The sequence below is a fragment of the Rattus norvegicus genome, chromosome 19, assembly GCF_021556685.1.
Source record: "Rattus norvegicus strain SHRSP/BbbUtx chromosome 19, alternate assembly SHRSP_T2T, whole genome shotgun sequence".
In the NCBI taxonomy this organism is placed as follows: domain Eukaryota; kingdom Metazoa; phylum Chordata; class Mammalia; order Rodentia; family Muridae; genus Rattus; species Rattus norvegicus.
In genome coordinates, this window is record NC_141552.1 from 13,328,341 (window position 1) to 13,615,824 (window position 287,484).

At 47.0% G+C, this 287,484-nt stretch overlaps 4 protein-coding genes, 3 long non-coding RNA genes and 1 pseudogene across 25 annotated transcripts; 6 read left to right on the forward strand and 2 right to left on the reverse strand.

The window, feature by feature from the left end:
• Window positions 1-77,852: 77,852 nt before the first annotated feature.
• LOC103694287 (uncharacterized) lies at window positions 77,853-78,775 on the reverse strand. Its single transcript, XR_015643534.1, has 3 exons — window positions 78,454-78,775; window positions 78,295-78,361; window positions 77,853-77,949 (listed from the first exon to the last, which is right to left on the reverse strand). It is a non-coding gene; the product is annotated as an uncharacterized LOC103694287 (long non-coding RNA).
• A 16,845-nt stretch (window positions 78,776-95,620) lies between these two features.
• Window positions 95,621-96,544, forward strand: Rps2-ps41 (ribosomal protein S2, pseudogene 41; annotated as a pseudogene).
• A 5,730-nt stretch (window positions 96,545-102,274) lies between these two features.
• Window positions 102,275-140,918, forward strand: Hmgxb4 (HMG-box containing 4). 8 transcript variants are annotated; one of them, NM_001415031.1, is given in 12 exon segments: window positions 102,287-102,351; window positions 106,826-106,929; window positions 107,535-107,683; window positions 107,784-107,862; window positions 107,970-108,084; window positions 108,629-109,563; window positions 129,639-129,720; window positions 131,464-131,528; window positions 132,782-132,887; window positions 133,527-133,696; window positions 138,425-138,547; window positions 138,963-140,918. In NM_001415031.1, coding segments are annotated over 7 exon segments (1,458 nt in total). In that variant the 5' UTR covers window positions 102,287-102,351; window positions 106,826-106,929; window positions 107,535-107,683; window positions 107,784-107,862; window positions 107,970-108,084; window positions 108,629-108,696; the 3' UTR covers window positions 139,008-140,918.
• On the reverse strand, window positions 126,049-143,122 carry LOC102556139 (uncharacterized). 5 transcript variants are annotated; one of them, XR_015643536.1, is made up of 6 exons: window positions 142,398-142,580; window positions 138,827-138,916; window positions 137,910-138,183; window positions 133,596-133,681; window positions 128,159-128,408; window positions 126,049-126,753 (listed from the first exon to the last, which is right to left on the reverse strand). It is a non-coding gene; the product is annotated as an uncharacterized LOC102556139 (long non-coding RNA). The 5 variants fall into 5 exon arrangements; XR_015643535.1 differs by lacking the exons at window positions 137,910-138,183; window positions 138,827-138,916 and adding an exon at window positions 142,890-143,122 and having other exon boundaries at window positions 142,398-142,497; XR_015643538.1 differs by lacking the exon at window positions 138,827-138,916.
• Tom1 (target of myb1 membrane trafficking protein) lies at window positions 142,856-176,802 on the forward strand. 8 transcript variants are annotated; one of them, NM_001008365.2, is given in 15 exon segments: window positions 142,856-142,978; window positions 156,809-156,893; window positions 159,003-159,081; window positions 160,167-160,316; window positions 160,582-160,716; window positions 160,807-160,953; window positions 163,682-163,798; window positions 165,945-166,078; window positions 166,975-167,008; window positions 167,350-167,443; window positions 168,979-169,099; window positions 172,267-172,342; window positions 175,010-175,069; window positions 175,829-175,868; window positions 175,957-176,802. In NM_001008365.2, coding segments are annotated over 15 exon segments (1,479 nt in total). In that variant the 5' UTR covers window positions 142,856-142,926; the 3' UTR covers window positions 176,112-176,802.
• Window positions 176,803-188,498: 11,696 nt separating this feature from the next.
• On the forward strand, window positions 188,499-203,427 carry LOC147998800 (uncharacterized). Its single transcript, XR_015643540.1, has 6 exons — window positions 188,499-188,585; window positions 193,116-193,424; window positions 197,915-198,126; window positions 202,101-202,242; window positions 202,841-203,137; window positions 203,235-203,427. It is a non-coding gene; the product is annotated as an uncharacterized LOC147998800 (long non-coding RNA).
• A 471-nt stretch (window positions 203,428-203,898) lies between these two features.
• Window positions 203,899-210,745, forward strand: Hmox1 (heme oxygenase 1). The gene is given in 5 exon segments (NM_012580.2): window positions 203,899-204,037; window positions 205,964-206,084; window positions 206,911-207,402; window positions 208,912-209,011; window positions 210,051-210,745. Coding segments are annotated over 5 exon segments (870 nt in total). The 5' UTR covers window positions 203,899-204,014; the 3' UTR covers window positions 210,185-210,745.
• Window positions 210,746-219,734: 8,989 nt separating this feature from the next.
• Window positions 219,735-240,959, forward strand: Mcm5 (minichromosome maintenance complex component 5). Its single transcript, NM_001399204.1, has 17 exons — window positions 219,735-219,787; window positions 219,901-220,075; window positions 220,268-220,394; window positions 220,480-220,608; window positions 224,603-224,775; window positions 226,194-226,349; window positions 227,812-227,978; window positions 229,763-229,934; window positions 231,045-231,156; window positions 232,423-232,566; window positions 232,858-232,923; window positions 233,187-233,363; window positions 234,714-234,826; window positions 235,829-235,957; window positions 237,701-237,843; window positions 239,113-239,240; window positions 240,031-240,959. Exons 2-17 carry the CDS (start codon window positions 219,909-219,911, stop codon window positions 240,130-240,132), a joined length of 2,205 nt encoding a protein of 734 aa, NP_001386133.1. The 5' UTR covers window positions 219,735-219,787; window positions 219,901-219,908; the 3' UTR covers window positions 240,133-240,959.
• The last annotated feature ends 46,525 nt before the right edge of the window (window positions 240,960-287,484 follow it).

Sequence of the window (287,484 nt, forward strand, 5' to 3'; positions counted from 1 at the left end):
TATAATAGCCAGAAGCTGGAAAGAACGCAGATGTCCCTCAACAGAGGAATAGATACAGAAAATGTGTTATATTTACACTATGGAGTACTACTCAGCTATTAAAAACAATGACTTCATGAAATTCACAGGCAAATAGATATAAATAGAAAATATCATCCGGAGTGAGGTAACCCTATCACAAAAACAACACACATATTTTTTTTTATTAACTTGAGTATTTCTTATATACATTTCGAGTGTTATTCCCTTTCCCGGTTTCCGGGCAAACATCCCCCTAATCCCTCCCCTCCCCTTCCTTATGGGTGTTCCCCTCCCCATCCTCCCCTCATTGCCGCCGTCCCCCCCAACAATCACGTTCACTAGGGGTTCAGTCTTAGCAGGACCAAGAGCTTCCCCTTCCACTGGTGCTCTTACTAGGATATTCATTGCTACCTATGAGGTCAGAGTCCAGGGTCAGTCCATGTATAGTCTTTAGGTAGTGGCTTAGTCCCTGGAAGCTCTGGTTGCTTGGCATTGTTGTTCATATGGGGTCTCCAGCTCCTTCAAGCTCTTCCAGTTCTTTCTCTGATTCCTTCAACGGGGGTCCTATTCTCAGTTCAGTGGTTTGCTGCTGGCATTCACTTCTGTATTTGCTGTATTCTGGCTATGTCTCTCAGGAGAGATCTATATCCGGCTCCTGTCGGCCTGCACTTCTTTGCTTCATCCATCTTGTCTAATTGGATGGCTGTATATGTATGGGCCACATGTGGGACAGGTCCTGAATGGGTGTTCCTTCTGCCTCTGTTTTAATCTTTGCCTCTCTATTCCCTGCCAAGGGTATTCTTGTTCCCCTTTTAAAGAAGGAGTGAAGCACTCACGTTTTGATCATCCGTCTTGAGTTTCATTTGTTCTAGGCATCTAGGGTAATTCAAGCATTTGGGCTAATAGCCACTTATCAATGAGTGCATACCATGTGTGTTTTTCTGTGATTGGGTTACCTCACTCAGGATGATATTTTCCAGTTCCAACCATTTGCCTACGAATTTCATAAAGTCATTGTTTTTGATAGCTGAGTAATATTCCATTGTGTAGATGTACCACATTTTCTGTATCCATTCCTCTGTTGAAGGGCATCTGGGTTCTTTCCAGCTTCTGGCTATTATAAATAAGGCTGCTATGAACATAGTGGAGCACGTGTCTTTTTTATATGTTGGGGCATCTTTTGGGTATATGCCCAAGAGAGGTATGGCTGGATCCTCAGGCAGTTCAATGTCCAATTTTCTGAGGAATCTCTAGACTGATTTCCAGAATGGTTGTACCAGTCTGCAATCCCACCAACAATGGAGGAGTGTTCCTCTTTCTCCGCATCCTCGCCAGCATCTGCTGTCACCTGAGTTTTTGATCTTAGCCATTCTCACTGGTGTGAGGTGAAATCTCAGGGTTGTTTTGATTTGCATTTCCCTTATGACTAAAGATGTTGAACATTTCTTTAGGTGTTTCTCAGCCATTTGGCATTCCTCAGCTGTGAATTCTTTGTTTAGCTCTGAACCCCATTTTTTAATAGGGTTATTTGTCTCCCTGCGGTCTAACTTCTTGAGTTCTTTGTATATTTTGGATATAAGGCCTCTATCTGTTGTAGGATTGGTAAAGATCTTTCCCCAATCTAACAACACACATATTATGCACTCACTGATAAGTGAACATTAGCACAAAAGTTCGAATTACCCAAGATACAATCCACAGACCACATGAATCTCGGGAAAAAGGATGATCAAAGTGTGGAAGCTTCAGTCCTTCTTAGAAGGGGGAACAAAAGTATTCATAGGAGAAGATACGGAGACAATGTTTGGAGCAGAGACTGGAGGAAAGGCCACCTGGTGATCCAGCCCATATACATACAGCCGCCAAACCCAGACACTTTTGCTGATGCCAAGAAGTGCAGGTTGACAGGAGCCTGATATAGCTGTCTCCTGAGACGCTCTGCCAGAGCCTGACAAATACAGAGGCAGATGCTCACAGACAACTATTAAACTGAGAATGTTGTCCCCATTGAAGGAGTTAAGGAAAGGATTGAAGGAGGTGAAGGCGTTTACAACCCTATAAGAACAACAATACCCACCAACCAGAGCTCCCAGGGACTAAACCACCATCCAAAGAGTATACATGGACAGACCCAACTATGTAGCAGGGGATGGCCTTGTTGGACACCAATGGGAGGAGAAGTCCTTGGTCCTGCCAAGGTTTGACCACCCAGTGTTGGAAAATGTCAGAGCCGGGAGGTGGGAAGAGGTGAGTGGATGGGTGGGAGACCACCCTCATAGAAGACGGGGGAGGGAGGATGGGGTAGGGGCTATATAGACGGGAAACTGGGAAAGGGGGTAACATTTGAAATGTAAATACATTTTTAAAAATCCAATAAAAAATATATTCAAAAATTCAAACACTTTAAAAAATCCCAATCAATTTCAACTATCCGATGTCTCTTACCTGTAGGTTCCTGTAAAAACCAAAAACAAGTTAAAAACTCTCTTGTGCCAAAGTTGAAGAAGAGCATAGAAAGTAAACACCTAAGTGTCCAGTGTCTGTAACTGATTCGTGACTTTCTGATCTCCAGAGGACTTGGGCAGGTGCTCCAGCTTCTCCGGCTCCATAATTCATAGCACGCACACCTTGTCTCATAGGCTTGGGCCGGCTGCTGTCCTTGGAGGTTATCCCCTGGTCCTAGCATCTCAAAGATGTTGGGGTTCCCCACTGCAACTCAGATTACACTTTCACCGATGGCCTCTCCTGGGTTCTTTGAGAACTTGGACCATGTTACATGTTGCCATGCCTCAGTTTCTCTTTGTGAACCCTTTAATCCTGGGGTCTCTACTACAACGTGTGAGGCTGCAGGATCACCAGTGTCTTCTCCTGGTCTCTCACAGTACTAGACTTCAGCTATTTTCCGTGACTCCTTCAGTCTTGTAACTTTTACTCCACCTGAACCAGTATCACATTAGAAGACTCACCTATTTCTAAGTTTGCCTGACAGGTTGAGACGCAGGCTTGGCCTTCTCCAGTCCACAATCTGTGCATGCTGACGAGAAACACTTCCCAGAAGATTTCACCTCGATGGAGAGCTGGTTGCTTTTAATCCCAGCCGATTTTTTTTTTCAGCCCTGGCTGAGGTTAACAAGCATCAACTGTCCCGGTGAAGCAAAGATTTCACTTCCTAAGATTCCTAGTCCACAATGTCATGTAAATGATATAACAGAGTCTTCTCTTCCCTCTTAAGTTTCCCAGGCCTCCATTATTAGCATTTCTCTCAGCATTATCTGTCTTTCAAGGTCTGACAGAAGAGCTCAAAAATGCCCCTTAATCCAGTTGTCTCTCCCAGTATTCTATCCCTCCATCCCGGACACCTGCTCCCTTCTGATCCCATTCCTACCTGTCCCACAGTCCACCCTCAAAATGTACTCAATTTCCCCTTCCCAGGAAGAGCCTTGCATCCCCCTCCTTAAGCCCTTCTTGTTAATTAGCCTCTTTGAGTCTTTGAATTGTAGCATGATGATTACCCTTTACCTTATAACTAATATCCACTTATACGTGAATGCATACCATGTGTGTCGAAGTCCCGGGGACCCTAAAGGACAGTAGGAGCTTCCTAATCTCCCAGGCGATCAGGCCCCTCTCATGTAGCCACACCCCCCCATGGCCTCCTGTAGAGAGGTTTGAGACATCAGTCATGTAGGGCAACACCCCAAGCTCCTCCTCCACAAATGAGGACATGACGCGGGCCCAAGACAGATCAGTGACATAGAAAGCAGGACCACGCCCCCAAATATGTAGATTAGGTCTTCCCAAGCTCTCGGGCCAAACCAATGGGAAGTACCCGCTGTCAGACCCCGACCCACCCCAAAACAGTACATAAGTAACCTATTCAGAAGGATTAACCGTGTGCGGTTCTGTCATAAGAGCTGTAACACCACTGCTTGGGGAAGAGATCTGCTGTCTTGAAAAGGATCTGCAGGTGCTCCCCTGCACCCCTCACCGGCTAAGCAGCCTCGTGCGGGCTCAGCCAGGCCTGACATCTTGAAGAAGCAGCAGCAGCAGAGATGGTGATGGAGCAGCACCAGCAGGAGTTCTCCCCTCCCTGCCCAAGTTTTCTCCCCCTCTCCTAAACCTGCGCGCCTAGCCAGACCAGAGATCTCCAGGGAAAGCCTCCAGCAAGAAGGCCGACACTGGGTTATCTCACTCAGGATGATTTCTCTTCTGGTTCCTTCTGTTTGCCGGGTCTAAACTTCACGATGTCGATTTTGTTTTTGTTTTTGTTTTCCAATGTATAAGTCTTTTATTGTCCCCAAAGAGCCCAAACTGTCCTTGTGATCAGGATCTTGTTTCTGGAGCTAGGAAACTGAGGTCTCACTCATCAGCCTGCTGCACGGTTCCCTTCTCAGACACACGAATGTCATCCAAAAACTTCCTGATATCCTTGTTTTTAACTGTTGTGGCTGAATCAGAGCCGCTGAATTAGAAACAAGCCCAACATCATTTCCTTCAAGGATTACTTCATCCTTCTGGGCTTGAGAGACAGAACAAGCAACACCTGTCCTCATTCGAACCCTTCGGATGTATTTTTCACACAAGGAATTTCAGGTTTCAACCAAAGACCAGTTCTGAATAAGGACGTTGATAGGGAAGTGAGTATACACTTCTTTCAGCATTCCGTTACATCTTGTAACGGAAGCCCAGTGTCACACCCTTGATCGTGTTCTGTACATGATGACTGCAGATGCTTCTGACAGGAGCAGTTCCTTTCTGTTACCCCACCCTTTGTCAACACAGAGCCTTTTCTTTTTCTTTCCAAGGAGACTCCATTCTGCATGGATGTGATTGAAGTCCCTCTGCAGAGTTCCCCTGGGGCCCTTCACAATGACTAAGCACCCCTTCAGAGTGGAATGTCGACAGTCTGCTGAGAATGGCCTTCATTCTCACAGTAGATGGGGCAAAGACTCATGACGTCATTTTTTTTTAACGGCTGAGTAATACTGCATCATGTAAATGTACCACATTGGTTATTGGTTAAATAACATCCAGGTCATTTCTAGTTTCTAGCTAGTATGAATAAAACTGCTATGAACATAGCTGAGTGAGTGTCTTTGAGATAGGATAGGGCATCCTTTGAGTATATGTCAGAGTAGTATGGCTGGTCTAGAGGCAGATTGCTTCCCGATTTTCTGAGAAATAGCTATGCTGGTTTCCAAAGTGGCTGCATAAGTACCCGCCCACCAGGAGTGAGGGAATGCTCACCTTGCTCTAATTCTCCCCGCCATAAGCTGCCACTGTGGCTTTGATCTTAACCATTCTGACGACGGAATCACGAAGTAGTTTTGATTTGTATTTCCCTAACGGCTAAGACGGTTGAACATTTCTTAAAAGTGCTTCTCAGCCGTTTGAGATTCCTCTGTTGCGAATTTCCTGTTTAGATCTGTACTCCGTTTTTCTTTTTAAACCCAACACAATACTTTACACACCTTGGAAGACTAATACTCAACCTCATATAGAAGTTTTCATATGGAAAAACAAAAAACTCAATTCTATACAATAAAAGAACATCCAGAGATATAACCATCCCCGATTTCAAACTGTACAACAGAGCTGTGGTTATAAAAATAGCATGGTATTGGCATTTTAAAAAAAAAAGACTCATTGATCAATGGAATCGAATTGAAGACCCAGATATAAATTCATGCACCTATGGACACCTGAGTTTTTATAAAGAAGCCAGAAATATACACTGAAAAAAAAAGGAAAACATTTTCAACAAATGGTACTGGTCTAACTGAATGTCAGAAGAGTGCAAACAGATCTATATCTAGCACCCTGCAAAAAAATTTACATCTAAGTGATCAAAGACCTCAACATCAAACCAGAAACACTGAATCTGATAGAAGAGAAAGTGGGGGAGAGCCTTGAATGCATTGGTACAGAAGACAACTTCCTGAACAGAACACCAGTACTCCAGGCACTACAGTCCACCATTACTAAATGGGACCTCATGAAACTGGAAAGCTCTTATAAAGCAAAAGACACTGTCAGCAGGACCCTACAGAATGGGAAAATATTTTCACCAATTCTACATATGACAGAAGGCTAATATCTGAAATATATAAAGAACTCGAGGAACTAAACATCAGCAAACCAAATAATTCAATCAAAACCAGAGTTTTGATGGTCTCTAACTCTGACTTCCCTCAATCCTCCAGTTCAGGCCACCTCTCTAAGTGTCTCTGTTCTGAGTTTATACCCCACTAACACCATCAACAAATTCAGTTCATGGAGTAAGAGACAAACAGACCCAGTGGCTGAAAGAAGAGTAGTACTGATGGATCTGGAGAACTCCGCATTATTGGCCCTTCAAAGTAAGACTTAAGGACATTAAAAATTGATGTTGAGGTGGCAACATTGTATTCTAAACCGTAAAACAAACAAAAAATTATTCCATTAGTTACTAAAATGGTAATCAGCTCTTTGAATATGAGTTTTATTGCTATGGTAACCGTAAAGCCCAGAGGTAATAAATAAAGAGGTCCTGCCTGTGGTGGGGACCGCATTCTGTTGCCAATCCCCCCATCAAACACCATCATTCTGTTAGTCGTTAAAAATTGGAATAAGACCCTTGACAATAACTTTTATTGCTTTACCTGTAAAACGTAAGGGTAAGAAATAATTTTGTCAGCTGGAAAGTGGTGGTAATAACTCAGGCGTATTGCTGATGCCTGAGGTCTGGATCCCTGTAAGCAGCTGAACTGAGGCTGTGCCTACTGCCGTAGTAGAATTCATTTCTCTCCTTCACTTCTAGTGTTCTCCAGGCAAAGGAAAACTGTACTCAGAAACAGGTAGACAGTACCTCTGTCTGTAGCTTGTGGCCAATATACGAGACTCTCTTGTATGTGTGTGTGTGTGTGTGTGTGTGTGTGTGTGTGTGTATAGAGGCCAGACATTGACACCAAATGACTTCCTTTATGCCTCTCTACCTTGACTTTAATTGTTTGAGAATTTCATACATGTACATTACGTGTTTTGATCGAACCCAACCTCCATTCCCTTCCTCCATTCTTCTCACCTCTCTCCAAGATCATTTTTCCTCCCGATTTCGTGCACCTTTTTTAAACTCACTGAATGCTCATGGTGGCAATGTCTTTTCCTGAACCCCCACCTCATCAGCTGGTTAAACTATACAGCTCTGCAGATCCACCCTTCCCTGCGACCTCACTTCCTGCCTCCTGGTACAGGCGCATGCCACCACCGTGCCCAGGCTTTTTTTTTTTTTTTTAAATGAAGATGAATCCATGTTCAGGTCCTCATGCACCTATCAGGAATTTTTCCCACTAAGCCATCTCCTCATGCAAGGCTCAGTTTTCCAATAGGTCAATGAGACAATATAGATTTTACTTCACTTATGCCTCATCCCAAGAGCCACCTTGGCCTGCAAACCTAGGAGAAGAGATTCATAGGAAGTGCCTGGAAGCAGGCTGATTAAATAGCTCAGTTGGTAAAGAGCTTGCCTAATTCCCAGGGCACACATAGACAGCATGGTTACATAAGTTTGTAATCCTAGAGCTGGGGAAGGCAGAGACAGGAAGATCCCTAGGGCTTAGGCAGTCAACCTTGCCTACTTGGCAAGCTCCAGAACAGTGAGAGTCCCTGTCTCAGACAAGGTGAATGGTCCCTGAGGAATGACACCTGAATATATGTGTGTGTGTGCGCGCACACACACACACACACACACACACACACACACACACACACACACCTCGAGTTCCTATGCTATCTTACCTAGAAGATGGACAAACCAGCGACCAGCAGAATTGGAGTTTGTTATAAGTTCTGCTTGATTGTTTGTTTGATTTTAACATAGATTTAAGTACTGGGTCTCATAAAAAGAGAGACATGTGGATATGCGTGTCTCAAAAAAGTCATGTTCCGTTGCATTATGATAACCAAACAGAGAATTTTGTTAAGGTTTGAAGTTATCTTTAAAGGGCTGTTAAGGAATTTGAATGAGATCACAGAGTGATTCCTCTGGTTCACAGACAGGATTATAGCTGATAAGGTAGCACTCTGATGATGACAGTTGGAAGGGAAGCGAGGACATTTTCACTGTCAACAAAAGTTAACAGTCTTGCTTGTGGGATTGTTAGAAAACATCTGAGGAAGGAACAAAGCTTTACTCAAGGTCATACTCACTCAGGCCTGAAGCCTGGTTTATTGCTGCTTTAACATTCTCGCTGATAATATCTACATAAAGGGAACAGTCAGTGTCAGCAGCCTTCAAAGCAAGTTGATTATGCTGGAATTCTTGATTCTCAGCTAGCAAGAGCTTTTGACCAGACTGGGGCGGAGGATGGAGTAAGGGGCTTCTTTCCGTCTCATGGTCTTTACATTTGCCATGTCTTTCTATCCTGCTTTATTCTTCCTGTGAATGGACAGAGAACAAAGGTCCAGAGAGTGGGCAGAAGAGTCAGGACACTGATATCAAATAAAGAGAAGGCTGTTTATAGAAGAAAATTCTGCAAAGTGTCTGTGTATTTAACAACTAGAGAACATCATGACTGTAGCAGGAGATGTTTGTTGGGCAAAGTGACAAGAATCCCAGCAGGAGTGAGGTGAGAGAGGCCAGACGGGATGTGGGACAGGACCATAGTGGGGAATCTGTTTCATGCCAAACTCAGTCTTCTGATGAAGGAGCCCATGCTCCTGATAACTTCTCTACTCTCATGACGGCCATCTCACCTCTCGATTACCAACTCATAAGGTAATATAAGCCATTTCTAAAAGGTACATGCTTGGGAAAGAGAAATCCAAGGGACTGTGCGTAAGGATTTTTTTAAACACAGGTGGGACCTAAGTTCATTTTAAAGATCCAAGAGAAAAAAATGTGAGGGAGGGTACTAACGAAAGAGCTGGGGTAATTGGAGTGTTAGAGAGCAAAAAGTTGAACGTGCCCCCCCCAAAGTAGGTATGTAGGAAACCCAAACCCCTAAACCAAGTGTAAGCAGACGTGACTAGGTTATGAAAGCTCTGCCTTCCTGAGTGGAATGGCTTTATCTGGGAGGTGGGCCAGGCATCAAAAGAATGCCATCATGAGCATGGGCTAGCCATTGAGAAAGTGGGCTAGCTATCAAAAGCGTAGGCTAGTGATTACAAACTTGGGCTTGTAATTAAGGGAGTGGGCAGGCTATAGTAAGAATGGGCGTGGGGTTGGGGATTTGGCTCAATGGTAGAGCACTTGCCTAGGAAGCGCAAGGTCCTGGGTTCGGTCCCCAGCCCCGAAAAAAAAAGAAAAAAAAAAAAAAAAGAAAAGAATGGGCGAACCGTCATGAGAATGAGACTCTTGTCATGAAAGTGCATGGACTAGCCATCAGAAGACTGACTTTGGTATAAAAAAAATGTGTACCCACTATTTTCTTGTTCCCTCTCACTATCTTACCCTTCTGGACAGCATGATCATTTTCAATAGCTGTGGTCTCTTCGCCTTGGGCCTCCTAGGCTTCAAAACTGTATCAAATAAATGTCCTTTCAATGACACTGTTCCGTCATAACAACAGGAACGAGGGGCCAGGATTCTTGTACCTCCTTCGTTTGCATCCTAGGAGCTCTGTTGATTTCAGCATGCCTGATGCCCTAAAAGATCTAGGGCTAAAAGATCTCAGGGTCTTTAAAGGGACATATGCTAAGCATAGGATGCTTCTGAACTCTGAGCCTTCCCACAGGAAAGCTCAACTAAGAAAGAGGTAACCAACAGGCCTGAAAGAGCTCCACAGAAGACCCTTCATGTGGCTCCTCAGATTCTTTGCCTGGGAAACTCCCAAACACAGCTAGAAGATGCTCGCAGGGAGTCCAGGAGCCTTAATGTCACTCTTTGCCATTGCAACACCTTCAGCCACAGAAGTCTTAAGGCTCCTTAGCTCTACTCAAAACTCAGGTACAGTTCAAGACTCACATGTATTCACGTGGAAATTCGTCTCTCAGTCAGCCTTTGAGGCCCTCAAAACTGTGTACCCCCTCAATGGCATGGCACTGACTTTGCTCTCAACCTAACACATTTACATTAAATGTAATCCCTGCCATGTCTTTGTTCCACAAAGGACTGGAGGTAATGTATCAAGATATATGTAAGACACTAAGATCAAAATCTATAGAAACAAGCAAGTAGGCAGTAAAACTGACTGGGGATGTAGTTCAGGGGTAGGATGATTAGCATAGGCAAGGTCCTGGATTCAATCCCTAGCACCAAAACATAATAAATTTAACAAAGAGAAATTAAAGAAATCGAGTCTAGGTCTAACTTTTAAAGATTGGCTCAAGTCTCAGCCGATGGTCATGAAGAAAGTCACACATCTGAATCTCAGTTTCCCACTGACTAAAGGGAAGAAATACATCTAGCACATGAGGGCCAGACCATCAGCTCCAGCACTCCATTTACAAGATCCTCTTCCAGAAGATTTAACGAAGGCTGGGGAGATAGCTCAGTGTGTAAAAGGCTTGCCTCATAGGCGTGAGGACCTGAGTTTCATCTCCAGAGCCCATGTGATACAGTGCTGTGTGTTTATAATTCCAGCACCAGGAAAGCAGAGATAAGTGGATCCCTGGGATGTATAACCAATCTGGAAAGTTCCAAGCCAGTAAAAGAACCCATCTCTGAAACAGGATGAATTATGCCCAAGTTATAGTATGACATCTGACATTATCCTCTGGCTTCCACAAGTGTGCCTACACATGTGCACCTGCACCCAAATGTACACACAAAAGTCGAAATCACAACTGTGAAAAGAGAATGTGGTATATAGTTTTTTTTTTCACCTATTCCTGACATTCTAATCCATCAGAGGTAAAAGTAGGTCTGCTTGTCCCGGGGCCAGTTGGAGCCACCAATCTCTCTCTTCCAGAATGTTCTAAAGTCATGAGACACAAATATAGAGGCCATTGCAAGAGCATCTAGTGCAACTCAGGACAGTGATCCCTGATGTGGTAAGAGGTTGGATTCTGGTGAAGCCAGAACACCTTGCTGAGGCTTAAAGATAGTAACCAGTTGCTCGTGGCTGCACAGCTAGACAGCGGCAGAGTGAGATCTCTGTAAGCCTGGAGCAGAAATGTACCGAGCTAAAGAGGCCAAACTGAGGATTTCATTGCAGTTAACCTCTTCCTTCTCCAGCCTGGGAGACCCAGATCCAGGCACCAAAATGCAATGGGAGGTGAAAGAGCATCATGCTGTCCTACGATCAAGGAAGTAGAATTTGTGCCCTCATATAAAATTCAAGCAACCTTCTAGGCAAGACAGGAACCTGTGGGAGGCTGACAAAGGCAGGGGTGGATGCCACTGTGAAATGACTGGGAAATCCTTCCTTCTGTCTGCCTGGCAGGTCTGTGTTGTTCCCAAGTCTATTATAGGGTAGCAAATAAGGGAGAAAGAAAGAAAGAAAGGAAGAAAGAAAGAAAGAAAGAAAGAAAGAAAGAAAGAAAGAAAGAAAGAAAGAAAGGAAGGAAGGAAGGAAGGAAGGAAGGAAGGGAGAGGGGAGGGAGGGGGAGGGAGGGAGGAGAGAGGGAGAGAGAGAAGAGAGAGAGAGAGAGAGAGAGAGAGAGAGAGAGAGAGAGAGAGAGAGAGAATCAATCAATCATTCTGGATGATTCCCACAGGCTGCTCTCCAGCTCCCACAGAGCCCATACAGGCCCAGCCTCTGCCAGTGTCCCACTCATCCCTGCCTTCTGGGCAGACAGGGGAACTCCTTGGAAGCCAAGTTCCTGAGCGGGTATTGGCAGAGTGTGAAGGGGCTATAAAACGATCAGAGCCAGAGTGTCCTGCCTGTAACAGGGCGGGTTCGTGTAATTTCACAGTGATAAGGCTGGCCTGCAGTTGTGGGAAAGATAGGTGGTCCCATAAAACCCGGTCACCAGCAGGGCATGGGGTGAAAAGGTAGAAGGGGAAGGCGGATCACCCTCGCCTAAAGAAGTCTGTGGCTGGAGTCCAGACCTGGTTGGTGAGTCGGGGCACAGACACCCACGGTACTGGGATCTGCTCCTGTTCTAACCTTGGGGTTCCAACCAGACCTAGAGAAGGTGTGGGTGCTCAGCCCACTCCCATCAAAGCTGAGGTAGGCAGTAAGCTGGAGACTGACTTGACCTCTGTGGAGCCACTGTATCTCTGAATTTGCATCCCAACTCATCCTCAGGACCCAGGTTCTCTCTCCCCTCGCCATCTAGCACAGGTCTGTGCAACCTGTGCCAGATCTGGATGGATATGCCCCGAAATCAGACCGTCTGAACGTGTCACTCACAAGCAGCTCTGGTGACTGAGTCCCTCAAAGAAAGGCCTGTCTGTGCTGAAACACAGGGTACCAACTATGGACAGAGAAAGGAGAGACCTCATTCAGTGAGCCCTGAGGAATAGCACTTTCCTCCAATCCCTGGAAGTGTCCATACCCCTGGGCCTGGGGAGGAACCAGCTAGAAAGAAGCCATTTGCCAAACATCCTTCAAGGTGTACAGAGAAAACATGTGGGTGACTGCTAAGGGTGAAGAGACACAGTCCAAACTCAGCCATCATGAAAGAAAGAACTCCTTGTCCTGTTACAGAGGCTGCATACGACTTGGATGTTGGTACCACAGGGATACCAACAGGGACAGCATGTGGACATTGACTAGAACCCGATACCCACTGAGCTGACAGTTCTTTGTGACTCTGAATGTGGTTTTGGCTGTTACTGCCACCTCCTGGTTGTTAGTTTCTGCAGAATCAGGGGTGATTCAGCTGCCCTCTGACTCTACGGTTCTCATAAACAAATGGGTCGTCTGCAAGGAAGAGCAGAAGGGTTAAGTCAGGTTCTCTGTTCCTCCTACCCAACAGACAGTGGCACAGGGTTCCTGGGAGAGCACAGGATTAGGAGGACTCAGGCCAAACAGGGCAACAGTGTACATTTGTTCAAGTCCTGCGCTGTACAAAAGTACTCACCTAGGGACAGGCTGAAGTCGTCCTGAGACAAGCTGATGTGCCCACTCACGTGCACTCGTGTGTAAGTGACAGATCTGAGCTCACACTCAAACCCTAGCTCTCACTCCATGACCTCAAGCAATGCGAAGAGACTGCCCTTCAAGGTCCTCACGTGAGAAGTGGACTCACCACTGCTTCCCAGCAGGAATGATGTTCAGGGGATTGAGAATGTCTGTCTCCAGGATGGAGCAGAGACACTAACTCACATCATTCCCAACAAGAGTTTCCCCCACCTCCCCCAACCCAGATCTATCCTTCCCAGGATTCCCTGGTAAGCATAACTGCCCGTCACTCAGGAATTCTGCTCTTTGAGGCCAACCATGGATGGAACCTCCCCTCACCATGCACCCCACAGCTCCTAATGGGATTGCCCCAGTATTCCATTTTAACCCTAAAATGTTCACTCCGGGCAGGACTTTTGACCTCCACTAGTCCGGAGCACTGAGGACCAGAGAAGAAGAGAGGTGAACATATCGCAGGATGGTGTGGATTTTCATTTTTGAAAGTGAACTTGGGTCTTTTCATCAGGTGCCTGTCTGCTGGTCCACATCATCGCTCTCCTCTTGGTTCTCCCACACCCTACTTGAGAACCAGCATAACTAAAGAATAGACAGGGTTCCATGTACTTCCCATCAGGGACCCCTTAAGGATTCTTCCCATGCTATCCGATCACATGCCCTCCTGAAGGGGCTCAGGAGAGATGATAAGAGCTTCCTCTGTGGGCATCACCATCTAGTATTAGGACTGGAGGCTCTGGATGATGGCAGGAGTCAGAGATAAACATTTAGTGGTACTGTATTTGCCTATGCTTTTCGGGAATGCTCTGAGCTGAGCTTTTGATTGGTTGACTGGTTAATTGGTTCATTGAAACAGGGTCTTAGTCTATGGCTTACTATGTAGTCCAAGCTGACTTGAAACTTGTGGCAATCCTTCTGTCTCAGTCTCCCAAGTATGATTACAGGTGTGAGCCACCATGCTCAGCTCAGTCATTATCATTATCATTATCATCATTATTATTATCATCATCATCATCATCATCATTATTATTATTACTCATGCATATGTTGCTTTCAACTCTTTACCATTACAAGCTCTTTGTCCCTGAGACAAGAGTCACTCTAGGAAAGTGTGGGCTGCTTTGCCTGCAAATTCGGTGGCTCTCCATTGTCTAGGAAACTAATTCATGCTTTTAATTGGCTGTTTCCCATGTGCTGTAGGAAAGGGAGCTGAAGGGCCCTGGTCCTCCTGTTGAGCAGCTCAGGTTCCGCTGGGCAGTGATGAGGGAGTGTAGTGGAGGCAAATAAGAAAAAATAAATGTAATCGCATCCAAAATCTGGCAGCGCGGGCACTAGCCTGGGGCTCTGAGCTGAGGAAAACATTCAGGATGTCCATTTATAGTTCAGATATGGAACCGGGAGGCCGGGGAGATGGCTCAGTACTTACGTGCTTGGCTTGCTTTAAGAGTAAGAAAACCTGAATTTGAACCCCAGGACCCATGCACAAAAACCAGGGGTGCATATAATCCTACCACTGGGGAAGCACTGATAGGAGGACCCTGGAAGCTAGTTGAATTGGTGAGCTCCAAATTCATTGAAAGACCTGCCTCAAAAATAAGGTGGAACTTGAATGAGAAAGACTCCCATTGTTGACCTATGGTGTGCACACAAGTACACACACACACACACACACACACACACACACACATACACACATACACACACATGCATGCACACACACATATATAACACACACACACATGCACACACATATAACACACACATACACACACATGCACACACATATAACACACACATACACACACACGCATACATACACATACACACATACACACACATGCACACACACATAACACATACATACACACACATATACACACACGCATACATACACATACACACACGCATGCACACACATACACACACATATATACACACAGACATACACACACACACACACACATACACACATACACACACACACACTAGACCAAGAGAAATGGTGATGCTGGGATAGGAGGGCACCCAATGATGACCAAAACTGATGGCAGCCCAAGGCTAAAATCACAGTGGTACCTGGAATACAAGAAAACTTTTGACAAGTAGGCAAGACAGGCTCAAAACTCTCCAAACCCAAAAGCTGTTTTTGTTTTGCCCTTCTGACAACAAGTGCCCGCTTCCCTACAATCAACCTGGCAGCAAAGGATGAAGCCACCCCGCCTGACTGGAAACGTGGTGGGCACCTCCCCCTCCGTCCTCTCAAGATTTGGCAGGCTGTCTTCATTTTCATTTTGGTTTCCATACACTAGCCAATCAGGGTCCACATTGGTCTATATAGCGAGGAACTCAACTTCCAATCCTCACTCATTGGACCTCTCTTGGGAGGAGCTTCCCTCCTGGCATCAAGATCCTTTGAAGACAGACTCGCCTGAGACGCACAGCCCTGCTGGTGGGGGACCTCCTTCCTGCTTTAGGTACAGACTCACCATTCCTGACCTCTGAGACATTCTGCTTCTGTCACTCACATCAGCAGCCTGTTCCTTAACAACAGACCTGTTCTTCAGACAGCTCCTCTCAGCACCTCAAGACTCATCAAGAATTCAGAGCAGTAACACTCATCGGCTACCTCTCGATTGGTATCTCACTGCTCTCAAATCTCTGTGTTCCATTGAGCTGTCGGTATTCTGTTTTTCCATTCAATAAACACTCCAAGGTGAAGACTGCCCATCACCCACCCTCCACTGCCCACCCACTTCACTCTTGTGTGGAGAAGAACAATTGCGAGGAAGAGGCATAGCCAGGATTCGAGTGCACAAGTCCTGAGTCCATGTATGGGTTCTCCATATTTTATCCAGAGTTTCTTTCCTATGGTTCCTGATGACCGAATTCTCTCCTTCCAGGCTTCATCCACACTGGAAAGCGTGCTCGGGTGCTGGTGACTACTGTGAGTCTTGGTTCTCTGCTGTGTGACCAAAGCAGTCATTGAACCTCTCTGAGCTTTCTTTTTCTCATTTAGTATTCATATATTCTGATCTATTAATGAAGGATTACTTCATATCTGTCTTCCCCATGGCCCACCAAGAAGGAATTAAGAAGAACAGACAGCTTGGGCAGTCTGATATCGTCTCAGGAGCAAAAGGAGGGCTGGCAACACAGGTCTGGAGGTATGGAGACATCGAAGGATTAGGAATGGACATGCAGAAGGCATGAAGAGGGGCATGTGGAGAAAAGAAATGGATGTTTCTTACAATTCCCAGCAAAAGCAACTAAGGGAAGAAGCGCTTCTTTTGGCTCATAAACAGTCCAGCAAGGCAGGGACAGCAAAGTGCCAGGTGGGTTCACTGCAATCCAAGTGTTCAGTGAGACATGTCACCTCACATCTCAGCAAACAGGAAGCTGGGAATAGACAGAAGCAAGACTTGCATGTCTCCACACTGTGGAGGCCCTTCCTCTACCTAGGTCTCACCGAAACTCCCAAACCAGGGCCAGCGGCCTGGGATTGAGTGCTCAGTGCATGAGCCGAGGAGGGACATTTCCCATTCAAACCACTACTCACTCTCCTCCATTTAACACTTGGAAACCCTGATAAACACTTTAGAATGGGTGAGAGAGCCCAGGCGGAGGAAAGCAGCAAGGGCCTTCAATCCCTGCTCTAGGGAAGCAGGTGCAGATGGATTCCATATAGTGAGGTCTTGCCCAAAAGGAGGAAGGAAGGAAGGAGGGAGGGAGGGAGGGAGGAGGGAGGGGGGGAGGGAGGGAGGGAGGGAAGGAAGCAAGGAAGGAAGGAAGGAAGCAAGGAAGGAGGGAGGGAAGGAGGGAAGGAAGGAGTGAGGGAAGGAAAAAGTAAAAGCTGATTTGAATTGTTGGGTCAACCAGTTGCTGCAGAAGACCAGGGTCTCCAGCTCCAGGAGGGGAGAGGGTCTTTAAATCAGCTCCTGGTCTTACTGAAATATCTCTCTGTACACACTGGCCTCCATGATCAGCCCCTAGTCCTCCTGGGATATCTCCCATGCATGTTGCAGCCCTCATGTAAGGCTTAGTTTTCTCATCTGCAAAATAGGATAGACCTGACCCAAATGCTAAAGGAGGCCCTGTGGGGTGATGGAACACAAGATGGCGTGAGGCCAACGGGATCACTTTAGGCTTATTTAAGTGACCAAAACATCTGGGCCCACACCCCACAAATCTGTTTATAAACTTCCCAGACCAGCAAAGGGAACTTGTCACTACAGTACGGCCTGTCTCGGGTACACTACAGCTGCAATAGTAACTGGACCTTTTCAAGCCACAGGCCTCATTTTCTTGTTTTCTCAACAGGTGGTGAGGCCTAGCTCCATACCCCCACTGCTCACTTACCCACCCCTGAACACTTAGAGTGCACACAGATTATAGACATATTTATTGTCAAAACCCATCACATCACATCACAGACATGGATGTGTCTCTTCTTAGAGACCCCTGTGATTTCCGTGTAATTAACACTCAACCTCAACAGACACTGTGCCTTGAGCACTGGGGACACAGGGAAAAGGACATTTCTGCCTTCCAAAAGCCCTGTGAGAATCTGAACCTCGAAGAGAAGGAGGCAGGTAAATGAGAAAACATTAGCCCTAGAGCAGGCCGGACTGCCAGGGTTCGTGGACCACACTGAGACACGGAGGAGGAGATAGAACACCTGAGCGTGATGTTTAGAGGAGCAAAAGTAATGAATAGGTAAAGTATATGTCAATCGGGGGGGGGGGGCAGAGGCCACCCACTACCCATGACATCATAGCCAGCCAGGCCTTAGGTCAACATGGATCCCTTGTGCAAGTTAACAGTTGAGGAGTCACAAGGGTCAACCAGTTACTCCCAACCTAACTCCCTCACACCTACAGATCATCCTGCACCCTAACAGGTGAAGCCAAGGGACGTCTTCCATGGAAGGTCCCTACGGTGTGCACGGAGAGCTCTGTGCTGTTCTGGGGTACACAACCACTTGCACTTACAAGTTTTTCCAGGCAAGGACCGTGCAACAGAAGGTACATGACTCGCAACAGCCACGTGACTAGGATGACACTTATGAGGCATAGCTGAGTGCTGTACATCTTACTTAGGGATAAGCTGCACGAAGCTGTCACCCTCGTTAGCTTACCAAATCCTTCTAAATCATCTGTGTGTTCTGAATATCCCCATTCCACAAATGGCAGCTCTGAGGTTCACAGACAAGAAGCAGATCTGCCAAAGTCAAGCTGCTGGCCCCTCTCATAGCCAAAACCCACACTGCCTGGTCCCAAAGCCTGCATCTTCCACAACGGGCGCCATGTTTTAATATGTGATCGATTTAAATGGAACTGGATCCGATGGATGCTATCACAAAGGGGGAGATAGTGCAGTGTTCAGATGTGATGAAAAGTCTTACAGGAAAGGACATTTGAAATGGGGACAAGGTTGCTGGGAAGGTCATTCTGAGAAAGCAGTGGCTGGATCCCAGAGACATTGAAGGCTGCAGTGTGGGGCCACCAATCCTCCACCACCCAGCCTGTAACCTGCACCTGGACTGTGTGAGAGTGTTACTAATCCTGAGTCATATACACGGCACTAGGAACTCTTGACAACTATGCTTTAAGATATCCGCTGCATTGAAGTTAGCCATTCCTAGATGACTGATCCTTAAATTGCTTGAAAAAGCTCCTAGCCATGATGAAAGGGAAAGAAAGACATTAGACCTCTAAGGAAGGGCCTGGATGGTCTAAACAGGCAGGCTGATAGCTGACTTTGAAGGAAAGGAGAACGAAGTGTCGGAGCCTCAGAAAAAACATCCCTGGGAGGAAGAGCCTTCAGGCTTCTGGGTCTGCTAACAGGGGTGAGAATTTAGCTTCTATGGAGCAGGGTTATGGGAAGAAGATGGCCCCATGGGAAAGCAAGCTATTTATCTGAGAAACTCTGAACTGAGCCTTGTGGGACCACATTGCACTGATGGAAGGACAGAGTTTCCTCTGAACATTCCTAGGATGAGCCCACATGACAGGCCCAGGATTGTCCTTACCTGGTTTCAGAATCCCTGGTGGGCTACCAAGAGCCTTCTTCAGTCATTCTAAATCCCCATCCAGGGCTCATGGCCAGCCAAAGCCCATGGTGTCAATCTGGAGGACCCACAAGGGCCATTGTCTCCTTCCTCCATTTCAGGACACCCTAATGTCCTCCTGACACATCTCCTCCTGTCCAGGTGAGATTCTGCTCTGGGCAGGGCTGTCACCAGGAGAAGGCTCTCACAGACCCTGGGAGCATTTCCTCCCTGAGACATCTTCCAGTTGAGCTGTCAGAGTGCTGCTGGCATTCCTATGGGGTGACAAACAGTTCAGACGGCCAGAGACTGCAAATATTTGCCCCAGCTTCCAAACGCATTTGAAACAGCCTGGGCATACTTGTAAGTATCTTACATTCAAGGCGGGGTGGAGGGGGGAAGATGGAGTCATGTTTACCAAGTCTCGGGTAGACAGGAGGAAGGAGAAAGTCCTGTGAAGCTTATTGCTGCACAGTCACGACAACGACGGTCCTCCGTGACTTCAAAAAGCTGTAGGAATCTAGAGAAGAAATTATCCACAAATGGGATCAGAGAGATAGCTCAACAGGTAAGGCTGCTTGCTACCTAGCCCGACGACCTGAGCGCCATTCCTGGCACCCATATAGCAGAGGAAGAGAACCAACACCCCACTTTGTTCCTGGACCTCTAAACAACACACACCGTGACACATATTCATTCATACTTATACAAATAAATTATAAATAAATGTAATTTTAAAAAAAAACTCAATGTTCAGAAGATAAGTATATTCAGCCTTGTTTAAACATTAATGTATATATATTAAGTACCTAGCTAATATGTGCAGATTTATGCTCCAAGTGCCAATTAAAAATAAATGTAGGGGCCAAGAAAATGAAAAGTGTTTGCTAAGATTCATCTTCCAGAACCCACATAAAAATTTCCAGGTTGTTGGGGTCCAGGAGCAGCCCCACAAACCACACTGACACCAATCTCAACCAGACGAGAATGGTTTATTGAATGCACACTCCGGATCCCCAGGGCAACAACTCAAAGCTGCACACTGGACATTTCTCGGGTCAGGGCCAGGTTATGAAGGCTAAAACTCAAAAAACCACAAGAGGTGCTGGAAGGGCGGCCTGGTGGTCGGCCCTCACTCAAGCCATTTTAGACCTAACAGTTCACGCTGGCCTCCTACGTAAAGCTTTGTGGAATTCCTTAAGATTAGCAAACCTCAGAACCTACAGAACATAATGGAGTAGGGCAAGCAGTCAACATGACCCTGCTCTGAGTCAAGTTATTCTCTGTGTTAATGACTGACAGGCATGTTACAGCGACAGTATGAAATAGCTAGCAGCTGTGGAACAAAATGGCTACAGGTATGCTGGGGGCGTGGGGGGGACCCTCAACACAGGTGATGTAGCACATGTTTGCGTGTGTGTGTGTGTGTGTGTGTGTGTGTGTGTGTGTGTGTGTGTGTGTGATTTATTAGAATGACTTACAGGCTGTGATCCAGCTAGTCAAACAATGGCTACCTATGAATAGAAGGTTCAAGAATTTAATAGCCATTCAGTCCATCATTCTGTCTGAGCTGGTCTTCACTGTATTCCAGAAACCCAAAGAAGCAGGCTCTAATGCCAGTGAAGAGATGGAATTCTAGAGCAGCAAAAGCAAGCAAGCAAAGAGCAAAGACTTCCTGATTTTATATCCACATATGGTAATGGTTGTCAACCTTCCTAATGCTGAGACCTTTTAATACAGTTCCTCATGTTGTGGTGGCCACCAAACGTAAAAATCATTTCATTGCTGCTTTATAACTCTAATTTTGCTACTGTTACAAATTATAATGTAAGTATCTGATATGCAACCCCAAAAGGGCCACAAGTACAGAATGAGAACCACTGATTTCCAGCCGAAGGCATGGCCCAGATTAAAGGCATGGGACCAATTAAAGGTGGGTTTTCAAACTTCAAAAGATCTAGATTAAAGATGTGTCTTCCTATGTCAATAATACAGATTAGAAATGTATCTTCCTACTTCAAATTAAGCAAAACATCCCTCACAGGGGTGCCCCATTTGGGGTTTTTTTAGTTAATCCTAGACATAGTCATATTGACAACCAAAAATAGCTATCACACACATAGATGAACAGATCAATTTCAATAAAAATAGGCAACGTGATAGGTACCATTCAAACTAGCCTACTTTTACGTAGAACATAATCTGTCTGCCTTCCTCGACAGACCTGCATAGCTTCCTTGAATTCCAAATTTGGAGTCCTCAGTGTTCCAGACTGGAACATACTGGCAGGTGGGAGAGAGTTGTGAAGCCCAGGCAGAAGCACCCTATCCCCACCATGACTCTGTTCTGTATATTGCATCCTATGGTCCTACATGCACATATGGGGACCCCTGATCACACACAGCCAAGACTGATATAGCCACTGCAGCATTTGCCCAGCACCTGTCTGAGCTGGAGGGGACCCATCGTGTGGTTCACCCCAGACAGCAATCACAAGGGAGAGGATGCATGTGCTAGAAGTAGCTTTGACATCACATGACCAGAGAGTTCCAAGGTGCCGAGTAGCCAGAGCCTGAGTAAGAGAGAGACAACATTCTAGTAGTTCAGACTCTAGAAAAAGGACCCTACTGAAGGAAAACCAGCAGGATGCTTCAAAACATAATCTTTTCTCACTGGGTTCCAGGATGCTACTCAGAGGACACAGGAAAAGACAGCCCTGTGTATTAGCAGGCCCCTGCAAAGGGTATCTTATCTCACTCCTCTTTCCTTTTTGCCTGCCTTCTGTACTAGGACAAATTTAGGTTCTAGCACCTCCTGCCCATGGCTGGTGGGGTGAAAGGTGCAGAGTCTGCGTATCTCACTTCATAGGAGGGTGATGGAACCTGAGCCCAACTAGGACAATTCAGTACTCAGTGATAACATGTTTGTCCAGCCATCAAACATACTGTGCATTTTTTTATGTAGGGCGGAATCAAGAGTTTTAGAAGTTTTAATATGTCCACTTGAGTATCAGAACCCTGCTTCTGGTGATCCCGTTGGAATCCAGGTGGGAAACATGACAGAAACATCTAGAGGATCTCTATGTTTGACATGGAAATTCCTGTTTGCCCTTGCATCTCCTTTGATGGCCTGCAATTGATTCAGGCCCTGAATGGGGTGTAAAGTACAAATGTCACCAAACAAAGACTGAAGAGTAGAAGAATCCAAGAGAACCCACTGATTAGTAGGGAGGGGCTTGAGAGAGGGAAAAGGGATTTTTGTCTTGGTTTTGAACTAAGTGCTTGGGTGATAATACTGTGAATGTTGATAACAACAGAGCAAACAGGATAGGGAGGCTGCATTGACTCCTGAACAGAACTTCAGCTGCTGGAGAACAGGGTTAGGGGAAGGGAGATACCTGCTGAGAGAAAGACCAGTTGAGTCTCGGTACCTTCTACTCCCTTCACTCCCTCCAGCTTGTGCTCTAAGTTTCTTCTTCTCCCACTGCAGAAGCTTTCTACACAAGAAGACCCCAGACACACATACCACACACACACACACACACACACACACACACACACACAAAAACCACACACACCACACATCACACATGTATACATACAACACACATACTACACACCATACACACATGCACACACCACACACACATACACACACCACACACATGCGCACATACACTACATACACATCACATACACATTGCACACATACATACTATGCACACACCATACATACACCACACACATGCACACATACATATACTACTCTCACACATGCACATGTGCACGTACACACTACACATTTACATATCTACACACATGCATATATACTCTACATGGACACACATGTATGCACACACCATGCACAAATATGCAAGCATGTACACACATGTACATAAATGTGTGTGTGCACACAGACACACACACACACACCACGCACACTCCAGGTGCTCATATGTACAGCCTTGTGACAGAGTAATATGTCTCCTAACACACCTATCTAAAAAGGAAGGATTTTCCTCCTGTAGAGGGATTGTCACAAGCAGAAACAGTAGAAAAAATATGCTGAGAGTTCTCGTCAAGCCTGCTGTCCTGACAGTTCACCACTCTGGCCCACCTTGGCCATGTCTGCCTGAGCCTAAGGAAACACTAAGCCTGAAGGTTCCTGGAAAGCTTTGCCTGCTCCTCTAGGGCCTTCAGGGAATTGCTTTCTTATCAGTTTTCAGATGAAGCTGTCAGACCCAGGGAGGTTAACTAACTCAGCCGTGAGAGGTCACTGGGGAAAATGGAGGCCAGTGGAGTCTGAACTGCGCCTCTGCTGATGGCTTGTTTAAGACTTAGTCAATCACACTGGCTCAATGGCCCTCCTCAGGGACTCTTGGGAAAATGATGTCTGGTGAACACAGCACTCAGACAAAGGGTGACAGGAGCTCAAGGGATGGGGACACCCCTCCTCTTGAGCTCCCACTCTAAGCCACTGTGTTACCTTGCTGTGTTTAACAAAATGTCCCCTGCTGTGGTTTAAATCTAGGATATCCTTCACGGACTCATATCTGAATACTTGGTCCTCAGCTGTAGCACTATCAAGAAGGCCTTGGGCACTTTGGGCGATGGGGGCAGAAGTAACCAGAAGCAGGTCTTTGAGTGCTATGACCAAGCCTCTGATTCCAGCCTTACTCTCTGCTCCGTGGCCCGCCATGATATGAACAGCTTTTGCCACACACTCCCGCCAACGTGAGCTGTCCTGACGTGCAGTTCCTGCCATGATGGGCTGAAATCTATCTAAAACCATGAACCAAAACACCTTCCTCTCCCCTAAGCTGGCCTGTGAGATCATCTACCCATCCACCAAGACATGAGTTGGTGGGATTCATGCCAACTACTGATATCATTTGGAGAGGTTCTAGAAACAAGAGGGGAGACCTAGCTGGAATACGTAGATCCTAGTAACTATCTGGTTCCTGAGCCCTTAATACATCTCTCTGCTTCCTGGCCACCAGCTTAAGAGCCCCCACCACAGTGTGCTGTCTCAATACAGGCCCAGAAACATACAGCCAAGAAATCATAGGTAAGCCCTCTCGCACCCGGAGACAAGAACTTCGGTAGTCTCTCGGTGACCTCAACTCACCTTCAAGCTGCCAGGGCACCGAGTACTTCCTTTGTGGTTAGTGTGAGAGTCAAGCAACCAGAGGCGCTGCCTAGTGCGCGCCCAGCCCTGAGAGAGCCGTGAGTGGCCACCACGCAAATAGCTTTAACTACTTCACTGTCTGTCTTGAAGATCCTTCTGAATCGATATTACTGGTCGATCTTTTTCAAAACTATTATTTGTATGTGTGCCCGTGTACGTATGCATATGAGTGTGTCTGATGTGTATTTGTGGGTGTGAGGACCACAGCATCCATGTGAGCTAAGCAAACAACCTTGTGGGATTATTTCTCTCGTCTCGTGTTTATTTGGATTCTGGAAATGAAGACACTGCTTTTATGTGCTGAACCATCTCACTGGCCTGCCAGGTAAGATTCTCTTACCTGTTACGTAGTATTCAGTACCATGGATTTCCACCATTAATTTAGCTATTCCCCTTTTGGTAGGTATTTGGGTTGTGTCCAAGTTTTAATTTGTATAAATAATACTACAATGAATACTCCCATATTGCATGTATTGTTAGCTCTTTAGACGCTCAAAACATCTCATAATATAGATGATTATTTACTGGCTCGTAGACTAGGGAAATAAGAATAATACAGTCAAGAAGCTGGGCCAGGAGCTATGTGTTAGTGGCTTTTTAATAAGTGTTTGTTTTGCAGTTTTCCCTTTTTCAAAAAAATTCATTTTATTTTATGTATAATAGTATACTGTAGCTGTCTTCAGACACACCAGAAGAGGGCATCGGATCCCATAACAGATGGTTGTGAGCCACCATGTGGTTGCTGGGAGTTGAACTCAGAGCCACTAGAAGAGCATTCAGTGTCTTAACCGCTGAGCTGTCTCTCCAGCCCTGTCATTTTCCTCTTTACCCAGTTAGCTCCCAGATAATTGAGCCTGGACTACTGCATTTATTTAACAAGCTTTAAGGGCAGCATGGCTCTGTTTTAATCCTCTAGGCTAATGTGGCTACCTCCCAGTCAAAATCCCAGTGGTACTTGCCCCTTAGTACTGATCGGCTTCTCTGGGCTCCGGGTGTTTTCTCCTTGTGTCTACTGGACTCTCTTCCTTTAGCAAATCTCCACTTCCTCTCTCCTTCCCTCTTCTCATGGCTGGGAGGAAGTCCAGCCCTGCATAGTCATTGGCTGATTAGCTTCTTTATTGACCAATTAGGGAATAACTGGAAGCAACGTCTTGCAACCAGATATGGGGGCACAGAAATCATCATTTGAATGATACAAGGATAATCTTTACACAGTACACAATATTTACACAGTACACAATAATATTATGCCTACCGCTATGGAGATATCTCTCCCATCTAGCTGCACTTGCTGTGCAAGGGAGAGGACCAGAGTTCAGATCTCTGGTACCCATGTAAATGCCATGTGGATGTGGCATCCTGCCTGCACTTCCAGAAGGCAGAGACATGGCATCCCCAAAGCAATCTGGCTAGTACGATTAGCCATACTGGCAAGCTCCGAGTTTGGCCAAGAGACCATACTTCAAAGAATAAAATGGACGGGTAATTAAGGAAAACTCTTGATATCAGTCTCCAGCCTGTACACACACCACACACACACACACACACACACACACACACACACACACACACACGCACCTACACAGCACTCATGTGCTCACACACACGCAAGCACACACAACATAGGTGGTGGAGTGACAAGGGAAGTCAGTGACACCAGGAGTGGGGAAAGGGGAAGGAGAATGACTGATCACACTTTGTTTGAAAATGCCACACTGACACTTAACGCCTTATTTGCCAATGATAAGGATGGGAAAGAAGGGCGAGCGAGGGAGGGGTCAGGCTAGCATGTGGGCCAGCCTCCAGGGCCCTCTCCAGCCTTTTTCCTCATCTCTCCAGCAGACCCAACTTCTTACGTCTTCGTCTACAGCGGAGTCTGCCTCTTTTGGGTCACGTAGGCATGAATACAGCCTTGTGCTTTTCTCACCCGATGCATGGCCACTGGACTCCTTCCAAGGAGGGAGGGGCGGCTTGAGAAGGAGCAAGTCCTTCCACACCATGGGCTTCGGCAACTCAGGATTCCCATCCTCCCTTCCAAGGCCTCTTCTGGATTCCAGTCTGCCACTGGGAGAGAAGTCAGGAGGCCAGACAGGTAGAAAAGATGGCGCAGGTTCCCGCTCGGTCCCCCTGAACAGCTGCTCCAGGCAAGCAGGAGCAAGGTAGCTGGATGAGGCGACCCTGGGAACCCCACAGCTCCTACCTAGGAGCTCAGAACACATTCCCCAAAGCAAGGGCCCCTAGAAAGGTCAGCATCCTGGGTTGTGACAGCAACTCCTCTGACATCTAACCAACCCCCAGGTCAGGCGTCACAGAGAACCCTATCAGGTGCAACTTTGTGTGTCCTAGCAAACTGTGACCTACATAAGATTTGTGCCAAAAGAGAACATTGTCTTTTACCTAGGCAATTTATGAAAATATCATGATTTATGAAAATGTTGAAATCTCTGAAAGATTCCTTTATGTTCCCTTAATTTCCCAAAGGATATGTTCTAGAAATGTGATAGTTACACTATCCATGGGAAAAGGGGAGTTTGGCTTTGGGGACAGATTTGAAAGAGGCCTTTACCTTATACTGGTGACCTTCAGACTATTCTGCCTACAGCATTCACTTTGGTGAGGTGAGAGAGGCACAGTCTGGCTCGCTCTTAGAGCGGGGAAAGAAAGACAAGTTCTCCCAGGACAGACAAAGAGGCTCCACCGGGCTGAACCCTAAGGCAGGACACAACAGCAAGCCCTTGTCAGCCTGCCAATGCGGGGGTGGGAGGGAGAAGACCGCTTCAGCCCCCACCACCAGGACGACCGGGAGAGACAGGTGCTCATCTCACTTGCTGATCTCCATCATCCCCTCAGCGGGTTAGCAAGGGCTTAAGGTAAGCTGCGCAGGCGCCAGGAGGCCCTTCATTAAGTATTACCAGATAATCCTGATCCTATCAAGGACTCATTCCCCAACCTGGAGAAAGAAAGAAAGAAAAAAAAAAAAAAAACCGCCACATGCACAGAAAGCTCTCGGTTCCTTCCTCCTAACAGCTGGTGCTTCGGGGCAGACGTGGGGCTCTGCACACAGCCCTGCATCCAACACTAGAGACGGACTGTGGCTAGAAAAATGGAGTCCGGGGCCCAGAATGAAGAGGCTCAGAGCACCCACTGCGGCGGGCTACTGGTTGACTGTCCTCTGTTATGTCTGTGCAGAATATTAATTACCACTGTGACAAACATTAAGAGGTGACCCCTCTGAGAGGTGATTTTAATGCCGTCATTTTGGAGTCACTACAGCAGTGAGTGGGTTTGAGGCTGGGTTGCTCTGGGGGAAGAGCTCTGCTGGTGACCCCTCTCTGCATCCCCCGTGTTCATTCGCTAATCTGTTCTGTCTCGATGAACGCAGAGGCCTCATCAGATGAGTGCCCTGCCTCAGACTTCCCAGCCTCCAGAGCTGTGGGCCAAACGACCTTTATCCATTCATAAAATTCCTAGTCTGTGGCATTCTGTTATAACAAATAAAAGAATTCGATCCGATTAGGACTGGCAATGCACAAGCCAGGTCTTTTCTACCATTCTGCTGGCGACCGGGTTGTAGTCCCAGCTTGAGGCTGATGGCAGCTAGGACAGGGCAGGACAGGACATGTCAGGATAGGTCAGCACTCTGCAAAGAAGCTGGTGGGGCTCCTGCCGGACGCTCTGTCTCCCCCTAGTGGCAAGATCAGAGATGTAGTCAGGACGATTGCCCAAGGATCATTCCAGAGAAAGGAAACGACTCCATCCATGCGCAGATTGCAATGTAAAATCCACTGCCTTCTCCTCTTTTAGTGCCTTGGTCCACTTTCCACTCCCCAAAACAATAACAGAGGGTGCTTTCGACCCCATGATAGACTCAGCTGTGTCTCCATAAAAAAATCATTCGTTGAAGCCCCTAACCTATTATGTGGAAATCCCAATCCGTTTGGACACACACTTATTACAGAGGCAGTGGAACTTAAATAAGGTCATTAGATGAACCCTAATCCAGTAAGAGTGGTATTCCATACAAGGGATGAGGGCACACAAAGGCACAGGTGAAGAGCTGGTAAGGCATAGGGGAAAGATGGCCACCTGCGAGCCAAGAAAGGCAGGTCAAGAGAAACTCCCCTGCTCTTCAGTCATGGGCTTCCAGCCTCAAGAACGATGTGCGAATTCATTCTTGCAATGAGCATGCTCCGACCTGAGATAGTCTTTAAGGCAGCCTGAGCTAACAAGACAGACCCCTCTCCTAGCCCTTCTTCCTCCTCTGCCTCTGCTCAGCTCTCTGTGCCCCCGTCTCTGCTCCTTCCCTCTCCATCTCTAAAGATGGCTTCTTGCTCATTCAATCTACAAAGAAAGCTCAGCACTGACCTCGCTCTGAGAGACACGGGAATGAGTGAGCGCATTTGCCCATCCATCCAATATTTGTTGAACCGCCCTGGACTCTGTCCACAGGCCAGCCGCGGATGAGGCGTGAGATGGACTGTGTGGGCCTCTGGGCACACAGTCTGGTGACAAAGCAGCCCCTTAGAAACTGCTCTTAGAACCAGCAGGATGGCTCAGCCAGTGACAGTGGCCGTCGTTGAGTCTGACACTGTGAGCTTGATCCTTGGAGCCAACATGGTGAAAGCAGACAGCTGACTCCCATAAATCCGGAGCTCCACACATACGGTTATGCCTCTCATATGGGCACACATGGGCACACACAGGTCACAAGTCAGTAAATAAATAAATGTGTTCTAAAAATGTTTTTGAAAACTGCTTTTACTAAAATAACATTGACTCCTCACTTAGGCACACAAAGTAACCGAGGGTCTAAGTCCGATGCCCTGTCTTCTTGTCCATATGCCAGTGTCCCTCACCTTCCTTCCTGAGTCAACATGGATTCTGAGAATAGCTGGTCCTCACAGGATACCCTGCCCCCATCAGACAAGTGTAGTCATCCATGATGGTGAGGCTGCTCCCGGGAGCAGAAGCAATCGCCACATAAGAGCCAGATGGACCCCTCACACAGTCCCAGTGAAAAGGATTTCTCAGGACCACCTCACAGAGCCGGGACAGCAGTGATGAGGAGCTGGACTTACAGATCCCGACCTCTTGTTTGTCCTTTGCCCCAGCTCTTCCTGTATTAAGAACTAAAGCTTTTATCAGGAACCTGAAAACTGATTTGGGGTCACCGGACCCCTGACTCTGTCCCTCTTCCCAGTGTGGCCTCACCAGCTAATTCTCTGCTCTTCACTATAGCTGGTCTTTTTCATTGACATATTAGGGAATGGCAGATGAGCATGGCCTATAGGGGGTGCCAAAGCCTGGGTTCCCCCCCCCCAAACTACCAGTCACAGGGTAGCAGGAGGGAGGAGATAGACACACACCATCATGGCTTCCACTGAGAGTGGGTTTCGCCAGGTGTGTCTGGTTCCCACAGGAGAGGAGACAGAAAAGTCCCTGAGCCTGGAGGTGGAAGTGACGCTTCACTGCGCTCTGAAGGGTGCTCAGGGGCTCTCACTCCCTCTCCCTCACTAGAAATAGCTGTCACTAAGAGTGCTCGATGAACACATGTGACTTATCACTAGAGGAATAGGAGCTGTTCATTTAGATAGGCAGAGCGTGCATCCGAGAGCAGGTATCAGCTCAGAGGAGAGAGAAAAAACCTGCCCCAGAGGTGTTGGACCTCCTGAGGCGACATCCATTCTGCTGTGAAAGTTAATTACGGCTCTGGGAAGCTTTATCCTCCATCCTGCTCAATAATTACAACAGACCCCTAAGTGTGAGAACACACCGCGTCATATAAAATGGGATTTAATTATTCTCCCAACGCCGCCGAGGAATTAACGGGCTTCGGAGGAAACCCGTGCTTTAATGTGGTCATTTGGCAAGCAGGTGTCTCTCCCTGACTCCTCCAATCCCTCCCAGGTGGGATGTGAAGAGCTGAAGGGGAAGCGCATGATGCCTGCCGTGAGTGCACGTTCCCGAGGCCCCAGCAGTCAGGACTGCAGAGCATTTCATTCCATTGCCCATTTGCCCAACAGACACATATGGAGTGCCTACGACAAGGCTGGCACGGATCTCCTAGACCTTGGAGGGACACGGTGAGCTAGGAGGCGAGCATCCCCTCCAGTCGCCAGCTTTACTCTAGCCAGGGAGACATCCTGCACTGAGGCAGCAGTCCACAAAGCAGGGATGAGCACACATGAGGGGAGCTGACTGAGCAGGAAGAAACAAGAGAGTTTATTGAGATGCATGGCCAGGACACACATCCGGTGAGTTCCCAAAGAAGAGGAGATGGTACGCCACTGAGGGGGAAGGGAGGTTTTAAATCAGTTGTGGGAAGCTGCTTGGTCTTATCCCACAGCATCTGTCTGTGCAGGGTCCACACCTGGATGCATAGACAGACAGGACTCTCGCTAGCCTATCTCACTGTTCAGTAAGATTTACAGCAGAAGTTGTCTTTCCTGAGACTGACTGTTTGCACAGGGTGTCATGGGTCACTAGAAGTTAGGCTTCAGGTAACTACACAGGACCTCAAGGGACACACTTCTGGCGGGGCATGGTCTGGGTGTTAGCTCTTACTGTGCATTTTTGTTTTACTCGTTTACCTCTACACGGACTAACAAGACTTACAAACAAGTGAGGGGTCAGATAGGGAGAAGTTCTGTATAGGGCATTTAATATACTGAGCTGTGCTACCCCAGGCCATGTGGCTGTGCTCTCCCAGTGTGGCTTCTCAGCTCACTGAGAAGGTGACAAAGATACTGAAGCCTGAGTCAAAGAAAAGTCCACTCAGAAACAGCGAGCATAAAGAGCCAAGGCAGGCAGGAAGGAGTGAGCGAGATGGTGGGGATAGAAGGGGTGGTGGGGCACTGGGCAAGGAACAGGCACCTGGAAAGCCCAAGAGATCAAGACCAGGAATTGGATTTTAAGGGCAGGGGAAAACATTACAGGATGTTCAGAGGTCAGTGAGGTCATAAGTTGCTCTTTCAATTTCTGAGTTTTTCTCCCCTTGCTGTGTAGGAAGTGGTTCGTGATTCAGGAATGGGGGTGAGGGGAACAGAGATGAGCCACCATGGTTTGACAACATGTGCCAATGGCTGTCCACCTTCTTCCAAAAAACATGACCCTTTCTGACCTCTTACTGCCCAGAACCCCAGTTTTGCCTCATATTGTTCATCCAAGGCTCTTCAGCTTAGAAGGCTTCTTCGCAACTGCAAAGCTTCTGTAAGGCACAAGACGCTGTCATTAGGACAAAACAGCCACCAAAAGATTGGGAAAAGATCTTTACAAATTCTACATCTGATAAAGGGCTAATATCCAATATATAAAAAGAACTCAAGAAGTTAGATTCCAGAGAGCCAAATAACCCTATTAAGAAATGGGGTACATAGCTAAACAAAACATTCTCAGCTGAGGATTATCGAATGGCCAAAAAGCACCTAAAGAAATGTTCAACATCCTTAGTCTTCAGGGAAATGCAAATCAAAACAACCCTGAGATTCCACCTCACACCAGTCAGAATGGCTAAGATAAAAACCTCAGGCAACAGCAGATGCTGGCGAGGATGCCGAGAAAGAGAAACATTCCTTCATTGTTGGTGGGATTGCAAGCTGGTACAACAACTCTGGATATCAGTCTGGAGGTTCCTCAGGAAATTGGACATTGCATTACCTGAGGACCCAGCTATACCTCTCCTGGGCATATACTCAAAAGATGCTTCAACATATAATAAGGACACATGCTCCACTATGTTCATAGCAGCCTTATTTATAATAGCCAGAAGCTGGAAAGAACCCAGATGCCCTTCCACAGAGGAATGGATACAGAAAATGTGGTTCATCTACACAATGGAATATTACTCAGCTATCAAAAACAATGACTTCATGAAATTCATAGACAAATGGATGGAACTGGAAAATATTATCATGAGTGAGGCAACCCAAATCAAAGAAAAACACACATGGTATGCACTTACTGATAAGTTGATATTAGCCCAAAAGCTTGAATTACCCAAGATGCAATCCACAGACCACAGGAAGCTCAAGAAGAAGGATGACCAACATGTGCATGCTCCCACTCCTTCTTAAAAGTGGTAACAAAAATATCCATAGGAGGGGATATGGAGGCAAAGTTTAGAGCAGAGACTGAAGGGATGGCCATTCAGAGCCTGCCCCACATGTGGCCCATATATATACAGCCACCAAAACTAGATAAGATGGATGAAGCTAAGAAGTGCAGGCTGATAGGAACCGAATATAGATCTCTCCTGAGAGACACAGCCAGAGCAGGTCAAATAAAGAGGTGAATGCTAGCAGCAAACCACTGAACTGAGAACAGGAGCCCTGTTGGAGGAATTAGAGGAAGGATTGAAAGAGCTGAAGGGGCTTGCAACCCCATAAGAACAACAATGCCAACCAACCAGAGCTTCCAGGGACTAAACTACTACCCAAAGACCACATGGACTGACCCAGGGCTCCATCTGCATAGGTAGCAGAGGATGGCATTGTTGGGCACCAATGGAAGAAGAAGCCCTTGGTCCTGCCAAGGTTGGACCCCCAGTGCAAGGGAATGTCAGGAAGGGTGATGGGGTGGGTGGATGGGAAGGGAAACACCCTTATAGAAGAAGGGGAGGGGGAGGGGATGGGGGCTTATGGACAGGGAATAACATTCAAAATATAAATAAAGAAATATCCAATAAAAAGGAAGGAGGAGGAGGAAGAGGAGGAAGAAGAAGAGAAGGAGGAGGAGAAAGTGGAGGAAGAAGAGGAAGAAGAGGAAGGCTCCTTTGCACCAAATAACATTTGATTTGAGCTTCTTAACAAATGTGAGACATACATCATCCCCCACTTTCTGGGGCTCAGAGAGGTTGAATGCCTGCCTGACAACACACAGCCAGTTAGTGACAAAGCTAAAGATGGAAGGATACCGCTTCCTTGTCAGAGAGACCACCAAAGCACAGAACTTTGAGAGAAAATAGTGTCTAGACCCATGCTGCCAAATGATAAATTATTTGGGGGAGGGGGCAAAAAAGTTCAGAACCTTTACAATCCGGTGACCCTCAAAAAAAAAAAATGTCTGGATCAGGGGTGAACACAGACTTCGGTACAAAATCTTAGATGAAATCCAGGTGAACTGGGACCCTGGGCCACCTTGACCCTCTGCCTCCTCAACTATAGGGTGAGTAGAATCCGCTAGGCTGTGAGAACCCTGCAGAGATCAGGCACCTTCCTCGAATCTTCTCCACAGGGGACAACCTTATCCTAAGGCTCAGTCTCATTTTGTGTGTGTGTGTGTGTGTGTGTGTGTGTGTGTGTGTGTGTGTGTGTGTGTGTGTGTCCGTGTCCCTGACCCTCTGCTGTGAGTTGGGAGTGTGTGTAGGCGGTGGGATGACTGGGGATTGGGGTCCAGATGGCTGAGTGAACCCTGGAACACTGGGAGTCTAAAAGGCCTTTGCGCCTCCTCCCCACCTGGGGGAATCCTAGGTTTCTAAGACAACCCTGCCACCTAGTGGTCATTTCCTCCTCTCTCTAGAACCAGGGAGAATGGCAGAGGGCAGGCAACTCTACCATCAAACATCCCATTATGATCCTGGACTGGTAAGATCCTGGATGGGGATGACTTTCTGCATTTCCAAGAAGCCTCGAGGAAGCGCTGGCAGTGCAAGTCTTGGAAGCCCCATTTTAGAGCCTTACCCTCAGCGGCGCAAGGGTCTCCAGAGCCATGAGGTAGACTAAAGAACCGGAGAGGACTAGGGCGCACTATAAAGGAAAGAAGCCTTAGGCTTTTTAGCTCGCCTTTCATGGCTGACAGTAAAGCCATCATTGCCTGCAGAGCCAAGAATCCCTCTTCCAAAAGACAAACAAACAAATAAAACAACAGGTGAGCTGTGCTCACTTAGGTGCAGAATGCTTGTGGCCTTGAATTTTACTGCACTTCGGTCTCTCATCGTTAATGCTAAACAGTTTGTCTCAATATATATACAGAATATATATAGTAAGAATGTAATATGTAATCTGTGTTTAATTTACAAAAGAAAATCTAAGATTAAAAAGTTGAAGTAGAGCAGGGGCAGGGCCCTTCTGGTTGCTGCCCTCACAGAGAGCTGAAACCCAGCCCTGAGGAGCGACTTCAGGCCAGAGACCAGAAGTAAGACCAACTTTTCTGCTCCAAGTGACCTGCCTGGTGGACTCAGGACACACACAAGCAAAATTCCTCTGGGACCGAACACTTCCGGTTTCTAGCTGGCACCCGAAACCTCACTAATCTCGACCGACAGCTCCCTGCTCCCAAACCCCATGGAGAGAGAGCTGATTGCCCAGAAGTGTGGGCACTCCTGAGACTGCAGGGCAGGAGAGACCTCCACTTCTGCCCACCTTTGCCCACATCCCTGGCCCAAGAGGAAACTGTACAGTGCCTCTGGACACAGGAAGATAGGAGCAGTCAAGCTGCAGGAGGCCAACAGTCCAGACTGTGCCCGGATCTGAACTGAACTGTTCAAACAGCTCCCTGCACCCAAATCTGGTTGGGGGTATTGCTAGAGCTTCAGAGGGGGAGACACTCCTGGGAAACCAGAGGAGACTACTCTCTGCCCACATTCCTGACTCAAGAGGAAAACGCATTGTGCCATCTGGGCCCCCTGCCCACAGGGACCTAGGAGAAGTAGAGGCAGGCCCTTCTGGTTCCTGCCCACAGGGACAGATGAAAGCCAGCAGACAGGAACGACTACACACCTGAGAGCAGAACACGCTATTCCCATAACTGGCTGAAAGAAAACAGGAAAACAGGTCTACAGCACTCCTGACACACAGGTCTACAGGACGGTCAAGACACTATTAGAAACAGCAAGACAAGGTAACACCAGAGACAACCTGATGGTGAGAGGCAAAGCCAGGAACACAAGCAACAGAAACCAAGACTACATGGCATCATCAGAGCCCAATTCTCCTACCAAAGCAAACACTGAATATCCAAACACACCAGAAAAGCAAATCTAGATTTAAAATTACATTTTATCATGATGATGGAGGACTTTAAGAAAGTCATAAATAACTCCTGTAAGGAAATACAGGACAACACAAGTAAACAATTAGAAGCCTTTAAAGAGGAAACACAAAAATCCCTTAAAGAACTACTGGAAAAAAACAACAAAACAGGAGAAGGAAATAAACAAAACCATCCAGGAGTTAAAAATGGAAATAGAAACAATAAAGAAAACACAAAGGCAGATAATCCTGGAAATAGAAAACATAGGGAAGAGATCAGGAGTCACAGATGTGAGCATCACCAGCAGAATACAAAACAGAGAAAAGAGAATCTCAGGAGCAGAAGATTCCAGAGAAAACATCGACACAACTGTCAAAGATAATGTAAAACGCAAAAAGCTCCTATCCCAAAACATACAGGAAATCCAGGACTCAATGAGAAGATCAAACCTAAGGATAATAGGTATAGAAGAGAGTGAAGACTCCCAACTCAAAGGACCAGTAAATATCTTCAACAAAATCATAGAAGAAAACTTCCCTAACCTAAAGAAAGAGATGCCCATAAACACAAGATGCCTACAGAACTCCAAATAGATTGGACAAGAAGAGAAATTCCTCACGTCATATAAAAGTTAAAACACCAAATGCACAAAACAAAGAAAGAATATTAAAAGCAGTAAGGGAAAAAGGTCAAGTGACATATAAAGGCAGACTGATAAGAATTACAACAGACTTCTCACCAAAGACTATGAAAGCCAGAAGATCCTGGACAGATGTCGTACAGACCCTAAGAGAACACAAATGCCAGCCCAAGTTACTGTATCCAGCAAAACTTTCAATTAACATAGATGGAGAAACCAAGATATTCCATGACAAAACCAAATTTATGCAATATCTTTCTAAAAATCCAGGCCTACAAAGGATAATAGATGAAAAACTCTAACACAAGGAGAGAAACTACACTGTACAGAAAGCAAGAATATAATTTTCTTGCAATGAAACCAAGAGAGAAACAAACATAATGCCACCTCTAACAACGAAAATAACAGGAAGTGACAATCACTATTCCTTAATATCACTCAACAACAACGGACTCAATTCCCCAATAAAAAGACATAGACTAACTGACTGGATACGTAAAGAGGACCCAACATTTTACTCCATGCAGGAAACACACCTCAGAGACAAAGACAGACACTACCTCAGAGTAAATGGCTGGAAAAAACTTTCCAAGCAAATGGCCTGAAGAAACAAGCTGGAGTTGCCAATCTAATATCAAATAAAATTGACTTTCAACCAAAAGTCATTAAAAAAGATAAGGAAGGACACTTCATATTCATCAAAGGAAAAATCCACCAAGATGAACTTTCAATCCTAAATATCTAAGCTCCAAATGCAAGGGCAGCTACATTCATAAAAGAAACCTTACTAAAGCTCAAAGCACACATTGCACCTCACACAATGATAGCAGGAGATTTCAACACCCAACTCTCATCACTGGACAGATATGGAAACAGAAATTAAACAGAGACATAGACAGACTAAGAGAAATCATGAACCAAATGGACTTAACAGATATTTATAGACTATTCCATCCTAAAACAAAAGGATATACCTTCTTGTCAGCCCCTCATGGAACCGTCTCCAAAACTGACCATATAATCGGTCACAAAACAGGCCTCAACAGATACAGGAAGGTAGAAATAATCCCATGCATCCTATCAGCTGGTCTTCAATAACAATAATGACAGAAAGCCCACATATACATGGAAGTTGAACAATGCTCTCCTCAATGACAACTTGGTAAAGGAAGAAATAAAGAAACAAATTAACGACTTCTTAGAATTTAATGCAAATGAAGATACAACATTCCCAAACTTATGTGACACAATGAAAGCAGAACTAAGAGGAAAACTCATAGCTCTAAGTGCCTACAGAAAGAAACAGGAGAGAGCATATGTCAGCAGCTTGACAGCACACCTAAAAGCTCTAGAACAAAAAGAAATAAATAAACCCAGGAGGAGTAGAAGGCAGGAAATAATCAAACTCAGAGTTGAAATCAACCAAGTAGAAATGAAAAGGACAATACAAAGAATCAACAAAACCAGGAGCTGGTTCTTTGAGAAAATCAACAAGATAGATAAACCCTTAGCCAGACTAACTAGAGGGCACACACAGTGTATCCAAATTAACAAAATCAGAAATGAAAAGGGAGACATAACTACAGATCTGAAGAAATTTAAAAGAAAATCATCAGATCCTACTATAAAAGCCTATATTCAACAAAACTGGAAAATCTGGAGGAAATGGACAATTTTCTAGATAGATACCAGGTACCAAAGTTAAATCAGGAACAGATAAACCATTTAAACAACCCCATAACTCCTAAAGAAATAGAAGCAGTTATTAAAAGTCTCCCAACCAAAAAGAGCCCAGGTCCAGATGGGTTCAATGTAGAATTCTATCAGATCTTCATAGAAGACCTCATACCAATATTATCCAAACTATTCCACAAAATAGAAACAGACGGGGCACTACCAAATTCCTTCTATGAAGCCACAATTACTCTTATACCAAAACCACACAAAGACCCAATAAAGAAAGAGAACTTCAGACCAATTTCCCTTATGAATACCGACGCAAAAATACTCAATAAAATTCTTGCAAACCGAATCCAAGTACACATCAAAATGATCATCCATCACAATCAAGTAGGCTTCATCCCAGGGATGCAGGGACGGTTTAATATACAAAAACCCATCAATGTAATCCACTATATAAACAAACTCAAAGATAAGAACCAAATGGTAATTTCATTAGATGCTGAGAAAGCATTTGACAAAATTCAACACCCCTTCATGATAAAAGTCCTGGAAAGATCAGGAATACAAGGCCCAGATCTAAACATAGTAAAAGCAATATACAGCAAACCAGTAGCTAACATCAAACTAAATGGAGAGAAACTTGAAGCAATCGCACTAAAATCAGGGACTAGACAAGGCTGCCCATTCTTTCCCTACTTATTCAATCTAGTACTCGAAGTCGTATCCAAAGCAATCAGACAGCAAAAGGAGGTCAAAGGGATACAAATTGGAAGGGAAGAAATCAAAATATCACTATTTGCAGATGATATGATAGTGTACTTAAGCAACCCCAAAAGTTCCACCAGAGAACTACTTAACCTGATAAACAACTTCAGCAAAGTGTCGGGGTATAAAATTAACTCAAACAAATCAGTAGCCTTCCTCTACTCAAAAGATAAACAGGCTGAGAAAGAAATTACGGAAAGACACCCTTCACAATAGTCCCAAATAACATAAAATATCTTGGTGTGACTTTAACCAAGCAAGTGAAAGATCTATATGACAAGAACTTCAAGTCTCTGAAGAAAGAAATTGAGGAAGATCTCAGAAGATGGAAAGATCTTCCATGCTCATGGATTAGCAGGATTAATATTAATAAAGATGGCCATTTTGCCAAAAGCAATCTATAGATTCAATGCAATTCCCACCAAAATTCCTACTTAATTCTTTATAGAGATAGAAAGAACAATTTGCAAATTCATTTGGAATAACAAAAAACCCAGGATAGCAAAAACTAAACTCAACAATAAAAGAACATCTGGGGGAATCACCATCCCTGACTTCAAGCAGTATTACAGAGCAATAGTGATATAAACTGTATGGTATTGGTACAGAGACAGGCAGGTAGATCAGTGGAATAGAATTGAAGACCCAGAAATGAACCCACACACCTATAGTCATTTAATCTTTGACAAAGGAGCTAAAACCATCCAATGGAAAAAAGATAGCATTTTCAGCAAATGGTGCTGGTTCAACTGGAAGTCAACATGTAGAAGAATGCAGATCGATCCATGCTTATCACCCTGTACAAAGCTTAAGTCCAATTGGATCAAGGACCTCCACATCAAACCAGACACACTGAAGCTAATAGAAGAAAAACTAGGGAAGCATCTGGAACACATGGGCACTGGGGAAAATTTCCTGAACAAAACACTTATGCTCTAAGATCAAGAATCGACAAATGGGACCTCATAAAACTGCAAAGCTTCTGTAAGGCAAAGGGCACTGTGGTTAGGACAAAACAGCAACCAACAGATTGGGAAAAGATCTTTACCAATCCTACAACAGATAGAGGCCTTATATCCAAAATATACAAAGAACTCAAGAAGTTAGACTCCAGAGAGCCAAATGACCCTATTAAGAAATGGGGTACAGAGCTAAACAAAACATTCTCAGCTGAGGATTATCAAATGGCCAAAAACACCTAAAGAAATGTTCAACATCCTTAGTCATCAGGGAAATGCAAATCAAAACAACCCTGAGATTTCACCTCACAGCAGTCAGAATGGCTAAGATAAAAACTCAGGTGACAGCAGATGCTGACGAGGATGTGGAGAAAGAGGAACACTCCTCCATCGTTGGTGGGACTCAAACACATGGGCACTGGGGTGTTTGTACTGGTACAAACCACTCTGGATATCAGTCTGGAGGTTCCTCAGAAAATTGGACATTTCACTACCTGAGGACCCAGCTATACCTCTCTTGGGCATATACCCAAAGGATGCTCCAACATACAACAAAGACACATGCTCCACTATGTTCATAGCAGCCTTATTTATAATAGCCAGAAGCTGGAAAGAACCCAGATGCCCTTCAACAGAGGAATGGATACAGAAAATGTGGTACATCTACACAGTGGAGTACTACTCAGCTATCAAAAACAATGACTTCATGAAATTCATAGGCAAATGGATTGAACTAGAAAATATCATCCTGAGGGAGGTTACTCAATCACAGAAAAACACACTTGGTATGCACTCATTGATAAGTGGATATTAGCCAAAAAGCTCGAATTACCCAAGATGCAATCCATAGACCACTTGAAGCTCAAGAAGGATGACCAAAATGTGGATGCTCCCACTCCTTCTTAAAAGGGGAAAAAATATCCATAGGAGGGGATATGGAAGCAAAGTTTAGAGCAGTGACTCAAGGAATGGCCATTCAGAGCCCGACCCACATGTGGCCCATATATATACAGCCACCAAAACTAGATAAGATTGATGAAGCTAGAGAATGCAAGCTAAAAGCAACCGGCTATAGCTCTTTCCTGAGAGACACATCCAGAGCATGTCCAGTACAGAGGTCAATGCTAGCAGCAAATCACTGAACTGAGACTAGGACCCCCATTGGGGGGAATTAGAGGAAGGATTGAAAGAGTTGAAGGAGCTTATAACCCCATAAAAACGACAATGCCAACAACCAGATCTTCCAGGGACTAAGCCACTACCGAAATACATGGACTGACCCCGGGCTCCAACTGCATATGTAGCAGAGAATAGCCTTGTTGGGGCATCAGGAAGCACTTGATCCTGCCAAGGTTGGACCCCCCAGTGCAGGGGAATACTGGGTGGGGGGGCAATAAGGGAATACCCATATTGGGGAGGGGGAGTGGAGGGAATGGGGGCTTAGGGATAGGAAACCGGGAAGGGCAATGACCTTTGAAATGTAAGTAAAGAAATATATCTAATAAAAATCAAAAAAAAAAAAAAAAAGAGTTGTCTTGGTCATGGTCTCTTCTTAGCAGTGGAAATCCTAAGACAGGCCCAGACACATTTTTAATAAAATAAAACCTAAAGTATAGTGAAAAGGAAGATAAAGGAGAAATACAAAGAAATAATAATAAATTAACTTTGAAAAATTAAGCTGGAGAGATGCCTCAGTGGTTAAGGGCACTGACTGCTCTTCCAGAGGTCCTGAGTTCAATTCCCAGCAACCACATGGTGGCTCGCAACCATCTGTAATGGGATCCGATGCCCTCTTCTCGTGTGTCTGAAGTCAGCTGCAGTGTACTCATATAAAATAAGTAAATAAAAAAAGAGGAAAATTAATATCTATGAAGTAGCTTCTTCTTAGGCCTTTTGCTGGAATCACCAGCTGGAAGGATGGTCAAGTGAGACAGGAGTCTTACCTTTCCTTCATTCGGAACTGTTTCTGAGCCCAGTCCTGTCAACAGTCATTTGTCCAACAGAGGTGAACTTTTCTAAAGTGTCTTCCTTTCCGTGGACCCAGAGCTGCTGCTGCTGGGGTTCTTGTTTGCTCCAGCACTCTAAAGGAGGGACAGCTATATCCAAGAAAATTGGGTTGAATTTCTCTCCCTTGAAGCTTTACCAAAGGGTCTCATGACATGCGTTTGGGAATGTCAGTCCTCTGACCTAGACAGTAGAGAAGGAAATGACTATCCCAATTTGTCTGGGGGTCAGGAGAGAGAAACAGGGTAGCTGCTGGGGGGATGCGAGGTGAATAAAATGAGCCAATTTTACAGGCAGAAAAAGGAAAGCAACATTAGAGCACCATTTCACTGTACCCGGTCTACTCATCAGTCACGTTAATCCGTGGACGTTCTAGAACCCCCGTGTGCCCTTTGTCCCCCAAACTAATAAACTATTGGAACTAATGATGCCCAATAATGAAATATGTTCCTGAAAAGGTGGCTCTCAGGTCAACAAAACAGTATCACTTGAATGTGTGTGAGAAATGCAAATCCTTGTCTCCCCAGCACATTCATTAGGAGCATGAGGACAGAACATTTTGTTCCCCTCACCCCCACCCCCACCCTCATCTCTGATCAATGTGGCCCAAGGTCAAAGCTAAGATGTGCTGGATGAGTGAGTTGGGAACAGATAAAGGCAGTTCTGGAAGACAGCACGGACTCAAAATTACAGCCTCAATGTGACCAAAATCTACCCAAGTGTGGCCCTGGATGGTGGTGGCAACAGCGTCTCCTGGGACCTTGGTTACAATGCATAGACTCAGCACCCACAAGACTTTTTTTTTTCTTTCTTTTCTTCGGAGCTGGGGACCGAACCCAGGACCTTGCGCTTGCTAGGCAAGCGCTATACCACTGAGCCAAATCCCCAACCCCAGCACCCACAAGACTTAACAAATAAGTTCATGCCTCTCCATGACATGCCCAGGGCACTGACCTGTATTCTGACATTTGGGATGTCCAGAGAGGACAACTTTGCATAATTCTCTGCTTCCATAATTCAAGGACCAGTAACTGGGTGGCAGTTGGTTCGTGCATGTAAATCACATATGTGGTAAACTCCACTGGAACCCTTATTACTGTGAGAAACTCTAGCTTTCCACTTCGTAAAATCTGAGGACAAAACTGAACCACCACCTTCTCCCTGAGTAGACCCATGGAGCTTAGTTCAGATAGTAAAGTCCTCACTCACCGAGTAATGCTGAGGACAAGTTCTCCAGAGGGGGTTAGTGGCTAAAGTAAAAGTGTAAGAATCAGAGATTAAATCCACAGAACCCTCATAAAAGCCACAACTCAATAGGCCGCCTGCAATTGCAGTGTTCAAAAGGCAGGGACAGGGACTTCCTGGGGCAAGACGACTAAGCTAGCCAAACTGACCTACTCTGGGTTCAACTGAGAGACCTTGCCTCAATGAGAGTGATGAAGAATGATACTCAATATCAACCTGAGGTCTCCACCCATGTGTGAGAGAATGCATGGAAACATACACACATACACATACACACACACACACACACACACACTCACACACTCACACACACACAAACACACACACATATACACACTCACACACACACACAAATACACACACAAACACACACATACGCCCCACACACACACACACACAAACACACACACAAAACACACACATACACAAACACACACACATATATACATACTCACACACAAACACATACACACACTCACACACATACATGCACTCACACATACACAAATACACACACAAACACACACATACGCCCCCCCACACACACACACAAACACACACACAAAACACACACATACACAAACACACACACATATATACATACTCACACACAAACACATACACACACTCACACACGTACATGCACTCACACACACATACACACACAAACACATACACACACTCACACACACACAAACACACACACAAAACACACACATACACACACACAAACACACACACATATATACATACTCACACACACATACACACAAACACACACACATACACACACAAACACATACACACACCCATACACACACACTCACACACACACACTCACACACATACACGCACTCACACACACACATACACACAAACACACATACACACATACACACACTCACACCCACCCACACACACACACATACACACACATGCAAAAAAAAAAAATAGCTAACAATGAGGAAATCAGAGGCCTGGGGAAAGCACCTAAAGACCTTGTGAAAGCAGACCTAAACAGGCAGACGGCTTCAGCAGATAGACCAAGGCTCCCCCTGAAGTTTCTGTTTCCCTCCTTATATGCTATGAGCTGTCCTTTGTCTCTGTTCAATAACACCGGGGAGTTACAGAGCCATTTAGAAATGAATTTTTCTCTTCCCAGTGATGAGGGATCACTGTGGCTAAGGATATGAAAGGGACAGACAGGACACTCTACTCATTCACCTGTGCTGTCTGGCTTCCATGCCCTTCCTCTCTGTCCAGCAGGCCCTAAAACTCTTATTCTGTGTTAAACTTCCAGGGAAAAAGAACCACGGAAAGCCCAGTGAACTAGATTGTTGGGGGGAGGGCGGCAATGGGGGGAGGATGGGGAGGGGAACACCCACAAGGAAGGGGAGGGGGGAGGGGGATGTTTGCCCGGAAACCGGGAAAGGGTATAACACTCGAAATGTATATAAGAAATACTCAAGCTAATAAAAATAAAAAAATTAAAAAAAAGAACCACAGAAAGACTAAAGGAGGAGGGCACTTTACCTAAGCATTTCTCAGCACCCTTCGAAACTGTAGCTTCTCCCTGATTTCTAAAAAGCTTCCAATTTTTCCCACCTCTAGCCATGTCCTACCTAATGATGACATAAGCAGAGTGACAAAACAGAATGAACTTTCCCCAAAATTAGCAAAACCCTCTCCTCAAATTAAACTGGGTTCTGGAGGAGGGTTGGGCAAATCCTCCACCTTCTCTGAGTCTCCAGAGGTAGACCATGACAAGGTAAGGTCACCTTTACTTCAGGCAGACTTGGGAGGTATTCGTGGTCACGGTGTCACATTTGCCTACCAAACGGTGATGCTAAGAATATGAACTGTCATTTCCCTAACCCTTAGACACCTGTGTAAAGCTGGTAGAGTATGTGTTTAGACAATGTTGAAAGCTTTGACCCTGTCACTCCTGATCTAGGAACGGGCCTTAGGCAAATCTCTTAATTAAAAAATTAAATGAGCTTTGAAATAAGGATGATCATAGGCCATCACACAGGTACATGGGTCAAGCAAGTCAGTTACACATTTAAAAATCATTAGGAACACTGCTGCAGTTTGAATGTGTCTCTCACGTGTTGATAACTGAGTCCCCCAAATTCACATGTTTTTAGCATTTATAGGACTAAATGAGGCCATGAGTGGGCCCTGCATTATGGCCTGGTGAAGTAGAAATTTCTGGTTGTGCCATGGGATGCTTTCCTGAAGCAGCCTCTGAAGCAGACCCATGAGAGGATGTGTGATGCTTGGAGAGAATGTTAAGTAGGACCCAACAGACAGTGATAGGGCACTTGCACTGTATCCATGGTTGTTGGTCTCGATTCTTCGCTGATCTTTGCTTGGTTGACAGAATCGCAGCAGAGAACTTCTCCCGGCATTCCGTCTGGTTCTGGTCACTCTGCTGATTCATGCTCACTGGGCAGAAGCCTGGCTATTTCTGCTGGATCGAGTTCCCCATGATGATTCATGTTTGGTGAGACTTTTGACCTGGACTTCTCGTATCCTGACAATGTACACTGGGATTCACCCCAAAGAACTACTTCTAAACAGGTCGACGTTCCCTTGTCCTATTACCATCTTTCCTCCCCTACCTTTGGAGGAAGGGCTAGAAGGCAGGTTGAGGCACTTGAGAACCCTTATTAAAGTAGGTTTTGAAGAAACTAAGCCTTTACAGGTGGTGCCCAGCATGACTTAGGTATAGTGGGAAACTGCTGTGACTGCAATAGAGGGAAAGACAGAGTGTGAGGGGTCAGCCATGTTCTTTAAGATGCTTAGCAAAATAAGAGCTACAGCCACTGGGTGGTTTCCTACCTTGTTCCCGGAGGGGGTTTTCTGGTTTTGCTCCATGGTACTCACGTACTATTTTGAAAAGGATTGGCGGGAAGACTGACAATTCTCTTATACTAGAGAAGATTGCAGCATTGGCTATGTATGTACTTAGAGAGTTTGCAGATAGAGGTTGAAGTGCTTGGGAAGCAGAGAGAGCCAACGGTAGAACAACAGGGTTCAGGCTTGATGTCCGAGACTCGGAATTTACCACATGATGAAACAGGAAAGCAAACTAGGCTGGAAGGCAGATGCCACCCTGCCCTGCTCCGTGCACCTTCACTGCCCAGAGAACTTCCATGAACCTAGGGGCCAGGAAGGGCAGGAGACAGTACAGGCCCAACAGGATACTGTTCAGCCATGTGGATTTGCTTGGGGTTACACAGCACCTTCAGCCTACGTACACAGTAGGTTTTGACATTTTTAGCCTATAGCATGGTGGCTTTAGAAGAGAAGGCTGGACAGATGGATTTGTTGGTAAGGTGCCTGCTGCAAAACACTTGGACCTGAGTTCAATTCCCAGCACCCACATGATCGCACCCTCTGTGAACCCAGGGCTTACTGGATGAGGGGAAAGACAGGGGGATCCATTAAGCTCGAAGTTGACTGGCCTAGCCAACTAGATGAATTCCAGGTTCAGTGAGAGACCCTGTCTCAAAAACTATCAGGAGATGTACCTGTTATTGACCTCTGCCATTCACATGCACATGCACACACATGTGTACACATGTGCATATGTACATAAACCACACACACACATCTGCACATGTATATAAAACACACGCACACACAAATACAAAATGAGAAGCAGAAGGCAGACCTGAGCTAATACACACTTGCTCCTCGATTTGTCTTACCACGACTCACTTCCACTTCACCTCAGCTTTTACCTCAGCTTTGCCTTACAGATAATTGCCCGACTGTAGGGAAACTAGCTGAGGTCTCTGCTGCTCACCCTGTAGACCTCTTCACAGGGCTGGACACACTTCCTCAGAACATAGTCTCTAGCTTTCTCTGAAGACACGAGCCAAGAGAGCAAAGAGTAAGCCCCAGTGCCTCCATGTCCTGGCCTCAGTCACGTGATGGCTTCCGGCCCTTTGCGAACAGACACAGCAGATGGGAGGGGAATGGGATCCACTTTTTCAGACAATGGATACCAAAGACTTGGTGAGCATACAGAAGTCACCACAGCTCACCGTCCAAGCACAAACTGCTGTCTCTCTACCTATACAAAATATGCTTTTTTCTCAAGATCCGATGCAATTCCCAGAGAGCCAGTGCAGTGCCACCAAACATGAATTTCAGTACTGATGATGCCTCAGGTCCAGCCCTTACTAAGCTGAAGATTTCTGAACTAAGGATGGAATCATCTACCCTCTCTGCTAACTTAACTGGGCAGGGCTGTTGCTACTTCGTTCTAAACAAAGAGAGGTGTTAGGGTTTCTGAGCCACCATAGCTCTAACTTCCACTTGACCACAAGACAGAGTCATTTTTTCCTTAGTAAGAACTCCCCTGGGGCTGGATCTCTGATTTGGTTCTGCCTTCTGATTCTACAAGACCAGTCTTGTTCTCCCATTCTTCAGAGAGAAACACTGAGGATTGGCGATTGCAGCCGTGGAAACTAGATGCAGGAAACAAAGTAGCCACAAGAACCTGACAGGCAGAAGACCTGAATGATTCACTGACATCAGAGACACTGGGAACAAGGAAGGTGACCCTAGGAAGCCATCTGCTGGAAGGGAAGGCAGGACATGCCTCTCCAGTCAGGCCTGCAGAGTCCTGTTAATTAAAGTCATTAAGTGAAATGCATTACAAAAGCAAAAGGTTGGGTGAGTTTTTGACACTTACAACATGCCAGGCTCTGCTGTAAGGGCTGGCTCAAAACCAGTCCAGAGACTACGTACGAAGTAAAGACTAATTGTCATAATTGTCAAAACGCAGTGGCGTTTTGACCGCAATGGAGGGACCAGATACCCCTTGTCTCATCCCCGACCCTGATAGGAGAACTTCCACTGCCAGTTCTCTGAGCCAGTGCGCAGCCAGTGCCAGAAGTAAGTCATTAACAAGGGCCTTCGAGTTTTCATCTTCAACCACTGTAAGAAAAGCAGCATCCCCCTGGGTTTCAAACTTGGCTCGGGTATTTAAACACTTGGCCCACCATCAGCGCTGCTGTTTGGAGAGGTTATGGAACCTTTAGGGGCTGGAGCCTTACTGGAGGAAATCCACTGGGTCCGGGTTGACAGTGTACAGTGCCCCTACTTCCAGCTCACTCTCTGCTTCCTGTCGGTGGTTGGAGGTGTGATTTCTCAGCTTCCTGCTCCAGCCACCTGTCGTCATGCCTTGGTACCATTATGGTCTCTCTTCCCTAGAACTGGAAGCCAAAATAAACTTTCTTCCATTAGCCACTTTAGCAATTTGTGTTCATGCTAATTTTGCCCCCCCCCAAAAAAAAAAAAAAAAAACGTTGCAATGTCCTGCACATCGGCTAAAAGAAGCCTGCCCCCAGTTGGCTCTGATTGGGAAATAAAGTTGCTAACAGCCAATTGCTAGGCAGGGTGAAAGAGGCAGGACTTTTAGGATTCCTGGGGGAAAAACACAGTGGGGGCAGAAGGGGTGGGAGTAGAGGGGGGCAGAGGGTGCATGGGGAGGGGTCGGGGGAGTGGGAGAAGGGGGGAGGGCAGGGGTGGGAGGAGGGGTGGGGAGGAGGAATTCTGCCAAGAGAGAGCCTTAGGACTGACCACGCTGTGAAGAAGAGGGTGAGATAGCTGAAATGTAGGTACAAAGAGAAAGAGGCCCCATGGAAGGGCTGCCCAGAAGGAAACAGGGCAGCAAAGATAAAAAAATAAATAAATAAATAAATTTAGAAAGTGTTAACTCAGGAATACTGGAAGGGAGTGTGTGCTGGCCTCGGGGAGGTTCAGAAAGTGCCCAATCATTGAGCTAGTAAGGCATACTAAAAAATAACGCTGCCTGTGTGTGTCTTTCATTCTCAAATCCAGAGAACTCTGGCGGGTGGCTAGAAGTTCAATCACCCACTGGGAGGGAGCTCAAAACATATTAACTATTCTCCACTACAAGCCACTTTGGAGTCATGGTGTTTCATTACAACAACAAAAAGTAACTCATACCTCTACTAAGTCCCTCACACTGGGAGAAGGTCATCAAATCTGAAATATTCACTCTGCAAAGTCACAAAATATCTCTCTCTAACAGACTGCCACAGGCCACCATTTCTCCCCCACCTGTAAAGAAATGGGCTTCTTGGTCCACGTCAGGTAAATGTCAGCAGAGAAACAGCCCTTAACCCAGCTCTGTTCTCACCCTTGCCTTTGCTCCCACCATAACAAACACATTCCTGGGGAGAACTGCCAGTCAGGACACTCAGCACACCTTTAACTGTTCAGAATTGTAATTTCTTTTAAAATGTGCAACAGAAGTCCTGGTAATGGAGGGAAAGATTTATATTGTCAACCTCAACGGATTTAGAATCACCATGGGGAAACCCTCTCTTTGGGTAGGTTTTAGAAAGATTTCATTGAAGAGGAAAGAAACACCCTGGATGTGGGCAGCCTTCCCATAGAATGGGGTCCTGGATTGTATTTAAAAAAGGATACAGGAATATTTTGTCGTATGTTTGTTTGTGGCACCTCCTAGGTAGTCAGTCACATCTACAAGCTGAATATTCACTTCCTAGACACCAGCTGTCAGAAACCCACTGAAGAGCATGATGAATATGAACCTTGTATTTTTTTTCCCCTGAGAAGCGCATAGCCACAGAATTAACTGCTGGTGTGCTGGGTGAAGAGTGGAAAAGTCATGTGGTCCCAAATGATGGTGGGAGCGATAAAGATGTTTTTCCCATGAAGCAAGGTGTCTTGACCAAAGACCAAGTGTGCCAGTTATTGCTTGGCTTGTTATAGGCCAAGGAAAAAGTGGAAAAAGAAAGCCTTAGTTTGTCATTGGATGCATTGGAAATGAATCTGAATATTCTTAATTTGGTTATTGTTTTAAAAACGAACCGGGGGCTGGAGAGGTGGCTCAGTGGTTAAGAGCACTGCCTGCTGTTGCAGAGGACAATTTACAACTGTCTATACCTGCAACCCCAGGATATATGGCACCTCTACAGATATACAGGCAGGCAAACACCAACACATATCAAATAAAAATAGGTAAATCTTTTTTTAAAAAAAAAAAGGAAGAAAGAAAAAGTTTAGAGAAGGCTATTCCTAGACTGGCAGATACAAGTGTGCATCAGCAACTGAGACCCAAAGAACCAGCAGATCATCAAGTTTTTCAGTCTCTAAAGAAGATGATGTCCCTAAACAAAGAAGGCAAGCAGGCCAGGACCAAGGTACCCAAGATTCAATGTCTTGTTACCTCCAGTTTCCCACGACACAAATGCCAACATATTGCTCTGAAGAAACGAGGCAGAAATAAAATCAATAAGTCTGCAGAACAGGATGAACTTCAGGCCAAGAGAGTGAAGGAGCCAAAGAAAAATGCCAGGAACACATCACCAGGGGACAGAGACTGCCTTCATGAGAGCTTCTGAATCCAGTCGAAAATAACTCTTAAAGGGTAAAAAAGAAACAAACAGACCTTGAGGTGGGGGTCACTGTCCTGGAACTCAGTCTGTAAACCAGTCTGGCCCCAAACTCACAGCAATCCACCTGCCTCTGCCTCCTGAGTTCTGGGGTTAATGACCTGTGCCACCACCCCCTAACTGTATCTCTGCTTCTTAGCTGTAGACAGTGTAAGCAGTTGCACCTTGCTCCTGAAGCCTGCTCACCATGTGGACTGTATTTTTTTTCCTTAAGTTGTGAGGTAAAATAAACCCTTTTTAGTTGCTTCTTGCTAAGTGTATGGTCACAGCCATAAGAAAACTAATGGATATGAGTCATATTTATCATGAAGGCACATTTATATTGCACATTTGTATATTGCAGAGAGGAATCTGCAGGCACACATTGTGCATGGTGTTAATGACTTGCTTTGCCTAAATTAACCCGTGCTCCATCCCAGACAGAAGATAATAAGGGAGAAGTTCAGGAGATGGGAAGAGAGACATCATGAATTCCAGGGATAAGGATGACCACCTGACCAAGCTCTGGCTGCTCACTTGAGATAAGACTGAAGGAGGGTTTTCTGGATGTGAAGCTGCTGCCTTCTCAGATCCCTGACCTTCTGAGTAATGCACGACTTAAAGATTTAACTCTCTGCTATCCAATGTTGTGGGTGACACTATCTCCAGTGTTCATAGTACCAGCGACCTCTCTCTTCTGCCCCAGGACTGAGCTGGACCCATGAAGCCAGCTCTCAGAGAGATCCTTGCTCTAGCCATAGGGTGTCTCTGTGATCCAGTACCCTGGCAGCTTGCTGTCTGCTCAAGAGGGATAATAAATGAATGACTCTGTTGTGGTTTGCCCTGGAGTTATCTGGATTTTTATGCTAATTCCACTGCCCCAAGGACAGCTGCCTAGTCAGGATTCCGGTGACTTCACCAGAAACTTCTCCCCATTGAATTTGTAAAATACAGGTGAGGGTAGATACAGGATAGAAGGAGGCCTGTCATTGGAGGAGAAGGAAGGGGGGTTGGGGATTTAGCTCAGTGGTAGAGCGCTTGCCTAGCAAGCGCAAGGCCCTGGGTTCGGTCCCCAGCTCCCGAAAAAAAAAAAAAAAAAAAAAGGAGGAGAAGGAAGGATGGGCGGGAGAGAAGTTTGAAGGAAGGGGAAGAGACTGGAATGGAAAGGAGGAAGAGACAGGAGGGACCAGGAGAGAAGCTGTGGCAGGACAATATAGCAGGTGATGCTAAGATTCTGCTCTGTGTATTTACAGGTTGTTAGGAATGTTTTTAAGGGATGGATGTGTATTGGGCTTTGTATGTTTAGGTGGGCAATTATATTTTATCAAGTGGGTCAAAGGTTATTGTGTCGTGTTCTTTCATGTGTAGAGTTAAGTGTAATGGAGTGGGGGGCGGCTCGTCTGGGCTCCCACAGAGCTGGGATGTGTGTTTCTGGCATAGAAACCTGCCTTGGGAATTAGATAGGTAGAGAGATTGCTAACGGCTCAGAGAGAGGCCTTCTACAGTGTGATATGGGATGGAGCAAATCGGGTGAGAGGCTTTGCTGACTGAGATTAAGATATCTCGGAGCACCGCGGTGCCAGACCTTGTGGGGATAAAAGACAAAGATACTTTTTTCATTTTTTTAAATATTTTTACAACAACGTGACTCACTCATGGTAGAGAAGCAGGAGCAGCGTAAGAACAGAAGAAATTAGGAAAATGGAAAACACTAAGCCTTTGTTTAGTGTGGACATGCCTCCTTGTGATGAAGGCAGGGAGGAAGAGATTCAGGGGCTTTGCAAACAATAGCAAGAAAACAAAGGGAGACTGGGAGGAGACAAGTCAGGAGCACTGAGTAAAGGTTTAGAGAACCTGGCTCCTGCTGAAGTACTGAAGTCTCAATCAACTTTCTCCCGGGCCTCTCCTCTCCCAGGCGGGAAAGGTACTCATTCCCACCTGAGCCTCAGTATAAAGGGTGGGGTGTTACTGGGAGCAGTAATGTGACTGAAATTGCCTGCCTCATTACTAGGAGTTGGTCTTGGGTACTGTATATTCAAATGCTGATTCTTGTGCCCTGACATCTGGTAACAGCATCGATGATAACATGTCGAAGTATCTCTGGCCTCAATATTATGTAAAAATTGTTTTCCAAGGGAGACAGTAGAGGTGGGACATCGGATCCCTGTAAGAGGGTCCCAGATAGAGAGCAGAAAGGGAAGAAAATTGTGGAGAAACCATGTGGAGACACCAGGAGGAGTCACCATGAGGATACACACGGGGCAGAGCAAACCAGATCAAGACTCGGATGGCAAGGAACAGGATCTTTACATGGTATTAAGAGCCTAGTCAGGTTAGAATAGCTCAGACCCTGCCGATCATAGTTCCAGCAGCTCATTAATAAAAATGGGCTAAGGAATGCCCTCCAGATATCTAAGAGCCAAAGGTTGTGTAGAACCCCTCTCCCCTATACCACTATACCCCATAGCAAGAGCATCCTCAAGCCTCTTGCTGACCTTTGCCTCACAGTTCATGGCCTTGGGCCTGTACCATTATCCTGTCCTATCCCTAGTTAGCCCTGCTGAACCAGACTTCTGACTCCCTGGGCCCAGAAAAGCATTCTTCACTGCAGTGTGTAGCTTTTACTACTCCACCTTAATGCTCTGGGAAGGGGCAGCGCTCTCAGCCTCTGCCCAGAGAATATGGGAGCAGCCATGAAAAACACAGACACACACGTTAATGATAAGTTTCAACCTGCCTTATTGGCTTAATTGCTGGGCACCTCCAATCTACCACAGCTAGCGTGCCCTCCCCAATACTCTTAGCTCATCACCTCTCAACCTCTCCAAGCTTCAGCTGCTCAGTTAATTTAGTCCCAGCTCACTCCACCCAAGATCTCATGTGGCTGGTTGGATTTTCTCCCTCTGAAACATGGCAGAAAAACTCCTTTCTTCTACTGTGTCTGTTTGGGGACCTGGAAGCCCTGCCTATTCTGCCCAGCTCATTGGCCACTGGCATCTTTATTGATAGATCAAGAACCAATTGGAGAACAGGACCTTAGCATCAGACCCCATCCCCTACACTTCACTCTTGCATATTTTCATCTATTTTTCTTCTTTCCATGTGTATGTGGAAGTAGTCTGTACACATGTGTGTATGCACATTTGCATGTATGTAGGTACATGTGGGAGGAATATACATGCATGCCTATATGAATGTTTGTGGGAATCCAAGGTTTATGCCAGGACTCTTCGTTGAGGGAGAGACTCTCAGTCAAACCAAGGACTCTGGGATTTAGTTGGTCTTGCTAGCCAGCTTACACCCAGGCATCCCCCAATTGTGAGGCTAGAATTACAAGTGAATTGACACAACCCCCCAAATTCACATGGGTTCTAGGAATCTAAACTGCAGCGTTTATGCTTACACAGCAAGCACTTAACCTCTGAACTGCCTCCCCAGCCTGCATTCTCTCCTGTCTACACTCTGCCAATGTTCTCCCTAGAGCTTCAAAGCTCTAGGGGACAGGAACTTGCCAGGACAGACCAGAGAGGGGCAGGTTGGAAACGGAAGCCTGCGAAACCCAAGTGACTAGGTGTCACTAGGTGTCACTGCTCCTTCTATTCCCCCACAGGGTCCTAATCAGGTCTGTGATGCTCAGGTGCCTCATCAAAAGCCAAATCCTCACTGGAAAATATCATCCTGAGTGAGGTAACCCAATCACAGAAAAACACACATGGTATGCACTCATTGATAAGTGGCTATTAGCCCAAATGCTTGAATTACCCTAGATGCCTAGAACACATGAAACTCAAGATGGATGATCAAAATGTGAATGCTTCACTCCTTCTTTAAAAGCGGAACAAGAATACCCTTGGCAGGGAATAGAGAGGCAAAGATTAAAACAGACACAGAAGGAACACCCATTCAGAGCCTGCCCCACATGTGGCCCATACATATACAGCCACCCAATTAGACAAGATGGATGAAGCAAAGAAGTGCAGGCCGACAGGAACCAGATGTAGATCTCTCCCGAGAGACACAGCCAGAATACAACGAATGCCAACAGCAAACCACTGAACTGAGAATAGGACCCCCGCTGAAGGAATCAGAGAAAGAATTGGAAGAGCTTGAAGGGGCTCGAGACCCCATATGTACAACAATGCCAAGCAAACAGAGCCTCCAGGGACTAAGCCACTACCTAAAGACTATACATGGACTGACCCTGGTCTCTGACCTCATAGGTAGCAATGAATATCCTAGTAAGAGCACCAGTGGAAGGGGAAGCCCTGGGTCCTGCTAAGACTGAACCCCCAGTGAACTAGATTGTTGGGGGGAGGGCGGCAAGGGGGGGAGGATGGGGAGGGGAACACCCATAAAGAAGAGGAGGGGGGAGGCAGATGTTTGCCCGGAAACCGGGAAAGGGAATAACACTCGAAATGTATATAAGAAATACTCAAGTTAATAAAAAAAAAAAAAAAAGCCAAATCCTCATGTCACTGAGACAGTGCCTCCCAGGACTCCATCACCACAGCCCCTGACAGATATGTCTGCCTCACCCCAGAGATGAACCATTTTACTCTCCTTACACAAGAAAATGGAAATTAAGATGGCCGGTAAGCAAGAAGATGGGTGGGGGGAAACAATCATGCGATTCTTAAGGAACCCATTTCCTCAGCAAATACTGTGAACACAGAGAAAAGACATTTAAACATCTAATAAGAATAAGCAAAGAGTTGGAGGTATGGCTCCCTGGTAGAACACGTTCATAGAATGCCATGTGGTAGTTTGAATATGCTTGGTCCAGGAGTGCCGCTATTAGGAGGTATGACCTTAAATGTGTCACTGTGAGGATGGGCTTTGAGACTCTCCTAGCCACAGGGGAGCCAGTCTGCTCCTGGCTTTCTTTGGATGAAGATATAGAACTGTCTTCTCCTCCAGTGTCATGCCTGCCTAGGTGCTGCCATGCTCCCACCTTGATGACTGAACCTCTGAATCTGTAAGCCAGCTGCAATGTTGTCCTTTACAAGAGTTGCCTTAGTCATGGTGTCTCTTCACAGCAATGGAAACTCTAAGTAAGACAGAAGTTAGTGCTGGGGTATTGCTATATAGGCCTGACCATGTTTTTGTTTGGAGAAACATAGATTTGGTGACTATGGACAGCAGTGGAATGCTTTAAGTGGATCATCCTAATAGGAATATGAAAGACATTGAACTGTGCAGACTTAGCCCAAGAAGTTTCGATAGAGAAGAATTTCAGTATGTGGCTGCTTTTTGCCCATGTCTGAAGAGTGTAACTGAGGCTAAGGTAAAGGGATTTAGATTAAGTGCATTGACAAAGGAAGTCTCAGAAAAGCCCAGCATGTTCTCTGGTTTAGTCTCATGAACAGCATGTTGATCAAACATAGCAAGCTTTGAAAGGAAAAGTATGAAAGGTATGGTTCAAAGAATAAAGAGGCACAAAGGAGAAGAATGGAGCCGAACTCTATGTTCAAGGAGATAAACAGATTAAGAGAGTGGTGACTTCAGGGCAAGATCCTACCCAGCTATGCTTACTCTTTATGTGTTTGCATTTGAACAAGGAATAATTATAATGCATTAGGCATTATTACCTGGTTATTGTTTTCATTTGGACTTTTAATCTGACATGAACTACAATCCAGAAGTGGAGGGAGCACTAATGATATAAATCTTGAGGCTGGAAAGTATCTGGAAGAGGCTTTTGATCCTGATCTTGAGGAATAGTGGCCATGAAAAGCTTTGGCCCAGGCATGATGGCAAACACATTCAATCCCAGGAGACAAAGGCAAAGGGTCTCTGAATTCAAGGTCAATCTAAGGAGTAAGCTCCAGGATAGCCAAGCTTAGGCAGTGAAGGAGTTGTAAACAGAAAGCTGGTGATGATGTAATAGAACAAGGGGGCCGTGTTCCAGCCCCAGCAAGCAACAGAACTTGGCAGCTTCAGCCATGTAGCTCTGGCTTTAGAGTGAAGAATAGAAAGGACACTTGGGATTATTGATGCTGGTCAGCTATAGCTAAGAAATAAGCAGTGATTAAGAAGAAACAAGCATTACTGAGGTGAAATCCTTTGGGAAGTATTTTCTGAAAGCACAAAGAAGCTGTGTTCCAGAGATAGTCAAAGTTGTACCTCATGCTGCAGCTGGACTTGGTAATGTGTAAGAGTCACCCAAGTGGTATTGGTTTTAAAGGCATGAAGAGGTCATGAGAGCAGCTGAGGCTGGGCACTATGAGAGGCCATGGAAGGCCACTGGTGAAGATGCAGCCTCAGTTGCAGTTGACAGCCCAGGACTGAAGAAGAGATCATGCAAAGAAGCTGAGGCTAGGCACCATGAAGGGAGCCTATGAGAGGCTTTAGTGAAGCCTAGTTGCATCAGAAGACCCCAGCGAATTGAAGATGCCTGATATTCCTTGGTTTAATGTAGATGAAGAGATTTTAAGGCTCAGGAAAATTGCAGTGCTAGAAAGCATGCCCTTCATGAATCCTATAAGACACAAAATGGTGAGAAGAGAACTAACACATTTGAAGACCCTTGTTGTTGCCCTTTATCTTATGCCAAACCTTAGGGTTGGAGATGTGGCTGCTCAATTAGAAGAATTAAATACAATGGGTTTAATTGGGCCCCAAGGTAGCAGGGCCAGGTGGCAGCATTGGATCAACAGAGGCAAAGTGATCATAGTTATCATAGTGGGCAGCATAGACAAAGCAATGCTCATAATGACCTAGTTCATAATGGTCAGCATAGGTGAGGTGAATTTTATAATGAACGGCATGACTCCTTTGGACCTTTGATACTAGCATCATGGTATTTATTGAAATAGATAAGAAGCCTACTGCATTTCTGTTTGATCTATATAAGCAGAAAAACTCTCAAACAAATGAAAGAAAGGTTACATTGGATCATGGCAAAAGGCAATCTCAGCCAGCGAATCAATTTCCAGTCTTGAGCTAGTTTGCAGACCCAGAATTCCTTGAACAAAGAGGTGGCTAGGTTCCCCTGAGGAAGGACCTTGATAAGACACCTCTGTTAGCCTTTCTCCAGTTCTTCCCCAGAAGGACCTATGGCCTTTTACTAGGGTAACTGTATTCTCAGAGAAAATAAATAAGTGAAGTTCTAATGGGTACTGGTTATGTTTGACTCACAGTAGTTCCTCAAACTCATGCTGTGGTTATTTCCCCAGTTCCAGAATGTATAAATGGGATAGATACACTTAGAAGTTGGCAGAATTGGTTCCCATCGTCATCCAAAGGAAGTGAGGAGCAGACTGGTTCCCATGTGGCCAGGAGGAGAGTCTCAAAGCCCACCCACAGTGACATACTACTTCCAACAAGGCCACACCTACTCCAACAAGGCCACACCCCCTAATGGTGCCACTCCTTGGGCCAAGTATATTCAAACCACCACATTCTACTCCCTGACCCCCACAGGCTTGTTGAAACACATGAGTCTATGGGGGCCATAACTAAACACAGGATAATGCAAAACACATTTAGTCCAACCTCAAAAGTCCCCATAGTCTATAGCAGTCTCAGCATTATTAAAAGGCAAACGTTCAAGGTTTCTTCTGAGATTCAGTCAATCATTTAACTATAATGCCCTATAAAGTCAAAATCAAAAAGCGGATCACCTCAAACATCACAGGATATACACTGCCACCTCAAACCGTCATAGTGAGGAAATTCTGAACCAAACAAGACCAAAATCAGCGGAGCAAACTCCAAACTCTGCATCTCCATGTCTAACGTCAAAGCGTTCTTCAGATCTCCAACTCCTTTCTCTTTGTTGACTGCAACAACCTTCTTTTCATAATAATAATTACATCCACAAATACTAGTAGTAATTATTTATTTAACAAGCCAATGCTTTTCCACAGGAGGCTCACCTCCAGGACATGCTAAGGGGCCTACAAATGAAGCAGCCCAAAGTCAAGACAAGGATGGTGACGCAGGTAGAGGGAAATGTCCCTTTCCAAGAACTGCCAGGCTGTCAATAACATTCCAGCAGCCCAGAATCCTCTGCAGATGGGGAGGGAAGGTGGAAAGATTCATCTCTCCTTGCTGAACCAGGAAAGGATCATTAAGTACTCAGAAGTCTAAAGCAACATAAAAACACTTCGCAATCGCCAAGAATTACTGGAGACGAATAGCATGTATATTATCGAGTGTTTTTGAGCCCAGAGGTCTGACAAAGAGGCTTGAGTTCAACCGTCTCTGAAGATAAAATGAGAGTCCAAAGTAGGAAGTGGGTACCTCTCCCTGATGGAGAATGTGGGCTGTCCTTGGGCCCTTAGGACACTGGGTGGAGGTACAGGATGATGGCAGATTCCAGGCACTGTTTGAAAAGAAGCTTTCAAACCTAAAAGGAGAGTAAGCATTGTCAGAAATGTGAGGGTGAGCATCGCTATAGTCAAAGATGTTTATACATATAGATGAGGGAGGCAAAAATAGCACTAACGCCCAGTGAGTAGATGACCAAAGAATGTAAGCAGACGGCTCAAAGGGGCAAAATAATGATTAGTAATAAAACAATACAGGCTGCCATTGTTAAGACTTGAAGATGAAAGCCCTGTCCCCAGGCTCATGTATTGAAGCCTAGGTCCCCAGCCAGTGTCACTGCTTTTAGAGCTGTTGAAAGCTCCAGGAGTTTCCTTACTAGAGTAAGTACTGGCTTATGGCTTGATCTGACCCTCCTAATATCTCCGTCTGCTTCTCGTCTTCAACGACATCAGTAGCCTCTACTGTGTGTTTTAACTGCCATGATGTTCTGCCTCATATGGACCCAGAGTCAAGATAACCAAGAAATATTGACTAAAACTTTAAGTCAAAATATATATCTCCGGGGTTGGGGATTTAGCTCAGTGGTAGAGCGCTTTCCTAGCAAGCGCAAGGCCCTGGGTTCAGTCCTCGGCTCTGGGAAAAAAAAATTATATATATATATATATACATATATATATATATACACCACACTCATTTAGAGTTTTTATGTAAGTGTATACTTGCCTACTTGCCTGCATTAGTTTATGTGCAACATGTGCATGTAGAACCCTGCGGAAGCCAGGATCCTGTGGAACTGAAGTCGCAGATGGTTGCGGGCTGCCATGGTGATGTCAGAATCTGAACACCCAGGCCGTATGAAGAGAAGGGAAGCACGCTCAACCGCTGAGCCTTCTCTCCTACCCTATGTCAGGTATTCTCATCACAACAGTGAAAAGTCTAACATGCTATGTTGTAGACTAAATTAACAGACCACAAATACCTTTCTCATGAAGTAAACAAAGTTGTTTTCTATTAATATTTGTTGGACTGGACAGATGGTTCAGTGGTGAAGAGTATTTGTTACTCTCAAAGAGAACTCAAGTTTGACTCCCAACGTCCACACTGCAGTTTATAACCACCCATAACTCCACGTCCAGTAGATACAGTGCAATGCCTTTCTCTAACCTCTGTAGTAACAGGCACTCACATACATACATACATGCAGGTAAAGCACTCATACATGTAAAATAAAACAATCAAAAATTTAAAAAATATATTTGTTAGAACGTGTCAACATGTCAAAAGTTGAGGTGATGCTGTCTTGGTCAATTTGGAATGTTGTGATAAAATATCCTAAATTAGTTGGCTTATAAACAACAGAGATCCCTCTCTCCCACTTCTGGAAACTGACACATCCAAGATCTAGGCACTAGCAGACTGTGTATATGGTTAGAAACCGCATCTTCCTTGTCACCTTGCTCACATGCTGGAAGAGGCAAGGCTGTCCCCGTGTGTCCTCCTTTATAAGGGCACTCACTGTCTTACTTCCTTGTCTTGTTACTGAAACAAATACCTCTTGGGGCTACTTAAGGAAGGGTTGATGTTGGGCCACAGTCCCAATGGGACAGGATCCATCACAATGAGGAAGACATGGCAGCAGGAGCAGAAGACCTCTGGTCACATTGCATGGGCAATCAGGAAGCAGACTGTGAGCAGGAAGTGGGGCCAGGCTATAAAACCTCAAGGCCCGCCCCCACTTACCCCAGCAAGGCTTTGCCTCCTGAAGATTCCACAGCCCTCCACCTGGGACCACCAGTTGATGGTTAAGTGCTCAAAGACATGCGCATTCGGGGAGACATTTCACATTCAGAGCACAACAGACACCAAAGTCAGGAGTTGTCCCTCATGTCTGTCACATTACAGATTAGAAATCCATTGTATGAACTCGCAGGAGACCCAAAAAACCTGCCACGGATGCAGGTAACATTATCCAATCTCCTTTAAATAAATAACAACAGCCATAAAGTTCACATGGTGCGGTCCTGCAGTATTAACCCTAGACACTTAAGCCAAGGAAGTAGAGACATGACAAGTTTGCATACACATAGTCACCAAAAACAAACAAACAAACAAACAACAAAAAAAAAAAAACAAGAATTCATTACAAAAAAGCAGACTGGAAGCCACCTACTTAACAAACACAAAGGGGATGATTAAATATCTACAGTACGGGGGCTGGAGATGGCTCAGTGGTTAAGAGCACTGACTGCTCTTCCAGAGGTCACGAGTTCAATTGCCAGCAACCACACGGTGGCTCACAACCATCTGTCATGGGATCCGATACCCTCTTCTGGTGTCTGAAGACAGTGACAATGTACCTACATACATGAAATAAATAAATCTTAAAAAAAAAATACCTACAGTATATTCATATAGTAAAATGCAGCCAAGCACTGGCTCTTTAAAAAAAAAAAATTTAACGGCATGAAGAATTGCTTATAATGTTGAATGAAAGTGCGAGCCTCAGAGCTGGGGATGTGGCTCAGTTGGGAGAGTGCTTGCTAGCAGTCAGGAGGCCCTGGGTTCAATCCCCTGCACTTCATAAAACCCAGCATGGTGGGAAGCTAAAGGGATGACCCAGTGATTGATACGGTTGTTGCTCTTCCAGAGGACTTAGGGGTCAAAATTCCCAGGACCCTCATGGTGGCTCATAAACATATAGAACTCTAGTTTCAAAGGATTTATCATCCTTTTCTGACCTCTGCGGCTCCAGGCACACATGTAGTACATATGTATGTTGGCAAAACACTGATATGCATAAAATAAAAAAATAAATTAATCTAAAAATTAAAAACTATGTCTTGAAATAGCAGGCATGTTGGCACACACCTGTAACCTCAGCAGTTGAGAGGCAGAGTTAATCATCCTTGGCTTCACATGGAGTTCAAGATCAAGGTCACCCTTGGGTACATGAAACCCTATTCGGGCAAAATAAATAAATAAATAAATAAATAAATAAATAAAATACAAGGCAAAAAAAACTACTGGGTAATGACATCCATAGGTAAAATAGGTACTTTTATAATACATAGACATGAATGTAGAAAAGACGTAGAAGGAGAAACATCAAATTGCTCCCACTGAAAATTATGACCTTAAAAACTTAACTGGACATGATTCTAAATTCTATAATTTTAAATTCCCAGACTATAATTCTAAAACTTGAAGAGGTAAGATCTTGAGTTCAAGGACAGCCTAGGCTACATAGTAAGATTCTATCTGAAAGAAAGAAAAAATAAGATACAGGAGATCAGACCAGCAAGATGGCTCAGTGGGTAAAGGCGCCTGCCACAAGCCTATTGACTTGAGGTGGATCCCTAAGGTTTTCACGGTAAAAGGAGAGAGCCAAACTCCTGCAAGAAATCCCCTGACCTCTACACCCAAGTTGGGTGCGCACACAAATGATAAATAAATGTATTACGGCATCTTTTGTGTAAAATTTGGAATAGTTTGACAATGGTCAGATTTCCTTTTCAAAGATTTTAATTCTATTTTTGGTACATGACTTAGTTAAGGTTCCTGTTGGTGTGAAGAGACACCATGACTGTGACAACTCTTATTAAAAGAAGCATTTAATTGGCTCTGGTCAAGTTCCTACCCTCAGAGCTGGCGTGAATACAATGAGCTTCATGAAGTCACACGCTCAACACAGCCCAGAGGAAGCAGCTGATACATGACATCCACTCGCATCAGCTCTAAGGCACTGCCCACCTGGAGAGGAAATAGGAAGGCACCTCAGGACACTCAGTAGGAGTCCCCACTTAGATCTGTGTGATCCCAAACCCACGGTCCTAGCCACCTCAGACACTGGATCTCATCACCCATCAGCAATGTGCAAAGGGTGCACGTACAGCCTGAACTATTCCATGCCCACGGGGAAGCTCCCAGGCAGGACAGCCCAACCCCAAAGTACAACCCATCAATCCACCACGGTCAAGTCCTAAAGTCCAGGTGGAGTGACAGGGAGGGGCTTCCATGACCAGGAGGAAAACTACAGCCCCACCATCTGATCCTTCCGTCGTGGGGTGTACATTCCCCCTCTACGGCAACTCTGGAAAGGCAAAAACTGTATCTCCACTGTGGATGAGAAGTGTTGGGAAACAGAGACTACGAGGATAGACTGACGGATGACAGACAAACAAGGAACAGCTCAGGTTTATAGGGCAAGCAGTCTGGGAAAGAAGACAGGAGCCCGTGGCTGAGACTAAAATCAGCACAGCCCATAGCAGAGGCAGAACAAGGATGTGACTTTGGGATTCTGCATTTGTACGATCTTGGGGAAAGCTGGCCCCAGACAGAGAATCTTTCAATCAAGTGCTGCATGTGTAGATGCAGGAGAGGCAGGTCACAGTCACTGAAGTCCCCTGGCTGCTGGGCTGGATCTGGGGTCTCAAGTTCAAGCAATGTCAGCAGCTTTAGTCAGTGGGATACTTTTCCCCCCTCTGGACTCACAAGGAGCTGAGTACTATGGCAGAAGGTGACTCCTTTTCCTTTCCCCCATGGCCCATGAGGCTAATCATAAAATACTCTCTATTTCAAGTCTATAGGAGAAAATGCTTCTAAATCCATTAAGTTGCTAATGCATGCATTCCAAGATCGGAAAGAAAGGTGCGGGATTGATGGATGAACCTGTCATATTTATGGTTGATAGCTGAGTGACTAATGGGCTTTGCAGTTTATAACACAATGCTCTCTTCACTTTCCTCTTCAAGCTCAGGGTGATTTATGGGAGTGGGTGCATTGCAATGGTAAGACAGTGATGGCCCTCTATCACCCTAGATTATCAATGAGTCCCTGTGAGGAAAGGATGCCCTGGGCTCAGTGTAGAAAGAGAGAGAGAACATTTGTGTCCAGCACTCTGAAATCCACAGCCTTCTTCCCTGTTTCTATTAGGGGAGCAACAATTTGGAGACAGAACAAAGGTGGTTCTCTTCCACCCAGACTGGTTAAATCTGCTCCCCAAAATGATCAAGGGCTCCTCTTAGCTGTCCTTACATACTCCCAAGGGAAGAGGGAGGCACATAAGGCTTAGGAAGTACATGAAGCATACAAGGACCAGAAAGTAAAGTTTACAATTCCCCAGAAGCTCCTGAAATCCAGGTCTCTCTCTCCAAGGTAACAGAGGCAGTAAGAAACTGCTTTAGGAAGAAGGCTGAGACAGACAGGAAGACAGACAAGTTCAGCTGTCTGCAAGTCACACAGAGTTCCAGGGTGCAGCTCTCTCTCCTGAGTCATTGCCTATGCTGGGGGTAAGATTTGAGTCACCCACAACCTGTGTTCCTGACTCCCTGGTAAACTCCCTGCTCATGAGGCCACACCTAAGTAGACTCGTTTTTCTGGCCTGTCACTGGTACCGTATCTGGGTACCAATTTGTTCATGTCTCTCCAGGAAAAGTCATAAGACATCATCATATCTGTCAGGGATTGAATGTGAAATGTCACTGCAGGCTTAAGTATATGAACAGCAGATGACATATTCTAGAAGATAGTAGAATACTGAACTTTTGGGCAAGGTGGGAATGAAGGCCTGAGTGGAGTAGATTCCTGTCAACCCAGGGGAGAGGACATACGAACAACGACATAAATACAGCAACCTCTAAAAAAAGAACTGCAATAAAGAAAAATAAAGAGAACAGGAAAAATATCAATGGGAAAATGTCAATGAAAAGACAGAGTACAATGTTATTTCTGTGCTGTGAGAGATCGAGGTGGGGAGGGGAAGAAAGCAAGTAGATGGGGCAGGTCTCACAGATAGAGGGTACAGGAATGGCTCATCCATTGACCAGGAAGGAAATAAGTAAACAGAGGAATGCCCATCACAGGCATCTTCTCTATCCATGCCATCGCCTATGTGACCTCAAATTGGCTCTGATCTATCCTTTTGACTCAACATCCCCAAGCTGTGTATGCCCGGTCTGATGTCTCTGCCTGCCTTTCCCTACTGTCTGTTTTAAGAGAAGAAAGGCAGCACCATTTGGCAGGGCTCCGACGCAAGGCAGACAAAGCTAAAACTTTAGAAAGAAAGAGAGATCCAATACTGCAAGGCAGCAGACTCAGGTAATATGTAGCCTGTGCTGTGGAACATGCTAAGAGTCATGGAGCTGCCGGATAAGGGAGTGGGGTTGATTAATACATGGCTGCCTGAGACCCAGACAGCAGGGGACTGGGTATTTCTATCCTGTGGTAACCTCATCTGTGTGAGGCCTGGTAAACTAGAAGACCCAGGTGTCCTGGACATCCTACTGCCTCAGCACTCCCATCCCTGAGACATTCCATTAAAACACCAAGCAAAGGTACTCTGAACAGAGACAGATGAGAAATGGAACGTGACCCTGCCCTTGGCAGCCCTGGTGGAGCCTTGGGAAGCCTGCAGCCTAGAACCTGGGCCAACTGCAGTCAGACTCTTCTGTATTTGGGGAGAAGATTTAAAAAGCTGCCAGACCTTCGTTCTCTGCATCCTTTCCCTCTGAGGCTACCTCAGCACGGCTGGAAATGAAGATAGCTTGTAGGCTGTTGCAGGATATTTGATTACATTGTGAACCCCCAAAAATGTGGTTGTGGTGTGACACTCAACCCTAGTACACACCTTTAATCTAAAAGCTAAATAAATTCAACCCCAGGTGAAGAGGTGGAGCAAATAACTGTTAAACCCAAGGAAGCAGAAAGGAGGGTTTTTTGAGTTGAAGTGTAGATAAGAAAGACTGTGTGGAGAGGGAGAAAATGCTTCTTTCCTCTGGGACTTTGGTGGGATAGGAAGATCAACTGGGTGCTTTATCTGCCTCTCGGAGACAGCAGTTTTCACCCCAGCATCCGGCTCCTGAGTCTTCATGGATAAAATTGAATGACTGGGATTTTAGTTTTTAAAACAACAGTTCAGCCTGGGCGTCCTTGATTGAGCAGGGCGATAAGAAGACTAGGAGTCTGTGTCCAAGTGAGAATGAGGCCCTAGATCTCTGAGGCGCTGGGCCTACACCCAGAGCTAAGCATTGAGAACTATGGCCAGAAAGCAGAATGGCTAGTGAAAGTTTGGGCACCAACTCCCAGTGCTGCCTTAAAACATGCTTTTCGTCATGAGCCAGAGGAGACACACATACACAAACCCCAAAGCATAAAATGTAAACGTTGACGTTGGTCATTATCACTGTGAACTAAATGTCCACCGTGTGCCAGTGCTCTCAGATTAACCCGTGTCATACAATAACCCTGAAGCACACAGAGAGTATCGCTATCACTGTTATACGGTTGAAGAAAATCAAAACACCGTGACTTGCTAGGTGGTTTTGGGGGAGAGGGATGTGTGCACATGCGCACTCACACACAACCGCTGCTTAGATGAATCCTGAGGCCTCAGGATGATAGACGGTCACTCTACCTCTGGGCTACATTGTCAGTCTGTGGGTCAAAATTCAAACTCAAATAGTTCATACTCAAAGCCGTACCAATGGCATACAGGTTGCATGATGTATCTCATATCACACAGCCAAAAATGGATCAGGTCAGAAGGGTAGTTCAAGCCCCAAAGCCTGGTCCTATACTCCCATCAGAATACATGTGTGAGGAGATGAGGAGGGGATGAGAGAGGGGAAGAGAAGGGACTGTGAGGGAAATACAGTGCACACCTATATAGGAATGTAATGGGAAAGAGAGCTCGGCGGTTAAGAACACTTGCTGCTCTTGCAAGAGGACCTGAGTTATCTGTAACTCCTTTTCCGGGAGTTTAGACACCCTCTGGGGACATGCAAACATGAGGAACACACACACAAAACATAAAGATGTTTGTGCACAAGCCTGATGACCTGCATTTTATCCCCCAAAGCCATGTACAAGTGAAGGAAAGAACAGACTCCACAGATATGTCCTCTGACCTCCATACAGGCACGGTGGCATGTGTGCCCTCCCCAGCACAATCACGTCACATCTAAAATAGCAATAAGGAAATTTTTAAAGATAAACATAATAAACACAAAATTTTATACAATTAATTTGCAGTAATAAAATTGTAAGATACGCTAAAACATGACCCCTGTTATAATTCGGAACCCAGAAGCTACGGACCATCTGTACGTTCACCTCCAATGCTCGTTGCATTCTTTGCAGTCGGTTACAGAGGACCCTAGTAAAACGCTTTTCTCCCTGTGGATCCTAGACTGTTGCAGGCATTGGAAATCCTCTACCCTTGCACACCCAAATTTCTTCTCTTCAAACAGCACAGCCAATGGCACCCACTTGTGGCAGCATGATTTAAAAAGGAACGTTTTCTATCAGTTCCCACGAGCTGGATCCGCTCGCTCCCGCTGCTACTCTACCATAAGGTCGGAAAGCCGCCCTCTCCGAGAGGCCCCCTGGGTGGCAGTTACCATGCCTGGCAGACACAGACACACAAACACACACACACACACACACACACACACACACACACACACACACACACCTCATTCTCACTCTGTGCAGGTAACTGAACCAGATCCAGCGGCCTCTCAGCCATTTCTTTCACACACTGTCCTCTTTAGCCCGGTAAATCAAAGTTCCAGAAACTTGCAATTTAGCCATTAGATTTACTTGTTAAATTCCCAATCCACCACACAGCCGCACAACAAATTCACTGCCAATTAATAAAGATTTAAACCGCCCACCTAGACAAGACAAAATCGACCCAGTCCACCTGGATCGTCCTGCTCTGTTGTCTCCACCTTGATTTTTGTCCTTCCTAGACTCATCCCCGCCTACCCTTTCTTCTCATCCAATGATAAGCTAGGCCTTATCCTGGACCCGCCTTGCTGTATAATGACAGCATCCTACACACTCCTAACAACTGAAATGGGCAAGACAGCTATGGCTCTGTGCTCCTGAAGATTTAGGTGTCCCCATGGTTCACCACTCAACTAATATATTTTGATAATCCATCATGAGTCTGAGGTGAAGGGTTCCTCAGTTCTCCAAAAGCTCAAAGTTGGGGAGGGAAAAGAAGGCCAAACTGTAAACTCTCAGTAGAGGTAAGAAAGCCCTAGGAGCTTAAAATTGGCACCAGGGAGTAAACAATGGGAGGCTGAGGGCAGGAAGGTCCCGGAAGTCTTCCCAGGGGAGCACAGTGGGGCAGGGGACTCACAGCTCAAAGTCACCTTTGAACAGGCACAACAGCAGTGCCTTAAAGCCCAAGCAGACTCCAATACAGGCCTCGCCTCAACCCATAACAGGTCCTTAACCTGCCCTAACAAAAATATTTTTTAAATGTAGTTTTTCAATATTTTTATTTTGTTATTTTTCAAGACAGGGTCTCCTGGCTGGCCTGGAACGCCCTGGTTAGAACAAGCTGGTCTCAAACTCATAGAGATCTGCCAGCCTCTACCTCTGAGTGCCTGGCCAAATAGAATTACTTGTTTGTTTATTTATTTTGTTTGTTTGTTTGTAGATTCTCAGTTGCCCGGAAGACCAGTCTCCCTTCAAACATTGTTTATAAAGTTTCCCCTGGATTTAAAACCTTCTCCGCTCCTCCCACTAGGTGAGCCTGCAAGATCCTGTCGAGACATGTACTTGGCATTGAGATCTTCCAAATTTGCTCTGAATTACTATTCTGGCCTGTACCTGCATTTGTTCCAATATACGCATGTCCATAGACATGTCACTCAGGGATTACCTCTGGCACATGAGCACATGTATGTGCACTCAAACACAAGTGCAACCACTCAAACATTCTCTCTCTCTCTCTCTCCCTCTCTCTCTCTCTCTCTCTCACACACACACACACACACACACACACACACACTAATACAGGCACTCACACCAGCAGTATACTAAGTAACAGATAAATGTGTAACATAGTAGTAAAGTCGTATGAAACTTAGTTACGAATGGAAAGCAGAAGGCTAGGAAGGTCCGCAATATCTGTGAGTCTCCTGAGCCTCCATCCTCCCTGCAGGAGATGGTGTTTAATTTTAAAGGAAATAGACACACAGCAAGTGTGGCTTATGCTCAACACTTGCTCTCCTTGGAGGTCTAGAGTTGGAGGGGAGGAGGGGTTGTGTGACCAGATCACCAAAGAACTGGGAACTGAACTTGTAACAAGCATCCCCCGTAAACAGCAGCCCACCTCTGTTCTCCTGAGTCGGTCCTGGAGGAACTAAGTGGATTGTCAGCTTGACAGGACACAGAATCACCTAGGAGACACACCTATAGGCATGTCTGTAGGGGAGTTTCTGGACTGAGCTAACTGGTTCAGGTCCCAGACTGAATTTAGGAAAGCAAGCAAACTGAATACCAGCGTTCATCTCTCTGCTTCCAGACTGTGGATGCCATGTGACCATCTTATCACCTGTTCTTGCCATCGTGGCTGCCCCCACAATGAGGGACTGCACGCTCAAACTGTGAGCCAAAATAAATCCTGATTTCCTTAAAGTAGTTAATACCGGACTTTTGGAAACCTGTACCTGTTTTCCTCTGGGCATCACCCCCTTGTCTAATTCTGTGTCATCTCTCCAGAACAGACAATGACAAGTATCACTATTGCACTGAAGTCTGAGTCTTTGCAGTACATCTTTGAACCTGGGGGACTATCCAGCATATCCCTCCTATTATGAACTCTATTTCATTTAGTCAGAGAGATACTCTGGTTTGCAGAGTACGGTATCCACATAAGAGCATGTCTTAGTTAGGGATTTACTGTTGTGAACAGGCACCATGACCGAGGCAAGTCTTATAAAGGACAACATTTAATGGGGGGCTGGTTCACAGGTTCAGAGGTTCAGTCTGTCATCATCCAGGCAGGAGCAAGGCAGCATCCAGGCAGGTACGGTGTAGGCAGAGCTGAGAGTTCTACATCTTCATCTGAAGGCTGCTAGTGGGAGACTCATTTCCAGGCAGCTAGGATGAGGGTCTCTTAAAGCCCACACCCACAGTGACACACCTACTCCAACAAGGCCTCACTTCCAAATAGTGACACACACACAGACACACACACACACACACACAGAGCCACACCTGTATGAAGTGGAGTGTCAGTTGTGTTAGATGGTGTTTTGCTGGGGTAAACTTAGGAAGAAAGGTTTTCCTGAAGTGGACATAGATGAGAGACTAAAAAACACTCATGAAGGAATGTTTTGCTGAAGCAGACACAGGAAAGAGGATGTTCTGCTAAAGCACACAAATGAAAGGACACATGATGAAGGATTCTTCTCTAACAACACACATCTATTGATCTGCCTTACATTACATAGTTGAACTGCATACACAGAAATGCACCAAAAACTTCTGGTGGTGAGCTGTAGTTTCTTGCTGACTGGCAGAGTGATGTCAGTTGAGACAGACACACATGCTGAGGCAAGACAAATGCTGAGGCAAGACCTGTGGAGAGCATGTGATGTTTGGAGGGTAAAAATAGGATCCCGTGGAGTGACAGAAGAGAGCTAGCTGTGCAACACTTGTGGGTCTCTCATCTTCCCTGATCTTCACTTCCCTGAGAAAGCACAGGCAAGAACTTCTCCTGGTGCTCCTGCTAGTCCCTCCTGCTGACTGGAGCTGAGGCTGAGGCCTGGCTGTCTCGGCTATGTCATGCCACCTCTGTTGCTAGCTTGACTCTACTGAACCGGTATATTCCTGAAGTGTTTGCGAGTGTATCAAGCCACCACTGCCTGCTAAACTGTGCACTGAACTGCCGATTTCCAGACAACACAGATGGGAGTTACTCCAAAAAACCTTTCTAAACAGATCCACTTCCCCCTTATCCTTTTGTTCCCCCTTATCCTTTTGTTCCCCCTTATCCTTTTGTTAAGAAACCATCATTAAAAACAGGTTTTGAAGAAATTAAAGTTATACCTGTATTATGACTGTGGAACCATTGTCCAGAAATGCAGAACTAACACTGGTGTAAGCCTTTGGCTGACGGAATAGATTCCTTGTCTGATCTTTCCTGGGCCGGACTGTTCTCCTCAGATCATTTGGTTTCAACAGTGACAGCTCCTCAAGAAGAAACAAACATCTCATCCTTGAAGGCCAGTGGTGGTCATCCCTGTGACCCTGGGAAGTGCTCCCTATAATGTGTCATCCCCGTCACCCTGGGAAGTGCTCCCTATAACATAATATCACATGGTTTTTTGCCTCTACCTCTGTTTTTCTGGGAAGACATGTTGTTGAAAGAACGGTTGTTGAGAGGATGGATAAATTCAGACTCTTGGACTAGGAAAAAGATCCTGCCCTGCAGTGTCCTGGTGTCATCACTAAGGGCAGGACCAGATGGGACAAGGAAATGAACACATTTCTTAGTGGACACTCTGTTTCATTCTCAGTCAAGAGACCAAGGTGGCTTACACCAATACACGAGGACAATTTTTACCATGAAGATATCAAAACGAAAGGAAAATGGGATGAAAATATAAGATGAATTCAGATGAGATCCCTGACTGAGACTTCTGGCCGCAAAAGCAAAAGGGGAGGTTTGAGTATTTTATTATCTCGCCCCCCAGTGTCCAGAGCACCGAGTACAACCCAGCGAGGAGACACAACAGAAATGACTCCCAGTGACGGGAAGACTGCTGGGCAAGAGGCAATACCATCAATCCCTCCCTACAGCAGCCGCAGAGTTCTCCCCTGACTTCCTATAATGATCTTAGAGAAGTCTAGTAAGAAAGCAGTTCGATAAGGAGTCAAGACAGACAAGCATGGGCACAAAACTCACTGAAGTCTGCCTTGATCCACGGTCATGACCTGTAATGATTTTTTTTTTCTTTTCTTTTTTTCGGAGCTGGGGACCGAACCCAGGGCCTTGTGCTTGCTAGGCAAGCGCTCTACCACTGAGCTAAATCCCCAACCCCATTGATTTAAGCCATCATAACCAACGGTATAATGGCTCTTGATTGTTTAGAATGCAAGGGAATCACACAAAGGCAAGGTTTGCTGCAGGGGGAAGCACCTAGGCTGAGTCCCAACTCCAACTCCACAGGCTCTGTCACCTCTGTGTGCTGTCTTCATAAGCTTCTTCTCAAGCTTGTCTTCTCAAGCTGAATAATGACGAGAAGCAATAGCAGCAGCAACAGCAGCAGCAAACATGAGGGTCGCCTTGTGTCCCTGAAGCTAACTGGCCAGCCCATCTAGCTGAGTTAGCTGAGCTCCGGGCTCCGTGAGAGACTACCTCAAAATAAAGGTAGAGTGGCCAGCCAGATGGCTCAGAAATAAGGTACCACACCACCAAGCCTGACAACCTATTGCGATCCCCAAAACCCATAAATAAAAATCAAAATCAAAAGGTGCAGAATGAAGACACCAGATATCCTGTGGCTTCCACAAACACGCACCCCTACGCACCCGTGTGCGCACATCCGTATGAACCCGAACACGCCACACTGAAGCTGGCTGTGGTAGGACACTCCTGTTATCCTCGGGATAGCACACAGGAGGCTGAGGCAGGGGGAGGATTGTGAATTGGGAGACCTGCTGAAGCTATATTTAAAGCGAGTTCCCAGTCACGGTGAGGCAAGGACCTGTCTCAGACGAGCCCGTGTCTCTGAGCCCAGACAGCATGAGGTAGAAGAGAGCAAGCAGAAGCAGGAAGGTCTATGGGAGGGGACTGCTGTAGTGTAGCCTCAGCATAAGTAATGTGGAAAGGTCTCACAGCATGAACTGATGGAAGAACCAAAAGGAGGGAAAAGTTAAATCCCAGGGTCCTTATTCCTGTTGCTCTGTCTGGGCCCCGGTTTCCCTGTTTGTAACACAGGGAGTCGCCCCTTCACCACTCCTCTGCTGATGAAGCCATCCCTTGAGAAGGGGTGCAGTACCGAAACAGGTGTTGCTATTAAGTGTGTTGATTGATTTAAAGTGCTGCCCTTGAGGCGCTGCAATAGCCTCCTGAACGCGGGAGAAAGATTACATTGCAATCACCACAGCTCTGTTGGGCGTCTTTGCTCCATTCATCAGGAAGTTGTGAAGGGTTATCAGGTGTCCTCCGCCCGAGCCTGGAACTCTGAGATAATGCTGCGGTGTCTGGCCTGCGGGTTATAGAAGCCTCCCTCATCTTGGAGACAAATGCTTATGTAAAGAACACTGGCATAACCGTATGGGTAAGCTACCCAAGACGCACGCAGGCTGGCCGGATTCACAAACGGTTCGGCACCCAGTACGTCTGCGTGTGTGCACTAGTGCACGTGCGTGTGTGTGTGTGTGTGTGTGCACTAGTGCGCGTGCGTGTGCACTAGTGCGAGTGTGTTGCACTAGTGCGCGTGTGTGTGCGTGTGTGTGTGTGCACTAGTGCGTGTGTGTGTGTGTGTGTGTGTGTGTGTGTGTGTGTGTGTGTGTGTATGCAGTAGTGCATGTACCAAAAGTCATTTTTCTTTTTTTTTTTAGGTTTTTCAAGAGAGGGTTCAGTTTCTCTGTGTAGCTCTGGTTGTCCTAGAAACTCACTCTGTAGATGAGGCTGGCCTTAAACTCAGAGACCCACCTGCCTCTGCCTCCCGATTGCTGGAACCAAAGGCATGGTCCAGCACAGGTGTCATCCTTAAGACACTGTCCACCTGCTTATTTCAGAGAAGATCTCGTGTTGAGACCTGGGACTCACTGATTGGGGTAGGCTGGCTAGGCTGCAGGCTCCAGAGATCGTCCTCTCTCTGCCTCCCAGATGTGGGATTACAGAGCATATCCCCACATCTGGCTTTGCATGTGTGCACTATGAATGCACTTGGGTCTTCACAGCTGCATAGCATGCACCTTCCCAACTAAGCCATTATACCCACGCAGAGTCTCCTGGATTCTGAAGCTGTTTCAAATCTGGCATTGGTCACAGAAAAACCCCACAAAGACAATTATCTCCTCTCAAAAGCAAGTTAAGTCTTCACACTGCGGAACTAGAGAGACGGCTCAGTGGTTAAGAGCACTGACTCCTCTTCCAGAAATCCTAAGTTCAAATCCCAGCAACCACATGGTGGTTCACAACCATCTGTAATGGGATCCGATGCCCTCTTCTGGTGTGTCTGAAGGCGGCTACAGTGTGCTCATATACATAAAATAAATAAATAAATTTTAAAAAAAAAATTAAACCTTGTCAAATGGGAAGAAATGTCACAGGGACTTGAAAATTATTTAAAAATAGAGTTATTTAATGCATTTGCCTCTTCATTGCCTATATTCCAGCAAAAAAAAAAATTTTTTTTTCAAGAAAGACCAGTGAGATGGTTCAGTGAGTAAAGGCACCTGCTTCCAAGCCTGAGACTCTGAGTTCAATCCCTGAACCCACATCTTCAAAGAAAAGCCAAGCCCTGCCAGCTGTCCTCTGACCCTTGTAAGCACACACACTAAGTTTATTAAAATGTTAAAAAAATATTTTTTTCAAGAAATGAGTAGAAAAATGTTGGGCCCTACCTTGGGGTGTTTCCCTTTCCCCTCGCTGAGCCTTTTAACCTGCTATAGCAAGAAGTTGTTTACACCCTTGGCAGCTGCTCTTGGCCCCTGATTTGGGGTTGGGATTTTCCATGGCACCCTTCCTCCACACCGAGCCTTCCTGCTTGTTGTTGTTAAGAAGTTGTTTATGGGGCTGGAAAGATGGCTCAGCGGTTAAGAGCAGCCAACTGCTCTTCCAGAGGTCCTGAGTTCAATTCCCAGCAACCACATGGTGGCTCACAACCATCTGTAATGAGATCTGATGCCCTCTTCTGGTGTATCTGAAGACAGCTACAGTGTACTTATATATAATAAATAAATAAATCTTTAAAAAAAAAAAGGGGGGGTTGGGGATTTAGCTCAGTGGTAGAGCGCTTGCCTAGCAAGCGGAAGGCCCTGGGTTCGGTCCCCAGCTCCGAAAAAAAGAAAAAAAAAAAAAAAAGAAGTTGTTTATGCCCCTGATTGGGCCCAGGACTTTCCACCACACAGAATTTTCCTGTTTTCCTGGTTGGAGATTTTCACCTGCCTTGTTTTTCCACAGCTTTTGCCTCGGGTATATAAGGAGATCTCAGTAAAGCCATGGTGGCACTCTCTGAAAACGGGTGACCCGTGTACGTGGTTTCTTTCAATCCCGCAGACCCACACCCGATATTCACACACTGGCGTCGCAGGCGGCGTCAGAAAAATGCCAACATCAACGTTGAGATGTTAATGTTGGGCGTGGGCTCTTTGCTGTCCTGGTTACGCCATGATACTCCCTAGAATCCTAATTCCTTGTGCTACAGTAGCTCTAGTTATCGTCACAGCTGTGGCCATGGTCACAGAGTTGACATGATCTTTTTAAAGTTCAGAGAGAGCTGTATGGAGGAGATCTGTAACTCAGTACCCAGCATTGTCTTTCTCCATCATCTTCAACGCTCAAGCCATTTTTTTGGAATCTGGAAGCCCTGAAGTAATGAACAAGTGAAGAATAACCCGCCACAGCCTACTTCTTTGAACCACGTCCTCCCTTGACCCAGGCAACGGTGCAACCATGTTAAGGCTCCAGGGGTCTGAAGAAGTACAGGGGCTTTTGGCACGTGGAGTTCAGTTGGCAGATGCCTATGGAGAGGTGAAGTTGGGTAAAAGCTACTATCCCACTCCCATCGCTTACTCTGTACCTTCACCCTGACTAAAGGAGGGGACCTTGCCACCAGGATCCCCATCTACACCCAGCCAAGCGTGCATGCAGAACCACACAGGAATCCCAAATTAGCTCAGCCTGCCTCCCAAGTGCTGGATGAGCCTAATTAGACCAAATTAATAATTTATTCAAGCAAAATGAGATATGCCAAGACTCTCCAAGGAGGCTGTGAAATGATAATGCCTTCTTATTAGGAAATGTGTCAACACCCACAAAAGCTCCTTGGGTCTGGTCTACACATAGAAGGCCAGCAAATGAGACAGAATTCACCCTATGAGACCAGTTTCTAGGTCCTTCCACCTGTCTCCTGGTGTGTGAGACACACATCCCTCCTTCTCCTCCTCTCTGTCTCCTTCTCGTGGATCTCCCACTCCCTCCTTGCTTCTCCTTCCCTGCCCCCCATCACTAACCTAACTTTTGAAAGTATTCTCCCCCAGCAAGAAGGAAAGCCAATGACAAGCTAATATTTCCATGTCACACACTGAGTGACTCTAACATAAAAATTAACTGGCGCCTGACAAAGTCATAATTACTAACTAATGATGCATTATGAAATTTCCATAATTAGTCATGTTATAGATATTTTCATCCAAGCACAGCGCTGGGGGAGGAGCAGCTTTATTTATAGGGATGAAAATGTCTGTTTGTAGGCTGTCCAGGGAGAGCCTGGGGATACAATTCCCTTCCAACACCTTTCCAGAGCCACTTTTGTCCAGCACGCTAGACCCCAGGGGGGCTGATTTTGTCTTCAGAGGTGACTACAGCTCATTTGGTGGCTGTCACGGTCCCTCTGCCTTGGTGCATGTTAATCGTTCCAATAATGAATACATGAAAGAATGCTTAATAAACTGCCTGGGCCATCACTGACACTCAATAAAAACAAGTCCCTTCTCTGCCTCCCATCCCCCACCACCCCGTGGCTACAATCAGAGACTAGTCAAGCAGGAGGCTACCTTTCCTAACCTACTCTGGCCTAACTCGCCCTGCAGCGGATGGAAAAGACAATGGGTGCGGTGGGTAACGCGCTCACCGCACAGCCAACAGGATCGGAGTTCAGTTCCCCACTGGCACCTGGAAAAGCCAAGCACATTGCCGCACATTTGCAATCTCAGCTCCAGGAAGGCAGAGAGAGGAAGACTCCACGCTCGCTCGGATCACCAGCTATTCTCACCTAACCACCAAGCCCTAGGTTAGGATGAGAGACCCTGTCTCAGAGAAAAAACAAACAACGAACAACAAAAGGTGAACAGTTCCTGAGGAACAGCACCCCTGGCTGAGCCCTGGTGTGCACAGGCTGACCTCTGATGAACACAGGCTGACCTCTGATGAACACAGGCTGACCCCTGGTGTGCACAGGCTGACCTCTGGTGTGCACAGGCTGACCTCTGGTGTGCACAGGCTGACCTCTGATGAACACAGGCTGACCCCTGGTGTGCACAGGCTGACCTCTGGTGTGCACAGGCTGACCTCTGATGTACACAGGCTGACCCCTGGTGTGCACAGGCTGACCTCTGGTGTGCACAGGCTGACCTCTGATGTACACAGGCTGACCCCTGGTGTGCACAGGCTGACCTCTGGTGTGTACAGGCTGACCTCTGGTGTGCACAGGCTGACCCCTGGTGTGCATAGGCTGACCCCTGATATACACAGGCTGACCCCTAGTGTGCACAGGCTGACCTCTGAGGTACACAGGCTGACCTCTGGTGTGCACAGACTGACCCCTAGTCTGCACAGGCTGACCTCTGATGAACACAGGCTGACCCCTGGTGTGCACAGGCTGACCTCTGGTGTGCACAGGCTGACCTCTGGTATGTTCAGGCTGACCTCTGGTGTGCACAGGCTGACCTCTGGTATGTTCAGGCTGACCTCTGGTATACACAGGCTGACCTCTGGTCTGTATAGGCTGACCTCTGGTGTGCACAGGCTGACCTCTGGTGTGCACAGGCTGACCTCTGGTGTGTACAGGCTGAACTCTCTCTCCTCTCATCTTTTAACAAGGATGTGCCCCACCTCTGGCCCTATGATGGAGTCATCTAACAGAAGCTGTTAGATGAGATAATTCAGTGGGGAAAGGCACTTACTGACAAGTCAAACAACCGAGCTTTAAACCCAGGACCTGTGTAGTAAAGAAAACAGATTCCCAAAAATTCTCCTCTGCCCTGCATGAATACACACACACACACACACACACACACACACACACACACACAGCACAACACATACACATGCACACATAGTGGCATGCAGAGAGAGAGAGAGAGAGAGAGAGAGAGAGAGAGAGAGAGAGAGAAATGTATGGTTGTTTTTTTTTTCAATATTTTTAAAGGCATAAGTACAGGGAAGAAAGCAGAGAGAACATTGATTATATTTGGGATACTACTAGAAGTAATTTATCATGTGTCCAATGACCCTTGTATGATGCCTGAACTCCTGTTTCTCTCTGCCCACCTGTGACGCTGCCCTCTTGTCCCCTCTCCCAGCTCTGAGCTGCAGATAAGCACACTTGAGGGGAGTGGGAAATGAAGTCAGAACGGCATTCCTCTCTTGTTTCACAGTTGGTTGCTATTGGCTCCTGGGCACTTAGGAGGCAAGGGAGGGCTAATAATCATAAGTCCCTGTGCCCAGAGTCCACGGTTAAGCAAGAAGTATTTGCAACTGTTATCCTGCTATCTGGCAACACCCCTGGTAGGAAGTGGTCCCTGAACAGTCCACTATCAGTCGGAATGAAGTTCCTGAGGCAACCAGCTCCTGCTTCCATCAGAGCACTCCTCAGAATGGCCTGTGCCCTCTCATTTCCACAGCGTTTTGGGGTTTAAAGCCCATGGCGTCTCGGCTAGCTCTCTCTGCCTACTGCTTGTGAATCAGATGTCATCTCAGCCACTGCTCCAGCACCAGGACTACCCCCTGCTGCCCCTGCCATGGTGGCCATGAATGCTAATCCTCTGGAACTATGAGCCTCAAATTATGTGCTTTTTATATATATATATATATATATATATATATATATATATATATATATATATATAATTTACCTTGGTCATGGTGTTTTCTCATCACCTGAGGACACGCTACTTTACCTGAGCCTCTCCACCGGGAGCAGAAGCCATCTGCCTTAATGGCCGCCTCTGTCAGTTTCTGCAGGATGTTTAGGGTCCTCAATTAGATGGGTTAACTTCCGGCAGTCACTTATTCGTTAACATGAGAACCCCACCCAAGGGACACTCTGCTGTGGCTGGCTGCCAAAGCAGGACTTTCGAGGTCATTTCTGCGGGATGTTTTTGAGTATGTGAGGGTTCACACAGGCACACACCATAAATAAACTTGTCACTCCACTTCAATGTGACCCCTTTCCTCTTCTTTCCACTTTCAGTTGTGTTCTTTCTAGTCAAATTCCCTCCAGTGAGTTGTCCCCACCCACCAGACACCACCCACCAGACACCACCCGGCAGACCCCACACACTGCTTCCTTCTCTTTCTCACCTGAGTGCCTTTTTTATCCCCAACTCCTCAGCTCAGCTCAGCTCTGATCACGGGTCCAGGACTGTACCTAAAAACTCACAAAACAGACAAAGAACCTCTGGTCATAGGGAGAGAGAAGGAAGGAATCATGCTAGCAGCCGAGTTAGACTTTTTTCCTACCAGGGTCCCAAGTCAGCAGATCCAAGAGGCTCTCACACCAGTACTGACTCTAGGAAAACTCGGTGAGCAGCTACAGGCCTTGAAGGAAGCAGATGGGGCTGGGGCGGTGGGCACAGGGTTTGAAGGGAAAGGGGGAAGCTTTGAGCAGACCAAGAAAGGAGCCACCAAGAGGCCAGGAAGGAAAGGTAACAAAGAAAGAATGAACCAAGAGAGTGTGTGGCCAAAGTGTTTATAAGAACCGAAGCTGGGTGGAAGAAACTGAAAGTCAGCCTCAAGTTTGGAGAAGGGTAGGGTAGGGAGTGGAGCAAGAAAGCAAGGCCCTGGATTGGAGAGGTGTAGGGTAGGGGGCGGAGCGAGAAAGCAAGGCCCTGGATTGGAGAGGTGTAGGGTAGGGGGCGGAGCGAGAAAGCAAGGCCCTGGATTGGAGAGGTGTAGGGTAGGGGGCGGAGCGAGAAAGCAAGGCCCTGGATTGGAGAGGTGTAGGGTAGGGGGCGGAGCGAGAAAGCAAGCCCCTTGTATTGGAGAGGTGTAGAGTAGGGGGCGGAGCAAGAAGTGCTAGGAGGCAAGGTCTCTTTGAGACCTGAAACTATTGTGTTGCTGGTCTCATTTGAAACACAATTCTCCAGCTAAGGAAACTTATCAACTCACAAGGCCCCTCTCTGAAGCTATAAACGCAGTAAACAATTGCTAAGAAACTGAAGACTCCTGGCGTGAAGTGGACCAACCAAGGAGCTATAAGGAGCTGCCTGTCTCTGCCTCCCCACTACTGGGATTGTAAGCTTTTTAGGTAGGACCTGGGGATCCGAACTCAGGTCTTCGTACTTATATAGCAAGCACAAAACTGTCTCCCTGCCTCTCACTTCTACCTCTGTGTCTTCTTTGCCTAATACAATGTCTGGCACGAATTGAACATTAACAGGCTTGAAGAATAATTGGATGGATGGATGGATGGATGGATGGATGGATGGATGGATGGATAGATGGATGGATAGAATGAATGGCTCAACACTATACCAGTAGCTAACTATCATAGTGACCCCCAAACACATGTTGTCCTTAACTTCTTAACAAAGAGTCCCGGTGAGGGATAATGAACGTTATAAGCATGCACCCTCTGTCCACACAGCTCTGCAGTCTTGATGCCTGCCCATCCAAGCAAGCAGATAACTCACGCTGAGATTTACTTAAAAGGCATTTAACTCAACTCCCACATCTGCCAGCTGAGCCTATTACTTGGAGAAATCTATTCCATGTATTACCATTTTGATTGCCCGCACTGAAGAACAGTGGTGGGTACTCGGAACCTTCTCTCTCTCTCCTCCTCTCACCATCTGAGTTACTGCCTGCTTTTGTGGAATAAATTGCTATAAATTGAGTTACCAGCACTCTAACGCGAGGAAATATATCCTCGATGCTCTATGGGCAGCTGACAACATTATGGAAATACACAATGTGTACATTGAAGTTTATGTAGATGGTGATAAGTCGTGATGGCGGGTAGAAAAATAGGGGATGCTGGTGGTAGCCTCAGGCAAAGGCGCTCTGTGCATACCCTCCAGGAACTCTGACAGTCCTTCACCCCTCAGAAGGGAGTTTGGGGTGTGGACCACATGACTCAAGACAAACAGGTGCTTGGGAGGTACTCCAACAAGGCCACACCTACTCCAACAAGGCCACACCTACTCCAACAAGGCCACACCTACTCCAACAAGGTCACACCTACTCCAACAAGGCCACACCTTCAAATAGCACCACTCATTCCCACGTCTGAGCATATGCAAACCATCACAGGGGCATTGATTGCTAGGAGAGCAAATTTGGACAGTACAAAGCCCCTGGAGATAAAGACATAATAGCGGGACACAGCCTGCTCCCTGGCCTGTGTGCACATCCTGAGGCTTCTAGGTGCTCTGCTCCAAAAGGTGCAGGGAGCCTCCCTGGGTGCCGGCATTCTCTTCAGCTTCACAGCCCCAGGGCAGTCCTTGGTGTGGGAATATAAGAGAGATTTTAATGCAGATCCACAAATGAGGGGTAGAAGTAGGGAAGGGGAAGGGGAATACACCCCCAAGTGTGGGCTTGGGCTCGAGGAGGAGTCACGATTCGGTGTTTTAATAGTATGTGATTCTCGTGGCTTCTAAATTACATTCTTCCAAATTCTCTAAGGAACTTTTCTTTTTCCTGTTTCTTAGGTAAATGAGAAGACAGGGTAATCCGAGGATGCTTTGGGTAGGATTAAAACATGAAATCATAGGTCAAGTAGATCACACAAGGGGAGTAAAACACGTTACACCATAAGTGGAGTTTAGTCTAGCTCATTAGATTCTCAAGAAATTGCAGGTTTCTGTTTTTTTTTAAAGGCCATATTTGTTCATATATGTGCAGACCTTAAGCTTGATTAATTGCAATTTTAACATTCTTATTTGAAATCTCTCAATAAAAGGCTATCGTCTCTCCCTGTTACTCGTGGTGGAATTCTCGACTCTCAGCGAGTGAGAGACTTGAATCAGAGTCCAGAATGAGAGGCTCCATTCCTTTCCCATAAACCCCAGAATTTTTCCTGTCTTCTTGTCCTGCCTCACACAGATAGATGGACAGACGAGATGATAGGTTCTTACAGAACGATGCTTAGTAGTTCAAAGGAGGAATGGCTGATGAGTGACTGTGAGGCATCCAAATAGAAGGAGACTAACGCAAAACACCATGTTCTGTAAGAGTCTGGTGGTCTGAATGAGGATGGCCTCCATTTGCTCCCGTTTGCTTGCTCCCCAGGTTGTGGAACTGTCATAGGAGTTGAGACTGTTGGAGGAGGTGTGTCATTGTGATGGGCATTGAGGTATACAAAGTCCATATGTATTAATCATGGTTCTCTGGAGGAAAAAATGCATATATATATATGAATGTATATATATATATGAATGTATATATATATGTGTATATATATATATATTTATGAATGAGATTCTTAAGAATTGCTTATAGGCTGTGATCCAAGTAGTCCATCAACGGCTATCTACCACTGGAAGGTCCAGGAATTCAGAAGCGGTTCACTCCACAAGGTGGACGTCTCAGCTGGCCGTTAGTATGCTCCAGACTCCTGAAGAAGTAGACCTTAATGCCGGTCACTTGCTTTCCACATTCTTTAAATGGTCTGACAGCAGCAGAAGGTGCGGCCTCAAATGATCTGGCTTAAAGGTGTGTCAGTAGTACTACCTCGGAGATTCTGATAAGAGATGGGTCTTCAAATTTCAGATGATTTAATTAAGCAAGAATACCTCACAAGGGTGCCCACCCACTTTGAGATTTTAGTTAGTTTCAGATGTAGCCAAGTTGACAACCAAGAAGAGACATCATACCATACAATTCTTAGTTAGCGCTCTCTGCCTTACGGTTATGTCACAGGATTTAGAAGTAATTTTATGGGGGACTCCTGCCCAATTTTAGCCAGCATAGTTCCCAAATAAAAGACACAGAAACCTGGTATTTTATTTACAAGCTGTTGGCACTGTGGGGGGCAGGTCCTGGGCTATTCTCATGTTATTTGCTGTTTGAGTCTTGTGGGGTTAGTTCTGCTCCGTGCGTGTCCTTGGGGCAAGCTTCTCTTGACCAAGTCCTCATGGTCCATTCTGTCTCCTTCTTCTTCCTCTCTCCTTCCCTCAAGGTCCCTACCTGAGACGCCCTACTTGATCTCAAGCCCCACCTTCCTCTCTCTCCTGCCCAGTCACAGGCTCTAACCTTTTATTACCCAATTGCAGATTACTGGGGAGCATTCTTCACAGCATACTGGTCAATGCCCATGTCCAGACTGCAACCCGAACTTGGGGTACAGAACTCAGCCTCTGACTACACAGCACACAAAACCAACCCCCAAAACAAGATACGAGCCCTGTTTTAGCCTACATGCCTGCCTGCTGCCATGCTCCCCAACTCTCTGAACTTTAAGCAAACACTTTTTCTTCTATGAGCTGTGGTGGTCACGGTGTCTCTTCTCAGCGATAGAAAGGTAACTCAGACAGATTCCACTTCTATGGAATTCTAGAAAGGAGGTAAAATGCGGTGCACAAAGGTGAATTAATGAGGCTGGGGGGGCCGGAGGCTGTGAGAAAAGGGGAACAAAGGAACACTAGGGTTGATGGCAGTGTTCTGCAGTGATTCAGAGCTGATGGCTGTTAAGGCCTGACACACACCCCCCCCCAGCATAGCTGTAGCCATTTTGTTCCATGCCCGCCAGCTATTTCATATTGTTACTGACACAGAAAAACAACTTTCAGAGCGGGGTCGTGCTGACCCTGTTATGTTCTGTAGGTTCTGAGGTTTGGTTATTCTTAAGGAATTTTACAACGGTAAGCTCCACTTAGGACCAATTACACATAAAGGTCAGTTAGGACTATTCTGTCTAGCTAGCCAGAATAGCTTGAGTCAGAGCCGACCACCAGGCAGCACTTCCTGAACCTGTTTATGAGCTCACAGTGGCTTTCTCCTTTATGAGCCATCCCGAGAAATGTTTGCCATTAGAACCTCAGACTCGAATTCTCAGCTACTGCCCTGATCAATCAGTCTTAGGGTGTGTGTTCAATAAACCATCCCTGTGTGACTGAGATCAGTGTTGGTGTGGTTTGCGGGGTGACTCCGGGACCCCAACAGTGGCAATTCTACTACTACAGCCCGTTTAAATTGTCAATCACATTGTACATAAATTAGATGCCCCATACACTGCCCAAAATGTTGGCGGCTTTATGCATTCATTAGCTTTGTTACCACAGTTGTTAGTCAGAGTCTGAGTCCTGGCAGCCCACCTAGGCTCAGCCACTCTCCTTGAGAGGCCAACTTCCCAGACGAGTAATATAGAGAAGCAAAGGAAAGAGCTCCACGGAAAGATTTTCCAGTGGCCACTGGGTAGAGGAACAAAGAAATCCTGTGTCCCCTCCCCAGTCCATTTTCAGAGTCCTGACATGAGGTTTAGGTTTAAAAAGAAGGCGGGTGTGTGTCTCTCTCTCTCTCTCTCTCTCTCTCTGTGTGTGTGTGTGTGTGTGTGTGTGTGCTGGCTCCGCAGCTAAGAGCACTGCTAGGCCTGAGTTCAATTCCCAACACACACCTACTACTCATGACCATAAAGGGATCCGAGATGTCCTCTGCTGGCATGCAGATAGATAGATAGATAGATAGATAGATAGATAGATAGATAGATAGATAGATAGATAGATATTTAAAGGTAATTAGTTATTAAACCAGGCAGTGGTGGCAACATGTTTTGAATCCCACCACTCAGGAGGCAAAGGCAAGTGGATCTCTGTTCTCAGCCAGCCTGATCTACAGAGCAAGTTCCAGGAGCCAGAACCACTCAGAAAAAATCCTGTGTCAAATAAACCGAAAAGAGAAAGAGGAGGAGAAGGAGAGGAGGAGGGGGAGTGGGAGGAGGGGAGAAGGGGAGGAGGATGAGGAAGTGGGGGAGGGGGAGGGGAGGGGAGGGGAGGGAAGAGGGTGGAGGAGAGTGAGGAGGAGGGGGATGGAGAGGAGGAGGGAGAGGAGAGGGGGACGAAGGAAGAGGCAGGAAATGTGGATAACTGCTAGATGCAGTCCCACCCATCATCTTCCCGTCAAGGTGTGATCTGCTAAGTCATCAGAAGTTTGCAACATACTTTTCCCACCAGACTTCAACCTTTTCCTTCTTTCGGCTGCTGGAGAAATTCCAGTTCTTTCATGGCCATTGTCTGAGGGGGTCTGATAGCCAAAGGGGAAGCACAAAATTGTGTCCAGAGTATTTTCATATCTGTCATGACAATTCCAGCTTTCTGTTACTATAAGTGATCTGGGTTAATCTACTCACAGGGAGCCTCTTATTGTGGTTCAAAATCTTGGACGTTTCGGTCCATGGCTACTCATTCTGTCTTGGAACCTGTGGTGAGACAGAAAGCGTCCCAGTATTTTAAAGAAATTTAGGGGAGCTGGAGATAAGGCCAGCCTATCTACAAAGCAAGTCCGGACAGCCAGGGCTCTGTTACACAGAGAAGCTCTGTCTCAAAAGACTATAATAACAAAAACTAAATTGGATTTATTTCCAGTTTCACCAAATGGGGTGGGGGTGTGATGTGGGTGGGGTATCTACTAGAGAAGACTATTCAGACGTGGGTTTAAGCCAATATAAAGTCTTTATTAGCTGCCCAGCAACTACAACCAGGTATTCAGGACCCAGTGTAGCACTGAGCTTTCTCAGGGTGACCTTTCAGATACAAAATCCGTATTCCTGGTTGACACACTCCATTTGGCAAGAACAGTTAGCCAGAAGTAGAACTACAGAAGCCAAAAAGCAAGGCTAGCATATTTAGAGACTTTCCCAGAACTATGGACTTTGATGGATCAGGCTTTTGTTTTAGTTTTGGCAGGTGGTCCTGTCTGTGTGCTGAGTTTTACAGCCTGAATGGCTCTTCTGTCATGGAGTCGGTTATGCTAAGGTCTGGGGGCCTGTTACAGTTATAAGAGCAAAATTAGGGGATTGTTGGTATGTTTGCTTGTTTGTTTAGTATATGTGTACATGCTTGTGGTGGCCAGAGGACAACCTATGGTGTTAGCCTTGGGAACACTACCGTCTACCTCCTTGAAGATTGGCCAGGGGCTCACAAGTTAAGTTTGAAGCTTACCTCTCTACATATCTCAAAAACAAAGACAAAGACAAAGCAAACAAAATGGATGTTTGAAGAGAAAAGAATCTGGTTTTGTGGCAGGCCAGGAATCCATGAGGAAGAACTTCCAGAAAGGGACTTGACCTGTCACTGACCTTTCTGCAAGCCAATCAATTGAACTTCAATTACCGTGTGGAGTCGGAATGCTGCACCCGGCGAACCCAATTACAATGTATCACCTTAAGCTATCTGAACCCACCCAAACAGCCCTTCCTTGCCCTCTGTGTCTAACCCAACATCCTGTTACCAACAGATAAGCCTTTGAAATGTATTAACTTAAAACTCAAGTTTCCACCAACCCAAAAGGTGAGTGTCAGATGGCATCTGAACGTGACCGGTTTCTCTGCCTCGCTCCACTGCACCTCAGGCTTCTGCCAATGAATCTGAAGGGCATCTTCATTTACAGCTTTCTTTATTCCATTAGCGGTAAAAACAGTGAGACTGCTTCTGCATTAGGACATGGAATTTGGGGTAACCTGAATCTGTGTTTCCAGGACACGATCACTTATTTATTCCCTTGAGGTGAGATTTTTGTTTTCGAAAGCCATCCGAATCCGGGTCCACAGCCCTGTTGCTCTGATGGGTGGGGAATTGAACCTTTTGGAGCCTTTCTTTTTTTTTTTTTTTTTTTTTTTGTTCTTTTTTTTGGAGCTGGGGACCGAACCCAGGGCCTTGCGCTTCCTAGGTAAGCGGAGCCTTTCTTTGTGGGTCGGGTTCAAGACCCAGAGCCCTGCATTCCTGTTGACTGCATTAGAGACAAAGTCTCCCTATGCAGCTCTGGCTCACCTGGAACTCACAAGAGGTCTGACCGTCTTGGCCTCCCAAGTGCTGGGATTAAAGGTGTGAGCCACCAATTCTGGCCCGTAACATGTTACCCAACTTTGCCAAGGCTGCACCTCAATAAAACTGTCCTTTCCCACCAGTCTCTGCTTCCTGGTTTCTTCTGGGAGCAGTATTGGGCTGTTGGACCTCCAGATTCAATAGAAAGAGAGCCTTAGAAATGAAGTCCCACGAATTTTAACTTAAAAAATGAGCCTCAAAAAGGAGACAAAATAACTTCAATGCCCTGATGGGTCATTCACCTCCTCCCGTCATACTTTTGGTATTCATCTGCAGATGGCTGGGCTTCATGGGAAAACATTGCAAGTGGCTAAGCTTCACGGGAAAGACGAAAGGTTCAAGCCGGGAGAAGTTCAAGCTGTCTAGGAGGAAGCTGGAGTAAGACACAGGCAGACCACAGGAAATCTCACCGACTGCTCAGACCACAGAAGGCTCAAATGTCTCTTGGGCAATATTTTGCATACGGATTTGAAAGACTAATGTTTGTTCCTGGAGATCTCTTTGTGGAAAACATAATGCAAAATGATAAATGTAAAGCTGAATGCAAAGATAGAAGGGGTCCGTGCAGGAAACTGACGCGGTTTTTTAGTTTTACACCAAGTAATTCAGGATAAGGAAGCACGCTGAACTAGGCCAGCTGCGCCCTCTAGTGGCTTCTTGGAGGAAGGACTCAGGGAGCTAGAATCCCAGGAACACATACTCTGAATCCAAACAGCCTAGTGAGAGCTTTCTAGAAATGGTCTCGTTAGCCATGATCCTGCTTGGGCGACTCCGGCAGTGTGGTGTTACCGGCGTATAATCAGCATCCAGATAGTTCCTTACAGCTGGACATTTACTTACCCTTCTGAACTTCCACACTCTGTCTGTAAATAAACGGTATTTTTTTTTCCTTTTATTATTTTTTTTTTCCGGAGCTGGGGACCGAACCCAGGGCCTTGTGCTTCCTAGGCAAGCGCTCTACCACTGAGCTAAATCCCCAACCCAGGTATCTTTTTTTTTTAAAGATTTATTCATTTATTATATATAAGTACACTGTAGCTGTCTTCAGACACACCAGAAGAGGGCATCAGATCTCTTTAATGATGGTTGAGAGCCACCATGTGGTTGCTGGGAATTGAACTCAGGACTTCTGGAAGAGCAGTCGGTGCTTTTAACCGCTGAGCCATCTCTCCAGCCCAAATAAACGGTATCTTGATAAGACTAAATGCATACCTATTCCAGAGGATGCTGAAAGGGTGAACATGGTGTTTTCATGGGTTTATTACAGTGTATGGAAACTTACGCATGCTGACATCTTTTTCTGCTTTTGAATCAACTCTTTTGAAGGAAGAGAGGCTTTACTGAGAACTAATGTTCCCCCCAGGAGGAAAAAAAAAAAAGCTGCTTCTGGCCTGCTAGCACACACCTTTAATCCCAGCACTCCCAAGGCAGGCGGATCTCTGTGAGCTCAAGGGCAGTTCAGTCTGCACAAGAAGACCCGGTGTCAAAACTGAATAACCAAGAAAAGACACACGTTAGAGATGCTACAAGACTGGCTGATTAGAACTCCCTAGCAGGGGAGGGGGATATAGCAAGTGGATAGCCAAAGGGCCTTGGGCTACTTATAGTTTCTATAACATCATCAACTTTGCCCATCTCTGCATCTAACCTGACCTCCTTCTGACCGTCAGGTAAACTCTTTTAGAATGCATTATGATCCTTAAGAGACCACTAGCTTCAACCAACCTGAGGGCAAACCCTGTCATCAGATGGTGTAATGATCCGCTCAGGATAGTTGTTGACAATCAGCCGGACTAAGCTAATTAAAAGCTTTAAGTCTATTTTTATGGATAGCCAGACCAAGAGCACGCTCCAAAAAGTCTCTTGGAGCCCAAGCTCAGAGATACAGAGTTTTAAAAGGCAAAAACCGTGACAATACATTATGGTTAGATGAGGGTCAGAGTAACCTTAAAATGTCTGTTCCTGGCACATCATAGTTGTTTTAGACATAACTTGCCAATTATTTTTGTTAATATATCTGGACATAGTCAAGACCATGGAAGTCTCAAATGTGTTGCCAAGGGGAGACATGACCAATAGGGGGAGGGGGTAGAGGGCGGAGAACTGTCTAAGCAAACACAAAATGAAGTCACAAAACGGCTTTCTTAGTCATTTCAATAGCATCTAAGACCTACTGCAGAACCTCATGTGACCTATTTCTCTGATGTTTTTAGCAATATATTTGGTAAATGCTTCCATTCATGACTTCCTTTTGTTCTGTAACTTTAAAAAAAATCGCTTTCACATTGGAACATGTTATTCAGTCAGCCTGAATCTGTGTTCCTAAGCCATGGTCTCTGCTATCTGGCTCAGAATAATCTCTTCGCTTTGAGGTGAGAGCAGTGTTTCCATAGATACTATGTTTCCATAAAGGACCACTGAAGCCCCAGTTACACTGTGCAGAAGGCAGAGGGCTATCCCCTGCAAAGCTCCACAAAACCTCACAGAATAAAGAAGTTTGTTTGTCCATGGACCTTTAGTATCATGGGCTCTAGCAAATGACCTGGCAATTTTGACTGGTCTGTAAAAGCAATAAGCCTTTTTCAGCTCTTGGGTGAGCTTTATCTCAGGAGTCAGGCTGCCAGACACTTGTGCTCACACAAAGCTCACACTGAGTCATCGTCAATCTAGTCTTGACTCACATATTCAAACAATGAACTTCATACATCATGGGGGGGAGGGGGATCAGGCTTGGGTTTTGGTTTTTTTTTTTTTTTTTAGTTTGTTTTGGGATATTTTTGCTTGGTTTGATTTGATTTTTGGGACAAGGTGTCTCTGTATAGGCCTAGCTGCCTTAGAGCTTGCTTTACAGATCAGGTTGGCCCAAATTCAGAGATTCACTTGTACTGGGATTAAAGGCATGTGCCAGTATGTAGTGGCTACAGGTGGTAAATTTTCAAAAGAAACATATCGTAGATTCCCAGGGGGAGAGCTTCAGAGAAAGAAGGCAGACTTCCTGCACAGGAAAAATGGGAAGGCAGTCTTCCTGCACAAAAAAAAAAAAAAAAAAATAGCTGCAGAAGTGTGAAGCCATTGAAGGTCACTCCTGTGGAGTTAATAAGGCATGAGGGGGAACAATTCTGGAGTGTCGGTTTCTTTGAAAAACACAGGAATAGTATGAGGATATGTTTTTGTTTTAATCCCAGGTGTGGGATATGGGGCTGCTTCAGATTATCCACAGCAGCTGACTTTGATTTGCCTCGTGCTCTAGCAGAGGTGCGATTTTACCTCCTGCCAATGGTTTCTACGAGTTGTGTGACATTTGGAATTCTGAGGACTTTTCAGAGGTTATGTAAATGCTAGAGCTGTGATATGTGGGTCGTTTGGCTGCTGTTTTTTGGTGGTGGTCACAGTTTGTTAAGTAGTCGTGACCAAAGAAACAAGAAGAAAAAGGAATTAGTAGGAAAAAAAAGTCACCAAAATTTGACTGCAGGGGAGATGTACTGGTCAGCCCGGTTTTTAATTCCTAAGGTGTCCAGATGCCCCTCTATTTCTATCAGATCCTCATAAATAAATAAACCCTTAGAGACAGACTGTGACCAAGCCGGAATGCTCCTGTGGGGAGAAAAAGATAAGGATACAACGGCTCCCCCATCTGTCATCCCTGACCTCTGGCCAGGGCGGAACAAACACTATGGTATCTCTGGCCTCTTACAGACACAAAGCTGCCACTGAGGACATTTCTGGCTTTTAGTAAAGGAAAACACGATTCCGTTGCAGGATTTTCTACCCTTACCTGCCCAGCCACTTCTGTCTCCTGTCCTCATCACAGGCTTTAGGAAGAGTCATTGCATGAATGAATGGCCCAGAGCTTGAATGAATGGCCCAGAGCTTCTTAGTCTTTCCTCAAGCTTGTGTCGTCTGGGAAGAGAGAACCTCAACTGAGGAAATGCCTACATCAGATTGGCCTACAGGCAAGTCCACACAGCATTTTCTTGCTTAAAGTTGAGGTGGCAGGACCCAGTTCACACAGGCAGTACCACCCTATGCAGACGGTCCTGGGTTATATAAGAAAGAATGCTGAGTAAGCCAGAGGGAAGGGAACATGTCAGTAAGTATTGTTCCCCTATGGCCTGCCTCTGCTTCAGCTCCCGCCTTCAGGTTCCTTCCCCTTGTGAGTTCCTGCTTTGACTTTCCTTAAAGATGGACGGTGACCAGGACATATACATCAAATAAGCCTTCCTGAAATGCTCAGTGTTTTATCACAGCGATTGAAAGCAAACTAGAACAGATGCCCTCAACACAAATGTGAGGCAGACAGGACCAAACGAACGACATTTTTTTTTTAAGATTTATTTATTATATATAAGTACACTGTAGCTGTCTTCAGACACACCAGAAGAGGGCATCAGATCCCATTATGGATGGTTGTGAGCCACCATGTGGTTGCTGGAAATTGAACTTAGGACCTCTGGAAGAGCAGTCGGTGCTCTTAACCACTGAGCCATCTCTCCAGCCCCTATCTTAGGGTTTTACTGCTGTGATCAGACACCATGACCAAGGCAACTCTTACAAAGGACAACATTTAATTGGGGCTGGCTTACTGGTTCAGAGGCTCAGTCTATTGTCAAGGTAGGAGCATGGCAGTTGTCCAGGCAGGCATGATGCAGGAGGAGCTGAGAGTTCCACTTCGTGTTCCAAATGCAAATAGAAGACTGACTTCCAAGCTGCTAAGACCAAGGTATTAAAGCCACACTTCCTCCAACAAGACCACATCTCCTAGTGGTGCCCTCCTTGGACCAAGCATATTCAAACCATCACAGCCTCACAACCTGTAAATTTAGTTCCAGGAGATCTGTGCCCTCTTCTGGCCTTAAAGGGTACCTACATATTATCTCTCTCTCTCTCTCTCTCTCTCTCTCTCTCTCTCAAACACACACACACACCCCACCACCACCACCACCAACAATAGTAATAATAATTTTAAATTAATCTTATATAACCACATTTTGATTGCCAAAAAAAAAAAAAAAAAACCATAAATTCAGTGCTTTTCTCTGCTCTTCAAACCTTATTTATAGTTCACCAAGATCCCAGTAACGTCAATTGTGCCCAAGAGTACCCAGACTCAAGCATGGCCTTCCATGGTTGGATCTTTCCGGTCCCTTCAGTTGTATATGAATCTATGTGCACATTTCAAGACACTGACACTTCTTAAGCATGCAGGCCAGGTACATTGTAGAGTGTACTTAGTTTGAAAGGATTTGAATTACCCGCTTCTGGTAGGACGTCACGGTAGTAGCTCTTCTCACGGCATTATACCAAGAAGAATGTGCTATCACTCTATCCTGTTACTGATGGTGTTAATATTGATTCTCTGGACATAGGAGCATCTTTGAGGGAGACTGAAGGGATAGCCCCGTGGCTAAGAACACTTGCTGTCCCTGCAGAGAAGACCTGAATTCAGTTTCCAGCACTAACCTGGAAACTCTAACCACCTATAACTCCAGTTCCGGAAGATACAAAGCCCTCTCCTGGCCTCCGTGGGTATCTGCATGCATATGATGTATAGAAGGTGTTGTGGCTAATGCCTTTATCAGATACCAGCATTCTGGGAGTTCTAGACAGGTCAGGACTACATAGTCAAAACCTGTCTCAAAAAAATAAAAAAATTAAAATAAAATAAATAAACAAAAAAGATCTTCCAGTTGATTTGATGTGTCTTTTCTTTTTCGGTTAACATGTATCTTCTTAAAAATCAAGATGAGATTATGTAGCTATCTGTTACTCTTCCAGTGTAGTTCAGGGGCATTAGTGTCTTTGACCATTCCCACCTGAATAGATTAGATTAGATCTAATCAGATCTAATCAGATGAATCATTAGATTAGAATGATTGACAAAGGGTGCTTGTCTTGTTTAATCCCATCATTTTTCTCCATTTATTAGTTGGATTTATTCAGTGAGGAAGCAGTGATACAAGAATATTGGAGTGTCTTTGAGTTTCAAGGAAGCCTTCCTCTCCTCTGAGGAAGGCTTCCGCTCAGGAGTTAGGGTAGGAGGGTTCTGGTCTCCTGAATTTGAAGAATAAAAATCTTGGGCCACAGAGGGTATCTTAGTCCTTGTTCTATTGCTGTAAAGAGACACCTTGACCACAGTAACTCTTCTAAAGGAAAACATTTAATTGGGTGGCTTGCTTACCATTTCAGAAGTTTGGTCCATTATCAACATGGCAGAGAGCACAGTGCCAGACATAACAAGCGAAGAACTAGAGAAGTAGCTGAGAGCCACATCCTGATCTGCAGTCAAAACCCACCCCCAGTGACACACTTCCTCCAACGAGACCACACCCCCTAATCCTTTTAATCCTTTCAAACAGTTTCAATCCCTGGTAAGTAAGCATTCAAATATGGGGCTAAGCCTATGCGGCTATTCTTATTCACAGGTGGGCACTTAAGAGGGTAGAAGGGAAAACTCCCATGTAGCAGGAGTGGGTCCCAGGAAATGGGGCACCATCAAGCTCTAGCACAGGGTCTTTCATATGGAGAGGTGAGCTGGTCAGTCTAGTTGGCAAAAGCACAAGGTGTGCGAGTGCCTCCTCTCAGTTTTGTCACATACTCAGTTCAGACTCCAGGCAGAGGAGATCTTTAGGAGAAGGTTTAGCAAGGAAGCAAGCACATTCCTCCCGAAACAGCTTTGAGCTCCCAGCCCTATCCCGCCCGTCTGTCTCCTCAGCATCCCTTCTCACCTGACCCCTTCTACCCTCATTGGCTTGCTTAGTTAGTAGGTTTGGTCACACCCACTTAGTCATCCTCCTTAAACGGGATTTCCATTCCTGTGGTCGCAGATGCCCTAGAACAATCTTAATTTGACAATGTTAAGTGCAAAAAACATATGTGCGTATGTGTGCTACATCCGCAGTCCACTAAATCCTTTCATTTTTAAGATTTTTATTATTTTTAATTACATGTATCTCTATCTGAGGACGCAGGAGGCCCTGGATTCTCATGGAACTGAAGGTACAGGAGATTATGGGACACCCATCATGAACACAGGGAAATGAACTCGGGTCCCCTGGAAGAGCAGTATATGGTTTTAACCATTGAGCCATCGTTCCAGCCCAGACTAACTACCTTTTGATGTCACAGAATTTGCTACCACAGGCCAAAAGAAAAGGAGTAGGATGGCAGCCCTCTCCTATCATACTGCCTACTTGCTATTTATTTCTTTGTAGGTACTTTTTACATAGGAGAAGTGCCCCGCTGAGAGAAAAGGAAAGGGGCATCTGCTGCTTCCCTCTGATGCTTCAAGTCACCAAAACATGTCTTGTAGGCTGGAGTAATTTCAGCTATGGCCTGGTTTATGGAAAAGGTGGGTATTTTGCTCTGAGATGGAATAGTGGGAATTAAAGGATATTAGATTGGTCTCGGGACCAGTGATCTAGACTCAGCCCTGAGATTTGTGTCTTTAGGAGCAATTACATCCCAGCTATCCAACACTGAATTCATCCCTTGAGGACAAAACATGGCTATTCATCCTCTTCAAGGAACTCATTGCTACCCACGTGGGGATGAGATCCTTTTCCGCGGGGTTCCTGGCCCTAAGCATAGAAGGGAAAGGTGGGGGGCAGAGATAGGCACAGGGAGCCGTGCCACTGCAGATATTCTGAAGGTCATGAGGTCGCTGGAGAGGGTGCTAGGAAGAACGGAGGTGTGAATAGAAGCTAAATAGTGCAATGGCACTTGGAACAATCTGGAAATGCCAACAGGAAGCTGAGCCCTCTAAGCAGAGAGCTCTGAGCTGTTGCTGTTTGAGCAATGTGTATACAGGCCGCCGAGAGCTTTGGGGTCTGTTCTCTGAATGACTGACTGGTCACAAGCCAGAATTGGCAACCTTCAGTCAGAAGGGCAAGAAGACTAAAGCTGCCTCCCGAAATTTAGGTGTCCAGAGCCTACGGTTAACATCTAAGCAGACCTTAATGAGGACAGCAGTCAACATGCCATGTTAAACGTTTCTCCACGTTTGTTTAGCCTTTTCTTGTGGCTACTTTTATTTTAACACTGTCTTATGATTATTGTTCGTGCAACTAACTTGTGATGATGCCCCCTGGCCACGAGTTTAGATTTGGTACATTACTATCACTTTTTGGTTTTTTTTTTTTTTAATTCTTTTCTTTGTAAATTGATGGTAACGATGATGCGGGGGGGGGGGGGCTCACGCGTGCATGGATGTGTATGTGGTGCCAGGGGCCGCTCATGCATGCCTGGATGTGTATGTGATGCTGGGGGCCGCTCATGTGTGCCTGGATGTGTATATGTGTTGTTGTAAAAATATAAAAATAATACTGAGTATTGTTGTCTTTTACCCCGCTAGGTCCGCACCTCGGTCTCCAGATATCTGCTAGATATCTTGGCGGAAACACATCCCAGCCACACACTTTCCTACACTCAAACCCTCACATAACAGAACACACAACACAATAATCTTAGATCCAATTGGTAAGATATAATTGTCCACTTAAACATACAATGCCCGGTACACATCCATCCCTTGAGAACATTAATAACAACCTGTAAATACACAGAGCAGAATCTTAACATCACCTGCCATCTTGTCCTGCCATGGCTTCTCACCCTCTCCTCTGCCCTGTCTCCTCCTCTCTCCCCTAGCCTCCTCCTCTTTCTTCAAACTTCTCTCCCGCCCATCCTTCCTTCTCCTCCAATGACAGGCCTCCTTCTATCCTGCACCTGCCTCACCTGCGACATCATCCTACATTTCACCCTTTTTGTCTAATTAAAAAAAAACTTTTCTCTCAAATATAAGCTGAGCACAACTACTATCATTTTGTAATTAAGAGCATAAAATATATCTAACACCCAGTCCAACACTATATCAGTTAAACAGAACATTCAGTTATCCATTCCGGCTTAAAATCTGTATTATACCTTGGCTAGCTTGTATATTACCTGATAACTATCCAATAAAATATGTATATTTAGAGTTAAACAGCCTGATAGGCTATGAGACTATAATGTCTTCAACCCCGTCAGAAATCTGGGAATGACCAAATATCTATACACATAGAAAGCCTAACACGGCTTCCAGAACTGAGAGGTTGTAGAGACAAATCTCCATTAGCACAGTCCCCTGTTAGCAACATGTGAGCACAAGTCTTCAGCCTTCTGGCCCAAAATCAACTGACAGACTCTAGAAATGCAGATTTTGAAGGGTTGATCACCCTGTCTTGGCAGAGTTTATCAGTCAACTATTCTGCATAATTTGTCCTTTTCTGGGTAGTATTAGTCTGCAGATGAAACAGGCAGTTTTATCCGGTAGCTGCCTAGACACAAAGTATTGCCTCACCTGGACATAGAGATGTTCAAATTCTTCGTTAAATCCACCAAAGGGTAACTGTTAGGGGCAGATATGTCTCAACAAAAGATAAATAACTTTAAATCTCAAATTTTGTGGATTTCTGACGTTTTTGAAAGCCATCTACCTGTATAAGACAATCTGTACTGTTTTCTTTATATCTTAATAATATCTTGAAAGTTCTCTCAAAAGTCAGTAGTTGGGGTTGGGGATTTAGCTCAGTGGTAGAGCGCTTGCCTAGCAAGCACAAGGCCCTGGGTTTGGTCCCCAGCTCTGAGAAAAAAAGAAAAAAAAAAAAGCTGCTTCTTCTTCTTCGGGAAAACACCAAATGGCGGATGACGCCGGTGCAGCGGGAGGGCCCGGAGGACCCTGGGGCCCAGGATTAGGAGGCCGCGGCGGCTTCCGCGGAGGATTCGGCAGCGGCCTTAGGGGCCGCGGTCGTGGCCGAGGCCGTGGCCGCGGGGCTCGTGGAGGTAAAGCTGAAGACAAGGAGTGGATCCCTGTCACCAAGCTGGGCCGCCTGGTTAAGGACATGAAGATCAAGTCCTTGGAGGAGATCTACCTGTTCTCCCTGCCCATTAAGGAGTCTGAGATTATTGACTTTTTCCTGGGTGCATCTCTAAAGGATGAAGTTCTGAAAATCATGCCAGTGCAGAAGCAGACTCGGGCTGGCCAGCGGACCAGGTTCAAGGCCTTTGTCGCTATTGGGGACTACAATGGCCACGTTGGTCTTGGTGTTAGTGCTCCAAGGAGGTAGCCACTGCCATCCGAGGGGCCATCATCCTGGCCAAGCTTTCGATCGTCCCAGTGCGGAGAGGCTACTGGGGGAACAAGATTGGCAAGCCCCACACTGTGCCATGCAAGGTGACAGGCCGCTGTGGCTCTGTGCTGGTTCGTCTCATCCCTGCCCCCAGAGGCACTGGCATTGTCTCTGCTCCTGTGCCCAAGAAGCTACTGATGATGGCCGGTATAGATGACTGCTACACTTCAGCCAGGGGCTGCACTGCCACCCTGGGCAACTTTGCCAAGGCCACCTTTGATGCCATCTCCAAGACCTACAGCTACCTGACCCCTGACCTCTGGAAAGAGACTGTGTTCACCAAGTCTCCTTATCAGGAATTCACTGACCATCTTGTGAAAACCCACACCAGAGTCTCTGTTCAGAGGACCCAGGCTCCAGCTGTGGCTACCACATAAGGGTTTTTATACAAGAAAAATAAATGAACTAAGTCTGTCAAAAAAAAAAAAAAAAAGTCAGTAGTATATTTGCTATCTGGCCCTTAACTCACATGTGTAATCAACTCAGAAGTTTGTAATGACATCAATAGAAGGACTGGCTCTAAACCTTGTACTTTTAATCTCTTTCAACAAATAAATTCTATATCAAAACAAAGATATGCTGGGTTCGGTCCCCAGCTCCGAAAAAAAGAACCTAAAAAAAAAAAAAAAAAAAAAAAACAAAGATATGATTTTAGCTTAGTTAACAAATAAGATTACGACTGTATAACTCAATCATCTACCTAATTCCTCCTGTTAAATTACAACCAATTTTAAGTATCTCATAAAAACAACTTTAGAATAACCACTTTCAGCCCCCCAAAGTCCAGGGAATTGGGGCGACGACTCCTCTACAACTTCTTCAAGCTGTACATGGGCGTTGAGATATCCTTAGGGGTAGGGAGTAGGAAGAATGAAGCAAATGCTGTAGCAGGATGTGTCCTGACTAGACCCAGCTGAAAGTCCTTGAGACCAGGATCCCAAGTAGGCCATTCTGTAAAATACAACTCTCAAGACAAAAGTTTAGAATCGAGATATCTTTTTGTTTGATTCTCCTGAATAAATTTTTCAGGCGGTCTACCTCTATCAAATCTGATCAGTATGACTCTGTGAGGTTTCCAGAGCCTAATCATACTTTTTAAAAGCACAAAGACAAAATCTTTCTCCCAAAATACTGTGTTCCTTAGTCTGAAACCAGAAAAGCTTGTATCTTGCACTCTCTCCCAGAGTAATAATATAACCATAAAATTCAAAGTCACACCCATCATGAAGACTAAACAATTTTTTATAAAGGAAGTAAGCTAAACATGAGCCTGATAGGCTTTTGTACTCTATGATATCAGGAAATTAACCCGAAATTCCCGTGGAGCCCACGTTAAGAGAATTCAAGCTTCCTGTTGTGGTAAATATCAAAAGTAACCACAAACCCTCGCTAGTCGACATCAACGAGCCATATGGCCTTTAGCGGGGTAATTCATAAAACAAACCAAATACTTTCTATCAATTCCAATATCAATAAGCAACATATCAAACCAGGACTTTAGCCCAAAATATCTCAATCTGTTAAACTCTCTACCCGGAGCCACAGATTTTTCTTTATCCTTAATAACTTCTATAATATATGTCTGCATTCACTCTCCCCGGTGCTACAGACATTAATCACATCTCTCTACTTGGAGTTAGTGACTAATTTTTCCCTATCTAAGTTCCGAACCATAGATGAAAATCTCCACGTGATTCGGGTAATCTCTTTACTCTCCTTAAAACAAACTTAAACACCTTCTATCAATTCTATACCAATAAACAACTTAAAACTCAGGAATTTAACCCAAAATATATCCATCTGTTAAGCTCTCTACCCGGAGCCACAGATTTTTCTTTAACCTTAATAACTTCTAAAATATATGCCTGCATTCACTCTCCCTGGTGTTACAGACATTTCATCACAACTCTCTACTTGGAGTTAGTGACTAATTTTTCCCTAAGTTGTGAACCATGGATGAAAATCCCCACCTGATTCAGGTAATCTCTTTACTCTCGTCTTTCTAAAAACAAACTCAATCACCTTTTAATAATACCTGTAATTAAGAAGTAGCTTGTCTAACTAGGATTTCAACCCAAAATTCCCGTGGAGCCCACGTTAAAAAGAATATGGTATCCTGAAAGACTTTCTAAACAACTTTCTTTAAAAAGCAGCTTTTAATCTCTGACTCTCTGAGCTGCCATTACTTCTCACACAGCAGGGGACCTACAGCCTGCCAGCGCAGGTGGCTTCCCTTTTCTTTGTTTGAATTCCCGCGCTTAAGATATCACATGACTTAACATGGCGCCGGCCTCCTCTTACTTAGAAAATAAAAACTTTCTCTCAACTCTCAGGATTACTAGTGGATTCTTGCCCATCACTTTGGCTCACCATCTGTTGTTGTAAAAATATAAAAATAATAATGGGTATTGTTGTCTTTTACCCCGCTAGGTCCGCACCTCGGTCTCCAGATATCTGCTAGATATCTTGGCGGAAACACATCCCAGCCGCACACTTTCCTACACTCAAACCCTCACATAACAGAACACACAACACAATAATCTTAGATCCAATTGGTAAGATATAATTGTCCACTTAAACATACAATGCCCGGTACACATCCATCCCTTGAGAACATTAATAACAACCTGTAAATACACAGAGCAGAATCTTAACATCACCTGCCATCTTGTCCTGCCACGACTTCTCAGCCCCCTCTCCTCCTCCCGGTCTCTTCTCTCCCCTTGTCTCCTCCTCTTCCTTCAAACTTCTCTCCCGCCCATCCTTCCTTCTCCTCCAATGACAGGCCTCCTTCTATCCTGTACCTGCCTCACCTGTGACATCATCCTACATATGTGGTGCCGCTCACGTGTGCCTGTAGGTGTATGTGAAAGTCAGAGGATAATTTTCAGAAGTCCGTTCTTTCCTTACTGCCAGGTTCCTGGATAGAACTCGGGCCAACAGGGTTGCCCTTGCCCACTGACACATCCTGCTCACCTTTCTCCAATGCCGACATTTTAGAACTAAGAGTTTCTCTCTGTAGGTTGCCCAGGCTGACCTCAAAGTACTGGGCTCAAGAAATCCTCCTGCCTCAGCATCCCAAGTAGCTACAGGTATGTACCACTATACCTAGCTCTCTAAATGTCTTTTTTATATTCCACTTATTTCTATTTTATGTCTATGTATGCTTTGCCCGCTTATGGATTTTTGTACCACCCAAGTGCAGTGTCTTCAGAGGCCAGAAGAGGGCACTGGATCCTCACCCCTGGAACCAAAATTACAGCTACTGTGCGCTAGGGGGTGGTGCTAGGAACTAAATTCTGGTCCTCTGGAAGAGTAGCCTGCGTTCTTAACCACTGTAGCTCTCTAATTTTAACAATGTCAAAAATAATAATGGAATAAAAAGTCATTCTATCTCCTTTCTCAGCTTCTCAGATTGCTTTTATCCTCAACGTTATCCCATAGTCACTGACGCCTCATTTGGGGGCTTTTCTCTGTATATTTCATTTAGCTGGTGTCTTTGCTGGGTCTTAAAGAGATCTCCCCTTTGTCATCTTTTTTTTAAGAGATTATATATATAATTATATATAATATTATTATATAATATTAATTTTTTAATATTATATATAATTATATATTATTATATAATATTAATTTTTAATATTATATAATTATATATTATTATATAATATTAATTTTAATAATATAATTATATAATATTAATTTTTAATATTACATATAATTATATATTATATAATACACATATATGTATATATACATATATATATATATATATATATATATATATATTGTAGCTGTCTTCAGACACACCAGATGGTTGTGAGCCACCTATGGTTGCTGGGATTTGAACTCAGGATCTCTGGAAGAGCAGTCAGTGCTCTTAACCACTGAGCCATCTCTCCAGCCCCTCTTCGTCATCTTATTGGCTGTTCATTCTATCCAGGTGTCCCAGGCATTATAGCTTTCCTATCTTGAAGTTGGATTTGTGCCTCTTCTATGACACTTTGATGCCTTTACTCACAAACAACTGAAACATCTCAAATTGTCATCTATTCAAGTGCGAGGTTTGGTAGAGTTTTGATTTATGCCAACCTCAACCAACAACTAAAATCAATAGAATGAATGTATTCTTTATGTTGCATGAAGTCAAAGGAGAACTCAGTGGGGTCAGCTCTTGTCTTCCACCATATATCACCAAATTCCAGAGAGCCATGCCAGAATGTCCCACAGCAGTGGTGAAACCTCGCCCACCAAAATTCTGTGATGAGCGGGCACCAGCATCTCACCACAAGAAGCAGCCCTGACCATATTTTAAAGAGCCAGCCTCTCCAGCCTTACCTCCACCCAGTACAGCTCTGTCTGTAATCCAGCTCCAGGAAATCTACAGTATATTCCTTTGGCTTCCATGAGTATGCGTGTATGAACACACACACACACACACACACACACACACACATGAACACGAACATACACCCACAGTTAAGGAAATAGAGACCATGAGTTTGAGAGAAATAAGTGGAAAGGGTTGAAAGTAGGGAACGGGATGAAATAATTTTTTGTTTAAAAAAAAAAAAAGAATTGGGCTGGAGAGATGGCTCAGTGGTTAAGAGCACTGACTGCTCTTCCAGAGGTCCTGAGTTCAAATCCCAGCAACCACATGGTGGCTCACAACCATCTGTAATGGGATCCAGTGCCCTCTTCCGGTGTGTCTGAAGACAGTTACAGTGTGCTCATATATAATAAATAAAGAAATTAATAGTTCACGCTTCTAATCTCAGCATTCAGGAGGCAGAGGCAGGAGGATTTCTGTGAGTTTCAGACAAGCCTTGTCTACATAATGAGCTCCAGGACAGCCAGGGTTGCCCCTTCCTCCATCCACAATACTTCCCCAAAACACCTAAGTCCTGTGACTTTGACAAAGCAAAAAAAAAAAAAAAAAGAACTTCCTCCCTATAGCAGTGCTGTTAGCAGTACAGATGAAGGCTGGGTCTTTTAGTAACAAGGGACCAGCTTCTGGTTGCTCTGATCGAGTGTGCACTGTTCACATGGAAGGCTATTATATACTTACACTAGGCTACAAGAACAGGGTCTTTATATTAAACCAGGCTCAGGACATTGCAAATGCTTACTGGTCTAAGTTCTCCTCAGCAAACCAGAAGAAACTGTGTTTCCTCCTGTTTCTTAGAGAAAGAGTAACTTTTATTTATTTCTTTTTTGTGTGTTTGTAGGGGGGCATTCCTGTGGCAGTCAAACTTGTATGAATCAGTTCTCTCTTTCCACCATGTAGGCTTCCGGTGTCAAACACATACCCAGAGGTTTGGTGTAAAATACTTTAACCCACTGAACCAATTCGCCAGTCCTCTTAACACTTAAACAAAAATGTGTGTGAGCAGTAGAAATGTAGTGATTTGGTGAGAAAACAGCGTATCTTCCACCTCACCGGGGATGCTATCCAGATGTAGATGCTAAATTACAAATACACACTGCTATTAATCCTCATCACTCTGAATCCAGCAAAGAACAGACTGTCTTGAAATACACATCATAATATTCTGCCTTAAATACTGAAGACTTAGGGGTAAAAAGAGAACAAGAAGGGCTACTATTAGGTGACCAGAAAGAACGGAGAATGCAGAGAAGGACCCATGAGTTCGTAAAAGAGAATACAAAGCTAATTGTTTTTCTAATTCTAAGTTTTCCATGGAGTTTTCCGGGCTTGTATGTGTACGTGGTAGATAAGTACATAAAAATGTAGTTGACAGTGAACGTGTAAAATCCAAAGTGAAGTTCCACAGTTTCAGAACTTCTGTTCTAATTGCATAGTTCACGGACCTGTGAAGACTCTGGGTTGGGGCAGGTGTTTGGCTACATTAATCTGCTTGCCTGACATTTTTTATTTGCGATTTCTTTGCAGAAAGGATTTTTTTTTAATTCAGGAATAGTCAGAAAACTTGGGCAATTATTTGTTTAGGTCGAGAAGAGATTTTTAGACTAAACCTGGCACGGAGTGGTGTATCCTCAAAAGGTACCGCGACCGCGCTCAGCAAGCTATTCGATGCGCTCGACGCTCTTTCGCTGGCGCCGTAGCACCGCGGTAGGAGTCTGCGCTCTGGGCTCGACTGAGGCTCCCTGGTTGCTCGCGCTTTTCTCTCCTTCTCCAAGATGGCGGCGGTCGGCGGCGCTGAGGCGGGATCCGAGCGAGCCGAGTGAAGGTAGCGGCGAGCGGAGCCCCCACCAGACCCAGCCGGACCCCCACCCCGGGGCGGCAACGGCCCTGCCCGGCCTCCGCCCACCGCTCCGGCCCCCCGACACCGTCCCGGAGGCTCTTCAGGCCCGCCGCGGCCTAGCTCAGGGGCCAAGCCGGGAACTGGAGTAGCGGCCGCAGCCGCCCCGGGGAAGGGGCTGGAGCGGGCCGCAGGAGGAAGGCGGCGGGAGCTGTTCAAACCGGGAAGGCGGGAAAGCTGCGGGGCCGGGAGGGGGCGTGCGGCCGCCCCAGGGACCCGCGGCCCGCGCCGCCCCTCCCCCTGCGCCGCCGTCTGTGCGCTCCGGGGCGCCGGAGGCCGACGGGACGCGGGAACTCGGGTCGGGAGGAGCGCGGCTGGGGACCCCAGGCGCGGGTTACCTGGGGCTGTCAGGAGGAGAGGTCCCGGGCCGACGGGCGGGAGGGCTGGGCGCGCGGCGAGCGGGAGAGGATGCGCGGAGCTCCCTGAGCTGCGCAGAGCTTTGTTGAACTAGCGGTTGCAGCAGACCTGCCGAGGTTAACAAATCGGGGACCCCGGGAACGGTGGTCTTGGGGACTGTGTGGATAAACAATCTCGTATTGTGTGTGTTCTTTGCGTGCGACTCAGTTTGAACATGTCTTAAGTGGAGTCATCTCCATACAGGCCCATTTCCCCCTCCACAACCACTACTTGTAGATTCACTTTAGTTTATATCATACATCAGACAAGATATGTCTACCGCCCACCCTACCCTTGTTTCTAGTACTGGCTGATTCTATTCCCTTGTAGCAAAATAAATTTTTTTAAAAACTGCATCCAAAGTAAAGCCTGTTGATTACGCATGGCTTGTCAAAATTTGGATCGCAGGTCTCGTGGAACCGAGTGTGTTATTAGCCAATCTGTGCTGTGGTCGTGATTACACTTATTAGCATTGCAACGAGAAGATTCAGTGCGCGTTTCTGGCTGTAGAGATCTCTGCAAGTTCCGAAGCTGGCAGGGGCTGGAGTGCTGCTTAGGTAGGTCCTTGGAAAAGGGTGTGGCGAGAAGAACTCCAGGAGATCGGATAAGGAAGGAAACCCACTGAAACAAGAATTCACCTGTGCTACGGTAGAAGTAGCAACAAAATATCAGAATCTGTGGACATCTGGAAGTGTTTCTTCCTTTGACTGCGTGGACTGGCAATCTGAGTTCCTAGAAACAGCCTTGGGGGAAACCCCCATCTGGAGGACAGAGACCTTCCTTGCCCAGTTTACTAGGTGGATTTTCTTTCTCAATTCTCCAATCTGTTCTGGGATGATGATGATGATGATGATACTGTTAGCGATTGCTGGAATAGAGATTACCTCCAAAAAACTCATTTTCTGAAACTTTTTTTTTATAGTTAACACTTTGAATTTCCAAAATAACAAAATTCTACCTTTGAAGATTTTAACTTTTTTCATAATTACTTGGTTATCCCAAAAGCCTGTGCTGAAGGTTGACCTGCAGTTTTACTGTCAAGTGGAATTAAGAGCCTGCTTCTCCTTTCCCATACCCTGAAGAAAAGCCTTGGAAGAGCCCAGCCACCGTGTTCACGTTTTCTAAGCATTCGCTTTCTATATATAATGACGTAAACAGTATTAAACAATGAATGAGCTTTTCTATGCTGTCATGTCTTTGCACACCAAGACAAACACTAACTGTAAGATTATCCTGATCCAAGAAGTTGACAACATTGAATTTTGTAAACTCCAAAATTATGGAATTCAAGAGAATGGATTTTGGCGCCTGTTTTATGTTTGCCAACATTTGATGTAGTTTTCTGATGTGAAAATCAAACCTAAATTTTTCATCTTCATTAACCCTCCCAGTTTACTTCCTACCCCGGAGTCCTCAATTTAATTGGGGTTTATCTAATCTTGTATAAATGTTCCTGAACTCTGCTTTCTTTCACACTGCTGCTTGAGACCTTTTTCCCCTGGTACTGTCTTATGAGTCAGCTACCATGGAACCCTGAGCCACCATTCAGGGCCCGCCAATCTGCCCGGCCTGTGACTAGTCCATAGTAGTTCTCGGTTTCTGGACTTCCCTACATATTGGTGACCTGGACTTGTGTTCAGGGCTCACTCACTCTTCCCATGAGCATCTGGTCTTTGTTTTGAGAAAGTTCCAGTAGTAGCAGGTGTGACCCTAATACAAAAAGCCTGCACATCTGTGTTGACCTGCCTTAAGGAACATTCCCTGATTTTACTTTTCCAAACCATTTTTAAAAATCTACTAGTTTTTTACAGCAGTCAGGAAATAACTTTTCATACCTAGTAAAAAGTTCAGTCAGCTCCCACACCAGTAAGATACTGATTAATTCTGTCTCATCAGTTTTAATGTTCTCAAGGAGGAAAACCTGTTTATGAGTCTCTGAGCCACGCAGTGTGTTTGACCAATACACTTTTAGTGGCTGTATCATGAGACTAAATATGGATGTTGTTGGACTGGGAAGGAAGGGGCATTATTTCTCAAGAATTCTATGCCAAAATTCATCTGGCATGAAAAGCCTGAAACTTCAGTCTAAAATTGTTTTACCTAGTATCAGCCTGTGAAAGCCAAGGGGACCTGTATGGCTTTCTAATAAACTCATCGTTTTTGAACTAGTGAGAATATTGCCCTTGTTTTGTTTGAGAGATTCTCTCTAAATAGTCCTGGAATTCATTATGTCTATCAGGCTGGCCTTGAACTCACAAGATAGCCACTTGTCTCTGCTATCCAAGTGCTGGAATTAAAGGTGTGTGCTACCTGGCAAAAATCGTTGTCTTTAAATGAATGAGTAGCATTTTCAGTGGCCTACCTTCACTCCCTTTTAAGATAACACCAATGGGTTGGAAGTGAAGAACAGTTTCTATTTAAGAAAGTTAAGTAATTAAACACTACAACAGGAAAAACTGGCCATGTGTATCTTGTCTCCTTTTATTCTTATATGAGGCCTGACCCTACGTTCTCTTCATTTCATGAAAAAAGCCCTGTGAACAACCAGCATGCCCGCTCTTTAATAATCAATAGTCCGCTTCCTGTGTATTTACCTCACTCCCTCTTCCTTTACTTTGAGCAAATTCCTTCATTTCACATTTTGTGTTTCTTGGACTTTGAAAACCATGGCAATGCTTTTCTTTGTGTTGTCAACCTTGGCCTACCTATGCATTGTATTTATATGGCTTTTAAACAACATTTTCTGTTATTTTGTTTTGAGACAGTCTCAAAAAAGAGAAATTATGCAAATGTTTTCTGTCCTTAAGGTACTTTAAGGATTTACTTTACAATGCAATATATAACTTTATCATCTTCAAAGTCAATATGGACATCTGAACTTGAATGCCACAAAAGCTTTAAAGAATGGTTCTCAACCTTCCTAATGCTCTGATGGCCCTTTAGTTCCTCGTGTTGTAGTGACTCCTAAGTATAAAATCCTTTTTGTTGCTCCTTTATAACTAATTTTGCTACACTTATGGATGAATATCTGTGTTTTCTGATGGTCGTAGGCAACTCTTGTGAAAGGGTTGTTTGACACAACCCCTCCAAAGATATACCCAACCTATAGGTTGAGACCTGCTGCTTTAAACAGTAAAATATTTAGAACTATGTAAGATGAACTTTTTTTTAAATACCAGTGTTCAGGAGGCAGATGTAGGTGAATAAATTCTAGACCACTCTGATCTATATAGTGAATTTTAGGCCAGCCAAGGTGATATAAGGAGTCCCTGTCTCAAAAGACAAAACCCAATACTTAGAACTTTTAAATTATAGTACTTATTAAATAATGAAAAAAATCTTAAAATCATTAATTTTATCACCAGTGGATGAATGGCATTCTCCATATTTCTTACTAGCCTTGTGAGTGTTGGAAATTTCCATATAGCCAACACATTTGAGAAGTATGCCCATATTTATGGTAAAGTTACTTTGAACAAATTCATAAAGCCCAACAGAATGCAAAGCTTTAAGATTATTAATATCTGTATGTGTGCTGTTTAACTTATGACACAGCAACGCTTACGAGTTCATCAGTCTCATCAGTAGGACTTTGTGGTGTTCCACTATTGGTGTACTCTGTCCTCCTCTGCATCTGGCTTTATCTGTACATCCTGTGACTATGATCGAACCCATGCCTCTGACTTAATGTCAGTTTCTACCCTGTCTTAGTGTCATCAGTCCTGTTGGCATTCCAGAAATTCTCATTAATTTTGGAAGTTTTTTTTAAAACTGAGAAGTATCTTATATTTCTTCAAATGTCAACTTTAAGACATGAGATAACTCCAGTTAAGCTTATCGTCCTCCCTGCAAGTTCAACTCCAGTAAATGCACAGACAGAGGGAGGAGCTGACAAGGCACTCCTGTGTTCCAGTCAGCCTTTGGATTACTTGGAATTTCCACCTGGAAGGTTGCTTCTCCACAGTGATTTCACATTACAGGAAGGTTTTCCTTGTTTGTTTCTCAGACCTGGTCCTGTAGACGGGAAGGAGCCTGGACACAGTGACACAGCACATTCTCAAAGGCCCTGCAGGACCACCATGGCTTATGATGACTCCATGAAGAAAGAAGGTATGACCCCTTACTCAGAAGCATTCCAAAGGGCATAACCTCCTCTTCCGTCCCTGCAGTCCATGGATATAGAGACCAAGACTGGGCACCACAGCCTAGACCAAGTGATGCTCCAGAGGACTGTGTGACACAGCCTCCACACCGTCCCCAGACTGAGCCCATGGACATGAAAACCAGGACAGGGATTCCTACACAAGAGTCCGAAATGAGAGTCTTAGTTTTTGGGGTGATCCCCGCAGCACTCATAGTCCTTGCCAGCTCCAGTGTGCAGGAGTCTGGGACTAGGAACCTTACACTGGACTCCCACAGAGCAGCACAGCACATGAATCCTTACCCTTGTCAGCCTTCCCTCGCAAGTCTGTATCTACCTCCAGATCACTACTAAGAAACCATGTCCGAGGACGCTAGCTTGGAAGCATTGTGTTTTCAGGTTTGAGTCTTGTGCTTGCAGCCAGGTCGGCAGACGTCTTCTTGGCCCTCTGGGTTTAGCCCTGCATCTCAGTGGACGCACTGAGACGTAACCGTAACTTGGAAATGGGGCTGTTGGCCTTTGGTTGTTATGTGCTTTTGTCATTTCCATCCCTAAATGAACCTGTGCTTCCCAGATTGCTTTGATGGTGATCACAGCTTTGAGGACATAGGACTTGCAGCTGGCCGAAGCCAACGAGAAAAGAAGCGGTCTTACAAAGATTTCTTAAGGGAAGAGGAGGAAGTTGCTGCGCAGGTCAGGAGTTCTTCCAAGAAGAAGTCAAAGGTCAGTCCCAGATGTCTGTCAAAGCCGGGATCCCAGAAGAATGGCTCCAAACCGTCCCCTCGCCATCTTATTAGTCGCCAATTCTTCTCTTTAACCACAGGACAGTGATCTGTTCTTCTTGGGGACGGACACACACAAGAAGAAGAGGAAGCACTCCCCCGATGATTTCTACTATGGAGGTGAGCTCGGGGATGGGCTGCAGGGGGGATATGCACAGCTCTGGTTCTTGGAGTCGGGGTAGGGGAAGGGGTCCCAGATATCGCTGACTCAGTGGCCTATTTAACAGGACAGTGGTTCTTGTTCTGAGTGCCGATAAACCAGTGTGGAGGAGGAGAGAGGTGCAGGGCTGGTATTTTGGAGGACTCAGCATAGAAGAACAGTCTTCATTTGTGATACACAAGGTACCAGGTCCCTTCTCCCCTCAACCATCCACTTATCTGTGCCGTTGCTACTTAGCATCCCTTTGCCAGATGCAGCCCTTGGGCCCGCTACATATCTATGAGGCGTTTCTCAGCCAGCGTTTATGTACTCACAAAACCCATTTTCTTAGCTATGCTCTATGTGTAGCTAATGAGACTAACCTCACTAGAATGAATTTGTCCTCAGCACAAGAACCAGTGACAGTCTGTCTGCAATCTGATCGAGATTGTAACTGCCCTCAATCCCACAGCTCTGTCCTAAGTTGTCTGTCCTAAGTTGTCTGTCTCCTGTGAAGACTCAAGGGATAGAATCAGCTCCAGTGGCAAGAATGGTCTGCAAGGCCAAAGCTGAATCCACCAAGCCAAGAAGTACATGGGGTTCTCTCTGAATGTCAGGAACCAAAGTGTCTCCCCTCAAAATCACTCACGTTAGCCTTTTCCTCGTGGCAGTTGGGTTTTGGTGAGAGGGGGCACTTGCTACAAGTTACTTCCTGTCCTGTTGACCGTACTTCTCAATTATTTCTAGACATTTCGACTCTGGAATCATCACAGAAGAAAAAGAAGAAATCTAGTCCACAGTCTCCTGACACAGCAATGGACCTGTTGAAAGCTATCACCTCCCCGCTGGCAGCAGGGGCCAAGTCCTCTAAGAAGGCAGGGGAGAAATCCTGCAGTTCTTCAAGCCATTCAGAGAGCAGAAAGGAACACCACAAGAAGAAGGGCAACGGCAGCACTGGAGAGCCCTCCCTGGATGACAGCAATGCCCACAAACCCAAAAGAATGAAGCCATTGTACGTGAACACAGAGACGCTGACTCTCCGAGAGCCTGACGGCTTAAAGATGAGACTTATTCTCTCACCAAAGGAGAAGGGGAGCAGCTCAGTGGAGGAGGAGGCTTTTCAGTACCCTGCCCAACAGGCTTCTCTGAAGAAGCCCTCCAAGAAATTAGCTCGAGAAGAGCAAGGTGCTTTACTCCTAGGACACGAGCTACAGAGCCTCCTAAAAACGGCCCGGAAGAAGCACAAGTCATCCTCGGACTCGCACTCCTCTCCTGGCCCAGAAGGCTGTGGGTCGGATGGCTCCCAGCTTCCAGAACCCCACAGTGCCAATCTCGACATCACAGGGCTTGACCCAATCCTAGTGGAGTCAGAGTCGTCCTCAGCTGGGGAGCTGGAGGCCGGGGAGCTGGTGATAGACGACTCCTACAGGGAGATCAAGAAGAAGAAGAAGTCAAAAAAGAGCAAGAAGAAGAAGGACAAGGACAGACACAAGGAGAAGCGGCACTCCCGGACCAAGAGGAGCTCTACCAGAGAGCATGGCACTGCCCGAGAGCACATGCTGGTATCCAGCCCTGCCTCCAGTATCCCCACCCTGCCACTTCCTGCTCTACACACAGACGGACATGGGGAGAAGAAGAAGAAAAAGGAAGAAAAGGACAGAGAGAGAGAGAGGGGAGAAAAGGTAAGGAAAAGGGGTCTTGATGAAACAGGTTCTTCTTTGAGACCTTGGCTTGAGCCAAGGCAATGATAGCCACCATTGAGCTGGTAAGATAGCACCTGGAATTGGCACAAGGCAAAAAGTATTACTAGTGGCCAGATTTACCCAGGGAAAAGTGACAGCAGTTTAATCATTCCTGGCTTCTCGTAACAGAGCTGTTCTCCTAGCCTGTTGATCAGAGGCTTAAGGACACCATGACTCTTAGAAATCATAGGAAAGGTACCCTTTGGGTCATCTTGGAGGAGAAATCAAAAGTAGTAGTAACCGATCAAGTTAATAAAATGAGCTCACGACTTTGTCGTAACTGGTGTGGGTTGAGACATCCCTTCATCTTCTCTTTGTCTAGTCTACCCTTTCACTGTTGGAGCGCTTACTGTGTGATTAGGGGCAAAGATCAACAGGGTACAGTTCTTTCTTATTTTATTTATGTGTACTTTTATGTGCTTGAGTTCTGTGTGTCAGAAAAAAGCATCAGCCCTCTGGAACTGAAATTACGCATGGTTGCAAGCTGCCGTGTGTCTGTGTCCTCTGTAAGGGCAATCTGTGTTCTTAATGGCTGAGTGTCATTCCAGCCCAAGGGCACAGTTCCTGACCTTAGGGAGCTCCCTGTCTATTGGGGAGATGGGACTGAGAGGCTAGTCACCTCACTACCTGGGAAGGACTGCAACTGACCCTGTTAGAAAATTGATAACCTATCTTTATTGGAAATTTATAAACTCAGAGTTGGGGGTGATGGCCCGTTCAGGACACTCCCAACACTCAGGACACTGAGGCAGGAAGAGGAAAAGTTCAAAACTAGCATAGGTAAGACTCCATCTGAAAAAAACAAAAAAGGAAAAATAAATGTATAAACTCAGAAATAAAATGAGGAAGTCTTATGAATATATTCCACGAATGAATTATTAGAGCCCTAAAGGAAAAATTTATGATTTTTTTCCCTCTCAATAATAGAAAATATAATTTTGTTGCCTAAAACCAACCATACCGTTCTCTTCCTTTGTTTATATTTCTACAAAGTAAAATATATAAAATCTGAAAGAAAAGCAACTAAGAAAAAGGATAACCAACCATATTTATATTTAGAATTTGGGTACCACGTGGAATATAAACCTGGAACCGTAGGCACCAGGAACCTGGGGTAGGGGAATTCATCCCAGCCTGGGCTACATAGTAAGACTTTGTTTCAAAAGGAAAAAGAAAAAACCAGAAACGGCAGATATGGTAGCAGGTACTTGGAAAACAGGATCAGGTGAATCAGGTTCAAGACTAGCTTGTGTTACATAGCAAGACTTTGTCTCAAAGTTTAAAATAAAAGGAAAATAATTGAGGAATGACATTTTTATCCCTGTTTATAAAGGGCAGGTTACAAGCTATTTTCCCCACGTACAGTGTGCCTTTAAGTGTACGGGTGTGGATGTAAAAGCTATACCTTGGGTACAAGAGTCCTCGTGAGCAGACATCTGGCTACGGCAGGTTCTCATTTGTTCATTTGCAAATTGTTTTATGAAATCCAGACGGATACTGTGTGTGTGACTCAGCCCTGCCTATGACAGGAGTAGATGATAATGCCATAAACAAATCCCAGGGCTGAGCATGGAAGGCAGGACCTTCAGAAGTGGCTTGAAGAAGAGAACTGAGGTTAAAAGAAGGCGTGAACGCAGAGGTGTTTAAATCGCACAGGAGCTGACCACTGGCATTCTGCTCCTCGTATTTCTCCTGGACCTCACCACATTCCCCACCCCACCCCCATCCCGTGCCTCAGATCTTTGCGTCATGGCAGAGTCCATCTTCCAAGATCCACACCTTTTCGGTTTCCCTCTATATTCCCAGCCAGCCCAAATTCAAAGCTAAATACTTGCGTCTTGGTGTTTTATGATGTTTGCTGAAAAAGAATTAAAGGAATTTATAGTGAGCATCATATGCCTTTGTTTAAGAGTTCTCAGTTGACATTTTGCTTTTTGGTTTTGGTTTTGGTTTGGTTTGGCATTTTGAAACAGGATCTAGCTTTGTATCCGTAGCTGGCCTTACACTTGAGATGATCCTCCTACCTCTACCTCAAGGGTGCTGGGATTATAGGGTCACCGTCATGGCCAGCTTCAACGTGTGCGTTTATTAACTTGAGTTGAACATTCATTTCTAAGGCTCTTTCCTTTTCCTTTCTTTCCTTCCTTCTTTCCTTCCTTCCTTCCTTCCTTTCTTCTTTCCTTCCTTCTTCCTTCCTTATAATTTATTGACATGCTCTGCTCAAGAAGGTACCTTGATGAGATTATCACCTGTGGACTGACTTTTTGTTTGTTTATTTTCAGATAAAACTTACATAGGGCAGAATGCTACCATCTGGTGATTTTTGGCAAATGCACATACCTGTGTCACCACACCTTTAAGCTAGATACTACCTCATTCTACAGAGTTCCCTGGCCCCGCTGTCCCACTCTTAGCCTTAGGGCTGACTTTTACATTTCCCTCTTCTCTGTGTTAACCTGACAGCCCTTTTTGGTGACTGTCCTCCGTCAGCATGTCAGATGAGTGGGTGCACAGACGAAATAGTATTGGGAGGTAGAGTAGGGTCAGATCATAGAGAACCTCTTAAATGAAAACTAAGGCAGTTTTTTTTTTTGGTTTTTTTTTTTTTGTTTGTTTTGTTTCGTTTTGTTTTGTTTTGTTTTGTTTTGTTTTGTTTTGTTGGAGCTGGGGACCGAACCCAGGGCCTTGCGCTTCCTGGCAAGCGCTCTACCACTGAGCTAAATCCCCAACCCGAAAACTAAGGCAGTTAACGATGGTTCCTAAGGCGCATTTTGGTGTGCTTCCCTCTGGTAATTTGAAAATGAAATGACAGAGCTAGTCAGGGACAAGTAGAGTCCAATAGACCACCGGCAGGCTAGGATCGCAGTAGTGCAGAGGACAGGGACAGAACCCTGGGAGAAAGGGAGGGAGAGTCGGGAGACTGAAGGAAAGGTAGATGTAACAAGCGGGAAGCTGGAAGCAGCTGAGGTGTGAGGTGAGAGTCTTGTCTGAATCTTCATATGCACATGTGATGCTTCGTTACCTAACCTAGGCAGACAGTAGTTCCCTGTGAAGTGCAGAGTGAACCTTTTCCTGAGTCTTCACATACAAAAGAATATTGGGACAGAATGGCTCAGAGAGTCAGAAAGGGCACTTGCCACCAAGCCTAATGACCTGAGTTTGCTATCTGGGTCCACACGGTAGGAGAGAACTGACTCCCACACGTTGTGCTATGACCTCTCCACTGTGACACTCTCATGCACACACACACACACACACACACACACACACACACACTCATAAATAAATGTTTTGGCTTTGGTTTTTATTAAATCAGGAAGGAGGCTGGAGAGATGGCTCAGCTGCTTGTTTAGCTCACTTGGATTCTCTTGCAGAGAACTTGAATTTGGCTCCCAGCATTCACTTTGGCTCACCACTGCCTATAACTCCAGCACTGGGTGTTCTGACGTCTTCTGGTGATTTTTTGTAACTGCACATGCGCATACATACTTAATAAAAAAAAAAGTCTAGGGAACGGATCATCCGGAAATAGGAAGAGCGTTTCGGGCATGCTCCCTCAGTCTGAAGGTGGATACTGACCGCACAGGCACCTCGGAGGAGTGCTAAAACTTCAGCGGTCCACCTCACCCTAGATTCTGTGATGGAGTAGAGCAAACATAAAGATGAGAAGAGTCGCCGTTTCGGCAGATGGTAACTTCCGTTGAGATTTCTGAGAAACGAGCATAGGGACGCATAGGGAAGCGGGTTGAGAAGCCAAGACCACTGCGTGTGAGTCCCGCACTCCCTGGGTTTAGAAGTGGGATGGAGCCAGCGATGGCTCGGCTGGTTTGTGTGCCTGTGGAGGAATCTGCCAACCTGAGCTCCCCGTGAAGTCCCGTGTAGGAGAGGAGAGAACTGGCACACAGGTTGTCTTCTGACTTCCACATGCACAGCATGTGTGCTCCCCCCAACAAAGAAATAAATTGTAATTTAAAAATCTTATTTAACAGAAGCTCTGTGATGTTAGACAACATCTACATCTTGCCCAGGGTAACATCAGTATTCAGCTTAGGGCGGTTGAGGATTAAATGCATGTAAACTCATAGGGCCTGCCCCAGCCACTGTTGCATGTTTTAGATGTTTTCAAGGGGAGAAGCCTCCCCTGACAACTGTCTGTAGAAAGATGGGGTTTTCTGGGATTGCCGTGATGTTAAAAAAAAAAAAAAAAAAAAAAATCAAAACAAGTAAGTGCCACGTGTCTCATTCCCAAAACTTTAGGTTCAGTCCCTAGCACTGTGAAAAACACTTAAGACGCTGAAAACTAGGAACCTTTGGGAATTTTGTTTTCACTTTAATTTAGGTAGCTTTCAATAAATGCTAGTTGTTAAAATCATTACCTAGTCAGGGAGTGATCTGTGTAACCCAGAATTTGGGAGACTAGTTGAAACTAGGGTCAGTCGAATGTGTGAATGGGAAAGAGGGGATGCCATGGGCCTGGTTAGTACTAGTTAGTACACCAGAAGGAAGAGGGGGCTCACAGCTGACTGAGACCTGCTCTCTATGAAATAAAGAAATTGTATAATGATATCTCCATTTCTACCTAAAGTTAATCCCATTGGGATAGACGTCTTCCTTTTAAAAACTTTTATTATAGTTATTTGTGTGTGTGTGTGCGTGCGTGTGTGAGTGTGAGTGTGTGTGTGTGTGTGTGTGTGTGTGTGTGTGTGTGTGTGTGTGTGTGTTACCACATGCTTAGGCATTGCTTACTGGTTTACTGAGAAAGTCAACTCTATGATACAGTTAGACCTAGGACAGCCCTGTGTAAGTTCTCCTTCTGGCTAAATCAAGGCTGAGTAAGAAGAATAAATGGTAAGAATTAGTATCTGTTGAGTTCTTGCCTGTGTCAGTCTTTCCAAGGCATTTTATCTATTAGTCATCAATCATAATTGATCAGTACCTCATTTGACAAAAGTAGGAAATAGTGTGGAGCCAGACTTCAGCCCAGATCCCACCTCTCTCCGTGCTTCTAACTTTGCACAGACACACACACAAAGATTTATGCATGCTCACTGAGCACCACGTTCATTTTCCTGTGCTGGGGAACAAAACCTGTTTAAGGCCTTGTGCATTTCGGACAAATGCTGTACCACTAACATCACCCCAATCTTTGGGGGGTTTTGTTTTGTTTGGTTGGTTGGTTTTAATATATAGCCCAATCTGTCTTTGAACTTATGATCCTCCTACCTCAACGTTCAAAGTGCTGAGATTACGGGCAAGCACCACTATCCCTGTCCCATAGTCCATATTTGACAAAGCTAAAAGTATTTTATAAATTCAAGAAAATGAAATATCAGAGATAATCATGATGGCACATGTCTGTTATCCTAGTATTTAGTCTGAAGCAAGAAGAGCACAAGTTTGAGGCCATAGTGAGCTGTGTAACCAAGCCCTCAGTGTGGGGCAGTTGAGCATCCTGGTGTTACACATGTTCTATTGACAAGTGTAACATTGTCTAATTTAAGAATCAAAGAGTTTCAAAAACTAAAGTCTACATGAAAACAGCTTTTAAAGCTTTCGGCACTCATTTCACACATTAGATTAAGCACAGAGACTTTGAAAGATCATGTGTAACACACATGTGTGTAGGTGCATGTGCCTTGGCACACATGTGTAGGTCAAAGTACAACTTTCAGAATCTGGTTCTTTCCTTCCACCATGGGTATGGAACTCCAGTTGTCAGACCTGTTGAGCCATCTTGTTCCCAGGGGACTGCTTTTGTGTATCTAATACATTGCTTCAGAGGGAACCGAGGTGCCATGGGTTGTTGGGGTAGGGGAAGTAAAAAGGTGGTAGGGGGAATGAGAAGCAAAAATGTAGGCATTATAAACATTTCCAGAAGGTCACAGGAGGTCAGCAGATAGTCATGGTCAGCAGAGGCCCTAGGACCCTCTCCTATTCCTTCATAGACCTGGCACCCAGTCTCTTCACTCACAGAAGTAATGGAGAGACTCCTGTGGGACAGTAGTGCTCGGTGCACTCTCTGGCCTCTTCCACACACTGCTGAGACGCTGCTGTCCATTGAGTCCAATCGATACATTCAGATATGTCCAGCACTGTATAGAGTCGGGCACTTGCCAGATGCCAAGGACAGAGAGGAGGAAGACAGTGTCAGCTCTCCCCGGTTTCGGGTTTAGAAAGAGTTAGTGTGAAGACCTAACTAACCCGTGGTCTTCCTTTCCCTTCAGTCAATTTGGGTCTTAGTCAAGTGAGATCAGACAAGTATCAGATTCTTTTTTTTTTTTTAAATTTATTTTATTTATTACATGTAAGTACACTGTAGCTGTCTTCATGCACACCAGAAGAGGGCATCAGATCCCATTACAGATGGTTGTGAGCCACCATGTGGTTGCTGGGATTTGAACTCAGGACCTCTGGAAGAGCAGTCAGTGCTCTAAACCACTGAGCCATCTCTCCAGCCCCCAAGTATCAGATTCTTGTGTGGCCCCTGCTTTCCTGTGTTCATGGGCTACCCTACTGGCCCCTAGTCTAGTACTCTGGCTCTCAGTCTCATTCTTTCAGCATAAAATTTACCTCAGTTGAGCAAAGCTTAAATAAGTACAAAATGATTTTAAGTGTTTCCTTTCTAGTTAGTTGTTGGTTTAATTTTTAACATTTATTTATGTCGCTCTGCCGTCTGTGATGTTTGTTCCTCACTGCCACCCAATGTTCCAGATTCCCAAAACACACACACTCACATGCGCACACGTGCGCACACACACGCACATGCACGCACATGCACACACTCACACACGCCCACACACGCGCACATACACCCACATACATATGCACACACACATGCACACGCACATACACACACTCATACACACGCACACGCACACATGCCCACACATGCACACACGCACATGCACACACACACACACAGCCTGATATTTAATATGCCTTAAACAGCACAGAGGCTGCGCCCCTCCCAAACTATCGTCTGGGTAGTTTCCTGCCATGCAGATGCACCACTGGGACCCCTGCTGTCTTAGGGGCCAGAAGAGGGTATCAGATGCCCTGGGACTGAAGTCACAGATGGTTGTGAGCTTCCGTGCAGGAACCTAATGGGGTCCTCTGGCAGAGCAGCCCCACACCCCATAATTGTATTTTTTTTTTTTTTTTGGTTCTTTTTTTCGGAGCTGGGGACTGAACCCAGGGCCTTGCGCTTCCTAGGCAAGCGCTCTACCACTGAGCTAAATCCCCAACCCCCATAATTGTATTTTTTAAAAAGGGTTCTTATATCATCTTTTTAACCGAACATCAGAATGCTACTTTGATAGTGAGAGAGACATAGAGATATCTAGGAAAGACAGATTTATGACTTAACTTCCCTGTCACACTTACTCAAGGGGATAGATTCTTAGGGTAGAATGAGTGACGGGTGAGGTGTCATGAGACGTTTCCCCCCAACCCCATATATCATGTTATCATGTGTGTAAGTGTAGTGAGACAGCTGGGGTGTGTGTGTGGGGGGGTACTGTTCTGTCCTGGTCCCTGTAAGAGCATGGAAAGAAGGGTCTTAGTTAAGATCCCTTTAGGAACGAGGCTAGAGAGACAGACGCTCAGCAGGTGAAACATTCACTACTCTGCAGAGGACTTGATTTCAGGTCCCAGAAGTGCCTTGACTCCAACGCCAGGGCGCAGACACTTCTGTCCCCCACAGGGCTTCCTGTGCACGCATGCACTTGTACATATGCTTGCTTGAATACACACATACAGACAGACAGACACACACATACACACATGCACGCACGCACACACACAGGCACACATAATTTGAAACAAAATAAAGTGTTTCCTAATTCAGGGCAATCAACCTGTTGCTGAGTAAATAAAGATGCTAGATATGGGACCTTTACTCTCGGTTGGTTACTTAGTATTTTTTTGGTTTACATGCTACTACATGTGCATCATGTAGTGTCACAAACCGCACACGGCTCTCTCTGTTACAGCATGGGCACCAGAGATTGAACTAGGTCGTCAGTCAGGCTTGGTGGCAGGTGTCTTAAACTGCTGCTCTTTTGCTAGCCCAGACCTTTATTATTTACTTTTTGTGTGCTTGCTTGCTCCTTTTTTCTTTTTATTGACGATATTTTTTCACATAACATATCCTGATTATGTCTTCCCTTCATCTGTTCCTCCCAGTTCCTTCCCCCTCCCCCATCCAGACCCACTTCCTTTTTCTCATTAGGAAAAAAGCAGGCTTCTAAGACATAATAATAAAATATTACAAAGTAAAATAGAATAAGGGGGAAATACTACATTACAGTTTTACAAGACGGAAGGAAAATAGCCCAAGAGAAGACATAAGAACCAGAGACCCACCGTTCACATGCTCAGGAACTCCGTTTAAAAACTAACCTGGAAACCCTAGTCTGCTGAGGTCCTGGTACAGCTCTGTGTAGATCCTGTGCATGCTGCCTCAGTCTGTGAATTCATGAGCTTTGATCAGGTTGATTTAGAAGGCCTTATTCTCATGGTTCTCCATTCCCCTTGGCTCCTATGCTCTTTCTGCTTCCTCTTCCAAGGGGTTCCCTGAACCCTGAGGGGAGGGATTAGATAGGGATCTCACTTAGGACTGAATGTTCCGAGACCTCTCGTTCTCTGTAGTGTCTGGCTGTGGGTCTCTATTTATTCCCATCTGGTCCAGGAGGAAGCGTCTCTGGTGAAGGCTGGGCAAGGCATTGATCTATGAGTACAGCAGAACATCATGAAGCCACCTTTTCTTTTTTTAGACCAGCATTGTTTAGTTTTACCCTAGGCCCCCTGGGCTATCTGGTTTCTGGTTCTTGGTCTCCCAACCAGTGTCAAGTATGGGTTCAGCCTCATGGGATCAGATATCGGCTGGTTACTCTCACAACTTCACGCCACTGTTGCCTTAGCCCCTTGCAGGCGGGGCACCACTGTATGTCAGAGGGTCTGTGGATGGGTCGACCATCCACAATACCTTCCTGTATCAAAGACACGACAGTGTATGGTTGAAGGCTCCATGTGGGCCCCAGTTCACCTTCTTCTTTTTTTTTTTTTTCTTTTTTCTTTTTTTTCGGAGCTGGGGACCCAACCCAGGGCCTTGCGCTTGCTAGGCAAGCGCTCTACCACTGAGCTAAATCCCCAACCCCAGCTAAATCCCCAACCCCCACCTTCTTCTTGTTCAATGAGCTATGCGTGTGTCGTACTCAGCAGTGGGCCCTGTCATTCTGTGGAGAGCAGCCTACAGTCTCAGTAACAGTTGGGTTGTTTGGGGTTTCCTTTGACCCCTTTGACCAACAGCTTCATTTGGAAATGAGATGGCAAGTTGGGACTCTGTTTTCCCATTGGCAGTTTCATATAGATCAGGGTTTTTTGTTTGTTTTCGTGTGTGTGTGTGTGTGTGTGTGTGTGTGTGTGTGTGTGTGTGTGTGTGTGTGTGGTGTGTGTGTGTGGTGTGTGTATGTGTGTGTGGTGTGTGTGTGTGTGTGTGTGTGTGTGTGTGTGTGTGTGTGTGTGTTGGGAAGCTTCTACTGTATTAGGTTTCCATCATACCACTCAAATTGCCCTGAATTTTAGATGTCTCCCTCTGTATTCCGTCCCTCATCCCCCTCTTTCTTTCATCCTCCCCACCTAAGCCTCTCATTCCAGCCCCCATCCTTCCATCCATAATTGTTTATTTTATTTCCCTTTCCTAATCATTCTATCTGTACCTCAGCTCCCTAACCTGAGTGGTAGCTTGGTTATCATAGCACATGCAAGTGAATACATTACCTTATTTGTCTTTGTGGGTCTGGATTTCCTCGCTCAGGATGGTTTGTTTTGGGCTGGAGAGATGGCTCAGTGGTTAAGAGCACTGACTGCTCTTCCAGAGGTCCTGAGTTCAGTTCCCAGCAACCACATGGTGGCTCACAACCATCTGTAATGGGATCCGACACCCTCTTATGGTGTGTCTGAGGACAGCTACAGTGTACTACTCATATACATAAAATAAACAATTCTAAAAAAAAAAAGATGATTTGTTTTCTCGATTTCCATCCCTTTACCTGTGAATTTCATGATGCCACTTTCTTCAGTGGCCGAGTAATGCTCCACTGTACCACATTTTCTTTATTGGTTCTTTTTTGTCGAGGGACGTCTAGCTTGTTTCCAGTTTCTGGCTATCAGCAGTGAACATAGTTGAACAGTGCCTCTGTGGTAGGATGAAGTATCCTGTGTGTGTTGCTGAATCTTGACGTGGGTCTATTCCCATCTTCCTAAAGCCGCAGCACGCATTTCCACAGTGGCTGTACAAGTGTGTGCACTCATGCACTAGCCATGCATGAGTGTCCCCTTACTCCACATCACCAGCACAGACTGCCACTTGTTTTACTCATCGTAGCCATTCTGACAGGTAGAAGATGAAATCTAAAAGTAATTTTGGTTTGCATGTTTCTGATGGCTAAGGATATTGGTTGAACATTTCTTTTAAGTGTTTTTCTACCATTTGTGAATTCTTTTTTTTTCTTTTTTCTTTTTTTTTTTTTTGGAGCTGAGGACTGAACGCAGGGCCTTGTGCTTGCTAGACAAGCGCTACCACTGAGCTAAATCCCCAACCCCGCGTTTGTGAATTCTTATTTAGATCTGTATTCCATTTTTTTAATTGGGTTATTTGTTTTCTTGATTTGTGTTTTAGTTCTTTATGTATTTTGGATATTTGCTTTCTATTGGATGTGTAGTTGGTCAAAATCTTTTCCCATTCTGGATGCTGCCTCTATGTCAGAATGATGGGATCCTTTCCCATGTAGAAGCTTCTCACCTTGATGAGGTCCCACTTACTCACTGCTGGCCTTAGTGTCTGTGCTTTCTGTGCAGAAAGCCGTCTTCATTACCGGTGCATACAAGGCCATCCTCACTCGCTCTTCTCAGGTTCAGTCTCGTGGTTCTGTGTTGAGGTCTTTGGTGGATTTGGAATCTTGTGAAGAGTGATAAGTATCGATCTGTTTGGATTCTTCTACATGCAGCTGCCAGTTTAACCAGCATTATTTGTTGAAGATGCTATCTTTTATTTCAGTTTGTATTTCTGAACTCTTATCAGAAATCAGGTATCCAAGGATTAATGTAGGGGTCTTTATACAATTTGATTCCATTGTGATGATTTTTTTTATCATAGCGATGCCTCCCAGTTTTTTTTGATTAGTCAGTATTGTTTACCTATTCTGTGTTCTGGGTGTGTGTGTGTGTGTGTGTGTGTGTGTGTGTGTGTGTATGTGTGTATGTGTGTGTGTGTGTGTGTTTAAGTGAGAGAGAGAGGGACAGGGACAGAGACAGAGAATGAGAATTGGCCTTTCAAGCCCTGTGAAGAATCGTGTTGTAATTTGATGGGGATTGCATTGAATGTGTAGGTTGCTTTTGGTAGCATGGCCAGTTTTGCTGTATTAGTCCTGTCAACAAATGAGTGTGGGAGATCTTTCCTTCTTTTTTTTTTTTTTTTTGGTTCTTTTTTTCGGAGCTGGGGACCGAACCCAGGGCCTTGTGCTTCCTAGGTAAGCGCTCTACCACTGAGCTAAATCCCCAGCATCCTTCTTTTGATATCTTCATTTTTTTCTTCAAAGACTTGAAGATTCATCATACAAGTCTTTCACTCGCATGGTTAGAGCTACCCCAAGATATTTTATGTGATTTGTGGCTATTGTGAAAGGCGTTGCTTCCCTGGTTTCTTTCTCGGTCCATTGCCATTTGTACTACTCTGTATTAGCAGGATTAGTAATTGTTTTAGTTAATCTTGTATCCAGACACATTGCTGATTTTTTTTTTTTTTAATCAGCTCTAAGAGATCCCTAGTGAAATTTTTAGGGTCACTTATGTATACTACCATATCATCTGCTAGTAAAGATACTTTAACTCTTTCCTTTCCACTATGTTTCCCTTTGATATTCTTAGGTTGTCTCATTGCTTTAGCTAAATCTTTAAGTACTCTATTGAATAGGTTTGGAGAAAGTGGACAGCCTTGCCTTGTTCCTGATTTTAGTGGAATTGCTTTGAGTTTTTCTCCACTTCAGTTAATGTTGGTTGTAGACTTACAGTAAATTGCCTTTATTATATTAAGGCACATTCCCTGTATCCCTAATCTCTCCAGGATTTTTATCAGGGGTGGGGTATTTCTTGGGTGTTGTTAAAGGCCTTTTCTACATCTGTGATACAATCATAGGGCTTTTGTCTTTCCAATTTGTTTATATAAAATTTCCAATTTGTTTTATATTGACTAAAACCATCTGACCCTGGGCTTTTTTGATTGGGAAAATTGTTTTATTTTGTTTTTTGAAAATGAGTTTCTCAGTTTAACAGCCCAGGCTGTCCTGGGACTTGCTTTTAGACCAGACTGGTCTTGAAATCAAAGAGGCCTACTTTTGCCTCCCAAGTGCTGGGATTAAAGATCACCACAATCAGCAGTTGGGAGGCTTTTAATGACTACTTCTATTTCACTGTGGACTATATGTCCTTCTTTTTTATTTCTGATTTTGATGATTTAAATAGTCCTGACTGTAACTGTGTTTTTATGCTGGCATCCGGTCTTCTGGGTTTGGGAAAATTGTAATTCTAGGTGCTGATGTCTAGTCTTGTATTGGGTGGAGAGTGTTCCTTGGTTTCCTCTCTGGTTCTTAAGAAAGTGTAGTGGCTGTGAATAGCCCTGTAGGAAATTCCCCTAGGGTCCTGATAGGTGTGGCCACTGGGCGGTCCATCTAAAACATTCCTGGCTACTGGGAGCTGAGAATTAGGAATCAGGAGGGGAGGGGGCATCTACAGAAAGGAGGAAAGCTGTGTGTTCCCTCAGTGTCCCTGGTCAGAGCGGGGCTGGAATAAAACAATGAGAGGGAAAAGGGAGGCTGGGGCAATGGTCTATGGGATCTACTAGCAATGGGGGGCAGGGACTGCACTGGTGGACTCCTGGAGAGCTGAAAATGAGACTGGGCCTGGTTGTGAAGAGCCTGAGGGATGGGAAGATGTATAGTCGTCCTACCTGCTTCCCTGGTCAGAGGAATGTGAGGGCTCCCAGGTGTGCTTATATATGTACTTTTGAGACAGTCTGGGCTGGCCTGGGACTCAGTACTAGATCAGGCTGGCCTACACTCACTGAATTAAAACTGCCTGCCTTTGTCTCCCAAATTCTGAGGACTGTAACACCTCCCAAGGGACCTTTATTATTTAAATGAATTTTCTAAATCTGGGGCTTCCCTGTTTTGTCCCTCAGCCCTCTCCTACCACCGTTTCTCCCTTTAGAACAGTTTGTGTTAGCTGCCAGGATGCCACAGCTTCTATTTTAAATGTATGAAGGGAATGAAGAGAACTAGTCAATTACTTCTGCATCATAACGTGGTGGCTTAGAACAGCAGCCGTGAGTTGGCACCCAGTTCTGTAGAGTGCAAGCCTGAGTAGCTCCTCCTGGTCCTGTATGTTGGACCTCACAAGACTATAGTCATGGTCAGCTGATGGCATTCTCATGAGGCTTCCTCCACTTGTTGGCATTCAGTTTCCTGTAGCTGTAGAATCCATAGAACATCTATTTTCCCTCTGACATCCCATTTTAATGTTATTTTTTAAAGATTTATTCATTTATTATATATAAGTACACTGTAGCTGTCTTCAGACACACCAGAAGAGGGCATCAGATCTCATTACAGATGGTTGTGAGCCACCATGTGGGTGCTGGGAATTGAACTCAGGACCTCTGGAAGAGCAGTCAGTGCTCTTAACCGCTGAGCCATCTCTCCAGCCCACTAATGTTATTCTTTTACATCTGATATTTTGCCATGGTTTGTGGGGGTTTTTTTTGTTTGTTTGTTTTATTGTTTTTGTTTTATACTCTTAGTTTCTTTGATAGTTTCCTATGTTGCTTAGGCTGGCCTTGAACTAGCAATACTTGTACTTGCACCACACCTGGAAGGAAACTTTTCAACTATTTTCATAGAGCAAAATTTTTAAAGTTTTAAGCAAAGCATGGTGGTACACCAGCCCTCTGGAGGCAGAGGCAGGTGGATTAAGTTCCAGGCCTGCTAAGTGCTAAGGCCTAATTTTTTTTTTTTTTTTTTTTTTTTTTAGGTCACAGTGAGAGTGAGAAAAAAAATACAGGCATTTTTCATATATTCCCCGTCTCTGTCTCACACATGCCTGCCTGGCCTTCTCCAGTATCAACACCCAATAATGTTCCCATGATGAACCTAAACTCAGACTTCTTTATCTCTCCAAGTCTATAGTATACGTAGGTTTTCACTGGTATCCATTATACAAGTATGGAAAATGCTGTCTCTTACTGTAGTGTATCACAAGGTACTTTAAACTACCCTAAAAACAGTTCTTCACCTGTTCACCTCACACTTTTTTTCCTTCATATTTTGCCTTCTTAAGAGTGCCACATAATTAGTATCATTTGTAGGTGGCCTTTTCCGGTTAAAATGTTAATTTGTCTCTGGTCTTCTCTGCTCTAAGTAGTGTTCTGTTGTCAGGTTGAACCACAGTTCGTTTGTTCACCACCAGCTTATACAGTTGAGAATCAAGCTTCTGTAGAAATCCATGTGTCTTTTTTTTTTTCCTTTTTTTTCGGAGCTGGGGACAGAACCCAGGGCCTTGCGCTTGCTAGGCAAGCGCTCTACCACTGAGCTAAATCCCCAACCCCCATGTGTCTATTTTATGTGGAGAGACGTTCTCAGTTACAGTGAGCATATACCGAGAGGCATGAAGGACTGACTGTGCAATGAAGTGCATTTAGTTTGTGACAACTTTACTGTCCTTAGAGTGGATATCCGGCCACACCTTGAATCCATCTAGTACCCTCCCTAATCAGCTAAAGTTTTAGCGGGGCAGCTGCAGGCAAGGTGGAGCAATAGAATCTCCTAGCTAGTAACTGTACTGTTATGCTAAACAGACCCCTCCCTCTGAGTTTGGAGCCCTCCTCCCCTCCAGTCTGTAAAGGCATCTCCTTTGTTCTTAGCTCTTTCTGTCCGCAGCTTCCTCCTTCGTAGGTGGCCAGAGTTACTAGAGGACCTGGAAAGGTTATTTCAAACCTCCACCAACCGAGAGCTACTGTCCTTCCACGTCCTCGGAGCAGCGTGTGTGGCCAGTTTTCTGAATGGTACCTCAGTATTTAAGGCATGCTTCTCTGATGATATGAATTTTTTCATTTGTGTATGTGTACTGTCAGCTTATCTTTCCTGACAAGGTGTCTTTTAGCTTTCTCTCAGTTTGTATTATTTTCTTGTTGATTTGGGTAACAGTACCTGATCAGGTAGGTCTTATGCAAGTGCTTTTCCTAGTCTGTGGACTCATTCTTCTAACAGTGCCATTTGCAGAACCAGTTAGTCTCTTTTAAAAGCTGAGGCTGGCCTTCAACCCCTGATCTTTCTGCCTTTGCTGCACAAGTTTGAATTCAGGCATGTACCATACATACCCAGATTAATTTTATTTTAAGGAAGTCCCACGTGTAAGTTCTTTCTGGTGGGGCTTAAACATTTAGTATCTTATCTAAAATATCCCAGGTCATGGAGGTTCTCTGCTGTGTTATCTTACAGTTCTTGGGGGTGGGGGGTGCATTTGTCAGGTGTGTATGTGTGAGGATAACTTGCAGGAATTGTTTTTTTCCTCCCATCAAGTGGGCTCCAAGATCAAATTCAGGTCCTCAGGATTGACAGCAAGTACCTTTACCCCCACCCTAGCCATCTTGCTGGCCCTTTAGTATTTTATGTAAGCCCATTTTGAGATAATTATCTTGAAGGGTATAAAGTCTGTGTCAAGGTCTTGTTGTTGTAGTGATGACATTTTCCACCACCTTGTGACTATCTAGTTCCATTTAAATAGGGTCTCTTCTCTGTTGTGTTCCCTTTGTTCCTTTGGCAGAGATCATTTGAGTGCATGCATTGCTGTAGATCTGGGCTCTCTGCTGTGCTTAAATGTTCTTGTGCCAGTCAGTACTGTGGTAAGGGATGCCCATTGGATATTCTTTGAGGACCGTGATGGTTCTTCTGGGTCTCTTACCTCTGTATACAAACTTTGATTCAGTTTGTCATAGCTACTAAATAACTTGGTAGGTTTGTCTTCTTTTGTTGTTGTTTTGTTTTGTGTTTTGGGACCAAGTCTCACTGTGTAGCTCCTACTGGCCTGGCTGGAACTCACAGAGGTCTGCTTGCCTCTGCCTCCAGAGTGTTTTAAGGGCTCACCTGAGAAAGCAGGCCTTCCTTATTCAGGAAAACCTTCCTTCTGATTGATAGATTCAGATCTCATTCTGTATGCACAGTCTCCTCCGCCCTGTGATACAATAGACAGGAACCAGTACCTTTCTTATTTAGCACCTTGTTCACAAAAGGACAGATGTAAGGCACACCAGAAAGCCTTGGAAGACATCTTAGAATTCCTCCTATCACAAAAACAACGTCACAGAGCACTTGCTGAAGTGTGGATGTTGTATTTATAGAAGATAAAGGGGGATTATGTTCTGTAGAGATGTGGGGGGTCCATGCTTGAGGCACCCCTTCCCCCAGGAACCAGCACACGATGGTATAGAATAGAATAGTATAGAATAGAGTTTATGTGGGGCATCTCGAGGGAGTTAAGAGGGTAGCAGGGCAGAGAGAGAGAAGAGTAGAAGAGAGAAGTAGAGGCGGGCCATGAGCACGTGGAGGGGAGGGGGAGGGGAATGGGGAGAGAAGGGACAAAGGGGGAAGAGGGGAAGAGCAAGAGAGTGAGGAGGGGCCAGCAGCCCCTTTTAGAGTGTCGGGCACACCTGGCTGTTGCCAGGTAACTGTGGGGTGGAGCTTAGACAGAATGCTAACATCCCCCGTTTGGGTTTAATTAAAAAAGAAATTAGAAAGATGAATGTGGAGCAGGAATAGGGCGGTCGTGGTCTTTGACTGCTTCCTGCTTGTCTTGGCGACACGTGTCTCTAGGGAACCTGGAAAAGTGGGTCTGGGGTGTTTGTCCAGTCTAAGGAGAGTGGCTGTTTCCTTGTTGTCCGGGGTCTGTGGAACCATCTGAGGAGAGGTCAGGAAGAACAGGTCCAATAGAAGTGTCTGCGTCTGTGAGGAGGTTGAACATCTGGAGGTCACTTCTCTGGAGCTGTCCTGGGTGTAGTAAGTGCCTGGACTTGACAAGATGCTGAAACACATATATATTTATTATAGGTAGAGAATAAGAGTAATTGCATTTGGGAGAAAAGAAAATTTTCTTATGTGTACATTTGAAACCCAGAGGAATCCCCTTTGGAATAGGTAATAAGTGGGAACCTTAGGCAGACGTACTTATCTGGGTGTAGTCTATTTGGTCTGAGTGGGTTTCTTGTAGCTTATAAGTTTACAAAAGAGATAACAGCATGAGTTAACAACATAAACATTCTCTAAGATGAGCTTTTTGTGGAGCAGAAGGAACAAGAATGCGTGATTACAGTTGGATCATAGAGTGGTGAGTTTAGGTGAGGAAGTAACCGATTACATCTGTGTGCTCACGTCTAGTGCTGAACTAGTTGTTAGAAACTGCGTCTAGAGGTCTGTTTCTTAGTGTTAACCTTAGCTGTCGGTGTAGTCAGAGGTCTGGGGAGTAACCTAGCAGTCGTGTATTATTAAACATGACAGCGCCCATCAGCCAACCATTCCCCGTGGGCTCTGGTCTTCATGACAACCTGGGCACAGTCAGTCTGGCGTTCAAGCCCAGAAGATGCAGAGCTTTCTCTGTGGAATGATACGCGTGACATGAGAAATGACTTGCCTTGATTTAGATAAATCATTTGACTGACCCCACCTTTGCATTCCCGAATGGTACAGAATGTCTTTGCATGCCTGACCAGTGCTCTTCCAGTGGGCTGTCACATCAGACGTCTACGTTTTATTTAAAGAAACTAAACTCAGGAACATGAAGACATTTGTGTACCTGGTGCTTAGTTTGTTTAGATCCTGTTAGTCTCCAAATTCTGCCAGTTGTTGTTTTGGTGTTTAAAGACAGGGTTTTTCTGTGTAGCCCTGGCTGTCACTCTGTAAATCAGGCTGGCCTGGACTTGGTGATTCACCAACTTCTTTCTTCCCAGTGCTAGCATTAAAATCATGCACTACCACCGACCTTCAAATTCTGCATTATTGTGTCAAATATATATCCTATTGATAGATTATTTCTATGCCGGTAAAGTGAGCCAGTTTAAGACAGATTAGATTATATGTGATAGGTTATTTATCTGCCATTGGTGAAATGAACCAATTTAAACCAGATCCGATCATATTAAAGGCAAAGTTTTTGGGAAGCTGCTCTCAGGCAGGCAAGTTCGCTGGCCCCAAGGACCGGGGCTACGGGAGTCACCATGGGGAAAGGTGGGGGGGGGAGAAAAAGAGAAAGGGGTGTATGCACAGAGAAAAGGGGGGTGCAAAATGTCTGGATTCTATAGGAAGGAGCCTCTGGGAATGGGCAGCCCAGGGACTGGGAAGTTCAGGGTTGGGGGCAGGGTATGCCAGGTGGGGAATGAGGAATGCTGGGAGAACCTAGAGGACAGGTCCGCTTTGATATGTAAAATACGCACCTCAGTCTGGAGAGCACGTCGGTCCTCCTGTCGGTCCTCCTGCCCTCCGTCTGCTGAGTCCTGGGATTGTGTGAAACACCCCACTCTGGTACAAATACTTTTACTGCAACGTGTAAGAAAAGCTGTCTGTTTTTTGTGTGCTTACTCAAGACCAGCCATGTAGTAGACAGCACAGCTGGATAAGATGGTGGTGGGCCTTCAGAGGCAAAGTTCCACATGTTCCCCACAGTTGATCTTCTTCCTGAAGGATCTGAGATTCAAGCTCATTTTACTAAACCATTACCCAGTATAATTATTTGATAAATACCAGTTTGTTTGCTATTTATAATGAATAAAGTCCTCTCTAACACGGGAATTCAATATATGACTTCGGACATTGACCAAAAATTATGATTAATTTTATGAAGGTACTTTATCTTAAACTCTACGTGGTTTTGAGGCAAGGGGGAAAGTAACTATTGCCCTGTGTTTAGACAGCACTGTTAGAGGTTAGAATCCCTATTGCAAGGCCTGTGGTATGGCCCAGTGAGGGGGAAAGTTCCCGTATTCATATTCTTTCTAATGTTCTGCTAAATACTGAGGAATTAGCAATGAGATAGATCATGCAGGAGGGGAGATCGGGTAATGTACAGACTTGTACAAATTATCTGGATGGGAGAAGGGTTAGCGTGCAAATAGGTGAAGATAGACTGGTGTGAACACACGGTTAGTTCAGGTAAGTGTTGATGAGCAAGGCAGAAAGCTTTCCCTGCTCAAACCAGCAGCTCTGTGAAGTGACACGGAGTGGGGGCGGGGATGTTGTTACTTGCGTTTTAGTCACAAGTCTGACTCTGACCCTTAAGGCAAAGCAGATCACCATAGTTTGAAGCTTCTACATGAAGAAAGTGGAGAGGGTTTTGGTTGGTTGGTTTCCGTTATTCTTTCATTTGGTTTTGAGTTTCTGTCAGGTTTCCATGGTGTTTTGTTGAGAAAAGCTAGACTGAAAACACTGGGCAGTGGTGGCACTCCCCTTTAATTCCAGCACTGTAGGGGCAGAGGCAGGTGGAGCCCTTAGACATAAGCCCCTATCTACAGAGTTCCAGGACAGCCAGGACTAAACAGAGAAACCCTATCTGGAAAAGCCTAAATAGAAAAGAAAGAGAAAGAAAAGGAAGTCATGTGATTTTGATTCTCCAGCATGAATTAGTCTCCTCCAAAGAGGGTGGAGATCTTGTTAGTACTTGATGCTTAAAGAAATATGCAACATGGGATTTTTACATATGAAAGAAGGTATTCATAGATGTTTTAGCATGTGGTCTTTACCTCCAAAGTTAGATCTGATAATTAACCTGAGTAATAGGTAACATGGATTAAAAATTAAGTTATCCTCTTCAGGGAGGCTGCTCATAGCTGGAACTCTTCTGTGACTGGAGAATGTTGAAAATGTACTACTCGTGTCCTAATCAACTTTTGCCTTCTTCTATTTTCTTTGTGGCACTAGCCGAAAAAGAAGAACATGTCTGCCTACCAGGTATTCTGTAAGGAATACCGGGTAACCATTGTGGCTGACCATCCAGGTATAGGTAAGAACCTTTCTGAGTTTGGGGTTTTTGGTTTTTTTGTTTTGTTTTTACTTTCTACTCTCTGAAGCAGGGCATTTGATTATTTGATCACTGGGCACCTTCCCCCTATAGCATTAGAATACAAATTGAAACCAGCTGCAGTGGCCCATAGTCCCAGGAAGGCTGAGGCTGAGGCTGCGGCCACAACTGAGGCTCAAACAAAAGACAAGTGTATTTCCTGAGTTCTGCACATCCTTTAGTTTACCGTGTGTGTGTGTGTGTGTGTGTGTGTGTGTGTGTGTGTGTGTGTGTGTGTGTGTGTCAGTGTGTGTGTGTCTGTGTGTCTGTGTGTCTGTGTGTGTGTTACCTCCATCAATTGCTCTCCTCATTTTTATTATTAGAATTTTGTTTGGTTTTGTTTTCTATTATATAGCTCTGGCCATTCTAGAACTAACTTCCTGTGTAGATCAGGCTGTTCTTGAACTCACAGAGCCACCTGCCTCTCCCTGCCTGGGATTAAAGGTGCACCACTGTGTCTAGCTCTTCCTTATTTTTTGTTGAATTTTATGTATTATTTTGTCTGCGTGTGCACATGCATGTCAATGGCGGTCAGAAGATAATGTGTAAGATTGAGTTCTCCAAACCATGTGTGTGATCAAACTTGGGTTCATCAAGCTTAGTGGTCAGTATCTTTACTCTCAGAGCTTCATCTTACTTTTTGAGGCAGGGTCTCTCATTTAGCCTAGAACTCATCTATTCTGGCCTAGAGGGCTAGTGAACTCCAAGGTTCCTTGTATTTCTGCAGTGCTAAGATTCTAGTCGTGCACTGCCACAACTGACTTTTACATTCTTGTAAAATTTTGCATTTACAGTTTTGGAGAATCTGAATTCAGATTGTTGGAGTTACATGACAAGTACTATACCATAGAGCCATCTTCCTAGTGCGTATTTCTTAACCATAAAAGAGGAAAGTATAAAGTAACCTCTGGGCTGGGAAGACTAACCTAAGAAGATCACAGGTTTCAGACCAACCAGGGCTGTACAGCAAGATCTTGTCTCAAAGGAAACAAATGAAAGGGGACTGGATAGCTCAGTGGTTAGAGCACTGACTGCTCTTCCAGGGGTCCTGAGTTCAATTCCCAGCAACCACATGGTAGCTCACAACCATCTGTAATGAAATCTGATGCCCTCTTCTGGTTTGTCTGAAGACAGCTACAATGTACTCATATAAATAAAATAAATAAATCTTTAAAAAAAAAAAAAAAAGATTCCCCAGTTTAAAAAAAAAGAAAAAAGAAACAAATGAAAGAGCATGGGCATCCTGGGCATCCTTGCACATGCACATGCAAACATGCACGCTCTTTCCAAGAGCACAGCCTTTTCCCTGAACTCCCTGTGTTGGTTCTTGTCTGTGTAAGCACTTAGATGAGCAACCTTACACAGTTCACTTTATGCCACAGTCTCCTTGGGTTTATGTAGAAAATGGCTTTCCACTCTACAAAGGTGCTGTGAAACATTAGGCATTGCCAGGCATGGTGTGACAGCCTTTAATCCCAGCGCTGAGGAGGCAGAGGCAGATGGATCTCTTGAGTCTGAGACCAAGGCCAGGGCTGTACAGAGAGACCCTCTCTCAGTAGATGAAAAAAGAAAAAAAAAAGAAATTTGTTCCACCAATCCCTTTTCTAGTGTCTGCTTCCCCAGACTTCTATTTTCTTACAGTTCTGTTTTGTTTGTTTGTTTCTTCTTTTAACTCTTTTATATCAGATTTTGGGGAACTTAGTAAAAAATTGGCTGAAGTATGGAAGCAGTTGCCAGAAAAAGACAAACTGGTAAGTATATTTCATTACGTAGTTTTCATTTTGTTTTACCTGCCAGTCACACAACCCTCAAACAGTGAGAAAGAAGCAGTAGCAGTGGTTAGTAGAGGACATGGCCACTGTCGTTGTCAGACTGTTCTTGCTATGAGGAGACTGACTTTTTCTACTGTTGTCTACCTTTTGTCCCCAAGCCAGACTTAAATAAAGTAAAAAGATCCGAGTTGATTAAAATATTTCTAAAAGAAAAAATCTAAAGTTGCAGCGCCAGTCAGGCATAGTATTAGGAACTGGAGAGCATCACCTTCTAGATAAGAAAAGCCATCAGATTCCTTTAGCCAGACTCTGGATCTCCATTCTCATCTCCATTAGAGGTCTACTCTATGAAAAACTAATATGATTGATCTCAAATCTGTCTTAAAAAAACAAAAAGAAAAGTCACAGACAGACAGTTACGTGATTCGTGCAGTCACATCCCAGCCAGTGTAAGTGGTAGTTATGGTGTCTTAGGATTCATTGCCAGGAAGTCACTATGACCAAGGTAACTCTTATAAAGACAAACATTTAATTGGGGCTGGCTTACAGTTTCAGAGGTTCAGTCCATTATCAACATGTCAGAAAGCATAGCAACTGGCCGGCATGGAGCTGGAGAAGCCATGGGTCCACACCTTGATCTGGAAGCAGCCAGGAGGAGACTATCTTCTGCGTTGGGTGGGCTTGAGCCCTACTTCAAAGCCTGCCTACACAGTGACACTTCCTCCCATGAGGCCACACCTCCTAATAGTGCCACTTCCCATGGGCCAAGCATATTCAAACCACAAGAATTATCATTCTTTTGAAGATTATCATCATTTAAAGAATGGCTTTTTTAGATAGATAGCTCTTTTCTACCCAGATGGTTGTTGATAGCTTGCTGTTTTCCATTACCAGGCAGGTAGAGAGGAAGGTTAGGCACAGGACATTATTAGGTTTTCCACTGTATAATGTACATTTAACCTTAAAGTATTTCAACAGTACTGAGACTTGACCCTTAGCACTGAGAGTGGATGCTTGTAGCCCTGCATTTAAGATATCAGCTCATCAGCCTTGAAGCCACTGTAGTGAAGCCACAATCCAAAGTTACTATTTGCCCCCTCTCCAACCTTCTCCTGGCTCCTTGCTCCCTTTGTTTCCTCTTTTGCCTGTTTAACTCCCCGTGATCTGTTGCAGACCTGTTTTAACTCTGTGATCTGTTGCAGATCTGTTTAACTCTCTGTGATCTGTTGCAGATCTGGAAGCAAAAGGCTCAGTATCTGCAGCACAAACAGAACAAAGCTGAAGCCACAACTGTGAAAAGAAAAGCGTCCAGTGCAGAAGGCACCATGAAAGTCAGAGGTAGCAGACACTTGTCTCTTCTGCTTTGCTAGAAGGTTGGGAGAGCAAGCAGCTTATAATAGAAGTGGGCCTTGATGTCTAACTAAGTATTACTGAATGTGGCAGGCTGCATAAAAGTAGTTCAGATTTAGAAACTAAGAAGTCATGGAGTTGACTGTAAGGATCCAGAATCTAAGGCAAAGACTGGGCCTTCCGCCTCCGCGTAATCCAGCAAACAGGAGAGCAGCAAGTTCAAGCCAGCCTGAGCAGTACAGCAAATAGACAAGTCTAGACTCCACTGAGACCCAGAGAGTGAGTGTTAGAACCTTTGTGTGTCGTGTGCATTCCCAGTCACACGTGCACACATGATGTGTTTTTGTTTTTCTCACAGCCTTTTAATGACCACAGCTAGGGCTGGAGAAACGGCTCAGCTGTTGAGCGCATTAGCTGTTCTTGCAAAGGACTAGGGTTCAAATCCCAGCCTCTGACTTGTTCACAGCAGGCTATAACTCCAGTTCCTGGGGCTCCGCTGCCCTCTCCTGACCTTTGTGGGAACTGCACACATGTGGATAGGGTAGCTGATGCTACAGTTTCAAGAGGGAAAATAGTCATTACTGTGACACTGAAGGCCATAGGTAAATTTCCATCCTCTCTTCTCAGCTTCTTCTGTGGGAATACTTTCACCCCAAAAGAAGTCCCCACCGACCACAATGCTTTTGCCAGCCTCACCAGCCAAAGCTCCTGAAACCGAGCCCATTGATGTCGCCGCTCATCTCCAGTTGCTGGGAGAGTCCCTCAGCCTCATTGGACACCGCCTGCAGGAGACAGAGGTGAGCACAGCGCTCATCAGCAGGGCTCCTGTTTCTTATATTATTTAGATCCGTGTGTTCGTTTAACAAGCCACTACTTTACCTAAAGTTATGCCATGGAACCCACAGTGCGCTAAAAAATTTCTAAAGATTTGCAAGTCTGTCCATCCGTTCTCAGACATTATGGTTATACCATTCAGTAGAAACAGTGTTGCTGAAAGAAGTCAAGATACCTGTCGCTAGGTTTTAAAAATTCAGCAGAGGGCTGGAGAGATGGCTCAGTGGTTAGAGCACTGACTGCTCTTCCACAGGTCCTGAGTTCAAATCCCAGCAACCACATGGCGGCTCACAACCATCTGTAATAGGGTTGGATGTCCTCTTCTAGTAAGTTTGAAGAGAGCAACAGTGGACTCACATAAAATAAATAAATCTTTTAAAAAGACCTACAAATTAATGTTAAAAAAAAAAGTTAGCTCAGCCCCCTAATCCCAGAACTGAGACTGAAACAGATTTCCTGCAAGTTCAAGATCAACCTGGATTATACACTGAAATGCTGTCTCAAAAACAAATAAAATAAGTAAACCCAAGTAAATTAAAATGCCATGAAAATCTTAGTGAACACCCTGGTACTTTCTAAAAGCAGAATTGTTTAGTGCATTTTGTGTAGTTTGAAATGTCAGACAAGATTATACAGAGAGAAGAGGTCCCAAAATTCTCTGAAAATCACAGCATTCAGAAGCCAGAAGCAGGAGGATGATCTCAAGTGTAAGGTCAACCGGGGCCATATAGTGAGACCCTACCTTTGTGCTGTGGAAAAGCTCACAGGGCTCAACCTACACCAAAAACTACAGGTACCTAAGGACTGCTGAGAGCAGAAGAAAGTCTTCCCAGGGACAAGCATACCAATTGGATATCTTAACACTAACGGGTCAGCTCTGAAAATAGACCAATAACATACAAACTGAACTGTTGTGGTAAATATTCAAAAACCTTTAAACCTCTTATCCCATGCCAATGCCCGCAACCGTGGGGCCGCCTGGCACTGTGGGTGTCTTTCTCTCAGCCGCTCCACACTGCCCCCAAGTACTCTAACTCGGGTGGTACGGGGGCTGTTTGTTCCAGTGCAGCACCTTGCCACGCTGCTTTCTAGTGTTAGTTCCAGCGCCCGTGGGGCCAAATGGAACTAACCATAATTTATCTCTGATTAGTATCTCTCCCAGAGACTCTCTGCTAGCCTCAAACCCTCTGGTCCCAACTACCGGGTAAAATCAGGGCTTGAGAAGTCCAGGCGTGGGCTGGCCTATCACGGCTCCCTGCCATGGACTCCGCTCACATTCACAACAATCAGTGAAATCATGAGTCAATAAACTGTAATTTATCAATCAGATTTACATATTAAATTCTCAATCCACAATACAACCTCACAGTGAACCCACAACCAATTGATAAAGATATAAGCCGCCTACCTAGATGAGATAAATTTGCCTACAGAAATCCATCCCAGCTACCTTGGCAATTCAAGACCACCCAGATATGGGTCATTCTCTGTCTCCACCTTCTCTTCCTCCTTCCCCTTCTCTGTGCCTTGCAAAAGCTTTGCCCCTGTCCTGTTCAATCGTGGCCTTGACCTAACTTGTACCAGCCCTTACCTGTATAATGACGTCACCTACACTGAATAGGTTATATTTATGTGTTTAGGAGAAAAGCACTACCCCCCATATGCATAACAACAGTTAATGACTTTTAAAAGGCCATGAATTTGAAAGAGAACGGAGGGGAACTTGGGAGGGTTTGGTGGGAGGAAGGGGGGGTGATTGTATTACAATCTCAAAAGATGAAAGATGTATGTTCACCTTAAATCTAAATCCCAGCACTTGGGAGGCAGAGGCAGGCAGGTCTCTGAGTTCAAGGCAGCTTCTACATAATTCTAGGGCAGCCAGGCTACATAGAGTTTCAAAAAACTGAAAGAGAAAAAGAAAGTGGGGTGGGGAAAGGCACAGCTGCTCTCCAACGTCACAGATTTAGCCCCACAGCCGTGTGGTGGCCTGCAGCTGTCCCTAGCACCAGTGTCAGGGCATCCAAAGGCCCTCTTTAACCACGCACAAACTTGGGCCACAGACACACAGTCTTTTGGTGTTGTTTAATTAAAGTCAAAGGAAGAAAAGGATGCAGACAGTAAATGGACCTGTTCTGTGCATGTAGGTTGTACAATGCTGTGTACCTGACAGGAGTCTATACTTCTGAGCTTTAATTCACTTCTGACGCTTCTGCCCCTCAGCTAACTCAGTGCTGGGGCAGCTCAGTTCTCAGCTGGGAGACTTCTCAGCAGAAAGTTAATGTATGCCACTGAAGACATTTTAAGTTAGACAGTGTAGAAATATAAAGGCTAATGACTTGTTTTTTATGCAAAACCTAAATTGTCATTCCACAGACAAAATGGCAAAAGCCACAGGTGTTGCATCTGTATCTGAGTTCTTTGGCTGGTTTCTAAAAAGGCAGCAGGTGTTGAAAAAAATGCATTCTTAAACATATTCAAATACCTAGATGGGTAAAAGTATTTTCAGAATAAAATAACCTGCAATCTTTATTGTATTTTTGCATTTAACTATTATTATATTTCCTTAAGAGTTGAAAATTAAAGCTTTATGCACCATTCATTGTCCACATTTTCCCAAATAGTTCTTTTTCATTTGGCAGAAACTTTTGAGTTCCTTAGGAGATTATTCCAAGAACTTGTGGAAAAATCTAAGTGTCTATTTGCTGTCTTCGGATGCTTTTGCAGTCTAATTTGAAAGGCAGTTTTATGTGATTGACAGCTTACACACACATATAAGAGCTGATTCGAGAGTCTGTGTTACAGCACAGGCTCCAGACACTCAGCTGCATGTCTAAAAGCACAGGGCCGGCCTCTTCAGGAATAGCGATGCCTCGGTGTTGACCTGGTACCTGAGGTGGCTACGACAGCTACAGCCCATGCAGATACAGATACAAGCAGATAGCCATGCGGCACGGACGAGGTTACATCATGCTATTCCCACAGCACATGCAGTTCAGATGGGAATTGAGGCTGAGCAGTGAGCACATCTGTAACTCTAGAAATGAAGAGGGGAAGGCAGGAGGATCACGAATTTGAAAGCAGCAGCAATAGCAATACATAAGAACAAATAGTAGCAAACCCCGTCCTGCCTCCAAATCCTGAGCAACCATCACAGAACGGGAAACTGCATTGAAGGGTGGTACCATAACCAAAAGGGGAAACTGCATTTAAGGAGTGGTGCCATAACCAGACAGGGAGAGTTTGCACAGTCGGTTAGCCCTTACCATTTGTACCAGCCTTAATAAAACATTTCATGTGCCAAGACATTCACCCTTTTACAGCAATGCAGGATTGGTGGCTTTTAATACGCTTCACAGTTTTGGACCCATAACTATCTCTAAGTCATTTTTGTTACTCTAGAAAGTAACTTCAAGCCCATTAGCAGTTGTTTCTCATTGTATGTTTGTGTGTACGCACACATACACACACAGTACATAGTGTACCAGTGAGTAGTACAAAAATGCAGTGTCCATTGGAGGCCAAAGGAAGGCATCCATTTCCTTGAAGCTGGAGGCACAGGTAGTTAAGAACTACCATGTGGGGGGCTGGGGATTTAGCTCAGTGGTAGAGCGCTTACCTAGGAAGTGCAAGGCCCTGGGTTCGGTCCCCAGCTCCGGGGGGGGGGGGGGGGGGAACTACCATGTGGGTGCTGGGAATCAAGCCCAAATCTTCTAGAAGAGCAGCCTGTACTCTTAATTCCTGAACCATCTCTCCAGTCCCTTGGCTTTTATCTAATACACAGCCTAGTAGATATGTAACTTAAAATAGTTGAAGTTCAAATATATGTCACCTAACATGCATACCACACTGAGAATACTGATTTACATAGTTCATTAATGTAGACATTGAATATCCGAGCCTCGTTATCACAAATTTACACAACTTTCAGTACCAAAAATAGAGCCAAACTGTCCTTCCCCTCCCGGAGCAGCTCTCCTGTGCTGCTCTTCGTAACTACAAGACTGTTACAGAGTGTCACCTAGGCATTGTACATGGAACTGTAGTCCTACTGCTAGGGGCCTGACTCAGTGAGAGAAAGAGTGAGCAGTGTGCCAGCTTAGGGAAGCCAAAGGCCTAGAAGGAAGGGTGTGGGTTAGAGAACTAGAGAGAAAAGTTTCGAACAGAGACAGCACATGCCTGTTACCCTGGAGTCTTTTGCAGAGGTCCATTGAGGCTTTAGGCTCCCAGCCCTACTTTAAACAGGTCTCAAGATGACTCTTCCTGCTTAACTGTTGAGGCGGAGGCATACAGCACATAAGGTAGGAAGACGAGACGAAATGTCAACGCCAGATGTCTTGGTGGACACTGAGGTATTTGTAGTTCCTGCTCGGGAGCTTCAGGGGAGTTTTTGAGTAGGGAGGGTGATTAGAGTCCCTGTTGGCCTTCTGAGCACATGTATTTCATGTAGCGACTGTAAGAGACGAGTATTGGGGAGAACGTACAACAGCAGTGCAGTGTACAAGCCACACACACAAATGGTTATTGAGATCTTACATGGGAGTGAATTCCAGTAGCCTGGGGGCCCAGCCTCTCACAGATCCTCTGCTGTCTACCCACACTGCTGTCTGTTACTGTGTGTTATTGAGAGGACATAAAAGAGAGTTGAACAGAAGAGCGACTGCGTGTGACTTAGTCGTCTGCTTTTCTTGCAGGGCATGGTAGCAGTGTCCGGAAGCTTGTCAGTGCTCCTGGACTCCATTATCTGTGCTCTTGGCCCTTTGGCATGCCTGACCACACAACTACCTGAACTGAATGGCTGTCCTAAACAGGTCTTGGTGAGTGTTGTTGTTGTGATGGGGGTGGTGATTTCCCTTAACTTTTGAGGGCTGGAGCCTTTGGGAGCCAGAAAGCCTTACCTCAGTGAGCACTGCCAGCCACCACTCATGAGGCCATGGCGCTCCTATTACATACTGTCCACGGCACGTGACACTGTGTTATCAATCATTACATACTGTCCACGGCACGTGACACTGTGTTATCAACTGCATGGTCTCAGGGAAACTAGAAAACATGCCGTTCCCGAACAGTACTTTGGAGAGAGTAGTCCTACTCACCCCGTGAGGGCAGCAGCTGACAGCAGCATTGCTGGTGTGTCTGGTCCATTTCTTTCCCATCTCTCCCCTGAGCATGACGCGTCTCAGGAACTGCAATGAGGTGTCCCGCGGTTGAGCCCTTTCTCCTTGTTTGCAGTCAAACACGCTGGACAACATTGCATACATCATGCCCGGACTGTGACCTCCAAGAAGCCTGGGACAGAAGACTGTCTACCCCTTCGTTTATGTATATATGACTGTTCCAGATCTTCCACTGACCTCTGGGTGTAGGTTTTAAATTTTTATATCTATATATACATATATAATGTATAGTATATACATAGGATTATAACTACTTTGCTTTTAATAATTTTATGAAATGGCAAAGGTTTAGCTAAAAGGAAACTTTGGCATGAATGTGGGCTTGGAATTATTTTTTTGTGAAAAAAAAATCTGCCTTAAAAAAATCAGTGTAATTTGGGGACTAGGGGCTTATTCTGGGTGCCATATGTATCTCCTTGTAAAATGCTAAAATGTGATTTTTTTTCCAAGCTTGGGTTTGCCTGCAGACCCATCGCTGACCATTTGCCTTACCTGTCTTAGAATCAGAAGTGTAGTGAAGATCATGGGAGGAGGCCAGCTGACTACAGACTTTCCAACATGGGATAATCTGGGGGAGGTGGAGCTTAGGTGGACTGAGTAGGGGACTCATTCCCGTTCCTGCTAAAGAGGTATCTGTGTCTCCAGTTTTATTGTACCCACAGTACCACAGAGTCGTGGGCACCATCTATAGCCTCAGTGTGTGATTCTTGGCCACAGAAAAATAAATACCTTGGAGAAACCAAAGCTGTTGGTGCCACCTGTTGAACCTGCTTGTCTGGCCAGCAAGGCTTGGTGTACAAAACACAAAGCTGCCGTCTTTCACTGGCGGCATTGGGTGCCCACCAACTCCCGAGAGATTCTGCAGCTTAGCTGCCTGGTGGCTCTTGGTTCAGCTCTGGTTCCCCTGGTGGGTACTTTGTGCTCTGCATTCCACACGGAGCTGGACCACAGAGAAGTCCTTGGTTCTCAGTAGGGTTATCTATATGTGTGTTTGAGTGTATATTTTAATTATGTGTATTTAACTCTTTAGAATTTCTTAGATTTTAATTTATCCTGTAAATTTCTGTACATATAATTTAAAAACAAGCCTCCAGCAGCAGGAACATGTGGAGCATACAGATTTGTCATTTCTTAATGTCTGTCTAAAAGCCTCAAGTCGTCCATATGTTTAGGTGTTGTGACTCAGAAAGGAACTTCATGGCCCTCAATAATGTTAGGAAAGTGAAATAGAAAGGAATGGCACCATTCTAACTGCCCTTATTCCCAAAGAACCAGGCCTGCTTCCCATCAGAGAGAAGATATCTCAACACTCCAGGGTTGTTTGGAAATGTGGTGAGTTAGCCAAGCTTTCTTCCTCTGGCCTGGAAGAACATGGCAGCATCACTGTAAACCTCTGGGGACCATGTAGCCAGCTGGCATCCTAGGTAACACCTTCCCATAGCCCGACTGCTGTCACGGCCGAGCTTCTCACAGGAGTTCTGGAGGCTCTGTCCCCATCTCAGCTCAGAGCAGTGCTGAGATGTAATCTGAGAAATGGAGACAGGAACAGGAATATGTGGGAACTGAAATCAAGCAAAGCAGAAATTTAAATTTGAGTTAACATGTCAGAACCTCCTTTGAACCTGCAGAAGTTTGCTGTGAGGAACGGCACCCAGGAGAGGCCAAGGAAGGCATGTATCGTTTAGGAAGCAGCCAGTCCTCCATTGCCCTTGCTACAGACAGTTGTGAACTCCTGAGGAGAACGGGCTTTTTCGTGTTTGTTTTCCTCTGAAGCCTAGCCCTGTTGTATTTGTATTAAAGATTTGTACACATTTGTATAATAATCTGTACCTTGTGGTATTTGGTACTATTAGAGGAAAAACTTTGGATTCAGGCCTTCTTGCTGTTTTTATATCATTGTTTTATTTTGTTTTTTAAATAAATCCTAGTGGTTTGATCCAAATCCTATTACAGTTGTATAAAGAAACAAAATTTTGTACTTATATTAAAGATCTCATTTTTAATATTTATAGTCCAGTCTTAGCTGTCTTTTCCCTAATTGGGCTAGTCATAGTTGCTATAAAATTGTAAAACCTGTCATTCACTCTACTCTACCCTAGCATTTCTCTAAAAGGGCGGGGGGTGGGGGGGGTTGAAGAGATGGTTCATTGGTTATGACTATTTCCTGCTCTTGGAAAGGACCCAAGTTAGATCCCAGCATTCATTCAACCGAATGTAAGTCCAGTCCCAGAGGATCAGTCACCCTCTGTGGCCTCCTTAGGCACAGGCACACAAGTGCATACACCCACACAGAGGTACACACCAAACATAATTAAAATTTTAAAGTTTTTAAACCAAAACCTGAAATAAAGGCCAAGTTACCACATTCCTATCGATCCTGAGCCATGCAGCCCTGTGTCTCAGGTTGAACACACCTTATATGTAAAGGCTCTCAAATATCACTTTCTTATATTATAAAAGGAGAGAATCGGATAAGTGTGGCTCTAGTGCTTGGCAGATGAAACCATATACAATATGTTATTGGCCTACATCAAGAAGTATCCATCAATCTTTGTCAGGGTTGCATGAAAATCCTATGCTAAAAAGTAGTTCATATCCCAGGATCTTTCCAGAGTCTTGTCTATTTAAAAAAAAATGGGGATGTGATGTCACCTCCTTGTCTCTGAGTCTACAGCCATGTGGCCTGACGTGAATGTGTGCTAATACTATGAACACTGAAATATGGAAATTTGGCCTTTCATGGCTAAGGAAAAAGTTAATGGAAATACAAGATGTTAAAAATCATAAGTAGCAAAACACGAATAATATTAAAGGCTGCATGTTGTAATGTACATACACCTTTAATTCCAACACCCCTGAGATCTGAGTTTGAAACCAGCCTTGGGAGACTGTGTCCAAAAAAACGGGATGCAGAGCATTGGCTTTTAATGTGACAAGGTCCTAGGATGAGCCCCAGCCCTGCCAAAAATGGAAGAGAGGAAGTGAGATGTCCCACGGTACTTGTTTAATCTCAAGAGATTAAATGTGAAAGAATCAATTCCTCGTAAGTTTCGATCTGACACATACAGGATTTTTAAAAATTACAAATTTAAAACATAATGCCTGGCACTGGAGAGGTGGCTCAGAGGATAAGAGCAATGACTGCTCTTCCAGAGGTCCTGAGTTCAATTTCCAGCAACCACCTGGTGGCTCACAACCATCTGTGATGGGCCAGTGCCCTCTTCTGGTGTGTCTGAAGACAGCAACAGTGCGTACTCATACATAAATAAATAAATCTAAAAAAAATTAAAAACATAATACAAAGATACAGCAAGGAAGAAGCAACCATCGCGGAATGCCTGTTGAGTGATTTTCATGTCATCTCAATACTCTGAAAGCATTACATTATGGATATTGGTCGTCCCACCACCACCTTTACAGATGAGGGGAACAGGTAAAGAAAAAGCACTTTTCTGGTTTCCCAAGAGCCAAGGTGGATGAGGTGGCTTACCAGGTAAAGGAACTTGCCACAGTATGTTCAGTTCATTCTCTGTCTCAAAGGAGCACAAACCCAGGTCCTTGCCTCCTCTTTGGCCACAAACGAGTGGCTCCTGGAGCAGGGAGACATCAAATAGAAATTTCGAGTCCGACTTGGACAGGAGGCTATCGTCCTTAGGGCTTGGTCCCCAAGACTAAAGGCTAAGACGCTAATATTTTCGTTATCTTGCGTAACCTGACCCAGGTCTTTCCTTGGCCAGAGACCCAGTTTCCGGATGTGAAGACTTCTAGGCTCCACTGCGGCGCACATAGAAGTTTCGGGGGCGTGGCTTAGGAGCCAGCTCTCCCAGGCCCCGCCCTGGTGTGGCGTCAGCCACTGCCGAGGGGCAGCCCGGTAGGGGGCGGGGCTCGTGGCTGCGCCCCAGAGCCCCCGCCTGCCGGCACCTCCCCGCGGGCCGGCCAGCGGGTCACGTGACGGGTCGGCGGCGCCGGCGGTTGCTGTCACCTGATTCTGGGAGCTGGTGGCAGTGGTAGCCGCGGCAATGGACTTTCTCCTGGGAAACCCGTTCAGTTCTCCCGTGGGACAGCGGATCGGTGAGTCCCGGGAGCCGCGTGCAGTCCCGCCCCTGTGTGCCGCTCTGGCCTCGGCCCTGGGACCTGTCGGAGTCCACAGTCAGGGCTGGGAGGAGGGAGGCTAGGCTGCGAGGCTGGCGCGGCGCTCTGGGCTCCGCCTACCCTGTGACTCCCACCTGATTGACAAGAGCACAGACCAATCGGAATTCTTATATGGGGATTGATGCTTGATGTAACCAATAGGCAGGAGAAGGAGACAGTTCTGGGCGGATGTGGCTCAGCCAATGTGTGCGTGCTGGGGTCCAGAGTAGAGGGAGAAAGTTTGGGTTAAAGGGACTGCTGTGGTGAGAAGGCGTTGGGCCGCGCCACCGCTGGGCGCGCGCAGGCTTAGAGCCTCTCCCGGGCTGGCGGCGCCTGGGTCATTCGCCGCGTCACCCGCCGCTCACATTCCGAGACGCCAGGGTATCTAGGTTCGGCCGCGCCTCTGTCCCCATGGTCGGGAGACTCGGGTTTATGTGACGTCGCCTCCTTGATGGTCCTCGCCCATAGTTTAAGGATCATGCCATGGCCTTGCTGGACTTCTTTGATCATTAAATGCATTAATAAGCGCGAGGCACTGAGGATGTTTCCTGGCACATGGCTAACGCCTGTCATTGTCAACGAGGTACCGCCTACTGAAGCTGGAGCCCATGGGAAGATGCCGGCGCCCAGCATCTACTCTCGGGCGAAGGCCAGCTGGCGACATTTACCCAGGAATGGGTGGTCTGGGCGTGACACACATCCCCTTTATCTGACCGCATTGTGAAATTATTTTTGATGGTTTTTTTTCGCCGTTGATCCAGCCTGGGAAGGCTGGATCTGAAAGCCAAGGCTTCCCCGAAGTCGTTAGTCCAGCTGTGTTGTAACCACCACTGCAGCTGTTAGTGGCTCTTTTGAGGTTCTCAACAGTTCTCTGCAGGGAACTCTGGCGCCTGGAGCCCAGGTGCTTCACAAAAACCCCACCATAAATCGTTGTTTGAGACCCGGAAAGAGAAGGCAGCCCTCTTCTCAGATGTCTTATGTAAAGACAAAGGCAAATTAGTCTGGCCTTCAAAGCCAGCCTGAAAGTCCAGAGACCTGGATAAGCTCATTTGGGTTTAAGATGCCGTTCAGTTCAAAGCTCAGCATCTCTTCCTGCCCTGAAAGTTTGCCTGCCTCGGGCAAAAAATACTCCTGGATAAGAGTGCTGCTACATCAGTACCTTGGAGCGCTGATTAAATCTCACTGCTGGACCCTCTCTGCCTTGGGGTTCATGTCAGAATAGGTTGGACCGATCCAAGACTCAGATGGGCAGGTGTAGGGTTCCCAGTCATGTTCTTTGCAGTTGGCTGGGAGAGCACACGTTTCGAAACCTCCCACCAGAAGCGGTGGCTCACATCTGTAATCCTACACCCAGGAGACTAAGACAGGAGGATTGCCACAAAGTCCCAGGCTAACTGGACTCTGAAATTCATTGCAGGGCAGCATAAGCTGCAGTGTAAGACCCTGTTTCAAACAAAACACCAGTCCATTCTGTCCCGTGGCCCTTCCCTTTACTGAGAGGAAGAGATCAAGTTCTACAGAAGGAAGGGGGTGAAGACTGAGGAACCCCCAAAATCCAGTGCAGTGCGATGAGATGGCAAAGCTGTAAAAGAGCCAGGGGTGGTGGAACAGCACTTAGGAGGCTGAAACAGGAAGATTTTGAGTTCAAGTCCAGCCTGGGCTACAGAGAGAGACCCTACCTTGAAGAACAACAGCAGTGTTCCATACTCTTCCGTGTGTCAAGATAGAAGCACTGGAGGTTGAGCCTGCGTTGGTTTTTTTGAGACAGGGTCTCTCAGTGTTGACCAGGTTGGTCAGGAGCTTCAGGCCTTAAGCAGTCCTCCCCCATCAGCTTCCAAGTGGCGAAGACCTGACTGGCTGTGATGATTGGTGGCCAGGTTTTAGCTGCTTGTATTCTTTATAGCCCAGGCCCCTCTTTGCTGCAGGAGTAAAGTGGTATCTTCTCAGGTCTGCTGACCTCCTGCCCTAAGAGTGGAGTGTTATAGGATTAACATCCTAGGGGATAGCAGTCGTTCAGTGGTGCTAATCAGGGCCCAGTGTCACTGGCCTCACAATTCACATACACCTTGACACTTGGCTGGTCTCACTGGAAATTTCTGCTGCTGTGAGGAGCTGGGCTCATGCCCGGAAGCACTGGGCACCACCTCCTCCCTGAGGCCGTGTCCCATCTCCTGACCCAATCTCTGCTCTTGTGTTCTGTCCTCAGTCTGCGTCCTGTAGGCACAAAACAGCTCTCACCTCAAGGGAAATCAGAGATACTTCATTCTATCCCCGGACCAAATATGAATTGCCATGACCCAAGAATACAGATTCGCATCACCCCAAATAACGTGGTCCAATGTGGAAATGGTTTCATGATATTTTTTGTAGTTGCAGAGAACAAAAGCAAGCCATAAACCAGACACTCAGGCTACAGCAAAGCATGAAAATCTAGGCTCCATGTCTCAGGTGCTAGCTGATGACATTACTAAGTTTGGGTTGGTAGACACTAGTTTTCTATTAACTTATTCCAAAAGGCGTTACCTGGTAGTCACAGAAATGTTAGGTCAGACACAAGATAAGCAATAAGTGGTTACTAAGGGTCTAAAGCAAGGTAATTTGTCTCAAGATCTGTAGCATTCCAACTCTCCGCCATCACAAAGTTGTAGTCAACCTTCTAACATCTTTAACCCAGGTGCAGCTTTCGTGGGAACTTTAGTTTGTAAACTTGAACGCTCTTGCCTGAGAGAGGTTATAAGGAAGCCAGTCTTTCAGAGTGCCTGTGCAGTGAGAGGGTATGGGAAACAGCTCCCGCCACCTCGTGTTCTTGTTCCACCTCCATCACACTGATGTATCACTGTCCCTGAAAGGCTGTCCCCAGCCTGGCATGAGTTGAGAGCAGGAGCTCTCCTTTTCTTTCCTGATGCCTCAGCACCTAGAAGGAGGTGACCAGGAAAAAAAGAAAAAAGGAAGGACATGGCTTGGTCTTGAGTATGGTGAAGGAGAAAGTTTATTGTAGATAAAAGGGAAAGCATAGCCAGAAGCAAAGACCTCTGGGAGAATTCAGAGTGAACATGGGTGCCCAGCAGGGAGGGAGCAGAGCCACACCAAGAGGCCTGCAAGGTAAAAGGTACATGAAAAAAGACCAGAGAACCAAAATTATTAGATTGTGTAGGGAAGGGCAGCTGTGGGGAGGGAAGTCTAGGCTAATACCTGGGCTGGAGAAATTTAGGGCAGGGGTTGGAATGTGCAGGACAGGAGGACCTTGCAACCCGCAGGGACTGAGGGATACTGGGAGAACCTGGAGGCCAGGTTCGCTTCGATATGTTAAATAAGCACCTCGGGCGTGTCTGTTGGTCTGGGGTTTGAGCCTTAACTGGTGGGAGAGTAGCCTAACTACTCAGGGTCACAACGTTCTCCCTTGCCTCTGAACACACCAGTCTACTCTGGTCCTAGCTTGAATTTATATCAGCAGGACCCCGCAGGATTAATCTGTGTTATTAATCTACCAAAGATTATAGCATAATGGTGAGTTTTCACCCACCTCCCGGTCACTCTAGAAGAGCCCCACAAGGGCGGCCGCAGCCTGTGGCCCCCAGCGTCCAGTGGCCTATACCAGGTAGTATCCCTTGTCTGCCCCAACTATTGCAGCCCTGTCTCCCCTGCTCATCTATAATGGAACACGGACGTACCCCCACTTTTCCTTCCCAAAGGGCTGGTGAACAGCAGCTGCAAGGTAATGAGAATGGGGAAGGGTTAGTGCTGCACAGCACAGAGGGGCAGTGTACTATTCCAAGAAGTCAGTGCCAGGTTAGGCAGCCAACCCTGGACCTGTCAGAGACTGGCTAGGTAGAGGTCAAAGGCTAGGACTTCAGAGGACTCTCACATGACTATCGGGGTGGACTAGACCAGGCTTACTCTGCAAAGGACTTCACAGTAAATCCTCAAGGCTTTAGAGGCCATCTGGTCTCTGTTGAAATACTCAACAGGATCATTTCTGCAGAGCAGCCAAAGACAATAGGTAAAAGAATGGGTGTGACCATGCTCCAATAAAACTGTATGGGCCGTGTATTTGAGTTCGTGTCATTGCCATATGTCATTAAACATCATTCTTCTCGGGTGTGGTACTGCACGTCTCTAATCCCAGTACTCAGGAGACAGAGACAGAGGCAGGCTGATCCAGGCTAGCCTGGTCTGCATAGTGAGACCCTATTTCAACACAGTGTTTACATAGGGCTTTGCCTTGGCTGGACAAATACTAGTAAAGCCCAGGGTGACCTTGAGTCAGAACCCTAGCTTCAGAACTTGGAATAGGTTATTAACCTCACTATCTCTAGTTCCTCATCTCTACAAGGAGGCTAATAATAGCACCTGTCAGGTGGGGTTGCTGTGTGTACCGTGTGTGGCATTTGAAGCACTTGGCTTGTGCCTGCCAGACCGGAGGCATCCACAGCTGCCAGCCCTGGGGATTCTTGTAGGTGGTGTCCTAGGGCGCACTTAGTGGCCCAGCTAAGGGTAACAATGCAGGAGCCTACTCCAGTACAGCTTTTGTTTTGGTCTTTGTGTCATTGCGATATGAGCAGTCACTGGCTGGGTGGATGCACATTCGCCGGCCGGTCAGGTTTCAGGCAGTAGGGTGGAGCCAGTTCTCCTGGGCATTGAAGGCTCAGCCTGACTGTGGATTGAGCTGGTGAATAGGTTTCGTTCCCACATGGAACACTGAGAACTAAGAATAAAATCCTGAATTTCTGGTCTCGGAGGTCGTGTTCAGGCAGCTAAAGTAAAACCCTCGGTGTGTAGCTAACTTGGGGCTGCCACTCGATAAGGATTCAGGACACTAACTCTAGCCTTCTGATGGGGTTCTGATCTGGGCCAGTGCTCTCCAACTGCCACCTTGTGACCTTTTGTATCTGTGTGCCTCCTCTGTTCTTTCCACGGTGCTTTCCTTGGATTTGCTCATCCACACTCCTTTAGTCCCATCCTCCATAACAATGTCCATGATGTCATGGCAGCAAGCACCTTTCCTCCCTGAGCCATCACCCAGCCTGGTGAAGGTCAATTCTAGATGACATTAATAACAAAGTAGCAGATTGTCTTCCATGGTGTGCATGGTCCTCTCTCAATCAGTTGAAGACTTTTTCCTGGAAAAATTGGCACCCCCAGAGCAAGGGAAACCCTGCCAGGCAACACCTCTGACAATGATTCTCTTCTGACTTGACTTTGGACTTACCAAGCCTCTGCAATCCTGTCAGTGCATGCCTTAAAGTTAAAATCAATGATACTCTCTCTTTTCTCTCTCTCTCTCTCTCTTTCTCCCTCTCTCTCTCTCTCTGTCACTCTCACTCTCGTACTCTCTCAGTCTTCCATTTCTCTCTCTCTTTTTTTTTAAAGATTTATTTATTTATATGAGTACACTGTAGCTGTCCTCAGACACACCAGAAGAGGGCATCAGATTCCATTACAGATGGTTGTGAGCCACCATGTTATTGCTGGGAATTGAACTCAGGACCTCTAGAAGAACAGTCAGGACTCTTAACCGCTGAGCCACCTCTCCAGCCCTCTCTTTTATTTTTTATTTTGTGTGTGTTTGTGTGTGTGTGTGTGTGTGTGTGTGTGTGTGTGTGTGTTGCACGGTATATGAATGCACACATATGTGTACAGTTTTGTGTGTATTTGTGTGCATGTGTGTGTGGAAGTCAGAGGTCAGTGCTGAATGTCTTCCTGGATTGCTCTTCGCCTCTTTGAGAGTAGCTGTCTCATTGAGCCTGGAGCAATCCGATTTTGCAGACTACCTGCCCAGTAGCTCCTGATGTTTTCCTATCTCTACCTCTCCAATGCTGTGGTCACATGTACACACGAGACACCCAGCTTCTCATGTAGTGCCGGGGACGGGAAACCACTTCTTCATGTTCACACAGCAAGCACTTGACCACCAAACTATCTCTTAACCCGTTTCTCCATTTCTCGGAACCCTAACTAATGTCAGAGCCCTCTGCACCTCCCGTGCCCAGGCTGTCCTCACAGCTTGCTCAATCGTGGGTTGGGTAGAGAGTCAGCCTGTGGATGGTCTTGGTCCCTCCTGCTTGAACAGTTTAGGAAACTCTCCTTTGTCTAACCAAAAGTTTCTTCAGCAAGGACTTATAGTTAGTTACATCAACTTGAAAACTGTGGACTGAGGAAACAATACCCTCCATGAGGTATTTTAAGGTTTCTCTTGTGGCCTGTGGTTTAAAATGACAGGGGCGAGACAGCCAGGGTTTTAAGAAAGGACATTTCAGCAACTTAGGAAACTGATAGAACTTTCCAGGCTGGTTCTGGAAAGAATTGTTCATTGGAAAGTAGACTTCATAACAACTTGCTGACTAGAAAGAAAAAAAAAAGTTGGCTACTCTATATGACGTTAGAGTATGTTTTATGTGAAGGCTTGAAATTTTGGGCTGGTTTGTGGCTGGTATTTTGTGGTGAGTAACGTTTGTTTTGGTGTTTATGCTGTAGTCAGTGGGCACAGCATGCTTAGTCTGCACACTTTGATCTCCTTCACATGACCCTCGGAAAGTGGGAACTTGAGGTACCCTGTTCTGCACAGGAGGAATGAGGCTTAACGAGTCCAAGGCTTCACTCAGGGTCACACAGCCGTCAGGGCCTACACTGCAAATTGTCTGTTCACATCCCATCTTTCTGGTTTCCCTCCTCACTATGTCCCACAGGACTGAAAGGGACTGACTCACTGGCCTCTCCGTGAGGTGAGTCACAGGGTAATCATCTAGAGTGATGTGTGCACCAGTGGCTCCTGTATTCCTGCCTTCCATACCAGTGTCCTCCTCAGGGCAGGGAGCTCTGCTGAGGGCACCAGCAGCATGGCTCTCTTTACCAGAAGAACAGAGCCTACAGGTCTCCCCCAGCCCCCAGGGACTCCTCCTTGTGTTCAAGTAGCTAGGAATGAGTGGACAGGGACTAGGAAAAGCAAACAGTGTAAGCCAGGGGAGGGGGTCTGTCACAGTAGCAGGTCAGTGTGGTGTTCATGGATGTCCTAGAGCAGGTGCCACAGAACAGTGTCTGTTGTGGGCAGATGAGTTGCAGCCATTTGTGGCTTCCCACCCTGCACTTCAGTTGCACAGCTAGTCTGCATCCCAGGGGGTCGGTCACTCAGAGTGGTGCTGGCTGGGAAGGATCATGTCCAGACTAAGGAACCTGGACCAGGTGAGGTGGTGGCACACGCCTTTAATCCCCGCACTTGGAAGGCAGAGGGAGGTGGATCTTTGTGAGTTTGAGGCCAGCCTGGTCTACAGAGTGAGTTCCAGGAAGGAAGGAAGGAAGGAAGGAAGGAAGGAAAGAAAGAAAGAAAGAAAAAGAAAGAAACAAAAAAAAGGAAAGAAAGAAAGAACTCGGAATTTTCTGACAGATTGGAATTGTAACAGGTAGCTGTGAGGGGTCAAGGATTGCCAAGTGGAGGTGCATCTCTTAACCACGGTGCTGTATGGGTAACAGTGCTGAAAATACAACAGCAGCATCACACGGTCACTTAGCAAACACATCCTCCAGTGTGGAGAACTGGGAAACTCAGGAGCTGGTGCCCGCAGATCTGCTCTTACCCTAATGGGAGGGACCAACACTGTACCGTGTTCTGAGGAGTCTACTAGACACAGCTGAGAGTTGCATTCTATGCAGAACGTTGGTGCAGGAGCAAGCAAGGAAAACTCAAGGTACCCAGGAAGCGATTCGGCCTTACTGCTGGGCTAGGAGTTGAGGGCCAGGGCCCAGTCCCAGACCACTTGAGCATGTTCAGAAGAACAGTGGCCTGAGTGAGAGCCGTCAGGCCATTGCATTGCCCGTAGAAAGCCGAGCTATGTGAGATTCAGACACATCACAGCCTTGGGTCCTGACTGCCACACTCCAGGAAGCTCAGGACACTAGATCCCTGCTATAGGTGGCACAGCACAGCCACCCTGCCACAAAGGCAGCCACTGGGGCCTGAGAGCAGAACCCACCCAGCCTGCCCTGCTTCAAGCTTGCTCTGCTTCATGCTTGCCCTGCTTCAAGCTTGCTCTGCTTCATGCTTGCCCTGCTTCGAGCTTGCCCTGCTTCGAGCTTGCCCTGCTTCAAGCTTGCCCTGCTTCATGCTTGCCCTGCTTCGAGCCGCTGGCAGCAGGAAACCAATAGAGGCTGAGCCTTGTACACGTGTTGACCTCTCGGGAAATGTGGAAAGATGCAGCTTTCCACAGGCTGCCAGCTCAATAATGTCCTTCCCACAGGGCTTCCTTGTCGTGAGCATGGAGGCAGAGGAGTGAGTGCAACAAACACTGGGGAGAGCAGCAAGGTCCAGGCCGTAGAGCTGAGCTGCACACGTGGCAGCCTGGAGACAGTGCACTGTCCTCTGCCACCCAGAGTGTGGGCCTGGGAGGGTTCTGAGCTGGACAGGGGAAGGGGGCTTTCAGCTGGCAGAGTAAAGCGGCCAGCACTCTGGGGTAGATGCTGTTCAGCATTGGCTAACACACCAGCTGGGGGGACAGGAGAGGAGGGTCATGGAGCTCTGAGTGTTGGTCATTTGATCCTTGTTTTCTGGTGATCTCATGGTACTGGAGGAGACTGGTGAGGTGATGGTTATAGATGGGTGTGGGTGAGGTAAGGGTGGAGTGTGGATCAACAAACTCATTTCCTCTTCTGCCCTACAGCTCATGTGCTGACTCAGCCTCCCTTTCTGCACTATCCGCCATAGCCTCCATTGGGCTGCACACTTGCTGGTAGTAGGGCCTGGTTGACCTTGCTCCCCAATATCTCCCCAGAGTCTGGACATGTTTCAAGACATTTGGGAGGCATGAAACTATGGCTACAGGTCTGTTTGAACCTATAATCCCAGTGGGAAGCAAAGGCAGGAGGATCAATACAAATCCCAGGCTAGTCCTGTCTACAGAGTAAGTCCCAGGCTAGCCCTGCCTACAGAATCAGCTCCAGGCCAGCCTTACCTATAAGGTAAGTCCCAAGTCAGTCCTGTCTACAACAGTAAGTCTCAAGTCAGTCCTGTCTACAGCAGTAAGTCCCAAGTCAGTCCTGTCTACAGCAGTAAGTCCCAAGTCAGTCCTGTCTACAACAGTAAGTCTCAAGTCAGTCCCGTCTACAGCAGTAAGTCCCAAGTCAGTCCTGTCTACAGCAGGAAGTAAGTTTCAAGCCAGTCCTTTTTATATTAAGTCCCACGATAGCCATATCTACAGAGTAAACTCTAGGCCAGCCTTGTCTACAGAAGTCCCAGGTCAGGGAAGTAATAATAAAGTAAGATCCTTCCTTAAAAGAAAAAAAATAAATAAAAAACAGTGAGTGGGTTTGAGAAGCAGCCTTTTGGAGAGTGAATCTCTGCTTTGCAGCTTACCAACCATGTAGCTATGGACAAGTCTAAGCCCTATGTTTGCTGGATTTTAGCCTGTTTTGAGGGGAGTGAGTGCCACTATGTGCAGGCCATTCTCAGTCCTGTGTTCAGTTCATATTGTGCCCAGTGAGCATGTCTGTGAACTGGGTATCTGGCTGCATGAAGGGTGACCCTCCAGGCAGCACCAGGGATGGGAAAGAAAAAGGTTCAGGAGGTGGGGATTTGGTATTGACTGTTCCTCTCACTCTGAAGAATCCAGTCATGACCCTTGATAGCAGGAGCAATAGATAACTTCTCATAGAATTGCACTGAAGAGAAGGGCCGGCTAACAGTTCAGGCCCGGGCAGGCGATGGCACGGGTCCAGAGTTAGCCCTGTCACAGCAGACCTAGCAGCTCCTGGCCTGTGCAGGTGAGGAGACAGCTGATATGGCTACAGGACAGCAGTTGGTCATAGCTGTAATGCTGTCTGGACTCCACTGAGCACCCACAGAATGGTTCCAAGGAACAGGAGAGCAGGGCTCCTCTGGGACCATGAGGGCATGTGTCCTGCCAAGGATTCTGGGTCACCACTGAAGATGCACAGGTCAGAGGCAGGGGCAAGCACCCAGCAACTGCTCAAGTGCATGACCTGTGTCCAAGGCTCATTCCTTCCTGTTATCCGAAGATGTTTCTCACGGCCTTCACATGACTTCAGACAGTTGTCATTGAGAAGCTACAGTATGAAGAAGGCAGGCTCAACCTGATCTGACACACAGACACATGACCCATATGTGAACATCCTTGAGTTAGGAGGTAGGGCCAGCATGTGGGGCCACTGCCCAGATCAAGTCACTAAGTTGCCTCTGGGCAGAATATGGCTGCCTCAGGCCCAGCACATGACCCGCTCTGATCCCAGACTGCTATTCCTGGGCATTAGCCAGCTTGTAATGACAACAGAGACCAGACTGGGAGACAAGAGCCCAGCAGCCCATGAAAGTTGGGGCCAGCAGCTAGAGGTAGAGGAGAGAATCAGTGATGCTCTGGGAAGCTGGTAAGGGTTTTTCTTCCCTTCTTAAAATAGAAAGTTACTTTCATGGTTAAAAACAAAACATGACAGTCCTGCGTTCCACAGTTCCACCACACATCTCAGGGCAAGTCAGAAGAGGGTCTGCGATTCTTCAGCTGCTCAGATGATCTTCTTACCTTTGCCACCACCTCCTCTTTTCCTCCCCTCCCTGTTTGGGTCACAGTCCTCCTCCTCACTGCTTGTCACCCACGTCTCCAGCTCTGCTGGCACCCTTACAAGACTAATTAGACCACTTCTGCACCTGCCCCGTCCCAGTCTCCTTCCCCAGCCACTGGCCTTGGCACATGGCTATAGCGCCTTCCGGAACTTCAGCTCTCTTCCCAGGAAAAGAAGGTGCTTAGTTACTAGGGTGTGCTGATGACTCTCAACAGAGCCAACGAGAGGGCTGAGAGACCTTTGTCTGAGCTGGGCTTGAGGAGGACAGAGTACACAACCTGGGGAAGATCAGGAGGATGATTCGGTGATAATGCCTTGACCCCAGTGACAGCCAGGCAGCAAGACAGACATGAGAAGTTTGTGGCAAATGACCAGCCACCCCTCCCCATAAGGATGCTGGTGTTTTGTATGTTATGAGTTTTGTTTGGTTGGCTGGTTGGTTGGTTTGTTTTGTTTTTTGTTTTGTTTTGTTTTGAGATAGGCTCTGACCATGTAGGTCTGGATGGCCTTGTTATGGAGACTAGGTTCACCTCTAACGTAACAGAGATCAGCCTGCCTCTGCCTCCCAAGTGCTGAGATTAAAGGTGTGCATCACTGTGGCTGGTCATGTTACGGTGCTGGTCCCTCTGGGTGTCCTCATTAGTGAGGTGGAGGTGGAAGTATATATCACTTAAGGTGACAATTCAATCTCGTGTTTATTATAACTATAGTTACAGTGATTATATAATGTATAGCTTAAGAGGTTAAAATGTTACAGAAGGGTGTGTAGGCCAGGCAAAGACTAGGGAACCCTGGAAGGTTCTGAGGCTCAGGAAGAAAATGGCCACGGTCAGCCGCATGAAGAGTGGAACGAGTGGACATAGGGAGAGAGAAAGCGAATGAACACAGTGCGGACTCGCAAAGGGATTATCAGGGCCCTGGGACGCTTAGACACAGGTCTGGGCTCAAGGATGACTCAACACTGGCCATCTGGCTGAGGGTAGCCTGTAGAGCAGCAGGTTTTCATGGTTAAGTACACCCTACCCCAATACACTTTGTAGCAAGTCATAGCCTGCTCAAGGGGACTCTTGACCACAACGTGAAGGGCTTGGGGCACAGAAGCCACACTCAGTAGATATTTGTGGAAAGAACAGGCCTTGTCTTCCAGCCCTTCTAAAGGGACACCTTCTTGGCCTCCTCCCTGGCCGTAAGCCAGTGGCATGGTATCCGCCCTTCTGTCTCAGCCTCCTGTCATGTGTTTGGGACACACTAGCACCTGCCTGGCTACAGGAAGCAAGAGTGGACTAGAAGGGATGCCAGTTAGAGAGCCAGCTGCCTGACCAGCCCAGCGGGAGCATTGCAGCAGGTTGGAAGAGACAGAGCCCCCACCAGTCATCCTCTCCTAGTGCTGCTAAGAGTGTGCTGTGTTGTGAGGCCTGCTCTGGACACCATGGAGCAAGAACTGTCTCTTTGTCCACCAGGCATCTCAGCGCCTGGAGTGGAAGTGGCTTACAGAGAACTGTAATGGTAAGCCACCAGTACCACCCACCTATAAAGTCTGTCTTCCTTGTGTGACAAGTGACACTAGCAGCCAAACTCTGTGTGTGTGTGTGTGTGTGTGTGTGTGTGTGTGTGTGTGTGTGTGTGTGTGATGTGCACACAACATCTTCAGCCAGAGTCTGAAAGCCAGAAGAGACAGCATGGCTGCTGAGAAGGATGGGAATTAGAGTGAACACTAAGAATCTCACCCTCTGGATATGAAATGTTAACCTGTCACACTACTCACATGTGGTAAAATGTTAACCTGTCACACTACTCACATGTGTTTGCCATGCCAACCAGGACACAGCAGGAGGTGGAACAAAATTGAGTGTTATGTATGAACAGTAGACGTGGCAGTACATGTGTATGGGGGGTTGGTGAAGGACTCACGTTTTCTGAACCTAGATTCATCGTTCACATAACACCCATTGATGCCCTTGGAGATGAGGTCTTATCATGTAAGATTGCTTTTGGATTTGGTGTGTATCACTAGGCTGGCCTTGAACTCCCAGTCCCCCTGCTCCTGCCTTGTAAGTACTGGGATTGCATGCATGTACCACCATGCTCACCTCCCCATTACAAGCCTTGAGAATTTTGCAGCTGGTTCCTAGCTCAGATATCTTATCCTAAGGATCGCTCAGCATGAAAGGGGTTCCACAGTGTTGTGAGTGAACCAGGCGATTACACAATCGAGGATGGTACTCTATGTTGATGACTTGTGCTAATTTAAAAGGAAGACTTGGCCTAGGAAGGTAACTTAGTGGTAGAGCACTTGTCTGTGCATGCATGAGACCCTGCATCAAGCCCCAGTGCCAGAAAAGGAAAACAGTAATCCCCTACATTCACTGCACAGCCATTCTGAGAGAGTGACACTTGAACGCCAGCTGCCCTCAAGGCCAATCTTACACTGACACAACCTATGGAGAAAAACTGGGCCTCAAGAGGGCATGGGAGGCCAAGTCACATAAAGAACGCCTCTGGAAGAAAGTTAAAGAAACCAATTACAGTGGGGGCCTGGATGAAATGAGAGCCTGTGATGACCCAGCAGAGGGGAGGGCTAGAGCACTGAGGCAGTAGTGGGTGGGCGGTGGAGGAGCACCGTCATAGAGGCAGGGGGTGGAGGGAGGAGATGGGGAGGTTGTGGAGGGGAAACTGGGAAGGGAGATAACATTTGAAATGTAAATAAACAAAATAACCAATAGGAGGGAAGAGGGAAGGGAGGGAGGAAGAGAGAGAAAGAGAAAGAGAGGGAGGGAGAGACAGACAGACAGACAGACAGACATATAGACAGACAGACAGGAACAGGGATAATTGCTCCCCATTGACTATGTCTTTGGAACTTTCTTGTTTTGAACCATGTGACTACTTTCAACCCAAGGGATAATAGGAAGTGAAGAGGAGTAGAACCTACTCAGACAAAGCTATCCTGTCACAAACAAGCCCTCAGAGGCCCCTCAGTTCTTAGCCCCGTTCATCCACTTGGCCAGTTTCCTTCTCTGTGGAAGAGCAAGCACACTTCTGGCCTCATGTGGTTGGCATGATCCAGTGACAAGTGGAACAGCATATAAGCCTGGGTGCCCAGAAGCATTTGTGACCTTCTGCTTTATCTATTCCTCCTCACTCCACTGTCTGAGTCTGACCATCCAGGACTCCCCTATACCTTTGTGACTCACAGTTTCTTCACAGAGAAAGCTACAGATGGCTCCCTGCAGAGCGAGGACTGGGCCCTCAACATGGAGATCTGTGACATCATCAATGAGACCGAGGAAGGGTAAGGACCCTTGGGGTGAGGGGTGGGAATGCAGGCTGCGACAGCCAACTCTTACAGTACACACCAGCGCTGATTCCTGCCTGTGTCCCACCAGATGATCCTCCATAGCCCCTACTGTTGTAGCCACAAAGTCTAACCCTGCTGTCCTCCATCCTAGATAGCAGCATGGCACTTTAAACATCTTTGGGCCATGATCCAGGATAGTGCCTTCATTGAGTGGATGAAAAGCTCAGAGATGTAAAGTTCAAAGATATCGTGCAAGACAGTTGTTGGTGGTGCGTGCCTTTAATCCCAGTACCCAGGAAGCAGAGGCAGGGAGATCACTGAATTTGAGGTCCACCCGATCTACATCAAGAATTCTAGGACAGCCAGGGCCATACAGAGAAACCCTGTCTCAAAAAAAAAGACAACATGTGTCCAGCTGGCCATTAGGGTCACTAGCTGTGACCCACATGGTGTCTCTGAACAGCAAGCCAGATGTCACACAGATCCAGAGCTCTACCCTTGGTACATCACCTCCCTGGGACAAAACATGCTGGAGACTCATGGTACCTTTCTGGATGCTGAAAGCTAGAGTCTTGGGAAGCTTTTCTCCGAGAACATGAACACACTTTCAGTTCCTTAAGGTAGAAACTAGCAGGTCCATCAAGGAGTTCCCAGAGGGCAGCGTGAATCAGAGCAGAGCTGTGGGTCAGAGTGGGTGCCTTCAGGTGACCAGGTACAGGGCCCTGCTGTTTGCTCAGAAAGCTGATTCCAGCTGAAAGACCATGGCGTGGGAGAAGTGTTGGAGTACTGTCTTCCTCTGTGGGATGGGACTATGGACAAGTCACATTACCTGTCCAGGACTTTTTCCTCAAAAGAGCTCTGTTAAATCCTACCAAAGTTCTAGCCTTAGTTCTTGAGTGGAGCAGAAAGTAGGGTGAGGTGGATGTGAGTAGCCATGGCAGGCGGGGGGTGGGAGGGCAGTTGGATGAGGCCTCTGCTCTGGTTAATCAGACCATTCTCCCAGTTAAGTGCAGATTGGCACAGGGGGGCAGGAGGCAGGGAGTGCAGCCTGAACTTCGGGGAGATGTGGGTGTCTTAGGCTAGAGAGGATGGTAACTCCAGGCCCCCCCCCAGAGTCCTCCTCAGCTGTGTCGTGTGGTTCATTCCTATCCATCTGCATCTGGACTCCCAGTGAGAGTAAGGTGCAAGGGGACAGACGACAGAACCACAGGAAAAACCTACTGAGCCTCTGCTAGGGCCAGTAAGTCATCACATGTCCCAACTCCATGGTGATCTTGGGACGCACAGAGTTCATCTGAGCACTTTAAATGTTCCAGACACTACCCACAGCATGGAGGGGCCAGCCGTAGACAATGACAGGCATGACATCTCACCTAAATCTCTGTCTTTGTCAGAATCATGCCATTGTCATACCCTTTGTGTCTGTGCAGTACATAGTCTCCTGCCAGTGCTGCCCCCTTTTCTCCAGGCCACCTCAGTGCCTTTCAGACACTAAAGTGGTCCACAGGCCAGTTAGCTCTTCATAACCAACAATGCCCTTGAGATGATTTGCTTGTAAAGAGAAATTTTTATCTCATTTTTGGTTTGGTTTGGTTTGGTTTTTGTTTGTGGAGCTGAAGCAGAAGTTTTTATTTTGTTTCAGTCTTAATGTTGCACATCATGAAAAGTAGGTGATGAGTTCACTCACTACATGGCCAGGTTCCATGGTGCCCCTCAAAGTCACATCTCTAATGACAAAAAGACCACCCAGCAGGTTCCAGCTCTTCTCCCGACCGCACCCCAATCCAGGGCCTTGCATATGCTAGACAGGCAGTGCCATTGAACTGTCGCCTCAGCCTAAGCCCCACCTCAAAGGGTCTCAGTGGTAACACTGTGATGGTGAAAATATTGTTTAAATACATGGATCTCTAGAGGACATTCTGGGTATCAGCAGTATAATAGTACTGACACCAAGAACTGAAGCCCGCTGCCACTGGAACTGGCCAGGGAAAGACAGGTAGCTGTCCAAGGTGCTCTGAGTACACACTGCTCACTCTCCTGATCTTGGGCCCTTGCCCAAGTTTCTATGCCTAAGTCCATCCTTCCTTTTGTCCTTTTTGCCAGCCCCAAAGATGCCTTCCGAGCAGTGAAGAAGCGAATTGTGGGGAATAAGAATTTCCATGAGGTCATGCTGGCCCTTACGGTGAATATCCTGTTACCTCTCTTGTCTATCCATCTCTCCATGATCTCTTCCACGGCTGGACCATGGTCTGCTGAAAGCTGCTTCTCCTTAGTTAGGTCCAGCCGGACTCCCGTCGTGCTTGGGTTTCTCACCAGAAGACCCAGGAGAAAAGGACCATGGGTGGCAAATTGTTTTCCCGTCCTCGCTGTTGGTGAAGGAGGACTGAGCAAGGGATCCGGAAAGGAATTCCCAGCCTTAACATGGGGAATAGATACACTGGGCCCGCTTCCCTCTGAAACTTCACCCTAAAAAATGAACCTAAAACGAATGCCAGCGTCTAAGAACAGTGTTGACCTCAGTACTGACAGGCAGGATAGCCCAGCATCAGACACCCTGTCTTCAGGACGACCTGGCTGGAAAGTGGGCCGAGAACTCCCTACCCAGCCTCCACATGGTAGTGCTTAAGTCCAGATGGTCCTGCTTCCCTGCAAAGCACAAGCAGCTCCTGCTAGGCCATGGGAAGAGGGGTCAGTGCTTGGTCCTTGGGTCCTGCTATTACCTACCTAAGCTGTATCCGATTCCTCCTGAACCTCTAAGCTTCCAGGGTTTCGAAACCTGTGGGTCGAAACCCCTTTGGGGATCAAATGGCTCTTTTACAGGGGTCACATATCAGATATCCTGCCTATCATATATTTACATTAAGATTCATAGCAGTAGCAAAACTATAGTTATGAAGTAGCAACAAAAATAATTTTATGGTTGGGGGGGTCACCACCACATGAGGGACTGGATCAAAGGCTCACAGCATGAAGAAGGTTGAGCACCACTGCTCTAGACAATGTGACCGAGAAACCAGGGTTAGGTTATGGTAGGCCCTGGCCTAGTAGGAAGGGAGTCTTGTCTGTCCCATCATTCTGAATGTCCAAGTACCCTAGGAGGCAAGCCCCCAAATCCATCACTGCTTCTATTCTTATGTCCTAGGGACTCCCTTCTGGAAGCCTCCCATCTTCTGCTGGCTTCCCTCTAGCATAGGACAGGAGTCTCAAGGAGTAGGAGGCCACTTCCCTTCCCTGACAGGGCATTCTCTTGGGCACCTTGACCTGCAGGTCTTGGAAACTTGTGTTAAGAACTGCGGGCACCGCTTCCATGTCCTGGTGGCCAGCCAGGACTTTGTAGAGAATGTGCTGGTGAGGACCATCCTGCCGAAGAACAATCCACCCACCATCGTGCATGACAAGGTGTTGAACCTCATCCAGGTGTGCTCTATGGCAGGGTAGGGCGTCTCGGTGGCCTCAAGGGGTGGGGGAGTACGGGAGCCATTCTTCCACTGGGCCGTGAACTGCTCAGGTGTGCAGCGGAACTTAACAGTGTGCTGAACCTCGTGCATCGAGTTAGAGGGTCAGACAACAGGAGGAGGGGGAGGGAAGCACTCTGTCTTCTGTCTAGGTGCCAGGGTGGGGCAAGCTCACAGGAAAGAAGGTGAGCAGTGGTTACCAGCCATGTCCCCTTGTCCCCTCTCAGTCCTGGGCAGACGCATTCCGCAGCTCACCTGATTTGACAGGTGTTGTTGCTGTCTACGAGGACCTGCGAAGGAAGGGCCTAGAATTTCCCATGACTGACCTGGACATGCTGTCGCCCATCCATACACCCCAGAGAGTAAGGAGAATTTTGGTTGGGCTGGGAGTTCTCCGGAAGGGGTGCAGTGCCTTTCCAGAAGCCTCACTCACCCTGTCTTTTGCCCCCTAGACTGTATTCAACTCAGAGACACCATCCAGACAGAACCCCGTGGTCTCCAACAGCAGTCATCGCGGAGACCTGAGCCAGCATGCCACCCCACTGCCCACTCCAGCTGTTCTCCCTGGTGATTCACCCATCACACCAACTCCTGAGCAGGTAAACAGACAGGCCTGTGGCAGAACCGGAAGGTCCAGGGAGGTGTCAGAGATGGCCCCTAGCCTTGTGAAAACTCCATAGATGTGTACTGTTTGTCCATTGTTCTGGATAAGGTCCAGACAGGCAAATCCACTAGCTCAGAATCACACAGCTCATCAGAATCTGCTAAGGTTCAAGTCCCATCTCTGTGACTCCTGGAGTGCAGTGCACTGTCATTTTCCAGAGTCTTCCCTCCATGCAGCACCAGGGAGAGGAAATGGCCAGTAGGCCAGTGTTCCCTTCCACTGGGCCGCTCCAATTTATCTGTGTGCTAATGGACTCACATAGACTTTCACCTGAATTGAGACTCGACAACCTTCAAAGATCTGCATGCTTGCTGAGGTTGGTGACAAGCCTTTAATCCCAGCACTTGGGTGGTAGAGTGGATGTGTGTGAGTTCAAACCCTCTGATGTACATGGAGACTTTGAAATTAGCTAGGGCTGCATAGTGAAACCTGTCATAGAGGGAAGGAGGGAGAGGGAGAGAGAGCGATCTGCATCTTCACAAAGCGAGAAACTGCATCTGCATTGCAGTGCGGCCTCCCATACCTCCTCATGAGGAAGCTTAGAAGCCTAGCATGAGGCTCTGGGGAAGCTTCCCTAGCCTCTGGCTAGCTTTGAGTAGTACCTACTTCAGGCCAGGCGGCTGTAATGTAGATTATTAGTCATCTGAGAGGTGGTCCTGGGCTAGGCTTGAGGCCTTCCCAGACCGTAGGCCATCACCAGTGAAGTAGAAGGACTTAGCTGCTGCGTGAGTTAAATTCACAAACGTGACGCACATGAGAGACACGGGTCCAAGGAACCGTCCTCTGACCTTGCAGTGCACAATCTCAACCCCACAAAGAGAAACCTCGTGCCATCCTAGACCAAGCTCTGAAACTGTTCACCGCGCAGACATGGCTAGACAAGGCTGGCTCCCTGAGCGTGTAGTTAAAGCCTACAGAATTGTAAAATCACTCTAAAATACAAAACAATTATCTACTTTGCTTCTGATTTTTAGTTAGTTTTTCTAAAGTCTGTATATTAAGACTAATTAGTGCTAGAAGGTTCTTTTATTTCTTTCTTTTTTTTTTTTTTAAAGATTTTTTTTTTTTAAGATTTATTTATTTATTATATATAAGTAAAGTACACTGTAGCTGTCTTCAGATACACCAGAAGAGGGCATCAGATCTCTTTTACAGATGGTTGTGAGCCACCATGTGGTTGCTGGGAATTGAACTCATGACCCCTGGAAGAGCAGTCGGGTGCTCTTAACCACTGAGCCATCTCTCCAGCCCTCTTTCTTTCTTTTTTAAAGAATTATTTTATTTATTTTATATATGTAAGTACCCTGTAGCTGTCCTCAGTCACACCAGAAGAGAGCATCAGATCCATTACAGATGGTTGTGAGCCACCATGTGGTTGCTGGGAATTGAACTCAGGACCTCTGGAAGAGCAGTCAGTGCTCTAACCACTGAGCCATCTCTCCAGCCCCAGAAGGTTCTTGCTCAGTAAAACTGAGTGCTTTTGTTTGATTTTCTAGCCCCTTTTGCCTCGTGGGCACTTGAGGATGTTGTGGTGGGATGATGTAACTCCCAGGCTCCTTTGTGGTTAGATCCCTTTGGGTTTAGATGCAGTCTGGTGATGAGCAGCTCGTCCACTCACACCAAGAGTTATTAGACAAGTCATTCTGCCTGACACTGTGGGCTGATCCGTTGGTCAACATCAGTGGATATGGTACTTGTCTCTGCACGCCTGTTTCTTCATCCTTGAGCTCAATAAAGGTGGCAGAGCCTCCCTGTGATGATGTGTGTTCAGTGCTGCGCTCATTAGCTAGTCAGTAAACGGTAGCTGCTGTCACCGTCAAGAATTCAAATTCTGAAGCTTGTTGTCACTCAGTCACACAATTTAGAATATACCAGTATTTCCCCAAATGTAGTCTCTTAGCCACTAGATTTATGAGCTGTCCTATTGTAAGAGGATTCTTCAGCCAGGTAAATGGGAGGGGGGGTTTCGTCTGCTTCTCAATATTCAAAGTGAACACAGTGTCCATGAACATATAAAGTCCCTCAGGGGTCACAACAGACACTGCACAGTAACCCTCAGACTGCCACCTGTTTGAGGACACTGACCACCTTCACTGTTATGTGTCCCCAGGCCTGGAACCTTGGTTCCCTTTGATCACTGGTACAAGTACTGGATCTGAGTTTCATGTTCACATGGGTAGCAGGCCTGGGACTTACTTTTGGAATTCTCTTCAGGAGGGAAAAACACAGACAGAGCCTACTCTGTGCTCCCAGGCATAAGGGGACTGCAACCTCCTTGCTACTCCTTAGGAGAACTGCCATCCCTAGGGCCTCATTAACTGTCATCGTGGCCCCAAGAGATGCTGGCACTCTTCCAACCACACTCACTGGCTTATTCCCCTCCATTTGTCACACTTCTTTCAGCTTGCCTCTGTTCCCGGCTGCTGGTTGGGCGATGGCGCCGGTTGGTGGCACCTCTGTGAGGGGCTGTGAGGGGCTGTGAGGGGCCGTGAGGGGGAGGAACTTTCTGCAGGCTCTTGAGTCCAGAATTAGCTGCAGGAGTCAGGAGGGAAGCTCTGTGGAGAAAGTGTTGGCTGGGTAGTTCTGGGCCACACGACTGTGGAGGAGACATGGGCTGGACTCTGGCTTTCCCCCCCACCTCACCTTACACTGGTGCATTTCAGATTGGGAAGCTGCGCAGTGAGCTGGAGATGGTGAACGGAAATGTTCGAGTGATGTCAGAGATGCTGACAGAGCTGGTGCCCACCCAGGTAGAGCCCGCAGACCTGGAGCTACTACAGGTGAGCAAACAGCCTGCCTCCAGGTTCAGCCCCGACCGGGTGACCCTGTATGCATCCACACCTGTTTCTTCCCTGTCCACACTGCAGTCTTTTATTTTTGCTGGGAGCTATTAGGCAATAGAACACATTACAACCAGGAGCCTTGGATTTGCATCAGACAGGAATTCACATCCTAGTCACATGTGCTTTCTGACTTGAACAAAACGGCCCACTTTGATACAGCGGGACATGAGAGTTAAATGAGATAGTACATCTATTCCCCGACCCAGTGCTGATGAGCAAGGACAGCACTGGGGAAAGCCAGAAGGCCTGCTGCCCACCCTTCGCGGTGTTTGCCGTAGCAAGCAGGAGGGGCAGAGCCGTGTGGGCTTTGAGAGAAGTGAGCATCCTGTCTTGGAGAGCTGAGGCCCATGGGAAATGCTAGATTCTGCTACTGGATGTCATTAGATACTTCCCTGATCTTCCTGTGGGGTGGGGCCAGGACTGAGTGGGGCTGGCCGGTCTTTCTGTAGGAGACACTAAGAAAGGCAGTGAGAAAGTTGGGAACCAACAAAGCCAGGGTCTCCTGAATGTGTGGAGGGACAGAAGTCTTTGTGTGCAGGATGCTCTGTATGCCGTCTGCATCGCTCTCCCACCAACCCTCAGAGAGCAGTTTTGAAGCCAGGTCTCTATGCCCCTGTGACTGCTCAGAGATCCTTCTATTTGGGGTGTGGGAATAAAATAGAAGCGTCTCAGCTGAGTGGACTCTTGAGTGTGAGAACTAGATGAAAGAAGGAGATGTTGGAGATGAAAGGAGAGGAAGAATTGTTATTAGTTTTATATGTCCAAGTCCACGTAGATATGAGTAGTCTGGGATCTTCAGTTTAGAAGGCTGGAGCCAGCTGGCAAGGTGACACAGAGTCAGTGCCCGCATCATAAGTACTCTTTGTGTCAAGCTCAATATAGGTGCTTGATATACATTCATTCATAGCCCTAAACAAACCCATTCTCCAGATCAGGAAACTAAGGCAAAAGAGGACATGTAACATCTAGGGTCATGGTGGCTGGAAGGTAGCAAATTCAGGATTTGTGACGTGGAGCAACGACTTCAGTCTATGCCCTTCTTCTGTCCAGCAGGGCCCATGAGGAAGCAGAAACTAATGTCAGTTATGCTTCATCACAGAGGAAGAGAAGGGGGGGCCCAGGGATGTTGTAAGTCTCCTTGAGCAGATGAAGAAAGCCCAGGAGCCCTGGGTGGGTACATGGGGAAGAAGGTCCACAGGAAGCCAGAGATCAGTGCAGTGCTTCCTCATTGACCCTACAAAAGCAAGCGTGACAGTTCCTACACTTGCCTGCAGGCCAAACGAGGGTTGGTTTGTTTTTTACTTACTTATTTTTGAGTCAAGGTCTCATGATGTAGCCAAGCATGGTCTCGCACATTCTTCATCCCCCTGCCTCAGCCCCTGACTACTAGGATTACAGGTGCATAGCATCACACCCAACCTCTTAAGAAGATTAACTGTGATTAAAACCCAACAGGAACTAAATGAAGTGTAGGAGCTAGAAATGGGGGAGAAAAGATATTAGCAGAAGGAAGTAGTTAAGGTGTTGACGCCTTAGTTTTGACAAACGTCAAACTGGGTGAAGGCACGTGAGAGCCTCTGTATCCTTTGCAACTGTTCAATAAATTGGAAAATTGTTCCAAAATAAGAAGTTTATCAAAAGAGAAAAAAGTCAGCCCATGAGGACAATGAGGCAAAAACTCCAAGTCCAGATGTATGGGGTAACAGTCTGAGAAGTTACAACTTGTTCACACCCCACCCCATCCTCAGGTCCATCACCCTCCTCACCTCCTCACCCTCCTCACCCTCCTCACCTTCCTCACCCTCCTCACCCTTCTCACCCTCCTCACCTCCTCACCCTCCTCACCTCCTCACCCTCCTCACCTTCCTCACCCTCCTCACCCTTCTCACCTTCCTTACCTCTTCACCCTCCTCATCCTCCTCACCCTCCTCACCTCCTTCCCCTCCTCACCCTCCTCATCCTCCTCACCTCCTCACCTCCTCACCTTCCTCACCACGAAGACCCCTCCCCCAGGACCGACACACAGTTCCGGAGGAGCAGCTTTGTCCTGCACGTGGCCTCAGTGTCTCACTTCTCCCTGTAGGAACTCAACCGCACCTGCCGCGCCATGCAGCAACGGATCCTGGAGCTTATCCCACGCATCTCCAACGAGCAGCTGACAGAGGAGCTTCTCATGATCAATGACAACCTCAACAATGTGTTTCTGCGCCATGAACGGTAGTCCCGCCACTCCTTCCCCTGGGCTTCTCCACAGCCATTCTCCCTGGGCCCTTTTCAGACATCAGCAAGCTACCAGAGCCTCCAGCTCTCTGCCCATCGCTGAGTTGCTTGGGTAGTGGGTAGTCATAAAGGCAAGAAGCACAGTGCTCTGCTTCTAGAAGCGCGTTATTATCTAGCCACCTCCTGCTCCTCCTGTCTTTTGTGTTCCCCACTTGCTATGTGGTTTGCAGTCAGTTGAGAGGGGCCAGATTTTCCTGTTCACTAGCCCAGGAGGATACAAGTCTTCCCCCTTGCCATCTTGAGGTGCACTGTGTGGTAGCCCCCCAGTACCCTAGCATCAGGCCCAGTTTGTTCCAGTATCATTCACCCTTACTCAGTGTCTCAACTCTGTCATCGCCCAGAGACACTAGCACAGAAGATGAATTCAAAAGTGATGGCCTTTATGTCAGGCCAGAATCCCAACAGGCTGTACACTAAAGGTCTTCTCCCACCTCGCTAGCCCCTGGCCCTTAAGTAGTCAGGGTTAGAAACAAGTGGCCACTTTGGAGAGCCACCCACACATCTTCAAATGTAGAGTAGGTAACCAGACAGTTGGCAAAACGACACTCAGCTCTGCTTGCTGAGTGTCCCTGTCTTTTGTGTTGCTGTCACCTTGTCTTTTCTGTTGCTGTCACCTTGTTGCTTGATGACCATTGCAAGGTAGTCCTATCAGTGATCATATACTTCCCAGCCCTGTGTAAATGAAACGGGCTCTGCTAGTGATTGCATGGGAACAGCGAGCGTGCACTGCATCTGTAAGGTAGACCAGTGTATCTCGTCATCCTAGTAGTGATCTGGGGTCCTTTGGGGACTGTGTCCATCTGTTCTTTTGACTGGGGTATTCTGCCTTGTAGGTTTGAACGCTTCCGAACAGGCCAGACTGCCAAGGTAAGAGGTATCTTTTCTGGAACTCTGTCATGTTGTATTGATGGGAAGTGAGAGGGACGTTCTCACCCTCTCCCTGATGCCTTCCTGGTACGGGGCACTGGTGCTTCTTTTTAGGCTCATCGGGAAGTCTCTGGCTTCTTACACACTCTGCCTTTAAGGGAAATAAGGCTCTGTCACCACCAGTTTGTACCTCAGGGCCTTCCCAGTCTCCCAGGGGTTTAACTGAGTTGGAGCCCCAGTGGAGGAGAAGAAACTCCCCAGCTCCCATTCAGACATGTTGGGGCCTGGAGGCAGATCACTGCATCCTGAAAGGTTCATCCAGGCATCTCCTCTCACCTCAGGCCTCCGGTGAAGCTGAGCTAGCAGCTGACCTGATTGACATGGGCCCTGACCCCGCAGCCACCAGCAACCTCTCATCCCAACTGGCAGGAATGGGTGAGTGTGCTGGGGACGTCAGCCAAGGGTATGTCACAATGTGTGGGTAGCCTCAAAGTTCTGGGGGTGCTTTCCTGTGCTCGCCAACAGCACAACATTGGTCCATTTCTTAGTTTGCTGGGATCCAAGCCAAATCTTATGCAGGGTTGGGCAAAACTTGTGAGAATGCCCTGGGAGTACCAAGGCCCCCGAGCCCCTTGGATAATATAAATCCCACTGCACTCTGACCATTGCTCTGCCCTGATTCCACACCCCCTCCCTCCACCTCACCTAACAACCTGGAGACCGTCACACAGTCTGCCGCTCAGCCTCAGCGATCAGTTCCTACCTGAAGAGGGAAAGAGCCCTTCCTCAAGGTCGGGAGGGCCAAGCAAGAAAGAGACTGCTAGGAAACAGCGTCTGTCAGGGCTGGGCCAGAAGGCTCTGCTTTGGTAGCACTGTGGGGTGGAACTCAGGCCTTGCCCATGCTGGACGATCATCCTCCCTCTGAGCTGAACTCCAGCCTGCTTTCCTTAGGTGCTTTGTTCTGAGAAGAGTAGATAATTTAGGTTTTATTTGATTTTGCTGGCTGTTGAGCCAGGTTCTTGCTAAGTGCTTAGCAGCCTGCTAGGTAGGCCTCAAACTTCCTCCATCGTCCTGCCTCAATCTCCCAAAAGCCGAGATTTTAGGTTGCTGCACCTAGCTGTACTCTCGATAAGTGTTAGCAGTCAGGATCCTTTTTGTTGTCCCTGGGCTGCTGTGGTGTTGTTGTTGTTTACTTTTGGCGTTTTGTTTCATTCCGGGGATTAAGCCTCAAGCATGCTAAACAGTACTTTACCACTAACCTGTATCCCAGCCCTTTGATTTGAGACAAGGCCTCACAAACTTCCCCAGAGTCCTCCACTCGAATGTGCTTAGTAACCAGGGTAGCCTCGGTCTCCCCTGGAGCTGGTATCACAGGCCGGCACCACGAGGTCTGCCTAGGATTGATTTAATGTTCCTGACTGCCTGCTCCAGGCCCAACCGCAGAAACGCATTCTGCTCCTGCTTTGAATAACTGACCCTCACCTGTGAGCAGTCAGATCCGATCACTGCTCTGCTTCTCAGCCCCTTCCGTCAGCTCCGCGGTTCTCAGCCTTCCTAAGGCTTTAATACATTTCCTCATGCCATGGAGACCCCCAACCATAACATTATTCTCATTGCTATTTCATAACTGCAATTTTCCTATTGTTATGAACCATAATGAATCTGATATGCAACCCTGGAAAAGGCTCATTCAACCCCCAAAGGGGTTTCAACCCATGGGTGACGCTGCTCTAGCAGGTGTCACAGGCAGTGTTTTCCTGTTTTCTAATCCTCACTACAGCGGGAGGAGGCGAGTGTGGTGCCACCTTAGAGGTGAGCACACGGCAGAACCGACATGTTTGCTGCTCCTCACAGGCAGTAGGCAGCTTCCCACCCGAGCCCCACCACCTAAGCCCTAGTGCTCTTCAAGCAAACAGCCCTAGTCCCACATGGGACATGGGAACAGCAGCCTGGCCTTTCTGTCTCTGCAGACCTTGGCTCCAGCAGGGTGAGGGCTGGCCTGCAGTCTCTGGAAGCGTCTGGTCACCTGGAAGATGACTTTGACATGTTTGCTCTGACTCGGGGCAGCTCCCTGGCTGATCAACGGAAAGGGTGAGTTGCCGGTTCTATCCTGCTCTCCTGCAGATGAGGACTCGCTGTTGGCAAGAGCATCTCTTGGGATCCCTGAATCTGGAATGGGCAGGGCAGGAGAAAGACACACAGTCCCTAAGTTCAGTTCAGCATGGCCTGGATTACACTGTGGTCCAGGGACAGAAAGAGATACCAACATCTGACCAGAACCAGAACCAAGCCTCTGAGGGGCTGGAAGGCTGGGAGTCTCTGACCACCTCTACATAACATTTCATCTGGCTGGCCCACTGTCTTACACAATGTGCAGCCAGTACCAAGCCCCCAAAGGCAAGGAAGACCCCTAGGACAGCAGTACTGACCTCTAGGTCTTGACCATTGTCTCACAGCCATCCTTCACCCCCAGAGGAGACTCTGGTTCCACTGCAGTATGTCCTTCCCTGTGAGCTGTCCATTTCCAGAGAGATGCTGCCATCAGTGAGACCCTCTAATGGAGCAGGTCCCCAAGAGCACCCCCTGGTCTGGCAGATCTTATTCTCCCTCCACATGTGCTCGTCAAAGGAAACAGCTTAGCTAATAGTTTTCATCCCTTTGCTTATAACCCTATTGGCTGAGCTGTGGGCAGCTATGGTTCTTGCAGCCAAGGAAAGTTCTAGATTAAAAAAAGCCTCCCAGCTGCTCCCACTGGCTGTCTTAGTGCCTCTTCTTTCGTGGTCAGTGGACAGCAGACACTGGCCAGAGAAGGTTCCCAGTTCACACTGCAGATCCAGGTACATTCTGACAGTCTGCAGCCAGTTGGCTCCACACTGAGCTGTAAGTCAGGTTTGGCTTTACCCTAAGCAGTCTGTACCCGCCAGCCCCGAGGCTTCAGGACTACAGCTTACAGTAGCCATGGAGTTAGGGATGCCGCTGAGGCTGCTATGCAGGTGAAAGCTAACAAGCGTCGTGGGACCCACACTCGGGAGGGCGGCGTGTCTACATAGGCCCCAGTGTACAAAACAGCAAAGCACACAGGAGAGTCCCTAGTGTTTAACTCTTGACAGCATGGCTGGGGTGCACTGCTTCACCAACATACCTCTACAGGGAAGGTACTCGTGTAGCCTGCCCTCCAGGCACACACATGTAGTGGTATACATGGCTGTTGTTGTATGAAGAGGCAGATAGCTCTTCAGAGGGCTCAAGGCCAGACTGGGGTTTCGGAAGCATTTCTGGTTCTAGGAACAGGAAGTGCAAAGGCTCAGAGGCAAGGTAGACGAGCTGAGCTCTAGCCCTTCACAGGGCACACGTCTGTGTAAGGGAGCAGATGCTGACAGCATCACACACAAGTTCTTCCCTTTGGCTGGCATAGCGTCCCTGCGCCCTCTTAGGCCTTTGGCTTTCCTGCACCACTTACTGTGCATTGGTCCCAACCCTACAGAATGCACCCACAGGGACAGGAATGGGCTCTTAGCTCTGAGGGCCTTGTGCTTTGTTCCCATGCCTACCTAGCACATCTTCATGCTATAACAGACCCTCCCATTCTGGTCACCTGTATAACTGTTTTTACCCAGATAGTTTCCTTGCCCTCCCAGCCTCCTCATTCCATGCCAGCCTGCAACTGGCTCTGTCAGGCCTCACAGGAAAGCCAGCTTCTTGTCAATACCCGTTTTCATTTCAGCTGCTACCAAATCCAGTACCACAGCCTCTCCAACCAGGCCCTTCTACGAAGGAAGACAGTAGAGGCCTGGGCATCCTGGGTCAGGATGCTCCTCCTTTCCATCCTCCCTACTATCCTTAGTTATCCTTCCTCAGTGATGTCTGCACAGCATCCTCTTCAGAAGCACTCAGACAAGGACTGTCCCAAGTGCCCTCAGACCCAGCCCTGCCAAACAACCAACTGGGACAACCTGGGTAGAGACTCCCTTCTTCCTACCTAGGCATGGGATGACCAACCCCTGGCCCAGGATCTGTAGCTCACTAGGTCAAGTTAGGCTTTCCAGAGGAACATACTAGGCCTTTTAAATAGCTAAGTTTCCACTGCAAGACTGAGAGCAGGGAAGTGGTGGTCAGGAGTAATTAGGAAAATGGACAGTCCCTGGCATGGGTGCCTTCTTGCTGGCTGTCCTGGCTCAGACTTGGTTAGAGATGCTGGGCCCCATGGTGCTGATATCAACAGCCTGCTCAGGAGCTGTGTGGCCGAGAGAAATGAGCCCGTCAGTCTTGTCTGTGGTAGGTGGGCCTCCTGGGAAGGGAGTGACAGCATCATCCCTGGATTGGCTGCCTGGGAAAGAGCCTCCTAATGGCCCACATGGCCCCAGGAAAGGACATCAGCACTGCAAAGCTCAGTGCTATGGCCTCCATTCCTGAAGTCTTTGGTCTTAGCAGATTAATGGGGCCCCAGGAAAGGAGCTCCTCTCCACTCTTGACAGTGCCTGTCTTCCCCTTGAGATAGAAACCTCCCGGTTGCCTTTATCACCTCCAGGCTCAGCCGACCAGGACAGATGAGGTCGGCCCTCCCCAGCCTCCCTCTCACTCCCCCAGGTTCTTCTGAGTCACACCACACACTCCTTCCCTGTCCTCATCTTCCAGCAGCCAGCAGCCAGCAGCCCTGGCCTTCCACCTGCCTGCCTGGCCGGCCTCCCTTTAGGGATATTTAAAAGAGCTGTGACCAGTCAGTCCATCAGAGAAGTGGGGAGTGTCTTCCTATGGCAGCTGGTGTCAATGGGCCCTCAGCAGCTTGCACAGTCCTTTTGGCAGTGGAAGGAGCTCCCCTATTCAAATGCATCCTTACACAGAGCCACTGTTGATGAAATTCTGATGGGAACTGCTCAAAAAGGAAGCTATAAAACTTACCCATGAGCATGGGGGTCACGGTCCCTCAACTGGGACCACTGTGGTCACAGCCATGTGTGAGCTTGATCCTGGTCTCTGGTCACATGCTGTCTCTAGCTTCTCATGCTTCCTTGATTCGTGTCATTATGGGGCACATATCTGAACATAATCTTCAATAGCAAAAAATGGAGCCTCTTCTTCCTGTACCAGGCTTGGAGAGGAGGAGCCTCAGACCAGGCCATTCTGTGACCTGAGCCATTCCTACCCAGGCCACCCCAAGTCCCCAAGTCAGGCTCACCTGACACCCTCAGTCCCTCATGCTGCCTGTCAGGTCTGGTACGGTCAAGCAGCATCTAACACCATACTGCTCTGTATTTCAGGGTCAAATACGAGGCTCCCCAAACCACAGATGGCCTGGCTGGGGCCCTGGATGCCCGGCAGCAGAGCACCGGGGCGGTGAGTAGAGAGGACCTGTTCTAACCTGTTCTAACCAGAGCCTTCCAGAGAGGAGGGGCTTAACTAACTAACTGGGTACAGCTCGTTTCCATCGGCTCTCAGTAGGCCCGTGTGGCTAGTGTGATTATTCCCAGTCAAGAGCTAAAGAGGCACTGGCCTAACAAGTGAGCCAATCCTGCTTCAGGGACCGGAGTCCAGTGTGGTCCTGGGTTCACACCCCTTCATCACCTGTCATGGTTCCCCATCACCACTTCTCCAGACACCTTTCACTAACAAGAACCTGCAGAGGGGAGCAAAGGAGACCCTAGAACAACAATCAGAATGCCCACATACTCTTTTAAGTCCAGTTAATTCCTTGACTGTGTGTTGAGTGGCAGCCACATGGCCAGAACTGAGCCCTCAGTGGGTACCCTCCCCACTGGCAAGATCCCAAGCCACTGTGAATGACACAGCTAGAAACAGCACACTGCTCTCAGAAGTTAGAGGTGGGCAAGGACTGCGCACAGGAGAAGTGTGGTAGATGGAGTCCAAGGCAGGTGGGCCTGAGAAGTGGGAAGAGGTCTAAGTGGTAGCTAGGACAGTGGACACTGTCCTGGGTGAGGTAGAAGCCATTTGAAAGCCTTGAGCAGAGGTCCTGCTCACACGAGGCAGGGTCTGGACCTCCCAGCTCCTTGCTTGGATCCTTTCAGAGCAGAACAGGCACAGGACACTTCTGGGTAGGCAGGCTGGCAGGCTTCACGGTGTCCAAGGGCCTCCCCTGAGCACACCTTCGGAGCACACCTGCTCCGAGCCTCGCTTCCTCTGAACGCTTTTTGAGCCATCACTTTGTGAGCCTGTTCTCTACGTTTGGCTCTGTGCTAAGCCTTACGTTCCTCTCGTGGGAATCACCACCCAGTTCACTCCTGCTGCCACACAGAGATAGACTTATCTTCCCAGGAGTAACAGCAGCCGAGAGGAGGACCAGTGTTGAGTTTCCAGGTCCCCGCAGCGCCTTGCAGTGGCCCACAGTGGACAGCACACACGCAGCCGCCCTTGCTGTCAAGCGTGACTGCATTCACTCCCCCGCCCTTTATCTGGGCAGCCACCAATTGGGCATGATGTCTGAAGACCAAGCCGGCACCCACTCTCAAGGGCTTGAGCCTGACTGGAGGCAAAGGCATAAACCCACTGACTGTGGGATGGCATCGCAAACTCCAAGTCCAGACTGGAGCTGGTGGGCAGTGCCTTGTCTGAGGCTCAGCAGAGCTCAGCCTGTGTAATGGGTGACGTCGTCACACCGGCTTCTCTTCCTTTGCTCCCTGGTGCTGCAGTGGGCTAGGCCTGCACTAGTCATGACTCCTGCATCGTGGATAATGTTCTGTACTTGCCTTCCTCACCTGGCAACGTGACTGTCATCCAGAGTGGACAGAGAGGCCAGTGCATGACGGGCAGAAGCCCCTCCACCACCCGCCTCTTTGCTGTTGGCGATGATGAGCTGGTGGAGGAAGCAACCTTTCTAAACCCTGGGCCACTCAGGAGCCTTGGTAGTCACCAGGCTGCCTGACAGCTGCTGCTCTTCAGCTTAGAGTGTGGGGGCCACCCTTCGGGGTCCCCTAGGATAGTCGAGGAGTGTTTTGTTTTGTTTTGTTTGATTTGCTCTCCACACGGCCCCGACCTAACAGTTGTCTATCACAGTCCTCACTCACACCACACACTGCTTCCCTGGCCACGTCTAGCTGCCAGGTGCCAGCCCCACCCCTCCAGCCCTGGCCTTCCACCTGCCTGGCTGGCTGGCCTCCCTTTGGGGACATTTAAAAGAGCTGTGACCAGTCAACCAGAAAGGTAAGGAGCGTCATCATGATTCTCCCATAGTGAGGCACCCTGGGTAGCTTAGGTGATAAGATTGGACGCTAAACTGGTCTGGTCAGAGACTCTAGCTCTCCCTCCGTCCAAAAGCTGTCAAACAGAAACGTAAGCATTCCCAGCCTTCCTCTCTAAGTTCCAGCCAGACTCTCTGCTGGCCTTACCGCCTCCTGACAGCACTCCAGCCAGATGACAGTTGCCAGGAGAGGAAGACAAGTACAGAGACATTACATAAGATGCCAGGAGTCCCCCGAGGTCCATAGCAGACCGTGTGTGTGCACATGCCAGACTGATATTGTTGAAACTGTTACAGACGAAGCCCCCAGCCCCTGCTCCTTTGAGGAGCCGCCATTCGAGAGCCCATGTGTTTGAGCCCAGAATAAAAAACTCCCATCCAGGAAGCTGTCCCTGTGACTGCCTGCCAGCCTGGACTTTCTGGAAGCTGTCCCTGTGACTGCCGACCAGCCTGGACTTTCTGAGAACCTCCCTCCTCTTAAATTCCTGCTTGTGCCACTAACTGAGTCTCCCTGTTTGCTGTGAGCACCTGTGACCAGGCTTGTCCTTGTCCTGGACCATGGCTTAAAGCCTTCTCCAGTTGAACACCTCCCCACAGTTCCCGTTTTCTCCATGTGGGGAATGGAGCCCTGCTCCAGCTGCTGGCAGAGTGGTCCCAAGCAGCTGGAAGAGGCAACCCCAGGATCTGCACCCCAGGAGGATACAGAAGAAACTCAGATCAGGGTGGATGAGTAACTTTGAGGAAGAGCTCAGCTTCCTTCCTGTCACTCACCCACTGCCCTTCCTGCCTCACTGCTGTCTTCCTTCCAGATCCCGGCCACACAGGCCCGCATCATGGAGGACATTGAGCAGTGGCTGTCCACCGATGTGGTAAGTTGGGGCTCATGCCTTTCCTGATAGGAGAGGCAAGTATTACTGTCTTCCCCTAGTCACCACCATCACTTGGGAGGTGGCATTGGTTATGGATGGAGGTGTGGGGGCTGGAGGTGGGGGTGCGGGGGTCCTAAACTTCCCTCAGAGGGAGGCATCATCATTATCCCATTCCCTATCAAAAAGGCTGGTAACTGAAAGGGGGCCCAGCTCACAGCCACCACTCTCTAAAGAGGCCTGACCAGAAGGCAGAAATCCTGAACCAGACCTCCAGCCCCAGGCTTTGCTTCTTCCAAAGGGCAAAAGTAGCAGGATTCCGAGTCAGTTCTGTGTCAGGGCCTCTCCCCTACCACTGAGCTAGATCACCTTCCTGATTTTGTTTTGTGTCTGAGTGAGTGTGCAAGCAGTACCCAGAGGCCAAACGAGAGCACCGGGTCCCCTGATCCTGGCATACAGGCTGTTAGGAGCTGTCTGATACGTGCGCTAGAAACTGAGCTTGAGTTTTCTGTGAGAATAGTATAAGCTCCTAACTGCTAGGCCATTTCTTCAGGCCCAGTCTCCCTGTTTCAAAGGAGAAAAAATAAAATCACGGCTCAGAAACTGGAACCCCTGGGTCCTGAAGCATAGGGGGTGTAAGCAAAGGCCTGTGTCAGGGTCAGCATAAGCACAACACTGGTCCTGACCCCAAGGGTTTGCCCTTGAAAGCCCACTGGGTAGCCAGCTGTAATAACCTCTATTCCCTTCCCTCTGCATTCTCAGGGGAGCGGTGCTGAGGAGCCCTCTGGTGTCACCAGTGAAGGTAACCGTCCACCCTATCTGCCCAATCCTCCCCTGAAGTAATGATCCTGCCTCTCCCCCAGCACTAGCCTACTACTCTTTCCCTATAGAATTTGACAAATTCCTGGAAGAAAGAGCCAAAGCTGCCGATCGACTTCCCAACCTGGCCAGCCCTTCAGCCGAGGGACCCCCCAGACCGTGTCCTGGAGCAGCCCCTCGGAGGAAGACGCAGGAGAAGGATGATGATGTGCTGTTTGCCTTATGAATGCAGCCCAGCCCAGGGCCTGACTCTCTACCCGCTGGGCCTCCCTCCCTTGGCATTAAGGCTGCTTAGGGGTGTTTCGTTACCCCGCTTCTCTTCTCCCAGAGCCTGGGCAGCAGTGGGATGAACTGAGGAACAAGTCAACCCTCCACTGGGATCCTGACTGGTTCTGCCTTCTTCCCATCCTGCTACCGACTATGACTTTACTGAGACCTGGGGCCCCGGACGAGCTGACCTGATGCAACCTAATTGACCTGGTGTAAGGCTGCTTCCATGGAATTCCCCTGCTCCCTTCCCCAGAGAAGCCCACAGGAGCCCTTCAGAATCTACACTACCAGTCTAGGCATTAGAGAAGACATCACCACAGCCTGGCCTATCCCATCCCCCTGCAGAGTGGAGCCTGAAGAGGGCTTTAGTGGCTTATTAGGAAGGGCAATGGTGGCCCCTGCTGAGCTGCCCACTGTCCAGGTACGAAGCTGCACCCAGTGAGGAAAGACCTCACTGCCCAGGTGTCAAGATGAGACCTCGGGGATTCTGGGTGCCCAGAGCCCCCAGTTCCTCCACTGCCTTTCCCCTATCCTTGCTTTGTTCCTCCAGCAAGGGCTCCACCCACCTGGGGCTCATCTGTTGATTGATGAGTCCTCAGGTACAGGGAGAGGTGCCTTTTGTATCCCCAAATAAAAGTAGAAAACCACTTGCCTTGCCGGCATGATCTGCTGTGGCAGGAAGCAATTTGGGGGTAGGGCATCTGCTTTGAACTGAAGGCCGTCTGAGTGGTGGGTGTCTGCAAGCCACTCACAGCCCAGCAAGGCAGAGCGTACAGTCGAACTCACAGATACCGTCCCTGCTTCACCACACAAGTCCAGCCTCCCTCTGCTCTGCCCAGCAGGGCCATCTGCCTGTTTGGGTACCACTACCCCAGCAGCTGGCCTTGCCCATCCTACAATATTAGCTGGTCAAGAGATGGAGGCAAGTACTGGTGGACAGTGCTGGCATATTGGGGCAGGAGGCCACAGGGATTGTGCTGGTGCCAGCCATGGCCCAGGTAACTGCACTATCAGCCCCGACTGGAACTCACGGCTGCCGTGCCACACAGCCCTGGGCACTGGGCCATCCAAATCACTTGTGGGCACCCAGACCTTCCCTGGTTCTATACGGCCCTCAAGAGACCTCGTTTCTAGGTGAAAGGCATGCGGACCCAGCCCTTAGCAGCAAGTGGGCAGAAGGCTAGACTCTGCACTGTCTTCTCAAAGTCAGAAAGCAGGGGTCAGCACAGGATCTGGTACCTGTACTCTGAGACCTGGCCCAGCTCTCTAGGGACACGAGTAAAGGAAACAGGTTAGGGACAGCCTGCATGGGACTGGAATATTCCATCTTCGTGCAGGAGAAGGGCTGAGAGTACATGTCCAGACCTGGCCTGACCACCCCTGGCCTGCTCCCACAACATCCCTGGTGTGGTTATCCTTTACATGTGGATAAGCGGGGCCTTGTCTGGCTAACAGGTCCTAGAGGAGAGGGACCCCCACACATACTCTTCTACCTACTCCTTCCATGTCTGAAGCCCTTTAGGGAAATTGACTTTGGGAATGATCAAAGGCAAGGCTGCTACTTTCCTGTGTAAGCCGGAACGTTCGGGGAATTTTCCCTGACTACTCCAGAAGCTTAGGGTTCTACCAATAGCTACACGACCAGGTTGTGTGTTACCCGGGGTTGGTATTGTGACTGGTAGTTGTACGGCAGACATGGTGGGCAGTGTAGGTGATACGGATGGTGATATGGCAAGTGTGCCTGCCTGGGGACTTGTAGAAGGGAAGGGACAGTAAAGGTCAGATCCGAGATCAAGGGGCTCCTGGGCTAACTGTCCCCCAGACTTCCACCAAGACAGAGCAGAGCTACCAGGGCTCTCCCTCTGGAGACCAAGCAGACAGCAGAAGGGAGGGAAGGCTGATGGGAAACGAGGCACTGGCTGCAGACCCCAGTGGTCAGCTTACAGCACTGCTGCTCTGGCTCCTCAGCTCAGCCTGTGCTGTTGCTTCCCAGCTCCCAACGTCCATTCAGGACACGTGCTGGAGACCTAGTGGGCAGCACCAGTCTCCTTCCCGCCTTGGATGCCTGGGCAAAGAAGGCCACAACCGACCAGATCCCAGCAATGGGAGTGAAGCGGGGCCTGGCGGTGGTTCTAATTCTGCTCAGGCCAGCACTTCATGTCTTCAGAAGCCTTCGAAGACAGCTGAAAGGCTATCCTGCTCTGTGAGCCTGGCTTCAGAACCAGTGTTCCATCGTGACCACAAGGTGGCAGCAGTGCTGCATTCCAGGGAGCTCTCCTTCCCCTTTAGGCATGCAGGCTCAAGAAAGTGCTCCCGTGTGTGTGTGTGTGTGTGTGTGTGTGTGTGTGTGTGGGTGGGTGGGTGTGGGTGTGGGTGTGGGTGTGTGGGTGTGGGGGTGTGGGTGGGGGGGTGTGCGTGGGTGGGGGTGTGTGTGCTGTGGGGGGGTGTGTGCTGTGTGTGTGTGTGTGGGTGTGGGTGGGGGGGTGTGCGTGGGTGGGGGGGTGTGTGCTGTGGGGGGGTGTGTGCTGTGTGTGTGGGTGTGGGTGTGGGTGTGTGGGTGGGGGGGTGTGCGTGGGTGGGGGTGTGTGTGCTGTGGGGGTGTGTGTGCTGTGTGTGTGTGTTTGTACGTGCTCGTGCACACATGCGCATAAAATATAGAAAAGATGCACAGAACTAGCCAGACCATTAAGCATCAGATAGGTAGCACCCATCTCCTGGTGCACACTAGCAGCCCCTCTGCCCAAATGTACAGCTGAACTGATGCTCCGTGCAGGAAGTCAGGACTGTACCATGGCACCGAGGACAGCCCAGCACCGTTCTCCAATCCCAGCTTCTTGTGCTCTTCCCTTCTCCAGTAATGAAACACAGGGGCAGGGGGCTGGGGGGTGCAGTTGGTTGGCTTGGTTTGTGTTTCTTTTTGAGGTAGAGTTTCTCTGTGTAGCCCCGGCTGTTCTGAAATGTCTCTGTAAACCAGGCTGGCCTTGAACTCAGAGACCCACCTGCCGTGCATTTCAAGTGCTGGAATTAGAGGCGTGTGCCACCACTGCTTAGCTTAATTTTTGGTTCTTGCTTTTGTTTGTTTTTGAGCAAGCAGACTTCCTAGCCCCCCTCCTCAAACCCTGAGCACTGTAGTCTCAAGCATCATCCCCATGCCTAGCTTGGTCCACTCTTACTGCTTCTTGCTCCGTCCCATCGCCACCAGTCTGTTGCTGTCCTATCTGATGTTTCCCAGGCCATCCTCTGCTGGACCCCACGGCCCTGTCCAAACACCAGTCTCTCTTCAACTCAAGCTCCTCAACCCCTCTTGCCTGCTGCAGTGCCCTCGTTGCCAGTGGCCATTCTGCCACTCAGAGCTTCGGGACAGGGAAGGAAAGGGGGAGGCATGCTTTACTGTGGACAGAGTGGCACCCACATCCTACCATCTGGGTAAACTCCACGTGGGGAGGTTCTGGGATTTGTTCCTGGAGGAAGCCTCCCTACCTCCAGCATCAAAAAGCTCCACAGAAGTCTTTGGTCCATGCAGTTCCCCTGCACGGGTCCCCAGCAAAGGGCCACAGTTGGCTGAGTAACACATTTGTTCACTCTATAAACTGGAAGTCCTAAGATCCAGGTGTGGCAGGGTTGTTCTCGGTTTGCAGATGGCCATCTTCACCCTGTGTTGTCACCGCTGGCCCACGTATCTTCACCCTGACTTCCTCCTCTTAGAAAGACAGTTATATTGGATTAGCCCCTCATCTAATGACCGCACTTCCCTGTAGTCACCTCTTTAGAGTTGCTGTCCCCAAAAGCAGTGACACTGTAAGGTCCTGAGGACTTGAACATGTGCATTTGGAAGGATAGATCCTGCCCATGGCTACCACACAGATTCCTTCCGCTGTAGAGAGCAGTGGCATGTAAGACCTGCCTCCACCAGTCCTCCTGGAGATTTGCAATGACTAAGAGATCATAACTTAACCCATCTCCAGAGCCATGGGAACCCATCAAGAACCAGCCACAAGGTCAGAGCAGAAGAGAAGACAGAAAGGACTCAAATGCAGGGAGTCTGACTGGGGCTTCTACCTGCTCCCTAGGACTCCCTACCCGTTGCAAAGCTGCACCTAGCAGTGAGCAAGCAGACGTCACTGCCCTCCATCTGGAGCCCCGTCCTCCCCTCCTTGGCTTTGTCTGTGCTCTGCACCTGCCAGAGGCCACCCTGCATCCCAGTCCCCACGGTTGCATATAGCAAAGGACAAGGGTTCAATTCCCAGCACCCACATCATAGCTTATAACCATCTCTACCTCCACTTGCAGGGAATCTGGAGCTTTCTTTGGGCCTCTGTGGGTCCCAGATGTATACATGGTACCAAGGCATAGTGCAAACAAAACACAGAGATCAACATACCAGAAACCAGGTGACAAAGACTGGAAACACTTCCCTGCCTAGGCATCATAAGTGAGTGGAGCGTGCAGGCTGGTGTGGAGTCTTGAGGTCTTTTTGGATCACATTTTTTTTTGTTTGTTTGTTTTTGTTTTGTTTTTTGTTTTTTTTTTTACCTTTTTTTTTTTTTTTACTCATTTATTATATATAAGTACACTGTAGCTGTCTTCAGACACACCAGAAGAGGGCATCGGATCTCTTTACAGATGGTTGTGAGCCACCATGTGGTTGCTGGGAATTGAACTCAGGACCTCTGGAAGAGTAGTCAGGTGCTCTTAACCGTTGAGCCATCTCTCCAGCCCTGGATCACATGTTTTAACTAGCCCTGGCTGTCCTGGCACTTGCTCTGTATAGACCAGGCTGGCCTCAAACTCGAACATCCGCCTGCCTCTGCCTCCCAAGTCCTGGAATTAAAGGTGTGCACCACGTGCCTGGCTGTTTGTCCTTTCATAATAAATGGTCTCTACTTTTATTCCTAACTATGTGTCCCTAGTGCAATCTTTGGAGGGGAGTATACAAAAATCAGGAGTCGGGTGACCTCTGAACCTGGATTTCTCCCTAAACCACTATCTCAACTTGGCTCTGGGACAAGGCGGCTCCCACCCAGACTGAGTGCCAGGCAGCAGCACAGGACCAGAACATAAGGACTCCCAGGGCTACCTTTTCCAAGAAATCACTTTGTAGTTGGAGTTCTACCTGGGAGTCAGCAAGCAGGCCCAACGTCTGCCACACGCATCGTGCACAGTGCTGTGTGGTTCCTCTCTCTGGGCCTCAGTTAACCCATAAATATGTCACCCCACTCCACTGTTCTGCCCAGCCTGCCTTCAAATGTCACTGCCCCCTTCAGGAAAGAATGATACAGGTGGAAGGGGGAAGATCACCCCTATAATCCCCATGTTCAGAAGGCTAAGACAAGACGGTTGTTACAAGTTCAAGGCTAACCTGGATCACATTATTTCAGGATAGCCTGGGCTACAGAAGGAGACCTGTCTCAAAAAGATTTGGAGAAAACACAGCACAAGGCAAGAAGCCTCTCTTAGTCAGGGTTCCTATTGCTACAATAAAACATTATGTCAAAAAGCAAGTTGGAAAGGGTTTATTTGGCTTACATTTCATATTACTGTTCATCACTGTAGGGAGTCAGGGCAAGACCTCAGGGTAGGATCCTGGAAGCAGGAGCTGATGCAGAGGCCATGGAAAAGTACTTCTTACTTGCTTAGCCTGGTTTTTTTTTGGGGGGGGGGTTTGTTTGTTTGTTTGTTTTTTAATAGAACCCAGAACCACCAGCCCACAGATGGCACCACCATTGACTGGGCTCTAATCCCATGGATCACTAATTGAAAAAAATCATTTCAACTGTATCTTGCGAAGGCATTTCCTCGAGTGGGGCTTCTTCTTTGATGACTGTAACTTGTGTTGAATGGATACACAAGATCAGCCAGTAAATCAAAGCCCAAGAATTCTGTAGACATGGAGAAGCAGGAAACTGGTTAAACTATGCTGCCCTCCAGACCAGCAAGGGAGGGAAGCATCTGCCAGCAGGTGGATGGACAGGTGGAGGGGAGGAGACAGCTGGCCTCAAATGACAACGAGCCCAGCTGGGTAGTGGTGCGTCATTAATCCCAGCACTGGGGAGACAAAGGCAGGCGAATCTCTGACTTTGACACCACCCTTGTCTACAGAGCGAGTTCCAAGACTATCAGGGCTACATCTTCTGCCTCATTGCGGGCAGGGAGGGTGAAATTCAGGCTAGGGTACTTTTCTTGCACCCTATTCCCACCCCCAGAAAGGGGAAGTAAAAGAGACTATGAAGGGCATTATAGGTAGCTGTGCTCCTATTGCACACAGGACCAGAAGCCTGTGTATTTAAAGAGAATCAAGGGGCTGGAGAAACAGCTCAGCAGTTAAGCGCACTGACTGCCATTCCAGAGGTCCTGAGTTCAATTCCCAAAGTGAGTCACTATCTGTAATGGGATCCAATGCCGTCCTCTGGTATATCTGAAGACAGCTACAGTCTCATATAAATAAATAAAAAGGAAGAAGATCAGTGAGGCTAGGCAAGGTCCCTAACAGCTCCCAGGGAAGGAGCCTAATGCTGTTCGGCTGGTGTGTACTAAATGCTGGGCCTGGACCTGAGCATAGAGCTGCACGGGGGCTGGAAATGTCACTGTGCGAGTGCATAGATATTCATACGTGTGCATAGATATTTCCCTTCTGTGTTTTTGTCTACATGATACTTTGCAATACATTGAGCAGTTCCTATTCCTCCCCTTCACACATCAGTAATCAGACTGGGTCCAGTATTACCCATCAAAGGCACCCTGGCTGGCTAGCCTCCGTCTGTGCAGCCCTGCTGGTTGAGGCAGACCCCCCCTGATCCAAAAGGACAGGAGTTGAGAATAACCAGACTCACTGGGCTACAGGCTCTGAAACACGCCTGCCAACCTTGGCCTCAGCCTGACGGACATGTTCGTTCAGGAAACCCTAGCCCTGCTCTGTCCTTGAAGGCTTTGCTCCTGGCTTTGCAAAGTGCTGAGCTGGTACCTTTCACTTCTCGCTTTACTGCCATTGTCTCTGCTATCCCCTCCTGGCACCCATGCCCTGACCCCCTCCTCAGTCACTGTTGTTCCAGGAGCCAGCAAGCAAGAGCCTGTGCCTTATCGAAGGGCAAAGACCTGGAAGAGACAGATTGAAGCTGAGGATCAGTGACGCATCCCACCCCTCCTCTTCTGTCAGATTCCTCTCTACTCAGCCTGGGTCTACTTGACATGCTGCCATGATGCATCCACACAGAGCACCGGCACACGGGTCCATACACCTCCAGCCAGCAGGAGTCCTCTTGGCATTTCCCAGGAGCACAAGAAGAGAGCACTCATGAGATCTGAGGTGAAACTTTCAAGGTTTGACTTTTTAAGAGTATATCGGGCCAGGCGTGGTGGCGCAAAGCTTTAATCCCAGCCCTAGGGAGGTAGAGGCAGGTGGATCTCTGTGAATTCGATTCTAGCCTTGTCTACAAAGTGAGTCCAGGATAGCCAGGGCTACATAGAGAAACTGTCTTGAAAAACAAAAAAAGCAAATAACGAAAAAAATTTATTGTTTCAGTTTATGTGCATGCATGCGTGCCTGTGTGAGCTCATGTGCACCACATGTGTGCGTTGAACTGGCTTTGCAGGTGTTGGTGAGCCACTGGTGTGAGTGCTGGGAGCTGAACTTGGTTCTTCTGTAAGAGCAAAAGATACTTTTAAGCCATCTCTCTACCCTCGAAGCTGAATGTCTTAGTTGGGGTTTTACTTCTGTGAACAGACACCATGACCAAGGCAAGTCTTGTAAAGGACAACATTTAATTGGGGCTGGCTTACAGGTTCAGAGGTTCAGTCCATTATCATCAAGGCAGGAACATGGCAGCATCCAGGCAGGCATGGTGCAGGAGGAGCTGAGAGTTCTACATCTTCATCCTAAGGAATCCAGGAACAGACAGAGCATCCTCAGGCAGCTGGGAGGAGGGTCTCCAAGCTCACCCTCACAGTGACACACTTCCTCCAACAAGGCCACACCCTCCAGTAGTGCCACTCCCTGGGCCAAGCATATGCAAACCATCACACCGAATTGTTAAAAATCATTTTTTAATGTGTATCGGTGGTTTTGCCTGATTAATGTCTGTGCACTGCTTGCATACGGTGCCCATGGAGGCCAGAAGTGAGCATTTGTTTTTCCGGAACTCGGTTGTGAGCTGACATACGGATACCTAGAACCCAACGCTGGTCTTCTTGATCAGCAGCCAGTGCTCTTAACAGTTGAGCTATCACTCCTGCCCCTGTATGTTTTAATAGTGTTGTTGCTGTTGTTGTTGTAAAAAGATAACAAATAAAAAGGTATCCTTTTTTCTTTCTTTTCCGGAGCTGGGGACCGAACCCAGGGCCTTGCGCTTCCTAGGCAAGCACTCTAACCACTGAGCTAAATCCCCAACCCCAAAAAGGTATCTTTTATCCCCACTAGGTCTACACCGCTGTGCCCCAAGAGATCTGCTGGATATGTCAATTCTCAGTCAGCAAAGCCTCTCATCTGCTTTGCTCTATCCCGTATCACATTGCCAAAGGCTTCTCTCTGAGCCTGGCAACAACCTCTCTACCTATCCAGTTCCCAAGGCAGGTTTCCATGCCAGAAATATACATCCCAACTCCATGGTGGCCCAGACCAGCCACCCCACACTCCATTATGCTTAAATCTACACATGAAAGAACACACAACACAATAACCTTTGACCCAATTGATAAGATATAATTGCCCACCTAAACATACAAAGCCCAGTACCGTCCATCCCTTAAGAACATTAATAACAACCTGTAAATATACAGAGCGGAATCTTAACATCACCTGCCATGTTGTCTACTGGCTACTGCTCACCCTCCCACCCCCCCATCCCCTCCACCCCCGTCTCCTCCTCTTCCTTCAAACTCTTCTCCCGCCCATCCTTCCTTCTCGTCCAATGACAGGCCTCCTTCTATCCTGTACCTGCCCTCACCTGTATTTTACAGATTAAATGGGGAGAAGGTTCTGGGGAAGTCACCTGAGTCCTGAGTACAAGACTAGATAGCCGTCCTTGGGGCACTAGATAGCATCAAAATATAGATAACTCCAGGGCAAACCACAACAGTTGTTGTTGTTATTAATTATTGTTCTATTACATTAAATGCTTGCAAGCACACACACAGTCTGAGAGTGTGCGCATGTGCCACAAGTGAGCATGTGAGGTCAGAAAAGAACTTATAGGAGTTGGTTTTCTCTATCCACCATGTGAGTCCTGAGGCTTCCTGGCCTTTTTATTATTATTATTATTATTATTATTATTATTATGAGACATGGTCTCATGTAGCAAAAGCTAGCCTCAAATGATTGTGTAGCTGATGCTGGTCTAAACTCTTGATCCTTTCTCCTCTAACTCCTAAGCTAGTTCACAGACATGTGCTACCCTGTTAGGCCAAGGCTAGACCCTTCCTGCATAAGGGAGAAGAAAGTGAGTGGCATTGTCTGAGCTATAACGAAGCTTGCAAAAGACCAGGAAGGGGCTGTCTATGTTCAGGAAGTAACTAGAAGACATGGAACCACATTGGCTCAGGTTGTGAATCGTGCCGTGGGATCTTTAAGCTCAAACAGGGAAGAGCTGAAACTCTTGCCAGGAAAGGGTCAATGCCCACACTATCCCAGGAGTCCACCAGTGAGCTAAGACCAGACAAATCATCTCAAGGCTCAGGAGCTGATAAATGGGAGAGGAAACCAAACCCAACCAAAAGAACGTAAGGTCCATGTTGCTTTGCTTCCCGGGTAGCTTACTGTCAACCTTCCCAGTGACCCCAGATGCTCTGCCTACAAATGTTTGCCAAGAGTGGCACTTTGTGGAACTGGAGAAGGAGTGACACTTCCTGCTTGAGTCAGCACAGCACAGAACAGGAAGGCCTGTGAAGAATGGAGGCTCCTGGGTTCCATGGTGAGAGCAGAAGTGACCCTCCCCCCGACCCCCATGCTTCCAAACCTCCTGGGAGTCTGGACTATCGTCCGTCCGATGTTAGGGTTTGTAGAACAAAGCACAGACCCTGGGCACTGACCTCCCCAAGACGCTCCCATGCAGCCAGAATGCTCTTAAAAATATTTTATCGGCACATACTTATTTTAATTTTTAAAAAATTTTTATTTATGTAGGTATTTATTTATATGAGTGTTCTGTCTTTAGATGCACCAGAAGAGGGCATCGGATCCCATTACAGATGGTTGTGAGCCACCATGGGGTTGCTGGGAATTGAACTCATGACCTTTGGAAGAACAGTTAGCGCTCTTAACCACTGAGTCATCTCTCCGGTCTCTTATTTTAACTTTTCAATTATGTGTGTATGTGTATACATATGTGCATGTGAGAGTAGTTTGTGTTTGAAGAGCGAATTGGATTTCCTGGTTACAGGTGGTTGCGAGCCACCTGATGGAGGGTCAGGATACTGGGTACCAAACTGTGCCCTCTGGGATTTCTTATAATGGCCGAGCTATCTCTTTAAACCCCACCCCAATAAGTTTTGTTTTAATTTTAAAATTGTTTGTCTTTTTACATGTGTATATGTGTGCATGCCTGCTAGGGGAGGTCAAAGGACAATTTTCAGTTCTCTCCTTCCATTGTGTGAATCCCAGGGATCAAATTCAGGTTATCTCAAGTCCTCAGGCTTGGCAATAAAAACCTTTACAAGCCGAGCCATCTCACTGACCCTGAGCACGTTTTAAAATAACTAGTATCCTCAAACCTCAACCAAATCAAACCCTTCACCCAAGTTAGAGACTCACTTTCTGGCCTGGCCAAAGCTCCTGGGTCTGGCCCCAGAAACACCCAGAATACAAGCTTTTTTCACAACACGCACACACACCTCACAGTCTTATGGTCTGACTCTATAGCCTCTGTACAAGATGTTTGTTGTTCCCTGTAGACCACGCTCCTCCCACAAATTATCTCACCTGTTCCTCAGTGGGTCACCTCCTCCAGCCAAGTCATTCCCCCGACATCCTAACCTGACATTCACCCATCATGGGATTCTCTGTGACTACAATGACAAGACGAATACAGGGATCATGAGGTAGCTTACTCCACCTTGGATGCGCGTGACTCTGAACCACCATCCCTGGATCTATTGTCCACGTGGAAAGCTGGAGAGGAGGTAAAGGCTACTGGGCTGACAGGAAGCTGGGGATGCCACTTGGAAGAGGAGTGCTTGCCCCGCTTGCAAGCAGGAGAGACAAGGCCCTTGGTTTCACACCCAGCACCACAGGCAGTGGGTAAAGAGAGCTAACTTGGTGCAGACCCATCCCACCTTTGCTCTCAGCCCTGTCATCCATGCTCACAACAGCTTCAAACCCGCCTCTGTCCCCTGCCCCAGAGGCTATCCTGCTATCACCTTCCTGAGCTATGATCCCGAGATGGGTGCTGGGAATGTACCCACAGAAGAGTCACTGTCCTTGACCCCATAGACACGGGGACAGTCGGGAAACAGTGAGCGGGACTGGTAAATGGACTGATAAAAACTGAGGACTCCTGTCCTCATGAGGCCAGCTAAGCTGCTGACCTGCTAGGTATTGGCCTTGGTGACCTGCCTGCCCTCCTGGACAGCAAAAGCACAGGATGTTACGAGCCCCATGCTATACTGAACTCTAGGGAATGTCAGGTGACAGAGCAGCATATGCGGGGGAAAAAAGAGGTGAGGTGGCCGGAGATGTTAATAACTGAAGCCGCCACCACTTCAGGACCCAGGGGCACAGGCAACTGGAGAATAAGGTACAGGCTAGTCCAGACCCTCAAACCTCAAACTACCAGCCTTTAGAAAATTCTCTCTCTCTCTCTCTCTCTCTCTCTCTCTCTCTCTCTCTCTCTCTCTCTCTCTCCTCAAGACAGTGTTTCTGCATGTCACCCTGGCTGTCCTGTAGATCAGGCTGGCCAAGAGATCTGCCTGTCTTTGCTTCTTGAGTGCTAGGATTAAAGGTGTGAGTCCCGGCTGGGGATTTAGCTCAGCGGTAGGCCCTGGGTTCGGTCCCCAGCTCCGAAAAAAAGAACCAAAAAAAAAAAATCGTTTTGTTTCGTTCTTTAGTTCAATCTATTGTATATCTTATATGAAAGGTTTATAATTTTTTTATTAGAGATTGTAAATGTGTATTAGGGGTGTAACCCTGGCTTTGATAGAGACAGGAAGATCAGAAACTCAAGGCCATTCTTGGCTATCCAGGGAGCTCAAGGCTAGCTGGGCCACATGAGACCTTGGCGAGAATCTGTTGGAGCTAAGACCCGATACTTTTTTGATAGAGGCATGTGAGTCCTATTGGCTTGTAGGAAATAAATCATTCTGGTTTTCAGTGTGATGTGCAGTTACAGCTTATCAGTGAGTAACAGAAGCAGGAGGCACTAGAGCCCTGGCATCCCCAGCAGCCAGAAGCTATTTCTGTTGGTCAGAGTTGAAAAGCTACACAACTGAGTCCTCTAGGAGGAAGGTAGGGAACTGGGGCCCCAGGAAGATGGGGGATTTCAGGTTGGGGCTATGCTAGATGAACTAGCAGAAGAGACTGTCCCTGGAATGTCAGCTTGTGGGGGAAAGAGGGTAAGAATCTTTTGTGATTTGGAACTATAAAAATCACTGTTTTGAGGGTGGGGGTGGTGCATGCCTTTTATCCTAGCACTTGGGAGGCAGAATCAAAAGGATCTCCTGAGTTCCAGGCTGGCCTGGTCTACAGAGTAAGTTCCAAGATAGCCAGGGCTACATGGAGAAACCATGTCTCAAAAAAAACAAAAAACACTACAAAAAACATACTGTTTTGTGCTAACTTGCTACCAGGCATCGTTTTGCGCGCACTCTCTCTCTCTCTTTTAAATCTTTTCTCTTTTTTAAATTTTTGGTTTTCAAGATTAGGGAATATCTCTGTATAGCCTTGGCTATCCTGGAACTCCCTCTGTAGAACAGACTGGTTTTGAACTCAAAGATCTGATTGGCTCTGCCTCTCAAGTCCTAGGGAGTTTTTGCCTTTTGTTTTTTTGGTTTTTTTTTTTTTTTTTTTTTTTTTTTTTGTTTTTAAGCTGACATCTGACTTTGCATAGTTGAAAAATTCTGCTTTGATGTTGCTGCTGAGTCTCCAATACACATCTTAGGAACAGAGGATCATTGTTTCCCATAAGGCCACAGTCCCTGCACACCAACACCTGTCAGTCACATGGCCTGTTCTCTCCGTGGGCCCCTGCATTCTAATCTAACATCCTGATATCACCAATGAGTTTGATGTGCAAGCGGCTTTCCCGAGGTCACACAGAGAGTAAGTGCTGGGTTTCAGGCCCAGGACAAAGGACTGACGTTATGTGTGTTATATACCAAAGCAGACTTGAGTTCTCCTAGATTCCCTCAGCACCCTTCAGTGCCTACCTAGCAAACCAAGCCTTCTACCCTGAACTTTCCAGCCATGGGACCCGGCTGCCCTTCCCCGAGAGGCTCCTTTCTACAGAATCCAGACATTTTGGGCTCTTTGCTCCCTTTACCTTCTCTCTGCACTGGTGTTTTCTCTTTCCCCTCCCCTCTGTCTCCCTTTCCATGGGGACTCCACTTCCTTGGCCTCCTTCCTTGGGGCCAATGAACTTGCTCACCCGAGAGCAGTTTTCCCAATAAACCTGTGTTTATATATTTTTTTCTTTTTTTTTTCTTCTTTTTCTTCTTTTTTTTTTTCTTTTTTCTTTTTTTCGGAGCTGGGGACTGAACCCAGGGCCTTGCGCTTGCTAGGCAAGCGCTCTACCACTGAGCTAAATCCCCAACCCCTTATATATATATTTTAATCTGGCTTGAATAATTGACTTATTTCACCGGCAGAGAAATAACTGTAAGTAACTCATTTGGGAACAGAAAGATCTAGAGTCTCTATGGGGACACCCAGCACCCACTCAAATCCTCCCAACATCTCCCAGAAGTCTGATGGTCATTAAGGGGGCTCACCTGTGTAGCCTCCGAAACAGGAGGGGACAGCCCCAGCCCTCCCACCCCAGCCCCAGCCACAATAATCAATGTTACGTAGTCCCCACCCCTCACCACCATCACAGGACAGCATTCATACAACCTGCAATTGATCCTCTGCCCCCTGCTTTATGAGCCTAACGGCCCACCTGTTATGTCTCTTGCTTATGAGAGCGAGAACCCCTACTCCTCCTGACCTGTCGCCTGCCCATGGAAGCTGAAAGGTGTCGGGGAAGGGAGGGCAGCTGGAGTGCTTAGGGAGGGCTGAGGAAGAAAGAGGAAGCACCAAGAGGAGGAACAGATGACACAGCACTGAGTGGGGGGACTCAGGAAACAGCATGGTTTGTTCTTGGGACACACTTGTGTCTGGCAGAGGCTGGAGAGAGGGCTTGGGTCTCTGGGCTGACCCCAAGCAAAGCCTTGGTTTTCCAGTTATAGCACCATAGAAGGAAGAAGACGGACCAACCGAGGGCTCCCCGGGTAAAGGCACTTCCTATTGAGCAGGACATGACTTTAGTCCCCAGAGCCCACGTGGAGGAAAAGGAGAACCAACTCCAGCGAATTGTCCTTTGACCTCCACATGCATGCTATTGACCCACCCAGCAAACAACTGTACGATAAGAAGAGGAACCAAGCGATGCTGTTCTGTGCCTGTCGTCCCAGCACTCCAGAGGCAGAGCCAGGCAGATCTCTGAGTTCAGTTTGCTCTACAAAGGGAGTTCCAGGACAGCCGGGGGCTACATAGAGAAACCCTGTTTGGGAGGGAGCGGGGTGAAGATGGGGGGCAAAACAACAAAAAATGAAGAGGAAAGGAAGTCTTGTGCTTTTTGTTTTGTTTAATGCATGTTAGTGTTCCGCCTCCATGTATGGCTGTGTGAGGGTGTCAGACCCCCCAGAACTGGAATTACACACAACTGTGAACTGCCATGTGGGTGCTGGGACTTGAACCTGAGTCCTTTTGGAAGAGCAGCCAGGGCTCTTAACTGCTGAGCCATCTCTCCAGCCCAGAAAGTCCTGTTTAACCCCATGGTTTGTTACTGACGGACTCAAAGCCAGGCCTAGGGTTGTTTTTTTTCCTTCTGGTGTGTGATTTATCTGGTTGAGACAAGATCCTGCTGTGTAGATAGATGTGCCTATCCCACTGTCTCCTGCCCCAGGAGCCTTCACTGAGGCCTTCTTTGCCCACACAGTTTTTTACTCTCTGCTTAATGCCCTATCCTCACTCTCTGTGTTAATCTCCATCTCCTGCAATAAAGGAAACTTCTCTGGTGAGAACAGAGAGATGCGTATAAAGATAAGAAGTCAGGGGGGTTGGGGATTTAGCTCAGTGGTAGAGCGCTCGCCTAGGAAGCGCAAGGCCCTGGGTTCGGTCCCCAGCTCCGGAAAAAAAAAAAAAAAAGAACCAAAGATAAGAAGTCAGGAGGCAGGCTGGGCATGGTGGCCCACGCCTGCTAAGGAAGGTGATCTGACCACTAGCCAACTTCTCCTGCACCCACCCCACCAGGCATGACTTTCACAACCAGTGGGTCTGAAATGTGTTTGGGGATTTTCCTTTTTGCTCTGCCTGGAGATGGAGCGTGGACTTTGCGCATGCTTTAAAGTGCACTTGAGCTGGAGAGATAGCTCCATGGTTAGGAGCACTGACTGCTCTTCCAGAGGTCCTGAGTTCAAATCCCAGCAACCACATGGTGGCTCACAACCATCTGTAATGGGGTCTGACGCCCTCTTTTGGGTGTCTTCAGACACCAGGAATGTACTCCTATCCATAAAATAAGTAAGAACGGTCTCGTTGAGCTGTTTTTAGTTTACACAAAGCGATTGAGAAGACCTGTTCAACCACACTGACCCCCCTTTTCCACCCCACTCTTGCTTTCAGAGGGGGTGAAGTGACATCCTCAATCCGCCCCATCTTCATCCCTAAGCAAGTAAGAGCTCTGAGGGCTGACCGAGCTCCAGGGTTTGGTCTTGATTCCTCTTGTGGCTAGAATTTGATGTGCAGGGCAACGACGCCCAGTTCCTTGCACCTGGGCAGCCACAGGGCCACATGGCAGCCACAGGGCCACATGGCAGCCACAGGGCCACATGTAGAGAGGACTCACCTAGGTCTATTTCACCAATCATTTACACATGCTACCACATTTCATATGGTATCACAAATACACCAAATATCAAATACCAAGAAGCCCAAGGCTTCTTCCTCCCCCTACCCCCTTTTTTTTTTTTAATAAGATTTACTTTATATATGTGAGTACACAGTCACTGTCTCAGACACACCAGAGGAGGGCATCAGAACCCATTACGGATGGTTGTGAGCCACTATGTGTTTGCTGGGAATTGAACTCAGGACCTCTGTTAGAGCAGTTGATGCTCTTAACTGCTGAACCATCTCTCCAGCCCTCTTCCTTTCCTTTCCCAGGTTTCTGAATGCTGTCTCCAGGCTCCTCCCCAAGTAGAGTTTTCTTTGCTGCCATGTGGGTGCTGGGAATTGAATCTGCATCCTTTGGAAGAGCAGCCAGTGCTCAACTGCTGAGCCACCTCTCCAGCTCCTGATCCGGGAGGGGGTGGGGGCGGGGGGGGTGTTTAGTCTCCTTGTTTTTCCAGACATCGTTTCTCTGTGTAGTCCTTCCTAGCTGTCCTGGTCACTTCGTAGGCCAGGCTGCCTTTGAACTCAAAGACTCACTAACCTCTTCCTCTGAGTACTAGGATTAAAGGCAAGCGCCACCACGACCGACTGTTAACAGTTTTAAGGAAAACAGCTATGTGTGCGGAACTGACCCTGTTGAATTCTCGGTGGTGACAGCAACTGGTTCCCAGCCTCCTGAAGCTGGAGGCAGGGTCCCTCAGATCACGTCTCCCAAACAAGTCTCCAGGGCTCAAAGAGAGATGGGGAGGAGCAGGGGCGAGGGTGAAAAGTGAGCAAGCGGCCGCGACCGCGACCGAGCAGCAGCCAGCAAATAGCTGTTTGCTTGCTGTCCCGCCATAGTTCCCTGCCTTTAGGTGCAGGATCCGAGACTGAACTCTTTGTCCCCAGTCCACAGAAGGAACGTGTCAGGCCAGCACGTCCGCTCTCCTTCTTGCCAGGACTCCGCCCCTAGGCGTTCAATTCCGAGCAACGGGAACCATGACTCAGCGAAAACAGACCTCGGGACCGTGACTCAGCATCACGCAGCCCCGGACCTTGACTCAGCAGAAAAGGCTCGACTTCGGCTTCCTGGTGGATTGCTTTTTACCAGAGCAACTGTTCTTTTTTAACAATTGTTAATTAAACCCTGGCCTCACACGTGCTAGGCACATACGCCGCCATCCAGCCGCACCGACAGCCCCAGACTTTATTAATTAGGTGAGTCAGTTGGTAGAATGTGTTCATAGTAAACAAGAAGGTCTTGGATTAGTGGCACGGGCTTGTAATCCCAGCACTCAGTGGTAGTAAGAGGATCAGCTCGAAGCTACCGGAGACCTTGCCTTTAAATTAATAAGTTAGTTTGAAACGACCATCACCGTGTGTGTGTGTGTGTGTGTGTGTGTGTGTGTGTGTGTGTGTGTGTGTGTGTGTGTTGGGGAAGCACTTGAATGAAGGTCAGAGAATGACTTTGTGGAGTCAGTTACCTCTTTTTACCTTATCAAGAGTTCCAGGAAGTGACCTCAGGTGGTCAGGCTTGCACTAACCCCAGTGAGCCATCGTCCCAGCCCCTTAGCACAAAGGTTATTTTGTGCTAAAGGCTTAAAAAAAAAAAAAAAAAAAAGATAGGCTCTCACTACGTAGCCCTCACAGGCCTCAGTTATCTCTGCCTCCTGTGCGCTGGGATTAAGGACACCGCCACTAATGAATGAATAAAAAAGCTTAGTTGGAAAAGGAAAACAAGGCAGGGCATGTTGGCTCACACTGTAAAATCTTTAGTGCTTGGGAGATGGACTCTAAGGCAGAAGGCGCGAGCTAGGAAATTCAAGGCTAGACTTGGGTTATACAGTGAGAACTAGGCCAGCCAAGATCCTTTAAAAAAAAAGGGGGGGGGAGGTTGGGGATTTAGCTCAGCGGTAGAGCGCTTGCCTAGGAAGCGCAAGGCCCTGGGTTCGGTCCCCAGCTCAAAAAAAAAAAAAAAAATATATATATATATATATATATATATATATATATATATATATTCACACACACACACACACACACACACACGCGCGCGCGCACTCGCGCCAAAACAAACCACAAAACAACAAAGACAGGAAATCCAGCTTCCACATGATGGAAACCACTCACAGGCCAGGAGGAAAGCAGTGGGCTCCTGGAGCTCAGGAAGTAGGAGCGAAGGGTGAGTTCTGTGAGTTATCTGTGAGTTCTGGTACATGGATGCTTTCTTCCTGATGACCCTCCTTGCCTTGTTATAGATCCCCTTACCTCTTAGCCTAACTCAGCATAGTCATGCCTGGCTCCTAGTGGTTCTCCTCTCTGCTTCTCTGAGTTCTCCTGTGTCACACTCATTCACGTTACCCACGTGTGTATACTCTCTCCCCGTTCATGTTACATACACTTGCATACTTGCTCCCTGCTAGTCATTCCTATCAGTCAACTCCCAGACCTGGCAGAAGGCTGCGGTACCAAGAATGCTTTGCCTCTTACAAATGCAAAGAACCAAATCAGTTGACTCTCCTGTAGTTTACAGTTGTACAGGAGTACAAAGAATCCGTCACCTGGGCATAACGTGGTAGAGAATTTAAGGATAAAGGAAAGTGTTCTGCAGTTTACTCTTTGGTTGGGGCAGGAGCAAGGGTGGGGGACACAAATAAATGTGACAAAACTCTGTCTACAGAGAGGTGTACAGTGATAGATGGCTCAGTGGTTAAGGGTACTTTAAGTACACTGTAGCTGTCTTCAGACACACCAGAAAAGGGCATCAGATCTCATCACAGATGGTTGTGAGCCACCACGTGGTTGCTGGGATTTGAACTCGGGCCCTCAGGAAGAGCAGTCAGTGCTCTTAACCACTGAGCCATCTCCCCAGCCCAATAAATAAATCTTAAAAAAAAAAAAAAAAAAAGGTGTACAGAAATTCCTTGGTGTCGGTGGTGTTTGTTATTTGTTTTTGTTTTCTTGCTGCTTCTCTGGACATTTGAAATTACTTCCCAAGAAAGGTTTACCTTTCTCTGCGTGGGATAGAAGTATAACAGGCCCCCAGGCCTTAACACAGCTAAGTCTGTAAGGGAAGTGGAACTCGGGCCATAAAATTCAGCACATAGATAACAAGCGCCACCTGCCAAAACGAAAACACAGACCTAATCCACCAAAGTCCATAGTTCTGGGGAAGTCTCAAAATGGACCTAACCTCGCGTTTTAGCTTCAGCAGCTCTGCTTCTGGCTAACTGTTCTTGTATCAACCTAGGACATGGTCTTCGTGCTTAAAAGCTCAGCCTGAGAAAGGTTACCCTGGGACTCTGAACACCAATGGAGTCACTGACCAGCTAGTAAAGACTTCCTATTGGCTTAGACCCATGTCACAGTAGTTTTCTCAGGTAGATCCCCTACAACAGGAGGTGGTTCACACATGAAGGTCAGAGGGCAACTCTATGGCATTGGTTTTCTCTGTCCATCTTTACATGGGTTCCAGAGAGCAAACTCAGTAATCGGGCCTGCTCTTTACCCACTGGGCCATCTTGCTAGGGAAACATATGAAGAGAGACACGAGGAAGCTAATATTCCTAACTGTAGTGGAGGAAAAAGGTGTACCAGATGCGATTGACTGCCCCACCCTAGCAGGACCCTATGGAAATTCTACATTAGAGAAACACTGGGCTGGAAGAGGGAAGGGGGAACTGGCTCTCTCTGACCACACATCATAATGGACACTTCCTTTATTCTTCTTCTGAGCCTTGCCCTCTGCTGAGTTTCTTACTGAGCAGCCCTCCCGACAACGCCCTTCTAATTTGCATTTTGTCAAGTGAGGAAATAGAGGCTCAGGGGGTTCAGGTCCACACGATTATTTGTCGGAATCCTGCTTTGAGTGGCAAACCCTTGCTTGAAGTCTGTTTCGTTAGCTAGTTTATATTGTCCTAGGAGTCCCTCCTTCAGTACAGCCAAGTAGAAGGACTTTGGAACTATAGCCAGATTCCATATTGTCTTAGTTAGGGTCTTATTGCTGGGAACAGACACTATGACCAGCATGAGTTTTATAAAGGACAACATTTAGTTGGGGCTGGCTTACAGGTTCAGAGGTTCAGTCCATTATCATCAAGGTAGGAACATGGCAGCATCCAGGCAGGCATGGCGCAGGAGGAGCTGAGAGTTCTACATCTTCACCGGAAGGAATCCAGGGACAGACTGAGCATCCTCAGGCAGCTAGGAGGAGGGTCTCCAAGCCCACCCCCACAGCGACACACTTCCTCCAACAAGGCCACACCTTCTAATAGTGCCACACCCTGTGCACTATGCATATGCAAGCCATCACGCATAGGATCCTTGTGGTCTGGATATGCAAACCCCAGACCTCCAGCCTGTCGGATGCCTTGGGAGGCCAGATGATGTTTGAAAAGGGTGTGGCTCTATCGGTACCCAGAACTGTTTCAGCCCAGTGGGTTGCTGTGAAAATACTGGAGGCCAGCACATCTGGTTTCAAACTTTAGGTGAACACGTGGCCCTTTGCCAGAAGTTGAGCCTCACATTCCAAGCCTCCTACATTAAGTTTGCAGACAATGCCTATGTGGTACCAGCAAGCTCTGACTCTGAAAGGTGATGCCTGTGTCATCGCTGCCGGATATTGGGCTGCTCACAGCTGGGTAGGGTAGGGATGACTGGGGCACATGAACCTGGAAGGCAGGCCCCAGAGGATGACTGAGGACTGGAAAGAAGAGGAAAGCCTCAGCCAAGGTTCCTGTAGCTTCACGGAGCCATCACTGAGCTGTAACGAGTGCTACATATTTACAAAGCCTGGTGAGTTCAGGGCCATACTCTATGAAATCATCCAGCCACCAAGGTTCTGAGCATAGTTGTCACTCCTAAAGGTTTTCTCACCTTGGTGAGCCCCGCCTTCGACGAGGTGACACCCTATCTGATTAACTTACTTGGCACTTTCTAGATTTTTATGTTGGTTTATTATATGTTATGCATGTGTTATCTCATGCTCATTATGTATATTTCAAAATTTTTCTTTTTTTTCTCAGAGCTGGGGACTGAACCCAGGGCCTTGGGCTTGCTAGGCAAGCGCTCTACCACTGAGCTAAATCCCCAACCCCTCAAACGTTTTTTTTAAGAGTTATTATATATATAAATACTGTAGCTGTCGTCAGACACACCAGAAGAGGACATAAGATCTCATTACAGATGGTTGTGAGCCACCATGTGGGTGCTGAGATTTGAACTCAGGACCTCTGGAAGAGCAGTCAATGCTCCTAACCACTGAGCCATCTATCTGAATGGAATTATAAAGCAAGCTCCCCACTCCTCTTTGGGGAATTTTTTTGACACGGGGTCTATCTTTGTAGCCCTGGCTATCCTGAAACTTGCTGTGTGTTCAAGGCCAGCCTGACTCTGCCTCCAGAGTGCTGGCATGAGAAACAGCACACCTTTTTAATCTATATCCAGCATAGCTATCTTGAAGACTTGGGACTGGATGTGTGAGTCAGTAGTCCTTTCTATTTATAGTATTAACGTTTGTCCAGTAACCATCATACTGAGGAACATGTGGGCTATCGCCCTGTGAGACTATGACTGATAAAGGTGCCATGAACATCCCTCGACAGTCGCCACCGTCTGAGTCCCTGTTTGAGTAGCAGGTGTATGATTAGTACTTGAAGAAACTCTATGAGAGTGGTTTGGTCTAGAAACCTTTTCCCTTTGCCTCCTAGGCTTCCTGGCCGGAAATAAAGCAACGACAACAAATGGAGCTTTGCAAGAAGCGGGACTTTAACCCCAGCACTCAGAAGGAAGAGGACCTAGGTTCGAGTCCCAGCACACTCATGTCAGTTTACAAACATCTGTAACTCCAGTTCTTGGAGATCTAATATCCTCTTTTAGCCTCCTTGGAAATCAGGTACTAGTGTGGTACACAGACATACATGTAAGTAAAACCCTGAACACCTAAGATAAAACAATTAAAAGAAAAGACTCCTTAGGGTCTTTCTCTGGATTTGGGGAAGATCTAATGTTTGTATCCACTATGATAACACTAAGTCTGCTTTGGGGCACATGAGGAAGGGAGGGCTCAGAGTTTTTGTGGGGCTTATTGTCTTCAATTCAAAACAATCCTATGCTAACACAGAATATATCAGGACAACATTGTAACCACCTGCAATGAAAAAGAGTTGTATTCACTCTCAAGATCAGTAGCACATAGGGGTCATCCATCTTCTCTTTTTTTTTCTTTCTTTCTTTTTTTTTTTTTTTTTAGTGTAGAATAGAGTTTATTCAGGGTATGGGGAGGGGAGTAGTCAAGAGGGTAGAAGAAGGGGGGGGAAGGGAAGGGAAGGGAAGAGAAGAGAAGTAGAGAAATAGAGGCCAGACATGAGCCTGGGCGGGGGAGGGCGAGGGGACAGAGCAGGAACAGGAAGGGAAGAGCAAGAGTTTTTTTTGTTTGTTTGTTTTTTAAAGATTGTATTTATTTTATCCATATGAGTACACTGTCACTGTCTTCAGACACACCGGAAGAGGGCATCAGATCTCATTACAGATGGTTGTGAGCTACCATGTGGTTGCTGGGAATTGAACTCAGGACCTCTGGAGGAGGAGTCAGTGCTCTTAACCACTGAGCCATCTCTCTAGCCCCATCTTTTCCTTGCTTTTCTCTCTCTCTCTCTCTCTCTCTCTCTCTCTCTCTCTCTCTTTCCTTCTTTCTTTCTTTCTTTCTTTCTTTCTTTCTTTCTTTCTTTCTTTCTTACCATGTTTGTAGACCAGGCTGGCCCCAAACTCCCAGAGATCCACCTGCCTCTGCCTCCCGACAGCTGAGATTGAGATTAAAGCCGTGTGCCCAGCATCATCTTCTTTAATTAAGCCTTTCTATAAGTGAGGACTAATCTCACTGTGCTCTGAGTGTGCGTTTCACAGTGTCCTTTCCCGTACTAGTGGGTGTACGGGTGGTGAACTTTATGTCTTTGGCGACTTGGAGGCTCTTCCTGCTTACATCTCCCAAGTGCTGGTTTACAAACATGCACCTACGGGAGTCTCTGGGCAAACGTGTTCTAGGGGAGGCTAGCGAAGGCTGAGGGTGAGAGTCTTCCCGGTTCAGGGCTGGAGTGCACGCCTTTGAGTCGGGCACATTTGGTGTGGAGGAGCAAATGGAGCGGAGGACGGGGCCAGGGGTGCCCGGATAAAGGGGCTTTACCTGAGGAGCAGCCAGGAGCAGTTGAAAGATGTTGATGGGGGGGGGGGGGCGCAGCTGCCACTGTTACTGTCCTCTGAAGTTAGGCAGGAGGAAGAGAAAATGGGGATGAGGAGGGGCTCCACCTCTCTCATTCAGCTGTCCTGCTGCTGTTTGTGGGAGAGGTTGCCGTGGGACTACCAGGGGCAGTTGTCATTTGTGGTCTTTCTGCTTGGGGCAGTTGTTTTATTAGGAATTTTCCTTTTCTGCCCTACATGTATGGCGGCACAGATCTGTCTGCCTGTAAGGGTTCTACCTTACTCGTGGATGCTTCTGTCCTTGGGATTCCGTGTCTTTGTATCAGCTATTGGGTGCTTCCTGTGCTTTGACTGTCTGCCCTGTTGATACACTGTATATGTAGGCTGCAAAGCCCCACTTCCAGGGCTAGGGACTTGTCTCCGTCCTAGTCTATCTCAGGCATAGCGTAGTCAGTCTGCTTGCCGCCTATGAGGATCCCTGCCTGAAGACACCCACACAAATTCCCTTACTGTCATCTAACTGGGACAAAAGACACAAAGAGCTCCTTCCCCCGCCGCCCAGGGTTCCAGCCCCCACCATATCCGGACTTTGTTTTACCACAGAGTCTGGAATGCTGAGTTGTGATTTCCTCACTGCCCTGAAGCTGATTTTATGCTGTGTCATGGTTGGGAGGGGTGACGAGCAGACAGAGCGGAAGGCGGATTTTGCTGAGTCACGCTCTGCTTCTTCTGCCTCTGTGAATAGTTGGTAAAAGGGGACGGCTTTAACCTCGGGCAGAAGGAAATGAAAGCTCTAGAAAGGCACAGAAGCTTCTTGTTTGGTTTTAAATGGTTTGCAAAGCCCTATCTGAAACACTTTAAACTGGTAAACACACACACACACACACACACACACACACACACACACACACACACACACACACAGAGTTGCTGCTGTTCTCCCCCCACCACTACCACCACCATGACTCTCAGTTACAGAAGCTGGCAATTCTATCTGTTTAATGGAAAGCATTGGAGTTATGGCTGACTCCTCTCTTAGGTCTGTCCTATTCTGAAATATACCATGGGGCCCTGAGAGATGGGCTGGGGGGGGGCACTTTCTAGTTTTGTGAGGTTACCTGTGCATCTCAGCTTGTGGCTGTGTCCCCCATCTTTAGAGGAGGCAGGGTAGCGATCTTCTAGTCCTCTTCTGCCCCTCTCCTTTCTCATCCATCAACTGTGTCTGAACCCATCATGCACTTTGTGATGATCTTGGATCCTGAGGGACGGTCTAGGACTCCGTCACATCTGCAGAACCCTCTGACCACCCTCAGAAGCTCTGTCTGGTCCTGATGTCAGGGTGTGGTGGGATATTCAGTCAACCACTGCGGGAGGAAGAAGGGCACGGATTGGGGTCTTTCTGATGCAGGAGGCAAGGAAGTCCAGAAGTCAAGTCAGTCTGTGCTCAGGGGCGGGGACGGAGGCTGAGAAGGGACCAGAACAGCCAGGTATGGCTACTTCAGTCCCCGAATCCTGTGTGGTTTATCTTCTAGCTACATCCGGGGATCGCAGAGAACAAGCTAGGCACCAGGAGTCAGAAACTCAGGCTCAGCAAGTGTGTCTCTGTGCAGCCTGCGTCAGTGTCTCAGTCTTTGGGTGCCCCAGCTCTCCATGTGAAAAGGGGGATTCATGTTGTGTGGAGTCATTTTCTGGGGTCCTTGAATGACAGGCTCTAGATCTACAGACGTCTCATTATCCCCCTAAAGTCCTGGACCCTCTCTGAAGGAGCTTGGGATAGGGTGACTGGGGAGGTCTGACTTTCTATTACCAGGACTAGAATTCCGTTCTGCCGTCAATATTGCTGCGTGAGAAGAAAATTCCTTGGCTTCCCTATTCCTCACTAGAATCAAGCAGACAGAACAGAGATGTCAGTGGCGGTTGTACAGAACCTGTGGGCTGCCATCAGGGTAGGAGAGCCTTGGCACACAGCGGGTGTTCCACAAAGGTTGGCTGGCTTCACACTGTTCCATCACAGCTTGGTTTCAGCCCCTTTCTGTCACCTCAGTGGCGTGAAAGCCAAACAGCTGCACCCCCATTCCCACGGGGAGCCCTGGTGCAGCCACTCATTCTGGCAGTAACTGCTGCTGCCCGCCCGGCACAGGTCCAGCCCAGGGGATGTATAAAGCAAAGGGCACAGTGTCCCTGCCCACCTGCTTTCCGGGTCACCCCGGGGAAGACGGTCCTTTCCAGAAGAACTAGAAAAGCACCTGCTTGTTGGCAGTGGTGATAGCCTCTTTTCTTACCCGCACCATTCGAAGGCAGAAGATATGCCACTTGCTTTCCAGGGAATGCGAAAGTCCTCTTGTTACAGTGAATTCTGTACACCCTTATCTTAAGCCTCAGTTTCCTGGTTTGTAAAGCCAGCTACTCCCTGTATGTCTTTGGTGGAGTTCCTGAGAGTGTGGAATGAGTTGTGCATGCAGGGGGCAAGGGGTCCTTCAGTCACTGTGAGTTGCGATTCTGTTGTCACTGATTCCAGTGACAGAGGGATGGCAGCTCTCTTTACCAAGTGACACAGATTCTTGGGTATATGCAGGTGAGAGTTTGCATTCTCCTCTGTGGGGAATCAACCCTTGATGGGCAGTTTGCTGACCACCGTTTTCCTTTTCTCAGAGCCAAGGACTTACAACCACCATTTCTTTTTTTTTTTTTTTTTTTCAGAGCTGGGGTACAACCACCATTTCTAAATGTTAGCCTTTAAAACAGAAGGAGAGCCAGTCATGGTGGCTCAGGCCTTTAATCCCAGCACTTGAGAGGAGAAGGCAGGCAGATCTCTGAGTTTGAGGCTAGCCTGGTCTACAAAGTGAGTTCCAGGACATTCAGAGCTACATGGAGAAACCATGTCTGGGGGAGGGGGCTGCGGGGAGAAAATATGATGTCCAAAATTAACCTGTAAGTCCCAACAACAAAGCCTCACGGGAAAGTACGGGGTCCTATAGGTTTGTCCTTATAATCCCCTGCAACATGCGGCTCAAGGCCATTTTCAACTGGGAAATTCTAGAGAATATACCTGGCCAAAGTCCATTACTTTGTTAGTATTTAATATTTAAAGCTTGCTTCTAATTTCCAAAATGTTAGAGTTGGTTTTTCTGGAGAATCTCAGGATTAACAAAACAAAGACACAAAAAGTGAAGTCCTTGTTGAGATCAAAAGTCACTTTAGAGTAGGAGAGATGGCCGGGTGGTTCACAGTACTTGCTGCCCTTACAGAGGACCTGAATTCAGTTCCCTACATGGGCAGCTCACTACCCCCTGTGACTCCCAGTCATGGGGGACCCAATGCCCTCTTCTTTCTTCTCAGGCATCTATATGCACGTGGCATGAATACATACATACATTTACTTGGGTCTACAGACACACATAAAATAAATAATATGTTTTCGTTGTTGTTGTCTTTTCCAGACAGGGTTTCTCTGTGTAGCCTTGGCTGTCCTGGAACTCCCTCTGTAGACCACGCTGGCCTCAAACTCACAGAGATGTGCCAGCCTCTGCCTCCTGGGTGCTAGGCTCAAAGGCCTGCCTGTACCATCACTACCTGGAAAACAGTAAATACTTTTTAAAGAGGTATTTTAAGAAGTAAATACTTTTAACAATAACAAAAAAGGACAACTAGAACTACGGAGGCTTTGAAGAACCACCCAGCATGTTTGTGTATTCTCTGTCCTGTACCAAAGGTCCAGCTCGCCAGGAATTCGGAGGGTAATTGTCCAAGTCCTCCCCTCTAAGCTTCGGTGGGTTATCTGCCGTTATAGATGTGTCAGAGCCATGTGTCCTGACTTCAGTCTCCGGTACTCAGGCACCAGGAAGTCACAGTGTGGCCCAGGTTCTAGGAGAGCACCAAGGAGGCGCCAGAGGTGGGTGCTGCACTCCATGAGACCCTGGGCAGAAAGCTTCATCCTCCAGCTCACATTCCCCGCCTGTAAGACTGGAGCCATCTATCCCCCACTGTGACACATGGGGATGAACCTTGGAAAAGTCAGTCTAGGCAGGTGTTAGTAAAACAAACAGGACTATGTACATAAAGGATTGAGAAAACCAGTCATCCTTAGAGTTCCGGGAAGGTAGACTCAAGTATGTAGACTTGGGGCCCGGATGGGTCAATCCCTGGGTTTGCCCACCAGCATCTCACAGCTAGAATTGTCTCCTAGTTCTGGAACCTTCCAGATTCCTGAGAGGCTGGCTACTCCTGCCTTCCTATCACTGAATAGAGTAGAGGGTTCTGGAAAGGACCCAAAAAATTCTGCTAAGAGGCAATTCACTCAGATTTCCTTTTTTTTTTTTTTTTTTTTTTTTAAGAGCTTGCCAGAGTCATATGATTTATCCCCATACAGGCCAGGCCGACCAGCCTCGGGGCGGGGTGTTGCAACAACAGCCAGAACGCCGGCTCAGCTGGGCGGCCACCACGTGACTCGAGTACTTAAAGGGCTGGCGCGGGCAGCTGCTCGCTCACAGTCGCCAGTCGCCTCCAGAGTTTCCGCCTCCAACCAGCGAGTGGAGCCTGCCGGAGCAGAGCCATCTCCAGCGGAGCCCGGAGCCTGAAGCGAGCGGAGCCAGCCTGAACTAGCCCAGTCCCGCGATGGAGCGCCCACAGCTCGACAGGCAAGCGACTACTTGGGGACGGGAACTGTGATGTCCCGCGTCCCTTGTCCAGCCTAGAAATGCAGGCTGCGGGACCAAGGAACGAGTTGCCGCCCAGTCTACCTGTAGCCATGGGCAGCTGGAGGGAGAAAATGTGATTCACCCCTCTGACACGCTGGAGGTGACCGGATGGGTGTGTCTTGTAGTATCCAGGTTTGAGGGATGAACAGTGCTGAGTCCTGGATCCTGGACTCACCGTTCTAGGGGGCGGGGGTTGGGGAGCTTGGCCCTCTTGGTGGCGCGGAGTGGTCACATCAATTCCCAACTTCAGACGACTTGTAAGACGCAGGGAGGCAGCCGTAGCAGAACTAGAGGGTGTTGAGGCTGGGTGTTTTTTGTTTGGGGATGGGGGGACAGGAAGTTTTTTGTTTGCTTGGTGTTTTGTTCTGTTTTGCTTTGGGGTCCCTGTGTAGATCAAGTTGGCCTTGAACTCCAGTTCGCTTCCCTTTGCTTCCTGAGTACTGAGATTGAAGGTGCCCCGCCACCACACTTGGCTTCTATTCCTCCTCCTCCTCCTCCTCCTCCTCCTCCTCCTCCTCCTCCTCCTCCTCCTCCTCCTCTTCCTCCTCTTCCTCTTCCTCTTCTTCCTCCTTCTCCTCTTCCTCCTTCTCCTCTTTGATTTTTTTTGAGACGGAGCGCCTCTTTGTAGCCCTGGATGTCTTCACTCTGTAGATCAGGCTGGCCTAGAACTCGTAGATCTGCCTGCCTCTGCCTCCCTAGTGCTGAGATTACAGGCCTGCACCACTCTGTCCAGCTCTTTTTTCTTTTTTTCCTTTTATAAAGCCAGTTTTATTTTTATATTTTTATTTAAAGCGTCTCGAGTTACATTTAATTTATCGTGCATGTAGAGTGGCCACATATATGACACACTAAATATGTGGAGGTCAGAGTTCGACTTGAAGAAAGTCACTTCTCAGTCTACCATGTGGCTTCCAAGAAAGATTGGCTTATCAGGTGGCAAGTGCGTTTCCTGGCTGAGCTTACACTGTCTAGTCCTCACCTCCAACTTTTAGCAGTAAGGATTGAACTTAGGACTTCAAACATTCTAGGCAAGCGCTTTACCCATAAGGTACAGTATCAGCACCTTTTTTATTTAAAGACAGTGCCTAACTAAGTTGACCAGGCTGGTCTGGAACTCTTGAATCTTCTGCTGCAGAACCTCTCTAAATAAAGCTGGGTTACATAGACTATTTAATGCAGAAACTTTGAGTATAGTGTATAGTTGGTTTTGGATGGGTTTTTTGTTTGTTTTTTGTTTTGTTTTGCTGAGACTCTTCCTACATAGCCCTGTGCTGAAATTCATTCACTATATAGATAGACCCAGGTTGGCTTTAAACTAAGAGATCTGCCTGCCTCCACCTCCTGCATGCTGGAATTAAAGGTGTGCACCATCACGTCCTGCTGCTTGTAAAATCTGTAACTGAAATTTTTTAAGAAATATCTTCAGGTTGGATCTAAAAGCTCACCAAAGTATCTACCCTTAGCCGGGCTGTGGTGGCCCATGTCTTTAATCCCAGCACTCAGGAGGCAGAGGGAAGCACATCTCTAGAGTTCTGGGCCAGCCTGCTCTACAGAGTGAGATCCAGGACAGCCAGGGCTACACAGAGAAACGCTGTCTTGGAAAGAGAAAATCTGCCCTTGAGTATGGTCCTTGGACTGGCGTGGCTCTTCCCTGAGGTCAGGACATACCTTGCCTCCTCTTCACTGGGAATAACTGGCGTAGGAATCCTCCCTGGGGTTTTGGGGACTACGTCACATAGTGTTTAATGACTGACATCTGTTTGCATGGTTAAGATCATGGCTTGGCCTACATTGGAGGCTGGAGCTATTCTGCAGGTCTAATCATTCATAGGCATCCCCGGCTGACTCTCCTCTCTTCCTCCACAGCATGTCCCAGGATTTGTCCGAGGCCTTGAAGGAGGCCACCAAGGAGGTGCACATCCGTGCAGAGAATTCTGAGTTCATGAGGAACTTTCAGAAGGGTCAGGTGTCCAGGGAAGGCTTTAAGGTACGTGACGTGTAGGTTGACCAGACCACTGGGGTATAGCAGGTATACCCAGGGCTTAAGCCAATAGTTTAATGGGGAGGTTGGTGCCAGGAGTGATGAGGGCCTGTCCAAGGACGCCATCTTGGTAATGCTGACCCTGTAGCTCAGAGAGGAAAGGGTCTGCTGGTGGAGGAGCTGGTGCAGTGGGGTGGTTAAGTGAACACGTATTCTATGTTGGTCATTTTATGTTCTTGAGGAGTGCCTAAGGGGAAGGAACAGAGAGGTTAAAGAGGCCATCCTGTCAGCTTTCAGTGGAAAAGACCAAAACCAAAGATGGCCAAATTTCAGAGCTTGTGCTCTTGACCTGGTTACTGCAGGGCCTCATACATGCCGGCTAGGTTCTCTACCACTGACCCACAATCCAAGCTCTTAGGTTACTAGATCGGGTCTCACTACACAGTTCAGGAACTCTCAATACTCCTGCGTCAGCCTCCCGGGTATTTGGACCATGGGAGACCCAAATCTCCTGACCCAATTTCAACTTGCCTCTGAAGGAAAGGAGAAGTTTGCCTTAGCCCTGCAGTGTCCTGTTCCCACAGTGAGATTGGCTACCTCATTTAACCTCCCAAGCCCTCTTGCCTGAGGAATGGGGTTTTGACAGCTGGGCTGAAATGCACAGTAGACACAATAGACCCTGTTTCCTGCCAGCTGTGGAACTGATGTCTGCAGCAAACATCAGACACAGGGAAGAGAGCACTGACTGGGTGGGGAGTGGAGGGTGGTGGAGACAGGAGACCGTCCTTCCAGAAGGGTTCTTCTAGCGACAAGTTGATTCTGTTTTTTTCAGCTGGTGATGGCCTCCTTGTACCATATCTATACGGCCCTGGAAGAGGAGATAGAGCGAAACAAGCAGAACCCAGTCTATGCCCCGCTCTACTTCCCTGAGGAGCTGCACCGAAGGGCTGCCCTAGAGCAGGACATGGCCTTCTGGTATGGGCCCCACTGGCAGGAGGCCATCCCTTACACACCAGCCACACAGCACTACGTAAAGCGTCTCCACGAGGTGGGAGGTACTCATCCTGAGCTGCTGGTGGCCCACGCATATACCCGCTACCTGGGTGACCTCTCAGGGGGTCAGGTCCTGAAGAAGATTGCGCAGAAGGCCATGGCCTTGCCAAGCTCTGGGGAAGGCCTGGCTTTTTTCACCTTCCCGAGCATCGACAACCCCACCAAGTTCAAACAGCTCTATCGTGCTCGCATGAACACTCTGGAGATGACCCCCGAGGTCAAGCACAGGGTGACAGAAGAGGCTAAGACCGCCTTCCTGCTCAACATTGAGGTGAGCCCCACTGTTCCTTCAAGCCCCATTCATTCCAGTTATTGGAGGAAGGGTCCCCAGAGTCCCAGTTAGTACAAGGACTTGGGGCCAGCCAGGGTCCTGTTTTGCTGCTTAACTAGCTGGGTGATTGTGGGCAAATCTCTTCATCCTCAGGTTCTAAATCTCCAAAATAGGGATAATAATAGCATCCATCTTCAAGGCGAGAGGGGTAAGCAAGTTGTGGTTCAGTCCCTGTGGGAGGAGTGATACAGGGGAAGTTCCCTGATGTCATTGCTCTCTTGTGTGGTGGGCTGTGATCCTCTGACAATGGTGTAGCTGGACCTGGGGTGCCTGAGTACTGGTGCATGGCCAGGCCGGCACAGTCCAGGCTTCGGATGCTGACATGTCCCAGGTGGCATTTGCTTCCTTTTCTTTGATTTGCATTGATGTGTTGCCCACGGGTATATCTGTTTGGTGTCAGATTTGTTGGGGGTGGAGCTACAGACAGCTGGGAGCTGCCACAGGGGAACCGGGAATTGAACCCGCATCCTCTGGAGAGCAACTAACGCTCTTAATCTTTGAACTATCTTTAGCTCGGTGTTTTGAGCAAGGCCCCGAAAGGCAGAGCTGGGGGAGTAGACTGTCCTATTTATACTATGGGTGCTATGGTGGTCAGGGTTCCAATTTGGGACCTCCTGTCTCTCCCCACTTTCAGCCTGAGAGCCTTTAAAAGTTCCACCAGGCAAGCACCTGTTAGAGAAGTAACCTTCAGATGTCCTAAATTCATCTAGGCCCGTTCACCTGAGGCCTTCCGAGGACATGATATAAAGAATGAGTTTAGAAGTGGGGAAGTGATGGCCCATTCCTTTAATCTCAGCACTCAGAAGGCAGAGACAGGAGGATCTCTGTGAGTTCCAGGTCAGCTTGGTCTACACAGCTAGTTCTAGGACAGCCGAGGCTACACAAAGAAACCCTGTCTTGAAAAACAAAACAAAACACCAACAAGAAAAGAGGATTAGACACAGGCCCAGCTGAGAACTGGGTCTCCATCCTGACCCCTAGTCGATCTCAAGAAAGCCCTGCTCCAGGAGCTGTGGTTCCCTGACCTGCAAAAGCAGCGACCATACTCCATGACACGACACACCGCCTAGCAAGGAGGAGCTCAAGTACAGTCATGAAGAGAGCACGGGATGTAGGCTGCACGGCTCCCACACATTCGTGTGTTATTTCCGAAGAGGCAAACTGGTTCTCCTCATAGGGATACAGAAAAGCTCCTGAAGTCTTTATTCAGGGCAGCCGTTACTGGTGGGGTCCAAGCGAGGGTACAGACAGTATCGGGGACGCACAGGCAGGGAGCCAACTAAACCTGTCACATCTCATGAGATAAGTGAAAGACGCGGTATGCGATAGTTTCCTCAAGTCGTGTCATTTGTACAATATTTCCCAACAGGCTTCAATCTGTGCCTTCCCCTGGGGTCCCCCCACATTGTGAGTATCACTAACAGGCAGTGTGTCTTGTCTTGTCTTCAGCTGTTTGAGGAGCTGCAGGCACTGCTGACAGAGGAACACAAAGACCAGAGTCCCTCACAGACAGAGTTTCTTCGCCAGAGGCCTGCTAGCCTGGTGCAAGGTAAAGATGGCCTCTTGGCTTCTGCTCTCCTTAGCCCAGCTGGAATTTCTTTACTCTTCTCCATTCTGAACGTTTTAAATTAGAGATAGGGTGCAGACAAAAGAGCCCAGGGTAAGTCTGTAGTATGACTGTGGGTAAGCTATAAGACTTTTCTACCTTAGTTTCTCCACATTAGAAAATCAGGAGGTTGGGGGCTGTGTAGCTCGTTGGCTGAGGGGCATATAAAGCCCTCAGAAGTCACTGGCACAGAGATCCTCTCATTTAGATCCCGCCTCCCACTTCTTTTCCCCCAAGGCAGAGCCATGCTGCATGACCCAGGCTGGTCTCAAACCCTGGGAGTCAAACAATCCTCCTGCTTCAATCTTTCATAAAAATCTAGGGTGTGTTTACCTTTTGAGGCCCACTCAAGGCTCCCATGCAGGCCCCATATGAGGCAAGGATTTGGGAAGCTATTTCTAGCGCTGACCCTCCAGGAGACACGACGGAGTTCATGTAATTACTGGAGTGTCAGCCCTTTTCCTGTGCCTTGATACACTACCCTTGGAGCAGGAGTAAGGGTTCTTAAAAAGACCAAAGTGGCAGAAAATGTGCCTTCCCTGAGCCTATCACCCCTGGGACAGTATGGCCCAGGGAGTGGGTGACTGAAACTGAGCAGGGCAGGTTACGTGAAGCTTGATTGCTTGAATGGGCCCACCTTTTGCCCAAGGCTCTCCCAAGGGAGGCAGGACCCGCCACCTTGTCATTAGTGGTACTGTTTCTGGTGGGCTGAAATATGGTCAGTGCTGATAGAATTAGTTACCTGTTTGGGTCTGGAGTCTTTGACCTGCTGCGGCCTGGCGGAGCACAGGAGGAACAGCGTGGGGGAGTTGGTGAGCTCCTATCTTTGAAGGTGTTTAAGCAGTGGCTAGTGGTTCAAGCTGTAGCAGAATCCTGGCCTTGGACTGGAACTGTAGCAGACACGGCACCCAGTGTCCTCTGCTCTGTGCAGTGTCATCCACCCCAGGCTGTGTGTTTGACCTTGTCTGTGTTTCTCCTACAGATACTACCTCTGCAGAGACGCCCCGAGGAAAATCCCAGATCAGCACTAGTTCATCCCAGACACCGCTCCTGCGATGGGTCCTCACACTCAGTTTCCTGTTGGCGACCGTGGCAGTGGGAATTTATGCCATGTAAATGCAGTGTTGGCCCCCAGAGGCTGTGAACTCTGTCTCATGTAGCCTTCTCTCTGCAGGGGAGAATCTTGCCTGGCTCTCTTTTCTTGGGCCTCTAAGAAAGCTTTTGGGGTTCCTCGCCCCCTTCCTGTGTCTTCCTTTGTCTCTCTGGAATGGAAGGAGATGCCTGGCACATTTCCCTCACCAAAAGCACAGCCAGGGGCCTGAACTTGGAAACCAGCAGCCCCAAATCCTGCAACAGAGCCCCAGAACTGTGGTCGGTAGAGGCGGCTGTTCTGAGCCCAGTGCCCTTGGTAGTCGGCGTCCATGTTGACTGACCATGACTGCTTTCCCCCAGCGTCATGGCCACTTTGATATCAGTGTGCAGAGATTTTCTGTCTTGTGTTTCTGTCTTGTTTTTGTTATTTCCCCAGTTCTACCAGTGTAATGGTATTTTTTGTTGTATCGATTGTTTTTTTATTCTAACCAAGTAGGGCTGTCTTTTGAGGGGTGGGTGGTATTTAATAATTGTAACCTTGGTCTCTAACTTCTGTGTGAAATAATAAATGGCATTATCTAATAATCACCGGAAGTTCGTTCATGTCTCTGCCGTCCACGAACAGGGCCCTGCTCCTCCTGTCTCTTCAGTGTCTGGCAGGAGGAGGGCAGGTGGTGGTGGCATCAGTAGCTTTGACGGTCCACTGTGTCTGAGAGTTGGAAGTGAGCTTCAAGCATTTGGGCAGATCTTATTGACTGTGGGTGTGGAGGTATGTGTTTGTTTGTACGCAGATACTTGTGTGTGTGTGTGTGTTTGTGTGTACGCAGATGCTTGTGTGTGTGTGTGCATGTGGAGGCCAGAGATCAACCTCAGGTGTGTTTTAGAAACGGTCCACCTTGGTTTTATTTTAGTTAGACAAGATCTCACTAGGGAAGCCCTGGTTGGAGGAACTCACTATGAAGACCAGCTGGCCTTGAGCTCACAGATGTCTTCCTGCCTCTGCCTTCATGCTGGGATTATATATGTATGCTACCACACCTGACCAGTCCACCTTGTTTTCTGTGGGGAGACAGATGGTGTGTGTGTTGAGACAGGGTCTCTCTTACGTAGTCCTGACAGGCCTGGAACTTGCTATGTAGACAAGGCCAGCCTTGAACTCACTGAGATCCTCCTAGCTCTGCCTCCCAAGTGCTGGGTTTAAAGGCATGTACCACCACACCTGGTCAGTACACTTTGTTTTTAGAGTGCTGGGTTTACGAGCACACACCACGATGCCTGTTTTACATGGGCTCCAACTCACTGGCTGATCTATCTCTTCAGCCCCGAGACTTATATATTTTATGAGGAAGAAATGGACAGATTCTGGGGTAAAGCTGATGTGCTCTGTCTGAATCATGATACTTAGAAACTAGAGGCAAGTGCCTGGCTTCATGTTTTCTCTAATTTCACTTCTTGCGAGTGCACTGTCTTGGTATGCACAGTCACATCGCTCAGCGTGGGGAGACCGTTCTCTCCTTCCATTTATATAAGGTTCCACTTCCAGAGGTTGAGCTCAGGCTTGGGCAGTAAGCCCTTGACCTGCTGAACCATCTGCTACTCCACTTCGGAGTTGGTCACCTAACCCCTCAGGGACTCAGACTCACCACCTGTGATAACACAATGATGATGCTGACCTCACCTGTGTGTCTTGAGAAGCAAGTTAAATCCAAGGCCTGGCTTTCTTGTGCGCAGAAGGCCAGTGTCTCCTGATTGTCGTACTGGAAGAGTCAGTCACCTGTCATGCTTGTGTACATGGTCATCACGGCCAATCTGCCCAGTGTCGGGAAGGGTTTCAGCCAGGTCTGCTGAGCTCTGACCCAGGTGATGAAAGCCACCCAAACAGTAGACATACAGCTCCCACTCTGGGAAGGTGAAAACGTCAGTGAAGGCCGAACGGGGATGGGGTACCTACTATGTCCCACTAGTGCTAGAGGGCTGGGGGTCAGAGGGTCTTTGTCCCCCATACTGGCTCTATTGCCAAGTCTTGGGCACAGTGCTTCAAATCTCATTTTCCTCCCTGGAAAGATGAGCAATACATCTGTCTCTCAGAGCTGAGGAGGGAATCCGGTGATGTCTGTGCACAGAAACTCCAGAACTCCAAGGAGGCACATAGCTAAAGAGCTCTGAGGTGGTGTCCCAGAGTCACCACACAAGAAAGGCCATTCTGGAAGACTCATATACATACAGCCAGGTCCAGAAGTCATTCTTGTTGTCATTTTGTTTTTTCAAGACAGGGTTTCATTGAAGTCTTGGCTGTAGAACTTGCTCCATAGACCAGGCTGGTCTCAAACTCATGGAGATATGCTTGTCTTTACGTCACTACCTGGCCAGAAGCCATTCTTTATGAAATTAAGGATAAAGTGAAATTAAGGATCGGGGTATAGATATATGCAAAACATTGATGTCAGATAGCAAAGATGGCTCTCCTACCCTGAGCTAGCTCTCCTATCCTGAGCTTAGTTTCCTCATCTGTGAAAATATGTATTGTGATAAAGGAAGGCAAGTTGGGGGAGGGGCGCTAAAGAGATGGCTCAGTGCTTCAAAGCACGGCCTGCTCTTCCAGAAGACCCTGGGTTGATTCCCAGCACCCAAATGGTGGCTCATAACGGTTTAACTCTAATTCCAGGGGATCTAATGATTTTTTTTTCTGTCCTCTTTGGCACCAGGTGCACATGCAATGCACTGACACGTGTGCAGGCAAAATATCCATACATATACAATTTTTTTTTTCGGAGCTGGGGACCAAACCCAGGGCCTTGCGCTTGCTAGGCAAGCGCTCTACCACTGAGCTAAATCCCCAACCCCTATACATATACAATTAAGTAAGCAAAAATGCTAGGTATATATAGCTCAGTGGTAGAATGCTTGCCTAACATATGGGATGTCCCAGGTTCAAACGCTGGTGCCTAAAGGGTGGGCAAGTGAAGGGAAGAAAAGGGAGAGAAGAGAAACAATTTTGAATTCTACAAAAGAATAGACTTTCTGTCAACTGTCAAGGCCGGAGACGAGTTAAAACTGGACTGACTTAAAAAGAGGAATAACTGGGGTTGGGGATTTAGCTCAGTGGTAGAGCGCTTGCCTAGCAAGCGCAAGGCCCTGGGTTCGGTCCCCAGCTCTGAAAAAAAGAAAAAGAAAAAAAAAAAAGAGGAATAACTGTATCAATAGGAAAAGAAATATCCAGCATGACCTGACTCTGCCCCTTTCCAGCGCTGGGAATCAAATCCAGGGCTTTGTTCACGTTAGGCAAGGCTCTCCCACTGAGCTAACACCCTCACCATCTACTTGTACAATGGTGAACAAGCATTTGACTTTCCAGCACATGTAGTGCTGTAGATCAAATCTAGGACCCTTACGAATGCCAATTCTGTTCTCTTCTACTAAGCCACAATCGCAGCCTGCCCTGTGCCTTTTAGTTTCTTTTTTTTTTTTTTTTTTTTTTTTTTTTCCGGAGCTGGGGACCGAACCCAGGGCCTTGCGCTTCCTAGGCAAGCGCTCTACCACTGAGCTAAATCCCCAACCTCTGCCCTGTGTCTTTTAGAGAATCTTAGAGACTAGGCAACAGGTCCCGTTCCAGGGCTGGCTGGAGCAAACAGTGACCAAGATTTTGTCACCTTTAGTTTTCTCTGGCTAGAGATATGGCCTTGAGCCTTTCCAAATATCAGCGCGCAGTCAAGTGTTTGTAGATAGAGGCAGAGCAGGGATAGGCAGGAAAGGAGCCCAACCACCCTCACCTGTCTACATCTGGCTCATGTCTCTAGCTTACTGGTCAAGAGTTTCAACATAGGGGACTGGAGAGATTAGGGCTCACTTTCTGAGTTTAGTTCCTAGTACTCTTACATGTATCTATTCCGGGGACTCTCACACCTGATCCACAAACAATTACGCAGGTAAAACACGGTTATACACATAAAATAAAATAAAAATTAAAAACAAAGTTTCAGGGCTGGAGAGATGGCTCAGAGGTTAAGAGCACTGACTGCTCTTCCAGAGGTCCTGAGTTCACTGAGTTCAATTCCCAGCAACCACATGGTGGCTCAGGACCGTCTGTAATGAGATGTGAGGTCTTCTTCTGGTGTGTCTGAAGACAGCTACAGTGTACTCATATAAATAAATAAATAAGTCTTTTAAGAGAGAGAGAGAGAGAGAGAAGTGAACTCAGGTCCTCACACATGCTGGGAAGGCACTCTACCGCTGAGCTGGATTCTCAGCTCTGTGCTAATTTTTGGAACAAGTTCTCTCATTGAATTTAGAACTTATCAACTGATTAGACTGGCTGGCCAGCAAGCCTCGAAGATTTGCCCTGTCTCTACTTTTCCAGACTGGGATTACAAGCAAACGCTGTATCCACCTTTTCTAAGTGAGCACAGAACAACCAAAATCAGGTCTTCATGTTTGCACAGCAAGCGTTTTACTGAATTAGTCATCTCTCTCTCTCTTTTTTTTTTTTTTGGTTCTTTTTTTTCCGGAGCTGGGGACCGAACCCAGGGCCTTGCGCTTCCTAGGTAAGCGCTCTACCACTGAGCTAAATCCCCAGCCCCAAGTCATCTCTTGATCCCTTAACTCTCACGAGTGCAGATGCATCAGATCCCCATGTGATCTATGTATGATAAAATTATTTTGATCTAAAATAAAAAAAATGGACCTGCATGGTGGCAATGCACGCCTTTACTCCCAGCACTCAGAGGTAGAGGCAGGAGGATCTCTGAGTTCATGGCCAGCCTGGTCCACAGAGCGAGTTCCAGGGCAACCAGGGCTACACAGAGAAGAGTTTGGAAACAGACCCATGTATATATTTTTTAAATTTTAATTGATTCTTTGTGAATTTGACACTGTATACCCCCCTTCCCACCCATCTCCCCATCACCTCCTATCCGACCTCTGCCCTTGAAGAAAAAGTAAGAAAAACGAAAAACCCAAAAAACATCTCACCATGGAGACTGCAGTGTGGCACTGTGTGTCCCACTGCCTACCCTTTGGTCCACATCTTTTTTTTTTTTTTTTTTTTTTTAAAGATTTATTTATTTATTATATATAAGTACACTGTAGCTGTCTTCAGATACACCAGAAGAGGGCATCGGATCTCTTTACAGATGGTTGTGAGCCACCATGTGGTTGCTGGGAATTGAACTCATGACCTCTGGAAGAGCAGTCGGGTGCTCTTAACCGCTGAGCCATCTCTCCAGCCCTTGGTCCACATCTTTTTACTTGCAAATGTTCATGGCGATGAATCTGGTTGGAGGCTTCTGGCTTCTGCTACACCAATAGCAGATCTTCATAGGGACTACTTTAGGATATCCTGCTGTTGCCCTGTGTCATGGAGATCCTGCAGCTTTTGTTTTTGCCGGGTAGACCCCTTCAGGAGCTCCAGTAGTGCATAGACGGGGTAGATGTTGGTACAGACCAACTCAAAAGCCCTGGATTTGGGCTTGGGTTGGTAACTGAGTTGGTCGTCCCACCAGTTCTCCTGCACCTGAGCTAGCAGGGCCAGTTCCCCTCCTTTGCCCAGGCAAGGGGTGAGACCAGCTTTCCCGTGCTCAAGCCATTTGGACCCACACCCTCACGGACACACCACTGGGACCAGCTCTCTGGCACTGCTCTGGCTAGCTCACTCAAGTGCCCCAGACCATAGGCATACATTTTTTGCTTTTAGTAAGGGTTCAACCTCTCCTCTAGCCCACCACCCAACAGAGGCTGTGGAAGAGAAAAGTTATTAGGATATGGGGGAAGTGGATCTGCTCAGCAGTAGTTCTTTGGGGTGAGCTTGATATTCTTGGGCAGCAGTTCAGTCCCACAGCAAACACCAAATATGATTCAGCAACGGCAGACCAGTCCTCTAGGCAGGCGGACACCAGGCACACATCAGGAATGAACTGGCAGCTACAGTCCAGTCCTTTCAGCGAGCAGACTTAAGGTAGAACCAACAACTGTAGTTCAATCCTGAAGAAACCGCCAGGCTCACCAACCAGCCCTCAGCAAGGCTGCAGAAGCGGCAAGCTGCTGTAGGGAACCTCACGAGCGGTTCTTGGACGAGTTTCTCTCAATGGCAGCGTTACCACAAGTTGAGCTCAACACTATGTAAGGTGAACCAATGCATTCGTGAACTTCTGGAAGATTAGCAAGGTGGGGCAATTTAAACCAAGGTTAAGTGCTCTTTCCCCACTGCCTGTGGGGTCATATTTACACTCCTTAATCAAGAGCTCTTTCATGGGGCTGGAGAGATGGCTCAGAGGTTAAGAGCACCTGACTACTCTTCCAGAGGTCCTGAGTTCAATTCCCAGCAACCACATGGTGGCTCACAACCATCTGTAATGGGATCTAATGCCCTCTTCTGGTACATCTGAAGACAGCTACAGTGTACTTATATATAATAAGTGAATAAATCTTAAAAAAAAAAAAAGAGCTCTTTTTACATGTTTGCTATATACAAACATCCTTTCACCTGTGTCTGCCTCGGTAAAACAGTCTTCCACTTGTTTGCTTTAGCAGGACATCCTTTCACCGGTGTGCCCCAGCAAAACATCATTTGAAAACATCATTTGATATAACTAACTTTCCAAAGATCCAGAAGTTTCCACTTCAACAGCCTGCAAGATTGGGCTAGCTTTCATACCCTTAGGGCCCACCCTACTCAAGCTTCCCAGGTGAAGGGCAGGGCCAGCTGACATTAACATGGTCCCAGGAGGCAGTCCAGACCAGGGATATCTACAGGGACTTGGGTGTCATGGACTCACGTGTATCTCTTAGCAGCAGGACAGTCTGGGACTTCACCATGGCCTCAGATGGTGGTGCAGGCTGTTCCTCATCGCTCTTGCACCTCCAGTTCTGTCTCTCTTCACCGTGCTTTCTGCTTCTCTTTCTCTCCCACCTCTCTACCACATACTTGCACATCATAGCGCTGCCCATGGTATGCCATGTGGCAGGTGGGCCTCTGGGTGTCTTTCTAAAAAAAAAAAAAAAAAGTCTTTCCAGCTAGGCTTGATGTCAAATGCCTTTAATCCTGGAGGCAGAGACAGATGGATCTCTATGGGTTCAAGGTTATCCTGATCTGCATAGAAAACTCTAGACCAGCCAAAGCCAACTGCAAAGCCCTGCTTCTTTTTTAATTAGTAAAAGTGTTTATTTTTTAATTGGATTCTTAAAATTTACTTTTCAAATGTTATTCCCCTCTGGAAACCTCCTATCCCATAATTTCTCCCCCTTCTTTTATGAGGGTGCTTCCCCATCCACCCACCCATCCGCCTCCTCACCCTGGCATTCCCCTACACTGGGACATCGAGCCCTTCACAGGACCAAGGGCCTTTCCTCCCATTGATACCCAACAAGGCCATACTCTGCTACATAAGCATATGAAGCTATAGGTCCATCCCTGTGTTCTCTTGGGATGGTGGTTTAGTCCCTGGGAGCTCTGGGGGTGTCTGGTTGGTTGGTATTGTTGTTCTTCCTATGGGGTTGCAAATCCCTTCAGCTTTTTCAGTCCCTTCTCTAACTCCTCCATTGGGGATCTCGTGGTCAGTCCAATGGTTGGCTACGAGCATCTGCTTCTGTATTTGTTAGGCTCTGGCAGAGTCTCTCAGGAGACAGCTATATCAGGCTCCTGTCAGCAAGCACTTCTTGGCATCAGCAATAGTGTCTGGGTTTGGTGTCTGTATATGAGGTGAATCTTCAGGTGGGGCAGTCTCTGGATGGCCTTTACTTCAGTCTCTGCTCCACACTTTGTCTCCATATTTCCTCCTGAGTATTTTATTCCCCCTTCTAAGAAGGTCTGAAGCATCCACACTCTGGTCTTCCTTCTTCTTGAGCTTCCTGTGGTTTGTGAACTGTATCTTGGGTATTCTGAGTTTTTGGGTTAATATCTGCTTATCAGTGAGTGCATACCATGCGTGTTCTTTTGTGATTGGGTTACCTCATTCAGGATATTTTCTAGTTCCATTCATTTGCCTAAGAAGTTCAGGAAGAGGGCTGGAGAGATGGCTCAGTGGTTAAGAGCACTGACCGCTCTTCCAGAGGTCCTGAGTTCAAATCCCAGCAACCACATGGTGGCTCACAACCATCTGTAATGAGATCTGATGCCCTCTTCTGGTGTGTCTGAAGACAACTACAGTGTACTTATATATAATAAATAAATAGATAAATAAATAAGTAAATAAATAAAAACAGTTTTAGAAAGACATTGTTTTTAATAGCTGAGTAGTTAGTTACTCCATTGTGTAAGTGTACCACATTTTCTGTATCCACTTCTCTGTTGAAGGACATCTGGGTTCTTTCCAGCTTCTGGCTATTAAAAATAATGCTATGAACATAGTAGAGCATGTGTCCTTGTTACATGTTGGAGCATGTTTTGGGTATATGCCCAGGAGTGGTATAGCTGGGACCTTAGGTAGTACTATGTCCAATTTACTGAGGAACCACCCAGACTGATTTCCAGAGTGGTTGTGCCAGTTTGCAATCCCACCAACAATGGAGGAGCGTTCCTCTTTCTCCATATCCTCGCCAGCACCTGCTGTCATCCGAGTTTTTGATTTTTGCCATCCTGACTGGTCTGAGGTGGAATCTCCGAGCTGTGTGGGAACACACCTGGCTCAAAAGTTGCCGAGACAGCACTCTGGCGCCTCCTGCTGGGCTGCAGCAAGAGGACACTTCTCAGGAATACTTTCTTCAGCAGCTTTGAAAGGAGTAACTTTCTCATATACGATTAATGTTATCTTTTTTTTTTTTTTTTGGTTTTTTTTTTTTTTTTTTTTTTTTCCGGAGCTGGGGACCGAACCCAGGGCCTTGCGCTTCCTAGGTAAGCGCTCTACCACTGAGCTAAATCCTCAGCCCCGATTAATGTTATCTTAAAGGCAGGTTTCTTCAGCCCCCCTAGTGCTAGAAAAAAAATCACCATACTCACGGGCATGGGTGAGGGCTGATAAGTCTACCTTTTATTTATGTGTCTGTATCCAATGCACTTTACATCGCTCAGCCATTGCTCCAGTCCATTTCTTTTTACTTAAAAAAAAAGTATATGTATGTATAGATACATATTTGTATCTTTCTTTCTCTACATGTAAGTCACTGGGTCTTGTAAAAGTACAGCAAGCGCTATTGATCACTGATCCATCTCTCTAATCCCACCATTTTATTTGGGAGAGTCACCCAGGCTAGCCTTGAACTTGCGATCCCCCTGCTAGACTTTACGAGTAGCTGGGCTAACAGACTTGCGCCACCGGGCTAGGTTTTCTCGTAAGACCTAAGACTTAAGAAACGCGCACAAAGCTTCCAAGCCTCTGCGCCATCTTTGCTCAGCTAGCGCCACGGTCACAGCTTCCCTCTAGCTCAGAAGTTTCGCGCCAAAACGTCCCGCCTCATAAAATGGAGACCGGAAAGAGTTGGTCAGTGACGTCACCAAAACGCCCCAGCCAATCATCTTGGGAATCCGGCCTTGGAGGCGGGACTCCACTGGCGCAGAGCGGTCCAATAGCTGTCCGCGGGGCCGGACGAACCAATAGGAGCGCAGAGACCGCGGCGGACGAACTCCCAGGTTGGTTTTTCCCGCGAAAGTCGGCTTCCTCTAGGAGGGTGGAGGTTCGTGTGGCGCGGCTCTGTGAGGTGAGGGATTTGCAGGACCGGCTAGGGAAGCCTGGGCAGAGGCCAGTGCGACGGAGCATCCCTGCCGCCCCAGGCCGCTTAGCTCTTTCTCTTTTCTGTCTCCCTTGACCCAGGTACAGTCATGTCGGGCTTCGACGATCCGGGCATTTTCTACAGCGACAGCTTCGGTGGCGACCCGGGTGCGGAAGAGGGCCAGGCTCGCAAGTCGCACCTACAGAAGCGCTTCAAGGAGTTCCTACGACAGTACCGAGTGGGCACCGATCGCACGGGCTTCACCTTCAAGTACAGGTGGGACAGCGTCCGTGAGTCATTATTAGGGGGGCGCCTTTTCTTGACAGCCTCTCTTCAGGCCTAAAGTATAGAATGGTCTATAGTTAGGTGTGTTTTGAGAGAGGTGGGACCATTGGTGCATGTAGACACCGAAGCCGGGGTGCATGTGAACCGCTGCTGACACCCCTGCCCCTTTGTTGACCACTAAAGGGATGAACTCAAGCGGCATTACAACCTGGGTGAATACTGGATCGAGGTGGAAATGGAAGACCTGGCCAGCTTTGACGAGGAACTGGCTGATTACTTGTATAAACAGCCAGCCGAGCACCTGCAACTGGTGAGTAGCACCCATTTCAGAGCTTCCTAAAGCCTAGCCCTGCCCCATCACCAGCAACTTGATGCGTTCGTTTCCTCTTCTTCAGCTTGAGGAAGCTGCCAAGGAGGTAGCTGATGAGGTGACCCGGCCCCGGCCTGCTGGAGATGAGCTGCTCCAGGACATTCAGGTCATGCTCAAGTCAGATGCCAGCCCGTCCAGCATTCGGATTCTGAAGGTAGGAGTTTATTGGATGGCTAGTCAGGGTGGCATGGCCGTTGTGTGGTGCAGAAGGCTTCTGAGACAGAGAGCCTGGAGTACCAGATGTGCGACCCTGACCGAGACATTTGACGTAATTTAGCCTGTATCCTGTAAAATTACCTCAGTGGATCGATGTCCTAAAAGGAAGGCAGAGTTGAGTCTTGGAGAACAACAGTGAGTTCCTATCCATTGGGGAGACCAAAAAAAAAAAAAAAAAAAAAATAGTAAACACCATCCATAACTGGGAGGCGGAGGTAGAGGCCTGGTATATATGAGATGAGACCATGTCTACAAAACAAAACAAAACAAAACAACACTAAAAGAAAGTGGGTGGGGACACTGTAGCTATTACTGAGAGGGGTGGAGAGTTGACAGCACTTACAGGAAGGGTTGTTGGAACTGAAATTGAATGATATGTAGCCAGTCAGGTCAAAACCTGGAAGTGGGTGCAGAGGCACTGGGGTGACAGTGGTGGCCTGTTTGGAGGCATGGAAAGAAAGCAGTGTGTCTGGAGCCCCTGAGTTTGCCTGTTGGTAAAGAGGAGGTGGGGCCCAGGATAACCTGGGTGTCACCTGTCTTCCACCATGTGAGTTCCTGGGTTTGCTGAGATGTCCCGCTGGCCCTGCTTCCATTCTCTTTTTATGAGGATGGGGGTTAATCTCAGGGCTTCTGTGTCAGGCAAAGCTTTCTTGAACTCAAGCCCTAGACTCTGATACCCGAATTCAGAATTCGTCCAATTCTTCTGGCTGGTATGTAGAAGAGGAGTTATAAAGTGGGCAGACATGGAAACAGGAAGGAGGACATAATGTTTCTTGTTCTATCTTAGGACTGATGAGAAAAGAACAGGACACGGGGTCAGGCTTTGCGAGTAGTGCAGTGACATGGCATTTGTTACCTCTTCACTTGGTGTCACCCACCCATTGTGTGTTGTACTTAGAAAGCTGTATTTCATATTGTTTGAAGCCCTCAGAGCTCTGGGTCTTTTTTTGGAGTCAAGTTACTCTTGGTTAGCACGGATAGCATATCTTCCAGAAGCAGCTCTGAGTCCTCTCTCTGCAGGCTCTAGAGACCCACACTCTAGAACTGAGCTGCACCTTACAGTGCCAGTGTGATGGTGGCATTGGATCTGAGCGGAGGCTGCTGTTTCATTGGAAAGACAAGCTTGTTCCTCTTTTAGGGACAGAGCACTCTGGAATGTACTGCAAGGCCTGGTCGCAGGAGTAATTGGATCTCTAAAGCTGTGATTCTAAAGGGGGGGTTACAGCCCCACTGCGGGGTTTAAATTATGATTCCCAGCAGAAACAAATTACAGTTAGAAAGTAGCAACAAAAGTAATTTTATGGTTGGGGTCACCACAACCTGGACAACTGTATTAAAGGATCGTAGCATTAGGAAAGTCGAGAATCACTGCTTTAGAGGGATTCCCCCTTAGGGGTGACTGAAACCTCAGGCTTCTTTACTTTGTGGTGTTCCGGAGGACTGGGATACCTGGGCCCTTGTAGGTAATTTTCCCAAAAATTTGTTTTGTGGATTGTTCAAAAATTCTAATGTCTGGGCAGGTTCTTGTGCCTCCACTCTTATTTCCCAGGGGATCCCCTCCTTGTTTCTCTTCCAAATTTAAGATTTTATAGGGCCTGGTGTGAATCTGTAATCCTTTTGTCCCAGAAAAGCTTGAAATAGGACGATGAGGAGGAGAAATGTTGCTTGTTAATTGTTTTAGACTGTATGTATGTATGTATGTATGTATGTATGTATGTATGTGGGTGTTTTATATGTATGCCTGTGTGTGTGTCTGTGTATAGTACATTAGTGCATGTGCCTGCTGCCTATGCTATCAGAAAGACAAAATTGGATTATGGGTGAGTGTTTGTAGGCTACCATGTGTGTGTTAGAAACTGATCTTGGGACTTCTGGAAGGGTAGCCAGTGAGTGTTCTTAACTGCTGAGCCGTTTCTAGCCTACCCCTCATTATGAAAACCATCACATGTAGAGGTATATAGAGAAAATGTAATGAGCCCCAGTATGGTTCCTGAGACTGAGTATTAATATCTTGCCTATTTTCCTGCTTTTCCCCCGTGAAGAATTGTAAGCTGAATGCTGTACATGCTTTTAACTGCAGCATTCAACAGGTCAAAGATGGGATTACAAATTTTATGCCACCCTGGGCTGCATAGTAAGATCTTGACTTATAAACAACCCAAAATAAACGTAGAAAATCTAAAGTGGATTTTAAAGTAAATTACACATGGTGTAGATTAATTAGGCGGTTAAAGGGCAGCATGAGGAAATTTGTTCTCATCCACCGTAAGGGTGCTGGAGATTGAGGAGCTGCTCTCTTGCTAGCCTCCCAGTATGCAGTTGGGGAATGGGGGCGGCAGGGTTACTTTGTGTAACAGCACTACCTGTCCTGAAACTCACTGTAGACAAGGCTGGCCTCAAACCCAGATCCGCTTGCCTCTGCCTCCTGAGTACTGGGATTAAAGGGATGTGTTTTAGGAAAAATCAAATGTTGTATTCGGTTGTTATTGGTCTTAAGTCTCTCATTCCAGAAAAGCATTCCTTACTCTCTGAATGTAATTCCTTTCTCAGTTTCTAGTTTGTAGTAGAGGAAGGGCTGGTTTGTCCTGTAGGAATGTGTGGCCTTGTAGATTTATACGGTGGCCTGCGTGGCTGGATTGAAGCACACCTTCAGTCTGTTTGCAGTCTGGAGGTCGGTTAGTTCAGAGGTCTTGTTCCCTTCTAGTCTGACATACCGAGCAGAAATGTTCATGGGTCATGCTGGTGCTGTGTGCTACATTCTTATCACTGGCGTCCCTGTAGTCCTTTCATAGTTTCAGAGCTCCAGTCCTGTGCATGTGTTTGTTTTCTGATCAAGCCCAATATGCCCCAACTTGGAGAAATGGCAGGGAGATTGTCCCAGTCTTGTAGACTGGTGAGGCTGGCACAGGAGGCAATGGAATGTGTGCGAATGTCTCACTATTAGTGAAGATAGAATATAAAAAGGAGAGGACTTGTCATCCAGCTTAATGACTAGTAACAGGGCAGTCATGCTGTCTGTAGGAGGCCTTGGAGCTCTTGAGACAAGTCCGATGATTTATCTTGTCATTTCACCTGACTCCTGACAGTGTATATCCCTGAAAGATGAGGGTCTTATTTTGTTTTGTTTTGAAACAGGGTTTCATTATGTAGCAGCTCTGGCTGTCCTAGAACTTACTATGTCTGACTTTGAACTCAGATCCACTTGCCTCTGTCTTTAAAGTGATATCAGAGGTGTGCACCACTGTGCCTGGCTCAGGGGATCATTTACAGCCTGACTGAATGTCCTAACAGATGAATACGTTCTCAAGAGATACTTTAGCTATAAGACTACTAAAACATGGACCCCTAAGAAATTGGCATTTCCTCAGGAATCTCATACTGAGAAAAGAAAAGCCTGAACCATTATGGAAACTCTTCTCTGGAATGGGGTTTACATTACATAAATAGTGATGGCAGTGGTGGGTGGGACCTCACACCTTGATCAAGTTGCCATGGTAGACATATCCCTGGTTCGTTTAAACTTTGGTCTCACTTCAGCCTGAGGCTGATAGAATGTCCATGGCAGTTGGTGACAGGATTGAGCTAGAACCAGGGTCTCTGTCCAAGTCAGTTCTCTGGAACAGCACAGGAAGCTACTGTCAGAGCTGGAGTTTGAGTCTTCTGGTTGTGTTGTTAAATGTTTCATGTTTCCTTTGTCTCCCAGTTCCTTGCCATGTTCTGCAAGGCCCTGGAAAGTGAGGGCTTGTTCAGGGCAGGCCCCTGAGCCTGGTGTCCGGGTGGCCTCACATTAGGTGGGTGCTCTGGAAACTGAGCTAAACTGTGAGTCATGACTGCCAATTCCTCCAGATCTTGCCCTCAAGATGTCATTCCTCAGCCTTCCCATATCGCCTCCTTCTCCTTAATCATCAAGCTTCTCTGTGGCTTTGTTATAGTCAGACATGATGTCACACCTGGTGAAGATCCCTGGCATCATCATCTCGGCCTCTGCAGTCCGTGCCAAGGCTACCCGTATCTCCATTCAGTGCCGCAGCTGCCACAACACCCTCACCAACATCGCCATGCGCCCAGGCCTAGAGGGCTATGCCCTTCCCAGGAAGTGTAATATGTGAGTATAGCCAGGAGGGACTCTGGGGGAAATGACCTGAAGTAGCAGAAAAGCTGGCAACCCTGGCAAGTGCTGCCTGCACTGCTCGTTGGAGACCTTAAGGCAAAGACGGCATAGCTCTATATCCTTGAGTTAGGCAGGAACAACAAACCCAGCCAGTGTCCCTTCATGTGGTTGAACTTCATCCCACCTAGATAATCCGCATGGCTTCTGTGGAGTCCAAGGTTGGAGAGGAAGCAGTCCAGAGGATTAAGTCTATATGGGAACTGTTTTGTGTAGTCCTGGCTATCCTGGAGCTCACTCAGCCTGAGTCCAGGCTGGCTTTGAAATCAGAAAGATCTGCCTGCCTCTCTGTCCCGAGTGTTGGGTGGCATGTGCCATTGCCACCTGGCTTATGGAATCTTCCAAAGCCACTGGATGGCTAACCCAGTGTGCTCACTGTACTGCCTAAGAACACGGCTATACTACTTGATACTTAGCATATTGTTAACTACGGCAGCAGAATGCATGGACTTCCTCCAGTTAATAGGACTTAAATAGTTTACTGTATGGTTCTTAATGGAAAATGTTTGCTGACTCTGGCCTTACAGACTACTTACATCTTAGCTGCTTTGGCTTTCTCTTCTAGTTTCCGTATTGCCTGAGGCAGATTGGCATTGTCCTGGGCTGTTGCCTACCCTCACCTGCTGCCACAGGGTAGCTGGCCCCATCCCCTGTCCACCTTCACTGCTCCTCAGTCTGTTCCCTGTAAAGGAGCAGAGTGGTTGGCCCTTCCATCGGCTGCCTTGCTCTAGTGCACTTGCCTTCCCCTAAGTGGCCTTCCCTCAGGCTGCCACAGTGTCCCTACCGCTTCAAGCTCCTTACATGTCCTTGTCCCCAAAGGTGCCTTCCTTATCCCATGTTTGTTTTTGGTTCACACATGCCTGCACATGTTAATCTGCCTGTTTTTACTGCATGCCTTTATACTATGCAGATGTTTTTCAATCCTGATGGGAACTTAGCTTCCCAGACCCGAGGCTTAGGTTTACTGCTCTGTGTCCTTACCTGTATTTGCTGAGTAGACTTACTGTACGGCTTCAGAGTCTGCACCCTCAGAATGGTCTAGAGGTGGTAAAATCTCACCAGAAAAGATACTAGGCTAAGAATAGGGTTTTGTAAGGGATTTGATGATAGAGCTCCTCCTACACCTGTGAGGACAAGAGGCCTCATGAGGGAATGATGAGTGACTGCCACCTCAGTGTGACAGGGAGAAGCCAAGACACCTGAAGATGTGACTTTGGGTCTAGCACCCTGCCACCATGGAAACTCCTAGGCCTTCCCAGATATGCCCCAGCTCTGCCTTATAATGCTGCTGAATGGGGGAGTCCCGCCTTTGGGTTCTCAGGGTAGCTCTAGTGACCACTTCTTCCCTTGCCCAGGGATCAGGCTGGGCGCCCAAAGTGCCCACTGGACCCATATTTCATCATGCCTGACAAGTGCAAGTGTGTGGACTTCCAGACCCTGAAACTGCAGGAACTGCCTGATGCAGTCCCTCATGGTGAGATGCCCAGGCACATGCAGCTGTATTGTGACAGGTAAGTGTGCAGGGGCTGTGGGTTGGTGTGCACGCCACTCCATCTGGTGGCAGTGTAGGCTCAAGCCCTCGCTGTGTCTGGTGCATTATCTTATGTGTGAGCCACTGCCGCTGTCCTCACACATCAGAAGAGGGCATCGGACCCATTGCAGACGGCTGTAAGCCACCGTGTGGGTGCTGGGAATGGAACTCAGGACCTCTGGAGAGCAGTCAGTGCTCTTAGCCACCCAGCCCCGACTTTGTCATTTTTTGTTTCCCATAGTTTGCAAGGCATGTCCACTCCTACTTTATTTACATGGGTACTGTAAACTAAGGGAGGTCAGATGACTTTATGAGTAGAACTAAGGCCTGTGTGTCTTCCAGGACAGTCTCTATCCCTCCTAGTACAGAGCTGGATAACCAGAAGCAGTGCTAGCTCCTATCTAGTTTGGGCCTTTGTTGAATAGTCACAAAATGACCTAGATGAAGGCTTACGGATCCCTGAGTTTTTACCCTGGGCTCATATACCTGAGGATGAGTATCAGATGTAAAGCTTGCTGGGGAGTGGATCCACAGTTGTCAGCTTTATCATTGACAAAACTGTGCAGACTCAGCTTGGGGAAACTATATACTAAGTCCCAATTTTTTTTTCCTAGACAGAGTGCCTGAAAAGCCATTATCAAGAGTTTAACACAATTGAGTATATTGTATTAGAGTCTTCTCTTATGTATTCAGAGAACTGGGGGGTTGCATCGTGGAATGGGTAGGAAGTTAATAGGACAGTGTATGTAGCAAAAACAGTCCTCGGTGAGACTGATTTGATAGTATCTGTCCTCGCTGAGACTGATTTGATATACATAGAACACCTTTCAGTTTGTTGGTTACCTTGCTTGATTCCCAACAGCTGAGACAAGTCAGAGTCCTCTTTTCAAGCTCAGAGAGGCACAGTGACTTCTGAATTCACACAGCTACCTTATGGTCCTTTAAGCTATATTGATTCTGGGGAAACATGGAGACTTTAACTGCTTAACGTCTTATTGTTAAAGAGATGACTGAAAACTAGAGGCAGATTGACCGCGCTGAGCTCAGGGAGTATGGTGGAGGCAGAAAGGGAGGGAGGGTGGCGCTAGCACGTAGTCCGTAAGGGATTGAGGAGGAAGTTTGCCCTAGGGTGCCTGGTCACAGCTAAAATAAGCTAGGACTTCTGAAGGCTTGGCAAGGGCACCATGCCTCACCTCTGCCAGTACAGCACCTGACCTCTTGAGTTCAGTGAGAGTCAGGCCAACATCCTGACACTGTGCTAACTATGCAGGCTGACGTGTGTGGTAGCAGGAGCAGGGAAAGGTTCCGTTACTAACTCTTAAACCACACAGGGATTGAGCTGCCTTGATAGTGATACTTAGGGTAGAAGCACTGAGCTGACCACACCGTCCATCACCTTGAATCCCATTTGCTCATCTTTATCTTCCCTGCACTTTACCCAGGTACCTGTGTGACAAGGTTGTTCCTGGGAACAGGGTCACCATCATGGGCATTTATTCCATCAAGAAGTTTGGCATGAACCCCAGCAAGGGCCGGGACAGAGTGGGTGTGGGCATTCGGAGCTCCTATATCCGGGTGCTGGGCATCCAGGTAGACACAGATGGTTCTGGTGAGTTGCTTTGAATTCTACAAGCTGCTCACGTGATAACCTAGGCATTCTTGAATTGCTCAAACCGTTAGGATGTGCTGTGCTGTGTGTGTGTGTGTGTGTGTGTGTGTGTGTGTGTGTGTGTGTGTGCGCGCGCGCCACATTAGACAAATATTCTACCACTTAGCAGTATTCCCTATCCTAGGGTGTTCATTTTTACAGCAACAGTTTGTTGCCCTAAATTTTCTACTTACTGGTGTAGTTTGTAGCTGCTGCCCTAAGTTGTTGCCTAAATGCATGCTTGAGTTGCATGACTTGGTGTTATAGATGGGATGAGGTGTGTGTCCTGTGCTGCATCTTGGTGGGTGGAAAGGAAAAAGTGCATAAGTGTGAGCAGACAGGATCTAGTTGGAAAAGGAGCCCCTAAGGGACAGGTATCTGACATTGAACTGCTTTATTCCATTGAGCATTGTGGGAAGGAGTCGTCTATCAGGAGTGTGAGCAATGGCTTTGAAGGGTGTCGGTGTGAGGGAGGTCCTTTCAAGTATAAAGGAGAACTGGTGGGAACTCAGGGCGGGTGGGGGTGGGGGTGCAAGTGACAGGGTCGAGTGGTAGGGGTCAAGTAAAGAGCCTCAACTCTGAGATGGAGCAGAGATCTCATGCTTACATCCAGGGACAGCGGGAGCTGCCTTGAGGAATGGTCCCTACCTCTGGTCTAGAGTGATGGAGTTCTAGTACTGTGTCCATATTTCGTGTTGGTAGGAGCTAGCTCCCTTGGTTAAAACTGGAAAAGCTATGGGTTCATCTGGCCATATTCCAGACGTGGACTCTTCCTGACTTGCCATATCACTTCATGCATTTCCCATCTCTTGAAAGCGGCTCTTCTTTAGCCTTCCCTCCCCTTGCTTAGCAAATCCTCCAGATCCTCTTCAGTTCCCTATGTTGTTTTTTAAATCCCCTTACCCAGTAAGCAAGCTGCTTGGCTGCTCTACTTTTATGGCCACTTTTTTTTTTTTTAAAGATTTATTCATTTATTATATATAAGTACACTGTAGCTGTCTTCAGATACACCAGAAGAGGGCATCGGATCTCTTTACAGGTGGTTGTGGGCCACCATGTGGTTGCTGGGAATTGAACTCAGGACCTCTGGAAGAGCAGTCAGTGCTCTTAACCGCTGAGCCATCTATCTCTCCAGCCCTTATGGCCACTTCTTACCTCCCTGCTCTGAGTCCCACTATTGTCTCCTGGGTTGTTTTTTTAAAGCCCTCTGCCACTTGGTCCCACCCGCTTCACTTGGTCCCACCCTCTTCACTTGGTCCCACCCTCTTCACTTGGTCCCACCCGCTTCACTTGTCTCACCCTCTTCACTTGGTCCCACCCTCTTCACTTGGTCCCACCCTCTTCACTTGGTCCCACCCGCTTCACTTGTCTCACCCTCTTCACTTGGTCCCACCCGCTTCACCTGTCCCACCCTCTTCACTTGTCCCATCTCCTTTCCTCAGCAGCTCAAGCTGTTTTGATCGAGCAATTGCACTGACTATCTGTCTATGAGAGACTTTCCAGTGTCCTCAAGAGTATGTGATCTGGCCTTCTGTTTGGAACTTTTTTCCTCTCTGGCCCCTTGAGATTTGAAAGACTGATGCAGCCCCGTGCCCTAGCTTTCCTTTTCCTGAGGGACTGACTGTCCTGGTGCTGAGAGCGGTTGGTGTGTTGACGGCATGTCAGGGTGCTTCTGATCTAGGCTGGTCTCAGCAGTAGGCTGGAGGAGATGCCCGCCCCTTGCTCACTTATGCAAACTGTCCTAGGCCGCAGCTTTGCTGGGTCTGTCAGCCCACAGGAAGAGGAGGAATTCCGTCGCCTGGCTGCCCTCCCCAACATATATGAGCTTGTCTCCAGGAGTGTTTCTCCCTCCATCTTTGGGGGCATGGACATGAAGAAGGCCATTGCCTGCCTGCTCTTTGGCGGTTCCCGAAAGAGGTGAGGGGTCTGGAGGGAGGGTGCTGATGACAAGGCTGCTCCAGGAGGACATCTGTGTGATGAGGACCAGCCTTGGTCCCTCAGCCTGCTGGCACTGGGAAGACCTAGGCTCTGTGGTCTAGCGCGAGAGACCCCACCTTGAACCAAAGTGTCTAAGAATAAGACATGCGAAATACCTGATACTCAGAAGGTGTCCTGTCTTTCCCCTCCCTCCCCTCCTCTCCCCTCCCCTCCCTCCCCTCCCCTCCCTCCCCTCCCTTCCCTTCTTTAAGATTTATTTATTTTATGTACATGAGTACACTGTCGAGTTCTTCAAACACACCAAAAGAGGGCATCAGATAACAATGCAACTGATTGTGAGCCAGCATGTGGTTGGTGGGAATTGAACTCAGGACCTCTGGAAGAGGTCTTAACCACTGAGCCGTCTCTCCAGCCCCCCCCCCCTTTTTTTTTCCGTTTTAAACAGGTCTTAATGTCCTTCAAACTCATGATCCTCCTGCTTCAGTCTCCAAGATTCTAAGATTACAGGTGTTGTCACCGTTCCTGGTTTCCTCTGTCTGTCCCTTTGAAGCTCTAAAACAAAGCTCAGACAGGAGAAGCAATGATAGTGTACACTAGTGGCTACTGTTAAATATGCTTTTTGTATGTTCAGAGCATTCTTGTAAGTGCCTAATCTGTCCTGAGCCTAGCCTGTCCTCTTAGCAGTGTATATGGATGTTAGTGTTGTATTCACTTCATGGATGAGGAAAACTGAGGCACAGAGAACGAAAGGACTTGCGTGAGGTAACAGGTTGGGCTGGATTCTGCCCTGTGGCTACTCTGCAGTGTACACAGCCCTCAGTGCCATTTCTGTTACATTCTTATATACCCCACCCTCCAGTGTTGGGCTAGGAGCCAGATAACTGGTGAGCTTGTTTCTGGGCCAAACTCATTTCCACCTGTTCTGAGACTCTTAGGGGAGGGTGAGGAGCTCACAGGAAGCCAGGAGTGCTGATGCACACGTACAGTCCTAGAATCGGGAAGTCTGAGGTGAGAAGATCATGAGTTAGTTCAGAGGATGGCCCTCAAGTAGATTTTTTGCTTTGTCTTCTACCTACCTGTTGTCTCTAGGCTCCCAGATGGACTCACTCGCCGAGGTGATATCAACCTGCTGATGTTGGGGGACCCTGGCACAGCCAAGTCACAGCTTCTGAAGTTTGTGGAGAAGTGCTCTCCTATTGGGGTGAGTGGCTGGGGACAACTTCCTCTTAGCTTAGGTGCCCCAGCAGGGAGGAAGGCTACAGGGTAGAGTTGCCTAGTTCCTGGACATGCATGGGATCTGGTTCAACCAGATCTTCGTCCTTATTCATCTTGGCTGTGGTCAGGATGGCAGAGGGGGTGTGTGTGTAGGGGTGGGTGGTATGAGCATTGGACTGAGTCAGGCCTGCTTTGCTGCTTAGCCTGGCAGTAGCTGCATGTGGACTTGGAAGAGGTAGCCTAGATTCTCTGAGCATCAGCTTGCCCGTTTGCTAAATAATGACACTGCTCATGATAATAGCTGGGATCAAGGACCAGATGCTTGCTGAAGTGCCTGCCACGGCTTACTCATTTACCTGTCTTCTTGTGAAGTGTTCAGTTGTGCCTTGGAGGAAGTGTCTTGCTAAGATCCCACTGCTGGGAACTTTAGAACGAGGTTCAGGCCAGTGTGTCTAATGACCCAGGTGCCCTGGGTCTGTGAGGGTCAGGGAGAGGGTAGAGGTGATGACTGACCAGTGGGCTGTGCCATGGGAAGTGGCGGTTTTGGATGGAGAGGAGGTGTGCTAAGTTAACCACATTGGCGCTGTCCCATAGAAATATCAAGGCCTGAAAATGTAAGTTGTGTCATGTTTATTAGAGTAGCCACATTTATAAAGTAAGAATAGGTGGAATTAATTTGTATAATCTGTTTAGCCTGAAGTCCAATATAAGCATCTTTTTTTCAGTGTAGATGAACCCCAAATCTTGTGCATGTTAGGGAAATATTTTACCACTGAGGTACATCCCAGGCCTTTTACATGAAAGTATTGAATACTTGGCATTCTTTTTTTTTTTTTTTCTTTTTTTCGGAGCTGGGGACCGAACCCAGGCTCTTGCGCTTGCTAAGCAAGTGCTCTACCACTGAGCTAAATCCCCAACCCCGAATACTTGGCATTCTTGTTAGCACAGTGTGATCTGAGCATGCCTCACGTGCACCTCAGGTAGGATTTATATATTTCAAGGGGTCTGTCAGTTGGTAGCATACAGGTCTTCACAGATGATGGACTCAGGGTAGAGGCATCCTTTTCAGGGATGTGCTGTAGCTCAGTGAGCCGTTTTCCTTCTAAGGAAGGAAAGGCTGAGGCCCAGCTGGGTACAGTTGAGTTCTGTACTGTTCAGTCAGCTTTGCAGTGTGATGTGGATAAGTCACAGTCCTCTGAGCTCTTGTCCCTTGGGGCTAGTACTGAGTACTGACACCTCCTGTCTCCCCCAGGTGTACACATCTGGGAAAGGCAGCAGTGCTGCTGGCTTGACTGCCTCTGTGATACGGGACCCCTCATCGCGAAACTTCATCATGGAAGGTGGAGCCATGGTTCTGGCTGATGGTGGGGTTGTCTGTATTGATGAGTTCGACAAGGTGAGTCTTCTAGTCACAGGAGTGGAGTGTGTGGCTTCAGGTGTGGAAGCAGATACCACTTCTGAGAGACTTTATGTAGTTCTTGTACCCATCACTCTGGGGGAACTTAGGATAGGCTGCTTCGCCTCTCTGGGGTTCTCTGGAAATTCAGGAGAGTGAAAGCCAAGCCCTTGTGATTATCTGCTATTGGCTGGCCTGAAGTCTACTATAGAATGGTAGCGGCTCCTTGTTATTTTTCTGCCCTCTTCTCTGTTTGGGTGAGGGTTCTGATAGACAAACCCTTCAATGCAGATGCGGGAAGATGACCGTGTAGCAATCCATGAGGCTATGGAGCAGCAGACCATCTCCATTGCCAAGGTGAGTGGCAGCCACCCACCCTTCAGCAATCCTAAGTCCTTCTAAGGCTGCTCTGATGGATGTAACCAAGTCCTCTTTGCCCAAGACTGTGCTAGCAGCAGCAGGCCTGGAAACTGGGTGGGGGAGCAAGAGCGCACATGTGCAAGCATGTACACATGCATATGCATATATGTAATGTATGAGTTCATATGTTCAAATGTGATGGGGAAGCCTGTTCCAGGATTTCTGGTTATTTGGTCCATTTACTCCCTTTTCTATTTCAGGCTGGGATCACTACCACCTTGAACTCTCGCTGCTCTGTTCTGGCTGCAGCCAATTCAGTATTTGGCCGATGGGATGAGACAAAAGGGGAGGACAATATTGACTTCATGCCTACCATCTTGTCCCGATTTGACATGATCTTTATCGTCAAAGATGAGCACAATGAGGAGAGGGACATGGTATGTCTCGGGCTAGGCTGGTGACAACAGATAGGTTCATAGTCATGAGGGTGGATAAGAGAGTTAGCCACAGAAATGCTGGTGATCAGAGGAAGCATATGAAATGACTTGTTAATGGCTTGTGGAGAGTTGGAGAGGAAGCTAGAGTCCTAAGACCTAGTCCTACTTATGCACTGAGGGAGGTGCTCTGTGTGTGTGTGTGTGTGTGTGTGTGTGTCTGTGTCTGTGTCTGTGTCTGTGTATGTCTGTGTGTGTGTGTGTGTGTGTCTCTGTGTGTGTCTGTGTGTGTGTGTGTGTGTGTGTGTGTGTGTTTTAAGCAAGAAGCTAAAAATCTGAGCTTCACTTTCTACCCTAGTTAGTAAATTTCTGAAAGAAAATAGCTTATGGAACTTGCTAAGTCCATAGGTGTAGTGCCCATAAGGACCTAGGTTGTTGGACTAGCTGTCTGTTTCTGCTTCCCTTTTGGAGGCTTTGTTCTCAGACATTTGCTGCCTGCGGTGGTAAAGACAAAGCCTGTGTTGGCCAGGCTGAGGGGTACACGCTTTCTGAGCTCTGGCTGCCTGGCTCAGACTCCTTCAAGATGGCTTCTCTCAGCTTCTCTGAGCTGTTCTGCTTGGCCTCAAACTAACTTTGGCAACGTGTTCTAATCTTCTGGCTCCTCCTTATTCTCTGGTTTGTTTTGTCTTCACCTCTGTCTAGCTTGTTCTTCCCCTGCAACCTGTCTTTCCACAGTTGTCCCACTAAAACTGCCTTGTTCTTTTCTCTGGACCGCCCGCCCCTTCAGCAGCTTGCTTTTCTTTTCTCTCTTTTCATGTGAGACTTGGGCATATTCCTTTTTGTCCCTGATTTGTCACTTTGTCGCCACTTAGACATCACTTTCAAGCATAGGTGTTTCCTTCTGCAAACAAACTTTTGCCTTCATTGTTTGGGAATAAAGGGCTGAGCCATACCACACAAGAAAAAAAATCTCAGGTTCACAGTGTGACCAGATATCTTTTTTTTTTTTTTTTTGGTTCTTTTTTTTCGGAGCTGGGGACCGAACCCAGGGCCTTGCGCTTCCTAGGTGAGCGCTCTACCACTGAGCTAAATCCCCAGCCCCGTGACCAGATATCTTAAGATTAGCTATTGCTGTAACTGCCCTGGAAGGAAGATGGGGAAGCCTTTTCCAGTTGTTCTGACAGAAGTGGCAGAGTGGACTCATTGGCTTGGACATGTCCAGTGTCCATGCTTGTCTAGATACTTGCCCCAGTGAGGGTGGACAGGCCAAAGGGACTGGAACAGAAGCATTTGCCATATTTCATCTTGTCTGTTAAACCCGTGAGCTGATCCTGTGTTCCCTGTGCTCCTTAGATGCTGGCCAAACATGTGATCACTCTGCATGTGAGTGCACTGACACAGACACAGGCTGTGGAGGGTGAGATCGACCTTGCCAAGATGAAGAAGTTCATTGCTTACTGCCGAGCGTGAGTGCTGGGAGATGATAACATGGGCTTTTTGGATGGAGGGAAAGCCCAGTCCTGTTCTGTTCCTTACTCGGGATTACCTGATAACCCTGTTCTGAACTTGGTTCTATTCCCGTCTGTCAATTTGACCCTCCATGAGTTTACGTTTATGGCTTTGGGCAGGTTGCTCAAGTGTTCTGAGCCTCAGTTCCCACGGCTTATGTTTAAGTTCTTGGCACCTCCCCACACCAGGCCTTCCTCAGTACATTTCAGTGTACCTGCCATTGGGGCACATGGTGCTTCTTCTGTTCTTCGTATATAAATGACCTATAAGTCTGTTCTAGAAAGCTGAGGGGCAAGGCTAGATAGCGTGTCCAAGGCTGTGTACAGAAAGTAGTGCTGACAGCTCCAGAGGATGTGCCCTTAACCTTATTCAGATTCTCAGGGTTTATCTTTGAAAGGTCTAAGTCCCAAAGAAGGGGTAACCGTTAGTTGTAGCAGTTGAGTGGGTCCCTAATGCATGTCTCACTTTTGCCTCAGTGAGTGGGCGTTAACAGCTCCTGTGTCTGTCGTGGGTTTGAGCTTTGGGAAGCCTTCTAGGAGATCCTATCTCTGGGCCTCAGTTTTCTTATCCTCTTAAATCAGGGAGGTAGAGCTGGAGACTGCTGGGAAGCCTGCTCCCTGGTGGGCCTCCTGGTCTCTGGGGCCCTCAGTGACTGGTAGAACATTGTACACCTCGTGGCCAGACAGCACACTGCAGCCAGCATCAAGAGTAGTTTTCTGCACAAATGTTCAGACTCTTACTCCACTTTCTCAGAGATGTGCCATGTAGATCTCTGACACCTGCTGATAGGCAGGTCAAGTTTTTCTTAAATCTCTTTCAAATGACTCGCCACTTATATTATGAGCAAAAAGCTTTGTTTGGGAACATTCATCTTGTGAGACAATAGAGGTCTGGGAACAGGGTGAGGGCAACCTCGGATTCCTTTCTGGCCTTACTCTAGTTCACTCTGCCGTCTGCAGGAGGTGTGGACCTCGGCTATCAGCAGAGGCAGCAGAGAAGCTGAAGAACCGCTACATCATCATGCGGAGTGGGGCTCGTCAGCATGAGAGGGATATTGACCGTCGTTCCAGCATCCCCATCACAGTGCGGTGAGCTATGCAAGTGGGCTCACGTCAGAGGGCAGGGCTATTTGGTCACTGCTATTCTCATAACATGGGTGTGGTGTGGTCATCTGGGCTTCTGGGACCATGTACTGTGGCTTCCTAATTATCTCTGTGTGTGTGTGTGTTGTATGTATTTGAGGCTAGGGATGCCTGGGTAGGCCTCACTTCTGTATTTTGCCTGGCTTCCTTCTTTGAGAGGCAGCCTGAGGAAAGGGGAGGACTCTGTCCTAGCCTCTGATCAGCTGTGTAACTACAGGGAAACTAGAGACCTTTACTGGGTCTCAATTCTTTATGCCTCCTCCACTAGGGTTGTCATTTATTTATAGACAATATAGCTAGTAAGAGCTGGGGCCATCCTGGGCTGAATTATACCTCTAGCATTGATTGGTTACAAGTAGATCTGGTTGTGTATGATGAAACCCAAAGAGAGTAGTTTAAGTGGGAAGTTTATTTTCATGATTAAACTTTAGGAAGTAGGTAGTAATTCATGGTGGTTTTTCAGAGCTGTCAGCCTGGGCTCCATTACATTCACCTTTGCCAACCTTTCAGCCCTGGATGGTTTTAGAAGTGTCAGCTGTCATTTCCACAGTTTGAGCCCCAGGAGAGACCGTGGGAGGAAGACATGCTTTTTTACGGACACTTCTGACATTTTCAGATGATGCGTGGATTTAGAATGTATGGGCTACATCTTGGTCACACTGACACCTAGACCAAAAAGTCAGGAAATATCCTTTAGCAGGCAGTAGAATTAATGGTGTCCCGTGTCTACTCCACCGCAGGGCCCAGGTCTCTTGTGAAGGCAGGATGTGGGGACTTCGCTCACACGGCAGCTGGGCAGGTGTTGGGCTGTTGGAAGCCTGGGGACACCTCTCTGGGGTTGGGGAAGTGCAGTCTGAGTGCAGGACACAGCTGGAGCTGGCTGGGGGGGTCCAGGCTGGCAGTTCTCAGGCTCTTAGGCATCTAGGCACCCCTGGGATGCTGCGGAAGAGCTGAAAGGGGAAGAATGAGAACGGAGTGGGGCTGGGTCTAGTCTGGGGCCGAGGGGGAAAAGAGGGGGGGAAGCTCCTGCTGGGGAGAGTTTTTGGCTGGTTGTCGGTGGTGGGTTTGAGCTTGGTGGTAGCCATCACTGGGAGTAGGCAAAGGACTTCTATGGCTCCCTGTTGGATTCCATGAAAAGAGGCAGTCCATGGTTTCAAGGCATTTATTGTCATGGTAGAAAGTGGGTGAGTAAAACCATCCCCACTTCTCAGAGTGGGCCTGAGATTAAATACCTTTTGCAGGGAGGAGTGTCTGGGAAGGAAAGTTCATTGACTAAGCCTCCAGGCCTTTAGGCACCTCATTATAACAGATCTATCTTGAGCCTACGTGACCTTCACGTCCTCTACCTGTGGGGCGTTGCCCTTACGTGGCTGATGGTCACAAATCTATGGAGGGCTGTGGGCTAGTGACCGGCCTGGTTTCCTGGAAGTCAGGCAAAGCACCTACATCTCTTTTAGGGTCTCCGGGGTTCAAACTTCCTTAACTGGGAACCAGGGTGTCTTTCACTGCCCCACAGCAGGCAGTGTGTGCTGGAATAAAAATTGGGCTCGGTAGAAGGAGTAAAGGGTGATATATTATTGGGAGAGGCAGCAAACTCCTCTGCAGTCCTGACTACCATGGCCATGGCTCTTCCTGGAGGGTCAGAGGAGGGAGTGTGGGCTGAGCCCTCCGTGTGCTGTGTTCCCACAGGCAGCTGGAGGCGATCGTGCGCATCGCCGAGGCCCTCAGCAAGATGAAACTGCAGCCCTTTGCTACGGAGGCCGACGTCGAGGAGGCGCTGAGGCTCTTCCAGGTGTCCACGCTGGACGCCGCTTTGTCTGGCAATCTGTCGGGTGAGTAGGTGCTGGACGTGGGGCTGGACTCTGGGATGGAGAGAGATCTAGTTAGCTGGTGGCCTGCAGGCTGCTGCCTGGATGTGCTTTTGATGATAGCCTTTCCCCTGCTTCTCTCCTGGATGTTTTAACTGTTGGAGGAGGAAGGAGCTTCTCTGTAGACCTCAAATCAGTCCATTATAAGTAATGTAGGCCTGTCACTGGTAGAGGGGCTGTCAGCCCGCCCTCCTGTTGAGCTTAGAACTATTGTAGTTTCCCAATTTTGGCCTCTTTTTTTTTTTTTTTTTTTTTTTTTGGTGACAGTCTGGGACCCCAGGCTGTCAGTCCTTCCTGTCATGGAGTTGAGACTGACAGAACTTCTGTGGTGTCGTGGTCACCAGTCCTGGTGGAATACAGGCCTGTGGGCCCCTGAGCCTTACTGTCTGCTGCCTGCTTTCAGCCAGTCCTGAGGGCGGTGACATGGCAGCCTCTTTAGACACCTCCACCCTCATCTGACAGGAACTCTGGCTCAGCACTTGCCAGTCGCGGTCTAGATGTCAGAGCTATAAGCACGTGGTTCCCAAGGTTCCTGTCCTACCCGTTCTGTAGGCCTCCTGACCTTCTGGTGGGATAGGTGAAGAGGTATAGGTAGTGAATGGAAGGAATGGAGAGGGCTGTGACAGCTGGGCAGTGTGTTGGAGAAGGAGTGGTTCTCTTTCTTATTTGGTAAGGTTGTACAGCTCCCGCTTACCCAGGGCTTCTGGTGGATGGCATCTCTCAGATTTGTATTCTAGAGGGCCCTGTTTGCCCTCCCTCCTAGCTCTCTTGAACTCAGAACTTTGTTTCCAGTGGGCATGGTTGTAGCAGAGGCAGAAGAATCTCTTGAGTTTGAGGTGTGAGGTCAACCAGGGCTGTACAATGACACCGTTCCTCAAACTCAGCCAAATAAAAACTGCTTCCTTCAGGTTTTTTTCTGTTGCTGTTTCTGTTGTCTTGGTATGTGTAGCCCATAGGGTCTCATGGCACTTGACTCTTAGTTACCATGGTTACCCCATCTCTGTGCCTGTTGCATGGCCTCTGTTACCTTTCCCTCTGCCTAGAGCTCTCTTCCCCATATTACTTGATTTTCACTTTTCTGGTGAGGCCTCCACTCTCACACTGTGTTCTGTCTTTAATTTTCTCTGGGGCTGGGTTCAGGCCACTCTAGTTAGAGGCTGTCATCTTTCTGGCCCTTCCAACATGGATGAACTGGGCTTTCTAGCACCCAGTTTCCCTATTGCACTCTCACAGGGGTGGAAGGCTTCACGACCCAGGAGGACCAGGAGATGCTGAGTCGCATTGAGAAGCAACTCAAGCGCCGTTTTGCTATCGGCTCCCAGGTGTCTGAACACAGCATTGTCCAGGATTTCACCAAACAGGTGAGCCTCCCTAACCCTGGGTCCACAGCCCTGGCCCGGGGTATAGAGGGGTCCTGCTGGTTTTCTTCGTCTGCTTCCCACTCAGCCACCACATGCAGTGTTCTGTGCTCAGCAGAGGGGTGCTGGGATGGGATGTTTGAGCCACCATTCCTTTTGTAGGAACTGCTACAGTCTACAGTTGAGGTTGGCTATAGGGAAAGGAGGAAGCTAGGTTTGCAGGAACCAATGCCTGTTTCCCATCTCTTAAGATTTTCCCTTATTTGGATCGTTATAGGGTAGGGATGCCCAAAACCAGATGAGTGAGCCTTGTAGCCCACTGGGGAGGGGGCTGCTGATCCCATGCAGAGGAGAGACTGTTTGGGGTGTCAGGAGGCGCCTGTGCCCTTTAAAATCATGAGGATAACTCTGGTTTCTGTTTTGTGTTTCCTTTCCCGTGTTCCTCTCAGTTTCCTTGTGGAAGTAAATTATGTAGTAATGAGTATTGGCCCTCTATAAGAGACTAGTATTAACAGGCTGGGGCTGGAGAAAGTGTGTTTTTTTTAAGGGCCACAGGGACTTAAGTCCTAGCTCATTTAATTGCTGTATGACCCAAACAAGTGACAGAACGAGTGACAGTCTGTGCCTGCTCTCTTCCTCTGTAAAGTGAGATTGTGCATGAGTCGAGAATGGAGGTGAATGTTTTTGTCTGCTGTGAAGTTGTCTATGATCCCGGGCTGCATCAGCTCCCTTGGGTCATAGCGATACACACGTGCGATACACACGTGCGTCTGACTTGTGCTCCCTCCTACAGAAGTATCCAGAGCATGCCATCCGGAAGGTGCTGCAGCTCATGCTGCGCAGGGGGGAGATCCAGCACCGCATGCAGCGCAAGGTGCTTTACCGCCTCAAGTGAGCCCCGCCCATCAACTGCCCATCAACCTCGGGCCTGGGAAGCTGCCCCACCCACCTCTAGTCAGTGTCCTCGCTACCACAAGCCTCCTTCTGCCCTCCCCCCTGCCTCAGACTGCTGTATGCCGCACAGCTGCAGCCCCTGGAAATGTGCTCTGGTTGTTGGCCTCATGTACTGTGTTTGGGTGTCTGAGGGCTCTGTCTGGTCTGGGTGCCTAGTCCCTGTCTGCCTCCACGACAGGATGAGTCTGGAGCAGGAACAGGCTCTGGAGGTAGAAAGGTCTGTATGTTGGCTCCTGGGCCACTGACTGTCAAGCTTCTTCGTGTGTACAGAGGAAATAAAGTGCGTGAGTCCCTGGCTGCTAAGGACAGCGGAGCCAATACCACAGTAGTGCTGTGCGAAGTCTAAGGTTGACTCACTCAGCTCCCCAGCAGCACCTATATGAGAACTGGATCATTAATTTCGCTATCTGTGCCTCAGTTTCCTAATCTGCAAACAAATTTGATGAATATGAGCTCAGTGAGTGATTGGCTGTCAAGTGAAAACCCAAGCAGGCCACAATGGAGAAAGTCTCCATGGCTTTCTTTACAGCAAGTGAGCCTCAGTGCTGTGTATCACTGGGGGAGGGACCAGACCTCAGGGTTATCAGTGAAGGAGCTGTAGGCCCTTCCCCGAGTCAGCACGGCAGGAGATACTAGTGACAACACTGTTAAAGGAAGGTACCCCAGCACTTTGTATTGCCAAATGCCAAAAACCGTGCTTCTAGAAATCTAGGATTTACAAGATTATGGAAAAGTCAGTGAAATAAAGTGTTTGTTATTTAAAGTACATTTATAAGTGGGAAGTGTCAAATGAATTGAGCGCACTAGTGCTGAAAAGTACTCAGTCACTAACAGTAAAGCAGTAGGGGAAGGCGTCAGAACAGGAAGTACATACACAGGCCTTTTTTCTCATAGCTGACGTCCTGTGCTGAAACCGCTGCTGCTTGGGTGTTTGCTTCTCACTGCCTCCTAGAGATGTGCTTGCCCCTGAAGAGTGGTCAGAGCCGGATCTTTTTGATTGGGCTGCAAACTTGGAATGCAGTGTGCTTGTCTGGCAGGCGGGCTGGGTAGGAACATTGTATCCTACTTGAGGGCCTGCGTAGGACGCATGGACATGCTAGCCTGCAGGAGTGGTTAGTTGAGTGGGAGACACTGGTGTGACACCTATTTCTTGGTAGAGCATGGTTGGCAGGCACAGTGCTAAGGGACATGACAAGCTTGGCTTGCAGGGACACGGGCAGTGCTCAGGGTGGGTGTGCAGCAGCAAGAGGAACAATAAATGCCCAGGAGGATACCTAGGAACTGGGGATTGGTTGGTCTCTGAATCTGAAATGGATCCTAACCTTTGCTTCTACAAGACACTGTCCTGAGCTCTTGCAGCCAAGTTACTGTAGCCCTGCAAGTATGGCCAAGATAGTCTTAGGACACCCACTTTCCCCTCCTTCCTTCCCTGCTTATGGGAACATGAGTGTCTGAGATAAGCAGGATTCGAAGCAGTGCTCTGAGGACTCAGCCAGGGACATCATCAGCCCTGTTCCTTGCTATGCTAAGAGGAGCTGGCTTTCATTGCTTCCCCGCCAGCAGCTTGTCACTGTTTTTACCTTGGTATGCTTGAACCTCCTGGTGTATACCTTGCCCAAGGTATAGACATTTTGTATCCCCTGGTTGGTCTTTCAGCTTAAATATTATTTGTCCTTAGTCATATACTCATGTCATGCAGTGACGGGATTGGCGTGGACACAAATGGGCTACAGTGGCTTGTTAGCTCCTGGGCTCTGCTGTGTGTGCCATCACATTGTCTGACACAGACTGCAGTGAGAGGAGGCTACTGTAGTGTATATCTTGTTGGGGATTTCTGGCAAAACTAACTGTTAATGACAGAAGCTGTTGTGAATCCCAGACACTGGTCACTCCAGCCACCATGGAAGTCTTAATATATAGTGAACACAACAGCCAGACATGGAATTAGCATCCCTGTAACTCCATACTTAGGAGGTAGAAGCAGGAGGATCAGGAGAGTTCAAGGTTGAACTCGGTTTCAAAGTGTTCAAGGCTACAAGTTGGGATTCAGGAGGTTGGTCCTGTTTCAAAAACAATCTACATAACAGTGTGTTAGTGAATAATCTATATAAGAGTGTGTTAGTGAACAGTCTACATAACTGTGTTAGTGAACAGTCTACATAACAGTGTGTTAGTGAATAATCTATATAAGAGTGTTAGTGAACAGTCTACATAACTGTTAGTGAATAATCTGCATAAGTGTTAGTGAACAGTCTACATAACTGTGTTAGTGAACAGTATACATAACTGTTCGTGAACAGTCTACATAACTGTTAGTGAACAGTCTACATAACAGTGTGTTAGTGAATACTCTACATAAGAGTGTTAGTGAACAGTCTACATAACTGTGTTAGTGAATAATTACATAAGAGTGTGTTAGTGAACAGTCTACATTAGAGTGTGTTCGTGGGAAGCAGGCAGGTGGATCTTGAGTTTGAGGCCAGCCTGGTCTATAGAGCAAGTTCCAGGAAAAAGGGCTCACAGAAACTTTGTCTTGAATAAAAAGAAAAAGGAGGGTTGGGGATTTAGCTCAGTGGTAGAGCGCTTGCCTAGGAAGCGCAAGGCCCTGGGTTCGGTCCCCAGCTCTGAAAAAAAGAACCAAAAAAAAAAAAAAAAAAAAGAAAAAGGAAAAGATGTGAGCACTGTTTTAAGGATGAGGCAGGCTCTGCTAGGGACTGAGCTCCCCTGACATAAGTTCCGGGCAATAGACAGGCAGTTTAGGGTCTTCTTGATTGTTTCTCAGTTCTCAGAGCTCAGGCTGAGGTTAAGAGAACAGCCATGAGGTGTTTGTACTAGCACCTTCCCTAGAGTCCAGTGAAGGGGTCTGTGGATGGGGGGAATAGCTTAAGGTGGAAGGTGGACAGTTGCACTGTGGTTTGCCAGATCAAATGTGCACTCTCACAGAAACTACAAGTCCAAGGTATGGTTGGCAGGGTTGGTGTCCGAAATCTGGCCTGGAGTATCTGTCTTCATATCCTCAGTTCTTCCGTGCGTGCGTGCGTGCGTACAGGTTAATATAATGAAAGGATACCAATCAGGCTAGATGATGATCCACTTTAACAAACACACAGGCAGGTAATTCCTCTAGTGGAATTAAAGACAAGTGCTCCCATACCTGTCCCATAACAAGCTTAGAGCTTTGTACTCAGTTCAGGTCTGAGGTGCTGGTGTCTTTTTTTTTTTTTTTTTTTTGGCATTTTGTTGGGGGAACAGGGCTTCTTGCTAGCACAGGAGGGATGGGAGGGGGCTGGACTGGGGTGCAAGCCCCTGTTGCCAACAGAGTGGAAAGTTCCTGCCTTAATCTTTTGTCAGACACCATGAAGAGCAAATAATATGGGGAGCAAAGTGGCTCAGGAGTCAAGAACCTCCAGCCACATTGAACCAAGGTTTTACTAATGTGTAGGAACAGGATTTGGAGGGTTCTGGGCAAGCATTTCATGGAGGGTCCAGGGCTTTCTGGTGCCTTCCTCTGCCAAGATGTTCTGGAACTCATGTGCCAGTGGTGTGTCAACACCTGCTTATGAGTGAGTGGTGATCTCTGCACTCATTGTGTGCTCAGCGCTACCTACACTAGACACCCACATATTCTACAGTGCCCCCTACCCCACAATTCCCGAATGGCAGGCAGCTCTCACCCTGTGTATATCAGGGCAAGACTTCGGCCTCTGTAGTGTTGCTGGCTTCTGAAGCTTGTGCAAAGGTCTGCGCAGACCTGCCTTGGCACTCAGTCATGTCCTGGAGACATGGATGGGTGGAAGCCTCTAGGCCTGGGAAGAGTAGCAGCTTATTGGAAGCTTCACCTCTGCTTCCCAGGAAGTGCCAGAGTCTGGGTGAGGCTGTTTGTCATTTATAGGGTGTGTGTGTGTGTGTGTGTGTGTGTGTGTGTGTGACCTGGAGGCAGCAGCGGTCAGGAACAGGGGGTCCTGTTGAGAGCCCAGTACTCCATGTGTGGAGAATGGACTGTTAGTTCCCATGGGGAGCAGGACTTGGAAGCTTTGCATCTCAGGGAGACTTTGATTTCCCTGAGCCTCCATCCCTAAAGAGACATCCAGAGATTTCCAATATCCTGGGTTAGAAGCTTCAAAGCAGCCTGTGAGCCTCTTACCTGACCCTAACATCTAGCCTTGCACCCCCACCCCCACCCGACTCCCCCACTTTAGTTTTCTTTTTAGTTTAATGTTTTTTCAGCAGCTTCTAACCTAAACCTGGCTGTCCTGGCACTCTCTTTGTAAATCTAGAGACCTGTCTAGAGACCTGTCTGCCTCTTACTTCCTGAGCGCTGGGATTAAAGCTGTACCCTATGCGCTTTTCAAACCTTCAAACCGGACATTTGTTCAAAGGGCTTATTTGACTCTGTCAGGGGTGTTAGGAGGAGGATGTCCATGAGGGGGCGACAGAGCACCAGGTACACCCAATTTGACCCATTCCAAGGCTCTTGTACAGTCACCCCAGGGGGCCCAGGAACTCAGCCCTGTACATGATCACAGGCTTTGCCACACACTGGGGTTACCTGACACTGCTAGTTTTCTCCACCATGGACCTAAGAACACAGGCGTGCCTGTCATAGGACAGGAGACTGAGGCACAGTGAAGTCAAAGTTCACAGCACTGAGTGAAGTGGGCATTCACACAAAGGGCATCTGAGCTCCAAGTCTGCTGACTACTTAGAGACATCTTAGCAATTTATGTTAAAATCCAACAACATAGGTGAACAGAAAACTTGGTTTATATGCATGCACACACGTAGTCATGCCTGGATGAAAATAAAATGGGCATGCCTCCCTCACTTCTTTCCAGATGTACTGAGGCCCCTAGTTTCCTTCTTGAGGTGACTTAGCTTCTCGGATCTCTTGACATGGATTTGTGGAATCTTAGTTTCCAAAGCCTGGGCACCTGGCCCCAAATGGATGTAGAGCCCAGCCCTTGGGTTCCATCAGGCACCATGACAAAGAGCTGCGTGATCATCACCTCTCCTGTCCTGGCCCTTTGATCTCTACTCGGCCTGTTAGAGTGACATCCTCTCTAGCAGCTGGAGACTGAGCCATGTCTGGTTCCCTTTTATTCCTCCGGCCTCTAGGGAGCCTGCATCTTAGGCACAGCTGATCCTGGAGGATCCACTTTTTTCCCTCAGGAGAGGAGAATTAAGTATTCAAAGAGCTATGGGTTGCGGCGGGCAGACTTTGTTCATGAGGTTGCCCTGGAAGGGAGGGTTTTTAATTGAGACGGTTGTACAGTTGGTGTGGTTTCTGTCTGGGCAGCTCCTCTCTGAGGCCTCATAACTTAAGCAGGTGGCCCTCTGTCAGGCCCCAACTGTAGTTTGGCCCTGTTCTTTCTCCATCCGAAGGGAGTGTTGGTTGTCAGGAAGGCTTCCTGGGTATCCTGTCTCTGAGCTCAGCACGGGAGCCCTGAATCGCACCTTTCCCCAGAGTCCACAGTCCCTTCATCTGGGCCTACGAAGATTGCATGCTTAGTGATCCAGCGACTAGCTCTGGCCAATGGCTGGTTCACAGCCTGTAATAATTCATGTACCATTTCTCTAGCTTTTCTTCAGCAAGCAGTCATTCCAGGTAAGTTCCTCAGAAGGACAACATGAATGGAAATCTGTCTTCACCCCTACAAGTAAGACTTAGTTTTATGTCACTGAGACAGTGAGTTCTTTGTTACTCATTAATCTCATTTATCCTGACTGATAATGATCAGAAATGGGGATTTTGACAATAGTTTTGGACTTCCTCCCTAGTCTGTTACAATAATTAACTTTATTTTTAACTTTAAAAAATATTTAGCTATTTCATGTATATAAATACACTGTCACTGTCTTCAGACACACAGGGCGTCGGATCCCATTACAGATGGTTTCAAGCCACCGTATGGTTGCTGGGAATTGAACTCAGGACCTCTGGAAGAGTAATCAGTGGTGTTAACCACTGAGCCATCTCTCTAGCCCTTTTATTAAAAACTTTTTTTTTAATGCAACTATTTATTCCTTATTGCTTGTACATCCTGGTATTCTGCCCAAGAATGGGTTTTATTTCATCTGGTACAGTGCCTTTCCAGGGAGAGAATATGCTATCTGTCCATTCATGCTTGCCTGCGCTCAACTGCTCATCAGTCTATATCATGGGGCTAATACCTATACTGTGAGAGTTTAGGATTAAATGTGTCAATGCTGGGCACAGGTCATTTTCTCTGAGGTGTGTCTCAGTATTACTGACGCTTTTAGTTCAACCAAATCATCTGTATTTGCCTGGCTGCCATGCGTGTCCTGGACACTAAAGATAGAGAACAAAACAGGAGAGAAAGATCCAGAGAGAATGTCAGCATTGCCACCAAGAACATTGTGAGTCCAAGGCAATGAAACTCCACGAATGCTCTGGGTGTGGGTTCCTGGTGGCCCTGTACTTGGAGATGCAGCCAAGGGGCAGGCAGGGAGTGGGGGTGGCAGGCTGCATTATATAATCCTGCAGCCTGGGAGCCAGGGTACTGTTTTGACAGTTCCATTCACAGCCCCCACATGGACATGCTCCTGAGCTGCAGAGCCGGCCGGGGAAGGGAGCATCATGGGAGTCTGGAAGCATCTTACCCCAGGCTCCAGTGCTAAACCTGGCAGTTCTCTAGCCTGGGCCCAGGCCATCTGCTCAGTCCCTTGCTCAAGCCCAGCCTGTCTGGCCTCTTGTGGTTGACTCAGGAAGGGTCTAGAGAGGAGAGGAATGGTTGGCAGGGCTTCCCGAGGAGATAGATAGCATGGTGGGGGTAGGCATGGGAAGTCAAACTTAGGAGGGAGGGAAAGGAGTGCTGGGGGCCGTGTCTCAGGTGATGGCCAACATTCTTGTTTGTGAGAAAGGGCCTTGTGAAGGTGCCATTCAGTGGATACTGGGGGCAAGCATGCTCTTGGCATTGTAAGATAGCTTTGTATCAGAGAAGACTTGGCCCTGTATCAGATTGCTGTCCAGGGTTGCAAATAGATCAGTAGCTTGAAATAGCAGATACTCATTGCCCTTGGTTCCTGGGAGTTGGCTGAGCATAACCAAGCTGGGACTTTTATCTCTGCTGTTATAAGACTGCAGTCTCTAGGAAAGCTGTTTTGAATGAGGTTTCCCATCTCCCTCACATGGCTGCTGACACCTAGAGCGGGCGTGCCATTTACTCAGACATGTAATCCCCAGAACCAGAAAATGAATGAAAGCCTTTGAGCTTCTTGAGTGATACCACACTGCCCTTTCGGGCCCCCATTTCACTGGGGGAGACCCCTGCATCATTTATTCTGTCTCAGTCCTACCTTTCCATGGGGTGGGCCTGCAGGGAATGGAGGATTGGCCAAACGAGGCTTCCCGTGAGCTTTCCCACCAGCACAGGCAGGCCTGGGCACATTTGGTGCAAAGGAACGGAGGGTATTTTTTTCTTTGGCCCACCCCATCCCTTTTGTCTGCCCCTTTCTCTGAAGCACTGGGCCTGCAACTGTAGCCTGCAGTGCCCCTTCTTGGCTCTGGTCTAGATTGCTGCTAAACTGCCCATAGAAGTCCCTCCTCCCAGTCACTATACTTCGCTGTGAGTAAGCCACTGTTTAGCGATTAGAATCTGGTAGTGGAGGGGCACTGTGAAAGGGATGGGGAAGAGAAGAGATATCTTGAGAGCTGGCACGAAGGTCCTGCTCCCTCTCTGCATCTCGAACATGCTGGGGTGTGCCTCTGTGCACAGCAGCGAGACTTAGTTTATGCAGTGAGATCTGGGTTGTGTGAGGGAGATGAGAAATAGTCCTCATTCAACCCAGCTGTCCTAGGAGACTGCAGCTTAATAAAAGAGACAGATTCCAGCTACGGTGTACTGAGCCAATCCCCAGGAACCACGGACAGTGAGTATTTGCCAGTTTCAAGCTACTGAGACATTTCTGTGCAGCCACAGAGACCTCAGACACTCACCACTGCCTCCTCCCCAGGAACCACGGACAGTGAGTATTTTCCAGTTTCAAGCTACTGAGACATTTCTGTGCAGCCACAGAGACCTCAGACACTCACCACTGCCTCCTCCCCAGGAACCACGGACAGTGAGTATTTGCCAGTTTCAAGCTACTGAGACATTTCTGTGCAGCCACAGAGACCTCAGACACTCACCACTGCCTCCTAAGAGTCAACTGTCCTCCCCTTCCCCTTCTGCTTCCTTCCCTGAGGCTGGAGCAGGACTTACAAGCTCAAGTTCCAGGCTGCTTGTTGGCTGAGGAGTTGACCTTGAATATCATTCTGCCATCTCTGGGTTCATATTTATGAACGGTCTACTGAAAAGCAATGTTCTCCCTGATGCCCAGCTCCTTACGGTGGGCGAAACCTTTCCCCCGTGTTGTTCTGCCTTCATCTCCTGACCACTCTGAGAGGCACCGAGGACAAGTCAAGTTGCAGATGAAGAGTCTGAGGTCCCAAGATGAGAAATGATGTGACAGGGCACTTGTGCTGGGGTCCCCGTGATAACTGCAGGGCAGCCTGAGAGACTGTGATCACGGTGAAGGCAGTAAGGTCAGCCTCTGTGTGCAGGCAACATAGCCACACCCCTCACTTGAGGTGTCTGCCTGGAAAACTTCTTTACTACTTTTCCAAGATTCCTGTGCAGATAGCATCCTGGATAGCAGCTACATCATGCAGTCAAGAGTCTCACACACAGGTTAAACTCTAAATATGCTGAGATTAGCTAGGAGAGAAGTTGTGGGGTCAGAGGATTGTGTGGTCGGCGGTGGGGACAGGAATAAGCCTGGAAGTAACTTCTCAGTGCCACGCTTTCCTGTGGCAGTCGGAGCCACTCAGCTTTGACAGTCTAGGTCTTTTGTGGGCTCAGGGCCATTGATACGGAAGGCATAGATACTTAACATTTTGCTCAGCTAGCTAGAGTAGACTTAGTTGATTAATGAATGTGACTGAAGTACCCTCTCCATAAGGTATTGAACAAAAGCACTGGAAATTTCAGGAAGCAACCGGAATAACCCCCCCTTTCATTTCCAGTGGAGAAAAGAGGTGCTTCATTCAACATCCTCTGTAAATATCTGACTGACTCTGATTGGGTCTTTTTTTTTCTCTTGGACCAGTCACAGCTTCTAGAGAGATGAGACACAACAATAAACTGGTTAGGCCTACACCACTTAAAATTATTGTGTCCAGGGGTTGGGGATTTAGCTCAGTGGTAGAGCGCTTGCCTAGCAAGCGCAAGGCCCTGGGTTCGGTCCCCAGCTTCGAAAAAAAGAAAAAAGAAAAGAAAAAAAATTATTGTGTCCAGACAGGGGAGGGCTTGTCTCCAGAAGTGTAATGAGAAATCCTGGGGCACATGTAAGCATTAACTGACAGTCTCTTTGACATCATCACCCCTCAGGAGAGAATGACTAATAGACAGCACAGGCTTCATTGCTGTAACTGAGCCTGAGGACAGGAGCTGGTGGCCCTGCCTCCTTGAAAGCATCCCTGATCTCCAAGGCTGCCCTCAGGCAGGATAAAGAGCTGTTTATCTCTACCTCAACAATGTTTTGGGTGGAGAGAGGAAGCAAGCTTAGAAGGAATGAGGAACTTGAGATGGATGGAGAAAGACAGGAGCTTGGTCTAGGCCTCCAAACCGTTGTTGGGACCTGAATCTCAGTAGCACTGGGCTGTGTGACCCTGCCAAGCAAGGCTTCTGTCTCAGAACCTCAGTGTTTAGACGTGCAGGCTGTGGATGACGAGGGTGACCTCAGAAGACCTCAGTGGTCTTCAGGACAGTGGATGTGAAGTTCCTATGTTTGTGCTTGACCTAGGCAGGCTCTTGGAGACAGAAGGTTGATTCCTAGGGAAGGGAAGAAGACTGCGGGTGGTGAGTCTTTCAGATTATGCAGAACTTTGCCGTTGCCATGGTGACAAAACACTTGGAGTAAGGCTTATTTTGGAACTTGGTCTACACAGCCACAGCTTTGTCCCTGGCCTTGTCTCTGGCTCCCCTGCTATAGCTTTTCTCCTGTGAGCCAGTCCCCTGATGGCTAGGCACAGCAGTATGGGCCAGATGTAGCCCTGGCTGACAACAGGCCTCTTGACCACTCCTATTGTCCTTCCATATTTGGCCCCTCTCCTGGACTGAGGTGTGATGTGATACCTGCAGTCTTTCCCCCCACCCTATGAGGCCTGCCGGGCTGCCTTTTGGGCTTTTCTTCTTGAGAGTAGGCAAAGGTTTGGGCCACCCCCCTGCTCTCTATTTGTCTGTTCATCAGAAAGCAATGTGGGAATAAGAAGAGGGAGGGATGTGCTGGCTGGTTTTATGCCATTTTGATACAAGCTAGAGTTATTGGGTGCAGCACCTTGGCCTCTGCATTAGCTCCTGCCTCCAGGTTTCTGCCCTGACTACTTTTGTTGATGAAGTGTTTACATGGAATTGTGATAGAAATAAACTCTTTCCTTCCCAGGTTGTTTTGGGTCGTGATATTTCATCACAGCACTAGTAACCCCGACTAAGACAAAGGGACAAAGGTGTCTTGTTACCTTCCCATGCTATGACAAAATACCTGACAAAAAGCCACTTAACGAAGGAAGGTCTTGTTTTGCCTCACTGTTCCTTGACACCATTTCTCATGCTGGGGCAGCCATGACAGCAGAAGCTTGAGGCAGCTGCTCATACTACACCTGGAGTCAGGAAGTAGAGAGAGTTGAACGTTGCACAGGATCTCTGTTTTTGTGGGTGTGGAGGGGGGCAGGGTTTATTTGGTTTACATTTAAACAATGTTGTCCATAATTGAAGGAAGCCAGAACAAGAACTCAAATGGTCGGAAACTGGAGGCAGGAGCCCATGGAGGATGCTGCTTACCGGCTTGTTCAGCTAGCTTGCTTGCTTAGTTACTTTAATTCTCACTCTCTCTCTCCCTCCCTCCCTCTTTCCCTCCCTCCCTTCCTTCCTTCTTTCCTTCCATCCATCCTTCCTTCCTTCCTTTCTTTTTTTTTTTTTTTTTTTGGTTCTTTTTTTTTTGGAGCTGGGGACCGAACCCAGGGCCTTGCGCTTCCTAGGCAAGCGCTCTACCACTGAGCTAAATCCCCAGCCCCCCTTCCTTTCTTTTTAAATAAACGTTTTAATTTTTTTCCAAAAAATTTTTTAAATTCACTTGGCACCCCCTCCCATCTCTCTTCCCAGTCCCACCCTTACAAACCCCACTCCCCCCCCCCCCATTGCCTTCCTCTTCTCCTCAGAGAAGGGGGAGCCTCCCTTGAGTATTAACCCTAATCTAGGACATCTAGTCCCAGCAGGCCTGGGCATATTCTTTCCCACTGAGGCCCAACCAGACAGTCCATGTAGGGGGAAGGAGTCCCAATGGCAGGAACAGAGACCGAGACAGACCCCTTCCATTTATTAGGAGTCACACAGGAAGATCAAGCTGCACATTTGCTGCAAACATGTAGGGGTCTAGGTCCAGTTCCTGCACGCTCCCTGGTTGGGGACTAAGGCCCCTGTGGTCCCAGATTAGTTGATTCTGTCTTCTTGTGGTGTCCTTGACCCCTCTGACTTGCTCAATCCTACGTCCAACTCTTTCACAAACTCCCTGAGCTCCACCTGACGTTTGTCTCTGGGTCTCTGCATCTGCCTCCATCTACTGTTGGATGAATCTCTCAGGAGACAGTTATGCTGGGCTTCTGTCTGCAAGCATAGCAGAGTATCATTAATAGTGTCAGGGGTTGGCTCTCCCACATGGGATTAATATGAAGTTGTTTCAGTCGTTGTTGGTTGGCTGTTCCCTCAGTCTCTGCCCCATCTTTTTTTCGGAGCTGGGGACCGAACCCAGGGCCTTGTGCTTCCTAGGTAAGCACTCTACCACTGAGCTAAATCCCCAGCCCCTGTCTCTGCCCCATCTTCAAGGCAGGACAAATTTTAGATTGGAGGTTTTGTGGGTGGATGGATGTTTTCCCTCCTCTGGAATTCTTGCCTGGCTACAGAGGTGGCCACTTGAGTCTCTATATCCCCCATTGGTAGGACTCTCAGCTAGGTCATCTCATAGGCTCCCCATATTCTCCCCCATCCCAGGACTCCAGCTAGTCCTAGAGATGCCCCCACTGATTTCCATTCTCACTCCCAGGCCTCTCCTGCCTCTCCTCTCCCCACAACTGTTCACCTCCTCATCCACTTTCCTGCCTAGTTCCCCCTTTCCATCCACCTCCGATGACTATTTAGTTTCCCTTAAAAGTGAGATTAGAGCTTCTTCCCTTGGGACCTCTATTACCCAGTTTCTTTGGGTCTATGGAATGTAGCATGGTTACCCTACACTTTATGGCTAATGCCCACTTCTTTTTTTTTTTTTTTTTTTTTTTTGGTTCTTTTTTTTTCTGAGCTGGGGACCGAACCCAGGGCCTTGTGCTTCCTAGGCAAGCGCTCTACCACTGAGCTAAATCCCCAACCCCTAATGCCCACTTCTAAGTGAGCACATGCATATGTATAAATCTGGCTCTTAGTTACCTCACTCAGGATGATATTCTCAAGTCCTATCCATTGGCCTGCAAAATTCATGGCGTCTTTGTTTTTAATAGCTGAATAGTATTCCGTTTGCGGATGTACAGTATTCTCTTTATCCACTGTTCAGCTGAGGGAACAGCTAAGTTGTTTCCAGTTTCTGCCTATTACTAATAAAGCTGCTTGCTACGTACATAGTTAAACACGTGTCTCTATGGTGTAGTGGTGTATATTTTGGGTATATCCCAGGAGAGGCAGATAGCTGGGTGTTGAGGCACAACTATTCCCAGTTTTCTTTTTTCTTTTCTTTTCTTTTCTTTTCTCCCCCCCTCTTTCTCTCTCTCCCATCCTTCCTTCCTTCCTTCTTTTCTTTTGAGATTTATTTTTATTTTTTTAACACCCCCCCCCAATTTATGTATGTGAGTAAATAGTTGTCTTCAGACACACCATAAGAGGGCATCGGATCCCATTACAGATGGTTGTGAGCCACCATGTGGTTGCTAGGATTTGAACTCAGGACCTCTGGAAGAGAAATCAGTGCTCTTAACTGCTAAGCCATCTATCTAGTCCCCCCTCCGCCCACCCACCCCCAATTTTCTAAGAAATTGCCAAGTTGATTTTTCAAAAGTGGTTGCAGAAGTTTGCACTCCCACCAGCAATGGATGTGCTGTGACTTGAGTTTGTTGTTGTTGTTGTTATTCTTTTTAAAGATTCACTTATTTATTTTACAGATATGAGTATACTGTCACTGTCTTCAGACACCCTAGACTAGGACATCAGATCCCCATTACAGATGGTTGTGAGCCAACTGTGTGGTTGCTGGGAATTGAACCCAGAACCCCTGGAAGAGCAGTCAGTGCTCTTAGCTGCAGAGCCATCTCTCCAGTCCAGTCCCCGAGTTAATTTTTTTATTTTATTTTTTATTTACATTTTAAATGTTATCCCCTTTCCCTGGTTCCCCTTAAAAAACCGTTATTCGGGCTGGGGATTTAGCTCAGTGGTAGAGCGCTTACCTAGGAAGTGCAAGGCCCTGGGTTCGGTCCCCAGCTCCGAAAAAAAAAAGAACCAAAAAAAAAACCAAAACCGTTATTCCCTCCTCCCTGCTTCTTTGAGGAGTATTTGATTCTCTGGAGTCTAACTTCTTAGTTCTTTGTATATATTGGATATTAGCCCTCTATCGTGTGTAGGAGTGGTAAAGATCTTTTCCCAATCTGTTGGTTCCTGTTTGACCTTATGACAGTGTCCTTTGCCTTACGGAAGCTTTGCAATTTTATGAAGTCCCGTTTGTTGATCTTAGAGCATAAGCCATTGATATTCTGTTCAGGAAAATTTCCCCAGTGCCTATGTGTTTGAAGCTTTCCCCCACTTTGTCTTCTATTAGTTTCAGCGTGTCTGGTTTTATGTGGAGGTCCTTGATCCATTTGGACTTGAGCTTTGTAAACAGCAATAAGAATGGATCTATTTGCATTCTTCTACATGCTGACCACCAGTTGAGCCAGCACCATTTGTTGAAAACGCTGTCCTTTTCCCCACTGGATGGTTTTAGCTCCTTTGTTAAATGTCAAGTGACCATGTATGTGAGTTCATTTCTGGGAATTCAATTCTATTCCATTGATCTACTTGCCTATATCAATACCATACAGTTTTTTTTTTAAATACTATTGCTCTGTAATACAGCTGGAGGTTAGGGATAGTGGTTTCCTCAGAAGTTCTTTTATTGTTGAGTATAGTTTTTACTATCCTGGGTTTTTTGTTATTCCAAATCAATTTGCAAATTGCTCTTTCTAACTGTGAAGAATTGAGTTGGAATTTGCATGGGGATTACACTGAATCTGTAGATTGCTTTTGGAAAGATGGCCATTTTTTACTATATTAATCCTGCCAATTCTTGAGCATGGGAGATCTTTCCATCTTCTGAGATTTTCAATTTCTTTCTTCAGAGACTTGAAGTTCTTGTCATATAGATCTTTCACTTGCTTGGTTAGAGTCACCCCAAGGTATTTTATATTATTTGTGACTATAATGAAGGGTGTTGTTTCCCTAATTTCTTTTTCAGTCTGTTTATCCTTTGAATAGAGGAAGGCTACTGATGTGTTTGAGTTAACTTTATATCCAGCCACTTTCTTGAAGGTATTTATCATATTTAGGAGTTCTCTGGTGGAATTTTTGGGGTTAGTTAAGTATACTATTATGTCATCTGCAAAGAGTGATATTTTGACTTCTTCCTTTTCAATTTGTATCACTTTGACCTCTTTTTTGTTGTCTAATTGCTCTGGCTAGGACTTCAAGTCCTATATTGAATAAGTAGGGAGAGAGTGGGCAGCCTTATGCAGTCTCTGATTTTAGTGGGATTGCTTCAAGTTTCTCTCCATTTAGTTTGATGTTGGCTACTGGTTTGCAGTATATTGCTTTTACTATGTTTAGGGATGGGCCTTGAATTCCTGATCTTTCTAAGACTTTTGCAATGAGGGGGTGTTGAATTTTGTCAAATGCTTTCTCAGCATCTAATGAGATGATCATGTGGTTTTTTTCTTTGAGTTTCTTGATATGGTGGATTACATCGATGGATTTTCCTATATTGAACCATCTCTGCATCTCTGGGATGAAGCTTACTTGATCATGACGGATGATCGCTTTGATGTGTTCTTGGATTCAGTTTGTGAGAATCTTAAGTATTTTGGCATTGATATTCATAAGGGAAATTGGTCTGAAGTTCTCTTTCTTTGTTGGGTCTTTGTGTGGTTTAGGTATAAGAGTAATTTTGGCTTCATAGAAGGAATTGGTTAGTGTTCCTTCTGTCTATTTTGTTGAATAGTTAGACAGTATTGGTATTAGGTCTTTTATGAAGGTCTGATAGAATTCTCCCCTAAGCTCATCTGGTCCTGGACTTTTTTGGTTGGGAGACTTTTTCTTTCTTTTTTTTTTTTCCAGAGCTGGGGACCGAACCCAGGGCCTTGCGCTTGCTAGGCAAGCGCTCTACCACTGAGCTAAATCCCCAACCCCGGTTAGGAGACTTTTAATGACTAGTTCGATTTTTTTCTTTTTTTTTTTTTAGGTGTTATGGGACTGTTTAGATGGTTTATCTGATCCTGATTTAACTTTGGTACCTGGTATCTGTGTAGAAAATTGTCCATTTCCTTCAGATTTTCTAGTTTTGTTGAGTAGAGGCTTTTGTAGTCGGATCTGATGAATTTTTTTTTTTTTTTTTTTTTTTGGAGCTGGGGACCGAACCCAGGGCCTTGTGCTTGCTAGGCAAGCGCTCTACCACTGAGCTAAATCCCCAACCCCGAATTTTTTTAATTTACTTAGTTTTGATTGTTATATCTCCCTTTTCATTTCTGATTTTGTTAATTTGGATAATGTCTCTGTGTCCTCTTGTTAGTCTGGCTAAGGGTTTATCTCTCTTTTTGATTTTCTCAAAGAACTAGCTCCTGGTTTTGTTGTTGTTGTTGTTGTTTTTTTAATACTTCTTTTTGTTTCTACTTGGTTGAGTTTGATTATTTCCTGCTGTCTACTCCTCTTGGGTGCATTTGCTTCTTATTGTTCTAGAGCTTTCAGGTGTGCTGTCAAGCTGCTGATGTATGCTCTCTCCAGTTTCTTTTCGGAGGCATTCAGAGCCATGAGTTTTCCCCTTAGCACTGCTTTCATTGTGTCCCATAAGTTTTGGTATATTGTGCCTTCATTATCATTCGATTCTAAACTGTCTTTAATTTCCTTTTTTATTTCTTCCTTGACCAAGTTGCCATTGAGTAGAGTGTTGTTCAACTTCCATGTATATGTGGGCTTTCTGTCGTTTTTGTTATCAAAGACCAGCCTTAGTCCCTGGCGATCTGATAGGATGCATGGGATTATTTCAATTTATCTTGTATATGGTGAGGCCTGTTTTGTGACCTATTATATGGTCAGTTTTGGAGACGGTACCATGAGGTGGCAAAACGTCCTATAGAAATCTACTAAATCCATTTGGTTCATAACTTCTGTTATCTTCACCCTGTCTCTGTTTAGTTTCTGTTTCCATGATCTGTCCCTTGATGAGAGTGGGGTGTTGAAATCTCGTACTGTGATCGCAGGAGGTACAGTGTGTGCTTTGAGTTTTAGTAAAGTTTGTTTTATGAATGTTGTTACCCTTCATTTGGAGCGTAGATGTTCAGGATTGAGAGTTCATCTTGGTGGCTTTTCCCTTTGACAGGTATGAAGTGTCCTTCCTTATCTTTTTTGATAACTTTTGGGTGAAAGTCAATTTTATTTGACATTAGAATGGCTACTCCAGCTTGTTTCTTGGGACCATTTGCTTGGAAAATTTTTGGCCAGCCTTTTACTCTGAGGAAGTGTCTGTCTTTGTCACTGAGGTATGTTTCCTGCATGCAGCAAAATGCTGGGTCCTGTTTATGTACGCAGTCTGATAGTCTCTTTTTTTATTGGGGAATTGAGTCCATTGATCTTGTGAAATATTAGGGACCAATGATTATTGTTTTTTATTATTTTTGTTGTGTAGAGGTGGAATTATGCTTGTGTGGCTATCTTCTTTGGGATTATTTGAAAGAAGATTACTTTCTTGCTTTTTCTAGGATGAACTTTCCCTTCTTGTATTAGAGTTTTCCACCTATTATCCTTTGTAGGACTGGATTTGTGGAACTATATTGCATAAATTTGGCTTTGTCATGGAATATCTTGGTTTCTCCATCCATGTTAATGAGAGCTTCGCTGGATACAGTAGCCTGGGCTGGCATTTGTGTTCTCTTAGGGTCTGTATGACATCAGTCCAGGATCTTCTGGCTTTCATAGTCTCTGGTGAGAAGTCTGGTGTAATTCTGATAGGTCTGCCTTTATATGTTACTTGACCTTTTTCCCTTACTGCTTTTAATATTCTTTCTTTGTTTGGTGCATTTGGTGTTTTGACTATTATGTGATGGGAGGAATTTCTTTTCTGGTCCAATCTATTTGCAGTTCTGTAGGCTTCTTGTATGTTTATGGGGGATCTCTTTCTTTAGGTTAGGGAAGTTTTCTTCTATGATTTTGTTGAAGATATTTACTGGCCTTTTAAGTTGGGAGTCTTCACTCTCTTCTATACCTTTTATCCTTAGGTTTGGTCTTCTCATTGTGTCCTGGATTTCCTGGACGTTTTGTGTTAGGAACTTTTTGCATTTTGTATTTTCTTTGATGGTTGTGTCAATGTTTTCTATGGTATCTTCTGCCCCTGAGATTCTCTCTTCTATCTCTTGTATTCTGTTGGTGACATCTATGACTCCTGATCTCTTTCCTAGGTTTTTTCTCTCCAGGGTTGTCTCCCTTTGTGATTTCTTTATTGCTTCTATTTCCATTTTTAGATCCTGGATGGTTTTGTTCAATTCCTTCACCTGTTTGATTGTATTTTCCTGTAATTCTTTAAGGGATTTTTGTGCTTCCTGTTTAAGGGATTCTATCTGTTTACCTGTGTTGTCCTATATTTCTTTAAGAGAGCTATTTATGTCATCTTTTTTTCCCCACCCTATTTATGTCATCTTAAAGTCCTCTAATATCATCCTGAGATGTGATTTTAAGTCGGAATCTTACTTTTCCAGTGTGTTGTGGTATCCTGGGCTTGCTGTGGTAGGAGAACTGGGTTCTGAAGATGCCAAGTGGCCTTGGATTCTGTTGCTTAATTTCTTGCACTTGCCTCTCGCCATCTGGTTGTATCTGGTGTTAGCTGATCTTGTTGTTTCTGACAGTGGCTTAACTGTCTTCTAAGTCTATGTATTAGGACTCCTGGGAGACCAGCTCTGTCCTGATGGGATTTGGGTACTGAGAGCTGGGGCATATGGTCAGCTCTGGGCACAGACATGAAGGATCCTGTCCCAGATTGTTCCTTGGTTCCTATGTCCAGACAACTCCAGGCAGGTCCCTCTGAGCAGAAGGGATGGTCTCACCCATGCTTCCAGGTATGTTAACACTCCTGGGACATCAGCTCTCTTCCAGTGGGATCCGGGCACAGAGAGCTGTGGCTGTCCTTGAGTTTCTGATCTTAGTCATTCTGTTTGGTGAGAGGTAAAATTTCAGTGTCCTTTTTCAGTGTATTTCCCTCATGATTAAAAATATTGAACATTTCTTCAAGTGCTTCTCAACCATTCAATATTCCTCTGTTGAGAATTCTGTTTAGCTCTGTACCCCATTTTTTTTTAAAAAACTTCATTTATTTGGTTTTTTGGTGTCTGACTTTTTGAGTTCTTTATATATTTTGGATATTAGCCCTCTGTCAGATGTAGGGTTGGTGAAGATTCTTTTCCAATCTATAGGCTGCTATTTCGTTGTATTGACAATGTCCTTTGCCTTATAGAAGCTTTTCAGTTTCATGAGGTCCCATTTATCAGTTGTTGTTCTTAGAGCCTGAGCCATTGGCGTTCTATTCAGGAAGTTGTCTCCTGTATAGGGTCTCTCTCCATTTCATTCAACTCTGGAATCTTGGTCAATGCAGTGATACAACCTATATCAGGCTGCGTATTTCCACCTCAGCTACCCAAGTCTAGAAACCTAGAGGCTTGTCTTTTAGTTGGAATCTTAGTGATGCCACATCCTGTCATGTGGACAATTTAACCATCACAAAAGGGAGACTCATCTGGAACTGCCTGTAGCTAGGTGCCATTGGCAGATTTTCATAGTTGTTTCCAATCTTGATTCCCACAGATAGCATTTCTGAAATGTTGATAATACAGTGTGGAATGGGGCCTGGCATGTGCTTGAGTCTCACTCATGTCATGTCAGAACCCTTAGACTGGTGACAATGGCACCTGCAGAAAGTCTCAGGAGCAGTAGGGCCTTAGCTTGGAGATAGAGGCCTGAGCCAGGGCAGGGGCCTCAGGGCTGGGAGGCTGGCCAAGGCCTTTTGGGGGAAGCATACAGAAGGGAGCTGCATGCCAGCAAGATGCCCGCCCAGATCCTGGCTTCTACCTGATCCTCAGTGAGCTTCAGTGGCTGTAGCCTAGGACTGGCTGTTAATTTCATACATGCTGTAGGTACAGGAGCAGAGGGAAGATGTAGCTGTGTCCCCATGGCACTGGACATGGCCAGATATGCTGTATGACACTACCTTCAGAACCTTACCATCCACTCAGGGCCATGTGGGGTGGCCTACCTCAAGCACAGAATACTCTTATTGTGGAAGCCCATGCCTCAGTGGACCCAGCCATGCTATCTTGTTTGTGGCTATCCCTTCATTGTCTAGGTTTCCCCAGAGCCTGGCATTGAGCAGGAGCATGGGACAAAGCACTTTCTGTGATCCAGGGCCTGCTGTTAGGTGGACATAGTTCTGTGTCTAGTGCTTTTGACCATGCTTGGAAAATGTTTGGGGTTAGGCATGGTAGAGCCCACTAAAGAGCTCGAAGCCCTGTACCAGAGGTGGGTTTGGGGAATTTCTCCTGAGGGCCTGAGTGCATGTGTAGGCAGGCATGGGGTTGCCAGGCTGGCATGGGGCAGGCAGTGTGATAGAGATGGGCAGGTAACAAAGTAACAGCAACCATCGCCAGTATCAAGTGTGAGGAGAGACAGAGCTGTCATTGGCCATCGGGACCTTTCCTGCTTCCTTTTTGTTCGGGCATGTCTGGGACAATCCAGGGAATAGTCTCCCTCCCTGGCTCCTTTGCCCATGTGACCACCTTCTGCTGAGGAGGAAGTAGGGGCTTGGTAGGTAGACTACATTAATACTAGGGAGTGGATTGTCTGGGTGAGACCCTTGACCCAGGGGTCACACTAGCCTGGCCCTACCCCCCAGGACTGCCACCTTTTGGTACTGTGACCTTCTTGAGCCTCAGTTGGCCTTCCAGTGAGGCAGGAATAAAGTGACCTCATAAGTAGGCACATCTGGTACCAGCTGTTTCTACTATGGCTCCACAGCCCTTTTGGACTGTTGGAGACACTAGGGAGGGTCACAAATCTATGAGAGACTTGGTTGGAACCCTGGAGTGGGCAGTCCAAATGCCACTCAGCCACACTACACTTCGACAGCTAATGTGGGCCTGGCCGTACTCTGATCTGCAGTTCTTTATCAGTCTCCATGGTTTTCTGTGTGTCTCTGGTTTTTTCTGCTTGCTCCACTGCCTGGCACCCTGCGAGCATCCACTTACAGGCCGACCCAGCCAACAAAAGCGAAGGGTCCATTGCGTAAATACCTCTTCACGCCTGACTCTTCACCCTACAGTCAAAACCAACCAGGAGACTGAAGGACGGCAGAGAACCCAGCTTAGATTCTAGGAGGACCAAAAAGTTAAGTTCCTAGCACTCACATGGGGGCTCACAACCATCTATAATTCCAGTTTCAGAAGAAAGCCACTTTCTGAGTCTGTCGGCGGCACCAGGTGTGCACTCAGTGAACATGCAGCCGAAACACCCAAGCACATAAAATAAATACGTCTAAAAGATTAAAAAGAAGCCAGGCAGTGGTGGTGCGTGCCTTTAATCACTGCATTGTGGAGGCAGAGACAGGTGGATCCCTGAGTTCAAAGCCAGTCTGGTCCACAGAGTGAGTTCCAGGACAGCCAGGGTTATTCAGAGAAACCCTGTGACCTGAGCTTGACCCTGGGACCCACAGAGTGGATGTAGAGAGCTTAGTTGTGCTAGCTGTCTTTTGATGGTTGTATGTGCACTGCAGCAGGCATGCAGTGTACACACACACACACACACACACACACACACACACACACACACCATTAATATAATTGTAACAAGAGCAACAAAAATGATTAAATGCAAAACCAAGACAGGATGGCCAGAGGAGGCACCCACGTTGTTCAGTGGGTGCAGCCGAACAGAATAGGAGGCGATTTGTTGAGCAAGGGTAGAGGCCACGTGACGATGAAGGCAGGGTTCAGGGGAAGGAACTCTATAAGGAGACTCTATAAGGACCTAGCTGGACAGTTTGCCTTCTACATTCCTCATCAGCAAGCCCAAGTGTCTGAATGCGGGGCCAGAGGAAAGCCTCTAGGTTGATTCTAGAGCTAAGCCTTACACCAGTAGACACCAGAAAATCTTGTTTCCTGCCCAGTCTCTGTGTGTTCAGCCCCCAGAGTGCTCAGGCTCTGTGAATGTGAATGGCTGATGGGGAAGAAGCCGGACAGGCACAGGATAGTCCAAACAGAGTGTCCCCCTGAACCGTGTACAGGAGATAGCCGGGTGCTTGAGAGGGAAGCTGTTGTTCTGAGGAGCCTGAAGCTCCAGGAACTGAAGACCTTTCTCAGAAACTCTGCCTTGGAACTTTCTGGATTGCCTTGTCCTCCAGCCCACAGCAGTACCTGTTCCTTTTGAAATAGGCAGCTGAAAGCAAGAATGTGTGAGAGACTTATCATGAGAACCCCAGGGCTGCCCCAGTCTGAGTTGTGGTCTGCCCCTTGTTGGTTCTTTGACCTGTGTCACATTCCGGTCCTCTACAAGAGCCGTATACTTTCTTTTTTTTTTTTTTTTTTTTTTTTCCGGAGCTGGGGACCGAACCCAGGGCCTTGCGCTTGCTAGGCAAGCGCTCTACCACTGAGCTAAATCCCCAACCCCTGAGCCGTATACTTTCTTAACCACCAAATCATCTTTCTAGTCTCTTAATTGTGTTTTGGGAGACAGGGGTTCACTTTGTAACTCAGGTTGGCTGTGAATTCACTATGCAGTCCTGGCAAGCTTAGAAATCGTGGCAATCTTCCTTCCTGAGTGTCCCTTGTGCTGGGATTACAGACACGTGCCATCAAGCCTGACATTAAACATATTTATGGTGGGAGATTTCAAACCTAAGGAAAAATAGAAATAGAGCAAAGGGACTCTATGTGTCGTCATTCAGTTTGGCCATCGTCTGTGTTCACCCGCCGTCCCCATACATCTAGACATTTCAGGTACAATGGGCCTCGAGTGCTCTCTGCGCAGGCGCTAAGTATGGGCAGAGATCTGGATGAAGAATGAGGCTCAGGGTGCTCTGCAGACGGAAGGGCCAACAGCAGGGCTATGTGTGAGAGAGAGGAGAGGAAGCACAGTAATCAGTGTGAACTCTGCAGCCTGGGCTGTTCTGATTGCTCGGAACAAGGCTCAGGTTTGGGTCTCGGGCTGCAAGGCCTTGGTCACGCTTTGGGTGAGTCTGCATGTTTTCCATAGCTTCACGTTCGCAGGAGCTGAGCACTTCAGGGTGAGCCGTGTGTTTCCCATAAACTGCATGCTTCCAAGGATCCATGTGCTCCCAGAACCTGTTTGTTCTCTAGAGCTGTGGAAAGTTTGTTCTCTAAAGCTGCATGCTTTCCGGTAAGCTGTGTGCTTCCTGTGGCAGCATGCTCTCAGGAGCTCAGTGCTCCCAGCTGAGATGTGCACTCCCCGTAGACGTGTGCTCCTCCGAGCTGCAGGCTTTCAAGATCCATGTGCTCCTAGCTGAGCTGTGTGCTCATCAGAGTTGTGCTCCCCAGGCTGTAGGCTCACCATAGCTGCATGCTTTTAGGTGAGGAGCACGCTCCCTATAGCTGCATGTTCTCAGGAGCTCGGTGCTCCGGGTGAGCTATGTACTTCCCAAAGCCGAGCGCTCTCTGTAGCTGCTGTGTGCTCCCTGTAGGCTGTTCTCCCCATATCTGTGTGCTCCCAGGTGAGCTGCACGTTCCCAGTAACTCCCTGCTCCCAGCAGCTATCAAGAATCGGGTTTGTTTTCCTCATCAGCAGAAAAAAGGATAATGCAGTCCGCCTTCTGGGATGCTGGCAGAATTAAATGAGGAAATTTAAAGAGAACCAGCCCACGGGTGGATTCCCAGCAGCAGTGTACTTTTGGGTGACCTTACTCAACCTTCCCGAACCGCTAATCTGCAAAATAGGGGAAGGAACTTCTGGTGAAGCTGTTCAGAGAGCTGACAGGATAGGCCCTGGATCCATTTTACCTGACAGACCCTGGAAAGATGGGAGCTTTCTCCCAAGCTTGCTGCTTCTCCGTCCTCTGCTCAGTTACTACTTTGGTGCCCTCCCACTGCTCACCCTAAGGATCAGCCCTGTCACCTCACAGGAGATTTAATTAGGCCTGGAATGGAAGACCCTATCTCAGTGTTAGAAACTCAGACCATTGGCCCAGCCATTTCCTAGGAATGTCAAATATCTTCAGATACAACTGTGTGTCTAGGCTCTGTTTCCAGAGAAGTTCAGATGAGAACCTGGCCTGTTTGAGTCCAAAGCCAGTGGTCCTTTGGTCCCTCCTCCTGTAGGTGGAGGTGCTGCATATGTGGCAGGGGGTTCTAGTATCCCCCTCCATCTGACCCTCAGGTAAAAAGAAAGGGTGCTTGGCTAGCTGATTTTGACAAGTGAATAAATGAATAAATGGTATCCTCATGAGGGGGAGAATGAATGAAGACATTTTGGAAGTCATTATCCTTTCTCCCCTGAAATGCTCCTCTTACCCTCACACTATATGTCCCAGAAGTTCATCTGGTCCCATCAGTGCCCATTTTGGGCCAACAATAGACAGATCTACCCTACCCCTCACCTGAAGCTACCTGCACCCACCAGGATGCTATAAGGGGGCCTTGACAACCATAAACTTTCAACTGAAGCAAAAGTACCCATCGTTGTTTGAGAATGGAGAACGATGGCAAGAACCAGTTGAGAAGGTTGCCAGAGCAACAGATATATTTAAATCAAACTTTGTGATCTCAGTGTGGAGACAGTATCCATGATGGTCTGAATGAAAATGGCCCCTGTAGACTTACAGCGAGTGGCACAATTAGGAGGTGTGGCCTTGTTGGAGCAAGTAAGACCCTGCAGGTGAGCTTTGAGGTTTGGAATGCTGATGCCTCTTTCTCTCCTTTCTCTTCCTGATCAAGATGTAGAATTCTCAGCTACCTCTCCAGCACTGTGTGTGGATGCATGTCACCATGTTTTCTGCCATGACAACAATAGACACAACCTGTAAGCCAGCACCAATTAAAATGTCTTCCTTTAAAAGAGTCAAAGTGGTCATGGTGTCTCTTCACAGCAATAGAGATCCTAAGACAGTGTCCTTGGCAAGGACATATACCAGGGCTGCTTGCTAGACAGCTCTACAGTAGTGTTTTAGAGCTGGGAGTAGCCCCAGCTACCTCTGAGGGCCATGATGGTTTCCATGATGACTGGTTACTCCTTAACTCTCTGACTCCCACACAGGCACTGGGTAGCCAGGCCAGGATACTTGCTCCAGGTTGGGTGAGCTGCTGGCAAAGTGGGTTCTGTTGCCCAAGTTATACCATGTTGGGGTCGTAGAATGAATAGGGAGTGAGTTCTGCTGTTTGTTGTTACCTCATGGTGCCACCGTGTCCCCAGTCTAGACAGTGGATACAAGTAGTTCCCTGAGGCTTAGACTTATTGGCAGTGGCTATAAGGTGAGCATAAAGATGCTCTCCAGCAGGGTGAAGGAGGTGAGTGAGAGTGGGCAGAGAAACCAAGGCCATCTGGTGTAAGCAGAATGGGGCAAGCCAATCCTGCAGATAAGATGTGCAGGGAACCAGGGGACTGTCAGAGAGATCTACATACCTCCCCCTCCCAACCTGTTAGCAGCACTCCCTTTCTGTGGGTCTGAATCTGCACAACTGAAGCCTGGGCTTTGATCCGACCCTACACAGGGAGACTGAGATTTACCATGGCACCTCCTGTCACTTTCGGGCAAACTTGTGCCGCATGTCCTGTCCCCACTCCATTGTGGTCCTCTGACCGCAGCAGGCCAGCAACTGTCTTTTTGGTTTGTCAGATGCTCTTAGCTCAGGCTGACTTCTGGGCTTTTGTGTCTGCTACACTGCAGACCGCCTTGCTGCTGGCCTTGGCTAACCACCTGTGCTCACCAGATCCATTGCTGGTCTTCACTCTGAGATGGTGTTGCTGTTGTGCTGTGAGTGTCGGCTTGATATAAAGTAGTTACCAAGTGGCACCATATTGACTGCCTCTGGCTTGGCTGTGATCAAGAGGCACTTAGAGTCATATTTGCTCCAGGTTAAATAAAACGTCTCATGGCCTCTAGTATGTGTATTCACATGGCATGTAGTACTGAGAGGAAGCATCGGGATGAACCTCTGTCTCTGAAGGCATTACAGCTCCACTGAACTCTCTGTCCATATTAGGAACAGCCTCCTTCCTACCCAACCTGTCCCAGGATGGCGAGTTCTTGTGCAAACAGACAGAAGTTCAAACAACTCTGATCTGTGCAGGACTCGTTCCCTCTTAGCAAATATTTATGTGCTGAGAGGGAGGGGTGGGCTCACGTGGCTAGGCTGCTTGGCTCACATGGCCTCACAGCTGGCTTCCCTCCTGTGACCACCTCAGCCCCTTTCTCATTGCTGACAGGGAGCCATCACTGTCCTGCTTTTGCAGATGAGGAAACTGAAGTGGTTCAATGGAGGGCTGAGTTTTAGCTGCTGGTTGGACAGACAGTAGAAGCAGCCATGGCAGCTTCCTACTCTTGGCAAGACTCTTCCTGTACCATTTCTGCCTCACTGCTTCCTGCCTGGCTCTGTCCTCCCTGGACCCCATACTACTGTCCGGCAGTCCTGGGCAGATTCCAGCTGGCCAACCTCCTGCAGACCAGAGTCCCTGGAGGGCCCGGGGCTCCTGATCATGAGACAATCCTGTAGGTCACAGTGACTTCTTCTGTCACGTGAGACTCCGTGGGCTGGTGTATCAGGTTGTGGGGAACAGACTCCAGAGAAGGCTCCTATGCTCTCTGTCTCCCTACCTGTCACACCCTCCAGCTGCGGGACAGTCTCAGGGTTTATCCCAGGCCCTGCTGCTGTCGATGAATAAATATTTACCACACAAGGGTGTCCTGGGGAATGTTGCCCTCTCCATTAAATAAGCAGATGTCATAGAGGAGAACAGCCCCTGAGTATCTCCTGTACTGTCTCTTCACTACCCTCCCCAGAGCAGGACACATGGCACAGGAGTGTGTGAGGACCTTTCTGGGGACTTCTCTTCCAGTGGGTAAAACGGGGTACCAAGGAGCCCCCTTGGACACTGAGAAGACCAGAACTAATCATAATCTGCATGTGTGTGTGTGAACATTCTGGAGGACCATCCTGGCTCTGAGGGTGCACAGTGGGGTCCCAGAAAAACACCTCTTAAGAACTGTGTGAATTTGGACAGGTTGCTTGGTCTTTCCGAGCCTAAGTTATTTTCTGTATTATGTATCCTGTTAAGTTGTTGCATGGTTTTGTGAATCCTGAGATTTGCTGGAGAAAAACCAATCCCACCTTTTTTGGGCCAAATTTAAAGCAAGCTTTATTAAATATATTTTTTAAAGAATTATTTATTTTACGTATGAGTACACTGTAGTTGTCTTCAGTCACACCAGAAGAAGGCATCGGATCCCATTACAGATAGTTGAGAGCCACCACGTGGTTGCTGGGAATTGAACTTAGGACCTCTGGAAGAGCAGTCGGTGCTCTTAACCTCTGAGCCATCTCTCCAGCCCTGCTTTATTATATATTAAGTACTGACCAAGAGATGGACTTTGGTTAGCGCCATACCCTAGAATTTCCCAGCTTAAATGACCAGGAATTACGTGTTGCATGGGTTTATAAGGACAAAATTAGAGGCTGCTGTACTTTCCCATGAGACTTTGCTATTCTTCAAGAACTACAACTCTTAACATTTCAGGAAGTTACCTAGCCCTTGGGCAGGTGGGGCTTACAGTTTATAGGTCATGGATATGGTGTCTAAGACTGGCTTCCAGTAACTACCGTGTTTGCAGACTCTGTACTACTGACACCCAGAAATGTCACCCTCCCTGTTGGAGAGGGCTGCCCTGCCCACTTGGAGTGCTTGTCTACCCATCAGATGCCAGCAGCATCCTTCAGTTGTAACAACCAAAAGTGTCACTCGACATTGGCAAATTGACACTGGCTGTGAGGTACACAACTGTAAGCATCTCCAATAATTAGATTTTTAAAAAAAATTTGGGGTGTGTGACATGCTTATGTATGTGCACATTTGTGTGGGGTCAGAGGTTAATGTCAGGTCTCTACCTTATTTTTTGAGAAAGCGTCTCTCACTGAACTTGTAGCTCACTAATTTGACAAGGCTAGAAACTGTCGGGTTGTCCTGTCTTTTCTTCTTGGTGCTGGGATTACAGTCCCGCATCACAGTACCCAGTTGTTTAAGTGGGTGTTGAGCATTTGAACTCAGGTCCGATGCTTGCAAAGCAAGCGCTTTAATGACAGAGCCATCTCCCAGGTCTAGAATGATTTTTTAAAAGGCCACTGAGAAGACAGCCACAGTGTTGGACGCCAACGAGCTATGTACAAAAAGAATGCCCTTCCCACAAAATAGCTGGCAACACAGGATAACACGCAGGACTTGGGGCGATGAGACCTGGGAGAAACTGTGGTGTTTGGATGGGTGAGCAGGCATTCTCAGCCTGGATTTGACCCTGACTCCTCTGGCCCTCCACCCACTCGTGTCTCCAGTGACACACATTAATACTTCCCACCATGACCAGAAACTTCCCAGGGATGTGTTGCAGGACTTCAGTTCCCGGTTTTTATAGTTGTTTCCTGGCCCATCCTACTGCCCGTACTCTTGGTCTGGTGGCCTCTTCTACCTTAAGTCACTGCTGGCTGGCAGGAGCCCTGCACCAGTCTTCCTCTGACCTTTTCTGCCACCCCTTGTGCTGCAGAGCTCTGTGATGACACTGGGCCCCAAGGATATTCCAGGAGGTTCTTTTAGTCACTTTGACTGATTGATTCTGTGAGCGGGATGGAGCCAGGCTTTCTAGCTGTTAGGCAAGGGTTTCCTTTGTTTCTGGCAGCCTACCTGTTACCCAGGCTGACCTGGAACTTGTGTTGTTGAGGACAACCTTCTGCTCTTTACTCTTTCGTCTCCACTCCTGGACTGGGATCGCAGGTCTATCTCCACGTAGATTTATTCAATCACACCACAGTGGATTGCAGAGTGGCGATGTGTGTCCCCAACCTGGGCACACTGATTTTGTCTTTCTGAGCCCCACTTTTCCCTTGGAAATTGAGGCAGGGAGTGCTAGAATCTTTCAGGACAGAGGCTGCTGTACCTGTCCCCTCTGGCAGGGCAGTAGCTCCAGCTTGCTCTTCAGTCCCCCAGATGAGTGGCACCCCGAGGCTCACATGGCGTTCATTTGGCCTGTCAGTCATGTTGACATCTCCTTTCTGCCCCCTCCGCCCAGCATGTCACTGTATGTGAGTGGGATGTTGAGTGGGTGCTGGGTGCCAGCAGGGGTAGCTCCTAGGAGACAGGCGTTGATGAGCACAGTTCCCCAAGATCATTACCCTTCTGGACCTAGAAGAGAGCAGGCAGATCCCCTTTGGGGCAGAGCTGCCTAGCCCCAGCTTTCAGGAGTTCCTAATAAGTGCGGGGTAGAGGCTGGGCCTTTTGCATACAATGAAAGCTACAGCTTCCAAGGCCTCAAGTTCATTATCTCTGTGTTGAGCTTCTATCAGCTGTCAACCTCCTAGGGTGCAGAGAATAGGATTCAATTAGCAGCTCCAGGGAGCTTCAAGAATGTCCCCACGGAGTTCCCTGGAGTTCCCTGGATGATATAGCCACACACTCTACCCCCCAGCCCCCACCCATGCTCATCAGCAACCCAGGGAGAGGTGCAGGCACTTGGTGAGGTGGGCAACTGGTTCAGAGTCACATGGTGAGGAGGTCAGAGTGCTCCCCAAACTTGGTAGATCTCATGTTGCACTGCAGGAACTCAGCTCCAGTGAGACCAGTGTCCCTGAGGGCCCAAAGTGCAGAGGGGAGGAACTGTAGACCCAAAGGCGGTTCCCAGTGCACTGGCCACAGCAGGCAGGACAGCTCCTTCTCTAGGTAGCACTGAGTCTCAGTGACCACCCTGAACTGCAGGCCTCCTGGGAATTTACCCTTTGAACCTCTATGGGGGAGCTCCCTGCAAGGAGAAGACCTCACTAATATCCTGTCCCCACTTTTTCAATCCTGTGGTGAATCCTCAGATCACAGGACAAAGTTTGGAAGGAGGAATGACACGGGAATCTACATGGGACCTTGGGCACATGGCCCCACATCTCTCTCCAGTAGCCCCCAGGGCATTCTGCAGGATAAGAATAGACTCTTCATATACACATGAGTTGATGGGCTCAGAGTAATTAAGGAAGATACCTTAGGTTTGCACAGCAGGCAAATGGCGGAGCTAGACAGGGTTATGTCTCTCACTGACCCTAGATTAGGTGAGTCCAGCTGTCTAGCTTGCCCCAGGGCCCTCTGCCTCTCCTTCCTGAGTCTAAGACTATGGGTGGGCTGTTATGTCTGCTCGGCATTTGGGTAGGTTCTGGTCCCCTGGCTTGTGTCATATGAACTTTACCCACTGAGCCATCTCACCAGCCTCTCATGGTGGAATTTCATAGTGGATTGTTATCGGTGAACAGAAACTTGACTTCAGGCTGTAGGTCTCAGGGAACTCCATGCCCTCTTGGAACTTTTGCTCTCTGGTTCCCATGGAGGTGAGCAGAGCTGGCCTTTGCCCCAGCATGATCCTAGATTGGTTTTGTCCTATTTCACAGAAGACTGTAAGGTAAGGCCCTGGCCCTTGGGGCACTGGGGATGGGACCTGGGGCCTTAGGATACTATGTGTGCACTCTAGCTTGAGGTTTACCCGTCAGAGAAGACAAGGAGGGTGGGAGGGAATAAGTTACTTGCCTCACTGTGCTTAAAGCTGAAGATGAGGCTCCATGGGCTGGGACTGTTAGCTCATGGCTCAACTCTTGCAGTGCTCAGCCTCACTTAGCGTGTGACAGACAACTGTGAAGGAAATTTGGATTTAAGATGTCTAGGCTCTGTGTCTTCAGGCTGAGGCTAAGTGGGACAGGGAAGTTGGGGCAGAGTAGGAAGCCTAACAGCATACCTAGACTCTGTTTCTCCCATTGTCTCTCGTACAGTGAAGGCAAGGCCAGGAAGGGGCAGGAGACAGATTGGCAGACGTGCCTGCAAGCAGGCGTTCCCTCTCTCTGGCTGAGATGCACTCTAGTCGAGATGCACCCATCAGAAGTGCACCCACCATCACTCATCATGTGGAGATGAGAGAGATCTGCACTGTCCACTGTGTCACTATTCAGGTGACATGACTCAGGTCCCCAAGCTGCATTACATCCGTGTGTCCTTGGACTGATTTTATTGTCTTCACTTTTTTGAGACAGAGTCTCAGCTTGTTCCCTAGGCTGGTCCTAAACTCTGGATCCTCCTGACTGAGTCATCCATGTGTTACAAGTATAGCAGCATGCCACGCCCAACCACGGATTAAAACAGTGGGAGTGAGGTTGGGGAGACAGCTCGGTTGGCTTGGTGCGTGAGGAACTGAGTTTGATCTTCAGGGCTTATGTAAAAAAAAAAAAAAAAAAGCAGGGCAAGTGTCTGTAATTCAGTGCTGGGGAGGCAGGATTACGAAGCCCCCTGGGCTCGCTGGCTGGCTAGTCTCATCGAGCCAGTGAATGCCATGCAAAAGTGAGAAATCCTATCTCAAAATCACAAGATGGAAGCCAGGCTTGGTGGCACATGCCTTTCTGAGTTCAGGGCCAGCCTGGTCTACCAAGCGAGTTTCCAGGATAGCCCGGATACACAGTGAGATCCTGTCCCACAAACAAACAAACAAACAAACAAATCAAACTCACAAGATGGAGAAGCCTGACCTCTGACTTCCTCGTAAACGTGCACACACCTGCTTGCAAGAACTCAAGCAAGCGTGTGCACACACCTATCCACGTAGAAACCACCCCCACCGCATACTCTGACACCCAGTGGCCACTGTAAGATCTATCTTGATGCTGAAGGTGTCCACCCATGGATAAACGGTCTATTTTAGACTTGTCAAACCTGGTTGTGCTGGATACTGCTGTCCTGTGCCTTCAGTGGGTGCTTTGTTACGTCATACCCTCAAAGTGACTTCCAGGCATCATGTTCTCATACAGTCATCCTCATAAGGAAGGCTGAGTGGGGCCAGCCAGCAGTGGGTGACATACTTAGAGAAGTTATAAAACATCATCACACTGTCCAGAATTGGGATGCAAGATTGTCGCTGCTGGGCGGGCTGCAAGAGGATTTGGGGAAGTAAAATGACAGCAAATAGTGAAAATATTCCCAGCCCTGCGCTGTGATACACTGTCATGCATAGGAGTGTTGCCAGTGAGAACAATGTCACCGGTGTCAGGAAGGTAAGTGACAAAAGCCATAGGAGAGGCCTCCAGACCTCCGATGCTTTCTCCAGTGTTCTTAGGCTGACAGCTTAATCTCAAACAGGCTCGGGTACCCACGCCCATATAACTCCATGTCAGTCCTAGTTTGGGCTCTAACAAAGTCAGAGGAAGGGTGAGAAGGAGGATGGAGATCAGAGAGAGGGGGAGGACAGAGACTTTCCTCCACCCTGTCTCTCTCCCCCCAAGCTCTGGGCTGGATCTCCTTTCTGAGGATGAGGAGTTGGTGAGTTGTGTCAGAGGACCCAAGAAAGGGCCTGAGCAAAGCTAGAGAATGTCCCCTGGGCCTGAGTGAGCCTGTAATTTTAGCACTTGGGAGGTAGAGCCAGGAAGATCAGGAGTTCAAGGTCAACCTCTGCGACATGAATCAAGACCAGCTTGGTCTTTGAAGAAAAGAGGGAAATTTGGAAACAATTCCACAGATGCTGTCCCCTGGAGGGAGGAGAGGCACCGTGCTGAGGCAACAAGTTCCTTGGGCTGTACAGTGACGCATACCTTAGCGAAGCTTCCGTCCCCAGAGAGCACCATAGCTCCTGAGACTGTCACAGAAGCGTCACCAATCAGTGACAGGGGCTCAGTAGCTCCTCAGGCTCTACTGCTGGTGCTGACCCAGCCACAGGTCTTCTGGCTTTAGCTTGCTTAGCCTGTTGCAGTGAAAAAAGCATGAGGGCATGACTGCTCCCAGGAACGTGTGGCGGTTTGAATAGGAACGGCCCCCAAAGATTCATCTGTTTGAGCACTCAGCGGTAGGGCGCGGCACTTGAGGAGGCGTGGCCTTATTAGAGGAAGTGCGTCACTGTGGGGGTGGGGCTTTGAGGTTATATGTGCTCAAGTCTGGCCAGTGTCACACAGTCCCCTTCTGCCTGCATATCAAGATAAAGAACACTAAACTGCTCTTCTGCCACTGTGTCTACCTGCACATTGCCATGCTTCCTTCCCATCGTGATAATAATGGACTGAACCTCTGAAACTGTAAGCCAGCTCCAGTGACATGTTCTTCGTACAAGAGCTGCCATGGTCATGATTTCTCTTCCCAGCAATAAAACCCAAATTAAGACAAGATGGTTGAAGTTTAATTGAAGATTTTTTTTTATCATCAAAATAAAAACTTTAATCCATCAATGCAGTGTGACCTTTAAACCATAAACACAGTTCATAGGGAGACTAAGAACTCTTGATCCTTCTTTGTAGTGCACCATTACAGAGTATCAAGTTTCTGGTTGAAAAAAAAATTTTTTTTTTTGGTTCTTTTTTTCGGAGCTGGGGACTGAACCCAGGGCCTTGCGCTTCCTAGGCAAGCGCTCTACCACTGAGCTAAATCCCCAACCCCGAAATTTAGAATATCTAAATAGTTAAAGCTTAATAAGGTTAGCAAAGACAAAGAGACTATACAGGTAATTTTAAGTGCTTACCGTTAACTCAATAGACTTTAGAAATTTACAAACCTTATCAAATATATCTAGAAGGCTAATATTGAATAGTTAGCCAAGAGATAAGTAGTTAGACATAAGTCAGTTTCTGTTAACCCGAGTATATATACTTTTATAACCCTAGGAGTTTATCATCACCTAAAAATCCAACCTAACCCAAAATACCTTGGAGACCTGATGTCTCCTTAGTCTGAAAGGGAGATACAATAATAAGCAGAGGGCTCAGTAGGACTAAGACACTTTGTAAGTGCTGTCTTAGTTGGTTTATGCCATTCAAACATCTTAATCAAGATAGTGGTGAAGTCCCATGGCATGTACCCTTTAACCCTAGGAAAGATGGCTGCCAGCCATATGTTGCTCTCATCCTAATGAGGTCATCAGCTTAGATGGAGGCAAGCCGTGTGACTGCTACTTTAAATATCTCTTTTTCTAGTGCTTCTTTTTTTTTTTTTAAACAAGAGTTGAATCCAAGTTACATATACAGTATATTCTAAATAAGAGTTGAATCACATAGATATGTTGTAGCAAATTAAAATTACCTCTGTATATATTTTTAACTATGTCTTGTTACAAGTTTTAAGTTAGATTTTGTTATAGAATTTTTTTAACCCATACCCAATGAACTTACAATGTTAAAATAGTTTACAGCATAGTCTCAAGATTTTTCTTTTGTGGTTGTGTGTGTGTCTGTGTGTGTGTTTAGAGCAGAGAGCAAATAAATCATAGAAATTAAGTTTTTTTTTTTAAAGAATAGAAGCTAGAAAAGTCACCGAGATAAGAGACTTTTGGAAGCATAGGGCAGAGAAAGTTTGGATATAAGAGATTTTGGGATCATTTGCTTGTGTGGTGGCAGAAGTTATTATAATCTGTGAGAATTTGGAATTTGAGTGTGCCATTTTTGGCCATCGAGCTGTACTAAGGCCAAGATGTTTGCAGTAAGACAAAGAGCTTTAAGAAAATCTCTGAGTCGGGGTTGGGGATTTAGCTCAGTGGTAGAGCGCTTGCCTAGCAAGCACAAGGCCCTGGGTTCGGTCCCCAGCTCCGAAAAAAAAGAACCAAAAAAAAAAAAAAAAAAAAAACCAAAAAAACCTCTGAGTCAAAAAACAAACAAACAAAACAAAACAAATCATCTGAGTCTGATGAGAAGAGAAAGAATTATAAAACAGGGGCTGGAGAGGTGGTTCAGTGGCTAAGAGCACCGACTGCTCTTCCAGAGGTCCTGGGTTCAATTCCCCAGCAACCACATGGTGGCTCACAACCATCTGTAATGGGATTCGCTGCCCTCTGCTGGTGTGTCTGAAGACAGCTGCACTGTACTCATATACATAAAATAAATAAATAAATCTTAAAAAAAAAAAAGAATCGTAAAATAAACTCCACTGGAGGACGGAGAGCCTATATGCTCCAATAGGTAGCTGAGAAATAGAAGGAACAGGGTCTCAGAGGCCCAGGAAAGCTTAAGGAAGAGACAGATCAGGTAGCGCCAAAGGGTGGAGAGGAAGCTCTAAGAGGGAGCTCAGAACAAGGAAACAAAGGAGGGATAAGGGTCCTGGTGACACGGATTTTTAAAAAAATCACTTTACATCCTGATCATCCTTGGCAGTGTCTTTATAAATCCCTCCTCCCATAATCTCCTCCTCTTCTCCTCAAAGAAGGGGAAGTCCTCCTTGGGTACCACCCCACCCTGAGACGTCCAGGCACAGCAGGACTAAGTGACTCTCTTACACTGAGGCCCAACCAGTCAGACCAGTTAGGGGAAGGGGATCCGATGGCAGGCCCCAGAGTCAGAGACAGCCCCTGCTCCATTTGTTAGGGGGCCCACATGAAGACCAAGCTGCACATCTGCTGCATATGTGTGTGGGGCTTCTAGGTCCAGGCCACGAATACTCTTTTGGTTGGTGGTTCAGTTTCTGTGAGACTCCATGGGCCCAGGTTAGCTGAGCTTGTAGGTCTTGTGGTGTCCTGACCCCTCCCACTTGATCACTTCTGTCCCCCACTCTTCCACAAGACTCCCTGAGCTCTTCCTGATGTTTGGTCGTGAGTCTCTCTTTCTGCTTCAATCCAACTGCTGAATGAAGCCTCCCAGGAGACAGTTACACTAGGCTCCTGTGTACAGCATAGCAGACAGAGTATCATTAGTAGTGTCAGCAGTTGACTCTCTCACATGGAATATGTCTCAAAGTTAGGCCAGTCGTTGGCTGGCTGTTCCCTCAGTCTCTGCTTCATATTTATCCCTCTGCATCTTGTAGGCAGGACAAATTTTGGGTTGAAGGTTTCATAGGTGGGCTCATGTCCACCTCTCTCCAATAGAAATAATTCCACCTGGCTACAGATGGTGATTATTTCAGTCTCCATATTCCCCTCTGGTCAGAGATTCAGCTAGGGTCACCCCCATAGACTCCCCAGAACCTTCCCTGTCCTAGGTCTCTGGCTAGTTCCAGAGATGACCCAAAACAATTTGGCAAATGGTTGGAACTAGAAAATATCCTGAGTGAGGTAACCCAAACCCAGAAAGACATGTATGGTAAATATTCTTTTACAAGCGGACATGAGCCATAAAGTACAGGAACCATGCCACGATGCACAGACCCAAAGGAACTAAGTAATAAGGAGGGCCCCAGGGAGGATGCATGAATCTCACTCACAAGGGGAAGCAAAAGTGTCGTCAGAGATGAAGGGAGGGAAGGACCTGGGTGGGAGAGGGTTTGAGGAGGGGAACAGGGAAGGTGATCACATGTGGGCGGGTGGGGGTATGTGGGAGAGGGCTGGGAGTGAGGACAGCAGTTGACGGGGCCTTCTTTGGGTGACGTGAATTTTAACCGGGGCTGAGAGAAGTGTCAAAGAGAAATGTCCCAAATCACAGAGGAGAGGTGTCCCTTTCCAGATGGCAGGGAGATTGGCACAGGGAGAGGTACTTTCTGGCAGGACAGTGTGGCCTTTGTAGCAATAGTAGAGAAAGTAGGCAGCCCCAAGGTGACACTAGTGCAGAAGAGAGGAGGGAACAGCTGAAGATGTGGACTAGGAGAGGCTTTTGGGGAAAAGGGAGGGGTAAGTGTCTTCAATAGAGAGCTACCCATGTGGGCATAGCAGGCCTTCTGGTGTAGGGACACCTGCTCTGAGTCTGCCCCTCCAGGAAGCTTCCAGAAGGAACTGCCCTACCTCAAACAAGCAGGCTGAGGTCAAGGCTGCCATACTGCGATGACATTTCTCTGGCAACCTTAGGCACCACCAACCAGTATGTCATCTCACTAGACAGGGGACATTGAGGCCCATGGAGAGGAACAGTTTTACTATTGTCCATGCATTGAGTCAGAGGATCAAGAAACCCAGAGACTTGTCTGTCCTCTGCCTGATAGGCAAAACAACTACTGCACACACACACTGTGGTGCTGGCTCCCAGTGTTGCTGGACTCTGAAAGATAGGAAGTTCTTGGGTTAGCTGCTTGAGGGTGGCCCCCTCCTCCATGGTCTAGGCACTCTAGCCCCAAAGCTTGGCAGAAGGTCTCAAGGGTCTGGGTAGGCACCACTGAGCTGCCAGACCATTCTGACTTCTCTTTCTCACACTGAGCCCCCCAGTCTGTGTGGCTTCCCTAGCCTCTCCCCTTCTCTGTCCAGCCTCTGCTCCTCCTCTTCTTTCCCCTCTGCCTTGTCTCATAAATTCTCCCCCTATAGTTCTCACCAAGGGACTGGGTAAACAGGAAAGGACAAGGGAATAAATTAGGAAGCTCTGGAAGGTTCCTGAGTCTGGAGACCATCACGGACAAGTGGCGGCCTTGCCATGGGAGTCAGAGCTACACCTGCCAGCAAGGGAGGGCTGTGGGACGGGGTCAGCTGTGTGCTCAGGAAGAGTTGCAGAGTTGGGGTGAGGAGGCTGGGTTCTGCCGTGTGGCCCCACCACTGTCTCCTTTTGTCTCTGAGCCTTTGTCTCCTTCTATGGTGGAGAGACCAGGACTGGGTGACCAGGATCTCCAGGGACTCTTCACCCAATGCCTCTGGAAGGTGTTTAGACGGTGGCACCATGCTGACCTCTAGCTTTTTGGTCCCTCAGGTCTTAGCTTCAGTCGCATGGTACCTAAGGTGGGAAGACCTGGGGGTTGGGGAGTGAGACGGTGCCTGCATCTGGAGGGCTTCAGTTCAAGCTGCTTTGGCTCTGCAGATGAGCTGGGCTCTAGCAGAGACTCTCAGTCAAGTGATGGGCTGGGAAGTTTTGGAAAATAGTTACACAAAGTGTATGGTGGAAGGAGAGGAGGGATCGCAGAGGGCCTGGCTGCATACAGAACCTCTAAGCGCGTGTATGTGTGTGTGTACATATGTACATGTGTATGCGTACACACATGTGTGCATGCAAATGGGCATGCATGTATATGCTGTGAGCTTGTGTGCCTGTGCTTGTCCTTGTGACTGTTGTCTTCTCTCAGCATCATGCGTGCTTATAGACCATCCTGTGAACTACATGTCCTTTGAGGAAATGCCGTGAGTGCCTGGGTTTGACCATGGATACCAGCTCAGGAGTGGGGAATTAACCAAAGCCTCACTGTGTGTGCTGCAAAGCTGAGGACTTGAAGGCCTGCCTAGACTTACTGGTTAGACACTGGGAGAACTGCAGGCTTCCTCAGGCTCACGAATCTGCAGGAAAACAGCACCAGCAGCAGCCTTACCAGGGGTTTCTATGTGGCGTGTCCTGTGTCTGTGTTCTCTGAAGGCCATTCGCTTTTGAGAGGTGGACGCAGAGATGGCATACTTGTTGAGTCAGCTCTGAGAGCTTTGCTTGGATCTGGATCCACAGGCTATCCAGTGGCTCCTGGGGTAAAAAGTCTCTAAGCACAATGGGACAGACAGCTCTCAGGCCTGGGCTTGCTGTCTGCCTTCTGGAGGCTGGAAGCCTGAGTTGCTCTCTGAAGTGCTCAGTGTTCTAGGACCTGGAATTCCAAGTTTGAAACATGTGGTCTAGGGCAGCAAGTGTTGTAAGGGGAGGAATGTTGCCAGTTATAGAGGGAGGAACTAAATCTTCCGTCTCAGGGCCCCAGGAGCATATTTACCTCAAGAGCTCCAGAGCTGTCGGCCATCCTGCCCTTGATAGCAGAGGCTGCTAGCTGCTCAGGACATGGGCTTGGGCCCAGCTGGCCCTGCAGCCCCTGTTCCCTATGATGGTGCCTTCTGAAATAAGGAACTCATTTTCTCTCTGTGCTATCTAACCCTGTCCCTGGACAACCTGACTCCATCTGAAAGGACGAGGTGGAAAAGTTGGGTCCGCGAGCAGGAAGAAGCTGGCTCGGTGACATCAATGGGCCCAGGCACAGTTGAAAAGCTCTGAGAAAACCCAGATGTGATGCAGGCTCTGAAGGCCCAGCCTGCCCACCCACCTGCTGCTGCGTGAAGTGTGGGATGCAGTGCAGGGACAGACAGGTATCCAGGAGGGACAGACAGGTATCCAGGCTTGGGGCCAGCTGGCAGCACTGCCCTCGAAGTGGTGATTAGCTTGGGGCCTGCTCTCCAAGTTGTGAAAAGTTGTAAGGCCAGGCTTTGCCTTGTGTGATGTCACCTTACAGGGAGTCATTCGGACTCCATTCTGAGTGTCCAGCTTGAGGTAAGCATCACGGCGTCTTGTCTGCACAGGTGAACAGTTGCCATCTATCTTCGTAAACTCTGAGATACACGGCAACGGTCCATCTATGTGAATGACCTCTTCGCAATGACAAATGTGTCCGAGTAAGTCAGGGGCATGCGTGTTACTGGATGAAATTTATTATTATGCCTAAGAATTAATATACGTGATTAAGATCAGAAGAAAAGAACGTCTGATGGCCAGTGGCCCTGACTGTTGAGTTGAATCTATAGTGCTTGGTGCTGAAGAGATGGATGAACTGTTAAGAGCACTCACTTCTCTCACCGAGGAGTTACCTGTCACATCAGGTAACTCACAACTGCTTGTAACTGGCAGCCCTAGGAAGATTTAACATCTCTGGCTTCTGAAGGCACCTACATTCTGTGCACCTCTCTCTCTCTTTCTCTCTCTCTCTCCCTCTCTCTCTCTCTCTCCCTCTCTCTCCCTCTCTCTCTCTTTCTCTCTCTCTCCCCCTCTCTTTCTCTCTCTCTCCCCCTCTTTCTCCCTCTCTCCCTCTCTCTCCATTTATCTCTCTCTCTCTCTCTCTCTCTCTCTCTCTCACACACACACACACACACACACACACACACACACACACACACTTAAAAATACCCCTTTCCCCACCCCTTTAAAAGATAGGGTATCTCTGTGTAGCCCTGGCTATCTTGGAACTCACTCTGTAGACCAGGCTGGCCTTGAACTCAAAGATCTATCTACCTCTGCCTCTGGAGTGCTGGGATTAAAGGTGTGTGCCACCATGTCCAACTGAAAATAAATTTCTTAAAAATAGTACTTGGTGAATTAAAGCCAACAAGATTGAGATAGTGTATGAATTTATTAGTTAGTGAATTCTGACCCTGAAAAAACATAAAAGTGCTCAGGACACCAGCATAGCACAGAGGTAGGAGAAGAGGTAGGCTCAGTCCCATCTTCAGGGAGTCTAGGGTCTAGAACGGGCAAGCATGCAAGGGTTAGAGTGGAGGTGAGAGAGGGCAGCTGGGGAGGCTGCAGCCTTGGGATGTCTACCTCTGCAGGGAAATCAGATGTATTGATTTCTAGACTCCCACCCTGCCCTTCAGGTGCCTATGACTCCTCTCCTCATCCTCTCCCTCGTCCTTTTCTTCCTTCCTCCTCCTCCCGTTTCTCTGCCTCTTCCTCCTCCTCCTCTTATTCCTCCCACTCTTTCCCTTCTCAGCCTCTCCAGTTCCAGCTTCCCCTCCTCTCACTTCTCCCCGTTCCCGCTCCTCACCATCTCTCCCCCTCGTTTGGCCCCTCTGACTTCTCCACATTATTTTCGGTCCTCAAACACAAGACATCTCTTCCTCAAGACCTTTGCCCTGCCAGTGCCTACTTCCTCCAAGTCTTACAACATGCATTTTGGACTCTGGCAGACTGCTGCTGAAATGTAACCTCCTCCAGGAGGCCACCCAAGACTGCTACACCCAAAAGGGCTGTGTTTTGATCTTGGTGCCCATTCTTCAGCGTACAAAGCTCTTCTCAACTTACCATCAGGGCTTCAGTTACCCAGGTAGCTTTCGTTGCTCGATTCCAGTGGCCTGCTACCTAATACCCAGCAGGAGCAACATGGTGCATGATCAATATTTGTTGACTGTCAGCAAACATTTATTGAGTGACGATGAAGGTGACGATGCTGACTTGGCCCTAGAAGGTTGAGTAGGGCTTTTAAAAGGTGTTTGGCTACAGCAACAGAAAAGGGCAGCCACAGGAGCTTAAGAATTGGATGTTTGCTGAGTGATGTTTCTGGATCTACGTGCAGACTCTCAGGCTCAGGAATGTCCTGATTGTCCGAGGTTCTTGTGGCCTTCAGCATGCAATCATTTGTCTTCTTCTTCTTTTTTAAGAGAAGAGAATATTCATTTGGCTTACACCTCCAGGTCACAGACTGTTGAGGGATACCAAGGAAGGGACTCAATCATCAGCATAAATGCTGCTTTTGGTTGATATTGTTGTTCTTCTTATGTGATTGCAAACCCCTTGAGCTCCTTCAGTCCTTTCTCTAACTCCTCCATTGGGGACTCTGTTCTCAGTTCAACGGTTGGCTGCGAGCATCCACCTCTGTGTTTGTCAGGCTCTGGCAGAGCCTCTCAGGAGACAGCTACATCAGGCTCCTGTCAGCATGCACTTCTTCACATCAGCAATTGTCTGTGTTTGGTGACTGGTGATGAATGAATCCCACAGGTGGCAGTCTGTGGATGGCCTTTCCTTCAGTCTGTGCTCCACACTTTGTGTCCATAGTTCCTCCTGTGAGGATTTTTGTTCCCACTTCTAAGAAGGACTGAAGCCTCCACCCTTTGGTCTTCCTTCTTCTTGAGCTTCGTATGGTTTGTGAATTGTATTTTGGGTATTCCGAGCTTCTGGTCTAATCCATTTATCAGTGACTGCATGCCATGTGTGTTCTTTTGTGATTGTGTTACCTCACTCAGGATGATATTTTCCAGTTCCCTCCATTTGCCTAAGAATTTCATGAAGTCATTGTTTTTGATAGCTGAGTAGTACTCCATTGGGTAGATGTACCACATTTTCTGTATCCATCCCTCTGTTGAGGACATCTGGGTTTTTTCCAGCTTCTGGCTATTATAAATAAGGCTGCTATAAACAGAGTGGAGCACGTGTCCATATTGTTATATGTTGGAGCATCTTTTGGATGTATGCCCAGGAGTGGTATAGCTGGGTCCTCAGGTAGTGGAATGTCCAATTTTTTGAGGAAACACTAGACTGCTTTCCAGAGTATTTGTACCAGCTTGTTTGTACCCACCAACAATGGAGGACTTTTTCTCTTTTTCCACATCCTCACCAGAATCTGCTGTCACCTGAGTTTTGATCTTAGCCATTCTAACTGGTGTGAGGTAGAATCTCAGGGTTGTTTTGATTGGCATTCCTCTGACTAAGAATGTTGAACATTTCTTTAGGTGCTTCTCAGCCATTTGATATTCCTCAGTTGATAATTCTTTGTTTAGCTCTCTACCCCATTTTTTAAATAGGGTTATTGGATCCTCTGGAGTCTAACTTCTTGAGTTCTTTGTATATATTGGCTATTAGTCCCCTATTGGATGTAGGATTGGTAAAGATCTTTTGCCAATTTGTTGGTTGCCATTTTGTCCTAATGACAGTATCCTTTGCCTTAAAGAAGTTTTGTGATTTTATGAAGTCCCATTTGTCGACTCTTGATTTTAGAGCACAAGCCATTGGTGTTCTGTTCAGGAAATTTCCCCCTGTGCCCATGTGTTCAAGGTTCTTCCCCATTTTCTCTTCTATTAGTTTCAGTGTATCTGGTTTTATATGGAGGTCCAAGATCCACTTGGACTTGAGCTTTATACAAGGCAATAAGAATGGATCAATTTGCATTCTTCTACATGCTGACCTCCAGTTTAATCAACACCATTTGTTGAAAATGCTGTCTTTTCCCCTACTGGATGGTTTTAGCTCCTTTGTCAAAGATCAAGTGATCATAGGAGTGTGAGTTCATTTCTGGGTCTTCAATTCTATTCCATTGATCTGCCTGCCTATACCAATACCATACAGTTTTATTACTGTTGCTCTGTAATTCAGGTGGAGGTTAGGGATGGTGATTTCCCCAGAAGTTCTTTTATTGTTGAGGATCATTTTTGCTATCCTGTTTTTTTTTTTTTTTTTTTTTTACTTTTTTTGTTATTTCTTTTTTTTTTAAAAAGATTTATTTATTCATTTATTATATATAAGTACACTGTAGCTGTCTTCAGATACACCAGAAGAGGGCATCGGATCTCTTTACAGATGGTTGTGAGCCACCATGTGGTTGCTGGGAATTGAACTCAGGACCTCTGGAAGAGCAGTCAGGTGCTCTTAACCGCTGAGCCATCTCTCCAGCCCTTTTTGTTATTTCAAATGAATTTGTAAATTGCTTTTTCTAGCTCTGTGAATAATTGAGTTGGAATTTGGATGGGGAATTGCATTGAATCTGTAGATTGCTTTCAGAAAGTTGGCTGTTTTTACTATATTAATCCTGCCAATCCATGAGTATGGGAGATCTTTCCCTCTTCTGAGATTGTCTTCAATTTCTTTTTTCAGAGACTTGAAGTTCTTGCCATACAAATCTTTCACTTGCTTGGTTAGAGTCACCCTAAGGTATTTTATATTACTTGTGACTATTGTGAAAAGTGTTGTTTCTCTAATTTCTTTCTCAGCCTGTTTATCCTTTGAATAGAGGAAGGTTACTGATTGTTTTTTTTTAAAGATTTATTTATTTATTATATTGTACACTGTAGCTGTCTTCAGACACACCAGAAGAGGACATCAGATTTCATTACAGATGGTTGTGAGCTACCATGTGGTTGCTGGGATTTGAACTCAGGACCTCTGGAAGAGCAGTCAGTGCTCTTAACCACTGAGTCATCTCTCCAGCCCAAGGTTACTGATTTGTTTGAGTTAATTTTATACCCAGCCACTTTGCTGAAGTTGTTTATCAGGTTTAGTAGTTCTCTGGTGGGATTTTTGGGGTCACTTAAGAACAATATCATATCATCTGCAAATAGTGATATTTTGACTTCTTCCTTTCTACTTTGTATCTCTTTGACCTCCTTTTGTTGTCTGATTGCTCTGGCTACAATTTTGAGTACTATATTGAATAGGTAGGGAGAGAGTGGGCAGCCTTGTCTAGTCCCTGATTTTAGTGGGATTGCTTCAAGTTTCTCTCCATTTAGTCTGATGTTGGCTACTGGTTTGCTGTATATTGCTTTTACTGTGTTTAGGAATGGGCCTTGAATTCCTGATCTTTCTAAGACTTTTATCACGCAGGGGTGTTGAATTTTGTCAAATGCTTTCTCAGCCTCTAATGAGATGATCATGTGGCTTTTTCTTTCAGTTTGTTTATATAGTGGATTACGTTGATGGATTTCCTTATATTGAACCATCCCTGCATCCCTGGGATGAAGCCTATTTGATAATGATGGATGATCATTTTTATGTGTTCTTTATTTGGTTTGTGAGAATTTTATTGTGTATTTTGGTATCCATATTCATAAGGGAAATTGGTCTGAAGTTCTCTTTCCTTGTTGGGTCTTTGTGTGATTTAGGTATAAGTGTAATTGTGGCTTCATAGATGGAATTGGATAGTGTTCCTTTTATTTCTATTTTGTTGAATAGTTCAGACAGTATTGGTATTAGGTCTTCTATAAAGGTCTGATAGAATTCTCCCCTAAACCCATCTTGTCCTGGGCTTTTTTTGGTTAGGAGAATTTTAGTAACTACTTCTATTTCTTTAGGAGTTATGGGACTGTTTAGATGGTTTATCTGATCTTGATTTAACTTTGGTACCTGGTATCTGTCTAGAAAATTGTCCATTTCCTCCAGATTTTCCAGTTTTGTTGAGTATAGGCTTTTGTCGTCGGATCTGATAATTTTTTTGAATTTCTTCAGTTTTTGTTGTTATATCTCCCTTTTCATTTCTGATTTTGTTTATTTGGATAATGTCTCTGTGTCCTCTGGTTAGTCTGGCCAAGGGTTTATCTATCTTGTTGATTTTCTCAAAGAACCAGCTCTTGGTTTTGTTGACTCTTTGCATAGTTCTTTTTGTTTCTTCTTAGTTGATTTCAGTCCTGAGTTTGATTATTTCCTGATGTCTACTCCTCTTGGATGTGTTTGCTTCTTATTGTTCTAAAGCTTTCAGGTGTGCTGTCAAGCTGTTAGTGTATGCTTCCTCTAGGTTCTTTTTGGAGGCACTCAGGGCTATGAGTTTTCCTCTTAGCACAGCTTTCATTGTGCCCCATAAGTTTGGGTATGTTGTGCCTTCATTTTCATTAAATTCTAAAACGTCTTTAATTTCCTTCTTTATTTCTTCCTTGACCAGGTTATCCTTGAGTAGAGCATCGTTCAGCTTCCATATGTATGTGGGTTTCCTGTTGTTTCTGAAGACCAGTCTTTGTCCGTGGTGATCTGATAGGATGCATGGGATTATTTCTATCTTCTTGTATCTGTTGACGCCTGTTTTGTGACCGATTATATGGTCAATTTTGGAGAAGGTACCCTGAGGTACTGAGAAGAAGGTATATCCTTTTGTTTTAGGATAAAATGTCCAATAGATGTCTGTTAAATCCATTTGGTTCATAACGTCTGTTAGTCTGACTATGTCTCTGTTTAGTTTCTGTTTCCATGACCTGTCCATGATGAGAGTGGGGTATTGAAGTCATGCACTATTATTGTGTGAGGTGCAATGTGTGCTTTGAGCGTTAGTAAAGTTTCTTTTATGAATGTGGATGCCCTTGTATTTGGAGCATAGATATTCAGAATTAAGAGTTCATCTTGGTAGACGTTTTTCTTTGACGAGTATGAAGTGTCTTTCCTTATTTTTTTGACACTTTTGATTGAAAGTTGATTTAATTTGATATTAGAATGGCTACTCCAGCTTATATCTTGGGACCATTTGCTTGGAAAAATTTTGGTCAGCCTTTTACTCTGAGAAAGTGTCTGTATTTTTCACTGAAGTATGTTTCCTGTATTCAGCAAAATGCTGGGTCCTGTTTATATATCCAGTCTGATAGTCTCTGTCTTTTTATTGGGGAACTGAGTCCATTGATCTTGAGAGACATATTAGGGACTAATGATTGTTGTTTCCTATTATTTTTTTTATTAGATGTGGAATTATGTTTGTGAGGGTATCTTCTTTTGGGTTAGTTGAAAGAAGATTGCTTTCTTGCTTTTTTCTAGAGTGTAGTTTCCCTCCTTGTTTTGGAGTTTTCCACCTATTATCCTTTGAAGGACTGGATTTGTGGAACTAAGTTGTGTAAATTTGGTTTTGTCACAGTTTCTCCAACTGTGGTAATAGAGAGTTTTGCTGGATATAGTAGCCTGGACTGGCATTTTTGTGTTTTCTTAGAGTCTGTATGACATCTGCCCAGGATCTTCTCGTTTTCATAGTCTCTGGTGAGAAGTTTGGTGTAATTCTGATAGGTCTGCTTTTATATGTTACTTGACCTTTTTCCCTTACTGCTTGTAATATTTTTTCTGTGTTTTGTGCATTTGGTGTTTTGACTATTATATGAGGAGGAATTTCTTTTCTGGTTCAATCTATTTGGAGTTCTGTAGGCTTCTTGTATGTTTATGGGGGATCTCTTTCTTTAGGTTAATAAATTTTCTTCTATAATTTTTTTTGGTTCTTTTTTTTTCAGAGCTGGGGACCGAACCCAGGGCCTTGCGCTTCCTAGGCAAGCGCTCTACCACTGAGCTAAATCCCCAACCCCTTCTTCTATAATTTTGTTGAAGATATTTACTGACCCTTTAAGTTGGGAGTCTTCACTTTCTTCTATACCTTTTATCCTTAGGTTTGATCTTCTCATTGTGTCCTGGGTGTTTTGTGTTAGGAGCTTTTTGCATTTTACATTATCTTTGACGGTTGTTTCAGTGTTTTTCTATGGTATCTTCTGCCCCTGAGATTCTCTCTTCTATCTCTTGTGTTCTGTGATGCTTGCATCTATGACTCCTGATTTCTTTCCTAGATTTTCTGTCTCCAGGATTGTCTCCCTTTGTGATTTCTTTATTGTTTCTATTTTCATTTTTAGATCCTGGATGGTTTTGTTCAATTTCTTCACCCGTTTGATTGTGTTTTCCTGAAATTCTTTAAAGGATTTTTGCATTTCCTCTTTAAGGGCTTCTACCTGTTTATGTGTGTTGTCCTATATATTTTTTAAGGGAGTTATTTGCGTCCTTCTTAAAGTCCTCCTTCATCATTAAGAGACATGATTTTAAATCAGAATCTTGCTTTTTTGGTGTGTTGGTGTATTCAGGGCTTGCTGTACACTCATGATGCCAAGTGACCTTCGTTTCTGTTGCTTAGGTTCTTGCCCTTGCCTCTTGCCATCTGCCTATCTCTGGTATTAGCTGGCCTTGCTGTCTCTGACAGTGGCTTGACCCTCCTGTAAGCCTGTGTGTCAGCACTACTGGGAGACAAGCTCTCTCTCAGGGGATCTTGGTATAGAGAGCTGAGGCACTGGGTCAGCTCCGGGTGCAGACAGAAACCGGAAGGATCCTGTCCCAGACTGCTCATCGGTTCCTGTGTCCTGAGGTTTCCAGGCAGGTTCCTAAGAGCAGAATTGGTGGTCTTGTCTGTGCTCTCAGATGTGTCAGCACTCCTTGGAGTTCATCTCTCTCCTGGTGGGGTCTGGGTCACAGGATCAGCTCTGGGTGCAGACTGAAACTGCCATCATTTGTCTTCAAGATTGACACTGCATGGTCACAGGATGTCTCCCACAGCTTCCGCCAATATAGTCACACAACAGTGTCTGAGATAGGAAGAGAAGTAATAAAAACAAAGGAACCTTCTGTTTTGAAGCCTTTTGAGTTCATCAGATTCCAAGAAAGCCTTGATTTTGAAGCACACCTCCCAGTGAGATTCCTTTCATATTATTGTACACTGCCACTCACCAATGAGATTTGATTTGTATTATTAAAGCTCTAAACTTGAGATATGCTCACTTAAGATCAAAGAATGGCAAAGGACAGAGGCTGCCACGATCACCTTGGACCAGTTGATAGTCATCTTTTGGGCTGTACATAATTCTACCCTAGAAGACTTTGGTAGTCACAAAGAGGACAGACAATGGCAGGGCCTGCCTGCTGCCTCTTGGC

Excerpts from the sequence above, each read along its gene's own strand:
- Mcm5 (NM_001399204.1), top strand. The coding sequence starts at position 219,909 with ATGTCGGGCTTCGACGATCCGGGCATTTTCTACAGCGACAGCTTCGGT. Across the intron at positions 220,076-220,267 it reads GGCTTCACCTTCAAGTACAG|GGATGAACTCAAGCGGCATT; the intron begins GTGGGACAGCGT and ends TGACCACTAAAG. Across the intron at positions 231,157-232,422 it reads AGAAGTGCTCTCCTATTGGG|GTGTACACATCTGGGAAAGG; the intron begins GTGAGTGGCTGG and ends TGTCTCCCCCAG.
- Tom1 (XM_087594788.1), top strand. The coding sequence starts at position 142,927 with ATGGACTTTCTCCTGGGAAACCCGTTCAGTTCTCCCGTGGGACAGCGG. Across the intron at positions 166,079-166,974 it reads GTGTTTCTGCGCCATGAACG|GTTTGAACGCTTCCGAACAG; the intron begins GTAGTCCCGCCA and ends TCTGCCTTGTAG. Across the intron at positions 172,343-175,009 it reads GGCAGCAGAGCACCGGGGCG|ATCCCGGCCACACAGGCCCG; the intron begins GTGAGTAGAGAG and ends TCTTCCTTCCAG.
- Hmgxb4 (XM_087594499.1), top strand. The coding sequence starts at position 106,617 with ATGTCAACTTTAAGACATGAGATAACTCCAGTTAAGCTTATCGTCCTC. Across the intron at positions 106,930-107,534 it reads TGACTCCATGAAGAAAGAAG|ATTGCTTTGATGGTGATCAC; the intron begins GTATGACCCCTT and ends TGTGCTTCCCAG. Across the intron at positions 107,863-108,628 it reads CGATGATTTCTACTATGGAG|ACATTTCGACTCTGGAATCA; the intron begins GTGAGCTCGGGG and ends AATTATTTCTAG.